Below are 248,049 nucleotides of genomic sequence, written 5' to 3' on the forward strand. Positions count from 1 at the left end.
TTGCTAAAGCCAAGATAGAAGCAGAGTATCCTGTATCCTGGTAACTATTTGGTTGTTGGTGCAGAGGGGAAAGAGAGGTGGCAAAGAGGCTGCCCTTCTGGAGAAGATTATCCAAAGGGAGATGAGCATAGTTGCCAAGGATTCCTAAAGAGCACTAATGTCATTCCTTGTTTCCCCAACAATGGTTTAAAGTTGAATGCCAACAAAACCTTGTGAAGATGTTGTTCTAAGTTGGGAGTTACCACTGAAGCACACTGTCATTTTGTGACGCACTGAATGGGCAGGCGAGTATACCTGTATGACGAGTTGTGGAAGTAGAAGATTTGGTACAGGAATCAACCGGGTAGTAATAGATAAAGTGCTGAACTGTGGTTCTAACAAAGACAACTCAAGTTAATTGCGAAATTGAAAGGATTGTGTAAACCTAGCGTGGAGGAGTTACACGACTTCAACTTGTGGCAAATCATCCTGACAAAGACAACTGTTGTTGGTTACTTGAAGAAGATAAATTTCCTTATTGCTTTATTGAATATACAATTGTGAAGGACAGATATCCTTTTGTTAGAGTGTTTCCTTTAGTTTATTTTAAGCAGAGAAATCCTCATCAGGGTAGCAATAGTGAGGCGTTTATCCAACCTTTATAACATTTAATAAAATGGCTAATTTTGAAAACTTTTTACAAAGTTGTCTGCCTCACATTTCTGACCCCTCACAACTAGGATTAATGAAGATTACTGGTAAGTAAAGCATTAACATGAATTCCTGTGAATTCCGCCTGGTTTTTACAAGTGTAACAAAGATTGAATCAACAGGGATTCCCTCATTTTAGCCCGCTTGAAAATCTTCATGGTGCCTTCCTGCTCTAGTGCCTTTCTCCACCTGTGAATTACGATCGAACCATTTCTGCAGCCAATTTCAAAAACCCAGTTTGTGAGGCTGACACAAACTTGATTGCATGGTGCCTCCTTTCAGTTCTCTTCAAAAGACAGTAGGCCTCATTACAAGTGTGCCGGTCCGGTAACAACGGTGCCAGCGTTGTTACCGGACTGGCACACTATGAGTCTGCAGGTGGGTGCAGTCCCGCCCACCAGGTCCAGGCCTGCCGGGCGGAAAGGCACCCGCCCTCAGAGTTTCACGGAAGCACCAGCTCCATTATTGACGGTGCCGGTGCTTCAGTGTTCCCCATTCCCATTGATTCCTATGACACTCAAATGGGAATGGAGAATTACATTTTCCGGCGCCTGACTTTACAGCTGTAATGCCCCGGTGTTTCCGGGGAGTCCGCTGCCGGAAAAATTTGCAAGTCCGGCTGCAACCTGCCGGTTTTACCGGCACAGTTACCGCCGGACTTGTAATGAGGCTCCGTTTGAGGGAATTAAGAGTCAAATTAGCAGGAAATGGTACAAGGTACTTCGTCTGTTTGGTACATGCTATAATGATAATGCTGGGATTGTGATGTGTGTTGTTGGCTTTGTCAGTTGCAAGTTTATAGTACATGTCTAGCTGCATACTACCATAGTCTCAATGGTGCTACAGTAACAAAATCTTCAGTGGACAGTCTGAACGGAAGCCTGAGACAATTATATTTTGGGCCCTGAATTTGAACCTTGATCTTCATAACCTGGCTTTGGTTAACATTGCATAATACAGCATGACAAAGCATAAAAGCCAGAGAAAGATTGTTTTGCTTGGATATGAACAAATAAATGCAATATCGCTGATAAAAGTCAGAAATGTTTTTGCAGATGTTATTTTGTGGTGTGCTAGGAAAGGTATTACAGTAATAACCACGTCTAATGATCCTACTTTCCACCCTAACAAACAACACATCTTGATACACAACTCCAACACCAAACAACACGCGTTAACACAATGCTATGTACACCACCATAATACACGTTTCGACACCAAATGTCCCTAAACACCACACTAATCCACAACAGATATGCCAAAAACAACTCTCCACACTCCCTTTAAACTCCATTCCGCCACAGAACACAGACAACCATACAATGTACATTACCAAACAGGAGCGCACATTAACCACTGCTTCAGACAACTCACAGAATATCTAAAACATACACACCACTCAGAGCTCTGCTTTTCAGATCTGCACACATCAACATCGCAAAAAATCAATTGATGTGACATGGATCCATGAAAAGTGATTTAAAATGTTTTATGTATGGCTGGTGTCAGAATATGGCCTGTGGGACCCACAAAAGGCACAGACAGAAGGGTTTAATAGACATTGATTTATTACTCTTACAAAGAAAATGGTTTCTCAAAGGTACTAGCTAAGAGTCTCTAGATCTCGTTCTTTAGGGCCGGCTGGAAGCCCCTCCTTGGGATGATGCCACTCAACTATTTTTGTGTCTAGTTCTGGCAACACCACCAGTGGAGCACAAATGAAGTCTTTAAGCATTGGGGAATAGGGGTGTCTGGACTAGTCAGCTGGGGGGTAGGGATTTGGAGTCCCCGACCTGGGAGACATCCCACTTGTTCTGACCCGGCTTTGATCAGGCCTACCCTCCTTGCTGTCACACCACACAATTGTTCCCCCTCCAGCCTTTGGTACAAGTCCCAGAATCCAAAGAGAAAAAGCGGAACTGGATGACCTAACGCATGGCCACAGGAAACTTGAAAGCTCCGCCTATTGTTCGGATATGTCTGGTTGGCGTGAGAATGAAGACGCAATATGTATGGCATACCTCTCAACTCACATGCTTTTGGTGGGTGTCACCCAACCTGGAATCAGTTCTGTCACTCGCAAAGCTCTGCACACGTCCATTCACTTCAATGGGCTGTCACCTTCCCAAAATGAAATTGTCTGGGTTCACCCACCCATGGGATTAAAAAAGTTGAGGTATGAATAAGGTATTACTTAAGCAATAGGCCCCTCGTGGGGGGGGGTGGGGCATTATCACTTCATGTAATGTTCCGGGGCCCATAGTTACAGGCCCGAGCGAAGGACCCGGGGCATTACCTGAAGTGGTAATGTCCCCCCTGCGAGGGGCCTATTACAATTAGTAACCCGGCCCATAAAATGTTTTTTTTTTTAAACGCCAGGAAAGGGAAAACAGTCTGTTTTCCCTTTCCATGGCGGCCATTGAAATAAATTGAAAAAAGTAAACATAAAATACGGTCGCTATGGAAACGGGAGAAGAATACACGTAGTCCCTTCTCTCGTTCCATGGCGGGCATTAAAAAAAAGTAAACAAAAAAATGTCTGCCATTGAAAGGAGAGAAGGCACTACATGTAGTCCCTTCTTCGCTTCCATGACGGCCTGTCGCAGATAGGGAGCAGACCCGCTAGGGACACAAGTGTTCCCAGCGTGTTCGTTCTGTAAATGGACAGAAGAGAAGGTAAGTGGGGGTGGGAGGGCGGCGAGGGAATTCTGTGGATGGGGGGGGGGGGAGAAAGGGAAGACTAACCTCATTGCCGGCGAGGGGGAGATGGCGGCCGCCAGCTCTGAGGCGGCTCAGGGCGGCGGGATTACTGTCTGGTAACGCCTGCGTTCTGAGCCTCCCCATTGGCTGGGAGGCCGCCACACCCCCCTCGCCGGGTACTAATAAAGAGTAATACCCGGTGAGGGTCAATCAGATTGTCCCTCACCGGGTTGTTACCCAGCCAGCAAAGACGAATTGGGGTTGTTTTACCGCAGCAGAAATGTCCGCGATGGAAATGACCGCATGAGAAATGTACGTTATATATAAATGTTTGTACATTTCTCATGCGGACATTCGTAGTAAAACAACCCCAAACCCATACCATCACCAACCCCTGCCCACATCCCCACCCCAACACACCCCTACTTACCTTTCATCGCGACGCGTTGTGTCCCTGTGGCAGTGGTTCCCTTTCACTTCCGTGATCGCAAAACGGCGCCGCAGGGTTCCTTTTTTTACTTTTTTTGATCAGGTCAGCTGTAGGGGTGTCCCCGCAACCCCGCCCTTCACTATACTGTATAGTATAGTGAGCGGTGTGTTGCAGAGGACACCCCCGCAGCCTTTGTTTTCCTTTTTTTTTAGCTACCCCATCAAAAGACCTAATATACATACCACAGTCGAATATTAGGTAGTTCGAGCATTTTGTGGTATGTATATTAGGTCTTTGGTGGGGTAGGTAAATTGGATTCGGTCATTTTGGCCGAATAGGGAAAGACTTACCCAACAAGGGACCTCGCAGTTCCTTTTCTTTCTCCAGTCAGGCTGCCATGGAAAGGGAGAAGGGACTACGTGTAGTTCCTTCTCACTGTTTCATGGCGCCATTTTGTTTGTTTACTTTTTCCGCCCCATGTTTTAATGGCTACTATGGAAAGGGAGAAGGGACTACATGTAGTCCCTTCTCACCGATCCATGGCAGCCCTTTTCTTTACTTTTTTTTCCTCAAGTGCACAAACGGTTGCAGCACTGTTTATCAACTTTAGAAAAACTGTGATTAATGCCCCGACGTGCCGGGGTACAAACAGCAATAGAACCCTCAGTGGGTGCCTTCCAGAAGCCACTGGAGGCAGTGGTATCTCTAGGAATTAAATGTACGGGGGCAGAGAGGGGACACCGGCAAAAGTAGGTAGGCGCCTATAAAAGGGCAATGTGTATGCTTTTCCCAAATTGACACAGGCAAAGTGGTCCAAAGTGGCCCGGGGAGGTGAAAATCATGCATTTATACACAAACAGCTCTGTTGTATATATGTATATATATATCTTATAATTATTGTAATTGGTCTTTTACAACGTGCTTAATACCAACGAGTGGTTTCTAAACGTGGGATCGGGATTCGAAACCTGTGTTGTCACAAGTCAAAAAGAAAGATCTTCCTGGAATCATTCTGGAGTCATCCTGTGACTCCCTCCTAAAGTCATCCATGGCTAGTTCAAGGAGATCATCTGAAACCATCCTGAAGTATGTGTATAGGCCGAAATATTTAAATGAGATGACTCTAGAGTTATCACTGAAACTACTCCAGGATGATCTTGTATTACTCCAGGATGACCCCATGACAACTTCAGGGTGAGTGCAGAGATTACTCCAGGATGGCCCCATGACAACTTCAGGATGGGTGGGGGAATTACTCCAGGATGACCCCATGACAACTCTAGGATGGGTTTGAAATTGTGGACGATTATTGCAGACAACTTCAGGAGGAGTTATTTCATCTTGCTTCCAACCAATTTAGGAAAAGGGTTTTGATTCCTTGTGTGTAAGACAGGTGGTATTGCTATAGGGTGAGACTAGTTAGACTTATGGATAGTGTTCTGGAAACCCTCACGGGAATTTGCAGCTGTTACTTTCCATCTTTGCCTTCTTTGCTAGAGCACTCAAATGTCATTAACTAAGGCTCGCCGATTAAGTATACAAAACTACAAATCCAGCCCACAAGGTCATGAACCAACCTGTAAACTCCCTAATTTCAGTTCTCGCCTCTAGCTAACATGGCATCACACCCAATAAACTCCCACAATTACAAATCACTGCACTAAAATACACACTTTCAATTACCTAAACAGAATCCGTTAAAGGTCTACCTGCATGGCAGACTATCGACCACTTCACCCAAAATCACTATGAGCAGCTAGCAATTAGTTTGACCATGCATCACACCCAAGAAAACACTAGCTGACCCCCCCCAACAGAAATCAATAGCACAAAAACATGTACCATTTACAAGTTGGCACCAACCTACAAATTCACCAGATCAACTATATAGTTCTACACACAAGGGCACTTGAATCTTCAGTTTCACAGAGCAGCGTGTGAGCTACAATTGACTTACTTTATAGTCCAATATTTTGTAGTTGTTGCGCAGCTACATCTTTGGGAACGGCAACATTACACAGAGACATCTGCCGAATAAATGCTGTGTCTTACAAGCAGCACCGTTTTGCCAAGCACAGCAGCAGCTTGGACAGCGTGTAACAAACAAGCCGCTCGGCAGACGCGATTCACCCGCATTCATTTCGGGTCCCGCCTCAATAGCACCATATCAGCCACAGGAAAGGCAATAGCCACACGACAAGAGCACTAGCAAGAAGTGCCGGTGGCCTCTCCCTCTTCCTCTCTTTTCGGAGCAGGAATCCACGGCTTCCTTTTTCTCTTCCTCCGCGGCACAGTTCAACCGTGCCACACTTACAAATATTGCGAAGCAAGAACACACATGAATGGGAGCAAGTAGCTTACCCACATAGGGAGTAGATACCCCTTGGTTAGAAACAAAGTCCTGAAGAAGATGACCTGAAGAAAACAGGGTTATGAAACCGGTCGACCTCGATACAGCATGAGCGGGTCTCATGCGTTTTTATGATTTGTGTACAGAACAACTGGTCACAGACTTATTTAATTCGATTTGACCTGTTATGTATACCGGGTCTCTTAAGAAATTCTTGTCTGTACAGTTTTTAGACGTTGGAAAAGAACCTTGTAGCAGAGGTTCTTTTGATGTATTGTGTGTTATTAGTTCAAATTGACAGACTTTTCTAGTTGCTGGCACCACAATGGACAATAAAAGGTTTTTTCACACAATGTCGTGCAGATATAGCCCTAAAAAACTCTAAATATTAGGCATTATCTAATGTAAAATGTCTATTTCTTCTCAAACATTGGCGATTGATTTTTGATTGTATAACTTACAAGTGTATTAATAGATAGAAGGTTATTTGTATTAGATTCCTTTCTGACTATTATCCAGAGGTGGATGGTCCACAATTGGGATCAACACACTGAAACATAAGAGAAATAAAACAAATATGAGAATAATGTTTTGCTGCCTTATGAGATAGATTTTATCAGACTACATATTGAGCATGTTGAACAGAATAATCCTTTTACAGACCGTGATAGTGTGTTACAGTGTCTTACAATTGTCCAGGTGCGGAGCTGACTGCGGATACGACTGCAGTCTGATGCAGTTACCCACTGGAGTCTCTCTACAGTTTTTTTTGTTGCACTGGGCGGACTCTGAAACCCTTGAAAAACATCAGCTCTCTGCGGAGCAGACGCAGAGCTGACTGCGGATACGACTGCAGTCTGAGGCAGTCTATGGCAGCGTCGGCTGAGGTGGCGTGGCGAGATGCTAAAACACCAGCAGAAAAATCTACTCGACCTCACTTAAGAAGTGCTTATCTACGGCGACCCTGAGTTGGTGAACCGGACATTTGCGATATAAGCAAAAAAGGCAGCATGCTGAAACAAGCTGCGGATTCACCAACTGCAGGTAGGAAAGCTCGTCTAAACTCGCACACAGCACTCGTAGCAGTGAACATAGCACCTAGATTGCTGGAATGCTCAAAAATGGGAGGTCCAAATGGCATTCTGTCTCAATCATGTAAGATAGACAACATACCAGACAACGTACTTTTGCCCCTGCCACCGTCCTCCTCTAACAGCCCTAACACGGGCCAGTTAGTGGAGTCTGCCTCTGAGGGTGAGCTAAAGACACAAGAAGTTGTGTTATTTGATACCACAAAAACAACAACTGTGGTCCCGGTCTTCGACCTCTTTGAAAGGCCGGCCCCTCAGGATAAACAAAAATCAATTCCCTCCAGTGACATACAACAACACGGACTCCCGCTCACAGAACCAACAAATCCTTCCACACCGCCCCCGCCATACCCCGACAACATCGAACCATCTGTATCTCCGCCCAATATGAAGCAACAACAACCCGCTGCCCACGTTCTCTTAACTCTCTTACTGAGTACCCCCGGAGGGGGGTTCCAGGAGGATGAGTGGGAGACGGAGGTTTCTGCGTCGAGTCATTGAGGTGGAGCAAGGCAGGTCGAGGTGGAGGAAGGCAGCGAGGAGGAGCCCACGCCCCGCCGGCCAGATCGGCATGCATGTGATTCGCACCCGCTAGTCGCGGCCGTAGGCGTGGACCCGCCCAGCAGTGATCTGGAGCCCCAGGAGGCACCTCGGCCGCACCGTCAAGTGGTTGCTGCGCTGGTGCACAGAAGGCAGAGTCCTGGCTGTCCTCTCTCGTTGTTGGGGGTTAATTTAGCACTGCAAGCGACGCCTGCCCCCATGTGGGGCCAGGAAGCGGGCGCAAGCAGACTAAGCCCAGGGAGAGAGGCAATACAGGAAACAGCGTCCGTGACACTAGATCGAGAAAATATGAACTAGGAAATGAATCTTAAGAAACGTCCACGAAACTAGCTGAATGCTGGCTCATCTAGACAAAAGACTAGCAGAGGACGGAGAGTCCAAGGGAAAAATGCAATGTCAACAAATGTTCTTCCAAAGAGATTTGCATCCACAAAAATAAATAAATAAATAAATCACAAGAAACGACAGTGATTGTCCTAATAAAGGGAAAACTGATGCTAGAATTAATACACCACATGACATATTGTCTAACTTTTTCAACTGTAAACCCAAGCAATGGCAATGTGTGGACAGCAGAATAGAATTAACAGATTTAGAAATCCTGTAAGCTGTACTTTAATGTCAACCGCTGTACAAAAGCCATAGGCTTGAAGACAAAGCTTGCGTACAACCAAATAAAGCTGCCAGCCCACCCGCTGAGGTGGTTCAGGACTCATCGGCTCACCACAAAGAGGGACAATTGAAAAAATCTACAGGATCGGTCTATGAACCAGGAAACGCCCAAGCATTTTGAGGTGGAGGATCTCTCCCTCCTGACCACAGGAAAAGAGAAAGTACCACCAGAAGATAACGCGACATCAGACAAGACCGAAAGGAGTTCTGTCGAAGATACTCTGCCGACAACACAGGAGAATCTGGACTTACCAATGGTAATAAAGGTCCTAGACAGCCCGATATTACCTCAACCTCCCCAGTCTTTGATTGAACAGGACGATTCTCTCATCTCAGAGTCCCAATGCTAAATATCCACCGTCCCATCTACCAATTAATCGGGCAAACTGAATAGATAGTTTGGAAGACCCTTAAACTAAAGACCGAAACGTGAACTGCTGGGAAGCCCCAATGTTAAGGGAAAGAAGTGCTGACCGATTGGGAAAGGACTCTCCAAGGCTTCCTACGCATTCAAAACAAGAACAGAGGCAGTTTAACGACCAATGAAGTTCTAAAGATAACAGAAAGGAAATCGACATAAATCGAAGATTGTCGTTGGACTTACCAATCAGAAGGAATCCGCGAAGATCTCAGGCGGGTCCACAACCAAAAACTCCATCTCCAACTAAAACTCATATTCAGGCTACACTTACGACCAAAGACACTCCATCAAAAAAGCCTATCATATTCTCAATTATGTTAGCTATTACTATCGCGATGCCACCATTTACAAAGTTATATGAATCAATACACAAGACATTAAAGGACCACACAACTATCCAGGCAATGATCCATACAAAACTAATATAGTTAGAAGGTTATGTCATGCCGATGGATGAGAGATCTAAAAACGGCAAGGACAATTATTATTATTATTTTTTTTTATTACTTGTTTGTAGCCAAATGATGGCTTTTACAAGGAAGAGGTAAAAGAGAACTTTGCAGTTTGGTGTCCCAGACAATGTGTCGAAAACAAAGTTAAGGACAGTCTGAAAAAGTCTGAGAAGTCTGGTGACACGGTTGCTTTAAAGGTTTCCAATTTTATCCATCGGCAGTTTTAAGATTTTAGCAGCTGCGATGGTCCATTTATTATTGTCACCAGAAAGAAGACGAGTCCACCAAAGGTCCTCATCACGGAGGTCACTATCCAGAAACAATGGGGAAAGATACATCTTTCTGAGACTTTGCGTTGCAGGACATTTCATCATTAGATGGCGTAGAGTTTCCTGCTGATCGGTTTCCTAGCAGAGTCTACATACGCTGGTGACCGATTGGGATCTGATTTTTAGGATTTCCCCCGTAGGTAAGAGGTTGAATCGTGCTCTGAGAAATGTTCCTCTCAAGGGTTTATTGGGAATTTGTTTTATGTATAGTGCTACCTCTTTTCTTTCTATTATTTATTGCAGGAAAATTAGTCAATAGTCTGTTAGATGAAGCCTGGTCTAAGGTCTTGATCCAGTCTAGATCTTCCATCTTAGTTTTTATCCTCAACGGGTTGACCATCAGATCCTCTTCTGTACAGGCTATTACATTTAACAGAGCTTTGTTCCTTTCACACCAGCCAGATAATTGAGCAGAGGTCCCTTTGGCGGCTTCCTCTTTGATCAGAACATAGATGCTAGGACTGTCCATAAGCAGGAGTTTTCTGAATAGTTGGATTCGACTGTTGTTTACCGCTGCTGATAAGGAATGCAGGCCGAGTTCGCGTCTGATCGCTCCAATGGATGTCGACTTGGGGATTTGCAAGACTGAATGCCAAAAAAAGCCCTCCTAGTTTGGCCAGATCGTCTCCGGCATTGCCAGGCAAGCGTCCATGCCCTATACCATTGACGGGATGACTGGTTTTATAAAACGGGATGCCCGGCAGCAGGGAAAACCTTCCGTACTTTTTGTCAAGCATTCTTGTTTGCGCTGCAAGGTTGCGGATCTTGGACCAGAGCACTCGCTGCATATGAGTCTTGGTTTTAAAGCAATCAAAAGGTAACGCCCAAGTATTTAAAGTGGTCGACTGACTCCAGCTTTGTTCCTTCCAGGAACCACTTTGATTTTACATTTTTTCGACAGCGCTTTTTCCATGGTCAAGATTTTAGTTTTGTTCTTATTGATCTCTAAGTTAAGAGATAAATAGGACGCCAAATGGTCAAGCTTCGTTGAAGCCCGATCAAGGTTTGATCGACGAAGATCATGTCATCAGCATACAATAAGTATGGAACCTCAGAGGAACTGATTTTTGGCAGGAAGGCCCGAAATTTAAGTGCAGAGTCTTTATAATCCCCAAGGAAGGCAATGAAAAGTGCGGGGGCCAAAGGGGAACCCTGTTTGACTCCTCTAAACGAGGGAATCTCCGCAGAAAGCAAGCCATTTTGACTTAGGTGTACTCAGATGCGAATTCCCGCATGGAGGGCTCTGATAGGAGCCAAGATAGAAGGGGGGCAATACCAGGCCGCTAATTTCACCCAAAGCTTGTGCCTATCCACACGGTCGAACGCTTGGGTTAAATCCACAAAGGCTAGGTACACTCGGGGAGCACCGGCTCGAACATTACTTTTTAAGATGTTGAGAATCATGATGCTTGCGGATGTGTTGGCATTTCTCAAAAAGCCAGTTTGGAGCGGGTCCGCACAGGCCCAGTGTTGGAATTTATCAAGCAATAGCGAGGCGAAGACCGTGCCAATGGTATCCAATAGTGCTATCAGGCGATAGTTAGACGGATCTTCTCTTGGACCTTTTTTAAAGATGGGGACCACCACCGTCGAGGTACAGGATGAGGGGATGGTTTTGTACTCGTTGCAGCGTGCAAAGATTAGGCTGATCAAGGGCGCCCATTCTTCCAGATACTGCTTTAAATCAGAGTTGGTGAGGCCATCGGGGCCCGGTGCTCTGGAGACTTTTAACTTCTGGATCTTTCTGAGGATATCCTCCTTGTCTGTGATGTCTTCCCAAGGAACCAACGAGGTCTCTTTGTTCCGTGTCGCGGCGTCTGCAGTTGGAGCAAAGAGGTTTATAAAATGGGTCTACCCATTTCTCTTCGCTTACAGAATTCATTAGAATCGCGTTAGGTTGAAAACCACAGGGACTGAGTAGCGACCAAAATTTCTTTGGGTTTTTTTGGGCCACTATCTGGAGCATTCGTTCGGCATCTTGTTGGTATAAGTCAATCTTATAAGATCTGAGCCATGATCTGTAGTTCTTACGTTCAGTCTGAAACTGAGACCATGCTTCTGGAGTATTTAGTTTAAGAGTAAATCTTTTGAACTGCCTTAGCTTGCAGCGGCGTTCAACGAGGTCTGTACTGTACACGTGGGGTCCTTTTGCTTGAATTGATTTTGTTGGCAAGCGATATTTCAAGAGTAGAGGTTGGTAGTCCACTGTGGGATCTTTCCCTTTGCCAATGTTTACTTCACTCTGCCACGTGTATTTTTGCACAAGTTCAGTAATATTTGACGATGTTAACTTGAGCCTCGTTTGCTGCTGGTTTAATTCATTGGTAGTGTTCCATGAAGAGTTTTGGATGTAGCTGGTGGACCAGCTTATGGTCACAAGATTGTGGTCACTTTCGTAGCTCCTCAGAACTTTAAACGAGTCGAGTTGTGCCAGTAAAGTAGTAGAGACGAAAATGTAGTCCATGGTTGCAAAAGATGAGGCTCTTTCCCATGTAGGAATGAGTTGGTCGGCGGAGCCAATAGACGAGGCGTTGTGTAGAGATCTAGAGGTCATAAGTGCCTGCCATTCGGATCCTCTTTCGTCAGTAGCGGACCTTGGTGTTTTTGATGTTGGTCTATTGGTAGAGTTAGGGCAGATGGCGTTCAGGTAACAGCAGATGAGAATATTGGACAGCAGGTGGTCTGCCAAGAATTCATCAATCACTTCACCTACGGTTGCGCAGAATGCTTCGGTTGTTGTACTCTGAGGGTTCCAGTAGAGGGTGATTATCCCCCATTTTATTTTTCTAGGCGGCGATTTCAGGTTATTACAAACATCGCAGGTTAGAAGGGCGGCTAGGTGACCATAAGATTCAGAAGTTTTCTTTATGAGGTTTATTCCCGAACCATTTCGAACTGCCAAAAGTATACCAGATAAAGGTCTCCCAAGAGGGCCTCTGCTGGCGGGAGACACGATTACCGTAAAGCCGCCGAGAAGGGTGATTTCCTCCAACCAAGTTTCTTGGAGGCAAAGTATATCAAAAGCGCCTAGATCAATTCCTCCAGGTTTTGTAAGGTACATCAGTCCAAAAACGACAGGCAATTTACTAAACAACTATGTACAGATTCTGGAACAAATACATCTACAAGTCTGCAGGTAAATGACGAATCCATTTGGGATCCCCCTACCCAAATTCTGACCAACCAAATTGCAACTAATCAATCCCGCCAGACTAACATGAATAAAGCGAGAGGAAACGAAAAACAAACAAACGCTAGTATCAAAACGGCCAGAAGCAAAAAAAGAGGTGGTGCTGGTCATTGACGATGAAATAAAAGATGCATAGGCAAATATAGGCGAGAGTCTCAGTACCAACCAAATATACTCCATTTGCGACCTCTCAATCTAGCGGTGCAAAACCGACAAATACCGGGCAAACAAAAGCCCCTTTGGGTAAAGTTCAGCCAGACGAAATCAAAAAGGGCACAGAAAAATTATAACACAGAACACGTCTGATAAATCAAGACCTCAAGTAAATATTGACTTGAATAAAAAATTCCCAGAAAACAACAATTGTGGTAGAGCAATCGTCATCATCTCCAAAAACCAAGGATGACTTCCTAAAAGATGAGTCTTTAATGAATCTGAGCCAACATTTGAATGAGAGGTCCCCTATCCCGGACTCATCTGATTGCAGCAAACTACCATAACGACAAATCAAAGCAATTCTACCACTCCATAACACCGTAACAAGTTCAACTGACGACAAAATGGAAGCTACTCCATCGTTCCTCACAATAGAAGAACGTCGAAATAGAACATTAAAAAAAAACAGAACCATCAGAGAACAAACAAGATCCTTTAGAAACAAGGAAGTCTTTGAGAACGGAGGAAGTTTCAGCGAAATCGCCAACATTAAGTCAAAGTTCTGAATCAAAAGATAGAGCGAAAGACGAAACAAAAAAGGACAAGCTAAGATGGAACCAAGGAAAGCGAGGAAAACATTGTATCATGAAGCAAGTGAGAAACGAGACTAACTAAAACTCACTACAGAACAAAGACAGAGATATATCAGCGGCCTCCATCAGCAAAAGAAAAATCACAATGGCTTTTTAAGCTAGAACAGATTTTTGAAAACAAAGATGAAGTGATCCTTAACAGGCGCTCAGTGTTCTCTATTTCAGCTAGTCTCTAGACTATGAAAAATTTCAACTGAGGATTTACTAATCGTAGATCCAAGCCATGAAAGTGGTAAAGCCCTTTGTCTCCTCCACATAACTTCGCCAACAATCAAGGACCTCCTAAAACAGGATATTAAAGCCTTGTTAAAACTGGGCTACGACCTAACAGAGCCATGGAGAAAAGACCTTGACCAACGAGTACAAGAGCACGTTCATTATGGAACAATGTCCCCGCATTGGGTACAAGCAGAACGGAGACATCCACACCAAGATCGAGTGGCTTCATCTAGAAGATCAGAAATGAGAACAGAGGCTGCAAATGCTGATGATACACAAAAAAAATCAAACAACCTCTAAGAAAATAGACAAAAAGGATACAGATAACAACAGGACATCTACCAGAGGAACTCCAGAAAAGTTACATCAACAGAAATACAGAAGGAGCTCCAATAACTGCATAACAAAAAGGACAATCACGCAGGACATAAAAAACAGCAAAACTGAGGAACCAGCTAATATTTTGAAATCGATGACTCAAGGATTATGGTCGTTGCTGCCTAAAGCTATATCAAAGTGAGAAAAATAGCAATCCAAGCACGTCAATAACATTGCCCCGACGAGCTACGAGACAGACAGAGAGAACATTGGCTTGAGTACAGCAGGTTCATGGAACACTACAGGATTCCTGCATTTGACGAGTACAAGAGATGTGAAGCTGGGAGCATATGACATTTTATGTTTGCAGGAGACATGGCTCACGAACAAACCTACCCTTGACGGATATGAAATCACCTTGGCCCTAGCAAAAAAAGGCAGTATGGGCCATCCTTCATCAGGCCTTTTTACTGCTTGTCGTAGTGGATCCGGACTTTCGGTGGACAAAGTGTTGAAATCCAACCAGTCAATACTGGCAGTGCTCATTCTATGGGGGAAAAAAAGCGTCAACAACAACACGGGTAGCAGTGATAAACACCTACTGGAACCGGGAAAAACAGATTCTCTCCACTACTTAACAGAAATGGAAAGAACAATTGAGGAAATCATGGCCGAACACTTAGTCCATAACATCATAGTTTGCGGCGACATAAACGCAATCTGCCAAATCCAAAAACCTAAACATCCAGTTACCCCGGCAGAGCAAAGAGGTTCTGGAACCTTTGGTTAAAATTGATGAACTCACGACAACTATTGAATCTTGACACAATAGCAGGAAAACTTGAGCGTTTGCCAACTTGGAGAAATGGAGAATCTTACTCAACAATTGATTACATATTTGGCACTAAGCCATTGTTACAATAACGAACCTCCTTTGAAGTTATAGGCAAGTGATCATAAACTTTTACTCTCAACTTGGGTAAACACTACTCTAATCTCCAGAAAATTGCATCCACAGCTGGAAGTAAACAACCAAGGCAACAGACTAAAGTTGACTGAAAATGCCATCAAAGAACTGACCAACAAATACAACGAGAACCAAGCAACAGCTATTGTAAATGTAGTGGATTATGGACTGTTTCGTTAACGGCCTATAAAATCCAAGGGAAGAAAAAAAAAACCAAACATTAACAGCCCCGAAGCATAGCTATGATAAGATCCTGGTTGCTAAGCGGCGTGAGTATCGTATAAGAAAAGGAATTCTGCAAAAATTAAAACTTCAAAAATTGACAAAGAACTACCAGTCATGGATAAGAGAATATTGTGAGAAGCTTTACCATCAAGATGCAGAAACAATGTTAAAAACAATTTGCTCAAATAATGCAAGAGAATTTTGAGCACTCCTGAACTCTACGACTCCGCTAAGTAAGGATGCTATTCTAAATGGAGTCGGGGAAGAGGCATGGATATCGCACTTCAAAAACCTCTTTTCTCTACCGATCGGAACAAAAGTGACAAGTTTAAGGAGCAGCAGTGCGAATTGGGTGAACCTTGATGACATAGAAGATCCACTTCATCTCATAAAAAAACTGAACAACTCAAGAGGGCCGGGGCCAGAGGGAATCACTAACCTGGATTTAAAAACACACCCAGAAGAGTGGGCAAACTTTATTAGCATGGTCTTCAAGCAATGTGTGGAACTGAAATCTATTCCGCCGTCATGGACATCTGCTATAGTAGGCCCAATCTATAAGAAAGGCAATAGCAGCGACCCATCCAACTACCGGCCAATAGCGCTGCTAGATCCCATTGGCAAGGTTTTTGGATCACTGCTCCTCAAGAAATTTCAACAATGGTCAAGTGAAGCGCCTTGTAACAACCACTTCAAGACAGGTTTCAAAAAATGTTTAGGAACTACTGTTAACATCTTTAATCTTAACATCTTAAAAAATAAGATGTTGGAAGGCGGTCCAAAACTCTATATAGCATCAATAGATCTAACACAAGCTTTTGACTGGGTGGACAGGGCCCACCTTTGGACCAAGTTGATCGATTGGGAGTGCCCAAATGAAATCCTAGAGCCCATAATAGCGCTCTATACAAATACAGAGATGAAGGTGCGCCTTAATCAACAAGGCTCGGTATCGGAATCGATTCCCATGCGCAGGGGAGTAAAACAGGGGTGCCCTTTGGCTCCTGCATTATTTCTGGCTTATCTAGGTGACTACCAATCAACAGAAGTTTACATCCGTTCGTTTCCACAAAAACTTGGCGAGTATAAGATCAGTCGACTTCTGTATGCAGACAACTTGATACTCCTTGACCATACACCCATAGGACTACAACGGCAATTGGACAATTTACTTAAATACACAGCACTAAATCTAGAAATCAACCAGGAGAAAACTAAAATTATGGTGCTAGAGAAGTCCTCGAAAAGAACACAACCATTTAAATGGCATCTACAAACATCTGAGATCGAGAGGGTTAAAACTATCAAATACCTCGGTATGAACCTGGACAGTTCAAAACAAGAATCAGCCACACAAGATGCACTTCAATATAAAATCAGAAAATTGGCAGCCCAGGTAAAGGCAATTGAAAGAATAGGTGTCCGATTCTCCACGATCCCAGTAATAAACTTTTATAAATCGAAAGTGGTTCCTTCCATCATCTATGGATTCAAAGCGATGCCAAATCTTCCCAGGGAACTTTGGCAAAAGCTAGAAGCTTATTTCTGGAGAGAAGTCCTAGGTTTTCCCAAATCAACACCAGTAGCATCAATAAGACCAGAATTAAGCCTCATCTCCCTTGAAGGTTCTTTAAACTGCAGCGCGCTGATGCTATTCGAGAAAATGTCTACTAACTAAGAGCCCACAGCTGTACCAATTGATAAACAGTGAAATGCAAAATTCATCTTGTAAAATGCTTAAATCTTGGTAAGATGGAAACTGCGAACACCTACGTCTCTTGGAAAGCGATGAAGATGAATTAGCAAAAAATCCAACAAAAGTCATAAAGAAATTGAAGGAGCGAGACTGGATTGATACCTTGGAAAAAGCTTCAGACAAAAAACTGACTAAGCATCTACCTCCAAAAATAAAAAAATTGAATCACCATCAAAACTTCATTAAAAGATTTCCAAGTAGAATGGCATGAAATTTCCTCTTGAGAGCACGTTTGAATATATTACCAACCAATGAAATACATGCCATAAGAGGCCTTTCCCTGACTAATAGCTGCAGGCTATTACAATTGGTCACCTTCTCCTAAACTGCACTGGTACGAGGAAGATCAGGACGTTATACATGAAACACCTTTTGTCAAACCCTCTTCTAGACAACGAAGAAGTCTGGTGGTCCAGGATGATGAACGGTGATAAAACGACTTGGTTATTGGCAACGTTTAAATTCTACAACAAATAACTGCCACACTGATTAGCCTAAGCCCGAGGCTCCTCCGTCTCTAGAATAGAAGTGATTGAATTAACAAAGAGTTTTTCTTGCCATCCGATTAAAGACTAAGGACTCAAACCTGGGCGACAGAATGAGGGTTTACAAATGGACTAAATGAGATCTTCAGTTTATAAACAACTAAATAAGACTTTCAATTTTACAATATCGATGATGTTTTTGTAAAAATCATTTTCTTTTGATTAGATACAAAATAAAAACAAAAAAAAAAATTGTCCAGGTGAAGTAAGAGGCAGGTTCTGAGAAAGGAATGTAGGAGGAATGAAGAACACTAGCCATCTCTGCCAAAAGACTAGGTTTTCCAGCTTTTGTGACTAGCCATTAATACGCTTTGGAATAGTCAGTTTCCACCCATCAGCTTTTACAATTCTCTTGTTTTTTTCACTGCATCTTCTTCTTGTAGTTCACTCCAGATTTCACCAGTAACTGCTTTTTCTCCTCTACCTTTCTTTTTAAAGCTTCAATTAGTCCCTCTGTATCACAATAGGTTTTCATAATTTCGTCAAATGTTTTCTGTGTCTTAATACTGCGGGTATGAAAAAGGCAAGTTGAAACTTCATAATGTGACTACCAGTACAACAAACATTTTGCTTGAGCTGTACACTGGGGGGACTCCCCTTAAGCGCGATCCTATCCATCACATTGGATTTTTGCTTATTCTTGCTCTCCTTGGCTCTTTCCCTGCCTCCCCATGCAGCTACCCACAACTCAGTCTAGCTGCAACATACTCTTACCTGGACTACGGACCCTGAGGGTGTTACAACCCATAGTGCTTTGCCAAGAACATAAGAGAAATCAGTAGACCATCTATACTTTAGAGAGTTACTCTAGAGGAAAGAGATGCTGTAAAAGAGCTTTGGGCATTGTGCAGCATTCATCTGCATGTTTGAAAAAAGGGAATGCCTGCATGTAGGGACGTCAGATGTACCCTCCTCCCCCAAACATCAAATAGATGAACCCAAAAAATACATTGCTTACCTCACTAGAAAAGCATGACTGCCTTGAAATCCTTTCACGTATTTCTCTTCTACTTTCATCAAGACCCTCTATCAGTCAATTACAATTAACTTCACCAGGAATTGCCAAAGGCTCTAATTCCCCATCCTTTCAAATACACAGAGAATTGTCGGAATCAAAGAAAAGCATATTAAAGAGTGCCATGATTGGAGTTATCGCCTAAAAGAAGAGATTTAGAAGGTACATTTAGTATGTTTCAAGTATTTGTGAACTAGGTCTGTACCCAAAACCATTAATTTATAGTGGGATTGCTATGGATGGTCATGCCTGTTGTGTCCCGATTTGTGAGGAAAGCGTCTCTTGGTTGGTAACTTCCTCCAAGACTTTCACCCACTGTGGCTTTAACTAGTTGCATCTGCTCGCTAATAAAATTAGAGGTGGGTGTTCTGGAGAGGCAATACGTTCTTAACAGCAGAGCTCTTGCACCTAAAATGCTGCAGTCATTTTGTGTGCGTCCTTCAAAAAACAAGGACTGTTTCAGTTTCTTAAATGTAAATATCAACCATAGAGAGTCCCAGCTTGCAGACAGCAACATATACAGGATATGATATGGACCAGAAATAGGAAGTATGTATGCAGGGACAGAACCCATGACCAAAGTGATCTTTACTGGGAGGAACAAAAAGTAAATATAACACCTTGGGCCTAATTACGACCCAGGCGCTAAGTGGTTAACGGCGCCGTAAAAGGCTGCGGCGCCGTTAGCCACTTAGCGCCTTACTACGAGGTCCCTTTGCGGGACCCGACCTTAACGGCTGGTCTAGACCAGCCGTTAAAGTAGGGGCCCGCAAAGGGACTCTCGAGGTAAGTACTGTACCGCACTTTGCGGTACCATACTTACCGCCTTCCCCATTCCCATTATGCCCTATGGGGCAAAAATGGGAATGGGGAAGGGCCAATGTTCAATGGGGAATTACCGCCCCGCCAACCTTGGAATGGGGTGGTAATTCCCCATTGAACATTGGCGGACTCGTTACAATACCGGCAGCACCCATGGTGCTAATAGCACCATGGGTTACCGCCAGTATTGTAATGAGGGCCCTTGTCAGGAAGGCCTTTGCTAATATGAGCCAGGCACTATCCTCCAGAAGGGTCAGAGGTCTTCCCCCAACCCCATAAGCATTGCTCATATCAGTGGAAAAGTTCTTCAAAAAAGTAAACAAAGCCATGGGTAAATTTTGCAGAAGCATGGTTTCTCACACATTCGCCATGGCCTGATGCATGTAGATAACCTATTACTTAGAGGGTCGGGTGCACCTATCTGAGGAAGGCATGGACCTATTTGTGTGAACATTGTGGGGGCATTGGAGCTGCAACAGCGTTAAAGTCAGAGAGGGGCAGGCAGTAGAAGCATTATCCCCTACATGGCAACGGTTTGAAAGCGATCAGCCTGATCAGTAGAACAGTCATTGTGTGGAACTGAGAAGGAGTCGCCTCACCCACAAAAAAGGGGCCTCTGTATGCTGAACAGCTAGGGTGGCTTAAGGCTGTGGTCTTCAAACTGGGGGCCCAAAGGATGCCCGGTGGTGGGTGGCTTGAAGGATTATGGTGACGGTTTTTAATAGAAAAAAATATAAGCATTTGTGGCGGGTGCAGAAACTATATTTTACTCAACGGGGGCTCAGCATAAAAAGGCTTGAAGACCACTGCCTTAAGGGAATAATTAAAGTGACCTCCGACTTTAAAATAGCAAAGCAATTAACAGCACTCCTTTCACGCCCAGGTCAGAAAACTCCTGCTACGGCACCCGTCCTCTGATACACAAGGCTGCTGAAAAATCCAGAAAAGCAAGAAAATAGCTCCAAACTCCACAACATCTAACGGCAATGAACTGGTCCCATCATTATAAAAAGGAAAAAAAAAAACACCAGAAAAAGCATTCACCGCAGATCATCATAAACAATGATTAAAAATTAATATTTTCTAAATTAATGACATGGGTCACTAGCCCTAGCAATCATTCAATAACGTTTACAGGCAAACTATCTTCAATTAACTGCTAAGGTCAAGTGGTTGGAAAAAATAAACCACATTGAAGGGGCAATAAAATCCCTCTGGGAACCTCATCAACCTATATAGAGAATGTGCATAAGTATAACTGGAACATGCAGTAATCCTGAGTCCCTTAAACTTACTTTGTATATATTAAATCATGTAGCGATTTCCCCAAAGTGTTGAATTAAACACAGATGAAGTAGAGCACGAGTCATGCAGGTAATTAGAACACTGTCCCCCATGCATAAAGGCTGGCACAACTAGCCCTACTGTGAACCGGTAAGGCAATGGAAAACGGGGGTAAACAAGCCCTCTATGTGTTCATTAACCCCTTAACTGCCATGGGTCCCCGTCCTCCAACCCCTCCCCCCCCCAGTGCCAAGGCCTTTTTTGGTGATTTCGGTATATCGCCATTCAATGACTTGTAACATTTTTGTTACATGAGATATCTCAGCCAAATTTGGCCCCTTTTTTTCCCCCCACACGTAGGCGGTCGTAACTAGGAATCCTAGTTTGCTCTAGGGAGGTGAGAAAAAATAAACAAAAAGGGAGAACATTGGGTTTTTTCAAAAAATTAAAGTAAAATGATGTACAAAGGAGCCTGTGTTTTTTTCCTTGTAAGTGCTAGGAACAAATGGTTTGCTGTGCTGAATTTTCCCATTATCCAGGCTTTCAAGAACAGGTTGAGTGGAAACGAAAAAAAAAAAAAACACTGGGGAATTATGTAATGTAAAGGGGGATGGCCCTCTCCCCACCCCATCTCATGCAGCCCTCCCTGGGGGCAGATAAGGGGGCATTTTATGCAGCCCTCCCTGGGGTCACATGTCTCATCCTAGGAGCAGACATCTGCCCCCATGGAGGGCTACATGAGATGGCCCCCACTCCATTTTGGGTGGGGGGGGCATACCCCCTTTCCAGCCCCCCCTAAAATGTAGCCTGACATTTTCAATTCTTTTCTTTGTTTACCCAAATTCCCTTGGCACAGATGGGCACATTAGTGTGCCAATCTGCCCCTAGCTACCCAAAACCTACTGCCCCATCCATTGGGGGGCCTGTCCCTTGTTTTGTGGTGGCCCTTTCCCTCCCACCCCAAATGGAGGTGGGGCATCTCATGCAGCCCTCCTAGGAAGGGCTGCATGAGGTGTCCCCCCTCCATTTGGGGTGGGGGGAAGAGGGCCACCCCAAAACGTGAGACAGCCCCTCCAATGGATGGGGGAGTCGATTTTGGGCACCCTGGGGGCACATGGGCACACTAATGTGCCCCAAGGGAAGTAGGGTAAACAAAAAGAACATTTGAAAATGGTAGGATGAATTTGAGGGGGACGGAGGGGAACCCGAAACCACTGGGGAATGATGTAATGTAAAGGGGGTGACCCCCCAACCCAACTGGAGGGGCGGGGCATCTCATGCAGCCCTCCCTGGGGTCAGGTGCCCCTTCCTAGGAGCATCTATCTTCCCCCAGGGAGGGCTGCATGAGATGGTCCCACTCCATTTTGGTTGGGGGGAGAGGGCCACCCCCTTTTCCATTACAAAATTCCCCAGTGGTTTTGGGTGCCCCTCAGGCCCCCTAAAATGTAGCCTACCATTTCAATTTCTTTGTTTACCCAACTTCCCTTGGCGCAGATGGGCACATTAGTGAGCCAATCTGCCCCCAGGGTGCCCAAAACCTACTGCCCCATCCATTGGGGGCCTTTCCCACCAGACCGGGGAGGGTCTAAGTGCTCTTCCAAGTTAGCAATCAAAATATACATATAGCGGTGCCAGCAAGATAGCAATTAGGTTTTTTGCCTTTAAAAAACAAATTTTGAGGGTGGGGGGCACGTTTAGAAGGTTTTGTTTTTTCTCTTTATATGTTGCTTCAAGTTATTAAAACAAAGAGAAGTTTAAAAAAGAAAATTCTTGATAACACTCTACAGCAGTGGTCTTCAAACTTTGTTGACCCCGACCCCACTAAGAAAAAGGTACCTGGCTTGGGCCCCCCTATAAACATGGACTCCAAAATGTTTATCGGTTACGAACGGTTATCGCCGTGCTGGTGTAGAATGGTGCCCCAAATGGAGGTGTGGGTGCCAAACACCAAATTCTTTCAAAATCATTGCTTGCAACAACTCAAATTAGATTAGAGGGCAAATATTTGTAAACACAGCATTCTGATTTTTTTGCTAGAGGACTTGACTAAAAGTAGTGTTGGATATTTATTTCCTACAGTAACGTTTGACATGTAACAATTTGTTTCTTAAGTACAACAACTTGATTACTATCAATGCAGTCACTTGCAAGTTGGACAGTAGCATACTGGAGAACTAGTGTGAAAGGTGGGCCTGTCTTTCAGCAGCAGCCTGTCACTATTGGGTTTAATTTTTGTAATAACCAACCACATGTTTTCTTCCAGCTTTGACCAATATTTAGTCTTTAGGCTGCAGAGTGCTGAGAATCCAATCTCGCAAAGGTACGAGGTGCTGCAAGGTAACAGTACATTTGGATAAAGTTGGAAACTCTGCATTTTGCCAAAATCCCCCCAAAGACAATTTTTTGATTTGGCTCTCCAGGAGGCGGTCAATTTGAAGCTCCATTAGTTCCTTGTGGATGTGTATTGGGAGGTGAGCCCCTACGTCTGCTAGGAAAGGCTAAACCACTCAGCCATTGATGCTACAATTGTCCTCTGGAAAGAACTTTGAGACTGGTTCTGAGATGGTTTCCTATTAGTTCAGAAACACATGAAAGATCATACTGTGTCTCCTCAAGAGCATCTGCTAATAATGGAACCGCATCAGAATGCAGACATCAACCCTCCTCCTCCAAAGCTTCAGCTTCTTCATAAATGCTGATATTTTTGCGTTCATAGCTAATGATGTGGTTTCTTTTCTGTGACTTGCAGGGAGAGGTTTAGAAAATGTAGCTTTTCAAAGAGGTCGCCATAGTAAGATAACAGTACAAGCCAGAGTGATCATATAGAGGCTCTTCTTTCATCTGGTCTAAACCCAGGAGAAAGTGTCTCAGTTCCTAAACGCGATTTAAAACCTTTCCCCCTGCAGAGCCACCTGACCTCCGTGTGAAACAAGGCATCATGCTCAGCTCCCATTTCTGCACATAATGAGGCAAACAGACAGGCTCTTGTGCGGTGAATCTTAATTAAAAGTACAATCTTTACAAGTCTTTACAAGTCAGCACCTCCGAGAGTCATATTGCACACAGGCAAAGCTTCCCGGGGGATCATGCGGTGTGTCCACAATATGTGTGGAGCTACTGCCAACACTTTTGCTTTTAACCCAGCTCAAGCACCACACATTGAAGGAGCACCATCCATACAAATACCAACAGACGCCGACCACTTTAGGCAGTGGGAATTTAGCAAGTAGTTAACAATGTCAAAGACTACAGATGCAGTTGCTCTTGGTTAACAAAATATTTCTCCAATATTTCTTTTCCACGGCAGTACCTCACAAAAGCAATCAAATGTGCTTTTTTTTAAATGTCAGTGGCCTCACCCAATGGTAGGTCAAACTGTTTTAAGCGAGATATCAATTCTGTACTGATATCGGAGGACAGGTAAGTGATGCATTGGAAAAGTGTGGTGTCAGGGATACTTTTGCATTTCTCTGCTGCACCGTTACTAAGCATTACCCAGTTGACAGCGAGAATTGTTGGCAGAATTACTTTCTCAGCATCTGTAAATTACTTTTTGTTTTTGGCCAGATAATGTGGTAAGAAGCTTCCAAAGCATTTGCAGGTACTGAGGCCACATTCTTAAGTGTCTTTTTGCTTTTGTATGCCTTGCAGCTGCCGTACAAACAAATCCCTGGTCTTTTTTGCTAAATGGGCATTTTTTTTTCCAAATGCTGCCTTAATTGTATTGGCTTCAGGCTTGCTAATGTAGTGCCACAAACCACACACTGCAGCTTAACTTGTCCACCAACTGCAACCCATGTGAACTCAAAGTCCAAATAAGATCATATTTCCGTGTTTTGGTGATTTCTTTTGTCTGTTTCCACCTCTCCTTCTGCTTTTCGTTTGAGATTCCTACCATCTTTGGGCACTAGGAAATGATCCAGTTCTATGTGATATTTCTGCATTTGAAAGCCCGAACACAAAAAGACAGATTTTTTTTTCGGTCGTTTTTGTATTGGCTTTAAAATGCGGAAATATCACATACTGCCCCCCTCTTTCCCCACCCGCTCATTAACTCATTAATCGGGGTGGGGGGGGGTTAACCTCCCAAACCTCCAATTTCCCCACCCACCACCCCATCAAAACACACACATCCTACCCACATACACTTACACACATACAGTCCAAAAGTCACCTCTGCCTCCTGCGACGACTACGCTGGGGCTCACAGCGCCTGTCTGCCCTGCATGCCCTCGTGTGCGGCAGGGGTTTGACAAGTATGATAGTTCGATTTAGAAAGACCGCTCTGTGCGTTCATGGAGTCGCCTGTCTAAATCTGGCTCCCCCACCCCCCATCGGTACAGTGAAAAAGATCTTTCAATTACTACCAACAATCCATCTAAAAAAGGAGCCCGAGTCTGTGAAAACATTGCAAACCCCCACTTTCATTTATGGCACGTTAGTTTTTAAAAACCATTTAAAGTTTTCAAAAATTAAAAATGCTTCCAAAGATTTAAAATGGCAAACACCATATGCAAAGATTTAAAATGAACCATGTGAAAAGGCTGGTGAAAAAATAATAATAAAAAAGTCCCCAAAAGAAACCATGTGAACAGCTTGGGTGAAAAAATGGGTCCGAAATACTGGCTGGATTAAAAAAAAACACAACAATGATGCAAGTCTCAGAAGACTCCCTGTTCAGGTCGTGAAATTCTAGCTCACATTTCTTTTTGAAGTGTGGGCCTCGACTAGGCCACAGATTGGCAGCAAAAACCACACCTGGTTTTACATTGCACAGGGCCGATATAAACCTTCAGCACTTCTACTCAACAAATGGTACATAGGGAAAAGAAATCCTTACCTGCCTGCGTGACTGGGTCAAGTGCTTCACTGGATTTTTGTTGCTGGGGCGCACGTGGTTAGGTTGACAAACCGATGCTTGGAATGATGCTGCTGCAATGAAAACAGTTAGCCACAGTTACATGGGTCTACCTGAGACTTCAAAATTAATATAAGCAGGGGTTAAAATCAGCTCTTGGGTTTTAGGCCTCAGCTAGTAAGCAGGACATAATGCTAGGAAACCAGGATAGAGTACACAGTGCACTGTAAATGCAACTCCCACATGAGACGTGAACTTTCAGTACCACCCCAAATTGGACATGAGAAAGGAACAGCCTCAAAATAGGTTTGAAATCCCTGATTGTGACTCCTAACTATATCTTTAAAATTGCCCCACCATCACCCACAGCAAAATACAGTAGTTTTCAAAAAAGGTAGTCTTACTGTCGGCAAGTTCTACTACAGATGTCAGGATTATTTATGGTGCCATTGCTGCTGGGGATTTTTCGGCCCAGGATGGGATGATTTTGTGATCCTGCAATCGAAAAAGTAAAATAAATATATATATTATAGACGTACCAGATTGACCGTACTAATATTTGCACACTACACTCTGCCATTCAGCACACATCATCCCCCACATACAAAAGGGACCTAGGGTGCAGGCGCCTACCGGGAAATCTACAAAGGTATTCCAATCATTCATCTACATATCTTATATAGAATCTGACAGCGTAATTCTTAACTCACCGAGCTAACTTTCAGAAACAACCGAGCTAACTTTCAGAAACAACGAGTAATAGCCATGTGGCTTTTACTGCAGTTCGGTGACAGCGCTGGCGTAGCAGCAGGTTGCTGCGTCTACCATGCGCGACACTAGGGCCCCTGGCTTCTCTGCAATATATGGTGCCCCATGCAGGCAAAGACCTGGCACCCACAACAGGAAGATATACATGAATTCCACTTTCACTTCTATGGCAGCAGTGCACCCAAAGTACTTTTGGTAATGCAGTGATTTTAGTACATCAAGGGACGCATGGACTCGCTCTATAGTAGATGGCTACTGGGGTTGCTCAGCAGGTTGACAGACTGGTGCTGGGACGTTATATATGCAAAATATAATTATGTGTATTGATATATCATTGTTTTTCTTTTAATGTGTTTAAGGTTGAATTTAACCAAAACAATAAAAACAAAAAATATATGCAAAACTTTTTAATCGAATGTCGTTTTGCAATTACTTATAATAAAAAGGAAGTGCTATAAAATGTGTTTGGCCAAGGGATGGATTGTGCAATGGGTCGGGGTATTTCTGCCTCTGTAGTGAACACCCAAAGTTTGCACCCATGAACCCAGTTTAATTTCCTAATAACTGCTGTCAGCACAACAGAAGCATTTATTTGTGATTAATCATTTTGATAAACATAACATCTTTATAAATATAACCTGTGATAAAACACAAAGCAAGGGGCACACAAGTATTGGTGTGGTGCTCTGACAAAAAAAAAAAACACCTCAAATAAAACGAGTGAATGCAAGTTTCTGAAGCGTTTTTGAGTTTGGAAATGTCTTTTTTCCTATGAACGTGTAAAATGCACATTTGAACAATAATGTTTCCAGCATGTAGAATGCCTGCTTTCAACAGTGATCGGCCCTGCCCCGCCACAGTGATGTTCATGGCCCATTGATTTCTGTTGTGTTCCTTTCAGGACAGAAGAAAACAAACGGTATGAGCAAACCGAGCCAGCAAATGCACACGTGACAGCTGGGGAAAGGAGCACCGCGAAGATTAGGTCACCAAGTTCCCAACTTCAACTTCCCTCTGTGAAGCTGGGGGCTTGGTAAAGCCTGATCACGGCTGAGGCAGGCCGGGTCCCAAGATCCGGCCAGACATCTGATGCCAGATCTCGGACCCAGCTACAGCCGTTCCATGGATCAGAGGGGTGACAAGGCAGAGGGGCAGCCAATGCGGGGGGGGTCGGGGTTGTAGGATTTCTGGAGCCCAGCAATCTGCCGTGGGGGAGCCGTTTATCCTAGAAACATGGGCAATGCGTGCTTCCGTCCCCGCTTGCCTCCTCTTCCCTGTGGCCCCCAAGGTGGGGGCACAGAGGGAGAAGGGTGCAGGGGGATCAGCATTGCAGTGATCTGGTCCCCCTGCTCGACTCCTCTCCCCAAGCGTTCGTCTTCATGGGTCCAAAGAGGGAGAGCGAAGCAGCGGGACTGGCAAAGCAGGGAAGCAGAGGGACCGGCAAAGGCCTGAAACGGTTGCTTCCCAGCACCCCCTCCAACTGTGGTGTGGAGGGCTGAGCCGAAAAGCGGCATCTCTTACCAGGCAAGAAGATGCTGGCGGCACCAGCAGGAAGCAAAAATGCAGCGTGGATGCGTGATCCAAATGCAGGAAAGCACACGTCCAGGCTACGTTTATTTCCTGTTTCGTGGCCATGTCGCACCGACTGGGCATGGGGGGGGGGGCCATTGGCTCGCCATGCACAGTAAAGTTAGGCAAAATAAAAAGTATTTTCTCTTTTCTCGCCTTCCTGGATCACAGGCCCCACAGATTGAAGAACTCTGCCTACAGTGTGGCTATTTTTAATGCAAAATACTTGTTATCTTGGTGGTAAGACTACATAGGAGTCTGCATTTTCACTGTATACTAGCAAAGTATGAATTTGGGGTTGGAACCCTGTGTTACCGTGGCGCTGGATGTGGCATGTGCCAGTTGGTATTCTCATACCCTGTATTTTTTTTATTTTATTTTTATTTAAGAAAACTACAGTTTGAATTTTAATAGAAAAAAAAAAGAAACTTTTGTTTCAGACAAGACCTCAATTCACGCATCCTAAAAGAGGCCAATCCAGCAGACATACAACTAAGGAACATACAATTACCGACTCCATTAGGTTTACACCGGAAATTTAGCTTTAACTCTCTGCTTTCAGAATTGAGTCAAAGTAGTTCACAGTTTCACATACAAGTTTTATGTTGTGTCCAGAGATGATCCTCCCCCACCATTGTTCCATGTCTCCATCTATCGGTGCAAAACTTCCCAAATGTAATGTGCGTTGAGGAACAGTCTGAGTACATTCAATTAACAGATGTTTGACTGATTCGATCGACTGATTACAGAAAAGGCAAAGATTATCATTGATGGATTTGTCCTTTCTTTGCCAAAGAATTTCTTTGGTCTTTAAAGCATTCATTAGAAACCTAAGAAATTGGTCTCGATAATGCCTCGAAGGACAATGCAATAAGTAGCTTGGTTCATGTAGCTTTCTATGCACACCTTCCATTAGTTTCATCGATTTTATTTTGGATCTCGCATCATTGTTGGCCATCCATGCCCAGTTGTCGAATTTTATTTTTGCATGTTGTGGAAGATTTATCAACTCCTTGTTGGTAATATTTGCTGCAGAGAGGAATGCCGACAATTTATGAAACCATAACCTGAGGAGATCATGCTTCTTCGACGCCTGATTGTTGGCAAAGATTTTGTATGCCGGGGCTGATGATGTTAAGGCTATTCTCCTCAATGTTGCGATAGAGTTCCAAAATCTTTCATATGCAGCGAATTGATCGCTAATTCATGTCGCAGGACAGTAATTGGTGTTGCTTGCGGCACCCGCAGAACTTTCTGCCAAAAGCGGCCTTCCAATATGTGCCACATTTGAACACTTAAGTTCCAACCTGCCTCAGCCCCAAATATTATAATCGGAGTTACTTTTTGTAGATAGAATTTGAGGACTGGTTCCAATGAAAATTTTCCAAAATTCTTGTTGATTATTGCAGCTTGAAAGGCTAGCTTCGTCATTTTCAAAGTTCATTCAGCAGCCCATTGTTTCTCGCAAATCGAATTATTGAATTGTATGCCCAGATATCTTATTGAGTCGACAGTCATTAAATTGGATTCAGCAATTTTCCACCTGAAAGCTTTGTCTTTTTCGCTTTTTATGTTTCCAATCGACATGATTTTGGTTTTCAAGGTGTTTATTGACAGTTGGTTGGAGTCCATATATATGTTCAAGCCCGAAAGGAGACGCTGTAGCCCAATTTGTATTCTATCCATCAGGACCAGGTCGTCCGCATATACTATACAATTGATTGGCGTTTGGTTTATCTTGGGTGGAAAACATGGAATTTTATTCAGATGGATTGGAAGGTCAGCCAAAAATAATTTGAACAGTTCTGCAGCTAGGGGGCAGCCTTGCTTGACGCCCTTGTGGGTAGAAATGGCTTTAGATAATAAACCACTATGATTTAGCCGTACTTTGATTGACGTTCGTTCGTGCATAGCAATAATTGGCTCTAGAATTCCAGGCGGACAACGCCAATTCGCCAATTTTGCCCATAACAAGCTTCGATTCACTCCGTCGAACGCTTGTTTTAGGTCAATGAATGCAAAAAACATCTTGCCGTTCTTATTTAGGGTTTCCAATTTTAAGATTGTCAGTATAAGCAGATTTACATCCACTCCGGTCCCTTGCGTAAATCCTGTTTGCCTTGTATCGTTTATCTGTGACAGTTCAGCCCATTTTGCGAGTTTAAGTCGCAAGTTTGCCCCGAATATTTTGCCAATAGTGTCGAGCAGTGCAATTGGGCGATAGTTGTTGGGATCGTCCCAACTGCCTCGCTTATGAATTGGCACAACAATTGCAGACTTCCAAGATTCGGGCAGTTTTTTTAGATAACTGATTTATATAAATAGTTTTTCGATAAACTGTGCCCACTCGCATGGATGTTTTTTTAGGTCGATGTTCGAGATCAAATCAGGGCCAGCTGCTCTTGAGCTCTTGAGAGCTTTATTTGCTCGAATTATTTCCTCCTGTTCCATCCGGACATCCCACTTGGTGCCATTAGAGGTCACTGGTAACTGAATCTCGAAAACTGTTTTTTTTGAAGACCGATGAAAAATGCTTCTTCCATGCATCTTTTGTTATGGTATTGATTAGGTTTGAGGTACCATTTGTAGACTCCATGTTCAAAAGTTTCCAAATTTCATGTGTGTTCTTAGTCAGTATCAGTTGTAACATGTGCTCAGCTCGATCTTGTTCAATTATAGCTGCATGTGACTTTATCCAATTTCGATATCTCATCCGCCTTTCATGTATTGCTTTTTGCGTTCCCACGCTTGGGATACGTTTCTTTAGGCTTCTTAGATCTTTCCGCAGAGCCTTTTTTGCTTCGTGTATAACCTTACAATATATGTGTCGCTGAGGCCTCCCTAAGTTTTGAAGGGAGTTTCCATTGATGGTAAACTCAGTCAATAGCGGAATATAGTTGGGCGCTTGCGGGGCTGTCCTGTTCATTAACATTACCCCAAGCTCCTCAATTTGCTTACCATTTACTCGTATGCGATTTCCGCGACAGTTTGTTTTGAGATCTACATTGTATGTCCTCGTCGACAAATTTATGTCTAACTCGAAACGTAAATGTACAAGGCAGTGGTCGCTATGTTTCATTTTCTTTATTTTCAGGTTGACTATCTTCGGTACCAAATTGTTTGAGATCCATATGTAGTCAAGAATACTATGTGAAAGGTCTCTATTCCATGTTGGATTTGCTGGAACGTCTCCTTTCACATTTCCATTTAACATTTGAAATTCGCATAAACCCATTGGCTTTCCCATCGTTTTGCCCTTTCAACCAGCGCTTCCTTAGGGATTAGCTGGTAGCTCTCCAAAACTTGATTAAACTGGAACCACGTACAGTTCATGTCTCCGCAGCAAATAACTGAAAGCTTGCTATAAGCTAGTGTTGCTTCATCAATTAGGTGTGATACTGCATAGATGATCTCTTCTGTGCTGATCTTTAATGGGTTCCAGTATATATTTATGATTAGTAAATATTGTCGCTCACTGATCTTTTTTTCCCTGGTATGCATGATGGTTCCTTGCACATATGAGTTTGGGTTTGTTGGAATTGGAGATGACCAGATTTGATTGATCCTTACCATTGTTATAAGGCCTGAACTTGGACGACCTTTAGCGTTTTTGACTGCTGCGTTTAATAAGACCGTGAATCCATCACAAATGGGCGGTGTACAAAGCCAGGTTTCTTGCAGACATATTATAAAAACGTTTTCCAACGGTGTCTCAAATTCGTTAAATAAATGTTTGTAGCCACGTGTATTCCAGGAGATGAGTTCAGTTGGCTTTCCTCCTTTTGTTAGTCATGGCTAATACTGCTTCCTATGATGATTTACATTCAGTTTTTTAAGTGACACTTTTTTTTGGGACCGCTGGACCGGGCTATACAGTGAGGCAATACTCATGGATTGTCTTAATACATCTGCGTCAACAGGTTTCCTTGACGTACTTTTTCCCACGTTTGTTCTTTCTGGTCGTATAAACTCATCGTGTTCAGGTTCGTGCAAGAGTTCGAAACCAAAGAATAGCAGTTCATCACATGCCTTTAGGAGTGTGTTACGTACACTTGCTGAATTGATGTGTAGTAGCACCTGATCGGAGGATTTTTCAGTTGCATACTCAACTATGCGCATGTCCTCTGAAACAATTGTGCGAAGCGGCGGAACACATTGAAACAGTTTCATAATATTTGTTCTGTTCAGATTTACTTCAACGTCGTCGCTTTGAATGTTTTGCAGTCGTAATTTTTGGCACACACAGGTGTTTAGAGAGGAAGTGTTCTCATACACTCTACTTTTAAATTGAACACCATGTGTTCGTTGTTTCTGAGTGAATTTCAGATTCAACTGAAAATCCGTAGGCCTAGCCTTAGTAGGTTTTCCAGCACCCACATTACACTGTTGCGAGTCTTGACTTGCGAATTTCCCATCTTTTGCTGAACGTGTGTTTAGAGCGTCAGCAAAGGTCTGAGAGGATAAGGGTCTGTTGCCATTTTGACTGCATTCATCATCTTGTACCTCACCCACTGAGTACGTAGACAAGTCGCAGAGGTCTATGGAGTTAGAGTCAGTTGAAGTCATGCAACTCTCCGAATCGGAAATGATTCTTCTCCGTTTCGAAGTTTGTTTGTGGGACACTTGAGCCAAGGGCAAACAAGCATCTATATTTGCGGCAACCTCAGCTTTGGTCTTGTTCTGGCCATTTTTGCGTTTGAAAATACTCAAACGTGGCGGAGTTGTTAAGTTTCTTAAAAACGTTTTTTTCTTAGAAGAACCAATTGGATTTGTAACCTTTACAAGGTTTTTGGTTTTACCACTTGCTTTTTTGGGGACGGTTTTGCTTTCATCTGTTGTTGTGACAATTGTAGTTGTTTTTGCGGACCCAGAAAAGATGCCAAATGAGGACAAATGACATCCTGGTAAAGCAACTTTTACTTGAGTTTCAGCCTGGAGTGATACATTGTTATCCTCTTCTATGTTGTTTCCCCGTGCTTGGGATCCAGGAATGTCATTACAGTTCGAAAACCCAGACGTGGTCGCTGCCTCGAAGCGGTTGGACTGTGACTTCAATTTTTCAACCCAAGCTGGATTATTAGCATTTGTTCGATCACATTTCGCCTCAGATAGAATCACACAGTCCTCGTCTATTTTGTTGGCATTATTTTTTTGCTGAAGTTCCGACTTCATTTGCCTTAAGGAAGTCCATTTTCTGCGACATGGTCTTTGCATTTTCGTGTCCACGTGCCACACAGCAATGACATTTTTGCGTTAAGTTCATTGCCTCGATCAATCCTCCAACTAAATTCTCCTGGTAACAGCTGTTTCTGGTAGCCAAGTCATCTTACCTTTTTTGCCATGAAGCTATGTGTTCTGCATCAGCATGAATCTTTTCATTTAGACAGATATTTGACTTTTCTAATTCTGTCATTTTTTTTTAATCAGATTCGATAGTGGTGCCCCTTGGTCTTGTAGCCGTTCACTTAGTGCTTCATATAGTTTGACAAAAGGAATCATTGCCAGGGAAGATGCTGCCAAGACGTTGTTATGAATTTGCATCGATGCGGCTGATGAAATGCTGGCTTTTGCAGGAGTTTGTCCAATAATCTCTCCTCCACTAGTTGAGAGACATGAAGAGTCTTTGATTAGAGCATTTGTTTCAGTTGTTGAATCAGCTTTTCGAGCTGCTTCCGACCCTTTGCTATTTCTGCTTTTCCGAGATTGCGCCACAGGGGTGCTTGTAGTTGGTTTGTTTATTTCAAACATTGAAACCGCTGTTGCACCATGCATTGAGATCTTATTTGTCATCTGGGTAGTCTTTGCTATGCGATTTTCTTCGCTTAGCAACAAGGAAGGACCATTTGAGATTGGAACTAAACTTTGTTGCCTAGGGGTCCGAGGAAAATCATCCACGGAAGATGTAGGCAACGGTGAAAGCATGGAGGTATGAATTGGACCTTTGTCCAATCGCTTTCCAATAGGCATGGGATGATAGCGTATCACCTTGCCTCCAGTTGGAATCGCACCCCTGTGGGTTCCATACAATTGAACCCGATGCGGGTTACATATTGTTGCGTCTGAAGACTCACAAGAGGGCTCTTTAGAACTTTCAGCTTGGCCATTTTTCGTCTCACTCACTTCACTCAACTCATTTCCCACTGAGTTGTTTATAGTTTTGTACTCAATACATGTCTGGTTTGCTGATTCTGGCACAACAGATTGCACTTCTAATTGATTGTCGTCACACAAGTTGGTTGGCTCCACGATCTCATGTTCGATATTCCGGTCACATAGTGGAACATCTCGTCGTTTGCAAGTTTGTGTGTTTGCTGAGATTACTTTTGCGCACATGTTTGGTGCAAGAGAGGCAACGTGTGCGGCCGCCATCATGTCGGCATCTGTGAGTTCAAATGGAGAATAGAATGTCTCTTGCGACGTCGGGCTGCAAGTTTTCTCGTGGGATTCACAAATCGACTGTGATATGGGTTCTAGATTGTCTAAAGTTAATAATACAATTTTTGGTAGTGTACTCATCGCTGGAGTCACTGATCGTAACTCAGAATGGATTTCCTTTGGCTAGATACACATTTTGCCAGACTCAACAGTCGACGGATTTTCATTATTGTTGTTAAACTGAAAGTCAAGTTGTTCAGAAAGTCCTAACGACTCTTTTTGGGCAGTGAGTGAGGACGTGAGGATGAGAGAGGAGTCTCCATTTATGTTGCCATAATTGCAGTGTTTTTATTTTGCAATTTCACGGCCCCTAACTCGGTGCTCGTGTCCTGCGAAATTGACCTTTCGCTTATGGAGCCCGGAGTCTCCAAGCTTACAGAAGCAGTAGCAGTTTCTTTGCTTACCTTTCCATCGCTGGGTCTGTCCTTGCTTAGGGCTGTCCATGGGTTCAGCATCCGACGTTGTTAAAGCGTTTTGTGGCGGGTCTGAGGCCCTGACTTTTTGCTCGTCACGTCTGTCATGGTGCGGACTGGGGTAGACTGGGAAACTCGCCGCCGAACTCCACGCCGCGCTCCGCGCTGGCACAGTGATAAAATAGTAGACAGTGAAGTAGGGCACAAACAGCAGCTCTCGCATCGTGCAGCTCCTCAAAGGAAAGACAAACGGGACTGGGGCAGACTGGGAAACTCGCCGCCGAACTCCGCCTGTATTCAGTCTCTAATGTTAAAGGACTCCGTTTTGTGCCTGAGAGTGGTTGAATTTTATTGCTCCATTGGTTCAGTTTACAATTTTTTGTATACAATTTTGCCAACTGTTGGCAGACATCTCTGCATGTGGATGGTTATATGCCAGATGCTGTTAGCATTAGCTAGAGTGCCGACACAGGTTTCAACCATAGGTCTTTCTCAAGGCGTGAAGTGTCGCCTGTCTTGTCCTGTATGGGTAGGTCCGGTTTGCTTGCATCTAGTAAAGCTTGTTAGCTTTTGTGCCCGGCAGTGCAGGTGGATGGCATTCAGATCGGCTCACGGCGATCGTCTGTATAGCAAAGCATACATGAACATACAGGCACCTAGTCACAGTAAGACAACGCAGGGAAATGAAGGAACTCTGTCCTATACAGACAAACAACGGAAGAAATGCCCTGGGGCTGAAGGGGTCAATAAAGACATCTTGTAGTAAAGATAAATGCACTGCCTGGCAGCACTGTGCGGTAAAGTTAGGCACATCTCCCTGCAATGTTCAAATCAGAGCACCTCACCTTGTAAAGGCAGTAAAGTTACAGCAATCATGCCAAGGTAACTTCATGCCGTCGTAGAATTCCCCCCGCGGCTGCTGCCCTTCAGCCAGAGCCCCGGGCTGCCGCCGCACTCGTCCCCTGCTCCGGTGGTGGCACATTTATCATCACCAGCGCAGGAGGGCTTGGCAGCCCCAGAGGCATCCAAGCCCGCATGATCCTGTGCAGCAGTGAAGAAAAAGAAGCAAGCATGCGGCTGCGGTAAAAATGGGATCGACATGGGGCTTAGTTTCCAACTGGGTGAGCTCATTGCTGTTTTAACAGTGAAAGCTGTATTGCGCAGATAACGGTGAAGAAAGATGGCGTATAATCTGACTTGCTGCTGGCAGCCGAATTTGGGAAAAACATCTGCCCTGAAATTCCCTCAGCGTGCACGGCATGGCCACAAATCACTTCTGTTTGGGGGCAGGGAGAGCCGGGTTGGGGATGATACCAGCCAAGTAGACACACAAAGATCCGCTGTTGCTGCAACCAAAATCAAAATAGGAAAAACAAACCCACCGGCACTTAAATATACCTGTCACTTCGAAACACTTCTGAGATGTATAAGCGCCTAAATACACAATAAAAAATAAATACCTGCCCGTACATGGCATGGAGTGGTCCTTCCTCCCTGATTCTCTTCCTAAGCACGTACAGATGTCATACGTGAAAACGCCACAATGACTCAACCGAAATACATAATGACGCCGTAAAGGCATTTTAGAAAGTATCAGCAACCTTTTAAACAAACACACAATGCTATCAGATCTCATAGGGACTTTAAATATGTGATTGATAATGAAAGCAATATAAATAGGCCCCCCTTTAGCCTTCTCTGCCACACATTACAAAGGGGCAAATGAACAACCCTCTCCCTGGGAATGCCAAATCGCCTGCCATGCAGAGGAGAAAAAAAATTACTTAACTGTTATGCTGGAAATTCGTACCCAAATGCGTCTGTTTGCATAAAACACATATCCCCATCTGCTGGCCATAACAAATCCTCCAACCCCCAACCCCCTTTCGAGTGGGGAGGATAACTATTCGCTGTACTGTTCACTAGTCCCATTGGGAAGGTAGGAACGCGCTGGGCCCAGCCCCCCTCCATAAAACACATCTCCCCCGGGCAAATCGCAATCTACAAATAAAACGTTTTCAACCACCAAATAACAATCCGCTATACAAAATGTACTTTGCAAAGGAGGAATCTCTCGCGCACCTGCAACGCCTTGATTTCTCCCTCCGTCCCGCTCTCGTGCAACACCCCGACTTCCCGCTCGTGTCAAAAAGATGACGAAGGGAACGTTGAAACCCACGTGATACAGAGCAACCCACGTGATTAAGTGGAGGCGCAGCATTGCTATGGTCCGTTTCTCGGATGGGAACTAGACACTACACTTTATGAAACGCTCCTTTTCTGATTCCAGGCAGCGTCAGGTGAGTGCATCATCCAGCTCTTGTAGTGAATTTTTTGTGCTTTTCTTTTAGCATCCATTAACTTAGACGTTCTCACCCCTTTGTTATATTGTTAAGAGGAGTCCTTTTGCAACCTCTGTAAATGCACGTTGCCAACATTCTGCGACCAAAAAGGTGTATGATTTTTCAAGTTTCAAAAATAATTCTTAGCGTGACAATGGCATTACAGGAAAATACAAAACATACATTGTTGGCACCACTGGAGCATTCTAAAATACACAACCCATCAAACAGCACACTATAGAAAGATGTTCAAATGTTTAATTCTGAATGGCAAGTTAACACCGAATTCAGATACCTAACTTCACAGAAGGTAATCTCACAGAGCTGGTAGGCAACACGTTTACCAGCAGCAGCTTGGGCAGTCCATATTTATTCCTGCAGTGCAAGTTGAACACTGATAGAACTGGAGACTGATACCCTCCTCAGTCTGATAGGCAGATGCTGTGTGATGGAAGTACGTCCCGCCACTTGCCTTCACTGGTGGTTCACCTAAGGTCTGTACCGGCAAGAGTGCAGGGCAGAGTCCCGTAGCTGTCTGGTCAGTGGATTGGTCTGAGCCCATTGCTCAAAGTAAACACCCGCCCACCACAGAGACAGACTGACTAATGTGTTGCATGCTTTGTCCTGGGCCTGGTCTCAAGCAGCCTGCCTTAGAGTTGCAAATTATCTGCCACTGTAAAGAGCGGTAGGACTGCTTAAAAGCAGTAGCCTACTGCCTAAATCGTTAGGGTTGGCAAGTATGCACGTTGAAGCTGTAATTCGTTATATTGTACTTATCACATGTTGAAATTAAACATTGTAAGTACGTGACTTTCTAAACATCTCGTTTTGAAATTACACAGGGCAGCCTGTTGGTATCGTAGACGCAGTAGCTGCTCCGAAGCTCATTTACGGTACGGTTCAGGCTCTAGAATGCTCCCTACTCTGGTGTAAGTGACTACATATATAATAATCAGGCCCGTTTCTTGACCCGGGTGAAGTGGGTGGCTGCCCGGGGTGCAATTGCCCCGGGGGTGCAATTGCCCCGGTCTTTAGAGGGCAAAATTTCCCTGGGTGTGGGGTGCGCTTGCTTTGAGGAGAGTAGCCGCAGCACAGTAACGTTACGGAATTCAGAGGCTCTCTGAACTTTCGCGCCATATGGGGTGGGGGCATAAAAGGCTGCCTTTCCTAGTGGCGCCCGCCTTTGTAATCCAGCACGAACAACACACCACGGAGGAAAAAAGAAGCCTGCTTTTGAGCGTTCCCGGCTTCCCAGCCCGACACTCCAATTGCGTTCTACCTGGACCCGTGCGCAAGACAAGAAGACTGCACTGCCTCCCCGACTCGCTTGTGTGCAGAACTACTCAGAAAGAAGGTAGGTACAGCCTGATGCTTCTGTTGACATTTTAGAAAATGTTCCTTTTAAACTGTGTACATAGCGTTCGTCTGGTGCTCAAACAGTAGTTTGCTTAGTTCATAGTGCATTCTGGACAAGAACGGGTAAATGGAAATATTTTGTTTACACTTTCCTAGCCCAGATTTATTTCCAACGTGTAGACGCCTACATCGGTTGGATCGAGTGAGTGTATTGGATTTGCTTTGCTGTGTTCCTGCTTCCCCTTTAGAATGTGTCTCGCGCCTGAAAGGGTAAATGGCAGAATGTAGCTTCACGCTGTTCTGTACAAAAAAAAGTCTAAACGGCAGAAACATTTCTTAGTTACAGTTGAAAGCGTATATTGGAAGTTGCTGCAGTTCTGGGCACTTTCAGCCACAACCTTTCTTCTTTGTTGGTTTTAATTGGACAGGTTTTAAACTTGGTACTGTTTTCTGCAGTTCAGAGAACTTCATTTGTTTAGAGTTAGGATTCGGGGCAGGAACATATGGAACTAATGACACCTCTTTTCATGGTTCCATTGAGGTTTTATCCCCATGCAAATTGTTCTTCGTCCTGGCGGGAGTCCTTTCTCGTAATGAGATGGCTGCAGTGGTGTAGCTAGGATTTCTCGACACGGTGATCGTTAGCTGTGTACACGTGGGCCTATGGTAAAGTTCCCCATAAACCAAGGGGAATTTATTTGCTTTTGCTTGGTCCCACGGACAAGATCCGAGTTTGTGCTTTGATGGTATATCTTTGTCATTGTTTAGAACAACAAAATGGTACTCCTTTCATCGGCAGCGCAAGGATGATGGCTAGAAAGGTTCTGGCCAGAATTAAAAAACGCAGGCAGTGCAAAGATCTCTGGATGTTTAGATTCATCTGTAACTGGCTCTATGGGTTGAGCCCCTTGCATGGACTGATATAAATGTTTTCTGCTGCATAACAGTAATCTGCATACAAAATAACTGAAGTGTGAATATTTGACCACTATTAATGCTGTGAGACCAATGCCCACTTTTTGTCGCATGCTTTTTTTTCACACTCTTGTTTCTTTAAAATAGGCAGAAGAAGCACTCTCTAATCTACTTTTACAGGGAGCTGCCATTTTTATGCTTTTCATTTTGCATTCCTGTAAAGGTCATATAAAACAGACCTACAAGTACCAGACTGCAATCTGATATGAGGTTTATTATTTCAGTCCAGAAATTAGACTACTTGATATCCTGTCCATTGGGTTAAATTACTTTGAAATGTTCTACACAGGCCCCTGAAGGCCATGTGCGATGGACGGATAGTATAGTGAATGGGTTTCACTTCTATTTAAAAGGGTTTCTGCCATTTAATAAGTGACCACATGTAAGGTGTCTTTCACTGTAAGAGATTATGTCCAGCGGGTCTAAGGCTCAAATAAGGAGGGCCATGCAGACAGAGTGAAAGAGATTAAAGTGGGACAGAAAACGAGATGGTCAAGGTAAAGGTGAGAAAAGAGAGATTAAGAGAGGAAAATATAGGCCCTATAGACGAAGCAAAATGGGGGCAGAGATTTCACGTGAGAAGGGGATGCAATGGGCGGGTAAAGGGCAAGAGTGAGATGGAAGAGAGCTGAGGGTAAGGGTAGATGTGACTCGCAGGAGGAGGAGTTGAAATGTAACTGGTAGAGAGCACTGTGACCAGGACTGGCTAGAGAACGCTGTATCGTAGTGCTGTGAAATGCACACCGGAATGTGCAAATTGGCTTAGCTCTAGGGCTGCAGGAGGACTCTCTGAAGTGGAGGCCAGCCCTCCGTGCTCACATCAGTTGAATGCCTCCCTTTGATGTTTCGTCAGAAGAGTTGTTTGCTGACTGGTACTTTCCTTTGGTACAGAGCACCCTGCGGGCACTGAAAAGTGAACGCTCATAGATGTGCCAGTAGTCAGGCTGTAGTGACCTGCAGCCTACGTGGGAAGTTGGCCCTAGGTGCAGTTAGGGATGCTCTTACCCTCAGGCCACACCCTGTTTTTTATTTACCTTAGTGCCCCTTGCATCACTCTGGCCTCGTAACGAAGCTCGCCAGCGCTCCTGTGGTGTTTTAGTTCCTCACTTCTGGATTGTTCCATTTCAGTTTTTGCTTTCTTAATGGTTAAAACAAAGACCATTCAGTTGAGGAATATTGTATTAGATCGATTGAGTTTCTGGTCAGATGCTGCCTGCCTATTTGATCTAGAGGCTAGCATGTGTACTGTAGGTAAGTAGGATGTTTCCACTTTATGGCTATGTGAAATGAGTCAGAATCTGTGATCAAGACCTTCTGCCCTTTCCTTCCGCGCAAATAGAACTATCTGAAAGCACCATCACTTTAAATGACTTTGAAATGTCAAACGGCACTCCAAAAACTGCTTTACAATTTGGGCCAATTTGACCTGTATGAGGTCATTGGTGAGATGTAATTGAAAGGAAACCCTGTAAACAATGTTATCTTATGTTATTTTGCATTTATATAGCGCCTTATATACCATTGGTATGGTCTGAAGGCGCTGGTAGGTTGAACGCTCTTGGGAACGGAAGTTCGGGTCAGTAGAGGGAGTAGAGAGAGTCCAAAGGTGCGTGTGCACACCAGGTATGTGTGCAGCTGGTGCGGAATTCGTGTGGTAGCTGCTTCTTAGCGGTAGGTGTGGTGGTTGAGAGATCAGGAGTATGTGTTCGCTCTGGCAGGATTTATCCAGACAGAGTGTGGCTGCGTTAGGCCTGAGGAGAACGCCTGGCTGGGGATGTGAAACCAGCAGTGTTTACTTAGAGTGATGGGGAGTGAGCGGGAGATGTTGATATGAGAACAGTTATACCGAATGGTGTCATAGTATCTCTGTGTTCTAGTTGAGTGGTGGTGTAAAGAGAGTAAGCGTGGGGTGTGGTATGATATATGTTCTTTCAAATGTTCCCTGCATTCCAAAGCATATTATGTACGTCACGCAATTCTATGCGATCAGGTCCAATGTGCCATATGGTCCCAATTCAAGCAGCCATTTCTCTGAACCAAAGGTTATTATTGCCTCTCACAAATCTTAAAGTGCATTTCATGGTAATGAGTGGAGTTTCCAGACTACCCTTTTACCCCATCTGCCAATTCAGAGCCTTGTTTTGTTGTAGTTTGGTTACAGCATATTTGGTTGAGAGAGGGATTGACACTTGCAATGTGAGATGGTGAACTGTAACCTGTCAGCCAGGAGGAATTGGCATACATCGTATTTGTCCAAATGCTAGAAAGGTTTTGTTCAAATAGGTATGGCCATGATGTAGCCTCTCCAGATTTGGGCCACTTTCAACCCTGCACCTTTAGAATGGAGCCTCCTTACCGCTACTTTGCTTGGCAATCAATGCATCATTTAAACTGAAAAGACCTTTTTTTAAAAAAACGTTTTTTTGGGGGAGTTTTGATTATTCCTAGCAAGAATATTTCATCATTTTATATTTGGGCCATACTTTCTGGCTATTTCTTTTACTTCAGGAATTTGAACGTACTGGCAAAGTCAAAACTAATAAGTGGAAAATCAAGACTGGATACGCACTACGGAAAAAATTCTTTGCTATAAATCATTAAAACATCTGCCACCTACTACAATCGTCTAAAAGTCCCTCTGAACTATTGCGAGAAATTTCCAGAGAAGAACCTGAGAAAAATTTTCATGAGAGCCAGGCTGAACTTATTGAATACAAATGAAATTATGGCTATCAGAAGTCCAGGAACCAATGCGCATTGCCGGCTCTGCGCTGATCATGCCAAAATAGAAACAATCCGACACCTGCTCTTGTTTTGTCCAGCTTTAGCAGGAGAAAGAAAAACGTACTTAGCACCACTCACTTCAGATCTGACAATAATGGATGAAGAGACCTTGTGGTTTCGTCTGATCGCAGGAGATTCTCCAAGATGGGCTAGGTCGACAGCCAAATTCTTGGAGGGAGTGTTAAAGAAAATCAACCCTCCGACGACAGCGCCCTCTGATAGTAGTACAAGAGAAACCACAGCCAGAGCAAAGCCCGGTGTGGACTAGCATGACACATCGAGAGTGGTGTCCTAAGTACAAGTACAAAACTTAAAGCAAAACTCCAAGCATAGCGAAGCATCTTTTGTTAAAACCAATAGGTTAAAGCAATAAAGGAAAAAAAAAAAAAAAAAAACTAATAAGAGACGCAGAGAAAAAAGCAAGTGGAGCAAGGTATCAAAAGTGCCAAAGTACTGTCTTCATTTTTCAGGAGGGAAGAGAAGACTTCAAAAGAAGTAGATAAGCGCCCTCCCCAAGGCCAGGCAACAAGCATTCCTGAGGAAATGGTACTGCCTGTGGTCATGCCACAAGTTTCAAGAGATGAGGCCTCAAGAACCCAAGCACTAGAGGGCACTGATGACCAAGAGCAACACGGCACTGAAATGTGTTGGTTTGAAGACATTTCTTTATGGCCTAAATCAATGCCTGGACATGTGCATGATCAAATTGTAATGGGAGGGCCACAGGCAATGCCACCTCATAGTTATGTATGCCCAAAGGATGACAAAGAAAGGCACTTTTCTTCTTCATATGGGCTCAGGGTATTACCTAACCAAGAAACAGTCTCCAGGCCATGGCTGCAATATTCTATTTTGACTGATAGTCTACTGTTTTTGCTATAGGCTTTTTGACCCTATGCCAAAATCAAAACATGGTAGTGATGGCATTAATAACTGTAAGCATATTGGTAACTATTTGAAAATGCACGAAGGGTCTCCTGAACATGCCAAATCCAGTGGTAAGTGGGTGGATGCTGAAAGGTTCCTCACAGGAGATGTTGGTATTGATTCTCTCGTGCAAGATCAAATACATGCAGAGACCAAGCGTTGGCGGGCTGTGCTTGAAAGAATTATGTCAGTTATTGTCTTTCTGTCCAAAAATAATTTGGCATTTCGTGGCTCTTCAAACAAGTTACTTACTCCAAACAGTGGAAATTTCTTAGGCCTTGTTGAACTACTAGGGAAATTTGATCCGCTCATGATGGATCATTTGCATCGAGTGACCTCACAAGAGATCCACAGTCACTATTGCGTAAATGTCATTCAGAATGAACTAATTAGTTTAATGGGGTCTCAAGTAAAGAATGCAATTTTGCAAAGGGTGAAGGCTGCAAAATAGTTATTTTGGATTGTACTCCAGATGTCAGCCACACCAAGCAACTGTCTTGCACTGTAAGAATTGTGGATATTACAGGCAAAGACATTTATGTGAAAGAATATTTTATAGGGTATCGCCCAGTAGACGACACATCTGGTGAAGTACTTGCAAACCTGTATTCTGAAATGTCAGATTGCGGTCTAGAGATGGACAACTGCCGTGGTCAGGGGTATGATTATGATGGTGCAAACATGATTGGGGTAAACAAAGGAGTCCATGCGCGAGTTCTCGAGCAATACCGCCAGGGATTTTCTAAACCCATGTGGCTGCCACAGTTTAAATTTGGTGGTTGGCAATGCTCCCAAATCCTCTGTGAAATCTGTTTCTCTTTTTGGTGTACTTCAGAGACTCTATAATTTCTTTGCAGCTTCAACCAAACGCTGGAGCATTCTCAGTGAGCATGTAAAAGAAATATCCTTAAAAAAGGTCTGTGAAACACGATGGGAATGTAGAATTGAAAGCTTGAGAGCTGTCCGGTATCAATCTGTTGAGATACACACAGCACTAATGAGCACTGAAGAAAAAGTCAATGACCCAACATTGTCCTCGGAGGCTAAGTCCCTTGCTTTACACTTGGAAGATTTCTGTTTTATTTGTACTTTAGTTGTGTGGTATGACCTTCTACTTCAGGTGAACATTGTAAGCAAATCCATGCAGTCCAAACAAATAGATTTGCCAGCCTGCAATGACCTGCTTAAAAACTGCATTGCCTTTGTCAAAAGTTATAGGAGTCTGGGTTTTGAGTCTGCTATAACAACAGCAAAAGAGAGCGCCTTCCCTTTAGATGTTGACCCTACTTTTAAGGCAACTAAACGGCATATGAAAAAAAGAAAATCTTTGCGTGTGAGACTCCGGACGAGATCCCTGAGAATGAAGAACTTTTAAAAGTAACTGTATTTTATACCCTGATTGACGCCATAACTACTTCGTTTGAAAGGCACTTTTACCAGTTGTCTGCGCCCAATACAAGCTGGGGTTTTATGTGCAACATAAAGCTCTTGCCGGGAAAAGAAGAACTGCTACAACTGTGCAAGCACCTGGAGCAATTGCTAGCAACGGGTGGTGATAGTGCACCAGAATCTGATATAGTTGGTTCCCAGTTACCTGAGGAACTGAGACATATCCAGCCATCACTTCAGAAGAGTTCTATTATGCCCCTTGAAATTTTGCAGCACATTCATCATACAAAAACACATTGGTTGTTTCCAAATGTGTGGGTTGCCATGGAGGGTCTTAGTAACAATTCCAATTACAGTGGCAAGTGATGATAGGAGCTTTAGTAAATTGAAACTGATAGACATACTTGAGCTCCACAATCGCAGAGGAAAGGCCATCAGCCGCTGCAATACTTTGCACTTAGATTTTTATTAAGCTTTTTCATTAAGAGGTACAGACAGTTGCAGCCAACTGTGTTGACGTTAAACAATCCATTTTCCCACCACCCCCCCTCCTCATAACCCTCTTCCCCACATAAAAGCTACCACCACAGTCCGTCCATTTGGACATTAAAGCTAATAACCGAGACCACGAGCCAACTCCTCTCTTCCTGGCACTGGGAAATCTTGAGTCTTCTCAATCCACCTCAGTTGATTTTCCCCCACCCCCAAATACAATCAGTGAAAGGAGTTTCAGTCCCGGTCATACAGTTTGGGTTCAAAGCGTACGTTTTCCCCTCCCTCCTGCAGTAAGAAGGAGCCCCACTCAATCAGGAAGCTTTCCATATTATCATTAATCATACGTGAAGATATCCCACATTTGAGTTAATAGCTCGTTCTTGGAGGGGGTGGGCTTATCTTTCCATACCCGCTCTCAGCATTGCTTCAACAATTTTTGGGAACCTTGGGGTATCTGAATCAGCGGGTGGGGAGCTTAACAAGATATAGAGGGGGGAGCCAAGCCGACCAGGTTCTTGATCCAGCTAAGAACTTCAGACCAAAATACTTACACCTTTGGACACTCCCACCACATGTGGTACCGTGTTCCCTGCTGTCCACAATCCCTTGCGCAGAATGCGGAGGACCCCTTAAACATCTTAGCAAGCCTCGCATGGAGCAAGTGCCAGGAGTGCAGGATCGTGTTCCACTGCTGAGGTGTAAAGGTTCCATGCAAGAGTTAACTTAAAGCTATTTCTCCACGTATCATCCGAAATCTCTTCCCCTGCCCTTGTCTCTCATGTGAGCTTGAAGTTTGGCCTCCCTTCCATACCTGCCATAACCAGGACCCTATAAATCTTAGAGAGGATACCCTTCCTTTTTGCGGCTTCACAAAAGATTTCCTCAAAGGGGGTAAGGGTTCGAGAGATGTTGGTATGCCATTTGGAGCCAGTCAGGATACCCTTCAAGCGCACATATTCAACTACATTCATATTGCAGCCTCCCATGGCTTCTATTAGAGAATCGTATTCAATAAAGGAGTTTTCCCTGAACAATTGGGCTACCCTTTCCAGCCCCCCATCCGACCACTGCTGCGTATTCCAGAATCCCTTATTCCCCAAGTCAGATGGGCCTGCCCATAGGGAGCTTAGGGGGGAGGGCCACGAGGAAAGGGGTGCATTTGTTTTGTTAGGTTTCCATAGTCCCCATAGTACTGATAGGGTCGGGTGGGTCCTAACTTGGTGCAGAATCTCGTTGGGGTGGGTCCACAATAGGTCCCATACTTTCTTCGGGTGGGTGTGTGTATCTTCTGTATAAGACCAGTAGGCCCTCATGTCATCTCTTACGTGCTCCAGCATAACTCGGAGCTGCGCTGCCATGAAGTATAGCCTGAAGTCTGGGAGACCAAAAAATAAACTGGTTCACCATGGCTTGTAGTTTCACGAAAAAAGGTTTCTGGCAGGGTAGAAGGAATGGAAGCAAACAAGTAGAGGAGGCAGTGGAGAATAGTAATTTTCACGGAAACCATCTGTCCAAACCAGGAAAGGGTGAGGGGGTGGCCCAGCGCAGGAGATCTAATCGTACTTTTTCCAGGATTAGGGGGTTAGTTTACTTCTACCAGTCTGGACAAATGACTGGGCAGGTGAATACCCATATATGGTGAGGAAATGCTCTCCACTCTCATCCCACAGATTGTTTTATTGCCTGTGGTAAGCAACTCATATGCCCCTATGGACATCACACTGGACTTGGCAAGGTTAATTTTCAGGCCGAAGAAGCTACCAAAGTCCCTTGTCTGCTTCAAGAGTATGGGAAGAAATGTTGATAGGTTTGTCAGGTAGCAGAGAATGTCATCTGCAAAAAGAGAAAGCTTGAATTCTACCTCACTACATTGGATTTCCGTGATACCCCGATTTTCCCTAATGCCAGAGCATAGAGCAAGGGGGAGATAGGGCAGCCTTGCCTTGTCCCTCTAGAGAGTAGGAGGGGGGAGGAGATTGTGCCGTTAACAGCCACCTTTGCCGCAGGGCCATTATACAGTGTCGATATCCACTGCCTAAAATTCGTGGCAATCCTCATTTTCTGTAAAACCATGCCCATGTACTTCCACTCGACCCGACAAAAGCTTTTTCTGAGTCTATCAATATTAAGTGTGCTTCCAGCCCCCATTTATCCCTAACCTCATGCATCAGGTCAATGGTCTTTCTTATATTATCTGCCCCCTGGCGCCTCTGGGATAAATCCCACCTGGTCCCCATGAACCAACGAGGGCATCTGACGGGCGAGTCTGTTGGCTAGCAATTTAGCCATTAATTTCACATCTGTGTTCAACAGGCAAATGGGCTAATAGGACTGGCACTGGGCTGGGTCCTTCCCCTCTTTTGGGATGACCACTATCGGGGCTGCCAACATGGAGTTTCGGAGAATCCCCGTCTCTAGAGTGCTGTTCAATAGTTTGGCCATAAAGGGTGCAAGGGTAGAGCGAAATCTCTTATAAAAGCACACTGTGAATCTGTCCTCCCACGGTGTGGTTCCCCCCTTCATGGTACTAATTTTATCTATCACTTCCTGGGGCGTGATGGGAGCTTCCATGGGTTCTGCCTTCTTTGGTGAGAGACGTGGGATTGGTAGGGTGTCTAGAAATCTATCCACCTCCAATCTGTACCCGTCATAGTCTGAGGTGTAGAGAGTTTCATTAAAGGATCAAAACTCCTCCGCTATCTGGGGCTCCTCAATCACTTTACCACCTCCTGGTAAGCGTATAACATCAACCCTCCTACTCCTTCTCTGCTCTCTTAATCTCCACGCCAATATTTTATCTGCCTTTTTCCATGTATTTCTGCTTCAAGAATGAGAGTTTTCTCTCTGTTTGGCTCACCATGAGGGCCCTTAGCTTGGTTTTATAGTCTAGAAATTAAGACCATTGCCCTGGGAACATTTGGGTCTACACTTTCCCACCTGGCTGTATGGATTTAATTTTCCCTTGAAGATCCCTCTCTTCGCAGGCCCTCTCCCTTTTTCTTCTCGCACCCATCCCCATCAGGACACCCCTTAGCATGGCCTTAAAAGCCTCCCAAACCCCTGCAGTCCCAACCTCCACATTATCGTTGATCTTAAAGAATTCTATTATTGTTTTCAAAAGTGACTGGGCTAGTTCTTTGTCCCGCAGTATCTGGTCGTTACATGTCCACCTTCCGCTCTGCTGCACCCTCTGGGGGATTCCTACTTGGACTATCACCGAGTCGTGGTCGGACCACGTAACGACCTCTACAGCAGTCACTTGCGCGCTCCATTAGGGGGCAGTCCACTAGGATATAGTCAATCCTTGAGAAAGCATTGTGAACCTTTGAGTAAAATGTAAAGAGCATCTTCTGACCACTTCCCCTCCTGTGTGTGTCTGTCACTGCCAGTTCTGTGTTGACTTTCTGGAAGTACATGGAGGACTTCCGTTGTGCTTTAGTTGTAGTACAGGGGCTTCCTCTCTTTCTATTGCTTTCGTGGTGTAAAACCATATTGAATTCCCCACCTATTATTAGCTATCCTTCAGCAAAGTTTTGAATCCTACCCTTAATCGTGTCCCAATACTGGTCTTGGGCCTCATTTGGACAATAGAGTGAGACGACTGTCAGGGTATATCCTTTGATATCTCCCTTCACCATAACAAAGCGACCCTCTGGGTCTTGTAACTGCGCCTTGGGTACAAAGTGAAGCTTGCTAGCAACAAATAGGGCGACAGCCCAGCAGAGGCGTGGAATACAGCCCTCGCTTTTAGGGATGGATACTTCCCCTTTTTCCAATGGGTCTCCTGAAGAAACATAAAGTCCAGCTTTAACCTATTGAATTCTCGAATTGTTAAGGACCTTTTGTGGGGGGTGGGGGGGAATTCAGGCCTCTCACATTGAGCGAGCCCAGTGCCAGTGAACTTGTAATGTCAGCCATCAGGGGGGCATAGTATACAATTGCACGTCTCAAATTTTGTTTCTCGATATACGCTCCCCCTGGACCATCGTCTCTGGCCTCTGCCCAACTGAAGTAAGGTGCCCACCTGAAAGGACATAGTGTTTGGTAGCCTACAAAACTTTAACTTCCCTAAAACAAACCAAACTCCCCCAAACTTGTCCCCCTTACTCCCCCGGCATCTGGGCCACCTATGACATGTATTGCGTCGCTGGACCATGCCACTCTTTCCAACCCCTCTTCCAGGCCTGAGTAAAGCAAATTGACTCCTCTGAGCCCCCCTCAGACAGCCCTTATTCGGAATTCACAGTCCAATCCCCCCACCCCCTACCTCCGGTACACCAACCAAGTAAGCAACGACCCCACTGCAAAGCATCAGACTCAGCCTGGAGGACATGCTTTCTCAGTGAAACCTTTAAGCGTTGTTGTCCCCCTCCTGGAGTGTAAAGTACTTTGCCTCCTCCTACGGGGGGCGGGGATGCTGGGTTTAACTTCTTGAATTTCCTGTGGGCCTCGCACTTGACGTCTGTCCACAAATACATTTGCCCTCTGTTCTTCACTCAGCGTTTCTCCTCTGAGTTCCGATGAGGTGGACAGGGGCCGCATCTCCCAGCAATTCCTGAGTCCCCCTTTGTATGTCATCTTCTGTCACGAGATTGAATTTGTACCACTCTTACTCAAAGTATTCGTAAGCGGCCCGCAGATCCTCCTCCTTGTGAGTGTGAAGGCAGAAAGATCCTGGAACAGAGTTATTTGTGAGTTTTCCCACTCGGTCGGCCCCCTCTTCCTTGCCAGTTCGAAAATCTTTGACTTCTCAGTGAAGTAATGAAACTTCACCAGGATTGACCGTGGCCCTCTGGAGCTCCCTCCCGCTCTGTGCGCTCTGTCGATAGTCGAGACATTGGTATTCCCATCATTAAAGAGCTTGCTAACCACTGAGTTGATGGCTGCAATGATGTAACTTTGGGATTCGCCATTGTGTTCCTGAAAGCCGAAGAACCTCAGGTTATTGCAGAGTTCTCGATTTTCGAAATCGTCCATCTTTAAGGTACACATTTCCTCCCTCCTCTCCAGTTCTCAGAGGCGCATGTCGATCTGGGTTTCCAGTAAGTCCACTGAGGTTCTGTTTGCCTCTAAGCCTTGGACGCGTTCTTCCAAGCCATCTACTCTTTTTTTCCAGCCCATCAACCCTTTTACCAGTGTCCGCCCTAAAGCCCCTGATCTCTTCTAGCAGCGCCGCCATTGCCCCCGCTCACGGATTGCTTCTCTTCTGCGTCGGGAGCGGTTGATGTTGGCATGGGCGCTGGTCGTGGGAGAATTTTAGAAGGGAGCCCGGCCAGATCATGGATAGTTTCCAGGGTGAGCAATTCCTTGGGGCCCAGATGGAGGATCAACCCGCCGACTCGCTAGAAGGGCAGGACAGGGGGCTTGCAATTCTCTCCTGTGTGAGTCCCCACGTAGTTCGACGCTGGGGAATGCCACCTGTTCGTTGGAACAGGTATCCCCGTTGCGGGGGACTCAGCCATGGAGTGAGAGTTGAGCCGGGAACCAGGTGGGTATGCAGACTGCAAATATTTGTGAGAGTGTGCTGGGGGGCTTCAGGGTTCGCTTCGCATTTCCGGTGCGAGATTCAACAAGTAGATGGAGCAGGACCTTGTCCTGATGGGATGCCGTCTAGGCCCCCTCCTGTCACTGGGTGAGCTGGCAAGGGAACACGTGAGGGGGCCACCGGGACCCCACACAGTTATGTGGGCAGTGGATATCATCAAATGGCTCAGGCTTGTTGTGGGGGTTGCCCACGGGGGTCACCACGTGTGACAGACGAGTTGGAGGGACCAGAGTCAATGTGGAGCACTGTCTGGGGTAGCAGGGGCTGACATGTAGGGGCTAGGAGCAGGACCAGTTAGTCCTCTACTAGGTCTGCCTCACCTGATTATCTCCCCACCTACTAGTGAGAACGCTGCTCATGCTCTCCTGCCTCCTCTGCGGTCCTGTGGGCGAGATTAAGGCAGGACCTTGTAAACCTGGAGGTCCCGGAGCAGTCTGATGTTGTTATTCCCCTCCAAACATGTGGGGGGGGGGGGCGGATGGGTCAGCCGGTTCCCGGGCGGCCTCCCGCTGACAAGACGTGCAGCAGAGTGAAGAGAGGCAGATGAGGCGCGATCGGGCAGCACAGGCGCTTGTGCTTGCACAATGCGGTAAAGGTGTCGGTAAAGGGCCTGAGCTCCGTTGCGGGCTGCCTGGGGTTGCCTCACTTGTTGCAGCTCCGGTGTCGTAGGGAAGCTCCTCACGCCACTATGCCCATGAGCGTGGTGAAAGAAGGGTGAATAGAACTCCGCTGGTCTCCGGAGGATCGGGGGCGCGCCAGCCGCAGCACCGAAACCGCTCCTCTCCCCGCCTGTGCGGGAGCCGTTCCTTTTCTCGGGACTCCTGTCCAGCCCAGAGTCTCACGGCGTCCAGCCACTCTCTGGTGGGGACATTTCTCTGGATCCCCAGGGTCCAGCGAGTTAAGAACTAGACCGGGGGTGTGTATTGCTCTCCTCTGAAAAGTGCACGGAACTACCATAAATCACCATTGCAATTATAGAGCAAATACTTCAACCCAAAAACAGACACAATAATTCACAGCCACGCACGCTTTAGAAGATAATCAGCTCTTTACGGCTATTTATTCAAAGATTACAAGTACATAGAAATAACTCATAAAACTAACATGGACATAGATCACAGAAAAAGTAAAGAAGTCAAAGAAAGAATACATCACTGTGAGCGTATTATCATTCTTCATCTTGCCCATTTATGGCTGGAAGACCCCGAGGACAGCGAGGACGAGAGTGCCACAGCTCACAGGAAGGCCAGACGGAGCATCCTTCTCTGGCTGAAGTCTCACCTGACCCCTCCAGGTTTCCGCCTATATAGGCACTCCAGAGTTAATTCTCGAACCTTCTGGAATTGCACCTGCGCAGTTGAGGAACAGCCGTCGGTTGCCAGCTGGGTCAATCGAGAGCCCCCCCCCACCCCCCAAGGAATGCAGGACCTCCCTGCTCTAAAACTCAGAAAAAACATGCTCCATGGAGAACAGTAGCAAGTCATAACAACATTAGCTTTTCCCAGCAGAAATGGCCTTGACTGCATACCAAGTATGAAAAAAGCATGTTTGTCTCAGCACTGTGAATCTAACACTTCAGCAAAATGTGTTCAGCCTTTCACTGCGGAGTGAAGTAAATATCCAACATGGCTCCAAGAACTCCCAGAATGCATTGTGCTCCCGCTAAGAGCCTTGAACTAAGCATACATTGAGCAGAACAGGGTGCTCCGTAGCTTTGGGCAACACCAGACCGGGTCTATTCTCTTCCTCTGGGGCTTTCTGGGGACAGCCCTACCAGCAATTGGGCCTGCTTGGACAGAGCAGCACTCGGGAGCTTTGCATTGCTGCGCCCCCTGGTGGCCAATCTACCCCTTGCAATACTTTCAATTGAGAGGGAACTTGTTGAAAAAATTGATTATACAGCAGCAATAAATGCTTTTGCAGCAGCAAAGTCAAGGAGAGTGCCCTTAACACATAAAACTTGACGCACAACTTTTAAAGTAGTTTATACTGTTTGTGTACTCTGCTTTGTCCGAGGAATTACTGCAAAGTTCTTGAATCATGATGTAATAAAACCGATTTGTTTAGCAATGATTTATTGACCTTGGCTAGGAGTTACTTAACCGTGTAGTTTGGGATTGGGGCGCAGAGTGGGCGCATTCTAGTGTTTCGCCCTGGGCACCGAATGGACTAGAAACTGCTCTGATAATACTTGCTCCGGCTAATGATTGCGGACGTGTACTGTCTCCAGCTCCTCTGGTTTCGGTATGTCCCCTTTCACCTCTTGCAACGATTGGGACAGTTCTGCTTGCATCATGCTGAACTGCGACTGAATGGTGTTCACTATCTTGTCCACCAAATCCTAAAAGCATTGGCAAAGGACCTCCTGAGTGACCACTTAATCTTTTGCAGTGCCTGCCAGCACCTCCAAATCCTCTCCTGCCCTGGGCCACTGATCTCCCCCAGCCAGGACCTCGCTGTCTTTGTGCCAGAGTCTCTGCAGATTGCCCTCCTGTGGTTTCTTCACAGACTTGGGGGCAGCTTGCATGTCCGTCCCCTTGTTTTTGGACATAGTGTGTAGGCAGGTCTTATTGGGGTGGGGGGGGCCCTGCCGCCTCCTCTTCTACCTGATATTGTTTTGCATCCTTCGGACCTCATCCGGACATTTTTTCACGGTGTAGGAACCTCCTCCGTCCGCCGCTTTGTGGGTCCGCCCTTGACTCTGTGGGGGGGTTTGGAACTCCCCTCTAACTGTGCGCAGTTGAGCCACTGTTTGTCCTCCTCCTTGGGTTTCAAATGACCCTCCTCCTGGCCTTGGTTCCAGGATCACACTGCCCTGAGCCCGACCAAATGGCTTCTCCCTTATTCTTCCTTGCCCACCACGGATGTAGATGGACTCTTTAGCCCTGTATTCGGCCTCAGGATTGACCTGGGGAGGCCAGGGCCCCACCGGTTACTGTCTCCTATGTGTGGTGCGCCTCTTGCTCCCTTGCCTCCCTTTCTGTGCTGCTGGATCGGAGTGCGCTGGCTGAGGTACAATATGCAGTTCCAAAATCCAAAATGTACCTCAAATGGGCCTCCAACCGCTCCGGCTATAACGCCACAGGGTCTCCCCTGGTCTTCTCTGCAAAGTGCTGGATTCAAAGCTTGGGCAGGGCCCCTCCCACCACACTCCCCCACTCCTCAACGTCACTCTGCTCAAAGCTGGTGATCACTGATCACTACCTGCACTGGTCAGCCTCTGCCTGCTTGTACCATTTCCCGGGCCAGGGCGCACGCTGACCTGTGATGGTTCTCTCCCAAGGCGGAGGCGGTGGGGAGTCAAGCCCCTCGGAGGTTCGGCACCTTCCTGCCTCTTCGCTGTGCGGCCCCTCCCGGGCCTCTTGGGTGCTCTTGTCCACTGCGCAGCTCTCAGCAGTGGGCTACCGGTATGGCCCTTCCGGATCCTCCTGAGCTCTCTGATGAGAAGCTGCTTCTCTGGCGCCGGGGTGGTTCAGTCCCACCTTGATCGTCCCGCTAATAATGGCCAGCATGGGAGCCCCTGCTCCTCGAATCCAGCCCTGGTGGGCATCCATTATCACAGGCAGCTCCTTCCTGACGGGCACCTCCGCCGTCCGACAGCGGCTGCTTTCCACCACACCACCTTGCAGCCGTACTGGATCCTCAGCCGTCCTGGGTCTCCCAGAGTGGTTCTTCTTGCTTGCGGTCTGCGAGCGTGTCTCTCAGCTTGTGCCCCCAGACCGCGGAGACAAAGGCCGGACACCCGCCTCTGCTAAAGTCCCCCAGCGATCCGGGCTGTTGCACTCCACCACCACAGCCTACATGGATAAATCATTGCCTGGGGAAGGTTCTTTTAATCTATCTTTATTGTCTTTGGCACCGGAGGTGAGCGCTCCACGATCACGCTGCTCTCCCCTCGGTGGCCATCTTAGAATCCCAAACACTATGCACTTTTTAATGGGTATCCATCATAGATGCCAGTACAAAATGCTGTATTTATTTATTTATTTATTTATTTGGAAGGATGATCTGTGCTTTTATCTGGCTGCACTGGAATTTTGAGGCGCCCAGTCTAGCCATTCTTTGCTGTGGCATGACATATTTGTTTTTTTTTACCGGGATTCTATTACTTTGCAAGCCATAGATGAGTCTGTACAGTGTAAAAGCTTAGCTGCTTGAAAGGACTTCAAATAGCTATGATAAAAAAGGCTCTGAAAACAGTTTGGCCAGTTGTCTCCCACATAATGCAATCCTAAGCATAAAGCAATGCAAGAGCTCTGGAGGCTAACTGCAGTGTTTGGTATTGCAGTAGATCTGTAGATGTACAGACTGGATGGAACTACTGATTGCTACTTTGCATAAGCATTTAGTTCGCTTTGTGTATTCATTATGTAAGAGGTAAGAAAGGGACTAAGTAGAGTGGATTGCATAGCAGGCGGAGAACTGGGCAAACTAGGTGGACTATTGTAGTTTGTGGTCATCTCACTTTTAGGGTACCTGGTATAAAGCAACAGAGTGATAATATAGAATGTCAAGGAGTATGGGTTTGCTCATGGGTTGAGCACCAGTTGCAAGGTTGGTCATCAAAAGCATTTGATCATGTACATTTTCAAAACTGTTCACTCGTCAATATGATGCATTTTTTCCAACAAAATGAAATATAGTTGGCACTATGATTTTTAGATACACTAACCTAAACATTACTGTGAAGCATGGAGATGATGCAGTGTTTTACAGTATCAATACTGTAATTATGTATTAGGTAACAACTTACATTTTAGGAATGGCATTGCACGACTATCTTTTAAAAAAAATATAAAGTTGACACATACATCTTTTTGCCAGACAGGATATAGAAAGCTTAATAAAAGTATCATCCTGATTACTTCTGGATTGCAATTATTTGAAGAAGAAATTCCTGCCTAGCACTCCCATACATGCCTTTGGCACTCAAGAGTGGAGGAGACGATTGCTGCTGCACTTTCTCTCCATTAGCACTTGAAGTGAACCGAGAAAAGAGGATGAAGAGAGCACTGAGGGTAAGAGAGGAATATAGGGTGAGCTGTGCCTTCATTGAAGAGAGCAACTTAAATAGCTAACTTTGCTACACACGTGTCCATTTGATTAGCAGACCTACAGAATTGCATAGCAAATTGCTATGCGACACCGCTTATTTTATGTCTTGCTCTAAGGAAGATCACATCCCTGCCTCCTTCCCTTAGAAGGTCATTGATTTCTGTTGAGTGTTTTGCCATGAATCTAACATTGAGGAGACTGCAGTGTAGTTTTCTTGATTTTCCTTTCGTGGTGTTAGTATTGTTTGTTCTGATCGGTGTGGTGTTGGTTGGGGTTTCCGCTCCAGGTGGGTTTTTCCCGGTTGAGTCTTTTGGGTGGGGTGGTTCTTAGTTGGTCAGTCTCTTTGTTGAGTAGACCGAGGTTTATGGCGGGGTTGGTTCATTCCGGGTGGCAAATAGGGTAGCTACCCCTCTGTTGGTCCAGTCTTGGTGATCTACGGGGTGTAGAGTGTGATGGATTCCAATGTGTTCCTTGTTCTGGTTAGGTCCAAGGTGGAGACCGGGTTCGGGATAGTTGTCGTGTTCCGTTTGGTGTCCTGGTTGGGTCTGTATTCGTGACGCTTGTTGGCTGTCGGTTCTTTGTTGCTGTGCTGTTGCACTCCACCACCACAGCCTACATGGATAAATCATTGCCTGGGGAAGGTTCTTTTAATCTATCTTTATTGTCTTTGGCACCGGAGGTGAGCGCTCCACGATCACGCTGCTCTCCCCTCGGTGGCCATCTTAGAATCCCAAACACTATGCACTTTTTAATGGGTATCCATCATAGATGCCAGTACAAAATGCTGTATTTATTTATTTATTTATTTATTTGGAAGGATGATCTGTGCTTTTATCTGGCTGCACTGGAATTTTGAGGCGCCCAGTCTAGCCATTCTTTGCTGTGGCATGACATATTTGTTTTTTTTTACCGGGATTCTATTACTTTGCAAGCCATAGATGAGTCTGTACAGTGTAAAAGCTTAGCTGCTTGAAAGGACTTCAAATAGCTATGATAAAAAAGGCTCTGAAAACAGTTTGGCCAGTTGTCTCCCACATAATGCAATCCTAAGCATAAAGCAATGCAAGAGCTCTGGAGGCTAACTGCAGTGTTTGGTATTGCAGTAGATCTGTAGATGTACAGACTGGATGGAACTACTGATTGCTACTTTGCATAAGCATTTAGTTCGCTTTGTGTATTCATTATGTAAGAGGTAAGAAAGGGACTAAGTAGAGTGGATTGCATAGCAGGCGGAGAACTGGGCAAACTAGGTGGACTATTGTAGTTTGTGGTCATCTCACTTTTAGGGTACCTGGTATAAAGCAACAGAGTGATAATATAGAATGTCAAGGAGTATGGGTTTGCTCATGGGTTGAGCACCAGTTGCAAGGTTGGTCATCAAAAGCATTTGATCATGTACATTTTCAAAACTGTTCACTCGTCAATATGATGCATTTTTTCCAACAAAATGAAATATAGTTGGCACTATGATTTTTAGATACACTAACCTAAACATTACTGTGAAGCATGGAGATGATGCAGTGTTTTACAGTATCAATACTGTAATTATGTATTAGGTAACAACTTACATTTTAGGAATGGCATTGCACGACTATCTTTTAAAAAAAATATAAAGTTGACACATACATCTTTTTGCCAGACAGGATATAGAAAGCTTAATAAAAGTATCATCCTGATTACTTCTGGATTGCAATTATTTGAAGAAGAAATTCCTGCCTAGCACTCCCATACATGCCTTTGGCACTCAAGAGTGGAGGAGACGATTGCTGCTGCACTTTCTCTCCATTAGCACTTGAAGTGAACCGAGAAAAGAGGATGAAGAGAGCACTGAGGGTAAGAGAGGAATATAGGGTGAGCTGTGCCTTCATTGAAGAGAGCAACTTAAATAGCTAACTTTGCTACACACGTGTCCATTTGATTAGCAGACCTACAGAATTGCATAGCAAATTGCTATGCGACACCGCTTATTTTATGTCTTGCTCTAAGGAAGATCACATCCCTGCCTCCTTCCCTTAGAAGGTCATTGATTTCTGTTGAGTGTTTTGCCATGAATCTAACATTGAGGAGACTGCAGTGTAGTTTTCTTGATTTTCCTTTCGTGGTGTTAGTATTGTTTGTTCTGATCGGTGTGGTGTTGGTTGGGGTTTCCGCTCCAGGTGGGTTTTTCCCGGTTGAGTCTTTTGGGTGGGGTGGTTCTTAGTTGGTCAGTCTCTTTGTTGAGTAGACCGAGGTTTATGGCGGGGTTGGTTCATTCCGGGTGGCAAATAGGGTAGCTACCCCTCTGTTGGTCCAGTCTTGGTGATCTACGGGGTGTAGAGTGTGATGGATTCCAATGTGTTCCTTGTTCTGGTTAGGTCCAAGGTGGAGACCGGGTTCGGGATAGTTGTCGTGTTCCGTTTGGTGTCCTGGTTGGGTCTGTATTCGTGACGCTTGTTGGCTGTCGGTTCTTTGTTGCTGTGCTGTTTTTGTTTACCACGTTGTCTTATGTGGACAGGTAGCGATCATTATAGTCTGTCTTTGCTTTATGTATGTCTCCTTGGGCCATCTCAGATGTTTGTCGAGTTTTTTTGGGTTTGTGAGATCATGCTGGTCGGTGCCTTTCCCAGTGGTTTGGGATTTCTTATTATTTCTGTTGTCTCTTCTGGATTCTTTGTCTTTCTTGTGGTGAGGCATGATGTGTGGGGTTTGTGTTCCTTAGTGGGAGTCCTCTTTTGATTGATGTTTTTCTTGGTCTTTTGGGTTTAGTCTTTGCTGTTTGTGGTTTGTTGTTGCTTGTATTTGGTAGGTTGTGGGTAGTTGAGACCTCGGTTGATGGGACTTTGTGGTTTCGTTTGTTCATTGCTGCTTTCTTTTTTGGATCCTAGGTGTTTCTCTTTTGTTTGTTTTTTTATCATGGAGGTACTTTTGGTTATGGTTGTTGATTATTGGATTTTGCGCAAAGCAAACATGAATACTGTGTGAAGGAGTACATGTGAATACTGGCATATATTGGTGCAGTCATGTTAGGGAGAATTCTCATTTCTGTGTTAATTCCCTTCAACCTTAGAGACCCCAAGCTCTTTTGCTGGACTGTAGGACTTTTTAATTTTAACCCTGGAGTGAGTGAGACCTTTTTCCTACTCCCTCATGTGTTTTGACCTGAATTGGATTATGTCTTTTCACTGTTTTGGGAGTCTGACAAACTCCATAGGCAGCTACTTTTTGTATGGTGACACACAGCACCTTCAGTGCAGTATCACTGAGAACTCCTTTAGATTTCTCATAAGGTTTAAAATACCTTTTCTTGTGTGAACTACTGTTCCCAAGAATAGTAAAGTGAAATTGACTTTACTTACCTTTTTCTCTTTGTGGGTCCAGCACACACCATTTTATGTGGAGTGCTGGGGGGTTACCTAGTAGCTCCTTACCCTACACTCGCATGTAATATTTTTATCTTACCCTCCCTACTTTAAATGGCTGGTGGCAGTGGTTTACTTTTTCCTACCATTGTGCTTTTCTACCGCAAGCTGAACCCTAAGCTGCATTATAGCACCCATGGGTGACCATTTTATCAAAATGGCCCCTGTCGTCTTTGTTCGCCATTTTCCGTTTGTGAGGTCTTTCTTGGGTTTTACTCAGTGCGTCGAAACAGATTGGAGCCCTTTGTTTGTCTTGCCTTTGGCGGGCTTCAACCCTGAAGGCCACCTTTTGCTCCAGCGTGTCTGTTAGGACAGGATGTGAGGGAGGTTCCCAAAACTCCCCTGTCCTTTGTCTCTAGGAATGCCTGAATGCAACCAGTCCTGATTGGCTGGCTGGCTGTCCTTTAAAGACAGCCACCCTGCTGTGTGATTGACAGCCTAGGCTGTGCATGAATGAGAGAAACCTGCTTAAAAGGCGAGGGTTTTGGGACTAGAGGCAGAGTCAACACCTGGGAGAAACAGCCGATGAAAAAAACTTGAACGAAGCTTGCTGCATCCTCCTGGACCTTTGAATTGCCTGGTGAAGCCCTGCTGCTGTGCTGAAACTCATTTTTCAATTCAACAGAGAAGCTCCGCAATGGACGACTTCTCCCCTTGGCTTAGTGGGACCAACTAATCCAGAGACTAACTCCATGGACCATCTTCCCTGTCTGGCTGTACTTCTTCAATGCTGCAAGAACCGAGTGCCAGGGGTCGAGTTATCCGCAGTCCAGTGAAACGTCTGAAATCTGGCTAGAAACTCCAGGAGTCTCCTAAGGACCCTCCAGAAACAGGATGACCAGAGCTCGAGTCCCCTCACAAGAGTGCAGGACCCATGGAGTGAAGGAAGCCCAACCGGTATCCGAGATCCGCGACGGTGCTGTTCACTAAGCGCTGAAACCGTGAAGTGCCACTGAACCGAAAAGAGTCCGTAGCTGCCAACGACCTCCCAAGTACCGCCGCAGAAGACCTACAGATATCCTCTCTCTTGTCCCCATGACTGAGGTTCAGGAACACGGGGTCTGCCTCACTGTAGCAGGACAGAAGTCAGCTCGACCACTCTTCTTCAAACCAGAGGTACTGTGTAGATTTGGGGTACTTACCTCACTGTCTTGTAGCCGTGCTTGTCTCAGTTGGGAATAACAGTGGCTTACTTTTAGAGTTGATTCCAACTCTGTTTTCACAGGCTTAACAGCTTGCGACCCTACAGGTGATTTTCTAACAAACTAACTTTGTGCAAGACTTTTGATTCTAAGAAGTGCTGCAGCTCCATAGACTGTTTCAAATTGACTTTGGCTGTCCTGGCTTCCTGCAGACCCTTCTAGCCTGTTGACATTGATATTGTTTGTCCCTCATAGGTGGTAACATCTTTTAGACTGTTACTGCTGGGAAAGGCTTGTCTAGCCTTAATTGGAAGATTTTAGTTCTACTCACCTATACTGAGAACCTGTTTAACCTTTTTCCTTCCTTAAACCTTTCCTTTCTGCAACCTCAGAATCAGCAAAGTAAACTAGTATGATATATAAATACTATTACTGTCCTTGTGATTGAAGTCACCCCAGGGTGTAGGAATTGTGTAAGAAGCATATGCAAAGATTATCCACTAACTTGCTCTGATTCTGAATAAGTTGCCGTAAGTAAGCCAAGTGGCAAATAACTTTGTAGTGCAAAATAGCTAAATTGCACTATTATTATATATGGAACAACTCTATAGTCATTAGGCTTTTCTTTTTTTAAATAACAGCATGATATATTAACATAAGGTATGAGTTGAATCACTTATAGAGCTGCAGATAAGACACATTGTGATTAAATGATTTGCCCAGGATCACACACTTTGGTTAAAGGGTGAAACCGGGATGTGGAGAATTTAAGCAACTGAGAACAACTTCCCAGGTTTAGTTGATAAAGATATTTATTAAGGTTTTGCTTTGTATTTCATGTGCTTAAATAATACTTTATTTATAGCAATGCCTTGGAAGCAAACCACATTACATAATAAACTATTCTTTCATAGTAAACTAAACTATACACTATAAACATTGTCATAGAAATATGTTGAGCAATAAGAGTATGGCTTTAGTTTTATTCTCCCCATCCTGCATGCAAAGTCACAATAGCATCATGTAGATTAATGTGAGCCTAACAAATCCCCCTCGGGTTTTAAAGCCATAGTAATTTCATAATGCATTCAACATTATGCACCCTTCTCACTTCTGATCACTCCCTCCCATTCACATTTCTAAAGGGACAAAAGTCCCAGCTAATAGTGCCCCCTTCCCCCGATCCACCTTCCATCAGTCACTAATCGCTCACATGAAAATGCTATGTTGACACAGAGTAACGTGAGAGCCCCCCTGCTGCCCGGAGCTCCTTAGGATATTGTCCAGGCAGCGGGACACCTCTCCCATTCAGAAAGGTTAAGGTGTCCCTGGGCCAGGATAATGAGTGTGCTGAGCAGAAATTGCTCAGCACACATTGGACCTCATTACGAGTTGGTTGGTAGCCCTTAAATGCGGGAGTAACACTGCTAACGCCGCATTTAAGGGCTAGCCCGATCATGAGTTGGGCGCTAAATGGGCGGTATTACCTCCCGCTTTTTGCTGGAAGTGAAAATCCCGTTTAGCGCCCATTTTCGGCACTATTAGCGTCCGCGAGCCCCATTGGGTCGGGTGGACCCAATGGGGAATGGGGATTTCCCACCTTACTGCTACTTGTGATTTAGAGCCAGACAAATTAGCTCTTAGGCTATTTGTGTTGGGCGGTATCCTGGTGGTATTACTGCCGGGATACTGCCCAACTCGCGATCAGGCCCATTGTCCTGCCAGCGGGCCACGTTTCCCATTGGGCGTCCTCATTGAGGTGCCTAACTGGAGAGGTGTCCCACTGACAAATATCCCTGTCTGGCTCTCAAAAGAGCCTCTGGGGGGCAGCTTTCCCTCCCTGCTCCCAACTGTAGGGGGTCCTAAGAGGGGGCACAGGATTTCAGAGGGGGGGCCCGGGCCCCCCCTGGTCCCACCCTAGCGATGCCACTGACGGGAGGATCTGCATTGGTTGTTTCCTGAAGCCTCGCCATTTGTTTCTATGGGTCCTATGGAGATTGTGGAAGTTCCTTTTACTCTACCTTCAATTACCTCTAGGTATGATAACATTGGTCCATCTGTTTTGTCTGGGCAATGTTTCACTTATGACTGGAACGAGGCACAGTCCCGACACCTAGCCAGGTTTCTCCACATCAGTTCTCATCCCAACTTTGTTATTCTCACCTTGTGCTCTGTTGTGCTCTTTGCTACTTCTATTTCCAATTGCCTCAGCTCTGGATCCTTTCCGCCGATGTAGCTTACCCTCCTTCCCACAATCTCTGACCTCCTCCTTGACTCTGCCTCCTTTCACTAGATAACTCCCAGCGTATTCCTCAAAACATCCAACTTCCTCCCCAGATCCCCCCTTTTTCCACCAGATGACTCCCAACTCCTCAACATATCCCCCCTCATCCTTATGATCTCCCATCTCCTCTGGTGATGTTAAAAGTGTACCTTCAACCATTTTACTTGATATAGCTCCTCCACATCTTTCTACCCCTTTATAGCCTCACCTTTACTCCTCCACCACACTATTCACCTCTAGTGTTCTCCTCTGCATGCTTCTTCTTTATGCTGGCCAATGTTAGGATTCAACAGGCCTACGCAGAGGCATACAAAGAAGGACACGGATAAATGTTTATCATTCACTTTCTTTATTCTAACTAACTTCCTCCACTCCTGACTCCTCCTCCTTCATTTCCCATGACGTACCATTAAAGGGCACGTTTACCCATGTGCAGTCTCCTCATAACATCTCCCCCACAGATCTACTTACGTCCATCTCATATTTCTTCAATGAATCTGCTAGGTCTTTTGATGTTTTGTCTCGGTCGGTCCTCTCTCCCAGACTCTGTTTTCGGGGACACTTACTCTACTTGCTGTACGTCATCTTCTCCACCTCCTGTCGCTCCCTGTATATCCTGCACCCCGTTGCGTTTCTGCTCTGTGTCGCTCTCGCTTCCAGACATGAGGTGCTTCAAGAACAACGTGTTCATGGTCACTTCTTCCAATGTTAGCAGTGACCATTGTCCCTTTTACATACGTTACCCACAATGGCGTGCTCTCATATCTCAAATCCGTCTTTCTCTGTATCCGTTGCTGCAATAAGGCATCATCCCTTTCATTAAAGACCTTCATCTTCGTCCTTCTCGCCCAGTCGGTTCGCTCTTGGCCATTGTCTTGCCTCGGGCATCTCTCTCTCGTACATCCGCCTCCACAATCGCCACCTCTCTTACCAGGCCCCAGTCACTCCTTCCACTTGGGGTAGTCTGGTCTTTGCATGGTAAACCCTCATCAGGTCACGAGGCGGTACTCCCATTGCTTGCTTGTTTGTTTGTTTTATTCACTTATAATGCACACCAGACTCCGTATATACAGGCCTTAGAAGGTCAGTTACAGATTCCAGGCAAAAAAAAAAAACACAATACATACCGTTCGTAGAAAATCAGATAAATCGTACAATCAGAATAGAATATGTACAGGCACGAGCAGGTTGTCACAGGCACACGGGGCACGAACAAGATGGAAAATGTAAAAATGAGAAACCGTACAGTGAATATATGCGTAAGTACAGTGGGTGGTATCGGGAGTCTAGGCGGAGCTAGTGGGCAACTAACCGTCGGCAGACTTCAGCAGATTGGTATAGTTCGATCTGAATTTCAGGAAGGGCTGCTCCTTGCGTAGAGGATGTGGCAATTAATTCCATAATTTGGCCGCTCGGACCTGGAAGCTGCCTCCCCCAGCCTAAGCCAGCCTGAATCGTGGTACGATAAGGCTATTGACATTGGTGGTTCTTGCCGGTCGGGTGAAGCATCTCTTTATGAATCTGTCCATAAGATAGCTGGGTGCGGAATTATTCAAAGCTTTGTGCACAAGGGGTGCAACTTTTAAATGGATTTTGTTTTGGGTAGACAGCCAGTTGTTTTGGCGCCTGATCTTGGAGATATGCGATCTTTTGGACACGTCAAGAGGTGCTCTTAAGGCATTGTTTTGTAGGATTTGAATTCTCTGGATGATAGCTTTGTTGGCCCCGATGTATAGGGCATTGCAATAATCGAGCCTAGACAAAATCAGGGCTCTAGCTAAGATAATGCAGTTGTCATCTGAGAGAAAGTGTTTACCTGCTCTGATGAGTTTACAGGTATAAACTGTGGCAGATGCCATGGATTTCACCTGTTTATCGAAGGAGAGGGTAGAATCCAGATAAAAGCCAAGTGTCTTCACCTACTTGGACACCTTGATGATATTGCCATGAATCTCCCTAACTTTTTAAAGATTCGGGTGAGTACCCGGGATGATTAGCTCTGTTTTATCATCATTCAGGCATAGACCATGGGTTGCCATCCATGCCTGGATGATGAGATGCACCCTATTTACCAAGGCCAAATGCTTGTTGTAATCCCCGGAAAGTGGGAGGAGAATCTGGGTATCATCTGCATAATAAGTGTAGGTGATACCAAGAAGGTCCAGATCATCAAAGAGGGGCTTAGTAAATATGTTGTATAAGGTGGGGGAGACTCAGGACCCCTGGGAACTCCACATAGAATGGGGATCTGATCAGTTGCTGCTGAAGGGAGAACACCCTCATAGTCCTGTCACTGAGGAAAGACTCAATCCAGGTTATAGCCCCTTTGGTTGCGGTCTGTGGCGTGTTCCTACGGTGCTGCAGCATTCGGCACAACACTTGTTGCATTGGCATTCCTTCAATTACAGCATTCTGTGTCGTTTTCTTTATGGATGACATTAATCGTTCCACCATGCCGTTCGCTTGAGGCCATAGCAGCATTATCTTCTGTTGTGTGAACCCTAGATGTTTTGCATAGTTGTTGAACTTCTGGCCATTGAATGGCAGCCAATTGTCCATCTTCACGGTGTGGGGAATGCTCCATTCACTGAAGACCTTGTTGATTACTTCCACTACCTGGACAAATGCTGTGGGGGCAGCCCTCTTTACAAACAGAAATCTAGAAAACTCATCCATGATCACTAGTAGGTAGTCCCCCCGTCTCAAGCGGTCATAAAAGTCCATTGCAACCTTGAACCACACCCTCTCAGGATCACTGTCACTTGTAGCGGGCGTGGCGGATCGCTCTTGGCCGTGCATTGTGACAAAAAACACTTCCTGACCTCCTCTTCTACCATGACAGCCATGAATGGGAATCACACGGTCTGTCTGAGCATCTTCTTGGTCACTTCCACTCCCCGGTGTCCCTCGTGTACTAGTAGCACTAAGCACCTTCGTAGAGAGGATGGTATGACCAGGCAACATCCTCTAAGCAATATCCCTTGTTCAGACACAGCCAGCTCTGTCCATACTTTCACCATCCTTTCTATTTCTTGTTTGTGGCGCCCTCATTTCGTGGTAACTGTTGCCTGTAGTCCTTGCACTTGTTGGTACAGGTGGGCTCCTTGGCCACGCTGATTGATGGGTCTTCACGTGATGCCTGTCCCAGTTCGTCCATTGTCAGTGCTGGTGGCATGGCCTCCTGTGCGGTGACGTAACAGAGGTACTCTGCATCTCCTTCCCTCAGTGACTGATGCTTCAGGCTCGGGTGCCGTGAGATGTAGTCAGCTAGGTTGTTGGCCCCTCACGACCTGGGGATAATGTCAGTCATATTCCTGGAGGCAGATGCCCCACCTCTATCCTAGGCTGCATTTTCGTCCTATGGTTGCCAAAAAGTGACAGAAGGGCTTGGTGGTCCGGTACAAGCATGAATCTCTTCCCTATAATAAAGTGGTGGAAGTACTTGCATGCCCAGACTGCAGCTAAACTTTCTTGCCCTGCCTGCGAGTACACACTCTCTGTTTGGGATAATGCCTGGCTGGCGTAGGCCACCATGAAGCTTGACGGTACTTCGGGCTGTTCATGTTGGGCAAGGATGGCCCCTAACCCTACAGGGCTGGCGTCAACCACAATTTCCATGTGCCAGGCCAAATGGAACTAGGCCAGATGCATTGCACTTGTCAGCTCCCTCTGGACAGTGTCAAACGCCCTTTGCCATTCCTGCGACTAGTGAAATGGCTCTTCTTTTCACAATAGTCTCACTTTCCACAATAGTCTCAGTAAGGGCTTGGTGGTGATGGCGTATCTCGGGAGGTACTGGGCGGAGTACCCTGCCATCCCCAAAAATAACCTGACATCAGCCACCTGCATCAGTGCCGGGAGCTCACCGATGGTGCATACTTTTTGCAGGTCTGCCTGCATTCCCTGCCCGGAGAATATGTGGCCGTAGAAACGCAGTTTGTCCTTGCTGATATTGCACTCCTCATAGTTCAATGTAAGTCCAGCTTTACTCAAGATGTCACACACAGTCATGAGAACCTGGTCATGTTCTTCCTGGGACATGCCATATATTAGGATATCGTCTGAGTAGTTAAATGCCGACTTCACTGGGATCAGCAGTTGCCTGATCGCCTCCTGAAATATTACTGCAGTTTATGATATCACAAAATGGAGCCGTTTGTAGTGGAACAGCCCTTCATGCGTGATAAACGTCGTGATTATCTTTGATTCGGGGTGAGCTTCAGCTGGTGATACCACTGGTTGAGGTCCAGTTTGGAGAACTTTGTGGCACAGTTCAATTGAACGATCCCACTTACCGCCCGACTCATGATTGGGCCAACCCTTAAATGCAGCAGTAATAGCGTTACCGCCACTTTTAAGGGCTAAGGCCCACAGTCTTTACATTTTCAGGTCCAGCTGCGATTTCCTTGGTATGAACCCTGAGTCTAACGGCCTAGTTTTAGCGATAGACCCTTCTTCCCTGGGTAGAGTAGCCTCGCTGTCATTCTGGCAGTGATCTACCTGGCTTCCCGGATTCGAGGGTTGCCAGCTCTCTGCCTCAGCTCGGGGTGGGTTCGGTGAGCACTTTGGGCTCTCTCTGCTTCCGCTCCCTGTGATCATAACTCCATATTCCAGACAGTATCCAAATAAAAGTAACCAAATACTTCCCCTGCTCCTAGGTAAAGTGGTCCTGTAGATAGGTTTACCACAAGGGCTCGGATGTTGGCTGGATACTGTGCATGGCTGAGGATTGTGAGCACAGCATACTGGGGCTTTGTTTGAGCCTGGTATGCTGGAGCGAAATACCCCACACAGTCTTGGGGTAAATCCACTCTCAAGTTTGTCTCAATCGGGGCCTTCTCGTTGATGGGAATAAAATGGTCATATGCGCTCCAGACTTCATAACAATTCTCCCAGATCTTCAAGTTGGTATGTATGCACTAGTGGTTGGAAAATCCACCCAGCAACTCTGGCTCCTGGCGATAGATGTTTCAATGAGTCCCTCTGGGGATACATCTCCATCTGGGTTATTGTCTTGCCATTGGCGTGGATGATCTCTGTTTTGGGACCTGGTCGATCCCCCTCTGACAACACCTGTGACGGGGCAGCCCACCACAAAGAATCACGCAGACTCTCAGAGTAGTTCCAAGAGTGTCTGGGCCTAGTGGGGTGGGGAAATTTGGTGCTCGGGCCGGCACTCTCTCTGGTCTATCCCGGCCTTGTCCGCACCTCCCTAACACAGGCGTCCCTAATGGAGATGTTAGTATCTCTGGGGTCGGTAGCCCCTATCAGTCTTTCACTTCGCAGGCTTCACTCTTTTTCCCTAAATTGTTGACTTCCTCACTCCCTAGGGGTCTTCTAACTTTCTATTGCCTAGCCCAGTTACTAGTCTCGGGGGAAGTAGGGATGGTGCTTCTTTCTCTCAGTGTCATGTTCACGTCTTTCACGCCCACTTTTACTTGACCCTTCACTATATTGGTCTCTTATGCTGTTCTCCTCCCACCACAATCTGCCACTCTGCCTTTCCACTTCCACCGTTTGAACCTACTTCTGTTTATACTTCTTTTCTTACTATCACTCACACCTCCAACTGTCTCCATTATCTGCTTCCCTCCTGCTTGCTATTCTTCTGGTTATTTTCTCCCTCTAAACCAAAAGCTACTCCTATTCTCCCTGTCACACTTACTTCCCTTCCTCTGTTACTGTTTTCACTCCACTACTAACACTATCCCTTTACTTGACAGGAATGCTGCCACAATCTCCTGCATCTCTTGGGTGTGCTTCTCCCCTGACAGCTGTGCAGCTCCTGTGCCATCACTGCAGGTAAGGAGGGGTGGGGAGGGGGCCTACCTGCATTCAGGCACCAGACCAGTATCAAGTTATGGTTGTACCCCCCCCCCCCCAATGCTGCCCTGTCACATATGCTAGGATCAAATTAGACATTGCACAATTTAAACTTTGGCGCATATCTGTATCGGTTCCATCATATACACTTGCCTCTGACAATGTTTTTAGTTTTAACACACTGATGCAGTGTGCCAGTCTTGGGCCAGTGTGCACATGCAATCACTGCTGAAAGTTGTATGCATGTTGATGCCAGTAAGGCACGCAGGCAAATTGGATTTGAAAAACTGGTGACTGGTTCAAGAAATGGCATTTTAAGCCTAGCATACCTTTGAACAATCTACTGAGTGAGGAACTTCTTGAGTGGGGATCTCATAAAGTGTACTCTCGCGACCCGTATGTTAGCACTATTAAGGTTGGCAATGGTTTTCTTATTTTATTATTTTATTCTTGTGTCGCAAGGATGTAGGTCAACACGGAGACATAGAGTCCCTCAGCTCCGTTTGTAAAGTAAGCAGTAGTTTGTTTGTGCCTACACCTCTTTGCGCCAAATTTCTGATGTGAATGAATAAAAGTACGTAGTCAAGTTTCTTCAAGTATATTTTCTTAATTTATTTGATATATGTTCTGCCCATATGGATGACACGTGTTTCGGCGTTTCATTGGCGCCTTTTTCAAATCCGGGCTGAATGCAAGCGTAACATGTAATAAAATAAAACACTAAATATAACATATACAATAGAATTTTAGCATATTTTGTAACACATTTAGTAGTTAGAATAGTGACTTAGGCTGTGTAGTATATCCTTTTAGCATTCTCAAATTGCATGAACACCTAAAAGTGCAGCACCTCTTAGTTACCTCAAATGGTTAAAAATAAATCCATTACAGTGACTATGTTAGTTTTTTAAAATTAAATTTGTGCAATCCGAAAAAGAAGTAAGTATGGGATGGCATGGAACAATTTTTGGCTGTCAGAAAAGCATGTAAATTTGTTTTCTTACCCTTATTGAATGTAATGCGAAACTCCCTTTCCTTATTTCCGGGAATTAGTTTTTAGTTGAAGTGTATCACGGTAGTTCCAGGGTTAAATCCCACCTAGAACAAATTTGGTTGTTCTATTATGCTAACATTAGCCTTTTAACCTTCTATCGGATTGATTCTTTATGCATGATTCCCTGGCATATATTTAGACACATTTTAAACTCTAGTAAGCATGACTAGTGACATCTTTCTCATTGCATTTATGTAAAAAGTGCTATTCATATTTGCAATCCTCCAATCGCATTACATATCCTTGGTCTCATGCATTCTGTTACTCTAGCGGTCACTAGGAATTACTTTTTCAGTTACAATGACTGGTAACCGATTTGCTCCCCATTTGTGTTTACCAAAACACCCTTTTGCGTGAGTTTGAAATCCCAAACAAAATATATTTTGTTTTTATGCCACTTTAGTTTTCTTCATTGACCATTATTTTCTCACTATATTTAATTAACTTTCATCTGATTAGCGGTTTTGCCCATATAGGATCTCCCCATGTGTGTATAATTTGTTGCATAGAAAAATATTATTGAATACTGCAATGTTAAAACATATGCTTCAGATATACACATGGGGAGATCCTATATATGGGCGAAACCGCTAATCAGATGAAAGTTAAACAGATGAGAGAGGCGAAATTTACATCAAACCACAGGTACCACAATGCACCATTCTGAAATTGTGAAAAGAATGCTAATTAAATATAGTGAGAAAATAATGGTCAATGAAGAAAACTAAAGTTACCATAATGCACCATTCCCAACAGGAAACTGTCTTAGGTATACATAATATAAAGAGATTGCGGGGGGGGGAGGGAAAAAATACTAATAAACATAGTGAAAAATTAGTTACTCCTTTAACTTTAATTTTTGTAAATTTGGACATAATAAGTAACAGATCAGCCGCGCAAGATAAATACGGAAGTTTAAATTCAAATCAATGTTACACTAAACACAAATGCAACAGATCATTTCAAACATCAAAAAGGAAAAAAGGACTTACGTACTAAAACTCAGCCCAAAGTATGGCCGCCGAATTTTGTAAATGAACAAAAGGAAAGAGGGACTAGCAATCTGTAACTCTTTATGAACAAGGATTTGCCAGAACCAAAACAGGACCCCCGATGCTTGAGGCATGAGCAAGAGAATTTTGTAGGTAAGCGCTTTTAAGGGGTGGAAAGACCACCGCTACAAGCATGCTCAATGTAGAATTCAGCACGCTTGATGCCGAGTGGCATAAAAACAAAATATATTTTGGTTGGGATTTCAAACTCACGCGAAAGGGTGTTTTGGTAAACACAAATGGGGAGCAAATCGGTTACCAGTCATTGTAACTGAAAAAGTAATTCCTAGTGACCGCTAGAGTAACAGAATGCATGAGACCAAGGATATGTAATGCGATTGGAGGATTGCAAATATGAATAGCACTTTTTACATAAATGCAATGAGAAAGATGTCACTAGTCATGCTTACTAGAGTTTAAAATGTGTCTAAATATATGCCAGGGAATCATGCATAAAGAATCAATCCGATAGAAGGTTAAAAGGCTAATGTTAGCATAATAGAACAATCAAATTTGTTCTAGGTGGGATTTAACCCTGGAACTACCGTGATACACTTCAACTAAAAACTAATTCCCGGAAATAAGGAAAGGGAGTTTCGCATTACATTTAGTAAGGGTAAGAAAACAAATTTACATGCTTTTCTGACAGCCAAAAATTGTTAGGTCCATGCCATCCCATACTTACTTCTTTTTCGGATTGCACAAATTTAATTTTAAAAAACTAACATAGTCACTGTAATGGATTTATTTTTAACCATTTGAGGTAACTAAGAGGTGCTGCACTTTTAGGTGTTCATGCAATTTGAGAATGCTAAAAGGATATACTACACAGCCTAAGTCACTATTCTAACTACTAAATGTGTTACAAAATATGCTAAAATGCTATTTCATATGTTATATTTTGTGTTTTATTTTATTACATGTTACGCTTGCATTCAGCCCGGATTTGAAAAAGGCGCCAATGAAACGCCGAAACACATGTCATCCATATGGGCAGAACATATATCAAATAAATTAAGAAAATATACTTGAAGAAACTTGACTACGTACTTTTATTCATTCACATCAGAAATTTGGCGCAAAGAGGTGTAGGCACAAACAAACTACTGCATACCTTTGAACAACTTTACACTGTGGGGAAAGGTGTCAAACAACACATACTGCCTCATCACGAGTTTGGCGGTAACCCTTAAATCTGGCAGTAACGCTGTTACTGCTGCATTTAAGGGTCTGCTAAATCACGGGCTTGGTGGATTTACCCCCAGCTCTGAGCTGGGGGCAAATCCGCTGCGATTTTGCTTATTTTGGTGCTATTACCGCTGGCGGTAATAGCGCTGAACATTCCCCATTGGGCCCAAACGGGAATGGGAAATTCCCGAATGGGCCCAGTGGGGAATGGGAAATTCCCAAATGGGCCCAATGGGGAATGGGGACTTAACGTTCCGCCAAACCCGTGATCCGGCGCTAATATCGCCGAGGGGTTTGGCGGTAGGGCTAATAGCCCCGGCAGTAATACCGCCGGGGTTAGCGCCAACTCGTGATGAGGCCCATAATCTTCTCAAGCTGCATGTTTTTGAATCTTGGGATTTCTCCATAATGCCATTGATGTTTTCATACTTACTCTGTCCCAATGTATTAAACTAATTGTGCCTGATTCACAAAGATTTGCACTGGAGAAAATCAGGAGATGACCTGAATATCTTAGATGTGCGCCTGCTATCCGGTACTAATTTGCAAAGCTTAAAACTGAAGCATATATGGAGTTGCCCGAAGCATCTCTGCAAAGCTCATGTGCAAGTGTGGTTCACAGAGATTTTGCCCAGGGCATCTCAGAGTTGCTTTTGGCAGCTTTGAATTTGATCTTTGTGAATCAGGAATAAGGTAGCAAGAGCAAATCTGAGATATTCAGGGCATCTCCTAGTGTGCTCCATTTCAGTTCTTTGTGAATTGAGATTGTTGTGCTTAAGTGTTTGGACACATTACATGCAAAGCATTTTGTGAATAGTGTGATCTTGCTGCAAATCTAATTTGCCAGCACTGCTGGTGATCAGAACTATTTTTCAGTGGATGCAAGAATGTGTCTGTTCTTATTCCAATTTTCTGTATGGAGGTATGGTTTGCGTTAAGGTTTCATTTGTAGTGTGAGAGACTTAAGTTTATGTTTATGAATATTTAATTTACATTTAGTGCCTTTCTGGTGGGTGTGTGTGAGAAGAAATGAGAGTACATGAGCGAGGAGAAGGTAGGGGTATATGGAAAGAGGCAGTGGAGAAGAAGGTGGGATGCAATGGCGGGGGAAGTGAGGAGAAAGTGGGGAGTAAAAGGGTGAGAGTGGGTGAGGAGAAGTTGGGCCAGAGGAGAGGTCAGGGTTACAGTCAACATTACCCGCATGATTTTCCTCGACTTCATTGTAGAATGGATACAGGCTATCCCCCACAATCATATCTGTATGATTCTTTCTTGTGTGCACTTGCTGTCTCAGAATTATGAACATCCTCCCCAACTCCTCCCACTCTGAAATGAGCCACTGCATGCAACATGCCAGGTATGCGGGCAGACGAAGGAGCGAATGCGCCATTTCTGTCAATTCACATTCTAAACGTAACTAATGCTAAAAAGAGTATAATCCTAATGCACAGTGCAAGGAGACCTTTCAGAGAAATTGCCAAAGTAGACATATTTTTCTTTATTGGTATGTGTGACAAATCTGAGGATGTCGTCCCTTCTCCCCTAGGGGGAGACCTTTCCCATGGTTCCAGGGCGGTGTGTCCACAGTACAATAGTCCCTTTGAGGGTGGTGCACCAAGGGAGGATCACATGGGGAAGGAAGCCCCCTGTGGGATTGGGAATGACTATTCTCAGGGCACACAGTATGCCCCCACCTTAATACACCCAACCCCTTCTCTAATATCTAATCCTCCGCACCCCTCTATAAATAAAGCCAATGTGCTCTTTTGCCAAGTCAGCCACTTAAATATACTTGACAAACCTGAAAGGCAACAGAATACCAAGTGCCTTATATCTGACTTTAAACTAAGTACTGTGAAGAGGAAGATGACCTGGAGTCCGAGGATCACTCGGGAGTGAGCGGTCTAGCTTATAACGAGATCCCCTTGGCCCGAATGAATACAAACCAGCACGGGAGTTCAACAGGAGCTCAGTTGGAGGACAGAGACAGAGAGGAGGGACTGCAGGTGCCATGCACCTGGCGGGCTGACAAAAGCCAAAGGGGAAGAAGCCACGAAGCGAGGAGAAGGAGAACCCAAACGCAGTCCAAGCTGGAAGGACTGCGCGGGCTGCTGCTGATACAAACCTGCAGGCATCCCAGGCCCTGGCGAACCGCTTGCAATGCAGGACACGCAGCCAGGCAGAGAGAGATCGCTGCAGACCCGACATTGAGCCAAATGCTACCAGAGCCTCGAGGAGCAATGCAGCTGTTGGGGAAGCGCTGGTACCTACCGTGAAGAAGGAAACTGGTACGCGGATTACCCAAGAAGCATTGGAGAGCCGGGGAACCAAGGGTGTTAATACAATTGTTGGAAGAGGTTCGAGGAGCCTGAAAGGATATTGTGAGTCTGGGACCTGCACCCATATGGAAACAAATGTATAAGAGGGTCAGGGACCCTGAGAAGCCCAAGAGAAAGGAATCCTATGTTTGGCAAGAGAGTGAACCAAATAGATATGAAAACAAACTAACACAGATTGCCAGAGCTGGAGTTCGTCCCCGACCCCCGTACTGCAGTGGAGCAGTGCCCCACCCTCACCTGGACCGAGTCCAGGCTTGAGGTAAGCCCGTCGACTTGTGCCCTCCTTCTGTGATCCGACAGTGAATGCCTGCTGCAATCCCCAATAGAGCATGCAGTATTTACCTATACCGCATTGATGAAATGCGTATGAGCATTTAACGTGATACGAAGTATCAGTGCTGTCTTCATCTACAAAACGGCTACACTCGACCACGAGAGCTGAACCCTTCCAAGATGGCCACACTGTCCAATTCGGCACATTTTGGCCTCCATTCTGCAGCCTCGTAGCTCATTGGCTACTAACTCCTCTTTACCCACCAATCGGTAGACACCGGCAGTCAAAGCCAGCCCACAGCCAAGGCTCACACTAAGGCTCTTGACCAAGCCGTTCGAGCGGCGAGCGTTTGCTGTCCTGCTGCAAGTTCCATGACTATTCTCATCCACACCCGTGCCTTTTGGCCACCTCTGCCAAAAAGCCTTCCCCACTGGACCATGCGCGCTTCTATGAGCCTGCTTCCCCGGAACGTCAAACCAGGAGGATTCGTCTGTCTAAGCTCACCTTATATCTGGCACTCACTGTGACGTCGCTGCACCCTCTGCTCCCGACCCACATCACAACACACCCTCTGGTGAGACTCTGAATGTGTGCCACTGTACTCTGCCAGGCTTGATAACAGCCTTGCATGCCGAATTATATTAACCTTGACCTGCTCTTAAAGCGTATTACTACATACTGCTCTGTACCATACTCTGCCTGCCTGTAATTTGAACTACACCACGCCGCTTTTCGCTCGTTGTTTACTACGCTGCATCTCATCTGTATCTGCCCCTGGCACGCCGCAACGTATTACATGTGACCTGCTCCGTAAGTATACTGTTGAACAGTGCATGTTCTATTCGCACATGCCTGAAAACAGCTGCGGGCACATTGCTTTGTATTAACTTTGACCCGATCCTAAAGCTTACTGTTGGATACCGTACTGTATCACAATCTGCCTGCCTGTAATTTCAACTACACCACAACGCTCTTTGCTCTGTGTAGTTACGTGGCACTTTGATTGGTAGTTGCGTTATACGCTGCATTTAAACTCCTTCTAATAGTGAACGTTAATAAGCTGTACTATACCCTCCTTTAATTGCCCATCAACTGCTTTACGACAATAGCACTGTATGTCGATTTGCCGCATTGCACACTACAGCAACCCCTCACAGTGCCTGCCAGATCATGGCCTACCATTGCATACAGTATGTAAACACGGCAAGTACACTGTTTGCCCCCTGACCTATTCGCGTCTGGCCACATGAACAATAACTAACCCCTCTTCTCAGTTGTAAGCCCTACCAGCCCCCCTACCTCTGCTCAGGCTATCTCTCGCCCCGTAGCCTGCGAAATTTACTCTAACCCAGTCACCTGCCGCAGGTTATACTTGACCTGTCCGCCCCTACTTCGCGCTATTCCTACAATCACCACACCACCTACAGACTAATAGCTCCAAGATAGTCAATACCATGCATCCACCTACCACCATGTCCACTGCCCTGATGAATATCCTAATGTACGTATGCCACTGCCTGACACTATCCCACTTTAGGCTCCCACTGACTCTAGCACTCCACAATCCTCTCCAGGCCTTCCTTCCCCGTCTGGCCACCTCCAACAACCATTACTCGATGCCTCCACTGCCCTGCAACGGACTTATGACCCATGACGAGCACATCATGGCCCAGTTCTGTCTCTGGCTGCACCTGACAATTTTTCCGTATGTAGGATGGACAGACCTAACGCCAAAGTGGGAGGAGTTGCCATCATAGCCAAATCATCCCAGAACATGAGAGAGGTCCCCTCTACTCTTGTTTCCTCCTGCAAACTCCTCTCTGTGTTATTGTCTCTCTCTCCTCAACCACCCTGAACATCCATCTCATCTAGCGACCTCCAGGGCCCATTCTCTCCTTCGAGAATGAGGTCGCGCAAATCATCTCCGCTAACACCAAGCCCAAATCACAATCCATCGTCTTGGGTGATTTCAACCTTGGCCTGAACGACCCACTCGTTGTCAATGTCCTTTCCTTGGCTAACACCATGTCAGCACTCAGCTTTTCGCACAAGATCCAGATCCAGAACCCCAATCATGTGAAAGGTTGCATACTTGACTGGCTTGCAGATATCAACTGCACCTCCAACATCTATGCAACCTGCTGACCCAACCTTAATGACCAGACTGTACAGCGACACAATTATAGCAGCCATAAACAAAATAGCTCCTCTCGCGCTACACATAGCCAAACAACCAGCCCATCTCAATGGCTGGTTCACCTCCGAATTAAAAGATCGAAGAGCGACTAAAAGAAAAGCGTTTCACTCTGGAAAAAACATACCACACCAACCAACAAAAATGTATTTGACATTGCCTCCAGGAAGTACAATCAACAAGTAATTCTCACCAAAGGCAAATTATACAATGACAGAATATCCAAAGCTAGCTCCAATACCAAGGAACTATTCCAACTCCTCAGAGAACTAGAAACCCCTCCCTCCTCCCCCCTGAAAGCTGCAACAAAGATGCCATCTGGTGCGAGAACATATAAAATAGTCTTCAAAGCTAGGCAACTGAATTGGAAGCAACGACGACAGTCGGTGAGGGCATTGGTGGAGGAGCTAGGAATACCAAAATCACAGTCGGGGGGGACATCGGGAACATCTTCAAAGACTTCTACCAACGGCTGTACACCTCGGACCGCCCGGATGAGGGAGCGCAAGACACATACCTGAGGGGGCTCAATCTCCCGTCGATCTCTGCAGAAGAGAAACAATGGTTGGACAGCCCAATTGCTGAGGAAGTAGTAGCCAGAGCGATTCTGGACCTCCCCAACAACCGAGCTCCAGGTCCAGACGGTTTCACCGCACATTGTTATAAACAATATAGGGAAGATATAGCCCCTGTCCTCACAGAACTTTTCAACACCTTTAAAGAAAGGGGCACCATCACGCAAACAATGAATGAGGTAAAAATAGTGGCGTTTCCAAAGCAAGGGAAAGATCCGACACTTCCCAGTTCGTACAGCCCGATAGCGCTAATAAACTTGGATGCAAAACTGTATACTAAAATACTTGCAACCCGCCTTTCAAAGGTACTCCCGAAACTAATAAATCGAGACCAATCGGGCTTTGTCCCCAACAGACAGACCCATGATAATAATATCAGGAGAACAATACACCTGATCGAGAAAGTAGGAATCGCACACGCACCAGCAGCCCTCCTGGCGCTAAACGGTGAAAAAGCGTTCGATCGCCTGGAATGGTCACTGTTATTCCGGATTCTGGAGAAAATGGGTATTGGGGATGACTTCGTAAATATGATACGGGAAAACTATAGCTCGCCCAGTGCGAGAATTGCGGTAAATGGAGTGCTCTCAGGAAAAGTCAGGATAGAGAGGGGGACTAAACAAGGGTGTCCCCTTTCGCCACTCCTATACACGATCTTCCTGGAACCTCGCCTGCAGCGAATAAGGGATAGGCCAGATATAACAGGAATCGACATGGGAGGGATCTCACATAAAGTGGCAGCATATGCGGATGACATGATGGTAACCCTGGGAGACCCAGAGAAATCTTTAGCGCCCCTTTTTCAGGAAGTGGAGACTTACAGAATCATCTCTGGACTAAAAGTAAACAGACAGAGATCGGAAGTGCTTATCCTGGAGGGACACAGGGAGTCCATTTGTTGCCAAGCAACGGCCCTCCAACTGAAGGTGGCATCAAGCGGGGTCAAACACCCTGACCACACGCATATGGAATCTTTATGAAGAAAACTATCCCCAAATACGGGAAAAAAACAGAAAGGACATTGATAAATGGAACCCCCTTTCAACATCATGGTGGGGCCGTATTGCGGCAATGAAGATGACGATCCTGCCCAGGATTCTGTATTTGTTCCAGGCACTGCCGATTAAAGTCCCGGCAACCTTCTTCAAAAAAACTAACCAAAACAATAACTGCGTACATTTGGCGGAACAAGACCCCCCAGGATATCCAGCGCTGTTCTCAAGGCCCATAGAATTAATGGAGGATGCTCCCTCCCCGATTTCCTCAAATACTATGAGGCGGCTCAACTGTGGGTTTTGAAAGAGTGGATTCCTGACTCCTCCCAGAAGCTGTGGATAGCACAAGACAAAGCGGTAGCCACAACGCGACTGTGCCATATGCTATGGTTGAAAAGAACACCGGCACCCCAACGTTCGAGTGAGCGAAGTTCTGAAAGCAACGCTGGAGGTATGGGACAATGCTACACATAAACAGACGCTGACCATAGACCCAGCCCCCTTCATGCCCATGTTCAGAAATCCAGAGTTCCAACCCGGCATGGAGGTGGGTGCATTTAACAAATGGGAGGAGGCGGATTGCACAAAGATAGGGGATATGTATCGGACCCACCAGATTAGAACCTTTGCAGACTGCACGGCTCTACTCGGCCTCAACAGTAAGGACAGATATAAGTATGAGCAACTATATAACTGGCTTAGTTCCCCCGGATCAAACATGCAGCGACGAGAAATCTGACCCCGTTTGAAACATACATAATGAACAATGCAGGGCCCAAGACATTTGTGTCATATACGTATACATTTCTCAATGCACAATTTGAAGAGACTAAATGGCTATATATGAAAATGTGGGAAACCACGCTCGGGGGCGAAATCCCAAAACACAAATGGGAATACATCTGGGGGGCAATTCCCAAAATGACGAGGGCAGTCCAGACGAGGGAGATGTGGATGAAAATCCTAATACAGTGGCACTACACCCCTGAATGTCTAAGTAAGATGTACAATACCACTCCTAACAGATGCTGGCGAGAGTGTGGGGCAGAAGGTAGCTGGAGACACATCTGGTGGGACTGCCCGGCTAGCCAACAATTCTGGGTAGATGTCAAGTCACACTTGGGGGTGATAATTCCATGTGCGGGAGACCTAGGGGAGGAGGTGTGGATGTGCGGCCTTTGGGACCATAGAGACAGAACCTTGACGAAAACACAGCAACAAAACTGCATGGGTCTGCTAATGGCAGCATGGCTGGCCATCGGCCAAAAGTGGAAGCAGAAGACCCCTCTCCCCAACAGGGACGGAATGGTTGCAAAGGATATGGTCGCATATTGCCATGGAACGCATCATGTACAACATCCAGGTGACCGCCAGAGATTTAGGACGGGCTTGGCCATAGCCTTGGAATAGCTACAGGGGGACTATATGGAACAATGGTGCCCACACAAAATTAGGATATTGGACCTGTTTAATTGGATAGTACTGAACTTGGACATCTGATCAATCAATATACAGAGACCTTCCAGAGGACGGGGGGGTAAGGGATGGGGGAATGTTACGGACATGTGTTGGACTGAATGTTTTTGACACCAAAATGCAATAAAAATATGTTTTTAAAAAAAAGATTCTCTTGAAAACAAATCAGTCACCTCCAAGTAATTATTGAACACAAAAAGAATAGCCTCACTAAAACTCATAAACCTCCTCCCCCCCGCTACCACCACCAACTTCAAGGCGCTCCCCGAATTCGAATTCACGGAAGTCGCCATCCAAGAAGTCTTGAAAATCATCCTTAGTCTTAAACCCTTAAGGTGCCAAGGGGACCCCTTCCCACCTACAGTTATCAAAGACTGAGCTCCCTAACTAGACCCATTCATCACCAATCTTATCAATGCCTCATTGTTTTGTTTGTTTTTTTTTTTTTATTCGCATTTACATAGCGCACAGCAAACGAGGACATTGTGGCACTTGTTACAGTACAGAGCTTAGTTACAGGGTCGTGAATCATACATATGTTACATAGTGAGCAGGGATAGCAGTATATATACAGGTGTATAAAATAGTTATATTACATTTGTGTTTGTTATAATATACAAGACAGGGGTAGGGTAGGAGGTCGCGGTACTCGTAGAGGAGAGTGGTCTTGAGGTTGTTGCGGAAGACGGAGATGGAAGTTTCAGCTCTGAGGGTGGCAGGGAGTGAGTTCCATAGTTTTGGTGCAATGCAAGAGAAGCCTAGCCCTCCAGCTGTGACTCTCTTGATGCAAGGTATGTGTAGCTGGTTGGTGTACTGAGCTCTGGTGGGGCGAGTAGAAGTGGTTCTTGATATAGCTTCGGCTAAGTAGGTGGGAGCGGTGTTGTTAATGCATCTATGTGTGATGGTAAGGATTTTCAGGGTAATGCGGTCTTTGACCTGAAGCCACCGCGCTTCACATCTGGCATGAGATATATGGTCTCTTCTAGGGATGCTCAGTGCGGCTCTTAGGGCATCGTTTTGAGTGGTTTGCAGTCTATGAATGTGCTTGGCGGAGGTGCCAGCTAGGAGAGCGTTGCAATAGTCGAGTTTGGCGCCTATGGTTGCTCTAGCTATGGCTAGGCGATTGGGCACGGATAAGTAAGGTTTGATGGCGTTGATGAGTTTGATGCTGAGGGCTGATGCAGAGGTTATGGCGCTGGTTTGTCTGTTCATAGATAGATTTGCGTCAATGTGAACCCCTAGTGTCTTGACGGAAGATGATACTGGGATGGTTGTGTTGTCTATGTTGAAGTTGGCGTACTGGGGGTTAAGCTTCGTTAGTGTTTTTCTGGCCCAGGATGAGAATTTCAGTCTTCTCCCCGTTTAGGCAGAGGCCATTGAGTGCCATCCACGATTGGATTGTGGCATAGATGTTGTGGAGGGCCTTAGCGTCTTGGTGATAGAGTCCAGATAGGGGTATAAGTACTTGAATATCGTCTGCATAGTTGGTATATGCAACACCCATGGAATCAAGTAGGTCGGAGAGGGGTTTCGTGAAGAGGTTATAGAGGGTTGGGGCTGTACACAAACCTTTGGGGACACCGCAGTTTATAGTGATAGGGTCTGCATTTGCAGTGTCGGAGTAGACCTTCATGGCTCTACCTTCGAGGAAGGATGTGATCCAGGTTGCTGCTTGTTTAGAGAAGTGGGCTGCGTGAGTGAGGTGGGTGGTGAGTGTTTGGTGATCTACCAGGTCGAAAGCTGCTGATAGATCAAGAAGAAGGAGCAGGGCGGGTTTGCCTTTGTCCATGATGTGTGAAATTTGATTTTTACTGTCTAGTAAGGCTGTTTCTGTTCCGTGCCCGATGTAGAAGCCAGATTTTCTTTTGCCTAGTATGGTGTTTGCTTCTATGTATGACTGGATCTGGTTGTGGGCTGCTTTGTCCAGGATTTTCAAGAGGAACGGGACAGTCGTTTCGGTCTGTAGTTGTTTGGTTGCGCTGGGTCAAGTGTGGCCTTTTTTAGTAGAGGTCTCACCCATGCTTCCTTAAGACTGTTTGGGATAATACCTGTTTGAAATGATGCATTAATGAAAGCAGTAATAAGGGGTGCTAGGTTGTTGGCACATTCCTTGATGATTTTAGGAGGGCAGATGTCTGCTTTACAGAGAGATGGTTTGAGGTTTTTGATACGATGAAGGGCCTCTGGTATAGTGATGTCTCTGATTGCGAATCGGGCGTGGCTGAAAATAATACCCTTATCAGGTGTGGGGCTGTTAGTTTTTGGGTTCGGGGGGGGGGCTTTGCAGTGGTTTTGAATTTTATTTTGGAGGAGTTTTATTTTGTTAAGCATGGCGGACTGAATGCTCGCCCAACAAGCTTTATCTTTATTTATTTCGTCTGCGGTAGCTGGGGGTGTGACAAGTTCGTTGTAGATAGCGAATAATTCTTTTGCTTGGGAGTTGGCCTTTGAGATCCTGTCGTTGAAAGAGTTAGATTTTGCTATTAAGATGGCTTTTTTATATTGGAGGGCTATTTGTTTGAAGAGGGTCTTATATATCGGAGGGTTTGGAGTTCATCTGAGAAGCAAGAGTTGCAGTGAAATTATTTTTTTTCTTTTTTGCTTTCTAATGGGGCTATGGAGTTTATGGCATTGGTGAGAGTATCATTAAAGATTGCTGACAGTATATTTGGGTCTTGAGAGAAAGGAGGTGCTAGGCTGGGATTTTTGAGGTAGGGTCGCAGATTTTCTGCGCTGAGTTTTTTGGAACTTCTTGTTATGGCGGGTGGAGCGTGGGTAGTAATCTTAGGGGTGGGGTTGGTGGGGATGATGAATTCTATGCAAGTGTGGTCCGTCCATGGTAGAGCTGTGTTTGAGGTTGTGATCCATGACCCAGTCAAGGGTGCGGCCTTTGGAGTGGGTGGGGGTGGTGACTCTTTGGGAGAATCCTAGGTCTGCGATTTCTTTGGCTAAGAGTGTGGCAGGTTTGTCCTTGGGATCATTAAATCCTAGATTTAGGTCTCCTAGTAGGAGGATTTTGGAGGATTTTTTGATATTGTTGCTGAGCATATGGGAGTGGTGCTCTTGGAAGTCTGCTGGGAGACCGGGGGTTCTATATAGGATGTGGATATTGATTAGGTTGTTGGGGTAGAGCGTGAGCTTGGCTGATAGCACATGGGCTGGAAATGCTGGCATCCTGTGTTCTGCTAGTCTAAAGGATAATGTGTCTTTGTGGATGAGGGCGACTCCCCCTCCAGTCTTATCAAGTCTATCTTACCTAAGGATGGTGTATCCTGGGGGTAGGGCTAGTGCGATGGCTGGGCAGGAGGCATCATTGAGCCACGTTTCGGTGATGCATAGGAGATCCAGATTGTGTGTGGAGAGTAGGTCATTTATTTCTAAGGCATGTGCAGGTAAGGATCGTGTGTTCAATAGTGCACATTTGACAGGTGGGTATTGTGTACCTTTAGCCTTTCTGTTTGTGCTGGTATGGGGTGCAGTGTGTATGTTGTGGTGAGTGGTAGAGAAGGACTTGTTGCGAGGAGGTGTACGTTGGGGTGATGGGGAGAGAGGGGCGGTGAGGTTGCTTGTTTTAGTGGGGGGTGGTGGTGCGGTGTGGGTGCCTAGTCAGGTGTTTCTTGATGCAATGGGTGTGGGTGAGCAGGATAGGTATCTGGGAAGCGTTCGGTTTCTAGGATGATGTAGTCTGACAGTTAGGTTGGGTGGGTGAGACTGTGTGTTGTTATAGTCTGGTGATGTAGTGAGTGGATTAAGTGCCAGATGCTGGGTGTGGTGTGTTGGATGTAAGTTGGGAGGTGTGATGGCCATTATTGTAAGGACTACAAGAAGGAATGTTGGGATGGCTGGGTGGGGTGAGGCAGAGAGAGTGTGGGAGTGTGAGTCAGTGTTGTGAGTGGAGGGTGACCTGGTCAACATAGTATCGGAGGGTAGCTGTGTGGGGGTGGCCATCTGGTGTGCGACAGGAGATGGCAACGAGGTTGGGCAGTGGCAGGGAACAGGTGGGTAGCAGTTCAGTCAAAGAGATACAGTGCCTAGATTTGAATATCCAAGAATGGCATCAAATGACTAGGTGATGGCAGGACAAAGGCAAGTGGCAGTTCAGTCAAAAAATTACAGTGCCTCGATTCGAATATCCAAGAATGGCAGACAATAGGATAGGTGAGACGGCACGATGCGTGGTTGAGTGTAGCACAATGTGTTTAGAGTTATAAGAGGCAGCGAGCAGTTTCAAGTGGATAAGCATGAGAAGTTAGTTAGCTCTGAATGTGAGCTGCAGGGCACCCACGGGGGGCAGACTGTGGCTTCAGTAGTGGCAGGGGTATAGTAGCCTGCTGGGCTGTTTCAGTGCAGTGTGCTCTATGTGGGCGTAAGCATACATTTGTAATGACATAGGTTACAGTTTACAGTTATGGATCTAGATAGGAAGTGCAGATATGCAATGCAGACAGGAAGCTGGCATTGGAATAGGCCTGGGAGAGGGTAAGGTACAGTTACCATGTGTCCGCATACAACGTTAAATGGGGGGCACCGTTGCTCTTTTAAGAGAGTATACGCTCAGCTGGGGTGTAGTATAGCCTACCAATGGACTGGTGTTATGCTTCAAATAGCACAGGCGGCAGTTCCGCATAATGGAATATTTAGGCAAGTCTCATGGGGGCGAGGCAACAGGGGGGGAACAGACAAATCGAGTCATGAGTGGCATATCAATCTCACCTTGCATCGGGCAGTACAGGCAGCAGTTGTCCTTGGGTAGAGATGAGTATGCAGCAGGGTGCGTGAAGGGGAATTAGCTCATAGAGACCTGGCGCAGCCCGAAGCACGGCACGCTCGGTCAGCTCTATCAGCAGCCTTTTTCCTTGGCCTTCTTCCTAAGGTCGGCTCTCGCCTGCCGGCAAGGGTGGATTGGCTATGAAGGCCAGCCAATCCGGTCAGACCAGTGACTGCTGCTTCCCGTGAATTGAGGTTGTCTTGTCTCGGACGGCCATCTTGGAGAGGGGACAGCCACGTTGAAAACAAAGGCAGAGACGCGTTGGTGCGGTCAGAAGGGCCAGAAAACTTTGTTTCTGTCCGAAAATGGACCGAATTTAGTGAAAAATTTGAGAGAAAAGCGGTGGGATGCCGCGCGGTCGTCTGGGGGCAAGGGCAGCAGGATAAATGGCCAGGGGCTAGGTTTACACCTAGCAGTGTGATGGAGTTGCTCCTGCAAAAACTGCGTCCCAACTGACCTAAAAAAAAGCCTAGGTAGTACCATTATTTTTTTTTAAAACCACCCTTGACCCTAACACTCGCACAAACTACTGCCCCATAACAACAGTACCATTTCTTCTGAAAATTATTAATAGAGTAGCATACCTGCAAATCCAGAAATACCTGGAAGTCAAAAACATTTGGGGACTACGCCAATCTGGTTTCCGCCAAGGACACAAATGATGGAAACTGCACTACTGATTTCAAAAATCCAAATGGACAACCTGAGGGACAATGGGAAATTAGCTGTGCTTCTTCTGCTAGACCTCTCCGCTGCATTCGATCTGGTGGACCATAATATTTTGTGTAAACATTTAACATCATCAGCAAACTTCTCATCTAACACCTCACTCTGGATAAAATCCTTCCTTAGTGACAGAACTATTAAAGTCTTCTCCCCCAAAGCCGAAGCACCCTCTACCCCAGTCACCTGCGGAGTGTCTCAAGGCTCCTGTGTGGCCCCCACTCTGTACAATATTTTCACAAAGCCCCTCTTCGACCGACTGAGTGTCACCTACACTAACTATGCAAACGATACCCAGGCCCTCACCGCTATAACCGGAGACAATGATTCAGACACAGCCACCGTCAACTCTATATACCTCTCTATCCAAGCATGGATGGTGCAGCATGGGCCATGCCTAAATGACGATAAGACTGAGTTGCGGTCAACACAGAATCGCCGAACTTAACAACCGTTTCAAATCCTTCACCATAGATGGACACACCATTACAGTTACTAAAGAGGTAAAAACGCTGGGCTTCTACTTGGACTCCTCACTCATTCTCAATAAACAAGTTAACGCCACCACATCTGCCACCTCATACACATGCAAGCTCATTACTGCGTGTAGAAAATTCCTCTCACAGGACAGCTGTCTTACTCTAGCCAGAGCCCTAGTCCTTACGCGCCTTGACTACTGCAACGCTCTAGATGGTACCAATTTACAGAAAATCCGGAAACTACAGGTCCTCCAAAACCACGCCCTTGGAGCCGCCCTCAGCATCCCCAGATCGGCACACATAACTGCATTTAGACTCCAACAACACTGGCTCTCAGTACTTGAATGCATCATGTTTAAATCACTCGCATTAACCCACAAATGCCTTCACCAGATGCCCACCCCTACCTATCCAACATCATCATATTGACAAAACATTCTAGACCAACTAGAGCAGCTTATCAGCACTGCCTCGCCACTCCCAGGTTCAAGCTACAAAATGCAGGAGGCAGAAGCTTCCCCACTATTGCCAGTAAACTCTGGAACTCCCTTCCGCTCCTGCTTAGGGCTCAGGAATCATTCTGGATCTTTCGGAAACAACTCAAAATGCATCTCTTCACGCAAATCCCTAATAACTAAGTTCTCCCAACTGACAGCCCTTGCGGTATCTTAACATACTCACATTATCTATATGTATTTTCGTTGACTACTTAATGTTGGTTTTTTACCCACTCGTGTAACATATGGAACATCCATATCCTCCTCATGCTATCTATATGTACTGTGATTTGATACCTTATGTCTGTCTCTTACCTGTCTCTGTAACAAATGTAACATTCATATCCTGTAAGAAAGTGCCCTGATGCCTTCAGTCTTGGCGGGCTATATAAGCTTCAAAATAAATAAATGAGTCTGGGACCTGCACCCATATGAAAAGCAAGAGCCTAATGTAATGAAGAATAAGAGGGTCTGGAACCCTTGATGAGAGAAAAGCCCATGAGAGGACACTAGCTGGGCAGGTGAGTGAACTGAGCTATATTGCAAGTCGAGGACCTGCACCCACATGAGCCTTGAGAGGATACTAGCATGGCAGGAGAGTGAAGCAAGCTATATTGCAAGTCTGGTAACTTGGCAGGAGAGTGAACCAAGCTATATTGCAAGTCTGGTAACTTGGCAGGAGAGTGAACCAAGCTATCTTGAGTTTGGGACCTGCAACCACATGAGAGAATTGAGTGAGAAGGACCCTGGAACTGATAGAAGGAATCCGACACTTGATATCAAACTGTACCAAGTTGGTAGGATAGAGAACTGTGACTAAAAGAAACCTAATTTTTTGAATCACCAAGTGACATTTATCTAAGTAGATACAAGGGGCTCAAGAGCTCATGAATAAGAAAACTGGGATAAAAGGTCTACGGTTAAGCAACCCAACCCTAGCCTTGAAGCTTTACATTGGTGAACATTATTTATTTCTACACCTTCTGATTACACAAGAGACTGGGAACCTTTATGTTCATTGGAACTGCCAAGAACACTTTACCTTGAGGAAGAGTTCATCCTTGCACAGTTGGTTTGAGTTATAAGTGTTAGGGACAGAAGTAGGCTTTTATGACACAACAGTGACAGAATTTGTAGTTTTGGACATTCTGACAATTACACTAGTTTTCATTGAGGCAGGGAGAACGCTCTTAGCTTTCGGGATAGACAGGTATTTGTCCAACGCTTTCTTGATTATTAAAAGTCTATACCCACAAATATGCTACCATTGTGTCTGAGCCTTACTTCTGCACCCTTACATATGTTACAGACATTGAAACCTTTTAGAAGTATTGAGAAAATGATGACATCAAATATAACGCTATTCTTTTTTTTTTTTTAAGTGCTTGGCTTGCACATGACAAACCTTTCGCCAAAGCATATAATAAACATAAGATAACAGATAAAAAAGAAATAAACATTTCTGCTTCACCCTCTAAAGACGATGGGGGCCATCCTGAGTTGGCCGGTATCCTGGCGTTAAATCTGCCAGGATACCAGCAAACAAAACTACCGTTACCGGCGCCTGATAGCACAATATTACTGGGATATCCAGTTGCCGGCAACAACGGTCATTCCCAATTTCATAGGACTCCATGCAGAGGACTGCCAGTATTATGATTGTATTTTGCTAATGTGGGACTACTAGTTTGCAGTGATACGTTGGAAAACAAAGAGATTCAGTGTCCTTAGCCGTTTCGTACTGTAATAAGTAGGGAGGTGAGTTGTGCCTATCCTTATACCACCAAAGTACGTGGTTCTCCCACAGGGCTCACAAAATCTACTAGCCCACTCGCATAGGTGAGGAGATTTTATGAAGGGTGAGTACCGTTTGCATGCTACCGATCCTTACTGGTGAGAATAGGGATATTTAACATTTGCTGAAAACGAACTTGTTTGCATTAAATGGCAAATAGGTTTCACTGTGCCTGGCTGGCATTTGGTTGCCAGCATTGCACGAAATATGGAGCGTGCTTATGATGACATGCACCATTTTACAGAAAGTACTGATAAATATTTTGTCAACCATCACCGTGGGGCAAGTGCATTTCCCTTAGACAGTATATGTGCGCTAACGAACTCGCCCTGCGGGTAGTGGGATTTTTATGAATTTGCATGGCCTGCTCCCATTGTCCCGAGTATTGTACACAGCTGGTGGGCTGTGGTGTATGGAACTCTTAAGTGGAATAGACTGCATGGCAACAATTAACTGTCTATTTGCACTACCACATAGCCTGGCCACTAAAATGGATAACCTGCACTCAAGACAAAACTTGGAAGGTGGTGTCTACATCATGTAAGTGCACATTACACTGTGATGGAACTTGGCACTGAGCTATCCGAGCTTTCACCATGGGGCTATTGTGATGCTGGGATTCAGGCATTGGGCCTCATTACAAGTATGCCGGTCCAGAAATAGCGTTGCCGGTCGCTCCGTACAAGCACCTTTTTCCCGTCCGGCATAGTCTGAGTTGTGATGCTGCTAACAGTCACCGCAAGTGACCCACCGTATCCGGCAACACTGTGGCCCGAATCTGCAGAGAAACCTATATGCCGTGCCTGAGAGACTGGCATGCCGTCAGTAAGTGCACATTCCGAGCTCCACGCACCGGCAAACACCGTCATGGACATGCCGGTAGCACCATAAACACAGCGCCAGAAACACTGACATCGTGGACCAGGCGTTAAGTAGTGTGTAGAAACCTGCCACAGGTATCCAAAATCAGCCCAGATGGCCCCAATGAGCACTGCAACAGTGCAAAAGGATCATCCCCACACCCCTTCCAACACTACCATGCTAGCAGTACTGGAGCAGGAGGCCCTGCATCCAGGCCTACTACTTGAGGAGGCAGAGAGGGAGAGGATGCGGCGGGGCCACTTGAGAAGAAGTGCCATCATGGACCAGCAAAACCATAATGTACAGTAGGTTGCAGGCAGCCAACAATACCACGCATAAGGGCCACACCATTCAACCTGAGCCAAAGTCAGATCCACACCCTGTACCGGCTAGACCGGGACACCATAACTTCCATAGTGGACCTGGTCAGCCTGATACATATCCGTACAGCCATCCCGCCTCATGCTCAAGGTAGTGTCTGTGCTACACTTCCCAGCCACAGGCACATACCAACACACGGTGAACTGCATGGGCTATCGCAACCCTGCTTTTCGCTTGTCCTGTTTCGGGTCATCGATGCACTCCTGCATCATGTTGGAGATCACATCAGCCTACCCAGGACAGCTGACCAGGTCAATGCCACTGAAATTGCTTTCCATTCCCCTCGCGGGTATGCCCAACGTGATGGGTGCATTGGACTGCACACATGTGGAGCTGATGGCCAGAAATGCTGTTGAGTCAGTGTACCAGAACAGAAAACTCTACCACACTGAATGTGCAAATGGTGTGTGATGCCTGCCACCTCATCACCCACTGCTGTGCCAGATTTCCCAGTTCAACCAACAACTCCGTGGTCCTGCGCAACTCCACGCTGCCAGTGTACATGGCACGTCACAGTGGACAACGTACCTGGCTGCTGGGTGAGTGTAACTACAAGACCCTGTGCACTGTTGAATTGGGGAGGGGGTGCAGAAAACACCATAGCATACCTGGCTGCTGGGTGAGTATAACTACAGGGCCACATGCACTGTTGAATTGGCGGGGGCAGAAAACACCATAGTGTACATGGCTGCTGGGTGACTGTAACTACAAGGCCATGAACACTGGTGAATTGGGCACATGTATGACACCTATCTGCAGTGGCTGTACGCAATTAATACATTTATTTATTGTACACTTATTATGGTAGACCATGAATATGAGCAAGGATCAATAATTGCTCTAATAGTACAACAAGTAATGATAATGAAGGGGAGACAAACCTACTATGGCTTGTGAGTGTACTGAACGTGCAAGTGTAGAGGGGGAATGCAATGTGCAACACAGCAATGGTATGCCCGAGTGCAAGGCCGTGACAGGCGTGTTGCAATTGAACAAATTAATCATGTGCATGCATAACATCAAATCCGTACAGCATTATCAAAACCACTGTATGTACCAGAATGCAGCACGCCAAAGTGACAAAATCGAGCACAGTCGCCAAAAACCACCCCACCTGATGCACAGACTGATAATACTTATGCATCCGAACACTCCACCCACTTACCACCATTGTCCTGCACACCAAATAGCCAGGTCCCCTGCCTGTTTAAAGTGCACATACACATATGCATGTGATTGGAAGTTGAAATGATTCGCCACACATATCTATGATTTAGTCTCTTGGACTTAATAGTATATGGACCATGTCAAAGGCACTGCACACCACACACCACCAGGCATATTCACAATGTGCATTTCTAGTACCCAAAATAGGACATATGCTACGTAACCAGCATTTTGCTTGTGCAATTTTGCATGTATTAGTGAACACTATACAGACTTTACCAGCATGATATGGCCAGAAGAATGACATTCTACGCTTTCTGTTTCTCCCGTGCAGGTGATGCTGGTTATCCCCTGATGCCATGGCTGATGGACCCCTGTGAGGTAACTACACAACCAGCACGAGCAGGGTTACAACCGTGCCCATATCCGTACTCGTGGTACAATTGAACAGACATTTGGCCTGTTAAAGGGGAGGTTCTGCTGCCTGAGCAAATCGGGGGGCGCACTGATGTACAGCCCTGTGAAGGTGGGAAAGATGGTCCTTGCCAGTGCCATGTTGCACAACATGTGTATCGGGTGCAACGTCCCACTGCTCCCAACAAGGACATGCACCCACCAGAGGCAGAGGAGGATGTGAGTGATGACGAGCTGCCAATTGCACAGCGCTATGATGGCATGGATGGCCGTGTTGCACGAGAGGAACTTATTCACCACTACTTACGATCACTTGACACACACACACAGCACAGGCCAGCCAGCACACTAGGCATTGCACAGTTAATAAATCACTCGCTTACACTGAAAAATCAATGTCCACTCATGATTTTTATACAACACCAACTGTAATTTGTGCAAATATTTACAAATGTGTAACAAATTCACTGGCAATACTATCCCTCCCCCACTCCCCCTGCCCAACTGTCTCTGCGCAACTCCTGTCTTGTTCGGCAATGATGATTTGCACAAGTCACAGACAGGGCACATATGTGTCCATGGGCTATTTTTGGGTCAGGCATGCAGCTGTGTGCCGAGCAGGCCAGCTGCATTGAACGCCGCCTTGGGCTGTTCTGCACCGAGCTAGCAGTTGTGCTTGTCGATGGTGCGTGGGGGAGTGCCGTAGGCCGTCGGTCCAGGAAGGCCTGGAGGAACATGGCCATTGTCTCTGCTATAGATGACATAACACTGTTCCCCTCCTGTACCCTTCTTGACATCTGTATGATAGCATGTGTACAGTGGCCAAGTGCACAGGCATTACGGCGTACACTGGCCTGGACGCTCTTGTGCATGAGCTGCGCCTCCTGGAGGTGCTTCTGCACCAGGGCTGTGAGGGCATCCTGACATTGTTGCATTCGGCTGAGTCGGCCATCGATTACCCTCACACTGGGGAAGGGTGGACATTGTGGGCTAATTTGGCCCATGGGGTGATGTGGTCGGTGGTATCCCCTGTGTCCACTGCACCGCCGTCAGCTGTGACCTCGACAATGCACGCATGTGCGCGGACTTGTGGCTGCGGTGGTGGTGGTGGCGGCACTGCTGCAGCTGGGGCTGCTGGAGTGGGTGCAGCTTGTGGGGCCTGAGGTGGCTGGACTGGTTGTATCGGTGGGGCCTGAGGTGGCTGGACTGGTTGCACCAGTGGGGCCTGATGTTGGGTTGCAGTCGCAGTTGTGCCTGTTGAGGCTGTGGAGTCCTGGGTTGAGGTGGTGGTGGTGGTGGTGGAGGTGGAGGTGGAGGTGGAGGTGGAGGTGGTCGTCCGTTGTGTTTGTCGATTACTGGCTCCCCTTGAGGAGCTTGGATGGGCCTCCTCATTGCCAGATGATGTGCCTGTGGGAGTCAGAAAGGCAGGTCGTTAGTGATGAGTCTGGATTCATGAGGCAGAGATTCATGCTTTGGCTATTTTCTGACGGTGATGTGTCAGAGACATGGCAGGGGACATAGCATGATGCACACATGCTTGTGTCATGCGTACTGTGCAGGTGGATGTGTGATGTCCATACATGGTAGGGTTGTGTGCTGGAGATGCTGTCGTAGGGTAATGACAATTGCTGGTTAGGCTGTTAGAGGTGTGGCCCACACTGTGTGATGTTGTGGTGGGGAGGGTATGCCATGGATGGGGTCGCCATGTGCCTGCTGCCTGTAGCACTTACATTGATAGGTGGCCATTTGTGCTCATTGGTTCAGGCTGGCTGGGATGAGGGAGTCGCATGTTTCCTTGGTGTGTAACGCTGTTCATTTGTGGGTGGTGAAGAGGCTTGCTGTGGAAGGTGGATGTGTGTCTGAGTGGCAGCAGAAGCATGTTTTGTTGGTAGTACAGGGTGTCTGTACTATGTTCTAGGTGTATTTGTGGTATGAGTGAGGTTTTGGGAGAAGGTGTATGTCTGTGTGTGCACCCAGGTTGCAGGTCTCTTGCGGGGAGGGGTGGATGGCAGGGCTGTATTGGTGTTGTGCAAGACACACTTGACAAATTGTTCTGCTGTAGTGGGTGCAGGGTGGACAATGAGGTTGATGTGACATTGGGGTTACGTGTACTTGCCAGCCTCCTCAGATGTCCTGGCTCCGGCCTCCGCAACACCAACCCCTTCTATTGCCTCGAGGTGCAGCACACTGCTGCACATCTCTTCCCAGGGCAGCAGGTGGATTGGGGATGCGCTGCCGCCACCTGTAGCCATGTCTTGGCTGCGCTGGGCCGAGAGGAGGTTGCGCACCCTCAAGCGCAGGTTGTCCCACCTCTTGTGGCAGTCTTGCACATTGCAGAGGGTTGTGCCAACTGCTGTGACTTTCTGGGCAACCTCCTTCCAGATGGTCTTCTTTCACAGCTGGGCCTGCCTGTGCTGATCAGTTGAGAATAGTTCATCAGCATGCTGGACTATGGAGTCCGACAACATGTTCAGCTCCGCCTCGCTGAAGCATGGCCTGCCTCCGGGTCGCACAGACTCTTAATGCCATGTTGATGGTTGTGTTTCTGTGCTCAGGATGGTGGTATGTCACCTGTGCTGTCAGGATTCCAATGGATTGTGTTTTAGTAATGGCCGCTCGATGATTTCCTGTTCCGGTAAACACTGCATTTCTGGTGACTGTAAATGCGGCACCGTTGTTACTGGTGCTGGTGGCTGCAGAAGCATGTTGCCGGAATCTGAATCACCGGCACCAAGGACATCATTGTTAGCATTTTGGGGGGGTTTTGTTGGTATTTCCGGCATGCCGGAATGCAGGTGCACGACAACATGGAATCAGCCAGAGTTTCCGGCATCACGGGTTTCGCCGGAAAATTAAGGTTTTAAACCGGCAACCTTGTAATGAGGCCCATTGTCTCTATTATTACAGCAAGCTGGATCGATGGACTTCTAGAACACTGATTAATGCATCACATTCCATTGCATGAGACTATATTGCAGTACTGCAGCTGTTAGGCATGTGGCAGTGCCCTCTGTGCTGGTCTAAGGTAGATGAGTATCAGTGAGCATGTGTGGGGATTACTGTAAGGACCTTTTATATGCAATTGAAACCTCCATCCAGTATAAAGCCAATATTACTGCACGATTTTTTTGCTGCCATACTTTAGATATTTGGTGCCCTCATACGAATGCTGCGGGATCCAATTTCCAACCAGTTTATTTTCTAGCATGTGATGATTCTTCATCTACCAGTACCTAGGAGCCACTGCAATACCTTTTGCTGCTGTTGGTGAACGCCCACTCTGTCCAGAAGCTGCCCTGTCAGTAAGATGGAAATTGGACCGCTCTCGGCATCATCACCATCCCTAAGGGATCTGGGCCAGCACACAGTGCAGTGTCATTCATTGGGCAGTGCTACTATACTGTAGTAAGTCTTACATTGTGTATCATGCCTGTAATAAAAAGGATTATGAAATGCCTGAAGAGACTTTTCTATTCGATTGCTGTTCTGATATAAATGTTCTTGCTATTCTGCCAGTTCTGATGTACTTATATTTGCAGTGATATGTAATGTGAACACTTACCCATGGGGCCTAGCTTGCGCTTTACAAAGGTACAACAATAAGAGCACAGCCTTCCTACCCCCTAGAGGGTTTAGCTTGGGACACATTGGCAAGAGTAAATGCTTCAGGAAGATCAGGTGTGAACTTAGAACAATGGGGATTGGGCACTGAGAGGCTGGTCGCATTGTTTAGGAGGGTACATTTGAATGTACATGGGGACAGGGGCGCTGTCGGAGACTCATGGGCAATACAGTGAGAGAGTTTTGCAAACATCATATTGCTCTCTGTTTCGTGTCCTATAGAGTAGTTGTTCTTTTGCAATAGGTACAGATGTGCATGGATTATTCACATTTTAGTGGGAACTAGGCATTACCCCAATATAGCACAGTTGCTTTACCATAAACTGCCTAAAACTAATGCTGTTCAGTAAGTGTAATATACAGTATCTCCCCACTTTTACAAGGACCAGCACCACCTCATCAAATCTTAGCTCCAACATAGAAGTAAACATGCTGACCATATGTAAATACTGTACCTAATATGCAGTAGCGAGTCCCTGTAATGTTATGGCCTGCTGTGTAAATTAGTCATAAAAGTACATAAACGGAACATTGTTTTAAAACATCGGTGGGGGCACAGAGTACTGAAATCGATTGATCTGGGTCACCCAATGTATGAGGTGCCCGTCCACCTGATTGTCGAGCCGTAGCTTTGAACTTTTGGCCGTAAATCTAATGCAGGGTGCAAAACAGCTGTAACTCAGAGCCGTTGGAATCTGCGCAAAATGTGCTCATGGAATGCCGTGAACACAGCGATGTGTATGAGATTCTTGGGTCCATATGTGTTCAATGTTGATGCAATTAAAAGTGACTGTTTTTGGTCGTTCTGCTTGAATTCACCGCACAAATCTATCCAAATTGTACTTTACAATGTTTGGAAAGCTATTGTGGCTACGGAGAAACGCACATAATAATCTAGAATGATCTTCTTGATGTTAATAATTTAAGGTGTGGGTCTAATCTGATTGTGTTTCAGATGTGGACTGATCTTATCTTATTTTATTGGACCTAATATGCTTAATACATCGAGAAGGTGATGGTGTTTGGCTCTTGTGCTATTTTATCCTGTATGTAGGTCGCACTGAGATAGTCTCCCGTAACTCAAATAATACCATGCATTCAATTTGTGTCTATTTTAAATATACATTTTATACTCTATATTTCTGTTATTTATATTAATTATTCGTTTATCTATTTTATTCTATTTTCTACTGTTTTTCTGATGTATTTCAGCTATGTAAACGTTCTTCGGAACTATAAACATAATGAAATAAATTAAAGTTACTGCTATCAAGCAGAACACTAGGCATCTGTGTGCCTGTGTGCTCAAATGCGCGCCTACGTCACATTCTCCTTGCACTGCCACTGTGGCCAGCCCATGTAGGCACAGCTGCTCTGGTGCCATTCAGTAGCAAGGAGCCCCCCAGTGGTGAAATGAGACACTGCATCATGAACAGTTGTGTATGGCCAGCATCAATGATAGGTGGGTGTCAAAGCATCGCCGAAAGAGGTGCCCAATGCAGCTTTTTCAGCTGATAAAAACAGTGAGATTTTAAGAACCCTATGACACTAACTGCCTGTTTATGAACGAGATGCCTTTCTAGCACAGGGGTAGTGCAGCAGGAAAAAATGTATTCAATAATAAAAAGCAACTCTTCAGCACCTACATGAACCACCAAAGGCGGCTCTCTACCCTTCTACCCACTCTGCACCTTGCTCCCCAATTTATACCAGCTACCCATCTATAACCCACCATCTCTCGGACACACTCATCAGAGGCCCTCGGCCATGTCCATCCCTACCTTCTGACCAATAAGATGGGCATGCATCGCTAAATGTTCCTTGAGCGTTTGATGTCAACCATCCAGTGTCCGCCCCTTTTCTAGCAAGGCCATCTTTTCTCAAGGGGTGGAGACAGCCCTTACCTTGCCTGCTCCCAGGATGTCTTCAAGTTCTGCACCAGAATCGGGACCAATCACAGTGCGGGTCCCCAAAGCCTTCCAGACCCACTTCCTCCCACCAGATAGAAACAGAGAGGATCTATTCAGCGTAGCTTCTGGCACCCACACTTGTGTTCTGCCCTGTCTAGCCAGCTCCTTTAGAAACAAACATCCTTTCGCTGATTAGAGTACACAGGAAAGGTTATCCAGTCCAAGCTTCTGTGATCTTGTTAACTCTTGCTACGATGTGCTCTCCCCTCGGGTTATCTGGCTGCCTCCTCAGCTTCATTTTTCCCCTGCTGGCCTCTGCCCTTGAACAGAGCTGATAAGACACCAAGCTAGACAGAGCCGGGTTATCGGGGGCCAACTGCTCTAAGTTTCTATCTGCAGACCCATCTGCCCATGTGACTGATGCGGAAGCAAGTGCACACACACGGCATTAGTTCAGTTTATACACAAAGTCTGCTTTAATACATATTTCATCATATAATGAGCATTACTATTCTCTACAACACATCCTCGTTAACATTACAACATGGCACAGACTGGGGGACTCTGAATTGATCTGTTATGTCTGGTCACAGTCAATCATAAGGCCTTTGTCAAATACTGCACGGGCCATAAACCCTCAAGGGACTGAGTGTGTAATGTTGGAAAAAGAACGTCACTTTATTGACTCGGGAGAGTGAATCACTGTGCAACATGGAAATTAGGACTTCAGTTTCCATGATGGGCAGAGTACATGCATTGTGCAACCGAATGGCGGCAACAATGTTGGGGCTGACGAGAAGAGATTTAGCATATCATGTGGAAATGGAGTGTCTTGATGTGTGCTACATTTTATTTCAGGCACCACCAACAATGGATGATTCCGTAATCCATTTCTCTGAAGAACAGAAGCAGCCTTCAGAAGCTCGGCAGATAATAATTGAAACCTCTACCTCATGTGGTAAGACTACCAGAAATGTTGAATTGCATTACTGTTTTAATGCTTATAGCCTATTCTAGGTGTGAGTGTGCTGTTATTGATGTCACTTAGTCTACTGTGCACATTTTACAAGGTACATCACACACACACAGGCACGCACACATTATTGTGTATTCATATATTTCTGTTACACCATCTCTAACTGTGGTGACTTTAAAGAAGCAGAATAGCAAGGTTCCTGCTTAATCTATAACCATTTGGCAGTTACTAAAAACTGTTTTGAGGTTTGAAAAGAAGTGCCAATTCCTTCCTCGATTACCAGTTGTGTAGTGACAAGAATGTTATTTTCTTTGGTCAAAATTAGCGTTCATTGACAATATTGTTTTACCATATAACGTAATTGTCTGTGTGATATTTGTCAGTAGCTAGATTTGTATTCAGTGGAAATGTTGCTGCCTCCCACCAAGAATGAGGAAATTGGAACAATAAAAATTGAATTTAAAACATTACAAAGCAAAGGAAATAGGAGATCTGGATTTGGTTCAGAAAAATGTACTGGGAGGCAATCTGTATCCAGACTATTTTTGCCTTTGGAGGAATTCATCAATACTGTAATAGAACCAGGCGGAAAATTAAAGTTAACATCAAGAACAGCTTCAATAAATTGATTGACCTGATTGGATAAAGTTAGTGATTTATCATGCTTGCTCAAATAAACAGTAAATAAATAGTCTATCCAACTTGAAGCCAAGATATTTGTTTTAATCTGAGCTTTGCTCTCCGCTATTGGGCCATGAGTTCCCAGAAGCACTGAGAATTATGCGCACTAGCAGCATCAATGAGCTGCTCACAAGATATTTCAAAGAGTTGTGAAATGCAAATCGTTTCCTTAACGGACAAAGCTGCTGATCATTTAATTTGTCTGGTTTTAAAGCAAATTAGTTTTGAGAGCTTTGCTGGCATCATCAAACCAGCCAGCCTTGGGGAGTGACTTACAAGTGTACATAGATCTAAATGTCATCTCTTTTATTCACAGCATCAGTTTGGAAAAGTCATTAAACAAGTTCCCAGAATCATCTGGAAGGGAAAGACCAGAGTTGATCTCCATAAGTCATGTGTAAAAACATTTAGTAATAACCAGTTTGCTAACTTATATACCTGGTCTTACCCGATACATATGCTGCTATCAGTACAAAGAACAGAATTCTCACTTTTGGCTCATAGGATAAAGTCTCTAATACACTTTCATTGGGCAATTGAAATACTAAAATAATCAAACGTCGATTAACCGCAGTGGCCATGAAAAGTTAGTGTGCCTGGTTTATTAGATAAAACTCAGTTAAATTGTTCATATTCCCCTTTCCATTATATACACATACATGATAAGGCCCAAGAAATTCATTCGACCATCTAACATTGCTGGTGGCTGTCCCCCATACTCTGTCAATTTCAGCCAAAAGACGCCTTAGGGGGTCTTTCAAAATTTCCTCTATAGCCACAAACTCATTACAAAAAGGGGGAAAAGGAATTCTTAGTGTCAAGAGGAGAATTGTAGAAATTAAAAACTATAATAATTCTATGTCACTGAATTTAAATGCTAGTTATTTGGATACAACTCTGGTTGCAAATAGTCTGTCTTACAGTTGAGAACTAAAGACACCAGTAGACAAAGGCCATCAGAATTGCGGCCTCTGGCATTTTTAACAGCTGGGTGAGCCAGCCTAAAGTAACCATCTACATCAGGTACGGATAAAGGCAACTTTTCTTCTAACAGTATAATTCATTAAAAAAAAATCCTATGCAAACTGCCTGTTATCACCAGGCCCAGCCTAAAAATGAGAACTGGTCAGATAAGCATCATTATAAGTAGCATGTTCAATCCCAGAGGTTAATTTAGTGGTTAAATATGATAAAAGATCAAACTGCTCATCCAAATTTGTTATTTATTTTGGTTTGACATTAAAAATGAAAATGAAGTGTAGTATTGGACCCACTGCTTTTGTGTAGTCTGGAGATCAACGATCCTCTGGGTGTAGAGTTGGATTTACATTTAAAAACATTTCCAATTCTAGTACTTTGGGAGCTAATAGATTTAGGTAATTGGCCGATTTAGTTGGTCTGACCTCGTAAGCCCTTATTTTGTATGCTAGCACAGGCAGGACAGATTGAACAGATAGTTTGATGTTAATAAATTTCAAACAAGCATTATCACATATTATTTGTATTTTTAGTCATTGGTGCAGGCCTCAAAATGGAATCTGTTACGGTCACACTTAATATTTTTTTCCCTCCTGCCACACTTTTCACCTGTGAGACTGCATCTCACAAGCTTTGTTCAGCTACTGAGATTTGAGAATCCAGCGCCCCCGCAGCTTTTTTTCAAGAAATGGTCAAGAGTTCTAATCATAGCAAGTATTTTGCTGGCCTCCATATCAACTGGACAGTGGTCGGATTTCATCTTTGTCATTCCTAAAAGCCTACTTCTGTATCAAAAATTATGGGAGAGCATTCCCGACTGGACTAGGGTGCACCCTTAGTCCTTTCCCGTCCCCCTCACAACTGTGCCAAAATGCCATATAATTTAAAATACAATAAATGTTAATGATCATAATAATAATGAGGGGGGCAAAGCCCAGTATCATCCAATTCCAAAATCCAAGGAAAGGGTCTGTAAAATGCAGGTTCAAGAGTCAGTAGACCTGCACATTTGCAATATTTCAAATGGCATACAATGGCAAATACCAGCTATGTAAAAAGTGCAAATATACGGGTGTGTAAAGATTTAAAAGACATCTAGAATGAGATATCTTAGTAAATTCGTTTTAAAACAGCTCAGTAAAAGGACTCAAGATATCCATGTATATAACTGCGTGCAATGGGCAGAGGAACAAGGCATATAAGTCAAATATTACACACAGTAATTCGGGCTGATAGTGGAGCATGTGTGGAATATGGGTTTAGCCATTTCTGGTCAAGCATAGAAAGTCAGCAGTCGCCGTCCGTGTATATGTTGCTGAATTCTTTTAATAAATAAGTCAATTTACCATAGGCTGGGGCGTTAAACTGACGCAGCACACCGAGCTTTTCACCCAAATCACAGGAGATTACTTTGCCCCATCCAGGTTACACCAAAGAAGGTCAGTGTTGAAAGCAGCAAGGTGAGCACATTAGAGGTGGGGGAGCCAGGGCCGACTGATGCCTAGATAGAGCCAAATGCTTGGCTCTGGCTCGGCTAAGAGCCCAACTGGAGCTGAACAGAGCATCACCTCATCCTCAGTTAAATTTACAGAGTAAATTAAAATGACACTGTTAAAAAAAACTGCATGCAATCATCTACTTGCCCAGTGTATTTTGTTTATCTCTGGCCAGAAACTGCATGTTGGTGCAAAACTAAAGGTGCAATGGGACCATGTGTGGTTGGAATCCTCCAACATTGCAATTTGTGAAACCAGAAAACCTGGCTTCCACACTTCACCAATTTATGCAATCCTGGTCAAATCTCTCTGCTTAAATGGGTTATATTTCCGTTGGCTGCCACAATTAGGATCACTTAGAAGTTATTCTGTTAAATGTGCACTGCACAAAAAAAAAACCTCATATATAGTGTTTTCAGTTAGTGTTTTCTCCATAGATAATCAAGTTATTGATCATGTATAATATGCACACCACGGGCTGAAGCATCATGTAACTTGTTAATTGCTCTGTCACATATGTGCCATGTTTCTTTCCTAATAGAAAAATTAACTAGATTGTTTGATGGGCCTGGGACATTTTCCTTTAATGCATATGGAGTCTTCTAGGGCATTTGTCTTCACTCTCCCCATGGGCTATGGGCAGTGGTGTCTCCTCGCATTAGCCAGTTTCTGAAGGAGGCAGTGGGAGGTTGTTTGTTTGTTTTATTATTTATAATGCGCGAGCGTACCCGAGTGTATCCGGGCGCAGCTTTTACAAGAATTTGCAAAGTTTGGTTACAGGTCATAGGGTATGCAAGAGACAGTAAGGTACACTGATATTATATACATATCAACAATGAGGTACATAGATATCCTATACAAATAAACAAGTGGGCACACATGGTTACATTGTCTGCTGATAGCATAAAAAGGGGGACAGCCTGGCACTGGTGTATTTTGATGGCCTACGTTTTCAGCCAAGAAACAACCTTAGATCGGAAGTTCTGGTAGGGCAGTCCACTCTGAGAATACGTGGTAAGGAGTTCCACGGTTTGGCTGCTTTCACTGGGAAGCTGTTGCCCCTATGGTGGCACGTTTAAAGTTAGGGACAGAGAGGCAGTCTTTGTAGGCAGTTCCGGTAGGTCTCAGGGAGGACTGTCTATGGAATCTATTGATCAGGTAAGTAGGGGCAGCGTTATTGAGGGATTTGTGAGTAAGCAATGCAGTTTTTAAGAGAATGTTGTCGTTGATGGAAAGCCAGTTGTTCTGTTGACTAAGTCCTGAGATGTGCTCTCTTCTGGAGATGCCCAAAGCCGCTCTGAGAGCGTTATTCTGAAGAGTTTGTAGTTTGCTAGTGGTAGCCTTGGAGGATCCTAGATAGAGGGCGTTACAATAGTCCAGGCGGGACAGTATAAGGGCTCTAGCGAGGGTAAGGCAACTAGTGTCAGACAGAAATGGTTTAGCTGTACGGATTAATTTACACGTATAGGCCGTGGAGGAAGCCAGGGAGCTCACCTGTCTTCTGAAGGAGAAATTAGAGTCCAGGTAAAAACCCAAAGTTTTGACCTCTTGTCCAAACTTGATGTTGTTACCATCGATCATGAAGGAGTTGTAGGCAGGGCCAAGTTTCTTTAAACTGGATGTAGTGCCTAGGATGATAAGTTCCGTTTTACCATCATTCAGGCATAGTCCGTGTATGGCCATCCATGCCTGGATGATGATGTACACCCTATTTAGCAAGGCCAAATCCTTTCCATAATCTCCAGAAAGCGGAAGGAGGATCTGGATATCATATGCATAGTTAGTGTAGGTGATACCGAGATGATCCAAAACATCGAAGAGGGGCTTGGTAAATATGTTGTCGAATGTGGGGGAGAAACAGGAGCCCTGTGCGACGCCACAAGTGATGGGTACGGGGTCTGCCGCCGCAGTAGGTGAGAAGACCCTCATGGTTCTACCATTAAGAAAAGAGGTAATCCAGGTGAAGGCCTCAGCAGAGAAATGAGCTGATGTGTGGAGATGTGTGCATAGGACAGAGTGATCGACCAGGTCGAAGGCTGCAGACAGATCGAGGAGGAGAAGTAGGGCAACTTGGCCGTTGTCTCTAAGCGTATCGATCTGTGCCTTCAAGTCAATGAGGGCAGTTTCAGTCCCATGTTGAGGGCGGAACCCTGATTGTCTGGAGCCTAGTAGATCATGTTCTTCTAGGTACTTCTGAATTTGTACATAGGCAACCTTGTCCAATATTTTTAGTAAAAAGGGAACGGTCGTTATGGGTCTGTAATTAGTGGGCGTGGCTGAGTCAAGTGTAGGTTTTTTTAATAGTGAAAGCACCCAGGATTGTTTCAGATTGGTGGGGATGGAGCCAGTGGTGAAGGAGGCCTTAATCAGTTTTGTGATGAAGGGGCAGAGGTCACGGGCGGCATCCTTGATGAGCTGTGCCGGGCACAGGTCTCCCTGACAGTTGAAGGGTTTCAGAGACAGGATGATTTTTTTCTACTTCAAGAATCGTGACTTTAGAGAAGTTGAAGCGAGGAAGATCTGTAGGCAAGGGCTTATCTAGTGTTTTTGAAGGGAGAGTGTCATTGAGGGATACTTTTTTACGGGCGATTTTGCTTTGGAGGGTCGCAATTTTGTTTGCTAGGGTGCTTTGGATTTCTGAGCACCAGTTTTTGTCTTTGGTACAGGTGTCAGGAGGTGCTATGGGGGTTTCTACTTCTTTAAGGATGGAGAATAATTCCTTCATGTTTGATTTTGCATGGGATATGCGAGAGTCATAAGAGGTTTGTTTAGCCAGGTAGATTTCTTTTTTGTAAAGTGTGCCTAGTCTGGAGAGTTTGAGTTTATGTGCGACTGAGGGGGATTTTTTCCAAGTGGCCTCACAGTTCCTTTTTTGCTGCCTTAAATCTTTAAGGAATGGTGTGTACCATTTGTTTAGGTGCGTATTCGGTTTGCTTGGTCTCAGTTTAAGGGGGGCAATGAGGTCTAATGAGGTGGCCATGATCTTATTGTATTCTTCAACCAGGGTCTCTGGGTCCAGGTTGTCTGGGAGTGTGTCGAGTGTAGGGAGTAGGTTCTGGATGAGTCTTTCAGCTGTCATTTTCTTCTTGTTTATTGTGAGGGTGGGTGGGGCCCTGATCCTGGGTGGGGGTGGGGGTCTGTCAGTAGAAAGCAGGAACGAGACCAGGTGGTGGTTGGTCCAGGCTAGTGGTGAGATATTTGTAATGTTCGCTAGACAGTTGTAATTGGCCACCCAATCGAGTGTTCTGCCTTTGGAATGTGTGGGTGACATACATCTTTGCGTAAAGCCTAGTTCCGAGAGAGTGTTGACTATCGTGCTGGCAGAATGGTCTTCAGGATCATTGTGGCACATATTAAAGTCACCCAGGGTGAGAGCTTGGGTACAGGTTGTAAGGTTACTGGAGAGGATCGTGTTAATATCTTCATCAAAGGTGCCAATGGGGCCTGGCGGGTGGCAGATCAAATGGATATTGAGAGTTTGGGTGTTGGTAAGTGGGAAATTAACTGAGAGTCTTTCGCATGATAGGACATTGGTAGGTGTTGCTAGTCTCATGGTAAGACTACATTTGTGAATGATGGCAACACCTCCTCCTCTGGAGTTGGGACGGTCTTGTCTCAGGATAGAGTAATTATCTGGGACTGCCAACATAAGCATGGGACCTGCTGCTGGGTGTAGCCAGGTATCAGTAATGGCAAGGAGGTCAAGGTCTTCTTTGAGGATCAAGTCGGCGAATTCTGTAGCGTGAGCTACTAGTGATCTGGCGTTAATAAAGGCTCCCTTTTATTTTGAGGCTGGTTGTATTATTAGCGGTAGTAGTGTGGCACTTGTCCTGCGTTGAGTTACACAGTCCTTGGGCAAAGGCGAGTCTTGCCTAGACATGAGGGCTTCCATTTGCCATGCATACCTTTTGGAGTTTTTGTCCTCATTCTTGCACCATTGGGGACATTTGGGTGCTGCCTGTTGTTCCCACTTTGTCTGCTGAAAGGCCGAGGATATCCCCACTAGGGACCTCTTCACCACCTCTCCTCAACCCGGGGGTCACGGGTGTGGAAAATGGCAGCTGCTTAACTATGCAGCGGCCGCATGTTGATCACCGAGAAGGGTTTGGCAGCACTGAAATAACTAGATGAGAGGGGTACCAATCCGACTGGGCTTATTCAGCCCCCAGAACCACCATAAACACCAGGTGAAGAGGGGGTGTTGAACCTACCAGACTGGGCTCTCTTTCCTCCTCCCCTTTTCTCCAAAATAGTTGGCAGATCTCCTTCATATTCCTTTTGTCCTGAATCCCTGGAAACATTGCCCTCAACCATGGGGGTAATTCAATAATCCTTCAATAAGGAAGTGTATAGACAACCAAACTCCTGCCCCCCCCCCCCCCCCTTCCCCCAAATGTGCTTTGCCTACGGGTATAAGGAAAAAGACAGGGGAAGGCATTGAACTACACATGGCCTGCATGGAAAACGTAGGGGAATCAATCGTTCTTGACCATTCTTTTGAACCATTATGCGAAAACATGGAGGGCATAATAAATAGAACCTTCCGAATGACCCAATATAAAATTCAGTAACTTCTTCAACAAACAAGCTGAGATCAATCTTAAAGCAGCTACTGAATGCAAATCTTTTCACTCCCTGCAACACCATTATGAGACATGATTCTGAACTTATATCACAGATGGATTCCTTGGGGCCAGCATCCATCTCGGCACTACATCTTGTGCTGGAATCACTGCTCAGACTCTACGATAATATCAAGGATGTTGTGCAGGGCAACGCAAACAGGCTAGTGTTGCTTGAGCCAAATGCTGCTTTACTGCTCACAGGAACAAATAGTGCTCTGCCGGTGCCCAAATCGTCATAAAACCAGCAAACCATTGTAGACACCATTGTAGTTAATCGTGGTGTCTTAAGAGAGACTGCTGGAAACTTAGTTAGGAGCCCAGTGCAGGACGCACAGGAAACCAGCCTGCCCTGCTCAAGCCCCACACCGGACATTCCAACAGCCCTTTTGGAGGTACAGTGTTTGGAAGACGACCAGGACTTAATTTGTCATGGCCATCGATGCCCTGCAGCCAGAAGAGCTTAGTGCGTGTCAGGACGAGACCGTACTTTCGTCCTCCAGAAATAATAATGAGTCATATCAGCAACAAAACCACAGAAGGTAACGAAAGGAAGGGCCAAGACAAAAAGAAAAGTAAAAATCGGCCAGCAATAAATCACAACAAGCTCAGAGTGGTGCAGAAATGCATTGCCACATTGTGTTACGTCCTGATTCAATCAAAGACTTAGCCCAGGATCAACCCTCATCAAACAACCTTTGCACAACCATAGGCTTGGTGGGAAATATGGCTGAGGCAGCGGCCTCCAAAAAGAAAACAAAAACCAAACAGAGTAAGATCACCACCTTTCTGGGAAACTGTTTGGTTATTCCATCAACTCACATGCCGGTACCTGTGGAAGTGTCCGAACCAGCTTTACCAGTGGAGTATCTGTCAGGGACCGTGTAGCATAATACGCCAAATGCATTCCATCCAGAGAAACCACACTCCACTGGCTCCCAGCAACAGGTGCAAGGTTTCACTGATCCAAGGGTGCAAAATAAGCAATACACAATTCAGGGCACAACCATAGGCTGGAAGTTGTTAAAGCAGAATAAAGGTCAACTATTCATGAACAGAAGCCTTATGATGAAAGGCTTTCAGGCAATTCCATTGGTGGGAGCTCTGCGTTGTGATGACATAGACCGGGTCCCCTTCCCAAAACAGGGGGCTGTCAGGTCTGTGTGTCATGTTACATCTAATATAATAGTGCACATACTTTGGCAGGAAAGGCACTTGCTGAAATCTTTGGGCTATGAATTACACGACCTACAATCAACCAAGGCAGTTGCTGACTTTTTGGCTCCTATGTGCAGCACTACTTCCTCACTTTTGCGTCCAAATGTGCCTGGGGCACACTTAACTCATCACTGGAGGACTGGTCTTGGCTGGAGGTAGCTGTCAAAATGTTTACGAAGGTCCAGTCGGCCAGCAAAATCCTCTAGGATGGGGAACTAACTGTTGTAACATGGAATGTGTGTGGGTTTTTACAAACTTACCTAGGGGTGCCGAAAGCTGTTTAAATGATGCAAGCATTGTTTTTCAGTTGGAGGGTTTTTCCATCTACTGTAAAAATGCAAACAGAGGAAACAAGGGCCGACCTAGGGGGTTTGGGGGGGTTGGCTACAGCAATAGGTTTGGAACTAGTCTCCACACACAGTGAGATAGTTACAAAATGTAATGCTTTATTGGCCGTAAGAGTTTTGTTTGAGGGGTGGTTGGAGGAGGTGTTGCTTGTAAACTTTTACTAGAACCCCATAAGATGCACTCTGGTGGACTTCCATAAGATCTTGGATGACTTGTTGGAGGGGTGGTTGCAGGAAAACGTGCCACAAACTATCATTCTGGGGGCGATCTCTTGTGCTGATGTTTTGTCCCACAAGGTCCATGATGGAGAGAGGTTTAATACTTTTTTCCTGGAAGCCAATCCTGCCACTATGTGAGGCAATTACTTGTGGAATTGGGGTCTGGAAATATGTCTGCCCGGGAGAGGGGATCTCGCTCAGGGGTTCCATACCTGGTGCAGAGGTTTGAGGTGTTCATGGATTGATCACTTTTATGTCTCCTCGTCCATGGCTCTCAGATGTGGTCCCCTGCGGCGTGGCACTTTCCTGGGAAGTGATCACTATCCCCTAATATTAACTTGAAGGGGACGACGTATATGTCCATGGTTACATCTTAGCCGCCTTGGTTACGCCAGCAAGTAACGGTTTGTCGGTAAACTGGAATATAGCCGCTTGTAAGTACTTTCTGGGCATTTGGGGAAGGGTGGCATGGAGGGAGGCCTTATGGTGAAACAATTTCTCTGTGGAAGGATTTAGTGAAACTCTCAACAAATGTCTCGACTTGCTGGCCAAAAAGGGCAACTTTACCAGCACACAAAACCATTTACATCCGTATAATGAGAAGGTGGCTTTGGCAAAGAGAAAAAAAAGGCAAGACCTCAGGGCCCTCAGGTCGTTGCACCAGCCCATTTCCCAGTATACCTCCTTAAAGAACACCATCTTGTCTCGTTACAGGGGCACTGTTAAACATCTCAAATTAAACACACATATTGAGGGAGATCAGGAAATTCTTCGGGCCTTGGTGGAGAGAAACAATTCACATTTTTGGTCCCTAAGATAAGGGCCACAGCACACAGGTGGCATGCTCCATAACATTGCAGGCCTGGATAGCTAATTTCAGGGAGAAATGTACATGCCCTGTGGGGGAAGTTGACTGCCCAGTTCCCTTGTCTGCTGTGGGTGATTCGGGATTGTTCCCTTGGGAGGAGGATGACATGCTTTGGGCCACAGGACGCGCAAAGTCTTCCAGAGCACCGGGCCCAGTCGGCATTCCACGTATGTTGATAAAGATCCTCGGGTCTGGGTGGGCCCTCTGCTGACACTAGAGTATTTACGAAATGCATAAAATCCCTTGCACGTGCCACCAGGCCATAATCATACCCAAAGAAAAAATGTGAGTCAAGGCTACCTCTCCCTTCAACACACAGGTAGTGCTAGCAATCTACAGAGGGCTAAGGTGCATTTCCCTCAACCATTCGTGATCAAACTAACAAGGTAGAGTACTGTTAAAACAATGTTTATTCTGAATAAGCATTAAAAAAACAATATTTTATAGGACAATTGCCAACAAACATATGACTGAAGTTGTCGCTCACAACACAAAGACATTTGGTTCTAAAGGAGTGAGGTTGGTAACTAAAAAAGTGATTTTATGTGCTGCAGACAGTGACAGTACATTTCATCTGTCAACACTATTGTGTGTTTCCACTTCGGAGGACAAGCAGAAAGTTGTTCTGGTTAGCACAGTTTGTAATATCCTCCAAACTTTCTTCAGGACACTGGTGCTACAAGCAATGGGAAGTTGTTAAATCTAAATAAAAACAAATAAAATTGTGTCGGAAGATGTGGCTAGTATGAGTAAGTTCAACGAGAAAGCTATAATATTAGGCTTTAGTATCTGGAGGTTGGTACCTACCTACTAATACTTCTCTGCGTCTTGGGATGAGACTAGGAGGGTCTATCGTCTGTACAGTCATGTGTTTCAAATTTGCTCTGATGGCTGCTGCAGAGAGGTGAAAATAAGGGATATTGAACATTCTAGTGAATTTGGTGTCACCTTCTAGTCAATCTTGTACAATGTTTTGTGATACTAAGCCTCATCCTGGATACATGGTCCTAAATATGGATGTTGTTAAAAATACACACTGTTTTGAGAGTTTTATGCTTCTTGTTAACCTGATAGGTTTACTAAACAATGCCCGACTAGTGACACCGTCACCTTTGACCGCTCGTACTGAGTCCAATTACTCTCCCCATGCTGGTGAGCCACGGCCCTTTCAATCACAGTAGCGCACAGCTATGTGTTCTCTTATGTAGCAGACCAGTTTGTTTAGTAATTTAAACAGCTCCTTGGCGAAGCAACGCCACCCATTGCTAAGTGACAATGCACCCGCTTTTATTGTCAGTAAAGCTGGGTGATTACATCAAGGTTGGCAGCCCAGACGCATGCGTGGGATCCACCCACTAACCTGTTTACTCGCCGGAACGGCCATGGGTTTTTCCTCAAGCCTTTTTGTAAATTGTCGCTTTCCCTTATCTAGACATCGTAGCCTTATTACCATTTGGCACCCAGTAGTCTTGTTAATTATTTCTTTAAAAGCACAGACATGATCGTATATTTTACTTGTGTACACCGTACTCATGCCGCGTTATCAGGTTTCCTAGCAACCCATGTCTTAGTCAGTAACCCGTTCTCAGCTAGAGGCTGCGCAGGATTTAGCCACTACCAGTTGCATTTGTCGGAGCGGCCAAACAGTAATTGTGTTTCCTCTAGCTTCTTTGAAATGTGCAGCCATCCACTACCTCATGAATATCTGGAATTCAGCGGTCTTCAAAAATACGGATACGATTGTAGATTTCATTCGCACACACCGCACTCACGCTGTGTTATCAGGTTGGCTTGCAACCTATGCCTTAGTCAGTAATCTCTATACGCTCAGAACAAATGCTGCAGCAGCACTTTTGAATAATTATGATAGTCATTGCTATTCATTTCTGCATATGCCTTTGTCACTGTGTGCCACAAGAACTGCACCATCTGGCTTATAAACTACCTACGCCTGATCCAACTATCTGTCCCTATACCTATACAACTTGGCGCCAACCTCCCTGCTTCTGGTATAATACGACACGTTGTATTCCAGTCTCATTTTGTAACCCAAGAGTGACTTAGCTATCTAGAAAGGCAATCAATACGGCATAATTTGAAAAATAGAAGGTTGTTCCACCCCCAGCCGAGAGATTGGTGCTCACACAGTTTGCATAGATTTTTTGTCTTTGAGAACAACTTGCAGCGTTTTGCTGATCCAGCTCTGCTGACCTAGAGTCATTATTGCTGTTTCAGGACTTCGCCTGATAAAAGCACTTTACCAGGTAATTCAACAACCACAATTGCGAAGCCTAACACATAGATAGTAAGAATCCTGATTAATGAGGTTCAATGTCCCATATTTTCACCTCTCTGCAGCAGCCATCAGAGCAAATTTGAAACGCATGACTGTACAGACGATAGTCTTTCCTAGTCTCGGCCCAAGACGCAGAGAAGTAATAGTACCAACCTCCAGATAATAAAGCCTAATATTATAGCTTTCCCATTGATCTAACTCATACTAGCCACACCTTCCGACACAATTTTATTTGTTTTGATTTAGATTCAAAGAATCATCTATTACCAAATGTGTTTGATAACAACTTCCAACTGCTTGTAGCACTAGTGTCCTTTAGAAAGTTTGGAGGATATTACAAACTGTGCTAACCAGAAAAACTCTTTCTGCTTGACCTCCAAACTGTAAACGCGCAAGAGATTCGACAGATGAAATGTGCTGTCACTGTCTGCAGCACATAAAATCACTTTTTTTGTTACTAACCTCACTCGTTTAGAACCAAATGTCTGTGTTGTGAATGACAACTTCAGTCATATGTTTGTTTGTAATTGTCCTAGAATATATTGTTTTTTAATGCTTATTCAGAATAAACATTTTTTTAACAGTACTGTAACTTCTTAGTTTGATATATGATATGATATGGCATTTGTAACGCGCCTATACACAAGTGTTTCAAGTGATCACGAATTGCTCAGGGAAATACACCTTATCCCTCTGTAGGTTGCTAGCACTACCTGTGTGTTGAAGGGAGGGGTAGTCTTGACTCACCTTTTATTCTTTGTTGAACTGATACTACCCTCAAGAGTCAGGCCCCCCGCAAACAAAAGAGGGTACCCACCCAAGTCCCTTGATACATAATCATACCCATCCACAAACAAGGGGTCTATAAGGATCCAAGCAATTTTAGGCCAATTGCCTTGCTGGATTCAATTAGTAAAATGTTTGCTGCACTTCTACTTAGAGACCTCAAACACCAGCTAGAGCCTTTAGACCTACCCTTGCGTTATCAGGTGAGGTTCCGTTCTGGTATGGGGGCCACCCTGAACGCAACAGTACTCTTGCTCGCACTGGCAGTAGTGAAAAAAAGGGGTGGTGGTCCCGGTGTACATTGCATCAGTAGACCTGTCAAGTGCATTTGACACTGTGAGCCATAACACACTCTGGAGGAACCTCCTTGGGTGGAACATCCCCCTGAAAACGATTCAACTTTTAGTGCTGTTAGCTAGTGAGACAGTGCTGTGGGTAATGTTGACTGGGGGAAGGGGGTGTTTCTGGCCCAGTTTCAACTTTTGTGGTGCTCAGGCAGGGCTACATAGTGGCCCCCATCCTCTTCAATCTGTACATGGCAGATTTGAATACAGTATTGGAGTCTGGCGTTGTGTACCCTGTGAAAATGGGCAATATGATATTAAATTGGTTAGCATTTGACGATGACCTTATTCTGTTCGACAAAACACCAATAGGCCTTCACAGGAAAATGACCCTCTTCCAGCAATACGCCGTCATTAACAATCTAAAGGTAAATGGGAATAAATCAAAAATTATAATTTTCTCACCTAAACAGCATCCGAAGAGCTTCATCTGGGAGATCGGTGAACAGCCCCTGGAGCGAGTACAGTCCATGAGATATTTGGGCTTTAATCTGACCAACAGCTACTCTGGGGAAGCCTGGAAAACATGTTTGAAGGGAGGGTTAACTCCACTGCTCGCCCAAATGAAAAGACTGTATTCTCAATTGTGCTGTTACTCCCTCCTTCCTTTGGTGAGGTTCTACCTGCAGAAGGTTGAGCCGACCGTATTGTATGGGTTGGCTATTGTGCCATTTGACATGGGACCATGCTTGAACACATTGCAGGGTCGGTTATGGAAGAAAACCTTGGGTCTGGCTGACTCCCTGCCAAATGTGGTTGTAAGGCACGAGATGGGACTTCTGTCTGTAGCAGGAAGGGTGGTGTGGAAGGAATTGTCGGAGTATGCCAAATTCCTATCCCCTCCTAATAACTCACTTTATAGAAATTTGGGGGAGCAGTCTACACTGCAGCAAATTCGATTAATAACTTCAGGGAAAAGATGCATACAATATTGCACTTAAAAGGGTCTTCGATCGAGGGATTGAAGACCACTCCATATTTGGTGAAGAGAAAGTTATTCGTGATGGATTTGTGTGAAACTTGTGACTTATTGGCAACGTATTCCCTCTATGGGTATGCCAAAGTTAGAAGAAACAGAGGAGAAACCTTACAATATGTGTGTCCATTCCATTGTCCAAAAGCTTGTAGGGTGTATGTGTGCTTCCGCCTAAATCAATTTTTAACGCTTGAGCGGAGGAGCAAATGGGACAAATCCATTACTAATACAAACTGTAGGCTATGCTGGGAGCAACCAGTAAAGGAAATACTAAAACATATTGTCCTGAGTTGCACGGCCTTGAGGTAGCCAAGGTGCATTACTTTGGTTCAATCAAGCCTTCTGAGATACTTTGGGTCAGACTCATGTGGGGTAGCGGGGTGCGACTGATTCTCTCCCTCTACGCATTGTTGACAAAAAGTTACAAGATTCTGAGCAGATTGTATAGGGGTCCTTAAAAGAAAAATCTTGAGATAAACAAATGGGAAATTGGACTGGACTGTAACTGTTTGCTTGATTTGTAAATAATTGTGATAATTGTTTTTATCTAAGTATTGGAATTGTTTGAAATTGTTATATGTTGCCTTCTTTCCTCTTTTCTTTTTTTTGTTCTTTCTTCTTACTGCTATGTGAAAAGCTTATTTTTATAGGCTTAAACACAATAAAAAAAAGCATTATTTTAGCTCTTTAATATGGTATATTAGCACAATTATATCAGCTAGGGATTAGAAGATATGGGGTTAGGTGTCTGAAGTGCAGACTGGGCTCACATCCCATTTTACAGAAAGTGTGTGATCCTGATCAAATCACTTATTTCGTTTTGCCATATCTGCCAAAATTTGGATGCCAGGTGTAGGTTTACTGTTATCAGGACAGGGTGGCAGGACATCCGGTATGGGTTTGTGTTGTGGGGGAGGGAAGAGGATGCCAGGTGTTGTTTTTTTCTGGGGCTTTGAGGAGAAATAATGACAAGTATGGGTTCTGAGTTTGTGGGTTGGGAGGCAGACGGCAGGGTATGCATCTGTTGCCGGCTTGGCTCGCTTTTGGCTCTTAGAGCCAAGTCAGGCTCCATGGATCTGCCATGGCGTGGCACTAACCATGATTTCTTTGGCTCCCCACCTCTAGAAGATATGAATCAGAAAGTATCTGTGTATACTATCCAGAGCAGGAGCGGGAACACAAACTGTGAAGTAGGTATAATACAGGCAGGAAGGTGGGCAGTAGTAATACAGAAAGGCGAGCAGTGGCAATTCGTGCACACTACACACATCACCACTGCCAAACTACTACTTATTTTTTCTGCACGCACTCCCGCACTGCAGCAGGGTTTTGTAAATACACTCTGTCTCTTCTACGTCTAGGAATCACACTCGTCTTTTGCTCCACCATTCTGGCCCCAACTGTTTGCATTCCTCAGACATTTGCCCTGGCATGTTGCAGCTGGCTTTTTATAAACTCTGCTACCCTTCCTTCAATACTGGCATGCACGCTCTCCCTTGGCTCCAGCACTGCTTCCCCAACTGCTGCTTGCCTTTTTTGCATCTCTTGTCAACAGTTTTCACATAAAAGTAAAGGAGATGTAACTGGTAAACTTGACTCCCAGACTGCAGACTTTGTTTATGGGTGTTAGTGCTGGGTCAGAGGAACCAGACCAAGCTGCAAGTTTCAGTGCAGGCACATAATCACTGTGATGGACCTAAAGTAATCTGCACTGCTGGAGCTTACACCCCTTTGTCCATGTGCCCCCTAAAAGGGAGAGCATCTTACCCTGAATTTGTATTTGTATTTGTTTATTATTTGTATCGCGCAAGGAACCTTGAGGTAACTGGGCGCTGGAGAAACTTGGTTACATACATAGAGTAAGTGAGCACATGAAAGCAGAATGGCAGACCAGAGGTTACAGGTGGGTCTACCATAAATACAATAAAACAGTTTAGCAGACCTGGAGGTTACAGGTAGGTCTCGCAGTTGACATATGAACAAGAGTATGAGCGCAAGTGCTTTTAGTAGAATTGGCATTGGGTTAAGGTCAGAGAGAAATCGCCTGAAGGTTCTCAGGGGAGTGGTTTGTTGCTCAGCCATCTTTTTAGTCCAGATTTTAATTTCAGGCCAGAGGGTTCTTGTCTGTAGGTGGGAGGGGGGGTGGAATTCCAGAATTAGCCACTTCCACATCATCCTGAGCAGTGGGTAGTTGGGAGTGGATGGAAGCAACAGGACTTTGGACCGAAAGTCTTTGAGGAAGAGCGGACCAACACACATGCCCATATTACCTATTGAATCACCAAGAGAGGGCCCTGCATTCAACGAAGCAGTAAGATCTGTGAATCTCAATTGATTGTGTTGCTTGCATCAAGAATTTAGTTTGCAGTATGCATGATGTACATTTTAATTAAACAAAAAATGTATACGTTAGCAGTTAGCACATGTGACTCACCCATCACATTTCAGACAAATTGTAGGGATGGATCTGCTGGCCAAGTCCCATCAGTGTTTATTGTACCTCACAGAACTCTGAGAGGTAGTCCTGTCTTTTTCCCTGCCTCAGAACCTACTCTCTGATCCTGTTGGCTTCTCTAGATATGGATGAGGCAAGCTGTGGCACTGCTAGAGCCAGGGAGTTGTCTACTTGTGGTGGGCATGGCAGGGAGCAGAGCTGGACTGCCAGGGTAGAGCATCCTCTGTGCTCTTCCTGCACTGGCCTATCACAAGGCTTTTGAGTCGAGGCGGGGGAGCAACCACGGTTTGAAGACTCTAGTGGCCCCTACCTGAACTCATGTCGCTTCTACCCTTTCCTTAAGGATGTTGTTGTGGGTGAGCGGGGAGGGATTATGTGTGTCCCCGTGGTTGGTTGGCAAAGCAGGCTACCTCCTCCTCTTTGTGAGCCACTACCAAACTGGTGCCCGAGGAAGCTCACAGGTTGAGCAAATGGAACCATAAAAGATAAGTTTTCAAACATTTATTTGCTGAATTTGGTAATTTTCTTTTTTTAAGTAACTGTTAGGAAAGGTTTTCTTTTTGCTGCTTTCGTGCCTAGGAGGGGTCACAAATGCAAGCCGGAAATCTGACGGTTTTTCACAAGCAGCCATTTTATTAACTTATTAGGGTGTGATAAACGCGTCGCTATCCCTAACCTAAAGAGGATTTCCCTGCCTATCCAACTAAGATGAAAGGAAAACACTTTAATAAAAGGAATCTGTCCCTCATACTTATACATAAATCGGACTCATAAAGATAGGATTAGGCAATTCAAGTTTACCAAAAATAAAAGTTATGCTCAACATGAACCTTGTAATTATGCATCCTTGTAACTGAGTTGGATACCCTTCACCAAGTTCAAAGCAGGATTTCCAAATCAGAGTTCTAATAAGAAAGTTCCTTTTGAGTAGCCAAACGCTGCTCTGAATGGAACAAAGTCCTTCCTACTCCAAAGGTATTTCACTTTGCATTTGGCAAGGTTTCCATAAAAAATTAAGAGTCTTGGTCTTTAAACTTGTAGTCAATATTTCAACATAACTTCTCCTCCTTGGCAAACAAACACTTCCACAATTGTTCTTGATTCACATCAATGCTTTTGTCAGGATGTTTTTACCACAGTTCATCAAACACATTAGTGGTTTTGCCACGTTCTTTCCTTCACAACCTTCAACCACAATGCAGCACTTCAATGTCTTCTTCCTGGTCCACTAACCTGCCAGGACTCCCATTAATAATCCCTTTCCTGGTATACTTGCCTGCCAGGATAAAAACTCCTAACTACTACAACTACTCTGTGATGAGGCTTGCTTCACACTTTTAGAAGTCTTTGGTCCTAATTTCAAGTATGGCAGAGCAAGAAAAAAATGGTGGTAACGGAATTGCCGCCAATGTTCCCTCTCCGCCATACTAAAAGTATGGCCCTGGAATCCTCCAACTCTCTGATGAAAAATCTACAAAATCGGCGGAATTGCCATTCTGCCAAAAAAAGCCCCACAGAGTTCTATGGGGATTTACTACTGCCACTTGTAATCCAATGGTAATTCCGCCAGACCAAGTGACAGCAACATTAAATCTGTTGGGGGGAGTGGGAGGGGGAATTCCAATGGATTTACAGCCGGAATACCGCCCAACTCGTAATGAGTCCCTTTCGGCAACATTGAGATTCACAACTTCTTCTGTGAGGACACAGTACACATTGGCGCTGTTTGTTCCACTGATTTTATTTGCCACATGCAATGCAGGTTATGTTCCTCTCCTCCTTGACACCTTTTACAAGGAGGGCTTCTCTCCTGCCACTCTTGATTTTACATCAAGCAACTGCTGACAAGGTCTCTTTGTTATTCTTGTCCTTCTTTGGCTTAGGCAATGCTTGTTGGTGTCTCGCTTAACTATTGCCTCTTTCTCACTCTGGGGATAATGGTTACAATCTTTCTGCGATATTGTTCTCTTATTACTTTGCCAATGTGGGTTATATGCTTTCTGAAGTATTGCCCCTGCTTTACTTTGGCAATGGTGGTTATAGTTTTTCTTCCGTATTGCCCCCTCTTTACTTTGGCAATGCAGGTTTCTATCTTGATCCGGGATTGCCCCCTCTTTGTCTTGGCAATGATGGGTGTAACCTTTCCTTTCTGACTTTCCATCAAAGTGTGTATAACGCCAATGTGACTTTCTTGCATTCGCTCAGTATTCAAAATATTTGTTGGGAGTTAGCGTTGAGAGTTAGCGTTTGACTACGGAGCGTTCTGGGGTTACCTAATACAGGGCAACTCGCCAGTCTCTTTACATGCACCCGCTCAAACCGCTGCCGCTGATTCTTGAATGCCTGCCCTCTTTGGTCGGATTCCTGCGGCCCGTGCCGCTCGGGAAAAGAGCCTCTGTTGCTCCTCCTGCACTCTGATGCTCGCCAACCACTAGTATCAGGCACAAAATAAGGAGAGCTTCTCTCTTCCCATGGGACTGTCTGTTAAAATACTGCTTCCCGTTGTGCAACCTCTGCACTTCAGGTTTTCCACTTTGAAGACCGTCTCAGGACTGACATCTGCTTCAAAGACAGCAGCGGCTCTGGCGTCTTTGTTTGCTGCTGCTGCTGCAACTGCAGCTGGCAACTCCTGCTACTGCTCCACCTTCTTGTTCTAATGGCCTGCACCTGAAGGGGCTTTAAATATTCAAATGCCCTGCTCAGTTGTGGGTCATTAGAACCACTAGACTGCATACTGCAGTTCGGTGCCTCTGAGCCACTCTTCCTCGTCCCAGTACTTAGGGCATTGTGGGACTTTGAAGTCCCCAGTGTTCTAGTTACCTTTTTTTTTATAAAGGCCTCAATGTTGCAATAGGCCATCAAAACTGTAGGGTCTCTAGGGAAGTTAAGTAGCTGGTGCTCCCAATTCTCCCGAGCCGAGTCCCCTCTCATGTGATCCTCCTGGAGACACCGTCAGGATCAGGAAGCGTCTGCCTTTCCCTGGCCACATGAGAAGGGTCCTAGGCCAGGGGTCTTGGGATAATCACTACTGGTTCATTACACCCCAAACTTTGTGCTTTGTTTTGCATCTTTCCTGACTTTTAAAGGCAAGTGAAACATTTTTACTTTTTTTGCCTTGTTAAACTTGTCTGTTTTGGGGGCACTGATCAGTCCCTCTGGCTATCGGTGCAGGAGAACTCTGTTCTACATAGTGATTCTCTGTTTGCTTTACACTACATCTTCATCTTACAGTGAGTAGCGGTAGGGATACTTTGTGTCCTGTGATGAATCATGGGAATCTGTCACTTCTCCCCAGGGGGTAGTGTTTCCCTGTGAGGCTAGAGACGTGAGCCCGCTGTGCAACACCCTCCCTAGGGGTAGAGGCAAGCAGTATCTCACCAGAAGGGACTCCCCCTTAGGGGATAAGGTCTACCATTCTTATGAGGAACTCCCTAAGCACACCATCAATAAACCTCCAAAAACAGTCTGCAGGGAAAAGCCTGACGAGCATACAAAAAATGTGTTATTGTCATCGGGAAATCTTGATAAGCACTTTGAGAGAAAAATTGCTTTATACTGAGACGAAGAAAAACTATTATGGAAGAATACAGAGTGTCCAGCAAACGGAGAGGAAGGACTGTGAGCCCAAGCCGGGGAAATCCCACGGCTACGTCATAAAGGAGAAAGGGCAGAGATCACAGGGAGAGAGAGAGAGACACCAGACACACAGGGTCCTGAAGCCAAGCAGAGAGGGAGAACCTGCAAAATACGAATCTATGCACAGGTGAACACGGATCAAAAACTGGATGCACAGCGCCCTACATCTGAGGGTAAGCTAAGTGAAGCCGCACCAAGAAGGGGAAGCATGCAGAGAAAGTGAACTGTAAGTAAGACGCCCTTACCTCGGTGAAGAAATAAGAGGTGGCGTGACCATTTGCAAGTCATGGTGGACCAGTCAGTCCGCTGCTATCATCGCAGAGACCACCCCAGTGGAACGTGAGTCAGCACTCGAGATACCGGATGGAACGTGTCAGAAAACACAAGAGAGGAATATCAAATATACTCCCTGAAGCTAACCTGACAAAGCACAGAGGGAGTCCTATCGCGTCAAGAAACCCAGTGACGCTGTTCCTGAACAGAGCAGGTAACGGGGAAAGTGGGAGACGCAGGAGGGAGATTAAAGGATATTACTTGAACCTTCATACTCATCCCAGTCTGGATAAAACATTAAAAGTGAATGAAAAGAAAGAGAATCATTACTGGATCGTTCATACTCGTCGCAGTTTGAAAACATCCAAAGTGAATGGAAGAATGAGAATCATTGCTGGAAGATACATACTCGTCCTAGTCTGGATAAAATATTCAAGGTGAATGAAAAGAAAGAGAATCATTACTGGAGCACTCATACTTGTCACAGTACAGATAAAATATTGAGTGAGTGAAGAAGAGGAAATTCATTATTGGAATACTCGTCCTCATCTCAGTACAAATAAAGTACTAATCCAGATAACAAGTGTTGTGGGAACACTTGCTTACAAGTAAGAAGAAGAAAAGTTTTTGAAATACTAAAAATACACCAACAGGGTGAACAGGGAAACCCTGAAGACTGGATTGAAGTAGCAAAGAAAGACAGAACCCAACGTAAACCCAGAGACCGTGATAAAAATATTAAGGATTCAGAACGCCAAGAAAGTCCAAAAAGGCGGTTGAAGTCATCCTATCAGAAAGAAAAAAAGAAAGAATAATCACAAAACCGTCAAGGGTTACAGCCTGAAGAACCCAGTGTCAGAATTGTGGGACTTAATAAAAATAGTTACCAAGAACTAGTTAAGAATCAATTACTGAACTGCATTTGGTGAAGAACCAGCCTGAAGGACAAGGGAGTCGTTCTCCTGACTTATGTTGTTATAATAGTGGTAGGGCCAGAATAGGTTAGTTGGGACAGTAGACTGTTTATGATTTAGACTCTCACTGACAACTGACAAGCACATTAGTTTGTTTTGTTAGGTAGGGAACACCCTTAGTATAGAGAAAATTAGGTGTTCAATTCCATTGTTCAATAAAATAAGCAGGGAGATGACCAGTCGGACTCTGTGTCCTTCTGACCCTCCACAGTCCCTATAACTTTGTGCTTACTTGTATGATGTGTCCAAGAGAGGCAGGTGGCAGCAGATATTTCTCTACCTTGTTTTCTAATATTCTCACATTCACATTTGCATTTTACAGCTTAATGTTATGTTGATTTATACTGTGCACCGCTACCACCCAAAGGCAGTCTCCAGGCGCTCATGTGGTTGTGCAAGAAAGAGGACGTGGTTGGTTATTGAGGGAAGAGTGGTAGGACGAGGAGAAACTGATGTCTGTGTGTGTTGACTTGCAGATGGTTGGTTGCGTGCACTGGCTTATTGTATCAGTATGGGTATGGTCCAATGCCTGGGTTGTTACTATGTAACGGTTTGATATGTAGGAGTGTGTCTGTGTGTTTTATGTGTGGATTGTATGTTATTCCAGGTTGTGTGCACTGGCCTGTTGTATCCGTATGGGTAAGGTCCAGTATCCAGGTTTGTTGTTGTAAGTTTGTGTTATTTGTGTTGGGTTTGTGTTAGTGTATAGGTTGGCTAGCCCAGTGGGCATCTATACTGTTTGTTGGTGTGTTGGAGGAAGCAGGAGCGGGGTGGTTGGTACATTGGCTACTCTCTCTTCACACATCTATCTAAATGTGCCACAAGGCTGAACTTCACAAATGTATACAAGTGTGACACGTGGCTAATCTTGACAATTATATCTAAATGTGCTGCATGTCTAATCTTCACAAATCTGTCTAAATGTGGTGCGTGGCTAATCTTCACAAATCTATCTATCTAGATGTGATGTGTGCCTTATCTTCACAAGTGGATATAAAAGTGCTGCATTGCTAAACTTCACAATTCTATCTAAGTGAGATGTGTGGGTGGTCCTTGCAATTGCTACATGCATGGTGTGACTACATGAGATAATTGGGCTAACGGCAGAGAATTGCTCCAGGACACAGTTAGGCTAAAAGCATAATATGGCTACATGGCACAGTTGGGCTAACAGCAGAAAATTACTACCTGACAAAGTTAGGCTAACAGCAGAATTTGGCTAGTTGCCGCAATTGGACCCACTGCATGTAGGCATATTATAGTAGTTAACAGGACAGGGGAGGTTTTACGCAAATAGGCCAAGTGCGAGATATGGCTTACTAACACAAATGGGCTATAAGCGAGTTGAGGCTACCCTCCACAATTAGGATAAATGCAAAACATTGCTACCTTAGACAGAAATGCTATCTTTAAAATAGATAATAAGAGTGGTGGGGTTTTTAATGGAGTACAGTAATGGCTGTACTCCCCGCCCACACTACACTTACCTTATTAGTCGCTGTTGTTTCACTGCGGCAGGCTCCTCAGGCGAACACGGGCACACACGGACTGGAACTGCTTCTTCAGGAGCTACCCTTTGCCTTGTGGCCCTTAGCCTAGGGCTGCCCAGGCAGGGGCTGGCCTGAGTCCCACTGTTATGAGTGCAGCTTTCAAATCCACTCACCAATCACAGAGGGAGGGAGAAAAGACATGGGCAGGGGCTGCAGGTGAGAGCTAGCAGACGACCAGGGAAGGGAAGAAAAGAAGAAAAAGAAAAAAGGCAGGGAGTAAAAGGCATCCAAAGGCACAAGGAAACAAGATGGAGGGGGCAAGAGAGGGCACTCTCCTAGATCGGGATGGCCGCTTCAGGACCCTCGTTTAAGGGCCTGCAACTGATGGGAAAGAATTCCAAATGATTCAGTCTCCTCTGGGGCATACAAAATACCTAAAACTCAAGAGCCAAGCCAGGTTTTCAGGGTGGCCATGGACTATGTCACTAGTTCCCATTCAGATTCACTGTACACAAACGGATTTGGTGGAATTGTCCTGGAAACATGGGAGAGAATTCTGATCTTGAAGATCGGAGCTACAGCTTCCTGTTATAACCAACAGCCAACTCCCATGGTACAAAGAAGTCCTGGTGTTTCTCATACCCCAATTGAAAGCTTAAACACTTACCGGCAAGACCAACATTATCCTCTTCCCAGGCATAACGTGAGAGGTACAGCGGCTTGAGAACTGAGGCATAGGGTGCAGCTCGGCATACCCTGGATTCGCTGGTGATGGGTGGGAAACCATCTTATAATGGAGTCTTTTAGAGTACCACATACTCTAAAATAGGCGCTCCACAAGAATTTTGCTTGTCCTTTGGCCATCTTGTTTGTTAGCCTTCTTCCTACCCTCTCAGGGCTAGATTTGCAACATATAGTTAGCCCCTTCTCGAGCAAAGCATCGGCTTTTCTGTCAAATCAGTGGTAGATGGTTCTGGCTGGATATGGGGGCTGAGGATGTCTGGTCTGTGTCCACAGTTTGGCCAGAGTGTCTGTTGCTGGGAAGGTGTGTTGGCCAGAGGTAACCTATGATCGCCTAGTCCCTGCCAGTGTGAATGGTGCAGATCTTTATCAATGGTATGCTTGGGGGTGACTCCAGCTAGAATCCTGGACAAAAGGAGGACTTTGCAGCCAATGATCAGATAGTTGTTGAAGACAAGACTCCTATAAAGAGGAGCATCTCACTGAAGACCTGGAACTCGTTGTTTCTTTATTGTGCCAGGGTCATCCAGGTGTCTAGACCCAGGAACCATCTCAACAGAGCATGGAACCATTGACTAGCCAGACCTAAAATCCTGATGCCGAAAGTGACCTCTGCCCCAGCAGACCCTGGACCTCTTCCAACTGAATCAAAACACGAGACATGGGTGCCCTGCAATTTCAGGAACTCCAGAAGTGGTCCCTGCATCAATCTGAGTACAGGGGATAGGTAAACATACCTGTTCCAACCCCCCTCTACCTCCATAGGGTTTAACGGGCATAAAGCCCTTGCCCTACCTCTCATTTGCCCTACCGTGATTAGTGGAGGTCTGGTCAAGTTTCCTCCACTGGGCTTCCCCTAAAGTGGTTGGATTGGGAGAGGGTCTCCCGAGAACTTTACTACAATTGTTCTTCAACTTTGAAACACTTACAAACTGCCTGTTTGCTTCCAGAAATAATGCTAGCCTCCTGCAAAGAGAGCTAATGGGACTTTTGACTCTGAGGGCACGAGGCCCCATCTCTTTTAGCACTTTTAAAGGGTAGAACCTTTTATCGGGTTGTGTATTCTGTTTTAACTCCTTTCTTGCTTAAATATTACTTCTCTAATGTGATTATTACTTACAATGTTCTTTATTCACTTGCTTTGCTACATTACAATAGCTAATATTGTTCCAACTGTGTTCAAAAGTAAAATGTTGGTGCTCCCAAAGGTGAATGTGTATATGATAGTTGTGTATGTTTAGTGTAATACTTATCTGTGGTTTTTAATAGATAAGAAGACCTAAATAAATAACTGTATACATTCTACCTAACTCGTATTGTTAAGAGTGCTGTGTGCGTGCTTTACCAAATCCTTCACCACTCTCACACTCCTACATCTAAGCCCTTCTGCTCAGTCACTAACTTGATAAAGGTTGGCTAGCCATTAATGTCTTTCCTTGTACAGCAGAGTAGGGCTGCCTCTCCGAATCTGTCAACAGAGTCTGGTATTGAAAATGTACAGGTGATGTATGTGTGCATTGTGGAGGGAAGGAAGCCACCACTCAAAGCCTAAAGACAGGGAAAGAAGTGAGGAGAGAGACATAGAAGGGGAGAGAGAGCCTCGCTGTCAGATGGTGGTTTGTTACAAGCAACCTTGAGGCTCCTTGCTTTTAGAACAGACAGATATGTTTGAGAATTTAGGGTGAAGGAAGCAACAACCCTCAAACGTAATGGCCAGGGAAGCAGCAAACGTACGGTGGCCATGGAGAGAGACAAAGACCAAGAAGAAGACATTCTGCTTAGGGCCTTGATTGATGAGAAGGGAGATCTGCTATTCTTCATTTCCCATCTGGAAGGTACAACTGGGTCTGTCACTCTGTTGCATCTCAAAAAAACAAATGTGTACATGACAGAGGGAAAGAAACCACCGCCCCAAACCCAAAGACCGGAGAAGAATGTAGTACAGACAGTGAAAAAGTCTGGGTAAAGTAAGCACTAACACATAGACTGGGGTGGGGGGGGGTGGGTGAGGTGACTGTAGTAAGCAAGAGACCAGAAGAGGTTTGCATAAAGTTTGAAGAAACAGAGAGAACATAAGAAGGTCTTACTGTAGTCAGCAAGGGCCAAGAGATTGTGTTGAGGTTGCGAGTACTTCCTTGATATTTCCCAGAGAACCATTTTCTGTTTATTTTTAGACTTGGGCCGGACATTGGTAAACTAGGTTTGTGGATGCATTTTTTTGGCCAGTATTTGGGGCATTTCTCATATAAGCGAGCCTGCGTTATTCTAAACTTAGAATGTATTGGTTGTAAACGATGTTGCAAAATGTTGGTGTACGTATGACCAGGGATGACATTTTATTTACCCGGTCCTCATCAACTCTGTATGTTTGCTTTTGAAATATGGGCTATTTGAGTACTGCTTGGAGGACAAGAACAAAGGGCCTTGGGCAGCGTGGCCAGCACGCATGGAGTGAAGACGCAAATCCACGCAGCTCCCGTCTGAGATCCTGTAAATGATCCTGTAACGACGGATACAGACTTATCCGACGGCAAGCAAACACAAATAAAGTTGGCGGAACCATTTACCTACCCTCCGGTGCCCTTCTGGAGAGAAAACGGACCAGGGAAACTGTGGTAGCGGCTGTTCTGCAGGACCCCCCTGCGTCCTCCAAGATGGCACCAAGGGCTCCCCGAGGCGCGTAAGACCGGGCAGGCCATCGCCGTCACCCCAGAAGTCGACCGAGCGCCTAAGACAAACGAGGCGGCGGGGGGCGAGCCCTGCAGATGTCGGGCCCGGGTGCAACCGCGCTCCTGCACCTTGCGGCCGTCGCCGACCTGCCGACTGACGGGCCTGGGCGGACTGGTGGAGGGGCGGTGACCGAGGAACACACGAACGACACAGCGAGGAACAGTGCCCCCGGGGCGAGCAGGCTCGGACGGGCATCGCTATCACCCTGACGTCGGGGAACCGACTGAGCGCTTGAAGCAAGAGAGGCGGCGAGGAGTGAGCCCCGCAGACCCCCGAGCCTGGGCACGGCCTCCTACACCTCGCGGCCGCCGCGGACTTGCCGGCTGGTGGGCCCGGGAGGAGGGGCGGCGACCGAGGAGCGCACCAACGACACAGCGAGGAACGGAGCCCCCGCAGCGGGGGACGGCGATCGGGCCCACCCTGGGCCGCAGTCTCGCCTCCGGTGGAAGGAGACAGGGAGGACATCTGACCGAGGAGAACAGATCGGGATTGCAGGTACTCGGAGATCCGGAGCGCCTGTCTTGGGGTGGCGTGCCCGTGCGCTGCGGCCCCCTGCTAGTTACAAACAGGGCCGTGTGTGCCGTGGCCTTGGGGGACACTAAACCACCTGGTGGCAGCGGGAGGAAGGCAGCTGTTCCCCACCCATGACAGAGCTGGAGGTCCCCACGAGACGGCGGGCACATGAAGTTGCCCCAGAAGGGAACTAGGTGGCACTACTAAACACAGGCGGACGTTCACCCTGGAGTTGGTCAGCCCGGGTTGACCCCTCACAAAGCTGAAGAGGAGGAGGAGGAGGAGGAGGAGGAGGAGGAGGAGTGGCGGTGATTGCATACGAGACTATACAACCCCCCGGGAAGAACGGGCAAAATCTGTTCCCGCAACCTCCATCCTAACGGCGCAAGCGACGAGCAGGACCACCTCACCCACCAGTCCGGCTGCCACAGCTGATTGAAACCCGGCGGAAGCGCTCGCCCCTCGGGGAAGCTAAACCCCATATAAAATAACAGTGGTTTCGAATTGAGAGCAGATAACGGGTGAAAGGGGCGGGAGCAGAGCCATACCTAAATGCCCATATACAAACAATGCCTACCAACAAGAAAACAGAAGTGAAAACTAAACAAGCCACCATGGACACTTTCGCTGCAGCACCTGGGAATAAGCAACCAAACGTACCGGACGTGGTGGCGGCGGAGGCGTGCGCCCCACGCCAACTAGTCAACGGGACAAACGGAGAGGTCCTGGAGGCGATTGCTTCCCTAAAGATGTGTCTCGAAAATAAAATGGACATGGCTATAGGTGCCCTAAAAGCATCCCTGGAACAGAAACTGGACACAGTCATGGTGGATGTGGGCCTCCTTCGGCAGGATGCTAGGAATTTGACGGACAGGATGACAACAACGGAGCAGCAGTTACAACAAAACACAGCAGATCTCACGGTTACAAGGACAGAAATGTCAGAAGTGCTGCAGAAAGTCAGGCTCCTAGAGCGGAGGGCAGAGGATACGGAAGGCAGGGCCAGGAGGAATAACGTCCGCATAATTGGAGTTCCAGAGGGCGAAGAGGGGAACAACCCCACAGAATATGTAGAAAATATGCTCCTTCAGGAAATCAGAGCGAGGTCGTTATCCCAGGGCTTTGTGGTGGAACGAGCACACAGGGCACTATCTAGGAAACCTCGGCCCAGGGCCCCACCGTGAGAAATGATCGCCAGGATAATTAACTTTAAGGACAGAGAGAGGATACTGGCATTCTCGAGGGGAGGGGGAGAGATCATTAGAAATTCCTCCAGGATCACAATATATCCGGACTATACTGCCACCGTCCAAAAACAAAGAGCCCAGTTTGGCCCTACAAAAGAACGCCTCAGAAGGGCGGCGATAAGATACATGCTCCTTTTTCCGGCCAAACTAAAGGTGATGTACAAAGAGAAATCTTATTTTTTTTTAATCTACGGAGGAAGCTCAAGCATGGATGGATGCGCAGGGGATCCCCCAGCTGACACAGAGGGATGCCAATAACGGAAGAGGCCGACCCCGGTGAAGGGATCCGCAGCTAACTAGGAACAATGGCGCCAAAAAACATTGAATATACAATGGGAGTTCAGAGAGTGAAGACAAATAGAAAGGAGCGACTAGCTGCACTCAGAAGCGCCGGCGGAGGGGAAAAGGCCAAGCCCCTAAGAAGAGCGCAACGCAAGTTTGGATGCCAGTTTGAAGGTATCACGCTGCGGCGAGTCTGCTTTGTCCAAAGGAGCATGACGAGAGAAGCGGCGAAGCCCGAGCGGGGGGAGGGTGGCTGGGCATTATTTTAAAGGTTGAAGTTTGGGTTACGAAAGTTACGGTTTACGTGTTGGTTGATATTAGACATGGCCGACTGGCACACGGCACCATCAACGGGTGGGACGACTCACGCAACTACAGCATGTCCCGAGTGGGTGGAGATCGAAAAGTCACACAACAGCAAAGCATGCGGACCCACCCCAGAGGCGAAGGCGGAGATAACTTGGCGGGAAGCAGGGCAACGAACGAATTGAAGGCTATGGGACAACGCAGCCGAAGGAATCAATGCATATATGAACCCTGATGAGATAAAAATAGCAACTTGGAATGTGCGGGGACTCAATGCTTATGTCAAGAGACTCAGAGTATACGCCTGGCTAAACAGGATGAATGTCAAAATAGCAATGCTCCAAGAGACTCACTTAACATCGAAAAAGCAGGCCAAGATGACAAAGAAATGGGGAGGACAAGTATATAGCAGTACATACTCGAATTATGCAAGAGGGACACTAACATGGATCGCACCGGGAGTGCCGTTCCAGCTCATGAAGCAAGAAACGGACTTGGAGGGGAGGCTGGTGCTGGTACACGGAATGCTAGAAAACAAAGAATTGTCTGATCAATACTTACGCTCCGAACCACGAAGCAACCGAGTTCTTCAAGAAAGTGGCACTCAGAGTGGCTCAATACAGAGACGCCACACTCATCTGGGCAGGGGACTTCAATTGTACCTTAGACCCACTCCTCGACAGATCAGATTACAAGTACAGGAGTCCGGCGCCCCCAGCCAAGGAACTTCATAGAACACTCACACGACTGCTGCTGGTGGACGTCTAGAGGCAGGTACACGGAGGAGGGAGGGGGTACACTCACTATAGCATGCCCCACGGGGTATTCACACGGATAGATTACCTGCTCACAGACGCTGAATCCTTAATAGAATTCACAGGAATTGACATTAAAGCACGAACATTATCAGATCATGCCCCAGTAATAGCAACATGGGCGCATACCCATAGGAAAACCCCAATACCAACATGGCGTCTCCGAGCGGAGGCGCTGGAGGAGAGCGAATTGGAAGCACACCTACAAGAGGTAATAGAAGAATACTTTGAACACAACGAGGGAAGTGTAGGAAGCAACGGCACACTCTGGGACGCGTTTAAGGTAGTGATGAGGGGGGGGCGATTGGGAAAACAGGAGGGCTAAAAGGGGCAGCCATGGAGGAACTGGATAAAATAGAAAAAGAAATAAGAAAGGAGGAAAAAAGGACAGAAAATGCAGGCGCGGAACCCAGGGAATTACTGGCGTTAAGAATAAGATGTATGGAACTCTGGGAGAACTTGGGGAAGCTAAATTATGGGAAATACCTACAGAGACTGCACGCAGAAGGGGATAAACCCAGCAGACTCCTAGCATGGCTCACGAAACAAGAAAACAAAAGGGACCCCATAGTGGTACTGGAAGATGAAACCGGGACAGAGGTTAGAAGTCAAGAAAATATAAACAACCTTTTTGCCAGCTTCTATGAAAGGCTGTATGCTCCTAATCCGGAAGTGGAACCGGAAGACATTCCGGACGCCCTGGCCGAGATAAGATTACCAAAGTTAACGGAAGAACAGGCCCAATCATTAGATGCCCCCATCACACTAGATGAAATTGAAACAGTGATTTCCGACCTCCCCTCGGGTAAAGCCCCGGGTCCTGATGGACTCCCGGGAGAATTTTACAAGGTATACAAGAACACCATTGCCCCGAAACTATTAGAAACATACCTGGAGGCCTATGAGAACATACAACTACCAAACACCATGTCGGAAACGACAATTGTACCGATCCTTAAACCTGGGAAATCCCCAAGGAAATGTGCCTCATATAGACAGATCTCCCTCATCAACCAAGACACCAAAATACTCACGGCGGTCTTAGTGAACCGCTTGAAAATAGTGATACCCACATTGATCCACTCAGATCAAACGGGCTACGTCCCAGGGCGCAATACGTCATGGAACCTTCGCAGATTACATCATGTTATAGAGCAGACGAACCAGAGACAGGGCGAGTGCGCGGTGGTGTCATTAGACGCTGTCAAAGCATTCTATTCAGTTAGCTGGAAGTGGCTGCTAAGTGTTTTGGCCCATTTCGGCATAGGGGAAGGGTTCCTCAGATGGATCAGGCTACTATACAAGGATCCCAGAGCCAGAGTAAAGACAGGAAGGCACATCTCCAAAGCTTGGAGGATATACAGGGGCACCAAACCGGGCTGCCCACTGTCTCCAATGTTATATATATATTGGCCTTGGAGCCATGGGCGGTTTTTCTCGGGGCAGAATACGGAGACACAGGAATAGATATAGACGGAGTTGTACATCAGATCTCGTTATATGCAGATGACACCCTGCTCTTGGTAGAAAACCCACGTACTAACCTGCCCTGCCTCCTGGAAGCAGCAAACGCATACACCAGACTCTCAGGCATAGCCATTAATAAAGAGAAGTCGATCCTTTTCCCCCTGGCCGACCTCAGACGAGTCCCCCGAGACAAACTCCCGGTCATGGGTCTGACATGGGCACCAAACTCCTTTAGATATTTGGGAATAGAGATACACCATAACACTGTAGAATCACATGAACGTAATACACTAGTAGCATTGGACAAAATACAAAAGGCCATGAGCTTCTGGGAGACACTCCCTCTGGGGATGATGGGAAGGGCAGCCATCTTGAAGATGGTAGTACTCCCAAGGTTGTCATATTATTTCACAAATATCCCGCACGCCATACCCAGAGCCTTTTTCAGAAAATTAGACACAATGGCGCGGAGGTTCCTGTGGGGAGGGGGGAGGTGCAAGATCGCCATGACAACTTTACAAAGACAGTACGAAGTAGGGGGGTATCAGGTTACCTGATTTCGAAAGATACTACCTAGCAGGGCAACTCAAATTTGTGGTCAAATGGCTGGGGGAGGATGAAGCAATAGATAAAATACTCTTCCAACCGGCACTGAAATCATACTATCTACGAGAAATCCCATGGCTAGACGAATCCCTACGCAAGACCTTACCAAGCATGCTTAGGCTCGCGACAAAACTGTGGGCGAGGGCGTGGACACTCCAGAAGGCGATGGACCCTTGCTCGTCTCAGATCCCATTAGCCGGGTTACTGGGCACAGATCGGAACATGCTTGCAACATACAGATCCCAATGGGAAGCCAAAGGGGTGGCACAAATAGGAGATCTGAGGATAGAGGAACAGTGGGCAGAGTTCCAAGACATGGTGGAGAGTTTTGATATACATGAAGGCCAATTCATCCTATATAATAGGATGATACTGACAATTAAAAAGAGGTGGCCTGAGTGGCCAGAACAAGAGGATGAAGAAGGGGAGTTAGATGTATGGTACGATATAGCAGAAGGTGGACACACAACTTCAAGGCTATATGAACAACTGTTAAGATCTAATAACTCACAGGCGCTACACATGAGAGAAAGCTGGGAGGAAGAACTCGGACGATCCCTTACCGATCAGGAGTGGATCAGAGCGTTGAAATATCCCAAAAAAGTATCAAGGAACGCAAGGTTCAGGCAAGGACAATTATATGTCACACACAGAGCGTACTTAACACCCAAAAGGATGAATTTAATGAAGCTGAGAAAACCCCGCACATGCCCTCGCTGTCCGGAGGAGCAAGCGGGCATGGTGCACATGTTCTGGACCTGCCCAGTGATACAGGTGTTCTGGGACGGAGTCAGAAGCAAGGTGGCCGGAAGCGGACTCCAAATACAAGAAGGGAATCCTGAACTATACCTATTGGGCCTCTTCCCTAGAGGAGGCAGACATAGGTCGTACCTCGCAAAAATGAAAGACTTAATATGTATATTAGCTAAACGACAGATAGCGATGGCATGGAACTCGAAAGAGGGCCCAAGAATAGACTCATGGTGGGCGGATCTCAAGAAATGGGCGATGACAGAAACGGCGGTGTGGATGAGGGCAGCGCAGAAAGGAGAAGAGGGAATGGGACAAAAAAATGATAGAGTGGAACTCCCTGATGCAGGACCTATTCGAACAAAGAGAGGACAGCGAAGAGGGGGACCCGGGAAGGGAGGAAAAACAGTAGAGGAAGGTGCTCGCAGCACCCCCCAGTACAAGAAGGTGGAAAAAGGAAACGGCTGCACTCCTACACCGCCACCCAGACAGGAGAAACTCAAATGGCAGGGTCGCCTGCCCACTCGGGGGCAAAGAGAAGTAGGACATTTATACAGAGTGCCAAGCAGCCAGTCATGTAATGTGTTATAAATTGTATGTTATATGTTTGTTTGTTTTTGTAACATTATCAAAAAACCAAAAACCAATAAAGTGTTTAAAAAAAAAAAAAGAACAAAGGACCTTATTACCAGTTCAGCTGTGATTGTACAAAATAGCGTCAACGAAATTACCGTCACTTTTACCACTCTGCCAAATTCAGCATTCTAGAAAATGGGCATTAATTCCACTGGCGTAATTGGCACTGGGAAATTCGAAACCAAAGGAATTACTGGCAAAATATGGTGGAATTAGCCTCTGCGGTAACAGCAGAATTAGAGGCATGAATAAAAATGGTAATTCCACCACTGCATTACAAGTGGAAATACTGCCGAAATACCACTGACCATGAGCTGTAAATCCACCAAAAACCCATTGCAGATACCATACATAAAGGTTATGGAAATCCAGCCCCAGTCCAGCACCTCCTGCTGTGCACTGAGGATCCGAGGCAGGAACAGCACCACAGACAACATGGAGCAGCGAGGCAGAGGATGTGCCATGCAGGGAGGCCGCCCATTCCCCGGGTCAGGCCATCAACCTGGCCATTAACAGATGGGCAACTCCTAACTCTGTACCGGCTCAACAGGGAGACCATTGCTGGGCCACTCTGACTGATCCAGGATGACATCCAGAGCAGGGAACATTTCTGAACGGCCTTATCACTGCTGCTCAAGCTTGTGTCTCTGCTACATTTCCTAGCCACTGGCAACTACTAGCACAATGTGGGCGTGCTGCATGGCATGGCGCAGGCCACATTTTCAATCATACTCAGGCAGGGACTGGATGACTCTTGCAGCATGCACCCCAGATATTCTCCCTGCCCACCACCCCGACACAGATAAATGCCACAAAGTCATGATTTTACTCGGCAGCCCACCTGCCCAATGTTATTGTGCCCTGGACTGCACCCATGTGGCAGTGGTGGCTACCCAGGCAGCAGAAGAGGCATACCGCAAAAGGAAGCAGTACCATTCACAGAATGTTCAGGTAACCTGTAATGCTGGCCTCGCCATCTCACATTACTGCGCACACTTTCCTGGTTCCAACCTCAATGCTATCTTCCTAGGGAACGCCATACATGGAGAGCCATGGAGGCCAACCTATATGGCTACTGGGTAAGTACGGGTGCCATCACACATTACAAATTGCATCACAAGCAGTGATCAAAGTGTAAAAAAAGAAGTAGTGGAACTGTGACTCTGACCGGGATGGGGCATGGAATGGGGCTTGGAGCTAGGCATGTGACATGCCGCCCTACCGTTATAAGAACTACAAGTAAAGGATACTGATGTAAAAGGATAGTGTCCTGATGTTGTCTTCTTCCTAACTTCAGTGATGAATCCTCAAGGAAGAACCCTTTCCACTGATTACACCCACTGACGGTTGAAACATACAGCCAGGGTGAGGAATCAAGTGAAAGGGCAATAATGAACACTCTCCAATCTATGTGACAGAAACAACAAGATAAGTAACGTATATTGAATTAAACCTATGTATCTCACTAGTTAGTTATCCCCACTAACCTTGGTTTGAAGAAGTTTCAAGGTAATGAAATCCAGGTAATCCACAAATAGAACAAAGGAAAAGGAAGTTAGTAAGGGACTACCCCGAACGGCACAAGGGTCGCACTAGAGTCGGGTAGGTGCACTCTGGAAAGCGTCCTTTAGTTCTGTGCACTAAGGTTAATTCCACATGTCTTGGACACCTCTATTTATTTTAAAGCGAAAGGATCTTATCAGGAGATAGACTTATCACCCTTTAAGTAGACATTTAAATTACTGGAAGTGTTCAATAGACAGTCCTTTCTATACTCCGGTAAGTAGGCTTCAATTCACCCTTGGGATAACGAAAAATAAAGACTACCCTCTGGGTACATGAACAACAAAAGTTTTGAACTTTAATGACAAGGAAAGATGGTTCCCAATGTTACAAAAGGAATCTATCACCTGGGAACTAGAAGTCAGGTAACTCCTAGCGCTGCGAGTTCACCGGCTTCCAGGAAACGCCTCATGAAGTGTGGAACGGGAACGCACAATGAACCAGGCGGATTAGGAAATGCAGCTGGACATGAGGCAGAAGACTACTCCTCTGTTGAACAAGAATGCCTCCAAATGACGCAGAATGCAGCGAAACGGTCCTCACAGGAATGCTGCCATGAAAAGCTGAATGCGGCGAGCGGACCTCACAAGAATGCCGCCATGCAGCGCTGAATGCGGCGAGCGGACCTCACAGGAATGCTGCCATGAAGCGCTGAATGCGGCGAAGATGGGTCTCCGTGACTGGACGTCGTCTCGAAGGCTCTGCAGTTCAGAACTGGAAACAGTAAAGTGAGACGGCGTTCTGCGGAAGGACACCAGGAAAACAGAGGAAACGTAACACACTACGATCAGGAAGTGCTATAATCAACAATCAGAAGCGCCGAACGCTTCGAAAAAGCACCCAAATATGTGCATAGAACACGTGACCTGGGCAGTATCGATCCACGTGCATAAGTCACGTGACTGAGGCAGTACCGATGCTATGCTTTCAACGTTTCTTTGTGGGGAGCTTGTTAAAGAGCCTCCATCTGGTATAAAATGGTTTTGCTGCCGTCCTAACAGCAAACGGATTCTTGTTACAAGAGGAGGAAGTGTGAGGCATGACAGCATGTGGCCATTTTAATTTTTCTATCATTTTCAACCCTCATGAAGCAAAGGTTCTGTTACAGGCAAAGCAGCAACGTGATCCTCGCCTTGCAGTATGCTTGATTAAGTTCGCTCTGAAATCCTATTCTTTTATTTTAAAAAGCAAGCGTTCATTAAAAAATAAAAGTATAGGAATGCTGAAAGCGCAAAAATAAAAGTATAGGAGCACTGCTCCAAACCACTTCTGCTAACTTGGACCACTGATCACAAATACAATGGTTCCATGACTAATTAATACATGCCCCGTCTAATCCCTGTGCATGCAGGACCTACCCTTTTACCCCACACATTACAGCCACCAACCCACAGGACTATGCCCTGCAGAACAATGCAGTAGCACGACAGCAACACATAGTGGATTTCTTACTTGCTAGCACACTAAGCGAGGCCTACAGGTACATATGGAAACCAAACTTACACAGGCAATAGCACATTTTACCACTGCACAATAATGACGAAACACTGCCAGACAGCGATGGCATGTACACTGCAAACCATGAATGTCATTCCATGAAAGAAGGTATGTAGAAACCATAAAAATGCACAATGACAACCGAACGCCCCTCAGGGCACAGGCAAAACAGCACAGCCTAGGGCCACTACAGACAACATGCACATTGCTAATTCTGTCATAGGGCATACATGTTACAACTGGTGGTTGAGAGATGTGTGAAAGGGATATCCAAATTGACTGCATATGTTCCCCCCCCCCCGCTCTCACCGTAGTACATGACACATACATTAATGTATGGATGTGTAGCCATGTCATTCAACAATGCATCCTAACTTTATCAGGAAAGTGGTTCATCAACATGCCATGAAAAAATGGCACATATCCTCATGTTCTGTTAACGACACCTGTGACCTTTGCCCTTGCAGATGACTGTGGATAACCAGAGCTTCCATGACTGATGATGCCTGTTCGCAATACATGTACGCCACAGGAGGTGGCCTACAATGAGGCACATATCAAGACCAGGCTGTGCATCAAGCAGACCTTTGGCCTAGTAAATAGACATTTCAGGTGTTTCCACCTTACCGGAGGTTGGGAAAATCATTGTGGGCTGTGCCATGTTGCACAACATGTGCATGAGGCGACATATCCTCCAGTCCCCTGATGTTGACGTCCCCCCTATCCCCCAGAGGACAACGGCACACTTGCTGGTGATTAAGTGCTGTCATGCAGTGAGCATGATGAAGGCAGAGACGGCTGCCTGGTGCGGCAAGAACTCTTAGACGATTTTTTTTCGACACATTTCTTTGCACCAATGTCACTCCTTTGTCCATAAGAAAACCAGGTTGGAAGTCACACGGGTGAATCTAGACACTATTTAAATACTATTTGATTCAAATAATTGTGGAGCGGGAAGAGGCTCAGTCAAATAAACAATTTTAGCATCATATTTTAATAAAAAAACATCATAATAACATTACAATCTTTATTACATACACACAATAACATTAAAATACATTTGAATGTATATCAACACAAAAATATCAAAAAATCTATCTAAAAGCAACCTATCAGTTACTGCTGGATGTGATACATCTCCATCTCTATTTCATAGGCAGTAAATATAAGTCACTGAAAAGGTGCTATCGCTAAAAGTGCTAAGTGCCAGAAGTCACTAGAAAAGTGCTATTGCAAAAAAGTGCTAAGTGCCTACTGTAGATACAGAAGTATCATCAAAAATACAGTTTCGTGACAAAATGTTGTCTAGTTCGATCGTAGGAGCTGATGGTCGCCTTCGTCAGGGCGCACTATTGAATAAGTTGTTAAATAAACATATGACATTGGACACATACAGATGTTGAAATGTGCATGCAATTTATAAATGAGCCAGAGGGTCCCATGATTATATTGCTGCGATATTTCGAACTTGATTGCAGATCTCAGTCTGGGACAGCATCGACCCAAATAAATAAATGACAAACGCACAAAAAAGAATTTGTGGGAAAAGAAACTAAAAATCACCATTAGAATAAAAAGACTGACTGGACCTCAACATACTCCACACCTAATTAGAATTCAATTAGATGGACAACCAATACCAAGCAAAACATGTTCACCTAAATAAGTCCATACAGGGCGCAGAGAACTGCTTCATTCGCACAGCCCATTGAATAAGCAGATGATCGCAGTGTAGCATCTGTAGAGACAAAGAAATAATTGTGATGTAATTAATTATCCCAATACCAAAACATATTGCAAAAGACTAGCCAAGGGACGTGCCCGCCGCTGCATATCAATGCATCTACTAACCTCTATTTTGTGCTATTAGCAAACGTGCACAAATTGAACGCTGAGCCGTGTTCACATCTAGCGCTCAAAAACAAGGTACCCAGAGCGGCATCTCAGTGTAGTCATAGTAAACTTCAATGAAGTATAAGACAAGGCCAGTTGGTGGGACCTAAAAAGAGAAAGAAAGGAATAGAAAAAAGAATATCTTTAATGGCCTCATTGGAATACACAACACTATTCAAAAGTGGAAAGCCATAACTGCTAACAGGTATCTAGAATATGGTATAGACATCACCATCAATGAAAACTGGCATATCATGATAGTGAATGCTAAACGAAGTAAAAATACATCAATTTACAGTGCCCAGTATTGTACTCAACGGAAAAGATATATTTAGCCAAATCCGTGTTGCACAGAAAATGCAACAAACTAAAGTGGATGAGCCAAATCGTGCCTCGCCTCCATTGTAAATCCTGCTCCTGCAGTGAAAAAGCAAGTTGCAGAAAGATTATATTGCTGCGCATAGAGTTTCAGTTGACAGTCACATAATGAACTCTGGAAATGCAGCGTGTACTTACCGCGCTGCTACTGCGCTGCAATGAAGCCAAAATTCTGCATGCAGGCACAGGTCGCAGGCAACCAGAAGACGAGACCATTAGTTAACGCTCCTCCCCATCTCGCATACTCACTAAAACTAATGCCGTGAAAGTAGGACGGCTTTGTGAGCACGAGAAAATGGAAAGGGAATGGGAATAGGCACCCAAGAAAAAGTGCCATAAAAGTAGAAAGCGGACTATCCAATTTAAAGACATCACAAATCATTCTAACGAAGCAAGAAAGCACATCAAGAATGGAAACATGAGACAAATAGTGGATCACGAAAAAATGAAAGAGAGCAAGATGCATAAACACTAATTCTTAATAGTCACAGATTCTATAACCATTAATGCTCAGAGGAACTACAGGCATTCTTAAATTAGGGTGCGATTTGAACAGTGACTCATCAGTCAGCAATGCCCTGTATTTGACTGACCAGAAGATCTTGAGGGCTGCTATGAACTTATTGTTGGAAGGAACTATTGGCGTGGAAGGCTTGACTCCTCTTTTGCAGGTTTCTTCTGGGAGTTAATCTGAATATTTCAGCCTTTTATACTCATTGTGGCTTGGGATGAAGTTATCTTGCCCTGTTAAGAATGGGCAGTATGGCTGATTTTGGGTCCAGCGGCGGAATTAGAGTCTGCTTACCAGCTTACATTTGCCGGTCTACTTTGGGCATTATGGCCCTCTTGATGAGTGTTGCTTGAATGTATTATTTATGTGTTTGTTTTGTGGAGTGCCACATGTCACATTAATTCTGCTTCAAATATCTTGTTGGCCTTGTGGATGGTGTCAAAGTAGAACATTTAGGCTTCATATTCATAAGTCACCCTGTCTGGCTTATCAGCCAGTGGTTTATTTGGCTGTGCATAGGGGAGGCAGCTGGTGGAGTGTTCTTCGATTGGTGGGGTCCAGTACTAGGCAGAAAGGATCAGGAGGCCACCCATTGTCTGGTGTGCTATGAAGTTCACGCTAATCATTAGTTCCTTTGCCTGCAAAAAAAACTTGGAGGGTTTGGACAAAGACACATGACAAAATGTGAAGCAACATAAGCAATTATGACATGTTACCGCAGACGTCATAACAGTATAAAATAACATAGCAGGCATTGTCTCCAAAGAATGAAGCAGTGAAACAAGAAAGAAAAATGAGGAACAAAACTCAATTAAAACTGCAAAAAAGATGATTTGATTACCAAATCGAAATTGGGATGGGAACATTAAAGAAAAGAAACACAAGGCCATAAGATGGTTTGTTATAGATGTTGTAAGGAAAGAGACGTAAAACCTGCTCACCTCTGACCAATTGCGGTTTTGACCTCTATCCCTCTGCAGTCTGGCTGGCATGAATAACATTTCGCTGATCAATACACAATGGCACTGGAGTTTTACATTTTCATTTTTGGGTAGTATGATTGCTCATTCTAGATATATGTCTGAGTCAAGACTACACTGTGTAGCAGTCACTGTATTCGACCTGCGCTGTTGCATGAAAATGAAATGATGTTATGCATCTGTACAAAGAATGGAACCCCAAGAACTTGATATTATTCCCCTGTGTCCGTTGTAATCTGTCACAAATTACACTTATGCCGCCAGATGTAAGAGGAATCTATTCAAGCCCCAGAGTGGCTATCCTGATCTAAACAAGCACACAATAACTATCACATGTCCTCAACCTACTGTGACGAATCACAGGAATGTGTCCCTTCTCCCAAGGGGCCCAAGCCCCCATGAGGCTAGGGAGGTGAGCCAGCTTTGCAACTCCCTCCCTAGGGGTTGAGACGAGTGGGAACTCACCAGGAGAGACTTGCCCTGTGGGGACAAGGACTCAGACTCCTGTGAGTAACTCCCTAAAGGATATCCCAAAATTACCTCCTTAGGAATACCATACAGAGGCTTGAATGAAGAGAAAACAACCATATGTTACTGTCAACAGGAAACAGTGCATATTACTTTAAATGAAAGCTCCATTTAACTGTGACGAGGAGGAAGGAGCAGAGAGATGCTGCAACAAGAGGAGAGGGAGACACGAACGTCCGCCAGGGAAGCCCCACAGCGACGTAGTACCTGACAGGGGAGGAGACTGAGACCGAGAAAGTCAGCGAGTTACAAAATGCTCGTGTACCAAAATCAAAGAGCTGGACGTGCAACGTCCTGTAAACCAGAGAGTGTGAGAAACAGATAGTGGTGGCTTGGTGGTGGACCGGCGGTCCCCAAAACTACACCAAAACCACTACACGGTTAAAACCGCATAACGTCCAGATATCTGAAGAGCTAAGGAGTAAGAGAAGCCGTGCAGGCGAAGATCAGTACAAACCATGAGCGAAGAGAGGCCCTGGTGACATTATCCCTGACAATACCAGGCAACTTGGAAAATGGGAGACCCGGGAGGCAGCCAGCGAATAGTAATGGGACTATTCATACTCGTCCGTCCCAGTCAAGTTAACAAAATTATAACATGGAAAGCAAGAGAATTGAATTGGGATCATTACGGGACTACTCGTACTTGTCCCCAGTGCTCCAGATAAGATTTTGAAGCAGGAATAATGTACTCCTTATTTTTGAAATTTGGGAGTAAAATGATTTTTTAGGGAGTAAAAACAAGTCCCATTCCCATTGTTAGTATTTTATAAACCAGTAAAAATATGTTCAACTATAAAACAAATGTTTTTGTGAGAAATACTTTGTTAGACCAAGTTATTCATGCACATTAAAAGATACATTTCACCTCTTCTGTAATTATAGTAGTTTCTTCCTGTGGTACTACATGCACTACCGACCCAAACACATCCGTGGAGCAGTTGGACTGGCACAGTACAACTCTGCGAGCGGGTCAGACCTGGTGGGCGGAACGGCACCCGTCCGCAGAGTTTCACAGAAGCACTGACACCGTTCTTAATCGTGCCGGTGCTTCTGTGGTCCCCATTCCCATTGAGTCGCATGGGTCTCAAATCGGAATGGGTATTTAAAATTACTGGCGCCTCACTTCCCGGAATGCCGGTGTTGTAATCCCCCAGTGTTTCCGGTAAGCCAGGCTTAGGTAAATCTTGTAAGTCCAGCGGCAACCCGCCGGTAGCCGCAGCAGGGTTACCACCGGACTTGTAATGAGGCCCCCAGACTCAAAAGCAACAGTTTGAAAACCTTTATTGAAGAACTTTGGTTGATTGGTGTAATGCCTGACTGGCCCGAACTCTAAGGGGATTGTTCCCTCAACTGATGTTTCTAAGGGCCGTCGATGTCAGTAAGTCCAAAACCAAAATCTGTCTGTCTGCGTCACAACCTATGGCTGCCCTCACTTTTAGACAAAATGTGTTCTAGGTTCTTCTTAAAGAAAAAATGGTGACTCAAAAATGAATTTAAATCACTATTGGTTTCAGGTGGTCTTACCTTCAGGTGTAGTTCTGCCAGTTTCAAAGAATAGTTCAACACAAACAGGTTTCCTGTTGGTACCTTTCACGTAGGGCTCTTGCAGCAAATACAGTTCACAAAGCCTTTGGGTGCATGAGGTTCCCTTCCCCAAGCTTTACTCCTTACAGAGTTATGCCAGTTTAAAAAAAAACTTAGACCCCTCTGGTCTCAAACAATAGTTCACACAGTTCGTTCCATGGGGCAGAGACTTTGGAAAACACCATGCTTTTGCTCCACCCCTGCGTGACCACTCTGATTTCTAAACCTTATCTTCTCTCTGGTTTCACTTCTTTCTTTTCTTTCCACTTTGCAGTGCACTCCTGCCCCTTCTTTCCCTTTCCTGTGCTTCTTGCACACTCCTCTTGGTTCATCGTGCCCCTAGCATACTCTTTTCACTTTACCGGGCAACCTTGCACCTTTTCTCTCCTCTTGGTTTATCGTGCACCTAGTACACTCTTTCTACTTTGCTGTGCAGTCATGCACCACTTTTTACACTTTGCTATGCAGCCTTGCACCTTCTTTTCTCTCCTTTATCTTCATTGTGCCCCTGGCACGCTCTTTCCACTTTGCTGTGCAGCCTTGCACCTTCTTTTCTTACTTTCGGGTTGCTCGCACCCTCTCTTCTGCTTTCCGGTCTCTAGCACCCTTTCTTCACTTCCTTTAACTCTCAAGTACAGTCTTTCTTTCCTTTGGGTCGCTCGCACCCTCTCTTCTGCTTTCAGGTCGCTCACCCCATCTCTTTACTTCGTTTCACTTTCAAGTGACCTCTTTCTGTCTTTTGGGTCGCTCGCGCCCTCTCTTCTGTCTTTTCCTATCTTAGCGCCGCTCGCGCACCTTGCTTTCCTTGCATTTCCTTTTCATCTGCTACTTTCTGCATTCACATCTCTGCTGCCACTGCAGCCACACGCACGCCACTAGGTTTCACTCTCTCTTCTGCCACGAAACTCACCCAGATAGCGTGACGCTGGCGAGCAGTTTCTTGGGATCTGTGGGCTGAGGTCAGGGTTTCACCACCTGCCCCTCAGATACCCCTGGGACCGGCACAGGTCCCAGAGTAACTAGCACTGGCCTGGATGCAGGCAATGGTTTGCAACTCGCCTCACACTGGCTCCATGGTGCCACGGCTCCCTCGCCAGGCTGCACCCCTCCAGCAGCCCATGGTCAGCGTCTTGGCGTCCTGTTCTCTCCCAGGCTTCTGGTGCTGCAGCCTCCACATTCCAACCGTTCATCTTCTCTAGCAGAACCACACCTTTTATACCCTAACTGAGGGTCAAGTGGAGTCAGTGGAGAAAGAAGGAATCAGATGGGACTTTGGGATGTGGGGGAGGGGAGATGGAGGGGGGTGGGTGGTAGTGGGAATCGGTTGGATTGCTTTGGATTGGTTAAATTACGTTAATGTGTGTGGGGGGACTGACATTCGGGGGTGTTGGGTGGACATCTAGGGGGAAGATGTGGGATTGTTATAATAAAATACCAATAAAGAGTGTTTAAAATAAATGTGGAGTCAGGTGTGAATAGTTAAGGTAAACTGCCTGACCTTGCCTGACTCCATTAGTGGGACAGCCTAGTGGTGTAATGTGGTTGGCCTCTCTCTGCTTCTCACTGTTATGTCTATGGGTAAACAACAGTGCCGGTGCTTCCGTGACGGTCTGCCTACCGTGGCCACTGTGCCCGGCAAGGTCAGACCTATTGAGCACAGAGGCTCCAGCAGGCAGACTCGTAGTTTGCTGGTATGGAAACAACGGTGCCGGTAAGCTTACCGGCACCGTTGTTTCCGGACAGGCAAACTTGTAATGAGGCCCAATGTCTCTAATCAGTTTATAGCTCTCCTCAGTAAGTTATCTTTAAATAGTCTATTGCGGCCTTCTGGACAAGGGGCTGTAGCTCTTTTATGATATACTGAGGTTTGCTCTCCCATTTTCTCACAGTTATTTCATAAGGCTTTGTATTACTCTGTTTTATACTTTGATCCATATGTATGCGTCTTTCTGACTCTTGTAATTCCAACTTCCTTAGGTTGCTTATCCTTTGTAGTTACTTGTCTTTTCCTCTTTCCTGGGTTTCCTCAGTTGTGCTTTATCTGTTTAACTTGATTTCACTTTTCATTCATATTTGGAAACTTCTCTCTCAGGCTCATTTGTTGCTCTAGAGATCATGTGAACACAATTCCAGTTCCCGGTATTCCTGTTCTCCCTGTTGCTTCTGTATCTGCAGGGCAGCGTTTTTAAGGTTTGGCACACGCTCGGGTCCTCTTGCTCTGCTCCGTATCTCGTGCTTCTCCTTGTTGGTGTCTCTTAATCGGCCTTCTTCCTCAGTGCTACCGTGTAGATTGCGGCTCGCAGTGCGACTCCCACGTGGGTAGTTTTGCCGCTGTTCAAGGGGTGCACTGCCCACCACTAAGTCATTGTGGTCACACCACCAGCGGGATGACACTTCCCTTCTGCTTTTGTTCTCCTTTCTTTGAAACGCTGGGCTTCCAGCATTTCCTTCTGCTGCTCAGGGTTCTTACGAAAGTCACGGGTTCTATGACACTCCTTGGCTCCGCCTTCCTCAGGCTTCCCCTGCTTATGTTCCTCTCTCTCTGGTCGTGCTTCGCCTCTCCTCTGCATGCTCTTGCTCATCCGAGGGTGTTTGCTCTCCTCTTTCAGCCTACTGGTCTCAGTTAAATGTATGTCTCACCTTAAAGAGACAGGTCCTTTTTCTTCTGCACAATGGGATATTTTAGAGTTGTCTTCAACCAAGTCCTTGGCGCTTACAATGTTCTTCATATCTGATAGTCCCATTTATGCTATTATGGTGTATACTCTAGGGAGTTCCTCAGAGGAACAGGAGTCCTTGTCCCCTAAGGGGGAGTCTCTCCCACTGAGGTCCCACTTGCCCATACCCCTAGGGAGGGTCTTATGGTGTGGGCTGACCTCCCTAGCCTCAAAGGTGGAGGCTCCCCCTTGGGGAGAAGGGACGAATACCCTTGATTCGTCACAGTACCTATTTGCCCTCAAGCGCAACTTCTATTTCTAAAGGGAAATTAAGCTTGCATATGATTGGAGGAAGGACATACTTAGCCTTATGCTGAGGGTTTTTCAATGTCATCCTATTGATAAATGATTACGTTCGGAAACCTGACAGTCAGAGAGTGACATTCATATACGAGATGGTTAGTCAGTTTTGCTTCTCTATAGATCACCAGAGAATAATGGCTCTAGGATCCTGGGGCTCCGGTTGCAGCTCCAACAATGATGAGGTTCCCCAGATGCTTCAGAAAGCTGAAGGAACATCAAAATAGGTTGATCAAAGAAGAACATGAGTGTGCTGTTACTAAGGGAGCATTGGGACCGTGCGGCTCAAGGAAAACGGCAGTTGCAGTGATGTAAAGGCACCATAGAATTCCAGTGACATTAGCAAGTAAGAAATATTACCTTACCAGGTACAGACATTCTCTTGTAACACCACTTGTATCAAGTTTGCAATCCGATTGCATAGCAGTCGCCCAATGCTGTTTGTTGTGTTAACCAGTGCCTTTGTGCCTCAGTGTCTTGTTTTCCACATAGGGTCAAGCACTGCAAGGCAGGGAGTCTGTGGAGCAGGTGAATAGATTCCTATGGAGTCAAGAGAATAAGGCATTGTCACAATGCTCTTTTCTGATACAGAGGCTACGGTATCTTCGAATGCTAGCAGGGATGGTCTTGAACAGGCTGCAAATCCAGCAGATCTTCGGCACAGGGCTCCTTCATTCGAGGCATCTTTGTGCTTCAGGGAATCATCCCATCACTAAACAAAAATAAATATGCAGACCATCTCTCTTTATGGCAGATTTGGAGCTGTAAACTCAGGATCTCATCCATAGGATGCATCCATTCCAAACATTTGACACTCACCCAATCATAAGGGGCTTCCATAGACGAACCTTGGAGGAGCGTTGCCAGGCTTTGAGTTGGAATGTGTATTCCCATTCAAAGCCGCAGACAACCTTTCACACTAGTCAAATCCAGCCAGATTCTTAGTTGACTGTGCAATACGATTCAGTTATGCCCAGGAAAGGCTACATCTGTCTCATTCTATTCTTTTCAATGCAGGACTGGTTTCCTTGCTTAATTTTTCCACATTTTTCCACATGTAGCCTAACTAGAGCTGACTCTAGTATTCTGACCTAAATTTCTAAGGGTGTGCTCTGTAGAGCCAGCACTCGGTATCTCAAGTACAAATGGGCAATTTGCCTAAAACAGTGGGGCACTCACAGTTGTGCAAAAGTACTCACAAAAGTCAAAACAGGGAACAGGGTGTACACTGATCTCAGAGGCTTATGGCCTCTGTGGCGGGTCATAGGAAGGACCGGATACTGGGAGGACCAGTTTCACAATTACACTAGAAGGCCTAACTTTCAGTATTGCTATGGGTGGTCCCTGCATATGTTAATAACTAATGTGCTCGTCTGTCAATCGTTCAATGTCCAAAGAAATAAGTCAGCTGTTCAAAACTACCCTAACTGACCCTGCCACTATGTAAAGGTGCTTCTAGTACCAGTCTGTAGGACTTTTCCTAAATACCTTCAAATAGTCTCTTGTGATTTCTTGAATCAGTCTCTGTAACTCTTCAACTGGACTAGTGACTCTTCTTTCCTCCTTAGGAATCACTTCCAGAGACCTTTTCTAAGATCTATGTTCTTGGTTGCTGGTTTTAACGTGTCCTTGGAAATTATTTCCCTGAATAGCTTTCCCCCCTGGGCATTTATGGTCCAGCTTGTTCTGCTCTACTTGACTTTGCATATAGTTCAATTGCATAGTTCCTCTGAACTCTGGCTCATAATACTCCTTCTCTTTTATATAATAATCTTCTTTTCCTTCGCCTGTTCCCAGGGTATTGTTATCCAGTGTTCTTTTCTCTCTTTATTTAGACTTTAGGCAATTCCTTATTCTGCTTTCAGTTCATACATTTCAGGTTTAACTTCACCTCTTGATTTATACTGGGATGAGTTTTTTAGTACATGATAAAGGTTCCCCCCGGTCCTCCCATTATTTCTGTTCTCCCCGTTATCTTCAAGTGAGAAGGATAACCTCTTAGGGAGCCCTGTTTGTCTGGGATCTTCTTTCTTGTACCACACTGTCATCAGTTTCGTCTGTATTTTCTTCCCCACAGCGTTTCGGTCTCTCTGTGCCTGACCGGACACCCTGCTGCAATATGCTTGCAGTGGTGTCGACCCACCTTATTCTGTGCTCCTGCTCTGTTGGCTTCTCCGTCTCAGGATTTGCCATGCCTCTGGACCCTGCTCTTCACTTCCGTGCAAGATTCAAACTTGCTGGCTTCTTGGCTTCTGCTCACTCTGCCATCCCTCTCCTCAGGTGTTATGAGCTGAGGGGCTTCCCCTGCCTGCGTATGCGTTCCTCACTTTCTCCAGTGATTACGCAGCTTGGTTCCTTCCCATAACTGCTTATGTGCTCTCCTCTCTCTATTACTGGTTAGGTATACGTTATTTAACATACTTGTCCCAGTGGACTGGACATCTTCATTTAAAGAGACATGTTCTTTTTCTATGTGACAATAACATCTCTTAAGTGTTTCTTAGTCCCAGTTTTGATAGTTAAGTCTCTGATATTTTAGAGCGTCACATGTAGGCCACAGTTGGAGGGAGTTCCTCACAGGAATGGAAGTCCTTGTCCCCTAAGGGGGAGACTCTTCTGGTGAGGTCCTACTTGCCTCTACCCCTAGGGGATATTGCGGAGTGGGCTCAGCTCCCTAGCCTTACAGGAGTGGGGAGAGCTCTCCTTTGGGGAGAAGGGACAAACTCCCTCGATCAGTCACACCTCTTAGGAACACAGCAAGCACATTTGCATCTCAATCAGTGAAAAGTTCAGTAACCAGTCAGAATAAGTACATAAATTACAAGTGCCTCTTGCCAGAATTGCAGATTAGTAATTTCACCTCACTCTCTTTTAGGCAAACTTTATCTTAGGCCCCTGCTACGTTGTTTTACTTTTGGTGGGTCCCATGCAGCCTAACCTGGAACTCAAAGGAAGGCTCCTCACATCTGAGGCTTCAGCATGCCCCCGTCTTAGTTCATGTAGCGCACGTGAAGTGCTGCAATGAGGATTCACTTGAAGATCAGAAGGGCTGCTGCTGTCTCTGCTGCTATGAGTCAAAGGAATCGTGGTCCCTGTCGGATGGGTATGGTTACTTTTATGTGACCACACCTAAGATGACTACCTCTTCCTGCTGACCCTCTTGCTTCTTCCATCATCCCAGACTACCTATCTGCCATCCAGTCCTGGTGCACTTCGAATGATCTGTGCCTAAATGCCAGCAAGACTGAGATCCTATTGGGACCCTTGCTCCCTCTTTCTTCCCGTCACTCTGACCATCCTCTATGGGCTCTGTTAAACTTACCTTGCCTCTGCGGGAGCACCAGGTGCCTTGGGACTGATGTTACGAGTGGGACGTGGAGCTGTGTGGACTGTGCGGCTAGACATAGGGTAAAGGATCAGGAATTAGTTCCTACACTTGCACCGTTCCTCCCCACCTCCCCGATTCTCCCTTGGGATTCGCATCCCTCTGGTTTATGCTCACCTGTTAATTAGAACTCGTGGGCTTTCCGTCCTGCTATCACTTGCAGGGGCGCCAAGCTTGCAGGTTTATAACGTGCTTCAGTTGCTTCACTGAAACTCAAGCCCAGACCGTCTGTGGCTTGACACTGCTACTCAGTGTCTCTCTACTGGTGTTGCAGTGCTGTGGTATGTCCAGGTAAGCCCAGGTAAATTTGGTTAATAGTAATTGCAGGTAGGTTCCAAGCTGAATGGCTCAGGCAGTCTTTATAAAGCACAGTTGTTACTGATGGTGGTAGTGGCTCTGCATGTGTGCAAACAGTCCTTCACTGCTGAAGTAACGTTGACTTGTTTTCTTGGGTGGTCTTTTGTATGGGGCGTGAGTTAAATGCAGGGTTTACTGTTGTGCCTCGGGCAAGTTATGTGACGGCTGAGCTGAAAGGTGCTCTGCGCACGTGAAGGCGCCTTGCAACTTGCCTGATAAGTTGTGTGTGTTTTCCTTCCAGGCGCCGATGTTCGGCAGAGAATCAGAGCTTCTTCAGAGACCTGAGCCGGGTAAGAAGAGTTCAATACTGTCCTCAGTGAGGTGTGAACAGCTGATAGCGGGTCCGGCGCCGAGGGCAGAGGAGGAGTGGAGAAGCCGGACTGTACGCAAGCGCTGATGGAGCGGTTCTAGGCGAGCCACGCAACTCGACAGGTAAGCCTGAGTGTTGGGTTCAGATCTTGTGAATCTGGATGACTGCTAACTTGCTGTTCTTTCTTTTTCAGGTTTCGGAACGCTGGTAAGCGTCACACTGCCAGCGAGGGCAGAATAACGCGAAGCACGGATTCCTGCCTGGGTGTGGCTTATGTAGCCAGCCACACCAACAACAAGGCCGTAACCCACATTTAAGTTCTATGGCTCATTAACCTGCCATCTTGGGCGAACTAGGAAGTCACTAGCTGGCTTCTTACCTTACAATGCACTATGAATTAAGTGCCACTTGCGCCACGCATTAACCCAATTTGTTGTACCCCCATAGAACCTGGTTATACTGGCGCTATGAACATGAGAATGGCCAGGCAACCTATGTTTACAGTATGAGGGGGTGTGTGCCTGCAAGGTGGCCATGACAGCACTCCCCACCAAGGCACCTCTCAAGGTTAGATTATCGGGTCCCGGTTTAGTTGGATAATTTTGATGGAACCTTTTAACTAATCGGGGTGCATGGATATTAGTACTGGGTTCCCATGTTCTGTCTTGTGGCCCGTACCCTTTCCAATCAACCAGGTAGTATAGACTCTTTCGGACCACTTTGGAATCTAGGATGCCCTTGACTTCCTATTTCCGGTTCACTCTCTATGGTCACTGGGGCTGGAGGTGTTTTCATTCGAGTGCCGAGTTGGACTGGTTTGAGTAAGGAGACGTGGAATACTAGATGTATCCGCATGTTGGTGGGTAGAGCTAGTCTCATTATAACATGGTTTACTGCAGCCTCGATGGTCTATGAAGCTTGGGGCCCTTTCAAAGGTATGTGTTTAGTGGCCAACCATACTGCGTTGCCTACTTGATAGGTAGGGGCCTCCTTTCGGTGATTATCAGCAAACCTTTTGTGTGTTTCCTTGGCAACAGTCAATTGCTCTGTTGCTTTCCGAAACACCTGGGAAATAGTTGAGTGCAGAGTCTTAACCGCTGGCACTTCTAGTGTCTCTGGTGGGTTGTAGATGGAAGTCTGCGGATGTCGCCCATACAGCACATAGAAAGGGCTGTGGGCTGTAGCGGTGTGGTTTGAATTGTTGTAGGCGTATTCCGCTATCCATAAGACATCACCCAGGTTTTTTCAGTCTGATGAAGCATACATCGCGGATATTGTTCTAAAGTTTGGTTGGTTCATTCTGTTTAACCGTCAGTCTGGGGGTGGTGACTTGTGGATAAGCGCACGTCAACCTTAGCTAGGGCGCAACTTTTCCTCCAGATGTTGGAAACAAATTGACTTCTTCTGTCACATAACTGAAGGGAAACCATGTAGCCTGACAAAATGTTCCAAAAAGACCTTAGCAGAGTCGATGCCATTGGAAGTCCTTTCAAGGCTACGAAATGTGCCATCTTGGAGAAGAGATCCACTACGACCAAAATGGTGCTATATCCATTATAGGGAGGTAGATCAGTGATGAAATCCAGCGACAGGGTGTGCCATGGCATTGGAGGAACTGCTAATGGGTGTACTAGTCCTGCTGGTTTTTGTTTATGGGTCGTCTTCTGTGCACAGATGTTGCATGACAAGACGTATTGTGTAACATCCTTATGCCAGGTTGGCCACAAGTAGAATCGTTAGATCTTGGCCATGGGCTGGGTAATTCTGGGGTGACCTTCCAATAGTGCGCTGTGGTAGCTGGTAATCACCTATTCCTGTAAGGCTTGTGTCGGTAGGTACAAGCGCCCTTGGTGGTAGGGTAGGTCGTCATGAATTGTACATTGGGGGTCTCCAGTAACCCATGCTTGTAACCCCTTTGCAGGTACGTGGAGTTTTACTCCGCCTTCAGGTCCTCAAGGGGAGAGGTTGTAGTTGCTAGGATGCCAAGGAGCTTGTCTCCTGAGAATATGGTCACCGGTTCAGGTGTAGCATAAGCGTCTTGACCCTTCCACTGACACGATAGACCGCTGGCCTTGCCGTTGCACAATCCAGGCCGATATGTGATGACAAAATCATATTCTGTGGAAAAACAATGCCCATCTAAGTTGACGTGAAGATTGCGCCTTGGCCGATCGCAAATATTGCAGATTTCGATGGTGCATGATGACTGTAACAGTGTGTTTCGCTCCCAATAGGTAGTGCCTCCATTCCTTAAAGGCTGCTTTGATGGCTAACAGTTCTTTATTTGCGATGGCATACTTCTGTTCCGCTACTGAGAATTTCTTTGACCAGAATGCTATTGGGTGTAGTTGACCCGTCTCAGGGTTTCTTTACTAGAGAACCGCTCCGTTAGCAACGCTGGAGGCATCTGTCTCGACCACGTATGGGAGGTCTGGTGTTGGGTGTTGTAAAACCGGAGCAGCAGTGAACTTAAGTTTCAGGGTCTGAAAAGCCTCTTCAGCCTCTGGAGACCAGTCAAATTTCTTGTGCTTCCAAAACGAGGAGGTAATTGGATGGACCAACTGAGAGAATCTGGGAATAAAATGGCGATTAAAAGTTTGCGAACCCCAGAAAACGTTGGACTCCTTTTACAGACGTAGTGTTATAGACTGCGTCACGAGGACGTTGCGTACCTGTTCGTCTGGTTGAAGACCTTGATGATGATGCCAGGCTGTCAGGAGTCCTGCGTTGATGTGGTTGATGACGCGAGAAGCCAGCCCAGCTCCCGCCCGAATGGAACCGGGTTGGAGACGAACCAGCTCCTAACGCCACGAGTCTGCTCACCCCTGATTTACGTGGCGTCAGGACAGTGCAAGCACTGACAGGGGGAGCCTTTCCAGATGACGATACTGAGTCCCAAGGAAGACTGGATCCGGAAGATGGAAGTCCCAAGGAAGACTGGATCCGGAGGATGGAAGTCCCAAGGAAGACTGGATCCGGAAGATGGAAGTCCCAAGGAAGACTGGATCCGGAGGATGGAAGTCCCAAGGAAGAGGACACAGTGGAAGTTGGTAGGAGGCAGGATCCGGGAAAGGAAGGTAGAAGTATGGCTCACAAGGTAGACTCAAGGCAGAGGGAGGCTGAATGGGCAGGCAGACAAGGTACAAGGGCAAGGACCAACTAATAGACACAGGGGAACCACCCAACTCAGAAGAGGGGAAAAGGAACCACCCAACCACAGGACAAGGGAAGGGAGGACAAGGCAAGGCAACTACAGATGTACCCGAGGGTACCAGGAACAAGGAGGACAAGAATCAGGTAACAGGTAAGGAAGGCACAAGGAACCGGCGAGGAAACACGATCCTAATCAAACCGCGTTGAGACGCAGTTTGAATGAACAACCGGGCTCCTTAAATAGGACTGCCAACCCCTAGGAGGCTTGGAACGCACGCCGTGCCGTCTCCCAAGCGTTGGCTGGCTCGGAGAGAGGCGTGGACCGCAAGGTCCTCCAAAGCGAGTACTCCGTGCAGCGCGCATGCGCGAAGATCGCGAAACGGCCGCCCGCGCATGCGCTGACCAACCTGCCCAGGAAACCCGGAAGCGCCCGATGACCAGAACAACCCAGGGACCCCTAAGCGAAAGCGCGGGTACAGCCTCCAGGACGGGGCGCGCCGCTTCAAGTAAGTGGACCCCAATGCGGGCGGCGTGACACGTAGACTTAGGTGCAGGCCAATTGAGGATCGCATCCACCTTTCCATTGTCCATTCTGTTGCCTTGTGGAGTTAGAACGAAGCCTAAGAATTCAACCTCTGAGCCGTGGAATGAGCACTTCTCTAGTTTTGAATACAACTGGTGTTGTCTGAGCTTTTCCAAGACAGCTTGTACATGAGCGATGTGGTCTTGGGCTGAGGAGGAATAAATCAGGATGTCATCGATGTACACTATGGCACATATATCTTACAGTTCTCTTACAACGTTGTTCATGTAGTACTGAAATGCGGCAAGGGCATCACCTGATATTCGTAAAGACAATACTTGGTGTGGAAGGCGGTTTTCCAATCGTCTCCTTTCTTGACTCGCACCAAATGGTACGCCCCTCTGAGGTCTAATTTGGTGTACATCTGTGCATCCATCACTTGGTCCAGGAACACTGGTATAAGCAGGAGTGGGTATCTGTTCACTGTTATCTGGTTTGATGAGGGATAGTCAATGCATGTCCTTAGGGCCCCCTCCTTCTTTGGCACGAAGTATAGGGGAGAGACCGCTGGAGACTTTGTCGGGTGAATGAACCAGTTCGCCAGATACTGGGCTATGTAGGTCTTCAAATGGAGCTTCTGTTGCTCGGTTAGTGTGTATATCCGGCTACAAGGGATCTGCAAGCCCTCAATGAGATCAATTTGACAGTCGTACTGCCGGAGCAGAGGGAGGGTGCTCACCTGCTCCTTCTGAAAAATATCAGAAAACTGTTACGCTCACCTGGTATCCACAGGGACGCCACCCAGCTGGGTTACTCGCTGGCATGCTTCTCAGCTTTGCCCTAATGTGGTCTGCGGGGAAGGTTCTGCCTTGTGGTAGAATTAGGCATGCTCTCCGTCCTGCCTTCTTTGCAGGGGCGCGTTGTCTTTCATGGGCGAGTGCGGTCCAGTTACTTCACTGACGCTGGCCCGTTTGATATTGTTCAGGTAGGTCTTATTACTGTTCTTTAGTTTTGTTGCTATCCTGCATGCCTCTCTTTGTTTAAAATGTCTCTTTTTTCTCTCTTAGGTATGCGGAGCTACAGCGCGGCGAACTGGCTTGGTTGTGCCCCGCTGGTAAATGATGGCGCATTAAGAGCGCTATGATGCGGTAAGTAAACGCTATGCGCAGCGCTGCGAAGTCTTGCCTTTGCTAACCTGTGTTTTCCTTCCTTGTAGGTCGCGGTGTTCTTCAGCGCAAGTGGAATGTCCGGAGTGGTGTGGTGCCAGTCGAGAGGTGACCAGCCAGGTAAGCCTTTTGAGCTGTTCGTAATTTGTAAATGTCTCTACAGCTTTCTTTAATGTTGCCTCTATCTTCCTCTTTCAGGTCGTTCTGTCCGGGAGGCATGCAGATTCGAGGAAGCTGTTCTCAGTAGCTGCGAGTGTTTAAAGATGAAGACTGCAGGTAAGATGCTGCTGCTAATGATGTTCCTTTTGTCTCCTTGTAGGTTCTGCTTCTCTGAGGTTCGAGGGAATAGTTGGACAAGGTGAGTGTCGCGTTGCAAGCTGCAAAGTAACACGAAGCATGTTCTGCAGTCAGGGTGTGGTTTATATAGCCCAGGTAAAGTAGATGCCTCCATGTTGGCTGCCAATACAATAAATTAGTTCCCAAGCACATTGTTGTTCATGGTGCCAGGACTGGCCCCATGAGGGCTTTTGAGAAGGATGCCAGGCTCTAGAGGCCAGAGTCCTGACTCCACCTGGCCAATGGGTTTGCCAGAGGGGGTTTTGGGCGAGGGTCGTGACAAAAACTCAGCATACTGGGAGAGTTGGGGGGGGGTAAATGTTCCAACCTGGCCCAGGGTGGCCCAGGGTGGACCCTGTCTTCAAGATGGCCTTCACCTGGTTTCCCGGGGCACAGCCGGCTATGTAGCGGCAGCGTTCACACTTGGCAGAGAAGGTCAGGTTTCTTTCATACCAGTCGATGCAGGGTGTTGTGGACTTCTAACCAAGGTATCCCAGGAATGACCCAGAAGTGGTACGCGCTAATAAGGTCAAATGTGATGCGCTCCCTATGCCCGTCCTGGCACAGTAGCATGATTAAAAAAATAGCGTGACCTCCTCTGTGCAGTACGTCACTGGTCCGGAAGATAACTGAGTTCGGTCTACTGTAGTGACATTCTCGGTTTCCGGCTTGGAACAAATGGTAATCACAATCCGTCTTGCTGCGTTGTGATCCATATAATTGCCCACTGCACCGCTGTCCACCAATGCCTCTAGAGCATGCATTCTGGAAGGATACAGGGGGCAAATTAGCATTACAGGAACGACCAGATGCGAGCTCGGAGTCTCCTTCGCTGTCACGACCCTTGCCCAAAACCATCTCTGGCAAACCCATTGGCCAGGTGGAGTCAGGACTCTGACCTCTAGAGCCTGGCATCCTCTTCAAAAGCCCTCATGGGGCTAGTCATGGCGCCAGGCTCATACACCATGAAAAACAATGTGCTTGGGAACTACTTTATTGTATTGTCAACCAACATGGAGGCATCCACATAGCTTGGTTCCTAAGAACCAAGCTATGCGGTCTAGTGTTTTGGGTGTGGTAGTCTAGGGACTACTTTACCTGGACTATTTTGTTGGGGCTATTTAAACTACACCCGAGCAAGACAACACGTTTTGCGTTACTTTGCAGCTTGCAACGTGACGCTCACCGTGTCCAGCTATTCCCTCGAACCTCGGAGAAGCAGAACCTGCAAGGAGACAAAAGGAACATCATTAGCAGCAGCATCTTACCTGCAGTCTTCATCTTTAAACACTCGCAGCTACTGAGAACAGCTTTCTCGAATCTGCACGCCACCCGGACAGAACGACCTGAAAGAGGAAGATAGAGGCAACATTAAAGAAAGCAGTAGAGACATTTACAAATTACGAACTGCTCAAAAGGCTTACCTGGCTGGTCGCCTCTCGGCTGGTACCACTCCGGACATTCCACTCACGCTGAAGAACACCGCGACCTACAAGGAAGGAAAACACAGGTTAGCAAAGGCAAGACTTTGCAGCGCTGCGCATAGCGCTTACTTATCGCATCATATCTCTCTTAATGCACCATCATTTACCAGCCGGGCTCAACCAAGCCAGTTCACCGCGCTGAATCTCTGCATACCTAAGGGAGAAAAAAAAGAGACATTTTAAAAAAAGAAAGGCATGCAGGATAGCAACAAAACTAAAGAACAGCAATAAGACCTACCTGAACAATATCAAATGGGCCGGCGTCGGTGAAGTAACTGGACCGCACTCGCCCATGAAAGACAACACGTCCCTGCAAAGAAGGCAGGATGGATAGCACGCCTAATTCTACCACAAGGTGAGGAGAGGGCGCCAGAGGGACTGAAATCATACGGGGGTGGAGGGAGGATACTTACCCCAGTCGGTCCGTCTTGAACACAGTCCTCATGTATTTTCAGGCAGAACCTTCCCCACAGACCACATCAGGGCAAAGCTGAGAAGCATACCAGCGAGTAACCCGCCTGGGTGGCGTCCCTGTGGATACCAGGTGAGCGTAACATTCCCCTTGCTCCACAAGTTGACCTCTACAGTTGCCGGGCATTGGAGTTTTCAGAGTAACCTTTGCCTTCATCCTTGTCATGGGCTCCTACCGTCTTTCTGGGTGGTTTCACCGGACAATCACGAAGGAAATGGCCTGCTTTTCCACAATATAAACACAACTGTAGTCTCTGTTTCTCCCTCTCTGCTTTTGTAAGCAGACTTCGGACCCCTCTCATTTGCATTGGTTCTGAGTGGTTCTCAGGATGACGTGCTGGATTTTCTCTAGTACGAACGTACACTGTTTTTCCTTCCAAACGTGCGCGATCAGACATGCGATCCTGCAACTGATCGTCTAATTGTACTGCTAGATCGATTTACTCTGCGCAACCCTCTGGCGGGTTGACCACTTGAGCCAGGACATCCTTTTACTCCCCTCGGAGGCCTCTGTAAAATAAAGTGGTTCTCTTCCCCTCAGGCTAATTGGTTTCTGCGACTAGCCTATTGAAGGTCGCTATGTATGCTAACAGGTCTTGATTACGCTGCCGTAGTGACAGCAATTTGTCCAGAGCTTGTCCTCGAGTGTGACGGGTCAACAGCTTCTCCAGTTCCTGCTGGAATCCAGGAAAATTGCGTAATAGGGGGTTGTCTCGGTTCACCAACGGGATGGACCAGTCTGCAGCACAACCCCCCGAATCCAACAAAACTAAGGCTGCCTTTGACTGGTCGGTAGGGAAACCCCCTGGCCTGCAGAGGATATGCAGGCGACACTTATTCATAAAAAAGTCATGTTTGTTTGGGGTCTCCTGGGAAGCGTTCGGGAGGAGCCAATGGGCCTGTTCCAGGCACTGCCACCTGAACGGGGGTCGCCGGAGGAAGTTGGGCAGCACCACCTGCAGCGGAGCCTGTCCTGCATGGGTCTGTAGAAGTTGTCGGGCTAACTCATTGGTACGGTATTTGTTTACCTTGCCTTTGCGGGAGTGCTAGGTGCCTTGGGACTGGAGCTGTGTGAACTGTGCGGCTACACCTAGGGTAAAGGATCAGGTATTAGTTCCTACACTTGCACCGTTTCACCCCACTTTCCCGATTCTCCCTTGGGATTTGCGTCCCTCTGATTTTCTGCTAACCTGTTAATTAGAATTAGTGGGCTCTCCGTCCTGCTATCACTTGCAGGGGCTTCAAACTTGCAGGTTTATAAACGTGCTTCAGTTGCTTCGCTGAAGCTCAAGCCCAGACCGGCTGTGGCTTGACAATGCTATTCGGTGTCTCTCTGCTGGTGTTGCAGTGCTGTGGTATGTCCAGGTAACCGCAGGTAAGTTTGTGTAATAGTAATTGCAGGTAAGTTCCAAGCTGAATGGCTGAGGCAGTCTTTATAAAGCAGAGTGGCTGCTGATGGTGGTAGGGGCTCTGCCCGTGTGCAAACAGTCCTTCACTGCTGAAGTAACTGTTTTCTTGCGTGGTCTGTTGTATGGGGCGTGAGTTAAACGCAGTAAATGTCGTAAATCACGTAAAACTGATAGATCGAAATTTTCACCAGGGACTGACACCTCATCTTCTGAACTCACCAAAGTTCTATTGAACACTTGCTCTCTAGTAAAACACATTTTAGACATACACGATTACATTCAGGAGCAAGGAGTAGACATTATGTGTCTTACTGAAACATGGCTCACTGAAGCCCACGGACCCTCCATAGAACAGGTGACTCCCCCGGGTTATGTATTCTTCAGGAAACATTGCAAGGGAACTGTTGGGGGGGGTGCGGGGTGGCTATCATATCAAAAAACAATTGGGGTTCTATGAGGTTGAAATAGAATGCACAGGAAGTTATATCCACGTTAAACTGATATCCAATCCTAATCACAGTCTGAACCTGGTACTTCTTTACCAGCCACCTGGGGATTCGGACAGCTTTAACACTGTCACACCCATGATGACCACTAACGCAGGTCTGGTCATCCTGGGCGATTTTAACCGATGGAAAGGCGACAAACGGGATAGAAAAGAATTAGAATTGGAAAAAATGCTAAAAAAACATCATGTTACAGTTCATAACACCGAACCCACGCACAACAAGGGTCATATATTAGATTGGATCGGCAGTGGAAATATACAGATCGGAAATATCACAACCACGCCGTGAATCTGGTCTGACCATTCTTTTGTCGCATGTGTGTTGAGACATCCGGCCATAGCACAGAGAGTGCATGAACCCTCATACACAGTTAAAACTAGAAATTTTAAGGGTGTTTACTGCCCCTATTTTAGCTGGATGTATGTAATCTTTGATGACTAAAACCAATGCTTTTGATGGTCCAGAGACTCTTATAAAGGGCTCTTATAAAGGGCTATAATGAGATAATCTCAGAAATGTTTGCCAAACATGCCCCTATGAAATATAAAACGGTCAGAGACCTACCTAACCGCCACAAATGGTTTTCTCCAGCGTTGGCTGAGTTTAGGACCAGTAAAAGACAGGCTGAACATATTTGGCGCAAGGACAACTCCACAATTAACTTGTTGGTCTGGAAATCTAAAGAGAAGCAGTATAAGATCAAGATCATTGAGGCAAAGAAAACCTATAAATGATCAAATTAGCTTGGACCAGACGAAAGAACTTTTTCGTCTTTTCAGATCATGGGAAAAAGCTACTGTTTGTAGTCCCTCCATTAACCCTACAGCTGAAGACTGCAATAGAGTACAGAACGCATTTGCTGACAAATTATTGAAAGCACAAGAAAAAAATAAGAAGGGAAGCGTTGGCATTCCCACCACCAATCCTGATATCTAACTAAATCCTGATTGGGACACAAGAAATCTGTGTCAATCCACTAAAAACCCAGATAAAGCAGAAATCTGAAACTGTAACCTTACCAGATCTGCCCACAGGATTCAGATTTAAGGAATCTACTACAGCTGAAATGCTTAGTATAATTAAAACTATGCACCCTACCAATTGTCCAGGAGAATAGCTCCCGTCAAAATATAGATTAGAACACAAGGATTTGTTTGCACCCTTGCAAATTCCTCCTTTCAGACTGATGTTACCCCCAGTCAATAAAGAGTGTAGCAGTCACACCATTGCTAAAAAAAAAGTGGGACTGGAACCCACTGATGAGGCTACTCTAAGACCCATTACTAACACCCTATTTTTTCTTAAGCTTATTGATAAAGTAGCCACTATATAGTTACAGTCCTATGTTCAGACTGCCGGCATATCACATGTGAAACAGTCAGGGTTCAGGAGCCATGATGGCACTGCGAGTGCACCTCTGGACCTACAGACGCACATGCTCTCGAAGTTGGAGCATAGCAAGTCAGGGCTGCTGATGTTGTTAGATCTATCGGCAGCCTTCCACTTGCTAGATCATAAAATACTACTTGATCGGATGCAAACTTTCGGGGGCCTCTCTATGGATGCTATTATTTGGCTGAGATCTTTCCTGGAGGGTCGCCAGTCGCGAGTGCATTGGGGTGACAGTGCTCCTGAGTTACAAACCATAACATGAGGAGTGCCCCAGGGGGCGTGTCTTCCCCCTTGCTGTTTAATATTTACATCTGCCCCCTTTGTGGTGATGTAGATTTACTCCAGTTATTCTTCTGTAATTATGCCGATGATTTCCAGTTGGTCCTAGATATTACTGGTGATCATGAGAAAGACCAACGTATGCTGGACGCGGTATATCATCTTATAAAATGCTGAATGTCTACAAATTGGCTCTGTTTAAATGCGGCAAAAACTGAACTTATGCTGTTTGGCCCTCGGCAGGCCCAAATCAAACTAGGTCAGTAGTATACTAGCTTCATTATAGATGTTAGCCAAATCAATGTAGTACAGAAGGTAAAGACACTAGGCACATACATGGAAAAAAGTTTAGATTGTGAAGCCCATGTAACAGCCATTACCACCAGTACCAATTATCACCTAAAAGTACTCAGGCAAGTAGCACCACTGGTCTCAATAGAAAATCGCACTAAACTCGTCAGAGCAGTGAAGCCCCCACTTGTAGATTATTGTAATGCACTTCTAGGAGGTGCAAATGAGGCAGATGTCCAACAACTGCAGAAAATCCAGAATGCAGCCATACGCATCATCTTTCAGATGAAGTGCTTGGAGCCAACAACTGCAGCAAGAAAAAAGCTACATTGGCTCCCAGTAGGAGCAAGACTACAGTTTAAATTGTTATCCACATGCCATAAGTGCATTTTTGGTAACGCTCCAGCCTACTTGAAGGACAAAGTAAATATCTACCAGCCTAAGAGAAATCTGAGATCAGCAGAAGGCTCCCTACTGGAACTATATTGGGTAAAACGAGCCCGCGGTTTTGGCCAGCCTTTCCACGTTCAGGGAGCCAAGGCATGGAATGCCTTACCCTTACAGCTGCGTAAAATAGAGAACCATCTTGCTTTTAGGAAGCAGTTGAAAACGTTTCTCTTTAACTAGTAGGAACACTTTAGGAGTAGTCCCTTCTTCACCTATCTGTCTCTCGGTGCCTGGATGCCTACGGGCTTTGGCGCGGTATAGGCATAATAACAATAACACGGTTTACTGTTGTGCCTGAGGCAAGTTGTGTGACAACTGAGGTGAAAGGTGCTCTGCACGCATGAAGGGGCCGTGCTACTTGCCTGCTAAAGTTGTGTCTTTTCCTTCCCGGTGCCGATGTTCAGCAGAGAATCTGAGCTTCTTCAGAGACCCGAAGCCGGGTAAGCAAAGTTCAATGCTGTCCTGAGCGAGGTATGTACAGCTGCTAGCGGGACCGGCACCGAGGGCGGAGGAGGAGCGGAGAAGCCGGACTGAATACAGGCACTGATGGAGCGGTTCCAGGCGAGCCACGCGACTCCACAGGTAAGTGTAAGTGTGAGGGTTGGGTTCAGATCTCGTGAAGCTGGATGACTGCTAACTTGCTGTTCTTTCTTTTTAAGGTTTCAGCGAGGGCAGAATAACGCGAAGCATGGATTCCAGTCTGGCTGTGGCTTATGTAGCCAGCTACACCCAGCGAACAGGGTCGTAACCCACATTCGAGTTCTATGGCGCATCAACCTGCCATTCTACTGGCATTGTGAACATGAGAATGGCCAGGCAACCTATGTTTACAGTACGAGGGTGTGTGTGCCTGCAATGTGGTCATGACAACTCTCCCGTCTCCTTCATCAGATGACAGAAACCTTGGAGTCATCTTGGACTCTTCTCTCTCCTTCCTCCCTCACATCCAGGACATTGCCAAGAAGTCCATCTTTCATCTCTTCCTTCTCAAAGGAATTCTCCCTTTTCTTACTTTCCCCCAGAAACTGAATGTTATAAGAGCTCCGGTTCTCTCTAGACTTCTCTCTAGGCTGTTGCAATAGCCTACTCCTGAATCTACCCACTTCCTCACTACGACCCGTCCAGCTAATCCAGAATAGAGCAGCAAGACTTATCCTTGGCCTCAAGCCCAGGGACTGCTTCTTTCCTGCCCTAAAAACTCTTCACTTGATCCTGGTTGCTGCACGGATTAAATTAATATCCCTCTGCATCATCCACAAGCCCGTCTGGGGACGGGGACCACACTATCTGCAGCTTGCTATCACTAAATATTCTCCCTATACACCTCTACGTTCCTCTGGTACCAGCTCTCTGTGTTTGAAGTGTTTCAATAAACAGAGGGCCAGAGGCCGATCTCTTGCCTCAGCTGGCTCCCTCTTGTGGAACAGCCTCCACCTTCCTCTTTGTCTTAAGCCGGACCACCACAAATTTTGGAAGCTCCTCCATTTCACCACCTCCTTCCCCTTCTTCCCTCCTCTGCTAACTTCACAGTCGCTGTTATTGGTGACCAAGGCCCTTAAGTGTCCCCGGGGCCCTGGCCACCCACACCCAATCGCCTCAGCTGCTGCCTACACACAGCACTTGCCTTGGCACCAACTGGCCTACGCCACTGTAGGCCTGCACTTACCCGCTTATTGCAGCTCAGTGCCCCCTAGCACTTACATCTGCTGCTCACCCATGAGCACAGACACTCCAGCATTACCCCCTACTCCCTCTTCCCCTCTTCTCTCTCTGCGCTTGCATGTTCTGAATATTCACAAGGTCTTAAAATCCAGTGTATATATTGTTTTCAATCCCATGTTCCCTCCCTGCTGCCATGTGGGTGCTTTGAAAGGCAATTTACTTGTATAAGCGCCTAACAAATGCACAATAAATAAATAAATTTAGTTCCAGCAACAAAAAGGCTAGCAGGACACTTCTTCCAGTGTGCATTAGCACCAATGTCTTCCTTACTGCATAGAGTGACGCTCTATAAGCATGGTGTGAGGGCACAATCCATGGCTAGATATCAAGCTTTCTATGGAGGGCCAATAGGACAGTTGTGAGACTCCGAGTGCTGTGAGAGGGGCAGATCCTGACAGTACATTTTAAGGAGTTTATACAGACCCTGTTTGCCAAGATATTTCGAAAATCCACACATTGGCAGGCTCCATACCACACACCTACAGGTGCAGTTTTGGCACTAGTGCATCCTCCTTCCAGGTGGCAGATATATCAGTGTCTGATGCCAAGGGGGCTTTGGAGGGCTCCTTTCTACATGTGCCACAGATGCTATGGCTGACTGGTTCCCTGCGAGTGGTGCCCCAGCACAGAAGCTAGTGTTCTCATCACTTGCCCTTCCAGAGTAACCATTGTTCGTGTCAAATGATGGAGCCAAAGATGTTTTAGAGTAACTCTCTCACACCCAGGTGCAGCCTTCTCTACCATTTTCTGTGAGCAGAGAGCTCTGCTGTGGATAGTGCAGTACAACTGCTCAGTGAAATCTGTGAGAAACCAAGGGGTGTCTCACTTACTAGCCCCATGGATCTCTCTCTCAGGTGGCCAGGGCATGACCATCACCTTTGGGTTCAGACCCTGGTGGTGGACCAGTGCGGGAGGATAACCTGGGTGAGGGATCTTCAGGGAGTAGGGGTGAGACAACCAATGGTGAGACGCAGTATTCCCCCTTTCTTGTGCCCATCCTATTTTATAGGATTCTCTGATGCTCCAACTTCTTCGGCCCCCTTTCCAACACAAACACTGGGCTGTGGACAAGGCGGACTAAGATTAAAGAGGATAACCCTTAAATATCCCATTAGACATGTCCCGTTAATAAGGTCAAGCAAAGTCAGGCACTTGACCTTAATGCCGAAAATCTGCATTTTTCCGGCATGTTTACCCCCAGCTCTGAGCTGGAGGTAAACACACATACTCATGATTGGGTGGACCCTTAAATGCAGCGGTAACCCTGTTACCACCACATTTAAGGGCTTCTGCCCAACTTGTGATGAAGCCCTGAATCAGGTACTTTTGGTGGGAGGTCCGAGCCTGACAGAGGGAGACCTACATGAATTTTGTTGAACTGTGAAATGACTTTTTGATGACCTATAGAGACTTTAACGTGGAAGGCCAAGCGGCCTCGTCCCATGTTTTGAACTGCCTTATTTTTAGATCACCTGAGCCAGAGTGTGTCCTCCTGTCTACGGGGACTGCCTTACTCTGTGCTGTCCAACGTGGGGAGAAGAGCTGACTCAGCCATCTTGTTCCTTTGTTATAACACTGACTTTCCTTTGCATACACATTCCCCTTTACACACTTTTTGTATAAGAGATAGGGCAGGCATTAGATTTATTTATTATTTAGTATTTATAAAGCGCACAGCAGCCCATGGGCATCGTGGCGCTGTTACAACAGTGAGCTTGAATTGCATATACATACATGTTACATGTGAGAGTATGGTACAGACTTAGTTACATTTCATTACAGGAGCAGAAGTTAGTTGAAAAGAGTGGTTTTAAGAGTTTTGCAAAATGCTGTGAGGTATGTCTCTGCTCTGAGAGTGTTAGGGAGGGAGTTCCAGAGTTTGGGTGCAATGTGGGGGAAACCGATGCCTCCTGCTTGGGCTCTGCAAATGTGCTGGATACGTAGTTTATTGGCATGGTCAGTTCTCTTGGGACGAGACGAGATGTCTCTGGCAATGGTTTCCGAGAGGTTGGGCGGGGCAGAGAGGTAGAGGCATTTGTGCGTTAACATTAGGGTCTTGAAGGTGCTCCTTTCTCTTATGGGAAGCCAGTGGGCATCTCTCCTGGCCTGGAGATGTGGTCTCTCTTTGGGATTCTGAGGGCAGCTCTTAGAGCGTTGTTTTGGACAATTTGAAAGCGGTTTAAGTTTTCAGCGGAGGTGCCAGCCAGGAGGACTTTGCAATAGTCTAGTCTTGTCCCAATGGTGGCTCTGGCTAACGATAAGCAGTTCTGGTGGGAAAGGAAGGGAGCAATAGCGTTAATGAGTTTTGTAATGTGAGCAGATGCAGAGACAATGGCGCTAACTTGCCTGGACGTGGAAAGAGTGGAGTCTAAGTAGACCCCCAATGTTTTGACTGAGGAGGAGACCTCGATAGGGGAATTGTCAATGGAGAAATTGCAATATTGTTGCTGAGTTTGGCTAGTGTTTCTTTTGGGCCCAGAATGATCTCTGTTTTGTCTCCGTTAAGGCACAGACCATTGGCCGCCATCCAAGCTTGAATGATGGTGTAGATCCTGAAGAGTGCTGTGGAGTCTTGGTCATAAGAACCTGAGAGAGGCAGGAGTACTTGCGTATCATCGGCATAGTTTGTGTAAGCTATGCCGAAGGAGTGTAGTTTGTCAAAAAGGGGTTTGGTGAATAGGTTGTGGAGTGTCGGGGCTGTGCAGGAGCCTTGTGGGACACCACAGTGTATGGTGGAGGGTTCTGCGTTGGCTAGGTCAGATAAGACCTTCATGGCTCTACCTTCCAGGAAGTAGGTGATCCATGAAGAAGCATTGTGGGAGAAGTGTGCGGCCTGGGTGAGGTGTGTGCTGAGAGTTTTATGATCTAAAGGTCGAAGGCGGCCAAAAGGTCCAAGAGAAGGAGGAAAGCCGGTTTGCCTTTATCCATAATAGTGGTAATTTGTTTTTTGAGATCTAGGAGGGCTGTTTTTGTGCCATGGCCTTTGCGGAAGCCAGATTGCCTCTTGCCCAGGATGGTATTGGTTTCTAAGAAGTGTTGGATCTGATTGTGGGCTGCTTTGTCCAAGATTTTGAGGAGGAAGGGGACAGTGGTAATGGGTCTGTAGTTGGTGGGGGAGGAGGGGTCTAGGGTGTGTTTTTTTTTTTTTTTTTTTTTTTTTTTTTTTTAAGATGTGGGCGTACCCAAGCTTCTTTGAGGCTGGAAGGGACAATACCTGTCGATAATGATGCATTAATGAATGCTGTTAAAAGAGGAGCTAGGGAATCAGCGCAGTCCTTGATGATGGCTGGGGGCCAGATGTCTTCTTTGCAGGTGGAGGGCTTGAGGCGAAGAAAGAGATTGCAGACTTCCTTTTCGGTAATGTCATGGAAGGAGAAGGGAGTTTCTTTCTGGGCGTGGGGGGAGGGAGTATGCCGCATGGGTAGAATGGGCTTGGGAAGTGCCATAAATTGCAAATGGATTTTTTGTTGGAGCAGTTCGATTTTGCTAAGTAGAGCGGTCTGAATACTGGAGCACCAGGCTTTGTCTTTAACAATTTCATCAGGGCTGGTGGAAGGGGTAATGAGGTCTCGGAAGATGGTAGACATTTCTTTGGGTTGTGAGTTGGTCATGGAGATCTGTGTGTTAAATTAATTGGATTTGGCTAAGAATATGGCGTGTTTGTATTGGGAGTATATATATTTTTGAATTCTGTTTTGGTGGAGTCATTGGGGTTGGATTGCCAGTTAGCTAGGGTGGTACGTTTGCTGGGGCGTAAGGCTAGTAATTTGTCAGTGAACCAGGAGTTGGTGTGCATAGATTTTTTCTCTTTTTTTTTCTCAATTGGGGCAAGGGCTTTAACAGCCTTGACAAAAAGAGGCTGTTTTAGTATAAGCCATTTTGATTTGATATAGACTGACAAGGACTCTGTTTTCTTTATTATTTGATGGTAGAGACAACTCCCATCATAGCTGTAGGGTAAAGTAGGAGTTTTTCCAAACCCCAAGACTTTAATAAAGGTTTTGAAATGTGTAACTCTTGTGTGTCATACTTGTGATACCATGCCTCCCTTACAGATCACAGTTTGCAGATTCACCAGTACTTGACCTTCTTCCATTCCACACGGTAGATTCATTTGAATGTACTTTCCTTTACCTGGAGTAAACTGCTGTGTTCAGTAACAGCTAATGTAAACTTCATGCTCTCACAAAGACATTTATGTATTAAATGTACTGGTTATAGAGCATTAGACAGTATTTGCAATGTGTTTGCTTCGGTACATATTGTATGAGTGAAGTCAATACATTATCAAAGACAACCCCACTCTGTCTGAGCAAAAAATATTAGTAATGCATCTCACCGGGAGCAATTACTTGTATTCCATTGCAAGGCTGTCAGGGGCCTGTGATTTCCACCCTGTTTAGAATGGGTTGGGCTCTGGTGTGACCTGCCTACACCTCTCTGTGTCACTGCCATGTCTTGCTGTGCTTCCCCCACAGGTCCCCACCCGGTTCCTGTACTTATCATGCAGCCAAAGGTCAGCAGCACTCTGAGGTATGCTAGTAGTGTGGGCATCTTTGGGCATTTTCTATGCTTTCAACTGTGGAGAATCCACTGTTATTCCCCCCAAGAACCTGGTCTGGGACCCTTCTCGTGTGGCATGAGGAAGGTAGGTGCTCTCGGATTGGGAGAATCACATGGGGGGAATCATACCAGGAAGACTGGGAGGAACCCCTTTCTTTTCTTTTTTTTTTTTAGTAGATTTTATTATTTTTTTAATAACAAAGGAGGAGTTGTTGCATGCAAATTGACCAATGCGGTCACAAAAAGAGCGAAGCACAATGAGCAATAACTGTCTCTACTGGGTGTAATCTCAACTCTACACACCCCCCTCGTGAGTCCCTCCTCCCCCTCTACACCTCCCTCCCTCATCTTGGCAAGAATAATAATAACAGTAACGTTTTCGTCCATCATTTACATCTCCATGAAAATTTGAACAGCAGCAGTATGGCCAGAGCTGTCTGGAAAGCTAAATACACTTGGGTTTCTAGCCAGTGACTTCAAGGCCAACACACATCTGTACTAGACCTATATTTTCGAGGAGTCTCAATTAGCTGAGTAGTATTCTTTGAAGGGTAACCAGATCATGTCAATTTGTGCATGTGATTCCAACAGGGCAGCCGAGAGTCTTTCCATCTCGTACAGTGAGTTGGCTTTTGTGAGCCATTCTCTTTTCGTGGGTAGATTAGCGTATTTCCATTTAATAGTTTGGCAAACCCTTGCTGCGAGAAGCAGGTTTCGAGGCATGTGTGTGAGTGCAATGTAGGAATCATCCCCATTCGCCTCGACCCCAAACAGTATCAACAAGGGGGTGAGTGTTCTGGTTATGCCATCTGTAGCCTGGATCCAGCACTTCCTTCCAATAAATCTGAACTTTCTCACATCCCCACCATTGGGGCCAGTAGTCACCGATGTCTCTACAACCTCTCCAGCAATAGGGGGCAGTTCCTGGGAACATTTTAGAGAGCCGTTGGAGGGTATAGTGCCATCGCATGAGGAGACGTGCGTTGTGCATTTTATATTGCATGGATATAGACTATTTCCACATTGTTTTGTGTATCGCCTTCCATACTTCTGGCTGGTCTTTCAACCCTAGATCTGTGTCCTGTTTGGTTTCAGTAGTGGGGCGTGCGAGGTTGCCTCTGGTGTTTAGTAACTGAGATATCAACACCCTTGATGATCGAGGTTCACTAAGGACCTGCTTGAATGCCGTAAGTGAGCGTTGGAGGTAAGTTCCCCAAAGAGGGTCCCGTAGGACACTTCTCAGTTGTAGGTCGTGTAGGGGGGATTGGGTGTGCCATGCATGGCTTCCTCTAATTCTTCCTTGATAACGTAGGTTCCCTTTCTCCACATTTGGCCAGCTCTTCTTAGGCCTGCTTCGTACCAGGGCTGGAAGCTAGCTACATTGCTCAGGAGGTTACGAATGGGGGGAGACCAAACACAACTAAGTGGGGATGGCCAAGTCGTGACGCCTGTCATGGAACAGGGTGGGTGCCACAATGTCCACAGTACTGACAGGCCCGGGTGCGTGTGTATCCTCTGGGATATAGCTGAGAGTGGTACCCACAACCACTCCCCCAGTGTCACTGGTGCGAATAAGGCATTTTCGAGGGATACCCATTGGTTTTTGGGATTTTCCCACAGGTGGTCTAGGAGGACCCGGAGTTGTGTAGCTTTGTAATATTCTGATAGGTCGGGGTATCCCATGCCTCCCCTCTCCTTTGGTAAGATCAGGGTCGAGAACAGGACTCTGGGTTTGGAGTTCACCCACAGGAATGTTAGTAAAGTGCGTTTGACCTCTGTTAGGAATGCCTCCGGGACAATTGCGGGGAGTGATTGGAAGAGAAAGAGAAATCGGGGTAGAATATTCATTTTTATCAAGGTGAATCGTGCCGCCCAGGAGAGGGGTAAGTTAGCCCATCTGTTTAGGTCGTTCTTGATGGTTTTCCACAGGGAGACGTAATTTGCTTCGAAGAGATTTGCTAGGGGGACCGTGATCTCCATTCCCAAGTATCTAATTGATTGCGATTGCACTTGGAAACCCCATTTTGTTATCAATTGAGGGGGAATTACTGAGTTAGGTTTCAAGGGGACTGCTATTGTCTTCTGCAAATTTGCTCGAAACCCGAGAGTGCACCATATGTTTCCAGGTTATAAAAGAGGGCAGGGATGGAGTCTGATGGTTGGGTGAGGCACATCAGGATGTGTTCTGCAAACATTGCAAGTTTGTATTATTTTCCGCCCTGTGTCATCCCGTGCATTAGGGGGTTGGTCCTTACCAACTGAGCAAAAGGTTACACCACCAGCCCGTATAATAGTGGAGACAATGAGCAGCCTTGTCTTGTACCCCGAGTGAGCTCGAAGGGGCTTGAGGCTACACCATTGATTAGGACATTAGCCGTGGAATTTCGATACAGTGCCTTCACCCCCTGGGTCCACGCGTCGCCTAGGTCAGCCCATTTCATGACCACCTTCAGGAAGGGCCAATCGACAGGGTCGAATGCCTTTTCGGCATCGACTGATAGGAGGATGGGCAGCTCTCTATATTATTGGGTTGTGCTATGAGGTCTAATGTCTTTCTGATGTTGTCAGCTCCTTGCCTGCCTCTTACGTATCCGACTTGATCGATGTGAACTTGTTGGGGGAGGATTTGGGCTAAGTGGGCAGCTAAAATACTGGAATACATTTTTGCGTCCGCGTTGATGAGAGAAATAGGAAGGTATAAGGAGCATTCTAAGGGATCTTTTCCTTCTTTGGGGATCACTACTATTAAGGGTTCCGTTAATGAATGGGGGGTCTGACCTGTAACCAGGATTGAGTTAATATGTTTAGTGAGGAATTGAGTTAAAGAAACACTATTTGTTTTATAAAAGGCTGGTGTGTAGCCATCTTGCCCTGGGGCCGAGTCTGCCTTCAGGTTAGAGATAGCAGCTTGTACCTCTGTGGTGGTGATTGGGCTATTTAACATTTCCAACTGGTCTCGCGATATTGGGGGTCGCAGCAGCTTTGCCAAGTAGCTTTCTATATCTGAGATCGGGCCTTCTCCCTCTGCGGAGTCTGGCAGAGTCTGAGGAGTGGAAAGGAGTGGAGTCTACCTTCCTTGCAGTTGCCAGTAACTCTACTGTGTCTACACCTGTGGGAGTATCTCTGCTTCAAAAACTGTTTCCCCCCGCGGAGCGGGCGCAGAGTCTGGCTGAGTCTGAGGAAGTCCGTGGAACCCTGGACTCCTCTCTGTCTCTCCTCGGCTCCCCTTCTCCGCGTGCCGCCCCTGGTGCTGCTCGAGTTGCTCGAGCCATGCGTGTCGCTTTGAAAGCGAAAGTAAAAACAAACTTTGTGACAATGAAATTACGGGTTCAATGGAAGCATGCAACTGACTTGAGTCCTGAGTCAGAATGCTCCTCGCCGGTCTCCCCGCGTGCCGCTCCTGAGCTCATATCAGCGTTGCCGTCCCCGAATCAGCTGGAGACCGACAACCGAGAGAGCCGCGAGAGTCGAGACACCGCGTATTGCGCCCAAGAAACTCAAGTAAGTGACTGTGACTGTATGCATATTGAGCCCAATGAGTGCACAGAGTCCACCGCGTCTGTCCCGAATGATGTAATACACATTACGGGCGACTCGGTGGAAGAAATAGTGGACGCAACATCCGCTCATGTGGGCACACACATTGAGTACGATCAAACGCTCTCATCTGATCCTTGCTTGGGCATAAATACGGCTGACGCCGTTTCACTGAATAAAAAGGAGCTTGCTGCCTGCCCTGTACAACCTGCTGTGGCCGCGACTCCTGGTCTCGGCTCTAGCTCTCTATTTACTGCAGCAGCGCTGAGTGACTTGAGAAATGTGAATGGCGCCGTAGGCGCGAGAAAAAATGATGATGTTTACCCGATACAAAACCTTCAAAAAAGCAACACTGACAACATGTACACGGAAGTAAACCACGACCAAAGCAGTGGGTCCCCCCGGCCGAGATTCTACAGCGCTTATGACAAATTGGTATTATTTCCCCTGAATACCTGTGAATTATCACGCGCTGACAACGTATTCCTCGTTCTACAGGCGGAGGCGGAGTCAGGCAAAGAGCCAACTCGGGATGTGTTCGTAAATCAGCTCTCGTCTTCTATAGTTCTCATGAACGTGTTAAAGCAGGGGGACTTCAAACGAGATGACAACCGCAGAAACTCCTTGGATGTTGTCAATAAATTACTAACAGATCTTACTCGGATCAATAAAGACAGATGTAATAAATCAACACTAAATGTAACAGCAGATAGACTGGAGGGTGCCGTTGAGCCCCTTGACACGACAATTTCATTGTCCCAAATTAGAAATGGAAAAATGCAGACTCTTCACACAAACAGCTTGGCCAAAAGAAGAACTGACTTGAGTATCTCACCAAGCCTTCAATGCTCACAGATGAAAAAATCAAAAATGAGTACCTTTTCACTGAAATCTGTACAAAACTGCTCACTGAATAAGTCGCGCCTGGTTGGGGAAGGATCAGCTCCCATCCACGAGCGTACGGACTCCTCGTCTGAGGTAACGTCCTCGGACTCGTCCATAATTTCCGAAAATTAGACGTTTTTCATTTCATAGAAAGCATCAAGCACGGCAAGAGGAAGTGGATGATGCTAGTGTGAGACAGGGCTTGCACATGAGAGACCTTCAAGCCACTATCATATCATATCAATGACTCTGGCCACTGGCCCCTGTCTTAAAATGTATGAACACCTAAATGAGAGTATGAAAGAGCTCTCAGTTGCAGTTTCTGTAATGAACACCAAGTTCTCGACCATTGAAAACACACACATGACATATAAGGACTCAGTGGTAGGAACAAACACTAAGGCTGATTTGGCAATGGCCTCACTTATTGACTTTACCAAAAATGCCAACTTGGATAAGAAATTATTGGCAGAAGTGGCGAAACAGCTCTCAACCTGTTTCAACAAAAAACTGAAATAAGCTCCGGGTGCGATAAGAAATGTGGAAGAGGGGCAGCCGACCGCATTTGCATCGACATGTCTCCTTCTGGTGACTCGAGACGGTCTTCTCCTGTAACAAATGAATTGCCCTCGGTGGCCAAGTCTCGATTAAATTCTTAAGCACAACAGAAGGCATACAAAAGAATTAAATCATAGATGCTGTTCGAGATAATGAGGCCCCATCAGAAAAAATAGATCTAACCTCAGGGGAAGACATCTCATCATACCAGATTCTGGCTTCCTTCAATCTGGATCACGAAGTGAGTGCCCAAAAAGTGACTGGTGCTCTCTTGATGCCTGAAAAAGAGAAGCTGAACTCTACACAGTTCCACGATATTGTCATGGCGAGTCAATCTTCAGAGAATTTGGCGCTCTTAGATCCACAAATGGCGTCCTCCTCCAACTTGAATCATCAGAATGCCTCAACAAGCGTGGATTTTGCCTTGACCAATAAAGATACAAACGTAATCTCCTCAGAAGTTTTTGACATATTTAAGACCTCTAAGACCAACTTAAAAGTTGGAGGTGTTTCAAACAACTTTAGAGGTTCTGGCGTCAAAAAACTGAAAAATCAACCCATGAGAAAAACAAAACGAGGAAACGATTCACTGAAGTTTCTAAGAAACATTAAAACTGTAAACGTGACAGTTAACAAAACAATCATGAAAGAGAAAAGTGTTTAGGCCAAAGTTCAAACTAACAAAGTAGTGGTTGTTCTGGATCAAATGACTGAAACTAAAATAAACTCATGTGATATATCTGAAGAGCTGATGAACATGTCTACTTACGATGATGACGAGACGAAAGAACAGGGAAATTTGGAGGAACCTGATCCCTTGCCCCATAAATCTAAAAACGGTGAAATGATTGAAAACACTGAAGACGTCTTAAATCCCAGTATTAACACAAGTGCGTCGCAACTACCTCAACTACCAGTGCCTGCACAACCGGAAGACAAAGTGTGTCTCATACCTAAACCACCCTGGAAAGAAAACGTGTGTGGCAGAACTTTACCTCCACAACAAAACAGAATTGTAAGGCTATGTGAAGTGATGCAACAGACAGCAGTACTGCCCAACGATCTGGAGACACCACAGAAGACGTTTATGACACTTGATGAAAAACATTGTAAGACAACGGCACTGTCAAATAAACTGGCTTGCCAGTTAAAAATAACAGATCCAAACACACAAGCTGACAGTAGTGGTAAGTTGAGTGCAGCCCTGTCTGACGCACGGCAAATTCAAAAAGATCCGACAAAGAACCTGAAAGTGACATGCAGTTGGGGTTCAATGCTGGCCCTCCTGCTCTTTCGAGACCAAACAGAAGGGACAATAGTAAAAATGTCCCTGTCAATCCCAACGACCCAAAGAAGGGAAACTACACACGAAATTAACAAATGGTCCACCAAGTGCTCTTGGAACGGATTGAGTCGTGGGACGACTTAATCTTGAATCGTCACAATGTCTTATGGTTATGCCATCTAGTACCGAGCCTTAGAGCTATTGAATCTGGAGACTTGAAAGTCGTTGAATTTTTCAACGGAAATAAAAATGACACCGTCATATTACATCTGCAGTCGAAACTTATAGTGGACACATTGCTTGAAGCAGGTCCTGTGCTAATGTCATTGGGATTTGACATTTCTTTATTACCGACTCAATATGCAATCAGATCTATAGGAAAAGTGCCCTGCAAGGCCGCTATTAGTGATGTGAAACCGTTGGATATGTCTGTTGCCCACGGAACCGTGTTAGCCTCTTCACCGGCGCTTTCACCTCGCTCTGTCTCTCTCGATTTTGAGTTTCCATCTGAGACACCACGGAATGACTGTATAAGGATAACAATTCAAGGAGTGGACTGCGCGACCTTAAACAAGGCTGCGCCAGAAGAGACCGCCCCCAAGGTCACTAAAGAAAATGACTGGTCATGGGTTGCCGGAACCCTGAATAAAGAACACCCATAATAATACCAGGCCCCCGAACATCATACAAACCGTAAATTGGGGTCTTGGAACACCAGGGGTTTTTGCATTTGTTTAAAACAGCCTGGGCAGCTGACTTGGACCTCATTTGTCTGCAGGAAATGTGGATGCACGAAACTCCAACTTTGGAAGGGTTTGAAATAGCTCACAATCCAGCGATCAAACAGGCAAAAGGGAGACCTATGGCCGGGCTCTTGGTCGCAGCAAAGATAGCCTCCGGCTTCAGGATTGTGACTTGTGCAAATCCCTCTCCTTTTATCCAGGTGGTGATGATCAGTTGTTCAGGGACTACACAGGCGCTAAACTCGAAACTCTGTATCATTAACCTTTACTGGAACCAAGGGGCCACTGGAGCCGAATGTTTTGTTGATCAAGTAACAACTGCTATTGATGACGTAATGGAAATGAGTAACTCTAACGATCTGATTATTTGTGGCGACCTTAACATCGATTGTATCACTCACTTGAATTTAATCAGTGACAAGAAGAGACTAAGTAGTTCCGAAAAACACCTGACAACTCAGTGGTGCTTGGAAATGGACTTACGTGGTCTAACGATGTTAAATGGCCAAACACCAGGGGACATCCCAGCTGTTCCTACGCGGCGAAGAGGTGATCTAAGTTCTACACTTGATTACATATTTGTATCTGAAAATATCCACACGCGAACCAACTCTCTTGAAGTCACAAAAACGGCTCACAGTGATCACGACATGGTGATCTTGGAATTTAAGTCTACTGTTCGGCACAATCAGGAACGCTGGGCCCATTCAGTAAGAACGGGAGGCTGCCGAATTCATTAATATCTTGATACTGAGGACGTATCCTTTATCTCTGTCAAATTTCTGACTTCTGGATCACTGGAATACGAACACCTGTTCAATATGTGGAACCAAAAAATAATCTAAGAAATGCTGATTTTTCCTTTAAACACAAATTTGACTTAGAAAATTCTCAACGGAAAAGATCCTTGCGTCAGCAATTGAGAAAAGTGTGAAAAACTCCCTCTTCAGATGCCTGGGAACAGAGTCAAAAGCTAAAACAAGCTTATAAGAACTGGCTCAAGTCTCATAAAGCTATTGTGTTACAAAATGATGCAGAGCTCATGTTGTCGAAAATGGGGGGCACCAACTCAGCAGATTACTGGAGACTAATAAACAACAATATGGCGCCACAGCATGCCTTGCAGACAAATCTAGTTTTGGAGACGGAGTCAATATCCTTCTACTCTGATCTCTTTCACAAAGACGCATCTACCAAAGAATGGAAACCCCTCATGCTAACACATTGGGAGATTGAGTTTGACAAAGAAGATATCTTGCAAGTCATTAAGAACGTGCATGACTCCAGAGCACCTGGCCCGGACGGGCTCACAAACTTTTCCATTAAACGCCACCCAGAAGAATGGTCAGAATTTTGTACAACTTTGTTCAAAAGAATCGTCAAGTGCTGTAACACCCCGAAATCATGGAAATCCGCCATGATTGTACCTATCTTCAAAAAAGGAGATCGAAGAAACCCGAGGAACTACAGACCCATTGCACTGCTCGATGTGCTAGGGAAAGTGTATGCCACCCTCTTACAACAGCAACTCCTAGAATGGTCTACCAAATGCAATCGAGTCGACCCGAGACAGACAGGATTTGTTAAGGGGGTAGGGTGTTGTGTCAATCTCCTGTTGCTAAATCTATTGAAGATGGAAGCTCATCGGTCCAACTCTAAGATCTATTTGGCCCTAATAGATGTATCTCAAGCATTTGATAGTATAAACAGAGACCGACTCTGGGGAAAGCTGAGTGAATGGAATTGTCCATCTAGCCTGCTGGCTGCTATTCGTGATCTTCAAACAAACACCTCGATCAGGGTCAGGCTAGACCTTAAAGGCAATCTATCAGCACCTATTGACACGTTCAGGGGGGTTAAACAAGGTTGCCCCCTAGCAGCCAGCATCTTTAACCTGTTTATATCGGACATTAAAGACATTTTAAAGGAATTGCCTACGTTTCCACCCAAAGTAAATGGTACTCACATTGACTATCTTGTTTATGCAGATGATCTTATTCTTCTGGATTTGACACCTATAGGCCTACAACATAAACTCACCATCGTCAAAGAATACTTAACAACAAATGGCCTTAATATCAACAAGGAAAAATGTGAGATTATAGTATTTGGAAAACTGCAGGGCACTAAAGGAAACATGAAGAAATTCAATTGGTGTTTAGACAAAGAGTCAATCAGGATCATGAAGAACACCTCCTCCCTGATTAACAGAAAATTTGGCAAATTTTCTCTCAAACCCACGATAGTTTTTTTTCCAACAAAAGGTGGTTCGGGCTTTGATATATGGCGGAGAAAATGCCTTTGGCTGTGGGCATGAAGTCTGGAGTACGCTTGAAAACATTTTTTGGTCAAAAGTGTTACAACTTCCAAAAGGGACTGCAACAGCTTTTGTAAGATATGAACTTGGTTATATCTCAATCCAAGCAAGAGTTGCTTGGAATCTCCTGAGTTTATTCAGAAAAACAGCACAACCGAGTCCGCCACCTCAAATTGCCATACTCTACACTTCAGAGGATGGCAAAACACAAACAATCTTGCACCAATGGAATTCGTTGTGTCGTGAGGTATTAGACACATAACGACATTAAGTTACAAACATTGATTGATAATCCAGACTCAGCAAAATTAAAGATGTGGCGAAATGACTGGACCAATAGATGCAAACTAAGAACTGATTCACGGACAATGAAAGAAGTGCCCGAAGAAGCGAGAGCATATGGCTTAGTCTCAGAATACTTAATTTGTTTCCCGGACCAACGATCAAGAACTCTATACATGCAGTTCAGGCTCAACGCACTGCCAACTAAGGAGCGCCTAAGCTTCTGGTCCCAGTCTGATGACTTAGATCTATTGTGTCGATTTTGTGGAACCACCAATGAAACCCTCAAACATTTGACAATGATGTGTTCTGGGTTAGAACAACAAAGAAACACCATTTTTGGCCCAGTAACAAAGAAATTTCAATTTCTATCTCGGGAGGACTGGTGGAGAGCTTTGTTTGACAGTTCAAACAGATCTGTGTTATATGCTCTTGTTACCTTTTTGTGTGTACTAAAGGAGAGTCTGGATGTAAAAAAAAAAACTACTCAGTAATTGGTGTGGTAAATCCACATGTACTCTTTGACGAAAGAGATGGTTCAGATGATGAACTGGACACAAAGAAATGTATTTCTTCACTGTCTGATGATTTTCATCTTTCTTCTTTTTCTTTTCTTTTTAAAAGTTTGTAAAAAAACTGAATAAAATAAAAAAACAAAAAAAAAGTGCAGAGCATGGCATAAAATCTCGAGAAACGTTTTGAGATATCTTCGGGGTCGGTTAATGCGACACCCTGCTCATTGTTAATGGTGTGCTCCCCTCTCTGTTTACGCAGACGGTGGGCTAGCATTGTGTGGGCCTTGTCTCCTTTGTCGTGGAATTTCTGTTTGAGGTATTTAAGTTGTGATAGTGCTTTCACCTCTTCTCTGTCTGTCGCGCGTTCACAGAGATATCGCTCGTGGTTGAGATTTCTGTTTTCAGTTCCTCTTCTCTTTTTAGCCTGATCTTTCTGTGTGTCCCTTCGGCTATTAAGATACCCCTCATTGTAGCTTTACATGCCTCCCAGACCGTGTTTAATGAGACTTCCCCTGTGTCGTTCGCAGTGAAAACTCTTTAAGGAATCTCTGAAGGACTCCCTAAACACTGGGTCTCTGCACAGGAAGGCATTACAGACCCATCTCCGTTCTATATCATGGGTGGGGTCCCAGATCTAGGTCTAATATACTTAGGTCGTGGTCAGACAAGGCTACTATTTCTATTGAGTCCCTTAACATGGAGTTTTCACATTCCTTTCCCACCAAGAGATAGTCTATATGAGAGAATGTGTAGTGAGGAGGGGAGTAGAAGGTGAATGCGTTCTCTTCTGGATGCAGTGTACGCCAAGAATCAATTAAGTGATGTTCTCTCAATTGACTCAGGAACCTCTCCCTTGCAGGCTATTTGGTGGGTGGGCGTTTTGCCTTATTGATTCCCAATCCCAATTAGGGTCTGCGACCACATTGAGGTGCCCTCCACATACTAGCGTGCCTTCCGGCCACCCCCCTAGGAATTCGAATAGGGATTCTGAGAATTGTGACTGGTTTTGGTTTGGGGCGTATGTGGAGCAGAGGGTGACTGTTCAGGATCTAAGTTTCCCTTTTAGAGCCACGTACCTTCCCTGAATATCCCTTTTCACCTGCTGCACCTGGAGGCCAATGGACCACCTACATAAGATGCCGACCCCTCCCTTCTTCTGGTCCCCCGAGCCCATATTATGTCTCCGATTTCTTTGCTGAATATTCGACGTTCTCCCCCCCGAGCATATTTAGTTTTGAGAGCTTAAATTGGCGCGCCAACATCGAGCGCTTCTGTGGTGGGTTGAGGCGCTTTACATTGAGGGACCCGAAGAGAATACTGTCATGTGTTGCCATTTTTATGTGTAGGTAGCAGGTAAGGCAACCCAGCGATTTCTGCCTTTCGAGTGTGGGCAGAAAGTGTACATTTTGTGGATCGATTATTGCCTGATCTGAGGAGATGCAGTTGTGGAGACTGGGAGGAACCCCTTTTTAACGTTCCCTGTACCCCCACCCTTTTGATCGACTTTTGCCTATTAAAAAAAGTGGAGAATATGAATTTTCCAAAAATGAACTGCAAGTCCCAGAATCCCTCAGGCACTGTAAAGAAGAAGAGGGCTGAAGAGCCGTCCAGGTCAGGCAGGCAAGCCTAATAGCTTTTGACAAGGTCAGGAAATTAGTCCCAAGGGCCTATACCTGAAACCAATTAACCCACATGATGGGCATAAAAGGCTGCAGCAGAGAGGAGCAGTATAAAGAAGCTGGAGTTGGAGCTTGAAGGTCGACAGAAGCAGAAGAAGCAGAGCACGAGGCTGGAAGTTCACAAAAGTGTGACCACAGAAGGGACGCCGGAGCAGAGGAAGGGCAGATTTCACCTGCAGGTTCCGAGTTGGTCCTGACCTCACAAACCCTGGTTGGCTGTGGCAGCATTAGAAGAGACTGGAAGAAAAAGTCAGTTTTTCCAGGTGCACCTTATTGCTGTGAATGCAGAGCTGAATCGTGCCTTCTCCCAAGGCCTATGTGCAGAAGCAACCCGGAGGAAGTTGAAGAGTGGAAGACTCTCCCTTAATGAGACCGGATCAGAGACACCTGTGCAGCAGAGGGGTGTGGGTTCCAAGAGAGCCCATAGTACTAGCAGAAGAAACCAAACCAGGAAGCAGAAGCAGCCGGCATTTGTTGTAATAGTGGAGTCGGAAAAAGGAAACTCTGTACTTCTGAACAACAGAAATACCTTGCCAGTAACTGTCACCAGCTTTATTTGTATACATCTAAGCGAGTAGAAGTTGTTCACAGAAGTGGGAAGTCTTTCTAATAAGGGAAATGTAACACAAGCTTATGTTAACAAGTTGAAGTGCCCCCGTGTAGTGAAAGCATCTCTTTTCCCATTATTAGAAATAACTGGTTGCTGAGCGGTCGTGTGGCTCCTAGTAACACAGAGAACTTTGCCTGTGAACTTAATAGAAGCAGAACAGAATTGCCTGAAATGTTACGAGCATAGTTTAACCCTTTAAGTGCCATGGGTATTCGTCCCCCCCCCCAGTGCCAGGGCCTTTTTTGGTGATTTCGGTATGTGGCCATTCAATGCCTTGTAACTTTTTTGTTACATGAGATATCTGTCATGATCTCTGCTTCCAAAAGGTCAGGGTTTTCCCAACTCCCTTGGAAGCAGATCCATAACCCAGGTTCCGAGTGCCAACCAGTCCCAATTGGGACCTTTTGGACCCAGTCCTGGCGCCAGTGGGACCAGGCTCATAAATATGCCCAGTCCCAGCGCTGGAAGCGCCGGGCTCATAATGCTTGGGTGGACTTACCTGCAGCAGACCATGCTGCTTACTTGCCTGCCAGTTGAGCCTCTGATCCTCTTCTGTTTGGAACTACTTTTCCTGTTGGGTGGGGCAGGAGCCACTCCCTAGGTTCAGAACACTGGAACTCTTCTGGAAAGCAGGAACTCTTTTCTTACCTAGGCGTGGCTGTGGAAGGAGACACCTAAGCACTACAGGAGGCTATTTAAACCACACCCGATGGATGAATCTTGCTTTGCGTTATTCTGCATCCTCTGCAGCAGAACGCTCATCGTGTCTTCTGCATCTGATCCTGGGCCTAAGGGAAAAGGCTTACCTACTCTTCGTGCGCTCCGGAGGTCTTCGCACTGCATTCCGGCATCTGAAAGACAAAAGCTTACCAACTCTTCGCACGCTCCGGAGGCCTTCGGCGCTGCATCCCGCATCTGAAAGACAAAACAAGGTGCGTTTAAAGACATTGGGGAACTTTAATAGTCACGTGCCATTACTCCTTTCCACATCTAACCCAGTGGGTATTCCGGCACCCTGCAGCCGCTCCGAACTTGTACCTGCAAAATAAAAAGACAGTTAGAGCGCATCGTGAAGCAGGCAACAAGCGCTTACTTACGTGCTTCCAGGCGCTTCTATTCATCACACGGGCTCCATCTTCAACTCACTTCAGCCCGTCATCCGCCATCGCCGGAACCCTGCAAAACAAGAGACATCATTACTAAAGACTTTAAAGACATTAGAATTACTCGAAACTTACCGTTCGTGCAGTAAACGACGGACAGCAGTCCTCTGAAGTCAAGAGGCCTGCTCCCCTTATCCAGTGAAGAAACTGGTTACAGCACCCTGCCCCGAGGCAGATGGAGAGCACGGCGTTCACTTACCTAAGGTGAGAGCGTTTACCTTTGGGGTTCTACAGGAGAAGAGAAAGGGAAGAAGAGAGAGACATTCAATAACCCAGTTCATTAATCCCATATTTTCTATCTGCAGACATCTTACCCTTCGAGTCAGACATACAGTGCACAGAGGTCCAGCCCAAAGAGCCAGCCGTGTGTTACACATCACCTTTGAAGATACGGTATACGCCCAGTCAAGACCGGCGCCTCTACGGGAATCAGGTGAGCGTTACAGAACGCAAAGCCTACCGCAAAACTCCCGTCCAGGCGCTATGGAAACCTCGGATACCAACCAGCTAGCCAAGTTACTTGGGGAACTAAGGGCAGAAGTGCATGCAGCCCGTCAGGAAACGAACGCTCTAAGAAGGGAACTGATTATTTCCAAGGAGCGAACAGATGATCTCGCTAGACAATTGCTACAGTCACAAGCCAGACCGACCCCGTTACCCGCATCTGGGGGAAATCTTCCTTCTACATCCTCTATGAATCCAGTGCAGATCAACCTACCTGGGAATGTACCTCTGGCTCCGCCCGAACGATTTTCTGGTGACCCAAAGAGGTTTGCAGTATTTATCAATCAGTGCCGGTTGCATTTCTTATGCCGGCCAGCAGCCTTTCCAACTGATCAAGCTAAAGTAGCTTTCGTGCTTTCGTACCTTAGTGGCAATGCGGCAGACTGGTCGATCCCTCTAGTAAATCAAGATGATCCGGTCCTCCATGATTTTCAAGCTTTTCAGCTCAGTATGGAAAAACTGTTCGCAAGACATTCACAGGGGCAGGCCTTGGACAATGAGCTTCTTTCGTTGCGACAAGGTAATCAAGACCTTTTGGCTTATATTGCGTCTTTCAACAGACTGATAGTGGAAACTCAATGGCCTGAGGATAAAAGGATTACGCTGTTTTATAGAGGTCTACGTGGAGAGCTCAAAGATGTGTTAGCCCAAGTAGTGAATCCCCCACAAGATTGTTCGGACTATATAGACTTAGTCGTTCAAATAGATCACAGACTGCAGAACAGGAAGGCCGATCGTTCCAAGTTTGATGCTCGAGTATTTTCCAAACCGCCAACTCCTTCCAAAGGAGTAGACTCCGGGGAACCCATGCAAATAGGGGGCCTGAAAGGTCCTCTAACACAAAAGGAGCGGGAAAGGAGAAAACAGTTGCAATTATACCTCTATTGCGGAAACTCAGGGCACTTTCTTCGAGACTGTCCGGTGAAACCTGCCAAGAAGGCAGTAGGAGCTGCAGTTACCAAAGTTACAAACTCTGAGCAGGGAAACAACCTCGCCCGACAAGAATAGAGGTCCTCTTGCCGAGCGTGAAAACCAGTTCCGTGACCTCGCATTTCGTGATACCTATGGTCCTCATTAGCCCTGATAATCCGCATCGATTACATGCAATTGAAGCTTAGGTCGACAGCGGTGCCATCGGCAATTATGTGGATCATGAAATGGTTTTGAGGATGAATCTAACTCTTTGTCCCAAGGCTGTAAAGGACGTCATTACTACGGTGGATGGAACGGAGATAGCCTCCGGACCAGTAACGCATACCACTCAAGAAGTGACGCTAGTAATTCAAGATGGACACCATGAGAAGATCGTGTTCGATGTGATCAAGGCTCCTCAGTTTCAGATTATTCTAGGAATACCTTGGTTAGAGAAACACAATCCTCTGATCGATTGGCGAGCAAGAACGGTCCAGTTTCCAGAATGTGTCTCTACTTGTCACCCTCCACCTGGTGTTGCACTGGCAGCAATTTCTTCAGAGACTCCCCAGTTACCTCCCGAATACCTAGAATACCAAGATGTTTTCCGGAAGGATCAGGCTAACTCTCTACCTCCTCATAGGTCTTATGACTGCCAGATAGACCTGATACCTGGATCTACACCTCCTTGTAGTAGAATTTATGCCCTCACCGAGCCTGAGAACCTTCACCTTCGACAATACCTGGATCAATACCTGGCAAATGGGTTTATTCGTCCTTCCAAGTCCCCTGCTTCTTCAGCTTTGTTCTTCGTTCCAAAAAAGGAAGGAGACCTTAGAACTTGTATAGATTATCGCTCCCTGAACCAGATCACCGTCAAGAATAGATATCCGTTACCTTTGATCCCTGAACTCCTGGACCAGGTCAGAAAAGCATGCATATATACAAAGCTGGATCTTAGAGGAGCCTACCACTTGGTACGAGTAAAAGAGGGCGATGAATGGAAGACGGCCTTCCGCACCAAATATTGGCTATTTAGATATCAGGTCATGCCCTTCGGACTTTGCAATGCCCTGGCCGCCTTTCAATATTTTATGAACGATGTCCTCAGAGAGCTCATAGACGTGTGTGTTGTTGTTTACATTGACGACATCCTCGTTTATTCTTCATCGGAATCTGAACATCGGAAACATGTGAAAATGGTCCTCGAAAGATTGCGTCAACACAAACTTTTCGCTAAGTTGGAAAAATGTGTTTTCAACGTGACTGAAGTTGAATTCTTGGGATTCATATTATCACCTAGCGGAGTGCGTATGGATTCAAAGAAGGTCGATGCAGTTCTCAAATGGCCATCACTATCCTCCGTAAAAGGTGTGCAAAGCATGTTAGGCTTCGCTAACTTTTACCGCAGGTTTATCCCCGAATTTTCTCGAATAGTCCAGCCCATCACTGCCTTGTTAAAGAAAAACAAACGTTTTGAATGGTCTACCGAGGCGGAACAAGCTTTCCAGGATTTGAAGACTAAATTTATCTCTGCACCAATCTTAAAACACCCTCGGCCCGAACTCCCCTACATCGTGGAAACTGATGCTTCAAGCCTTGCCATGGGGGCAGTTCTATCACAAAAGGACCCGGTAACCAATCAGTTGCATCCCGTGGCATTTTGGTCCCGCAAATTCTCGCCTCCTGAAATCAATTACACGATTACTGACAAGGAACTTCTGGCTATCAAGTCTGCCTTTAAGGCTTGGCGGCATTATCTGCTGGGGGCCCGACACACCGTTACTGTGATTACGGATCACCGAAACCTGCAATATTTGAAAACCGCAAAAGCCCAATCCTCTAGACAACTCCGTTGGGCATTATTCTTTGCCGAGTTTGACTTCATAATTACCTATCGACCTGGTACAAAAAACGGTAAAGCTGATGCCCTTTCTCGGATGGGAGTGGAAGAACACTTGATCAACCCTAAACCTGTACCAATCATTCCCGAACAAAGAATTCTGGGTGTAATCGCCACACAATCCATAGAGGAAGTTAAGGATAAAGCCAGGCAACTTGTAACTCCAGCAGACATACAGAATTGGCATCTGCAGGGAAAGGACTTTGCAGTAAAGGACAACTTATTGTATTTCCAAGAACGATTATACCTGCCCAGCACAGATTTACAGAAAAAAGTAATCTCTTGTTATCACGATTCTTTAATGGAAGGACATCCCGGTATGGCCAAGACCTCAGAAAAGATCAAGCGCTACTTCTGGTGGCCGTCTTGGAAAAAAGATATCAGAGACTTTATAATGTCCTGTGGAGTATGCGCCCAAAACAAGAGTCAAAAGGAAAGACCAGCAGGCCTCTTACGCCCTATTGACATCCCACCTCGCCCTTGGCATACGTTTTCTATGGACTTCATCACCGATCTACCTCCATGCTCCGGATACAATACGATTCTAGTAATCGTGGACTTATTCTCCAAGATGGCGCATTTCATTCCGCTCAAAGGCTTGCCAACAGCAGCAACTCTGGCCCGAGAATTTCTCGAAAACATCGTCCGACTGCACGGTTTTCCTTCGGTTCTAATTTCGGATCGAGGTAGTCAATTTATTTCTCATTTTTGGCGAAGTTGCTGTCGGTCGGCTCAAATTGATGTGAGACTATCGACCAGTCACCGACGGACAAACCGAGAGGACCAATCAAACTCTGGAACAGTATTTACACTGCATGCTGCAACAAACTGAAAAAACTTGGAAAGACATCCTTTGGATAGCCGAATATGCCTACAATAACTCTGTCCATTCGGGAACTGGGAAAACCCCGTTTTTTCTGTTATACGGCAGTCACCCTCGAACCTCGGAGTTGGATCCCCTCCAAGATCTTGAAACACCAGCAGTAGACTACCTGCATTCTACAATCACCCAAGCCTTTAAGGAAGCTGTTTCTCACCTTCAAAGGGCTAAAGAACAATACAAGAAAGGAGCAGATCAACATCGGAAGGAAGCCCCTCAATATCAAGTAGGGGATCAAGTCTGGTTATCCACCAAATATCTACCTCTAAAAGGGCCACGCACATTCAACCCAAGATACCTTGGTCCCTATTCCATCACTACCATAGTAAACCCAGTAGCGGTCAAGTTGGACTTGCCCCCGCACATGAAGATACATCCGGTCTTCCACGTCTCTCTATTAAAACCCGTGCAACCTCAAACCCGACTAACTAAATCTCCAAAACCCATCCTAGTTGATGGAGAACTCGAGTTTGAAGTCAAAAGCATTCTGGACTCCAAGATCTCCAAATCTAAACTATTTTACCTAATTGACTGGAAAGGCTACGGCCCCCAAGAGAGATCCTGGGAACCTGCTGAATATGTCCACGCTCCTCGCCTAATCAAAAGATTTCACCGAACATTTCCTGACCAGCCAAAACCCCCGGAGAAGCCCGGTTTGGGAGGGGCCTTGAGGGGGGGTACTGTCATGATCTCTGCTTCCAAAAGGTCAGGGTTTTCCCAACTCCCTTGGAAGCAGATCCATAACCCAGGTTCCGAGTGCCAACCAGTCCCAATTGTGACCTTTTGGACCCAGTCCTGGCGCCAGTGGCACCAGGCTCATAAATATGCCCAGTCCCAGCGCTGGAAGCGCCGGGCTCATAATGCTTGGGTGGACTTACCTGCAGCAGACCATGCTGCTTACTTGCCTGCCAGTTGAGCCTCTGATCCTCTTCTGTTTGGAACTACTTTTCCTGTTGGGTGGGGCAGGAGCCACTCCCTAGGTTCAGAACACTGGAACTCTTCTGGAAAGCAGGAACTCTTTTCTTACCTAGGCGTGGCTGTGGAAGGAGACACCTAAGCACTACAGGAGGCTATTTAAACCACACCCGATGGATGAATCTTGCTTTGCGTTATTCTGCATCCTCTGCAGCAGAACGCTCATCGTGTCTTCTGCATCTGATCCTGGGCCTAAGGGAAAAGGCTTACCTACTCTTCGTGCGCTCCGGAGGTCTTCACACTGCATTCCGGCATCTGAAAGACAAAAGCTTACCAACTCTTTGCACGCTCCGGAGGCCTTCGGCGCTGCATCCCGCATCTGAAAGACAAAACAAGGTGCGTTTAAAGACATTGGGGAACTTTAATACTCACGTGCCATTACTCCTTTCCACATCTAACCCAGTGGGTATTCCGGCACCCTGCAGCCGCTCCGAACTTGTACCTGCAAAATAAAAAGACAGTTAGAGCGCATCGTGAAGCAGGCAACAAGCGCTTACTTACGTGCTTCCAGGCGCTTCTATTCATCACACGGGCTCCATCTTCAACTCACTTCAGCCCGTCATCCGCCATCGCCGGAACCCTGCAAAACAAGAGACATCATTACTAAAGACTTTTAAAGACATTAGAATTACTCGAAACTTACCGTTCGTGCAGTAAACGACGGACAGCAGTCCTCTGAAGTCAAGAGGCCTGCTCCCCTTATCCAGTGAAGAAACTGGTTATAGCACCCTGCCCCGAGGCAGATGGAGAGCACGGCGTTCACTTACCTAAGGTGAGAGCGTTAACCTTTGGGGTTCTACAGGAGAAGAGAAAGGGAACAAGAGAGAGACATTCAATAACCCAGTTCATTAATCCCATATTTTCTATCTGCAGACATCTTACCCTTCGAGTCAGACATACAGTGCACAGAGGTCCAGCCCAAAGAGCCAGCCGTGTGTTACACATCACCTTTGAAGACACGGTATACGCCCAGTCAAGACCGGCGCCTCTATGGGAATCAGGTGAGCGTTACAATATCTCGGCCAAATTTGGCTCAATTTTTTCCCACATGTAGGCGGTCGTAACGCCACCCAGGAATCCTAGGTTGCTGTAGGGGGGTGAGAGAAAATAAGCAAAAAGGGCGAAAACTTTGGGTATATAAACTTTATAAAAAAAAAAAAGCCAATAAAATGATGTACAAAGAAGCCTGTGGTTTTTTCCTTGTAAGAGCTAGGAACAAATGGTTTGCTATGCTGAATTCCCCAATTTCCTGGCTTTCAAGAACATGTTGAGTGGAAACGAAAACAAATTATTTTGATGTGGTTATCAACTGTTTTGTTAGAGGTAGGCGATTTTGGCCATTTTTGACAATTGGACATGCATGGACGGAATGTAAGAAAAGGGTAGGAAAGCCGAATTGGAGGACAGAAAGGCATATATTTCTGAAAAGTAGACAAAATTTCAAGTTTAGGAAGGGGTGATTTGCGTAGGTCAGGCAACAACTAGGTAGGGGAAAATGCCATAGATTGGGGGGAAAGCGGGAAAATGACAGAAAAGAAAGGTATGTGGTAACATGGTTGGCTTGGTATGGCAATGGCATCTATGAATTTTGAGAAAAGCAATGCTCCGCTACATTCCCGACTCTTGCAGTTAGGAAACAGCACATTTTTTGTAGTATTTTACAAAACAAGCAAAACCACAAGCCAAACACTGAGCCATGGTACACAGGAGTTTTATGCTTACGTCCTGAGCAGACGCACTTAGCATGTGTAAATCAGAAAAACCAATGTGGTGAGGAATGGCAAGCATACATTTTTTGAAAGAGCACAGGCAGACCTTTTCAAGGGTAGGTGACTTGTGCAGGTTACAAAAGTGTATGGTGCCTAAAGCAGCGACTAAATGTAGGGCATATTTGGGAAATGAAAGGGTTACACAAATGGAAACTAGACACTACCCTTTACGAAACGGTCATTTCCTGATTCCAGGAAGCATCAGATCTGCATCTAAATTGGACTGTTGGACTGGGAGGACTGTACAACCTACCTACCTACCTGCCTGCCGAGAATCAGCCGTTTTCTGTGCCCTTAGTCGGCAAGAAGAAGCCGACCCTTCTACTTGCCTGCCGCAACACGTTTGGACCTTGGACTCTGTCATAGGACTTGAAGCCTGCCAATCTCCTGATTGCACCTTCATCCCGCCTCCTAGCCCGCCCGTCAATCCCCCGCCCTCCTCCCGCCACCCTCCACTTTCTATAACTGCACTGGTGCGGGCGCATCGCGCGCGCGCATCTGAAGTGCATATATAGTGGACTGTTGGACTGGGAGGACTATACAACCTACCTGCCTGCCTGCCGAAAATTAGCAGTGCCCTTAGTCGGCAAGAAGAAGCCGACCCTTCTACTCGCCTGCCGCAACACGTTTGGACCTTGGACTCTGTCATAGGACCTGAAGCCTGCCAAGTAATTGGTATTGACTTGAGCACCGAACATTTTATTTTTGACATTATTTCTCTGCCGCTGATTGTATTGGCTGTTAGTGGTGACATGTTCTCATACACTCCCTTTCTGTCCCTTTTTTTGTTTCCTCTGTAGTCTCCTGATTGCACCTTCAGCCCGCCTCCAAGCCCGCCCCCAAGCCCGCCCCTCGATCCCCCGCCTTCCACCCGCCACTTTCTATAACTGCACTGGTGCGCGCGCATCCGAAGTGCATCTAAAGTGGACTGTTAGGCGGTGAGGCGGCTGGGGCATTGATAATTTGGTGTTCCGCATTAACGCTTACCTGTTTGGGCACCCTTCTCTTGTGTGCCTGATTTGTGGTTTTTGGTTTAACTGCTTCTCGCATGTAAGGTGAGCTAATTGTGTGCACATTCAAGCCTACTAATCATGGCGGAGGGGTTGCGCAGCATTAAAAAAGCAAACCTCCACAACCTAAAAAAAGCAAAGGCTGATCAAATTGAGGCCAAATCGCATCTAGATATGCCTTCTATCCCGCCTATTCGGGAAGAGGACACGGAAAGAAATCTTTCATTTGATCTGTCACATGGAAATTTACCTTTGTTAGGAAATGTGAACGGCCCCACCTAAGATACAAAATGAGGAGGCTTTGCTGCTCGAAAGCGATTCTGCTTCAAAATGCATTATCGTTCCAGCCTCCCCTGAGCACGCTAAGGATAAGGATTTGTGTATTCTCCCTGTATCTGATGGAATAGTACTTCCATTGTCAAACACCCTGCTTGTTGTCAGTGAAAAATCTGATTTTATGCCACCTAAAATAGAGCTCCATGCAGTTATAGCCATTAAAGCCTCTGAAGAAAAATCTTTGCATAAAAATCTCATCTTGAATACTGCTTGGGAGATTCCTATTCCTAAACTGGCCAAAAAGAACACAGAATTTAAAACTGCACTGGGGTCTCTGTCCATCAAAGAAACCAATAAAATCTCCCTGAGAGGCTGTGACAATGAAGAGTCTAACCTAGATCTCAGTCTAGACAGAGATGCGATTAAGAAAAAAATGGGAATTGAGCAGTTTGGTACCCACACTGCTGACTTCTCCATGCTTGCACCTGCAATAGAGTTGGAACTGGGAAAGCGTATAAGACTGTCACATGAACCTTCCACCACAGTCAATAAAAGTAAATATGGGATTGAAAATGTTTTTTTATTTAACAATCCCCAACCTTATTCGTACTCTGTGCCTCCCCACTTCAGTGCTCAAAAAGAGGCACGAATGTTAGGGAGTAATCTTCCTCCGAGAATAGCTAGCGCGGGAGGGCTTCCTACTCGGATAAACAGCTCTCCCATTTCAGAAAAATCAAGGATCCAATGACCCAACTTTCACAAAGCCCTGAAGGTCTTGGGGCTTCTCATTTTGACTTCAATGAGTCCATGAACCATGGAAACGTGCCACGGCTGAATCATGGCCTGGCAGAACAACAAAAATGTAGAAATGAACAACAACAATGCCTTGAAACTTTCCCTGTCTTGATTCGGATCCTAAATCTATTAGACAAGGGTCACGAGCAAACATGAGGAAATAAAAATCTTACAGATGCAAATGTCTGACCTCATAAGTAAGCTCTGTAAAATGGAGGGCATGTTGTTTTCATGTAATATGCTTTCCGCCTTGATTCACAAGAAAGATTTGATGCCAAATTTCCAATACATTGCCACTCAAACCAAGTCCTTCGCTGAAGCTGTGGCCGAAGGGCTTTCGCCCAAACCTGCCACAGAGAAGTACACTATTTTACCGTTTGTAAAATTAGAGGACACCAATGCCTTAAACATTGCAGCTCTGACCGTCCTAGTATCTGAGATGGCAACCACTCTTGCAACACTTTCTAAGCCAACTACTAATGAGGCCAACCTGCCCATGATGGGCAACGATGAGGCACGGCCAGATAGTCCCTCGGCGTTGACTGACTTAATTGATCTAATTGGAGAGGGTCTTGTGTCAAAGGATACAGGAAAAAAGACTACTGATTATCAACAGCACGCCGAACTACCATCAATGCCCCAAACCAAAAAACAAAGAAGGGCCTTGACTCGTGCTGAAAAGCGCAGTATTTTCAATAAAAACTTGAAAGGAAAACAAGAAAAAAAACAAAAAAATCAAGTAAGGGACAAAATAGACACATGAGAGACATTTGTAACTTATCGTTGGAAGATAACATCATCGATTTGAAGAAATTGAATGAAGAATCCTGGGCTTTGTTGAATCTTCCGGAATCCAATCCGACTGCCCAACCAATCAAAAACAAGCTTCATGAAAAGAAAAAAGCCTTGGAATCCAAGGCGATGGATGACCTTAAAGCAGAACCAGCTAAAATTGACCCAAAGAAGCTTCAAACGAAAGCTAAGAAAGGGTCTGCGTGGATGAAGGACCTGCAAACCTAGACTTGGAATTAAATCCTCAAACTGAGTCCTTAAATCAAAAACAATCTGTTCTTTCCAACTTTTATCCTATGTTGAACATAAAAAAGACTGAGGAAGTGATTTTTGGTATAGATAATGGGCAAAGGGTTGCTAAACATGCCAACTGTGCAAAGTAGCTAGGAAAGACTAAAACTCCTATGTCCGTTGGTTTGAGGTCAAACATGCCTGATTCAAAAGCATCTGCTTTACATGGCGTATTCGATGATAACTCTGCCTATGGAGGAGTACAAGATGTGGAGCAAATAATACCTACTTCAAATTCGTCGAATTTGATGCCACAATGCCCAATAGCAAACTCTAACCCCACTGAGATAAAAGCTGCCACAATAATGGGGCAGCAAGGCTCCTCAGTAATAGATAATCTCATTGACATAAAATCTGCTACAGTAATGGGGTGGGAAAGCGAGCCAGTACGTCATGGCAAGGCTCGCCTGAATCGTACTTTTATGATGACCGTCATTCAAGATATTCCCACCCTGCGGATTATAACTTGAAATGACATAGATTGGGTGAAATTAGCAGCTATAAATAATAACAGAATGATCTGTAAATGTATGTCTCCTTTTATCTTGAAGCTGCTATGGGAACATAGAGAAGATAAAGCATCCATTGGCTTAACCATCTGCATTTTTTCATCGCTCGAGGAAGCAAAGAATTATTTGGAAACCATGCCTCCCGTAGTTGAAAGTATGTCTTCCTGTTCTACTCAGGGTGTTCCATCTAATCTTGATGCCGACACCATGAAACAGTTTATGGCATTTGTGTCGGCATTAAAGGAGATGTCATGGAGGGATCCTAATATCGATCAACCCCCAAATGAATCAAAAGGGATGAGAGACTCTTAGCTTGGTCAAATTTCATATCATCTCGTGGAACCCATGCGGTTTAAACAACTTTAAAAAATGGTATAGCCTAAATTATTTTCAAAGACCCGATATTATTTTTATTCAAGAATCTATGAACCAAACCAACTTTACCATAGAGGGCTATTTCGCATTTATTCAGACTGCTAGGCGGGGTCTCTGGGGAAGACCTTCGGGTGACCTTTTTTTATCTCTGGTAGAACCTGATCGTCATTCCTTAACAGTGAGATGGAATCCAAGAGTATGCTCCATCTTCACACAACAACTTGAATGCAACCCTAAAATCATTTTGCGTTCTGTCCCAGGAGATCCCGCTCTTTTAAATCTGGATAACCAAATGCCTCTAGAATCCAATTTCATTTACACAAACTAAACAATGAATGCAAAAAGAATGAGCAAGTTATTTCCACTCATGTCCATAAATTTAATCTTCAAGTCGCAGGTTTGAAAGTGCAGAAAGATTCTGAGGTTAGAAAACTTATTAAAGCAACCTGTCCCTCTGAAAATCGTAGTGAACGAATTAAATCTGTTAGACAATGCTACCGAAATAAGTTAAAATGGTTGAAGGGCAAACTGCATTATGAAGACAACCGAAAAGTTATCTATCATCTGCGGAAACACGACTCTAGGCAAATGTGGAGCACATTGCGCTCCATTACCTCTGATTCTGTTAATACAATAGAATCTGTGATTAATGCAGAAAGTTGGGTCTCCTATTATAAGACCAAATATCACATGCTTGAGCGCTTCTGTACGTTAAAGGGGGGGAGAGCCTCGGTTGTGTCTAGACACACATGATAGATGGTTGATTAGAGATATCAGTGATGCCATCGGTAAACTTAAACATTCCAAGGCTCCTGGCCCCGATGGTGTCCCTCCTTGTGTCTACAAGTCAAACCCCGTATTTTGGGATCATATTCTTAAAATTAAATTTGACTTCATTCTGCTCTCTGGCAATATTCCTCCCTCTTGGTCTTCTGCTTTAGTTATTCCGATCTACAAAAAGGGTCCCCCTTAGACTGTCCTTCTAATTATCATCCGATAGCGCTCACTGATGCGTCATCGAACATTTTTTCTCTCCTTGTGCTTCAACAACTACAAACATATATTAATGATCACAACCTGCTGTCCATTTATCAAGTAGGATTTAGAAAGCACATTGGCTGTCCGTTAAATGCCACTATTCTATCTCATCTTCAGGCCCACACTTCTGTCTCCAAATCTGGTGCGGTCTACATGGCTAGCTTAGATTTGACCGCAGCCTTCGACTGCGTTATACGCAAGATATTGTGGAAGAAAATGATAGCTATGGGTATTCCCTCGCCAACTAGTCGCTTTGATTGCCCTGCTACATAAAAATACTAACTACCGTATTAGCCTTACCAAGGAAGGCGCATTGACTGACCCAATTTGCAACCGAAATGGGTGTAAAACAGGGTTGTAATATGGCAGCAGTGTTGTTCAACCTATATCTGCTGGGACTAGACGCTAACTGGCAGACTGGAGAATGTTTCCCAGTCAAGCTTGGCTCTCTCAAGCTAGACTGGTTGGGATTTGCGGACAATCTGTTATTCTTTGATAGAAACCCTTTTGGCCATCAAAGAAAATTAGATCTATTCGCAGACTTCGCGTCCATTCACAATCTCTCCCAATCCTGCCAAAACCTTCATCCTGATCTTCTCTGATGGAAAACTCAAGCCTCACCGTTTCTCTTGGTCCTTAAATGGTACTAAAATAGAATACACTCCCATGATGCGTTACTTGGGTTATCCCCTGACTGATTTATACTCTTTAAAAATGTGGAAAAACTATCTTAACCAAAAAGTAAGAATCCTATCTTCTCAAATGAAAATTATTTTCCACAAATATTGTGTTTTCTCTTTTACCTTTAATTCAATTTTACCTTCAAAAAGTAGAACCCATCATTCTTTACTCCCTAGATATTAGTTGTTATGACCTTGATGATTTTCTAAACATCCTCCAGGGTAAACTTTGGAAAACTGCTCTGGGTTTGGCACTCTCTATCCCAAATGTAATGATTTGCCATGAGTTAAACTTATTACCTCTATCGGTAAAGCATATCTGGCGAGGCATTACCAACTATATGAAAATGTTTAATCCTCCTAAAAAACACGCTCTATATAGAATTGAATAAATTATTGGGCAAGTCGCATATTAAATCGCTTAGCAGCATCTCCTCAAAATTAACTAATCTCTTATCTTCCATTAACGAAACTCCGGCTTCTACGTGCATGTGGCTACCTAGCCAAAAAAAAAAATACCAAAGACTTTATTGGTGTAAAATGCTGGACGAAATGGGCACTTATTCATCCTATAAGGAATATAATTGTGTGCGAGGTAAATGGGAATGCAAATTAAAATACCTGATCCAATTCCCGTCTGCTAAAGCAAGAAAAAGTTATATTCTGCTTGGAATTATGGAGAATAAATTGGCTGAAGTAACGCCTTTTGTGTAAATTGTGTAACATCTCATCAGTATGCAATACTCTGGTAACAGATAGAATCCAATCCAAATGTTTCCTTTGTTAAGGGCAATGTGGAGAACATTACAATCTTTTTTGTTCCATAGTTGTGTAAAAAAATGTGATCACTGTAATTAGATTGTGCTCCTTAACTCCTCTGGCCTGGAATCCGATGCTGCCTTATGAATCTAATATCTCTTTTGTGCAATGCTATCTCAATTGTATTTAACAGTTTCATCAGCCATGTGATAAGCTTAGATTTGTGGCATGTTATTTTGTTGATTTGTATGAACCTTTCTTTGTACTGCAATGTAATGTGTAATGTGTACTCTTCTTTAAGGGGGGACTGGTCTTTACGTGTGGTTTTTATTCTTTTAAAATTTAATGTCTAAATGTAATTTTCTATTTTTCTATGAAAAAGAATTGTAAAGGTTTTTTTTTTCTTCTAATAAACCAAAACATTTATTTTTTTTAAATGAAAGGGTTGTGTGACAAAGGGCACCAGCAAATGGGTCAAAACGTTATGAAAACCACACAAACACAACAAATGTAATACCTTCCCACGTTCCCACAGGTGTCCCGATGAAAACGGTACCTCACATGTGTGGGTGCACCTACCTGGGCACCAAGGGGAAAGCCTAAAACACAGGTAACCCCAAGTCTGTTGTTTTGAAACCTGAATTTTGCCAGACGGTCACACCATACAGATATGGGCCTCGGGTATCCAAGCCACCAAGGAAAACAGGGAACCCCATGCATTTCCAAAAAAAGGACACCCGTGGAAATCCACAGAGGTATGATTTGCGCAAATCAGGCCAAGAATTTATTACCCAGACACCCCCGCAAAGTCCGAATTGTGGGGAAAGAAATGCATTTTCCGCACATTTCACTCGGCTCACCCATCGAAACACGCCGCCAACAACACATGGCCTACCTTCCCGCGTCCCCACATGTGTCCCGATGAAAACTACGGTACCTCACATGTGTGGGTGCACCTACCGGGGGCGCAAAAGAAAAAGGGTAACCCACTGGTAACCTCAAGCCTTTCGCCACTGCCCATTTTGTTCATGTGGGCAACCTACAGATTTGGGCCTAGGGTGTCGAAGCCAGCAAGGAAAACAGGGAACCCCATGCATTTCCCAAAAGAGGACACCCAAGGGCACCATTTCTGAAAAAATCCCTGGTGGCTAGGGCCCCCAAACCCCCTCCCCCCTCCCATCACGTTTGTTTTTCTGAATGTTTTGATTTTTTTATGCCTCCACCCCTGGGGGCAGATGGTCACCTGTCTGCCCCCAGGGATCTTTATATATGGGCCCCCATGCTTTGGGGGCTGGGGGGAGAGGGCTCCTTACTGTAAGCGGCCTCCCTTCCCCCCACGTTTCCCTCGTGGTCCAGTGGGCATTGCTGCCTGCACATCGAGCGCCCTGCGCCCGATCCGCAGGCAGCAATGCTGTCACACAGGGTGTCGTTGGAAAGGGGAGAATCTTGAAATACAGCCGGAGATCGAGGCGGAGAAAGGTGAAGACTCACCTTCTATTTTCACCGCAGCAGCCTGAAGTGGCTGCTGCAGTGAAAATGACATTCAGTTTCACGCCGACGTACATTAGGCATGCCGACGTGAAACTGAAGGTAATCCAGCCCCCTGGCAGTGAGGGGGGACCTCCCCCTCACATAGCCCGGGGTTGGATTACAGTTTTGTGTGATCCCAAAACAAGGTGCCAAAAAGGATGGGCTATCTCGTCCTTGGCACTGCGTATGCAATGTCAAGGATGAGATACCTCGCCCTTGGCACTTAAGGGGTTAAGGGTTAAAGAGGTTGCGCATAACACAGTGTTTCCTGATGACTTGGAAGCTGAACGCTGACCGAAAGGGAGGAATGCACATCTTTTTGAAGTGGCAGTGGAAAATTGCGTGTGCCTGATTTAGTTTTTGTTAAGAAGCCCACATCTTGTAACATATCAAACACTGAAGTAGTCGTAAAAGTGGCTGAAGCTGAACCAAGAACAAGCATTAACCAAACCCATAGAGTGAACTCTTTAAAAGTGAATCCCGTTCAATTAAGAGCTATACACCATTATTCGGGAGTCTTTGACGTTGTTGTTACCTTGGAGTCCTCTAAAATAAAAGTGACAAGGTTATCCAAAGCTGGAAGAGTGGTACAGCAGCTTTGGGGTAACTATTTGAGGAAAAGGCGTATAAGAAGTTGGGAAAGGGAGATGGGTACTTGTTAAAAGAAGCTGATTTAAAATCTGCATGACTGAGACTATTTGAGTGGAGAAGAAATAGTATGGAAGCTAGATATAGATTTTGTGGTAGCTGCAAGACAGAAGGAAAGGCAAAGAGGCTGCTCTTTCTTCCCTTACAAGAGTGAAGAGTGCCTTGCCAACCTGTAGAGGTCAAAGAAGTCTTGTTGAAATTGCCTAAAGGTGAAGTTGCGGTAGTAGCATCAAGTTTGCCCAACGCTAGAAGTTGTAGTAGCCGCATTAGAACTGTGGCCATCAACATTCTTGTCAGAATTGTAGCAGCTGGAAGAAGTAGAAGCAGAAGTCAACTGTGGGGAAAAGGAGCCTGCTCGCACAATTTTACTAATAGAAGGGAGTTGCTGAGAGAGCAAACCTTGAGCAGAAGCATCCTGACAAACTATGTAAAAGACGCTGCAGAAGTTGAAAGTAGAGGAGTTGATGAAAACAGAAGTGGTACTTTTGTCTTCAACTTGACCTATTCTTTCCTGGAAGGAAGTCATCCAGGAACGCCCGTTGGTGCCCTTAGTTTCTTTGTGGAATGGGAAACGGGGATCTTTTCATCAAATAAAGAAGAGACCTTTACCAGTGGATTTGTTTTGTGTGAACATGTGTTTCTTTGTAGCTTTTCAAGACTTTGTTTAAGACTTTCTTTTCCTTGGAAGAAATTGACTCTAGGACATTCCTGGGGAGCAATATCTGCCCAGGGCCAGTAGAAGTCATCCAGGACACTGGTTGTTTGGTAACCTTTTATTTATGTTGTTTTCATGTTGCTTTGAATGTTTATGTTGTTTAGTGTGAGGGTTAGTTGTGAATGGTAGGAGGTTTTCCCTTAGATCCTGGACTAGGTAGGGAATCCCATATTAGAGAAGGTTTAGTTAGGGTTTATGTTATAACTTTGTGTAAAATAAAATGTTGAATCTTGAGTAAACTAAACACAGTCATGAGTCTCACATTACTGACCCCTCATACAACCTGCCGAGACTGCAGTTCTCAGCAGGCCCTCTGCTATCTTTATTTGCAAGTATGATAAAAACATAGCATGTCTCTCTCTATTGTGCTGCACAACTGAGCTAGGCTCTGTGTCGGGATTTGGTTTCTGTATCTGGGATTTGGTCTGTCTTCTGATCAGCCTGAACTGATTCCTAGTGAGCTGCTGGTTTTTGGTGAACTTTTCAGTTGGACCTTTTATCATCTCTAATGGATAGTTCGTGACCTCCCCCCTGGATTTGGCAATATTGGTCCTTCCCGCCCTCCTTTCCCCATTCCCTTACCGAGCGTTTCCTTCCTTCTATTTTTACAGTCCTTGTGTCTTATGGTATGTGAACCTTCTGTGCTTTGCTCTTGTCTGTCATTTTTTGCATGCTTGTACATCTTAACCTGTACTTGTGTCAGAGGGTTCAGAACTCAGAGTCTTTACTACTGCACCAAGTGCCTTCTGGTCCAGAGTTTTCCAATTAGATGATCTTCCTTACTTCAGGTACATCCAAGGGGGCATAAATCACACATTAAATCTAGAATGAACCTATTGTGCCTTTTCTTTGCAACGCAGGGGAGAACACCAATAATCTGGAGTACTTTACCCCTCCTGACCTTTTTCCCTGATCTCATCCAGTTTACGATCCCTTTTGGTCATCTTGGGAACAATATGGTTGATTGTCTCTTTGGGTCGGGTCAACGCATGACAATGACTCGCTGTTCAAAGAACATACATCGCTCGTGCTGTGAAATGGAAAGAACAGAATGTAATATGTGCTTCTGGTGCTGTGGCATCCACTTAGGATATTAATTTAATAAAGAAGAGAATGTACACAGAAGACATGAAAAAGCAACTGCACTCTGATTGGAAACAGAGTATCTGGATGGCTCAAATGTTGTCTCAAATCTTTAAAAAGACTCCATTAAGAAGTCTGCATCTGCTGGGTTGCGCGTATACAACTGCATTCAAAGTACAGCAATTCTAGCTATGTGGGATTGTATCAGTCGAATATCTAGGATTCCTCCCAAGTCAACCACTTTGCAAAAGAATGCCTTATGCAAAATCATCCTAATTATATTGAATCTAATGTTGTCATTCTCCAAGAAGGGCAGTCTCAAAGTTTGATCGTATCTGTCTAGTAAAAGTCTCTGATCACTTTTCTGTTGTTGAAAAATAATTCTGATTCATTTATTCTCCCAGTAAACCATGCTGGTGTATTTATTCTCTGGTTAAAATATTGTATTACTTTATTCCAAGACGGCAGCCAGCAGAGGAGGACCTGCATAGGTGTCTCTCCCCGCCGGGCACATTAATAAGCTAGCAATAAAGCGATTCCAATCACCCCCCACCGCCGCTGAGCACCAGTCGGCACCAGAGAACAAGCCAACGAAGGAGAGAATCATTAAAACACTGTGTGGAATTGGCATAAGAAACAAGCAAGGGGGCTGCAATGCGGACCCGAATCAGAGGTGATTCCAACTGCGGGCGGGGAAGTAGCACGGCGGCACCCACAATGAGGTGCAAAAGGGAACAGGGAGGCTCACGCCCTTTCGGAGCACCAACAGTGCGAAGAAGCCACCCCCAATTGCTGCGGGAGAGAAGTACTAACTGCAAGCAGGTGTGAAGGGGCACCCTCAGACATAAACAGTGGGAAATAGCAGAAGCAAGCCATAGTGCTTCATAGAGACTGCATCCCCATACAAAATGAAGGCCAAGCCTGGCAACGCTGAGGGGGGCAAGCAATAAGACCACCTCCACCACCAATGAAAATGGGAAAACCCACGCCATCACCCAAAGGCACTACAGAGAACCCGATCCACCACAAAACTATGGGTGCCTCCCACTCTCAGCAACATATAAGCAATAAGCTCCACCTAGTGTGGGGGGCTTCAATATATGGGGGAACCGTGATAAAGGGAAGCAGGGGGAAACAGCCCATCACAAGCTAACCAAATATAAAGGGTAAAGAAGAGACAGACCAACCTCACGCCCCATCCATATCAAGTGGAGCAGACCAGGCCCAAAAGCAGGCGCGCAGTGGACAACCACAATCAGACAGACATCAAAGGAAGTGGGAATTTAGAAACACTGCAACAACTGCATTAATGTCAAAGTCTGGATCGAAGACCACAACCCCCCCAAGGGGAACAATCAAAAATCTAAAATAGCTCTGGAAATCTGATGACACGGCGGTGACAGCAGCAAGACGAGGGGACCACAGTCATGAAATACCTGCCCAAGAACTACAGGAAATGGGGGAGAAGGCTATGACCAAAGAGGAGATGCAAAATTGCTTTAAAGACTTCCAGAATCAATTTCTACTCTCCTTCCAGGAGCAATTTAAAACACTGAAAGAGGACATGAAACAATCCCTACAGGAGGTGAAGCTAGACATCACGAAACTGGAAGAGAGAATAGATACCCTGGAAAAGGTGGTGTAACAAATAGAAGACGACACTAAAGTCGGGCGAGGTACTAGAACACATATCCAGCCTGTCCAGTAACCTGGAACTACAATGCGAGGACTTAGAAAAAAGATCAAGACGATCCAACATTAGAATCGGAATCGGTAGATGACAAAGACTTAACAGGCATGGTCCTCCAACTCTTCTCAGACGTTCTTCTCAGGCGTTCTTACAGGGAACACGGAAACTCAAGTCCAAGTCGACAGACTACAACGAGTAGGCCCAAGAAGATCTTCCGAGCCATGGGCACAGCTAAGGCACGTTTGAGCCGCCATAATATCATATACCCAAAAAGAGCAGATCCCGCGTAAAGCCAGAACGGCGGACCCACTGCGGTAAATGGACTGGAAGTACAATTATATCAGAACCTTGCACAATCCACACTCCAAAAAAGGCGAAGAATGGGACCCATAGTCCAGCATCTAACGACCAATCAAGTGAGAAACAAATGGATGTTCCCGTTCGGTCTTCTATTTACATGGGAGGGGCAACAACACAGGATGACAACATGCGAGGAGGGGGGAACACATTCTACATATTCACCAGGAGTACATCAGAGATCAGGACCTATCTCAGGGACGAGCAAAAGACCCAGGAAAGCTGGGGGGGGGGGGGGCTGAAAGACAATAGAGAAGAGAAATCGGGGAGGCAGGAGAAGATGAAGCCTAAATAACACCCTGACATTCTACAAAAGGGATTAAGCAACATTCACACCATGTCAAAGGGGGGCCCACTTTGAATCACACACTCATGGCCAGGAGGAGAAGGAGGGAAGGTGATGTTGGAATCCCAAGTGGGGTTTAGGATCCCCCACAAGATAAACCTGAGTTTGTATAAGGGCCAGGAGCGAGGATCACTTTGTCCCTGCGCATCTAGGAACCTAGCCGCTGCTCAGGGGGAAAGAGAAGTTGGGGAAGGGAGGAAGGAGGGAAGGGGAATAGGGGTGTAGGAACTGAACAAAAGATGGAGGAGAGTGAGAGAGGGTAAGTAGAGATCGATCAGGAGGTTGGGACACAAGGACAGATAAACAAAAGTAATGGGATATGGCTTGTAGAAATGGATAGTCACTGAAAGTCCTGACATTTGATGTCTGGGGGATGAATACACCAATTAAGAGGTAGAAAATTGAACGACTAGCTGGGAGATTGAAAGCGGACATACTAATATACCATGAAACGCATATTACGAAGGCAGACAGGAGCCAAGTCAAGATCAGAGGGGCATCACAAATTTAACAAGCAGATGCAGGGGAAAAGCGAGCAAGGGTCCTAATAGCCCTACAAGACAGGCTAAATGCACGCATCCAGAGCTTCCTTTCAGACAAGGAGGGACGCTACCTGTTCGTTAATATAGACATAAAAGGCAAACTGACGCTAGCCACACTTTATGCCCCCAATGCGGGCCAGGACAGCTTTATAAAAGGGGCCCTGATGATTCTGGAGGGGTTCACCACAGGGGAAATCATATTAGGGGGAGACCTCAAATTAGGGTGGAATCCCAGACTAGATAGGAGCGCAAAGGTACAATTGGGCACAAACGACCCCCTCAAAAGCCCTGAAAGAAACCTTGCAGACATTAGCGCTCCATGACCTATGGCGTGCCAAGAGAGGGGAAGCGCAACGCTTCAACCACTTCTCACATGTACATAACTCCCAATCATGGATAGACTACATCTGGACCTCCACGGGCCTAGTGGGTAAGGCAGGCGATATAGAAATAGGACTGATCGCCTTATCAGATCATGCTCCGATAATGGCAACATTTAACATAAATAAGACGTGGGAGGGATCTGGACATGGAAATTCCCAACAGATATACTACAAGATAACACAATAACAGAGACAATAAAAGCCAAGATCGATCAATACTTCGCCGACAAGACACAGGTGCTGCCCCCAAAACATCATTTGGGATGCATTTAAAGCGGTACTAAGAGGCAACATAGCCATAAAAGCAGAAAGACAAACAACGCAACAAATGGGAGGAAGAACTGGAGGGGAAACTAAAAGGATTGCAAAACGAAATAGCAAACAACCCCAGCAGGAAAACGAAGAAGGCCCTGAAACATATACAAGGCCAGCTGGCTCTGATGCAAAGCAAAAAAGCGGAAATGGCCCTTTTACGCTTAAAACATAAATACTACATTAGCGCCAACAAAGTGGACAAACTACTAGCGAGACAGCTACGCGATAAAGGGCAGAAGACAACAATTTTACAACTAAAAGACAAGAATGGTCAAACAAAGACATCAAATGAGGAAATGGGGGAAATAATGCGGGAATACTACCAGACCCTATACGAATTGGATGAACCAAGGGAAGAGAAACAGAAAGAATACCTAGGGAGAATAACTCTTCCCCAGATCTCTAACGCAGACAAGATGATTCTAGAAAGGGATATACAACTGGAGGAAGTCAGCAATGCAATCAAACAACTCCCCAGTAACAGAGCGCAGGGTCTGGACGGAAATTCAGACGCCTTCTACAAGAAATATCAGGAGGTGCTGGCCCCATAAAACAAAAAGTGGACAACACTCGCACGGTGAGCCACCTTATCGAAAAAGCAGAACAAACCCAAGTACCAGCTATCTTGTGTCCCTAGATGCGCAGAAAGCATTTGATAGGGTAGAGTGGACACAACTCTTCCATACCATGGAAAGCATGGGTTTCGGAGAGAACTACATACAAATGATCAAGGCCAACTACAACACGCCTTCGCTACAGATATCCCTGAATGAAACCCGAACGAGACAAGTGCCCCTAACGAGAGGCACCAAACAAGGATGCCCACACTCGCCCTTACCGTATGCCATCTTTCTGGAATCGCTCCTGATATGGATTCGGGAAGCTCAACGGGTGAAGGGGATAAGGATGGTAGGGGACGAACACAAAACGATGACCTTTGTGGATGGCATGCCGATCGCATTGACGACCCCAGAACGCTCACTCCATGAGCTAATAAACAAATTAGACCAATTTGGCTCTATCTCCGGTTAAAGATAAACAAACAAAAATCAGAAATGCTAAACCTAACAGAGGACCCCCCAATAGTAGAAAAGCTGGCCAGGACAATACACTTGAACAATGCCCCGAACGGGATCACATACCTAGCAATCGGACTAACGTCCTCAATCGACCAAATGTATAACGCCAACTACCCAAACCTCTTAAGCAAACTAAAAGCTGACCTTACGAAGTGGAACCCCCTTAGCATCTCGTGGTGGGGGAAACTGCTGTTATAAAATTTCTATCCTACCGAAACTACTTTACTGCTTTCAAACACTGCCAGTGAAGATCCCAAGATCGTTCTTCAGATCACTGAACAAATTAGTGAGCACCTTTATATGGAAGCACAAACCCCGAAGAATAGCGATGTCGACTCTAACAGCTCAGAAATACCAAGGAGGACTAGCACTCCCCCACTTTCATAGGTACTATGAAGCAGCACAGTGGAGAGTGATAAAAGAATGGATAGCACAATCACCTCAACACATATGGACCAGACAAGACAGGACCGTGGTGGGCTCACACCTCTCTAATCTAATATGGTTAAACAAACGCTACAGACATCCCAATACCAAGATAAGCGAGGTAGTTGGTGTGGGGCTAGAGGCATGGGACACAGCTGTCAAAAGTGGAGCCCTGACGACATACCCATCACCTTTCACCCCAATGTTCGGGAACCCGGACTTCCATCCGGGGATGTAAAAGAATATGTACAACAAATGGATACAAGCAGGATGAAGCATGATCAGCAAGATGTACAGGGGGGCAATCTATTATGTCATATCAAGAATGCCAGCAGACATTGGGGATAACGACCAGGGAGGAATTTCAGTACACCCAACTCAAACATTGGATCACTCCCCCCACAACAAAGAAGCAGCAACAAGACAACTAACAGCGTTTGATGGATTCATGACAACGGACTCAGACTCCCAAAAAATAGTCTCCAATCTCTATAATCTTCTGAACAATCAAGGGGAAGAAATACAATGGAACTATGAAATAATGGGAAAGGACGCTGGACGAACCCATTGCAAGACAATGGCAACATGTATGGCGCATAATACCCCAAGTTAACACGCTCAATACAAGTGAGAGAAATGTGGCAAAAAGTGATTCTGCAATGGCACAATAGCCTGGATAAACTCCACACAATGTATCCGTCCACCAACGACAAATGCTGGCGAGGATGCCCGACGAAAGGAGACTGGAAACATATTTGGTGGAGCTGCCCGGGACTTTATAAATCATGGGGGGTGGTGAAATCCCAAGTGAACAAAATGATACAAAAGTCAGATCAAATAAAAAACAAAGTCTGGTTTAAAGGTCTGTGGGAACCAGGCCAGAAGACCTATATGAAACCACAACAGAGGGGTGTTATGATCCTGGTAATAGCGGCATGGCTCACAGTAGCCCAACATTGGAAACAAAAAACCCTGCCCACTATCTACGACTGGCTATTAAAGGTGTGGAAATTCATCTCACTTCAATGGATGACCTACAAACTTCAAGGACCAATGGAAGCCTTTCAGAAAGACAGGGGACACGTCATCACTTACCTACAAAGCGACTACATGCTTCAGTGGTGCCCACACAACATTAGAATTTTGGACATCATGTAATTCTCACCATACCCGAGTAAAGCACCATCCCACACCACCAAAGAAGGGAGGGAGGAGGGGAGTGGGAGTTGGGGGGGATATTGAAAACACTGTTGATGTTTATACTGATGTTTATACTTGCAAAATCAACAAAACATGTTTAAAAAAAAAGATACATATATGGTATTACTTTCAAGTTAGAGCATTAAAATGTCTTTATTAACCTGCAACGTGTCAATGCCGCTTATATTCTTCCATTAAGTCATTTTGATTGTCTCAACTTATTTATTATGGAACTCATAAATAGTTCATTTGTATCAAAATTAATTAATAGGCAAACCAAATTCCTTTTTTCTACAGGGGAAACAAAAGACACTGCACCACATTGGAGATTGAGGATTCTCTTCAGCGATGTTTCTATCTAAATGCATTAGGTGAAACATGCTTAGAAATCATACAGTTGTCAAAATCAGGGAATCAACAATTCTGGCAGTACTCCTGCCATGCCTTTTCCTTTCCCACTCATAGAGGGGTTTATTTGCTGGCAGAGTGACAAGAGCTGTGACAAGAGCTGTGGCTCAGTTGTGCAGATTAGTTTGCACATGGCACTTGCAGCACATGTAGGAAGGGAGAAGTAAAAGTAAAGTTGTTGCTGGTAATTAATTTCTGTTTGTTTTATTTGCACTGTGCTCATGCTGCTTTTCATCTGGTTCAAGGGCCTTAGCAATTGATTATTATTTCAATGTGCATTATTCAACATTCTATATGATAAAAACGCTTACATGTATATGCTACTGCTTATCCTCTACATGGGCCTTTTTTTAGGATGTGGACAGCCTCGCAAAGAGAGTACTAAAACCATAAATCTAGGCCCCAAATGTGATTGCTGTTTGAAGAATGTGTTTGTTTTTGGAGTAGAGTGTATGTTCCGATTGTAAAGAGTTATGGTTAAATATTGTAAATTTAAAATAAAATGTTTTTGTTTTTTTAAATCCAACAGAGCTTGTGCCCATTAGCCAATTCATGGATGGCAAACCACAAGAACATACTGAACAATTGGCGATAGAAAACACATCTTCAAAAAAAGGCCAAGAAACTACATCTCCTGCTTTAGAAGTGGGTAAAACATGCAAAAAGGAAGAATGGATTGACAAGAAGCAGATGAATCTTGAAGAAAGCGTGATAGATAAACCCAAAGATTCTGAAAGAGGAATGTGTAAATCCGCAAACTCTGCTAAACCTAAGACTCACAGAATCAAACACACTTACACCTGCATTGAATGTTCTAAAAGCTTCAACAAGAATTCCCTACTTAAAGCCCATCAACGGATTCATAGAGAAGAAAAGCCATATCTATGCAGTGACTGTGGGAGAAGATTCAATAGAAATTTAACACTTATACGCCATCAAAGAACACACACTGGTGAGAAGCCATATACATGCCCTGAATGTGGCAAGAGCTTCAATAGGAATTCTGCACTCTTTCGTCATCAGAGAACACATACTGGAGATAAACAGTATACTTGTAGTCAATGTGACAGGTGTTTCATGCTGAATTCCACCCTTATCAATCATCAGAGGATACATACAGGGGAGAAACCATATGCTTGTGGTGAATGTGGAAAGCGCTTCCGCAAGAATTCAACACTTACTTGCCACCAGAGAACGCACACTGGAGACAAACCCTATGCATGTCCCGAATGTGGGAAAACATTTATGTTGAATTCCACTCTCATTAATCATAAAAGAATGCATACAGGAGAGAAGCCATATGCATGTACTCAATGCGGGAGGAGATTTACTAGAAATTCAACACTTATTAGCCATCAGAAAAAACACGCAGAAAACTGCTCATCCGTTGTAAACCATGTTGATGATTTTACAACAGCTAGAGAAAGAAATTCAGAAGGTACAGCAAACTTTAAAGACACAGTGATGTATAATGAAAGTCTGAAGGATGGAACAAACTAGCCTCTGCTACTCGTGGTTCTTCGCATCACCACAACATATCTTGAATCATGATAGTCATTCCTGCTATCCTACCTATGTAAAAACATAACATGAAATTATTACAATATCCCAAATAAAACTGAATTAAACATGCATGCTTATTGATCCTGCAAATCCTTAACTCCAGAGGCTCAACCCACTGCATCTGCCAAAAGATGTAGAACCATTGGTTGTCTGACTGTTACTTACAAAATATACACAGCAGACAAGGTAAACTTAATATATGGGCACATCGACTTTACACAAATTAAGATCATGGCAGACTGGATTGGAGGAAATGTCAATATTATTTATGAAGATAAAACAGAGATAATGTAAGTATGGCTTAGCAAGAGGGATAAGGAAGATAGATATATGCTAGCTGCAAGAGGACATCCTGCAGGATGAATGTCAGATGGGGTTTGGCAGTGCAAGTGTTTTCAGACTGCTATCATGAATCATAAAGATCCAAGGTGAGTCTGGGCCAATGACATGGAGGAACTATACATTACTTAATTACCAAGCACCAGTCGCCCTAAAGATATTTGGTCGGATTTACGTGTACATCTGGCCATGGAGAATCCCTTGTCATGAACTTGTCTGAGTTGTTCTGTGGTAATGCACGCGTGTACCATTGTGCGCTGTATAATTGTATTGTGATTTTTCCATGCTCTACTGATAAATATCTGTATGTGATGTTTCACCAATACCATGTGTCAATAAATAAACATATTAACACAAATCATAAAAAAGATCCATCATGGCGATAGAGGAGTAGGGAGCCCAGAGTTTCCATAAAGGCACAGGTAGATTGGATGAGGTGATCACAATGGCTAAAATTAAAAAATGAATTGGAAATTAATCAGAATGAGCAGACTTCATGTCCAAACAGATTTCCAGTTGGGATTTTCAGGCTATGGGAGAAGGGTTGTGCTAAATTCTTTTGTGTATTTCAGGAAATTATGCACAGTGCCATTCTAACAGTGCCATGCTAATAGTGGATTTGATATAGGCAGTGATAATTACTATGCTTCAAAGAAAAGGGACACCAGAAGATTGTGCTGCCTACGTTGCCTAATTTCCATCTCAGTATTGAATGTGAAAGTACAAGCAGGACGTCTGGCTAACTGACCCTTACAAATTCAGCACTTTGATGAATTGTTTGCAAGTGGCTGAAAGAATGGATCGACTTCTTGTAGTAATGTTACTCTGTGTGAAGGACAGTTTGTTATCTCAGAGTGCATTATATTTCAAACCTTGTAGTAATGAAGTCTGAAACTGGTGTTTCTGATCTGGGTATGACTCTTATATTTAAATGTGGTGGTATGTTTCAAAGTGAATATGCATGTAGCTGACATTCAATAGCTGGTAATGGTAACCATGCAAGACTGTTCCTCCCCACTGTTACATTTTTACATTCCTGTGACCCTTTTGTAAAATAGATAATGAGAGATCCAACATTGTGGAATTGAGGTGGTCACGTTTTAGGGGAGGGGAAAACACTGAGGCTGTTATCTTTTAACACTAGGGCTATTTTCTTTTGTTAAAATAATCCCCAAATATTAGGCTCATCCGTTGGAAGAGATTCAGGAATTTTGTAGGCAGTCATTTCTAGTTATTCACTTGGGATAGGGTGTGCTTGTGTATTGGTGTGAAGGAATATTGGTAGTGTCAAATGAATACATTTTTTTACAATATTTATATTTCAATACTTGCATCCAGGACGTTTGCTTGCTGGTCTCTTTATACCAATATTCAAAGTACTTGTTAAACTTCAAATGGACTATTTGACAGTCTTATTTAACCAAATGGTGTACTCTTGCACATTTCCCATACATATAATCGTTGAAAACATTTATAAAATACTAAAGAAGAAATCAATCGGGGATCTTGAAGAGTCTAGGCTGCAGCTATTGGCCAGTTTTGGGTGCTCACCTGATAGATACTGCAGTGTGTCAAAGCTAGCCATATGTGGAAAAGTTATCAAAGCAATAAATATAATAAAACATTTAAAAACTGACATCTGATCCTTCTAGTAGCATACGCCATATGGATTTCTGAAGCAGCACTTTCCTTACACTTAAACAGAAATCTATAAAGTGGTTTAATGTTTCAGAATAAATAACATATTGTTAGATATCTTCTTTCTCCCTATGTGCCTCAAATGTTACAACTTTCAAAGTGTCAGATATGTTACTGTAATTAACTTCAGCAAATGTTATTGTGACATATTACACTGCCTGCTGTTTATATTTGTAATGTATAAAGCTTTGAGTGATATGATTGGTGGAAAAATACAATTTTACACTTGCCTGTCTGTTATTTACCTATCAACCAGCCCAACTCATTCGCAAGCGATAAAACATAGCAAGAACGTTTGTAGACAAGGTCAGACCATTTTGAAAAAACACACCATAATACATGTCCTTTTCTGTTGTAGTCATTCCTTGACATTCTTCTTAGAGAATTTGAGATGTCTTGCATTGCAAACTGAAGATGTGAGAAGGTCACTGCCTGGGATGTGATCACTTTATGTTGTTTATGAAGGAAGCAAATGAGTGCTCCAGACTTCTACACCCATTGTTTTTTAAAAATAATTTCTGATGGGAACCAATGCATGCAAAGAGCTTTAACCATGCTAGAAAGCACAATAGGCATGGCTGAAACCACACCCCATAAAGGTACAAATCTGTATAGCAGATTGACTGGTAGCCATCTTGGTTACTTAACTTGAAAAGGTGTTTGGAGACCTTCAAGACCCATTTACCATCTTGGCCAGAACCTGCTTCTTTTGATAACCAACAGTTGGCTATCTTGTGTTGATGGTCCTTTTTTGAATGTACTAAGAAACAGTGGGGCGCTGTCGGCTGCACAGCAAGATAGCCGCATATTTAAACAGCTTCCGTAAAAAACCCGGTAATATCCTGATAATGTATCCTTGAACCTGCTGCTCATAAGCTCTATAACACTGGGGAAACAAAGCGGAGGTCCCCTGGACCTTAAAGAACACATTCCTTGCATATTCTTGCCTGCCCAACACCATTTGCTGCAGACAGGGAATACTGGCGGTCTGCCTTGTGCCTGACTGAGGGGCCGCGTGGCGATGAACCCAAGTGACGTTTTCAGGCTGCCCGGTGCCTCGCGGCTTCTGTGCCCCTGAGGTGGTGAGGGAGTGGTGCAGGCCCACAGGGCACTGGGTTCTTGCAGCATCTCCGATCCTGCAGCAGCTGCAGCTCCTACCGCGTCACCTGGTGGCGGGCTGGAGACTCCACGCTGCGTGAACTGAGGCGGAGTCCTGTGCAGCTGCCAGGGAGCCCTGGAGCCTGTCTCAGTCCCCTTCCCTGCTCTGCAATGACTACAGCTGTCAACTTGGAGCATGCAGCATATGCGGTCCCATTTGGAGTACTGGAGCCCTGTACTGGCATCGCTGAGCACGCTACATGAGGGAGGTGTGGGTTCCTTCCTCCTTGGCGACTGGGTGGCCCACTTCCACGGCGGTGTACCGGCTGCACCGCCAGAGATCGCACTGCAGCCTGGCCTGGCCCGATGCGGCACGCCCGGTGAGTAAGTGCCCCACTGAGAGACTTACTGGGGAACGGCACGCTATACAACGGACACATGTAGTGTTACTTTGCCTGCAATTTGCTGAATCTTCGTGGGGTTGCCCCTCAGCCCTCTGCTCTATTTGTCTAGTCATCTGTCCCACCACCACCCGACCGGAGATCCCCCGGTTTTTGACTCAGTGCTTAGCGCAACACCGAGGCTGAGGATTGTTGGGAGAGGAACACTGCTGCAGCTTTCTCGCATCCACATGGGCTCAAAAAAGAAGTAGGCAAAAATGAGGCTTTTGCAAGGGCACCACCAGCTCACAGGGATAGCGGCAAGGCAGCTAACGCCACCCCAGACTTAAATCAGCCAAATCTCACCTTGGCTGCCTTCAAGGTAAGTATGGACACGTTAGGCTAGAAAATAGACCCCCTCATCCATAAGGTTGATACCTCTGCTATACAGCTGGAGAAACTGTGTGGACAGTTGTCTGAAGCAGAAAGGCATATAGGTGACACCGAGGACCAGACCACCATACTACAAGCTGATGTCTCCCAACTACAATTGGCAGTCAAGAGTGTGAATGCCAAACATGATGACCTCGGGGCGCTATGACCGTAATAACATTAGAATACTGGGGGTGCCTGAAACCACGGCCATTGCAAAGATGGAACCCTTCACTGAGTGCCTGCTGCTTGCTATACTTGGTAGCCCGGAAATGTTGCCAATATTCCTAGTGGAGCGCGCTCACATGCCGCTCGGGCGTAGAGTACCCCAACCCCCGCCCGGTGGCCCAGGGACACCCCATCATTGCTTGTGTCTAACTACACGGACACTATTTTGAGACTGGCCCGGGAGCGTGGTGAGCTCAGGTATGGATCCTCTGTCATACGTCTTTTTCCAGATTTTAGCCCACAAGTACACAACGTCAGGCAGATGTTCCAAGATGTGAAAGCCACAATGCAAAAGCATGGCATTAAATATGCTATGATGCGCCCTGCCAAGCTGAAAATTATGCAGGAGGGCAAAACATCCTTCTTCACAGACCCCAAGGCGGCCTCCTGCTTTATCACTGATGTGTCGCCAGGGGCAGGGACCGTCCCTGCAGAAAACCATCTTCGTCAAGTAGCGACGGTGGCCCTGCCCCATTGTGAGGATCCTGGCCCTGTCAGCCACTCGTGCTCGCCAGGGCCAGTGACACAGATGTGAAGTTGCCCATTCCCCATGCAGGGAATAACTGGACAAACTTTTTTCACAGTGCGGTGGCCTCTTGGTACACAGGGTTTGGCCCTGCCAGATGCAGCCCACTAAGGTCTGCAGGTTTATAGATCCCCAATAGTATATCCCAGGGTGTGTTATGCTCACAGGGAGCAGCTCCACAAGCCTGACAGCCCCTGTTGTATATTTTCATGCTGGGTTTGTTCTTTATTCGTTGGGCAGGGGGATAGTGGGGGTAAGGGGTAGCCAGTTAGTTAACGTTTCCGGCGTGGGGAGGGCTGGGAGAGATTTTAAAGTTTTTGCAGTCTATGCCCTATGTTTTGCGTCCCCTTAGTGGGGGGACCTAGGCGTCCATGCTCACATTGGAAACTCGTCAGAGTTGCACAACACGTGGGATCCCTGTACATAATTGCAATGCCCTTGAAAGAACCTAGCCTCACTTCCATCAGTCATCACATGGGTCTTAAAATAGGTGTAATGTCTTGGGGCCTCCAACATGCAAATAAGCTCAGGCAAGTATCGCAGTATGCTGATAGGCACCAGGTCAATATATTGATGCTCCAGGAGACACACCTAGGGGCGGGCATGGATGTCCCTGGCTGTGCATGGCTGGGGGGGAGGGGGTACACCGGTATGGTTCCACTTATTAGTCACATTCCAGGGGGGTAGCCATATACATACACACTTCATTGCAATTCAAGCTCTATAAGGACATTGCAGACGATCAGGGCAGTTTCCTGCTTTTGGTGGGGGTGGTAATGGGTTGCAGGGTGGTCCTAGTCAATATAAATGCCCCTAATGTCGACACTCCTGGCTTCTTCATGGCTTGCGACAGCCATCTAGAGAAATTTGGTGGCTATGAGCTCATATGGGGTGGGGATTTTAACTTGGCACTGACCCTTGACTTAGAAAGTGCTTGCTCCACTCAAAAGACACTCCCCAGGTCGCGGGTGCAATAGACAGAGATTGCCCGAAGCCACTCACTGGTAGATGTCGGGCGACTTGCTCATCCCTAGACAGAGGTAGGTCCACGCGTCATCCTCTTGTATGGACTGCATCATGTCGACACCTGGACTCCTCCGCAGCCCTTTCTTGTGCAGCATATTGCTTAGGACATTATCCAACCACTCTCCAGGGCTGTGGTAATTTACATGGCCCTTGGGGGCCGCTTACCAGCGTCGCTGGCGTTTTAGAGTAGAGACTGTTCCCATTATTCAGGATGAGATAGCACCGGAGGTAACTAAATTCTTTTGTATCCAGTTGCTGGGGGTGGACCAGTGCAGGAGGATCACCTGGATGGGGGGTCCTCGGGGAGTGGAAGTGGGACACTGAAGGTTGAGACGCAGTACCCTCCTTCTTGTACCTTTTCCCCATACTACCCTGTAGGATACTCAGACACTCTACCCCCCCTCCCCTTTTCCAACATGAACACTTTCGCACATCATGACAAGATGAAGGACAAACACCAAAGCCATTTACCTGACATGTCCCAATGCCAGGATCAGGCAATTGACCAGAATCACACACACCCGACGGCCCTTTCCCTTCCCCACAGGGATAAAAGGTGGAGCACGAGAGCACAATACGAGCAAGGCAGACCGCACGTCCAGAGAGCTGACTCAGCACGGCAGTTCAAGAGGAGGAGAAAGACAGCACAAACCGAGAGGGTGTCCAGGAGAGAAGCGACCTTGCCCTTTCTGAGCCAGACCTGTGAAACCTCTGCAGAAGGAATCGTAAGACCGCAAACAATAGCAAGCATGTGTTGCAGCAGATGTCAACGGTACATGAGGCCCTTTGCTGATAACTAACACAAGGGGAGACCCTTGCCACCGTGGTACCGGCCTTGACTCCAGAGACAAGAAAAAGCCAAGCGGTTCATCACAGCCAGTGAATCGAGGGGAGAGCCGATAAGAAACCGAACTGTGTTTGAACAAAAGTAGCAAAACGGCAAATTGAAGAAAGTACAAAGAACTTTTTGTTTGATACGAGAGGGGAAAACCAGCTACAGAGGAGTCAGACACCAAGTGGGTGTTCACTTGAGAAACTCTGGGCGATTACCCTATGGTGGAAACTACTGTTACCACAAGGCCTTGGGAACGGTGCGAGAAGAGGGTCAAAGTAGTCATACGGGGGTCTAGTAAAATCCTCCGTACTGTTGAAAGTCTTTAACCAACAAAGGAAGGTAAAGCTAAGGGGAGTGAATACTGCATCATAAGAACTGTTCAAGGAATTGAATGATTGATAAAATTGGCGAGAGTGAAACCGATCGAGGTATGTCCACAGTGAACTGTTTAAAGAGACATTAACCTTTGCGAATATCAAAGATGACAGTGTGTTAAAGCAGTAGTGAACCAGACAGAGGGAGGCAAACAGTTGAGAGGGATCTGCGCACGGAAGAGGGCGATCCTGGGGTGAGAAATCATCACCCCACCAACATATGAATGCAACTGAGAAATCTTGTGAACACGAGCCAGAGTGAACCCGATGGAGGGAGGCCGATATTCGAGAGAGGTCTGAGCCCGGAAGAGAGGGACCCAGGAGTGAGAAAGCATCATCCAAAAAGCAAACAGAACCAGAACTTTTGTTTAAGATTTTTTGTAAATAGGAACTGCTTGAGTGGTCTGAGCCCAGGAGAGGGGGATCAAGGGGTGAAAAGGCATCACCCAACGTTTAAGCAGAAAGGAACTTTTGTTTGTTATTTTGGAACACATCAGACCCTCGGAGACGAGAGATCTTTTTTAGAAAAAGAACTTAACCACCGAAGGCTCTGATAATGGAGAGCAGAACTGTTAGCTCATGCTGGGAAAGCTCGAGCGTGGGCTGTGCTCCGGAGTCCCGAAAGGGAGACCCCAACTGCTGCATCCTGACTTATTATTTGGGAACACTTCTTTCTTGCCTGTGAACCCTATCCCACACTCTTTGTTTGTATTTAGCTTAAGGAATGGCAATATGTTTTTCTTAGTATAGGCTATTCTATTTGACAAGAAGCCACTAGGACTGCCTTATTATTATTTAATGGTCGTAGCGTGCTCCCATCTTAGATTTAGGTTTAGATTAGGCGTTTGTCCAACCCGCATATACAGTTTAATAAACACCCTTGAACTGTGATCACTTGTGTCTGTCTTTACTGTTGCCACCATGAGTTTCTCACAGAGCCCATGCAGGATACAGGGACCCACAGAATTTCCATAAGCCTAGCAGGTTTCACTACTGTCTTTAAGAGGCCAGTTTCATGAGTGAATTCATCAAAAAACCACAGTGTCACAAAGCTTAGCTGTGCAGCCAGTTAGTATAATTCTAAATATGGGAGATGATCTACACCCTCGCGATATGTTAAATATAGTGTGTTAAGTGTGATTCTGTGCCGTCCTCTGCCCCAAAAGAAGTCCCTGAGTGTGCCTTCAAGGTGTCTGAAAAATCTGTTTACCACTCTCACTCATGCTCTCACCATGAGTGAGAGTGGTAAACGGGACCAGAATTTCATGGATGTTTTAATCCCCTCCACCAATCTGACGGTGTTACGTTTACGCATGTCTTGGGGCATGTGCGCAATCCAGACTACCAAATATTTAAATGTTGTTTCCCATGTCAGCCCCAAATCCGGTAAATCTGCTCTATTCTCCCGCCAGAGGAAAAAGACACAGCTTCTGCGTCCTAAACGTAATCGATGATGTTTTTGTGAAGTCGTCTAGTACATCTAAGATAATGAATGGGGAGGTTGTGTGTCGGCTCACATAGGTACAAAAAAGCAACGCCTGTGTATAATTATATGAGATGTCTGGTGCCTCCCATCTCTATACCGGCTTCTATATATTCTTGCCTCAGATACACCACCAGGGGTTCCAATGCTAGAATATATAGCATCCGTGAGAGCGGACACCCCTGCTGGGTTCCTCTATATGCCTGATATTCATTTTCCAGATTTCTCTCTGACAACCGGGTTAGTGTACAATAATCTGACCCAACGAATGAATGTCTCTGCAAAATCCCACAACGCTGCGTACATCCACTCCCAATAGACCGAATCGAGAGGACTTGACAGCGTCAAGTGATGCAACTACCAAATGTGCTTGCTTCAGGTTGGTTTGATCAATAATATGCTGCAGCCAACAGATATTCAGGGTAGTACTGCAGCCCGGCACAAACCCTGTCTGGTCAGTGTGTATTATGGTTAATATAGCCCTGCGCTGGCGGGCCGCCAGTATTGTGGTTAGTATTTTGGTGTCGTAGTTCAGCATAGCCAGTGGGCGATAAGAATCGCACCTCTCCATAGGCTTCCCAGGTTTATGGATAGGAATATTAATGTTCCATCATACCGGGCAGGAGAATGCCTTTCTCATATGCCTCCTCGTATAGCCGCAGGAGTGACGGCATTAATATCGAACCATATGATTTTTTTTTATTCTGCCGTCACTCCCCGGGGTCTTGCCTTCTGATAATGCAGCAATTGCCTCTCTCACCTCTTTAAGAGATATTGGTATATCCAAGTCCGCAACCAGTTCATCTGCTAGCTGCGGAAGCCGGATCTGGCTAAAAACTGCATTTACTTCTACCTGAGGTATCTGTGTGTCATGACTGTAGAGCTTGGCGTAGAACTCTGCAAAAATATCATTTATGGCCTTTTGCGACTGCCCTGGTGCACCGCATTCGTCTAGCAATATCGTGGTCACAGCTCTAGACCACTGTGGCTTACACAGCCATGCCAGCATCCTGCCAGACTTGTCGCCCTTGGCATGCCTCTGCACCGTACGTGCCTCATAATCGAATTTGGAGAGCCTGCGCACGTTGCATTCTCAGTTCAACAAGCTCCCCCTCCACTAGTTCTGTCCCCAGACTCTGAGCCTCTAGGTTTGTTATTTTGTCCTCCAATGCCTCCAGGTGTGCCCTAAACTGTCTACGAATGCCCCTGCACTTGCTATAATAACACCCCAGGCACTACCTTCAGTGCCTCCCAAAGGGTACCGCAGCTGTCCACACTACCAATATTGGTTTCCAAGTATTGTTCTAAAGTCGCCTGTAGCCCTTTCGTGAATAAGGCATCTCTAAGTGCGTCAGCGGGCATGCGCCACGTTGGTAGGGGGTCCTAGGCCCTCCCATTTACCATGTGACCATCAATGGAGAGTAATCTGACAGTGTGCGTCCCTTGTATTCTGCGCTGGTGAGCTCTGCCAGATGTTCAATGCCCACAAACACATAATCAATCCTGGTGTGGAGGTCATGGGGGGACGAATAAAGAGTACCCTCTAACTTTCAGGTCTGTTAGAGTAGCTTTCAAAGAATCTGTAGCTGAGGAGAACCCCCCTCCCCACAGTGGGGGGATAGACCAGTCTTGTAGTGCATTGCATACACAGTTAAAATCACCTCCCCATATTATCTCTGCATCCCCTCTTAATGCAATATTGCTGCTCAGCAAGCGTACATGTGCCGAGATTGCATTGCTTGGGAAGTAGGAATTTACAATGCACACTTCCCTGTGGCCCAAGTGGCCATGTAAGATGACTCATCTGCCTTCCCCATATAACACAACCTTTTGTAGTTGAAAAGGGACTGCCTCTTTGTATGTATGATCCCAGTCCACTTATGTTCTAGGATATGAACTTTAAGGATGCCATCAAAATACCTAGGTGTCGATTCCAAGATGGCAGCATGCATGTAAGCACTGCGACCCCATAGCAGTGCAAGTTCGGCCAAAACAGGAGCCAGACCTAGCATAGGTCCTGCTGACAAGTAGCGGTCCATGAGGATAGGAAATAGGACGTAGCGAACATCGCTACCCCTGCAGTGCGGCCAACGGAACAGGGGCAGCTGACCTCCCCCCCAACGAGAAGACCTGCCGGGGGGCTCCCGCAGCGCTGCGGCTCCTTCGGACGGTGGGGGGCCCTCTTGCCTGTAGCAACCAGCAGCGAGGATCCAAGGGGTAAGGACCTGGGGGCGCAGTGCCCCTTGCACTACACAATTTGGAGGCCCGGAAGAGTAGCAGAAGCGCCAGGGGAAGCGCAGGATCGGCCCGTGGACCAGACACTCCTTGAGAGCAGTCACCCCAAGTAAGTGCGGCGGGGCAGTGCAGAAGAGGCCCATCGACCTCGTCGCACTCCGCAGTGAAGAGGCTACCGTGCCGGCAGACTGGCCCGCACCTGCAGACCAGCCTTAAACAGAGAGCCCCGAACCCAAGGAGCAAGCCGGAGGCAGGGGTGGCTCGCCCCGGGTGGCAATCCTGCCCAGCCCGCTACACCCGAAGATCCACGGGGAGGCCGAGGAGCAGTGGAGCACGGGGGAGCCCTGAAGCAGGGAGATAACGCGCAGCGCACATATCCCCCGGTCCAAGCAGCGTGACATCCACACAGTCGCATTCCCAGACTGGCATAAGGCTTCATACAGGAGCGAGGGACACAGGGCAATGACCCACAAAGGCCCCCAAAGGCCAGAAGGGTACCCAGAGCCAAAGGAATCTCAGGAGTATACCCCAGGAGGAAGACTGACACCCGACTCCAACACGGGGCCGCCCCCAGGGTGGACTAAACCAGGCAGTACCTCAGGCACCCCCGGGGAACCCAAGGATAACACAGCAAACCTGGTCCCACAACCTCGGGCCCCAGGTTACCAACGAGGGGACGCCAGAAGCGGCAAAGGGCTGCTGCCCATACAAAAAAAAAAAGTTAAAGACACAGTTGGGAGGCTACCCCGGAACCCGCCATGGGTAGACGGGATAAGTTATAGAACGGACCACCATTAGCAGAGCCCGGATGTCCAGAAATAGAAACAAGGAAACCCCGTCCGCCCCCAAAGCCCTTAAAAAAACTCAAGAAGGAACTCTGGCGCAGATATGGGCCAGGGAAGCGGACGCACAGAAGGGCCACATAACAGGTGACTGTGCCGAGGACACAGTAATGGCTGCCCCACAGGATGAAACAGGACAGACCGGTGACCCACGTCTCTCTCAAACTCCTCCTGGGAGACCTAGTAGACAAGATCACCACGGCAGGCCAGAAGCAAATGGATACGCTGAGAGAAGATCTGGCCAAAGGAATACAGGAAATTTAGAAGGGACATTAACAAAATCGAGGAGAGGGTGGACACCAATGAGAGGGCCATTCAGGAACTAACGGAAGATGCACGGAAAGTGGACAACCTCCTGGAAACCCTAGCAGTGGCCACCCACAACCTCGAGCTACAGACCGACATAAGAATAGGTTCAGGAGATCCAATATCCGGGTCAAATATCTCCCGGAACAAACCCAAGAGTAAGACCTAAGTCAAGTGATGAAGAACATCTTTGGGGATTTGCTGGAGGTGGAAGCGACTGAAGAGATTAAATTCGACAGGATCTACAGGGTAGGGCCGCCGCAACAGGAACCATGGGCGAGACTGAGAGACGTCCTAGTGGCATTCCACAGCTATACGCTCAAGGAACGAATATTAGCCAAGGCAAGAAAAGCTAATCAAATCACTTACAACTGGGCCGAAATATTCCTATATCAAACCTGTCACAAATAACCCTCAACAAAAGAAGGCGTATTGCCCCAGTTCTGGCCCACCTGAGAGATCAACAAGTCAGATGCAGATGGTCTCACCCATGCGGTCTGAGTTTTTCGTGGCAAGGAAAGCAGCATAATGTCACGACATGTGAGCAGGGGGCAGCCTTAGTAGGAATCCACTGGGGCACAGCAGTCGGGACCACACAACGGGAGGGGCTATGTGCCAGCTGAACCCACCCAGTAGAGGGGGTGGAGGAGAGGGGGGAAGGAGGGGTGGGACATCCTGGAGCGAAGGACGCCGGAGGAGGATTGATGAGGCATGCACTAAAGGGGACCCCAAAGACCGTCGTAGGAATCAAAGGGGGCAGGGAGGCAGACAGCAACAACCAGGGGTAACGAGAATGGCTGACACTGACCAGCTGAGGGTCCTATCCCTAAATGTCAACGGGCTAAATTCGCCGACCAAAAGGAAGAAGGTGGAAAGATTTGTGAGGAGGGAAAACCTGCATATACTTGCGTTACAAGAGACACATATCCAAACACGGGACACACATAGGATACAATTCTGGGGCTATAGGAGAATCCTCCAAGCTACGCATACCACCAAGAAAGGGAGAGTCCTGCTAGCAATGAAGGATGGCCTTGACCTGGCTGTAAAGGGGATCAACAGTGACCAACAGGGGAGATACCTGGCGGTAGCACTGAAGGGCAGAGGGGAGGCCTATACAGTGGCGACAATATACGCACCAAACACGGGCCAAGACGCCTACATCCAAAAAAAACTTGCACGATTAAAGAAATTCACCAAATCGCCTTACATATTAACAGGGGACTTCAACCTGGCCTGGGAACCCACCAAAGATAGGAGCATGCCCTCCCAGGGTCCGCTGATAAAACCCTCCGGGGACCTTAAACGGAAAATCCAGGAGTTGGCCATAGTTGATACATGGATGGAAAAGCACAGGGACAGGGAGGGGTAAACCTTTTACTCCCACACTCACCGATCACACTCACGGATCGATTATACATGGTTATCCTGATCACGGCTAGGTGAGGCATCAGACCTGAATCTGGGAGCAATTATAATCACAGACCATGCCCCAATGACCAAGTCCTTAAAAAGGAACCGCAACCCACCAGGCCTGTGGAAGTGGTGGTACCCAGCTCCACTCTTCAAAGACATAACCCTTGCCTGTGAGATTGAGGAGGAACTGGTGGCCTTTGCAGAGAATAATAGGAGCGGGGACACCTTACCTCAGATCTGGTGGGATGCCCTAAAAGCAACCGTGAGAGGTTTGATCATCACGGTAAGGGGTAGACGGGAAAGGGACTGAAGCTAGAAGAAGCTCAACTGGAGGAAAAGCTGAAAGACATAATGGCAAAGATGGGCCCCATGCAGTCGGCAGCCATAAAAAGAGAATATAGGTAGATACAAGGCCAGCTAGACCTCATACAAACCATGGCAGCAGAGCACAACCTACTCCGTCTGAAGCAAAAGTATTATATCAAAGCTAATAAGGCAGACCGTCTCTTAGCTAGGATGCTCAGAAAGGAAGAAATGGACAAAACAATACAAATAATTAAGCATAAAGGGAGCGCCACAGCTCTAAAAATGAAAACAGAGGAAGAGTTTCTTCACTTCTACGCTAAGCTATACAGATCAGATAATTTGTCGCCCATTAGACAGGAGGCCTACTTAAACAAAGTTAATCTGTTGCAAATAACAGGGGAGGAAAGGAGTAATCACCAGAGACAAGGTAAGGGCAGCAATAAATTAACTCCCAATTAACAAAGCCCCGGGGCCAGACTGCTTTGTTGCAGAATTTTATAAAAATCATAAAGAAAAACTAATTCCCTTCCTCACGAGCCTGTACAACCACATAGGATCCACCAAAGCCCTGCCTAAATCCATGGAAGAAGCAAAGGTGATCCTAAGCCCCAAGAATGGGAAAGACCCCACAGACTGCGGGCCCTACCACCCCATCACCTTAATCAATGTTGACGTGAAAATACACACGCAAATCCTAGCAGCGAGACTCAAAAGGATCCTCCCCAGGATAGTCCAGGCCGATCAGTCTGGCTTCATTAAAGGAAGACAGACGAGTGACAACGTGATGAGGATAGCACACCTTGTAGAGAAAGTCCAGAAGAGAGGAATCCCCACCCCCTCCTAGCAATAGACGCAGAGAAAGCGTTTCACAGGGTAGAGTGGGGATTCCTCTTTGCCACCATGACCAAGATGGGTTTTGGGCCCAACTTCCTGAACCGAATTAGAGCCAACTACCATCACCTGCTCCTCCGGCTATCCATAAATGGACGCATCTCGGACCCGGTAGCAGTCGGGAGAGGAACTAAGCAGGGCTGCCCGTTGGCCCCATCCTATACGCACTACATCTAGAACCATTCCAAGCTTCCATAAGGGCGAACAAGCAAATAACAGGAATATCCTTTGGGGGGGTTACCCACAAAGTAGCCGCTTTTGTGGACAATATGCTCCTGACACTGACACAGCCGGATGTCTCACTGAGAGTAGTAAACCAAGAACTTGCCCAATTTGGGGCAGTGGCAGGGCTAAAAGTGAATGAGAACAAGTCCAAGATACTCAGCCTCAACCTTTCGGAAGCGGCAGAGGAATACCTAAAACAATCCTTCCAGTACAGATGGGTACACAACTCCATAACTGACCTAAGGGTCAAGCTTACAAAATCGGTGAGGGGGGGGGGGGTTCTACCAGGCTAACTATCCACCCTTTTTGGAGAAATTGAAATAAAAAATGATTGACTGGGACCCGCTTTCGATATCATGAATTGGCCGCATTAATGTCCTAAAAATGGTGGTCCTACCGTAACTCTCTATTTTTTCACGGCACTCCCGATCCATGTGCCGACGTCCTTCTTTAAAGCCCTCTCCAAAATAACAAACCAATTTCTTTGGAACAATAAACCCACAAGGGTGGCAGCAACTCTAATGAGATCACCCGGCTCCAGAGGGCTTACTACACGGCCGCCCAAGTGCGAGTCATTAGAGACTGGCAAAAAGACTATAGGGGGAAAATATGGAGATCCATGGACAGGGCGGTCGCAGGGGAGGATCTGGAGGGCATCCTGTGGAAACCAAGGGAGGACAGACCACCCTAAATGTATGGGAGAGCACTCCTAACAGCGCTAGGTAAAGCATGGGACCAGGCGGTAAATCGATCACACATTACCTTACACCCATCCCCTCAAACGCCACTGTTCGACAACCCGCAGTTCACCCCGGGATACAAAACCCTAGCCTTTGACATCTGGCGGAGAGGGGGCTGCCTCAGGGTAAGGGACATGTTCACTGGAGACAAGGTGACACCGTTCGAACTATGCAAAACCAACCTCACCCTGGGGTAAATACAAAGGTTCAGCTATGTCCAAATGAGGCACTGGTTGCTCCACCCCACAATGAAACAAGCGAGTAGCCGATAGCTGACCCCCTTCGAGAAGTACTTAAACACGGACCCAGGGCACTAGAAGGTGGTCTCCTACATATACAAATACATTAAAGAGGGAGGGGACCCCCCACCCAGAACTTACATGGCTAAATGGGAGGCAGAAACGGGATGCCCGATAGGGGTAGAGGACTGGGCAAAACTGTGGGCACAAATCCCCAAGTTATCTAAATCCCTCCAAATTAGATATATGTGGCTCAAACTAATCTTGCAGTGGCATTTAACACCGGTCAGATTACATAGAATTTAGCCAAACACCTCCCAACTTTGCTAGAGGAATTGAGGAGGGGAGGGCACCTGGAGCCATATATGGTGGGGATGTCCAAAACTAGACCCCTACTCGAAAGGAATTTAGGAAGCACTGGAACATGTCCTGGGGATCAAGGGCAGAGGGAATAGGGGTCTAGCATTCATACGTCTAAATGGGGTCCTTGACAATATCACGCCAAAAGCAAGCCGCAAACTCTATATCACTATGATGATGGCGGCAGCATTGGTGGTGGCACGTAAATGGAAAACGAAGGACCCTCCACAAGATCATGAATGGGTGGCGAAAAATGTGGTCCCTGGTTGCCATGGAACGGCTTACTTACTCGATCCAAGGCGAGCACAACAGGTTTAACACTGAATGGACAGCCCTGCTGAAATACCTAAGAGATGGGGCACGCCGGGCATGGTGCCCCAGGTCAATGAGCCTCCTGGGAATAACAGCCTCCCCCCCCCGGGGGAAGGAGACATTTGAGAACTGCAACAACGGAGGAGCATCGCCAAGAGAGACCAACAGAGGCAGCGCTGGCCGCAGCCGCTTATTCCGTTTGAATTTCTACATTGCTGCAAAGGCCAGAAGCCTGCCTTGCCCTGTGATTGGCTGGCCGCATCCCCTTAGTCTATCGGGGAGCACCGGCAGGCGAAGCCAGCCCCGACAAAGGCAACCGACAAAGGCTGCTTCCTGACTGAGCCTGACCGAGCTTGGTCGTGCTCGAGTGCTCCAGTCCTTTTGCCTCATATTACGGTGAGATCCGAGTCTGTCACTCTCTGCCGCGCCGCTCATGCTTTCTTTACATACAACTGTGACTTTGTTGATCATCCCACGAACACTCAGCCTCCCTCGCACCCTGCACTACCTGATTGCTGACCCTGCCCACAATAGTGCGTCCACGGCACCCGATCTGCCCTAACACTATCAGTCAACCAACGCACTCGGCGCACGTTCACTTGTAACAATGTCACAGCATCAAGTCTTCAACTATCGTGCTCATATGTTATTGTAATGATTATGAAGATACTTGCAAATGTCTGTAAACTGTTGCCTATGCATGTATAATACCTATTATTTTTATTTATTTGTGTTTTATTGGTTAGTCATATTTAAACCTTAAACATTAGTTCAGTACTCCATTATTAAGTTCATTTTCATTCAGTCCAAGCATATCCAAAATTTGTTCCGTAAGTTGTATCTTATCCCATCATTTTACATTGGCCGATGGTAATTAATTAAATAATTATTTAATTAATTATTTAAATAAATCTAGTTGGCCTCCTTAGAATTATCTCAAGGTTCAGTCCTGTCTTCCTCCTTGTCCAGGTTTAATAATTCAACAAATTTTAATGCATCAAGGGTTATGCCGACCTTATCAACGGTTAGGAGCCGTTCCCAATATTCTTCTTCCGTCTCCTCAGTGATGTTACTAGTATAACTACCCATGTGGTTCTCCCTTTTCGATTTCAAGGCCGGGCAGGATAACATTACATGTCTGATAGTTTCAAGTTGGTCTTTGATTTTGCAGAACCTACAGTATGCAGTTGATTTATCAATTAACCTTCTTTTCCATTTTACCTCTCTGCAGTGCCAGATGTTAAGTCTGCAGCGCATCAACAGGTCTCGGTAATGGTTAGATGGAAATTTCAGCAGGTAGTGTGGCAGCATATTCAAGCCTTTTTTTCCCAGATGATATTATGACATTGATTTCTTTTCAATCTTTGCTACTGTGTTTCCTCCCAATCCTTTTCCCGGATAGATCTTTTGGCTTTATCTGGATTTTCCTTTAATGTGTCTTCCGAGAGGTTTACCTGTTCCAAGGACGCTTTGTATCTTCTTTTCCAATTAAGAATCATAGTATCCTCATTTGGTACTTCCCTCTGCATTAAAATTTCAAACGGTTTAGATGGGTTGTCGAGGATACACTTTCTATACAGGGATAGGGATTTCCAAAGAGCAATAGAAGCCACAGATTGAAGCCTAAGTTCTGTTCTTATGACCTCCACTGGTAGCAATGTCGGGATGCACAGGATCTTTCGCCAAAAGTAGGCCTCACATATATTCCAAACTTCCCATCTCAAGGCTAAGAGTACCTCAGCACCATACGTGATGACCGCCACCACTTTTTGCTTGAAAAAAGTTACTATCGGAGTTAGAGAAAACTTACCATACCTGCGATGTAGGCAGATTCCTTGGTTTGTCAGGGCCATTCGTTTTTCCCGAATCAATGTATAATGTGCCTGTTCGTTACAATTTTTATTTATCATTATCCCAAGGTACATTGTAGTTTCCACTTCCTCCAATTTTTCATTTTCCAGTGACTACGTCTGAGATTTTCCTGCAAATTTTCTTCCCCTACCAGATCTCATGGTTAGGATCATAGATTTCTTGACATTTATCTTCATGCTGTTATCCTTTAGATATTTATTGAAGGTCTCAATCCGTCTTTGTAAACCTATTGGCGTCTGATCTACAAATACTGCGTCATCGGCATATAGCATCCATGGTATCTCCCTTCCATTTACCTTTGAGGGAAATGCACGGATCTGGTCTTGGGTAGTCTTCATGTCGGCCATATACAATATAAAGAGGAAAGGGGCTAACGCACATCCCTGTTTGATTCCCCTGGAAGTTTTGATCTTGCTAGATAGCCCTCCATTTCCTGTGATTTGGACCTTGATTGAAGTGCATGTATATAGGGCTTTGATGGCTTCCAACAGGTCTTTTGGACATCCCCATTTTTGACCACAGACGTTCTCTATTTATTCCATCGAATGCTTGTTCGAGGTCGATAAAAGCAAAATAGAGTTTTTTTTTCCCTGCTAAAGTTTTTGCCTTCAGCAAGTTAATCAAGAACAGATTCAGGGCGGTGCCAACTCCACTAACGAAGGCTGTTTGCCTTTCGTCCAAGATTTTAGCCCGGGAGGCCCATTTTTTTAGGTCCCTTAATAGAAGTGATGCAAATAGTTTGCCAATTGAGTCTAGGAGCGCTATTGGCCTGTAATTCCTGGGATTTCCCCGATCTCCCTTCTTGTAGATCGGTACGATGTAAGCCTCCGTCCACGTAGTTGGTATTTGTTTTACTTTTTTAATTTGGTGGAATAGGGCGTATATTAAATCAACCCAGTCCTCACAGTTTTCTTTCAACAACTTGTTGGAGATACCGTCTCGGCCTGCTGCTCTGGAAGTACTGAGTTTTTTAATGTTAAGATGTCATCTCTGTCAAATTCCAGGGCCCATGGAATTGTGTCAGGCCTCTCTTTTGTAATTTTTCCTTGGGTTTCCCCTTCATATAGTGCAGTATAATGTTGGAACCAATTTTCCTCTGAGACTTGGTTAATTCCTATGGCCAATTGGTTAAAGGATAGTTCCGGGACTTTTTTTTTATTGTCCCTACGGTTCGGCCATGTGTTTTTAAGCATAAATCGGTAGATCGTAGAAAACTTTCCTATGGACCTTACCCGACTTTTCGTCCATTAACGCACTCGAAATCAGCCGCCATTTTCTGATAATCCTATCATTTCCCCCCATCGACCTGGCTCACCTGCGTTTGCGGCACTAAATCAAATCCCCCGCCCCTGAGCCTGACATCAGCAGACGCGTACCGCCCATTTCCCAACGCCAAAGCACGTTTCGTGTCAACAATCGCTGCGCCTCAGCTAATGAAGTGTCGCCATGGAAATGGCAGGACGCCTCTTTCCTCAATAAGTATAAACACACCGTTTCACAACACACAGCAGCAGATTTTCGATTCCATTACTCTCTCTGTGTTACTTTGAGTATTCTGTGACTCGTTTCTGTGCTCTGGTCAGCTACCTTCGCCGCTTCTAGGCCTTGTGAACACCTGTACCATCTCTGTAAATTATTTTACTTTCTTTACCACACAATGGCTACAATAATGCCGTATATGTACGAGCCCGAGTACACCGAGGAAGAACTACTGGAAAGGCAAGCACGCGAAAACGATGGGGATTCGGACGGCAGTTGGGAGGACCAGTCAACGGATGAAGAGCCTGGACCATGTCGCATGGACGGCGTCTCCACCTGGTGCACGTGCAATCGGTGCGAGCTAATGCCAACTGAGGAGGAGAACTGCTGCTGCCGTGAAAATTCCGGGTGCTTGGCCTACATTTCGGAAGGCGAGCCAAGTCCGCAATGCATCACCGAGCTGCCAGAGTTCAGGGAAGCCTGCCTCTCACGGACCGTGTTGAGGATGATGATGGTGCTTATGCACGAACTTCGCGGCACTGTTCGTCCGCGTAATCCGAGTAACGAGTAAGTATACTCTGGTTGTGATGTCAGTGATGCCACTACTATTTCATGGTCGTCTCCCACATATAAAATTACATCTACATATCATTCGAATGCATGTAAATTGGTTCCATATTGTGCATTTTCTAGATAGAATTTTTTTCAAAGCAGAATGACATTTTTTACCTGAATCGACATTGATAAGAAAGTTTTGTCATTTTAATACAGTTTGCATCTTTCATTTTCACAGGTGGTACAGGCTGGTGGCCTATCGTTGCTTCACTTGGTGGCTTCACGGGAGGCTCGGACACCGCGTTCGGAGAGTAATACCTGCCTGTGCGGTACTTGCCATTAGACAACATTTCCCCAGCGACAGTGGACAATACCGCGGATTTTCCCTGGATGTGCTGCAACCGGAACTTTACAATGTGTAATGTTTATTATTTATGTTCAATTGAAATTAAGATCTAAAATAAAACCCAACATATATTTTAACAATGGTTGTTTTGATTTTTTAAATGAATCTAGTGTGTCTCCATTGAATAGTCTTCCTGTGCCTTGTCTTGTCACACCACATGTCTCCGGCCAGCATCCTCCCTCACGCTGGCTGCCCACCTTCAATCCACATAACCGTTGAACCCATATGCGTTGTTCAAGCGTTGGCAATAAAAGGCCGTTGGATTTTATTGATACAAAACATGGTTATAGGTAAATAATCAATATGGTTGATCATAATAAATCATCCTTTTGGGCACCGGGTACAGAGATGACCCCCTCTGGCCCGTGCCGCCTTGCCACCACAGGCCATCCTGCTGCTGACTAACTGCCTAGGCATCCAGGGTCTCCAGGGTAAACTGCACCCATATATTCTCCTGGGATGGTGAGGTATTTATAAACTCACCCCCCTGCCTTCCATGTACTAGATCCTGCAGCCTGCCTCTTACATGCAGTTAGATGGCCTCTCCTTGGTGAGGCCCTGCGTCAAACGAGTCTTGTCTGCACGACCACCGCCCCAATCCACCCCCCCGCCCTATCAAAGGCAGTTCGCACCGGGGTACTTGCGCTGGCAAGTGGAGCTGTCAGGGAGCGATAAAGGCCAAGAGGTGCCAAAGACCATGTACACTTCAAAGTGGTCTATACAGCATGGGTTGTTGTTCCCATGTCTACCTCCAGACCCTGTGTCTCCTGCCAAGCATCCCCCCTCACGCTGGACGCCCCCCTGCAATCCACATAAGTGTGTCTCCATTCACGAGTCTTCCTGTGTCTTGTCTGCACGACCACCGCCCCAATCCAGCCCCCCGCCCTATCAAAGGCAGTTCGCACCGGGGTACTTGTGCTGGCAAGTGGAGCTGTCAGGGAGCGATAAAGGCCAAGAGGTGCCAAAGACCATGTACACTTCAAAGTGGTCCATAGAGCATGGGTTGTTGTTCCCATGTCTACCTCCAGACCCCGTGTCTCCTGCCAAGCATCCCCCCTCACGCTGGACGCCCCCCTGCAAACCGCATAATGCCACGACATATACACGTCATTCATTCACAAACACACCCCTGTTTCGAATTCTTTATAACCCACTTCATATTTCTAATGAGAACTTCTTTGCGCTTTGCTAGTCAACCCGTGAAGGTGCTGGTTATCTGCTCTTCGTCTCTGTGAACTTCCGTGACCACTTCGAGCAAACTCGTCAGTTTGCAACCTGTGAACTGCTCCCTGTTCTACGACAAGAAACTACTCTGATCCCTGCATCTAACTGTTTGTTCGTCAAGGTAAGGCCATGTACCATAATCATTTTGCGTCCAATTTCTTTTCGTTCAAGACAGTACATGCAAGGAACTAGTCACATGTTCTGAGTTTAGTCAAATTATTTTTCTATTTTTTTAAAGTTATTCAAATACTTATCCGCATTTGAATAACGTGTATAGTTCCAAGAACCAAAACGAACCTTGCATTGAACCTTTTATGTGTCATTTAATTTTTTAACACATTGGTATTCATATAGAATTGTTGATCTTTACTTTTCAGAACTTTCCACAATGCCTGCCTGTTCCATTGGCGGTTGCCCTTCGAAGACCCATAAAAAATCTGAAGGTACTATAATGCATGTTTTCCCTAAGACAATAGATCAGATAAGAGAATGGGTCCGATATTGCGGATATCCACCGTCTGAGCTTGAAAGTAGAGTCCTAGAAGTCTTTGCGGACAAGAGGGGTGATCGATACCGCATCTGCAGCAGGCACTTTAGCTCAGACATGTACTCCACATCATTGCTAATAAAGAAGAACACACCGCGAGCGAAGCGAAAATTGCTCTCAACCGCTATTCCCACTCTATTCGTCCACATCCCTCCACTGGTGAGTCAAGTTTACGTATTTAGCTCTCGGCCTTGCGGTAGTGTGTAGCATTAGCTAACAATAATTTCCCCATTTATGTATCCACTCAATATGAAGGCGGAAGATTCTCCATCCGTGTCGTTATTGCAGTCATCAGCCACTTCAAGCGCCTATCGGGTAATCTTACTTAGCTATTCTGCCACTGACTTGTTTTAAGCATGTAAATCAATAGTTTTAATTTATCGTGTAATTATTTTACCTAATGGTACACCCTTGTACTCGTCCTCTAGTCTTTGTTTTCAGTTATAATTATTGTTATCCAAAATAATGCAAGTACTGTCTTTCAGGGAGATGCTGAGGAGTCCAACGCATTGACGACAACCGTTGATGTCACTCAGATGCTCGAGGTACGTTTCCGGACAGTTCCATCGATGGAGATCATCAGATCTTGCATTCTTGAAGCATGATTGTTACACACAATGTTTCTTTCGTTTTTAGCCATTGATATGTCCTTCTGTCGTCGCCCTCCTATGTGTCTTCTTTTTTCAATATTGTGTTCATTACTAATGAAAGTCCTATGTTTCAGGGAGTCGATGGAGCATTAGTCCAAGAAGAAGGGGGAGCATGCAGTTACGGGTCGGCGCAACAGCTTGCAGAAGTGTGCACCGCAGTTACAGCGTCCCTTGATGTTCTTATGCATTTCGAGGTATGGATACTGACAGTTCGATCAAGCGAAATCATATGACGTGATTACATCCGCTATACTTCCTTCTTTATTAACGCAAGTACTATGTTTCAGGGAGATGACAGAGCTTCTTCTACAAGAGCATCACCCCTAGTAGTTGATGCAGATCTCTGGGTGGTGACACTTCCAACGATCGAGCAAATCGAATCATATTTAGATATCCATTATTTATTTTAGACAACTGATAATTTGTGCAGGTCTATTTAGATGAGCCGTTGACGCCTGCACAAAGTTTATGTTCTTTTTAACAAAACAGAAAACCATACTAATGCAATTACTGCGTTTCAGGGAGTTGCTGAAGCGTCATCTTCAATAATATCATCGATGGAAGTCTATGAGGAGCCCGAGGTATGGATCTTGACAGTTCCATCTAACTAGATCAACAATGCGTGAATAATTGTCGTTTGAATGTTCTACACAAAGCGTTCATTCGTGTTTTGCTATTGAGATGTACGTGGGTATTGGTCCCCAAGTACATTTTGTGTTTTCAATATTATTATACATACTAATGAAAGTTCTATGTTTCAGGGAGTCGATGGAGCGTCAGTGCGTGATGGATGTGCTTATCATGAAAATATAGTCGTTGCAGCGCAAGAGGAAGTGGAGACATGCACACACGAGTCGGAGCAACAGCGTCCTGATGTTGAAGTTCGAGGCAAGAAAGTTTCAAAGAAAAGAAAGCAAAAGAAGGTTAGTGTCCTGGTCACTATATTATGTTGTTTTTCACTGTTAATAGTTCAATACTGTAAGTTGTGTTTAAACTGAACATCCCTTTTCCAATCTGTCCTCTAGTTGCGAGTGGGTGTACGAACTAGATCTACACAGACAGTGAAGCGAACGAGAGATGTTGCTTGTCAAACCTTTTGGCAGGGACTTGAGACTGGAGATGCATCGTGCCAATGGGAAGAATATGAAGTGATTGACAACGGAGCTATACCACCACCAGCCATTGATAGTGAATGTCCTCCTGGTAGTTCGGATGCAGTCGGAGATCAATTCACAGAATCCACACCCGCAAAAACTAAGACCGCGAGAAAGTTGAAGAAATTGTTTTATTCACCCATCGCCGGAGAAGGAACAGATGTTGCAATGGAAGAGAATGAAGTGGACGACAATGAAACACCATCAATATCACTGAACATAGCGGAAGACGATATCAGAGATTCTACCTTTCATGTGAGTGACATGTCCTCAACGTTACAGGCCGAACCAGCTGGGATGCAGAGTGACAGTATAAGGAAAGAGGCCAAATTCATTGTATTCGATAGTTGTTTGATTGATATTATTATTAGGATGAAATGTGGGCATTCGGTTGGTGGGGAAGTATGTGGGGAGCCATTGATTAATGTGACTCGTGCAATTCAAGGCACTAACCTTAAAATACATGCCACCTGTACAAAATATCATCCTTTCTCATGGTCTGCACAACCCATGCTGGGGCAACTGCCAGCAGGCAATCTACTTTGTGCAGCGGCCGCACTTTTTAGTGGTTCAAGTTTTAAAAAGTTAGAGTATTTCTTTCAGTTTGTGGGAATAGTTGTTTAGTAAGTCCCATGTACTTCTTGCATTATTCGTTGCTATTGCGGCTAACATTTTCTCGACATCCCTTTGCATTCTTAGATGCTGAGTTGCACGCAGCCAGTTTTTATAGGTTAGGCGACACTTCCTCAGTAGTTCATGTCTCTCTATACTAGTATCCTTTTTTATACCTCTGAGGTCTGCTCTAAATTGTTTTCGCCTAGCCACTAAATGCTCATCATAAGCATGTTTTTTTTAAAATTTGCTTACTTTTGGTAGAGTCGTACTTGACCACATAGGCTTCTGGCGGCCATTTGTACTCGACTACCTCCTCATCTTTGGTTATTGCATCTTTATAACCCTGTACCAATTTTGGGATTATCTGACTTTTTAATCTCAATCTATTTCTTCCCCATGACACCTCAGTTTCCATTGGTCTTTCGCTCGCTATAATAGATCTAGTTTCCCAGGCGAGGTCAATGGCCAACAGACAGTGATCGCTACTTGTTTGTTTCATTATTGTGAAGGAATGTATCCACTCCAACGTGTTTCCTCCAACAAAATAGTAGTCAAGACATGCTCCCGATTTTCCACTGTGCCATGTATTGGCCCCCTTCATACCTATTATGTTCACTTATCCAACCTGCCTGCCACCATTGCATGCCCTTTCAGCCCTCCTCCCACCTGTTTAGGACCGCCACTCTCTTAACCCCGCTCGCCGATTACCACCTTCACTGCTTGTCCCATAGTGTCATAGTCAGCACTGCAACATACTCATGTCCGGATTGATTGCTATCCATGCTTGCCCACCAGCTGTTACCTATAAGTCCGCAAACCTTCCCTGGGGACTCGTTAGCCCACCCTGTCGTGAGCTGTCCAGCGCTTGTATGGCCTGTTCTACACTCATTAATTGATTGCGCTATACGTAAGATACATGCGTTGATCTGCTCACTTCTTTTCCACCCTTTGTGCCTATCCTGATTCTAGTTGTTGCTATCTCATTTTTAACCTATTCTAGATTCTAGATATTGTTTATTACATTTTGGCCTATTGCTGTATTTCGATTTTGTTGTTGCTCATGATGCTGCCTTATTTTGTCCTTGAGGTTCTCCACTGCATTTTAGCCATCTGCTTCTAGTTTATCTCCAGGTGCCGCACATGTGCATCCCAATCAACTCTTCTCATCCTGAAATGCTGATACTCTTTCATGCTAGCACAGCACGGCCAACGTGTGGTTAGTGCACCTATGTCGGCCTGCCACTTTGTTATTGCTTGTGCATGAGGCACACGCCATTAGGGTATTGAGTTTGAACCTATACTCCTCTACTTATTTGACTGAGGCTAGTACACCCTCTGTCTCGCTAATGCCATGCCCGAATCTGCTTGTCATACAATTGCCAGCTGATTCACAGCCAGCACCACTCATTCTATGCGGCCCGAGCCCCCTGTGCCTCACTCCACCTTCAAGGATTAACCCTGACCCATTTTGTCCAGGGAGAGCCCAATCTTGCATCGGCCTAGGCCCAAGCACCTTTCCTAAGTGCTAGACTAACCATCCTTATATCTGAATACAGTTGCTATATCTACTTAGCATGTTTCCCTTGGTCATTAGCCTGTTCGCCTGCCTCCTTATAAATAACATAGCACTGCTTAGCATGTCACCTCACTCACCTATCACTATGTACTTGACTATACCTAACATTAAATCACCTAGTAGTTCATCTCTAGATATAAATGACTCACATCCAGCGCTACCTTCCAGCTTCCCCCGCCACACTATAGACAGGAATTTAAGACTCAGAGCTAGATTAGCTAAAATCTATGAGCCACTCGCCCGTTCTATGCCTACTGCACAGAGACTAAAATCCACGACTGTCAGCCTAAATACCCTAAAACCTAACTCATATCAGAACTCCTACCCCAAGCCTCCACACAGTCCCTCTAATCAGAGTAATCCTGAAATAATACAAGACTACCAACCCACTACAACTACCACAAACACCGTGAGCCCCCAAATCAAGGGAGCCCTAATCAACGCCAGATCGTTAGTAGCTCATGCAACAGAAATTGCAGACCTGATCCTCAAAGAAGACCCCGACCTCCTTGCTATCACGGAGACATGGCTACATCCGGCAGCAGGCCCTATGCTTATGCTTGGAGTCCCAGTTAATTACTCCATCTTGAGACAAGACCGACCCAACTCCAGAGGAGGGGGTGTTGCTATTATCCACAAATGTAGTCTCACCATGAGATTAGCAACCACTATCAGTGTCCTCTCTTGCGAACTACTCTCAGTTAAAGTCCCCCTTACTAATGCCCAAACTCTCAACAGCCATATGATCTATCGCCCTCCAGGCCCAATAGGCACATTTGATGAGGACATTAACATCATCTTATCCAGCAACCTTAAACGTTCCACTCAAGTACTCACTCTTGGGGACTTTAATATGGGCTTCAATGACCCGGAAGACCAATTTGCCAGCACTACGCTTAATACCCTTTCTGAATTAGGATTTACCCAAAGAAGCATAGAACCCAAACATGCCAAAGGTAGAATACTCGATTGGGTGGCTGACTACAACTGTCTAGCTAACATTACCGACATTTCACCACTAGCCTGGACTGACCACCAACTGGTATCGTTCACGCTGTCTACTACCCGTCCCCACCCTTGCCGGCCAGCAGGGCTCCACCCACACTCACGAGAAACAAAAAGAGCATCACTGTGGAGAGACTCATCCCGAACTTACTCCCCACACTCAACACACTCCCTGACAACTTGGATCCTGAGACTTTGGTTGAAGAATATAATAAAAGTATGTCCACTTTGCTGGACCGAATCGCCCCCCTCAAACTCAGACCAAGTAAACCCAAAATGCACCTGAATCAATGGTATACACCATTCCTTAAAAACTTAAGGCAGCAAAAAAGAAACTGCGAGGCCACCTGGAAAAAACTCCCGTCAGCAGCTAATAAACTGAAACTTACAAACTAGCTGCCCTTTACAAAAAAGAAATCTACCTAGCAAAACGAACCTCCTTCGACTCCCGTATATCCCAAGCCAAATCAAACATGAAGGAACTATTCTCCATCCTTAAAGAAGTAGAAACCCCCATAGCACCACCAGACACCTGTATTAAAGATAAAAACTGGTGCTCAGAAATCCAAAATGCCTTAGCCAACAACATCACTACCCTACAAAACAAAATCTCCTGTAAAAAAGCCTCCTTGAATGACCCCCACCCATCCAATCCACCTGAGAAGCCTACTGTAAGGGAAACCTCCCACTTCAATTTCTCTAAAGTCACCACACTTGAAGTAGAAAAAATCACCCTGTCATTGAAACCGTCCAACTGTCAGGGAGACTTGTGCCCTGCACAGCTCATTAAAGATGCTGCCCGTGACCTCTCCCCTTTCATCATGAAGTTAATCAACGCTTCCTTTTCCACCGGTTCTATCCCTACTAATTTAAAACAATCCTGGGTACTTCCACTACAAAATAAACCCACACTTGACCCAGCCATGCCTACAAACTACAGACCCATAACGACCGTATCATTCCTTCTAAAAATCCTGGATAAGGTTGCCTAGGTACAAATACAGAAGTACTTGGAAGAACATCACCTACTAGGAGCTAGACAATCAGGCTTCCGTCTTCAACACGGGACTGAGACGGCTCTTATTGACCTTATAACACAGATCGATAAGCTCAGAGACAATGGCCAAGCTGCCTTACTCCTCCTCCTTGACCTTTCTGCAGCATTCGACCTGGTCGACTACTCTGTCCTATGCACACACCTCCACACATCAGCTCACTTCTCTGCTGAGGCCATCACAAGGATTAGATCATTCCTTAACGGCAGAACCATGAGGGCCTTCTCACCTACAGCTGCAGCAGACCCCATACCTATCACCTGTGGTGTGCCACCAGGCTCTTGTGTCTCCCCCACACTGTACAATATATTTACCAAGCCCCTTTTTGATGATCTGGATCATCTCGGTATCACCTACACTAACTACGCAGATGATACCCAGATCCTCCTTCCGCTTTCTGGAGATTATGGGAAGGATTTGGCCTTGGTGAATAGAGTGTACATCATCATCCAGGCATGGATGGCCACACATGGACTATGCCTGAATGATGATAAAACTGAACTCATCATCCTGGGCACTACCACCAGCTTAAACAAACTAGGCCCTACATATTCATCTTTGACGATCGATGGCAATAGCATCAAAGTGGGACAAGAGGTTAAAACGCTAGGTTTTTATTTGGATTCCAACTTCTCTTTCAACAGACAGGTGAACTCCCTAGCCTCTTCCACGGCTTCCACGTGTAAACTGATCTGTGCAGCCAAACCCTTTCTGTCCGACACTAGCTGCTTGACCCTTGCTAGAGCCCTCATACTGTCCCGCCTGGACTATTGCAACACTCTCTATCTTGGGTCCTCCAAAGCCACCACTAGCAAACTACAAACTCTTAAGAATAACGCTCTTAGAGCGGCATTGGGCATCTCTAGAAGAGATCATATCACAGCACACAGCCAACAGAATAACTGGCTCTCTATCAAAGACAGCATTCTCCTAAAAACTGCGTCACTTACTCACAAATCCCTTAATAACTCTGCTCCAATTTACTTGATCGACAGATTTCATAGACAGACCTCCCTGAGACCCACAAGAACAGCCTATAAAGACTGCCTTTCTGTCCCCAACTTTAAACGCTCCACTATAGGGGGCAACAGCTTCCCAGTGAAAGCGGTTAAACTGTGGAACTCCCTACCACCAACTCTCAGAATGGACTTACCCTATCAAAACTTCCGATCTAAGATTGTTTCATGGTTGAAGACGTAAGCCTTCAAACACATCTAGTCGTTAAGTCTTTCATATTCCTGCCAACTGTACATATTGTACCCACGTGTGTTTACCTGTATATATGTATATAATCCTGTTTTATTGTTACTGTGTGTATGTACTTGTATATATTATTGTTGTTGTAACTAAGCTTCGCAAATTCATGTAACGGCTGCGCCCTGCTACCTTAGGGTATTCTGGCGCATTACAAATAATAATAATAAACAAACAAACAAACAAACAAACAAACCATCACCACAGCACCACTTTCCGCGCAACTCTACTTCCGGAACGGGGGGGGGCAGGGAAGGGCGGGAAACAAAGGGGGGGGGAAATGTTTTGTTAGGAAATGTTGTAGTTCAAATGCAAATAAAAATGTAATGGAAAAAAATACCTAGGTGTCGGCCTCCCTTGACCTTTCACATATAACAACACTGTTATCCCACTACTATCGTCACACACCAGCCTCCCAAGTCCACTGCAGGTGTGCCACTTTGCCCATCTGCGACATCTCCAGCGATAAATCAGCCCTTCCCGTCCTACTTCCCTGATCCCCTCCCCCTCCGTCTTTCTTTGAGCTCAGTAACTTTAATTAACAACATCAAACACAACAATCCCCTAAACTTGGGGAGTGAACAATGCCCAACAGAATAATCCTGTTCGGGCCAACCCATACCACCAAAGCTATGCTTAGCCAAAGGGTACTGGTTGAAGGGCCAGCAACCGGCTGGCACCGGGTAACACTAAGTTCGGGGTTGTCCAACCACCACCCAGTGGCGACGGTACCTGCCCCCACTGTTCAGCATCTGATCTGTGATTTCTCATTTATACATATTGTACCTCATGTTTGTGTGATTTGTCACTCTTACTGGTATTAGATCTCCTTTAGTTCACAAATCCGTCCATGTGTGCACTAATGTTCTGTTGTTTCTAGGCAACAAAAGACAGTGCACAGGGGCAACAAAAGTAAGAACAGAACCTGCCCCCTTCTTAGTCGATGGGCTTCACAGACCGCTACACACAGCACCAGTTCAAGTGGTGGCCTACTTGTTCCCACGGTCTCCCTCCTTCTTTTTGCTCCATAGGTTGCTGTGCTCATGCCACATGTTTTTAGTCACCAGCGTTTCAAGAAAATGTGTTCTCCCACCGTACAGAATCTTTAGCCTGGCAGGATATATTTGCATGTATTTTATCCCGAGCCGGTGGAGGTGTGCATTAACGGGCACAAACTAATTTCTCTTCTGCTGCACCATGGGTGTGTAGTCGGGATACATTGCAATCGCACTGTTGCCCCTTTGTATTGACCCTCCATCCCTGGAGAACTGGAGTATCACTTCTCTGTCCAGGAAATTCAAAATCCTGGCTATGACCGGTTTAGGGTACAAGCCATGTGGGGGTTTCTTCTGGAGGGACCGGTGCGCCCTCTCAACCGGAAACCCCTGTGATAATTTCTCAGGGCCAATCTCTTGCAGGAGCAGGATGTCGATGTAACCCTTTGGGTCCCTGCCCTCCATGCCCTCGGACAGGCCCAGCACCCTGACATTGTTCCATCTGGGACCTTCCTTCAGCTCCTGACTCCAGTACAGCGGTCCTGGATTCCAGCATTTTCGGTATCACTGCCAGATCATCGGTGACAGTAGCTGTTTCCTTCAGGGTTGTTTCAGACGCCGTGACCCTCTCTGCAAGTGTACGCTCATCCTGGCGAAGCAGCAGCATGTCTACAACTTACTGCATCAATTTTGCCCTCCAATGAGGCCCTCAGGTCCGCAATGGCTGACAGCACTTGGATTCCTGTGATGATGCTTGTGGTGTTGAGTGTTTGCTCTGTGGTGGTCCCTCCAAGGGCACTGTGTCCTTTGCTTTCACTTGCCCTGCGAATGAGTCCATAATGGAACCATTTTGATTGTTCTTGATTGGTGACATCACTAGCACACTTCAGGCGTTTTGCGTCCCACTGTCCACTCAGCTTTTAATGCCTTATCAGTTGCCACAGCACTGGAACCACGGCCCCTGAGTCACAGAGCAGGTACCCCCCCCCCCATCGATATTGGGCCCTTTGTACTTCCGAGGGGCTTTGTGCCTGAATTAGTGTTCCAGTCTCACCTAAGCTTTATACATGTTCTGGGGGAGCCGGCAATCTGTCTGCTTAGTATGTGTCTGCAGGCACTCGCTTTATCTCTACAGCCCCCTCTCAAGGGTTGTACTCACATACGTCTGCAGCTGTGCCCCCAGGCTGCACCTCGATATGCAGCAGTCTGCCTCCTTGCGACTTCAATAGTTGTTCAATAGTCTCCACTCTTGCCGTTTCAAGCAGTCCATTCGCAGGCATCCTCTAGCGTGTGCTGGGCAGTTTCTCACACCCAGCGCTCATGCTGCACCGAGTGTGCCCACCGTCAGTCTTCCGCTACAGCACAGAGCCCTTGCACTGGGGCAGAGTGGATCAGTCCTCCTGTGCAATGGCCCCACAGGGTTTATAGTCATAATGTCGACAACAAAAATGTCGTCAAAAAGTCGAAAAAAAAAATTTCGACTTTTTTTTTCAATGCATTTTTTTTTCGAAATGGGGGGGTTCCCCCCCAGCCCCCCTTTTTATTTTTTTTTATTTTTCCCTTTTTTTTTACTCACTAACCCCTAAAATAAATATATAATTAAAAAAAAAGAAAGTCGACATTTTTTTTTTAGACATTATTTTGTCGACATTTTTGTCTGTCGACATTTATTTTTCGACATTATGACTCCCCACCGCCCCACAGCACTGCCAGACACACCAAGACCTCCTCTCTGCTCAGGGTGTTTAACACGATTTTCAAAGCCTCTACGGCTCAATTTTTCATCCGGATCAGGACGCAACGCTGTCCTGATTTGTACCAGCCGAGGTGTTGTCTCAGAGGTGTTGTAAAAAGTCAAATTACACCAGTTTTAGAATCAGATGACAGGATCACAGTGGCAAATCGTGTCTGCCCAACATGAGCTCAGGCCACGCCCCTCCATCTTTTCCACCTCCACACTATTATGAAAGTCCTCAGAGAGGCCAGCCTTACTTCTAATCCATCTAAATGCAGACTAGCCCAATCAGCCGTGAAATAACTCTGCTTCTTTGTAGGGAATGGAAACGTACAGCCTCAACATGAGAAAGTGAAAGCCGTTTTAGATACACCAACACCCACAACTAAGAGAGATCTTAGAGCCTTTCTAGGGTTAATAGGATATTACCGTAGGTTTATCCCCAACTTTTCAGACAAAACAGCTAAAATGACTGATAAATTTAAGAACACAGAACCCCAGAAACTGCATTGAAAGGACGAGGAAGATATATGTTATAACACCTTGAAGCAAACCCTGTGCCAGAACCTGATCCTAAAGGTAGTCGACTTCTCTAAGGAGTTCATACTGCAAACAGACGCCTCCCTTACAGGAATAGGAGCAGTCCTGTCTCATGTTTGCGATGGATTAGAACATCCCATCTTGTTTACAAGTCGCAAGCTTTTGCCACGTGAAAAAAAATATTCTGTGCTGGAACTAGAGGCCCTGGCTTTCAAGTGGGCCATAATCCATCTCAGATACTACCTTTACACTCGTCACAGACCATTCTCCCCTAGTTTGGATTAGCCAACGCAAAGACTCCAACCCTTGTGTCGTGCGATGGTTTCTAGACCTGCAGCCCTACTGTTTCACTGTGGAACACCGAAAAGGTAAGGACCAGGGGAATGTGGACTTCCTTTCCCAGGTCCCCTGTGAAACAGATGCGGCTACATCGCATGGAGGAAGGGTATGTGAGAAACCTGAAGGTGTCCCACCCGCTAGTCCCCAGGGATCTGTCATCCAGGTGGCCAGGACATTGCCATCCCTATTGGATCCAGTTCCTGGGGGTGGACCAGTGCGGGAAGATCACCTGGGTGGGGGGTCCTCGGGGATCTGACCCATTAGGATATGTAGAAACTCTACCCCCTTTCCCTACACGAACACTTTCTTACAGCGTGAACGACAACGGACTAATACCCAATCTGTTTACCTGACTTGTCCCAACACAAGGGTCAGGCAGAGTCAGGCAATTACCAACAACTACACATACCTACACACCCTTTCCCTTCCCCACAGGAATAAAAGGGAGTGCACCAGAGTAGTCTTAGCAAGGCCGAATGCCCAAGGAAGCAGCCATTCCAGGACGGCAGTTCAAATGGAGAAGAAAGGTGGCGAGACCTGAAAGGACGTCAAGGAGGGAGTTGCCCTTTTCAACCCAGGCCAGTGAAACCTCTGATGGAAGAAACTTAAGACCGGGAATCGCAGCTGGCCCATGGTGTAACGGATGTCATTGGTACATGGTACCCTGCCGCACTGATAGCCAGATTGCCATCGTGGTACCGTCCTCGACTCGCATGGCAAAGGAACCGCCAATGAGTTCAGCACAGCCGGTGAGTTGGAGGAAGTCGATAAGTCACCTGAAATGTGTTGAGCTCAAGGTTGCAGAGGCCACAGTAAGAAGATAATTATACGAGAGGTCTTTTGTGAATACATTGGTACCAGAGATAGAGTGGTCCAGTGCAACATGGGCTCCCAATCGAAGGTCTCTGGCTGGTACCCCTCTTTGATCTAAAGGAAGGCCGTTATAGAGAGTTAAGGTGTTCATACCAGGGTCGAGTCCAATCCCTTGTACAATTGAAAGTCCTTAACCCATTACCAAAGTTTTGACATTGTGAAATAGGCGTTTGCGCCCGGCTGAGGGAAACACTGTACTAACTGTGAATGTGTGAAGCCTGACTAGGGGCTAAGAGAAAGCCTGACTGGGGGCTGGAAAACCAGCGAAAGTGAATCCTGTATAGTGTTAAAACACCTATGAGAATTGTGATGACAAGTGTGACCCTGACTGAGGGAGGCTGACAAACTATTATTATTTGATGGTCGTAGCTTGCTCCCATCTTAGATTTAGGTTTAGATTAGGTGTTTATCTCACCCATTTTTACAGTTTAATAAACACCCTTGAACTGTGATCAGTGGTGTCTGTCTTACTTTGATGCCATGCCTTCCTTACAGTGCCCTCATTAGATGACTTCCATATAGTCTGGGAATCCTTCAAAGTATGTATAAGGGGTATTTGCATGTCTAAAGAGTGGGGTGTCTTGAAGGCCATTTATGCGTCCCTTTTGCGACTTGAACATGAGATTGGGGGTATGGAATTGATACTGGATCAGGAAAAGAACCTGGTCTTACTGGCCCGAGTGAGAGCTGCCAGACAGGAATTTATAGAGGCAGTGGCCTGTAAGGGGTGCTTACTGAATGACCCCCTTCGGGCTCTGCAATATGGGGAGGGTGACAAGACGGGGAGATCGCTGGCCCGTGCCATACACCAGGAAAGGGACAACAGGGATGTACTAGAAATTGAGGAGTACACAGGGGAACTATTTAGGGATGACATGCAGATTAATGAAACGTGTGCCCGCTTCTACCAGTGCTTATACACGTCACAACTTACTATACCCTCTGAAGCCATTACAGACTACCTTGACAAGGTGGCCCTGGGCTGGCTAGATGAGACACTTGGCACCCAGCTCAGTCTTCCTATTACTGAGGAGGCGTTATTAGAGGGCATCAAAGAGTTACCCTCCGACAAAGCCTTAGAAATGACGGCTTAACTAGTGAGTTCTATAAAGAATTCACTGATGAACTGATGTCTTATATTCTTCAGCTTTTCTCTTGTTCTTTGGAGAGAGGACTTCTCCCAGAGTCTACCCTTACCGCAGTTATAACAGTTATGCTTAAGTCAGGCAAGCCTCCCTCGAAATGCTCCTCCTATACACTCCTGTCCCTTATTAACACAGATAATAAGTCTTAGCAAAAATACTTACAGTCAGGTTCCAGCGCTGGCCTTGCCGGACCAGGCAGGATTCATCTGGGGCAAACTACTCAAAACAACCTCAGGCGGCTCTTCCCCTCATGCACAATATAGACCCCTCCATCCTGGCAGTCGTTGCGTCACTTGACACGGAAAAAGCTTTTGATTCCATCAAATGGCCCTTTCTATTTGAAGTACTCCACAGATCTGGGTTGGGCACACAGTTTCTTAGGTGGATTAAACTCCTGTGTAGCAATCCTACAGCAGTTGTCTTGGCGAATGGTACACAATCTGAGATCCTGTCGTCCTCCAGAAGCACCCAGCATGGATTCCTGCTGTCGCCTCTTTCGTTTGACCTGCCCATTTAGCACCTAGCCTGCTACATCAGGGAGTACCATAAACATAGAAGTATTATGTTGTACTCAGCGGTAAGCATAATATCGCTGTATGCTGACAACATGCTATTATACGTCAAGCACCCTGCCCAAAATTTACGGCCCGTTTTAAACAGTATTGCCATCCATGGAAACCTCTAGCAGCCCTATACAAAGATAATTATATTGCAGCCCTGGAGAGCCTGGAAGCAAAGGTGGATAAATGGATCCATCTCCTGAAATCTCAAGCTGCGCGTATGGTTCTGGCCAAAATGGTGATTGTCCCCAAAAGGCTGTACGTTTTCAATAATGTTTCACTGATACACCCAGAGAGATTCTGGCATCGGGTCAAAACCCTCATGACAAAGTTCATCTCAGCTGGGAGGCAGCCCTGGGTAGCATATGGGACCCTGTTCAAGCCGTACGAGATGGGTGGGATGGATCTCCCTGATCTACATGCTTACTACTTGGCTTCACAAGCACAATCAGCCACTTGGTGGTACGCGAGCCAGCATAAATACCCCCATGTCCTTATTGAGAGGGTGGTCGACACCCAGCCAATTTGAAGGCCATACTATGGGGGGAAATGCAATTCTGTAACTAACGAGATACAGACTGTGCCACAACTCAAGCAGCCTGGAGGAAAATGGTGAAGATAACTCAGTTTAGCGGCCTGTACTCCCCGGCTTTCTCTATCTTTGATGTTGAGGGAATCCCTTAACCCAAGAAAAATGTTTCCGCCAACACTTTGAAACGCTGGGGTTAAACACATTGGGGGACCTTTTTCCAGATGGGCACATTATAATGTTGCATCAACTGCAGGAGAGGGGCCCTGCGAACAATCTCACATCCTTTTTATACATGAGGCTGTTGAACCTCTCACAAGAAGGAGGCAACACTGGTTACTATTATCGACACTCCCATTATTCCATCCTCTCTCTTACACATACAAACAGGAAATGCCCTTGCGAAACCCGGCTCCTCCCTTTCCTCCCACTTCGCATGTTGCCTCAGGGCTGCTGTAAAGACACAGAGGCTCGCAACAGAGGCTTAGGGCCACGCTGAGACAGCACATTGTAAAGGACCCTGACGCCTTGTTCTCTCCCTTAGCAGAGCATATGACCTCCACCCTGAGACTCTGCAAGATCATATCTGCAATTTACAGGTTACTCAAAACTCACACTGTCGGGCCTCTGCCAATGGCCAGGGAGAGGTGGGAGACCTCCCTTCAGGGCACATATACAGATGAGCAGTGGTCACGAGCGTGCGCACTAACTAGAACTGGTGCCCTGAACAGTGAATTTCGCTTAACGCACTACAAGCATCTCCACCCTCAAAATTAGCTAAATACTACAGTTATGTGTCCCCTCGGTGTGAAAGGTTTGGCACAGAGGTGGCAGATGTTCTTCACTTGGCCTGATGCTGTCCGACAGTTCAAGACTTCTGTTCTTAGATACTTGACATTACTTGTAACATGACTGGTTTGGTGTTCCCTACGGACCCCAAGATGCGGCTTCGAGGCCTGTTTAACAATGCAGGCACTTGTATGAAGAGGTTTCTGAACATGGCCTCTGATAGCGATATGATGGTATTAGGGGTCCGGCACCTGCGCCCCAGCATTGACTATGGCTCCTGGCATATTACAAAATGTTTAAAACCAATATGGAAACATGCTACCAGTGCTGTGCAAGCCTAAGGACATTTGGGCTCCACTATGTGGATACTTACTACGAAAGTCGTTCCAATCAGGCGACTCAGACAGTGAGGTGGACAATACACCCCCATGACCGGGAGACAGAGAAACTCAGGCATCTTTCTGCTTGCTACAGTTGGGCGTCCTCGCAAGCTGATATTGTTTTTTATGGGGGGCAGACACTGAATTTGAAGCACCGCCGACAACTGGGCACCTGCATGGGCAGAGGGGTAGATCTGCACCATAGGGATATGGACTGTACTGTTTGATTGTTTTGTTGGCTAACGTAAAATGAAAATAAAGGTTTGAAAAAAATTAATGTACTTTGAAACAATGGTGGATAACCCAACACAGGTGTATAATTCTTCCCTCCTGATGTATAGGATATATATACATTGTCACGTTGACAAGTGTGTTCCGAGGCAAGAGGGTGGGATGGGAGGTGGGGTGGAAGGGCCTGTAGTTGGTAAAATAAAGACGTGTGTTCAGAGCACCATGGCTCCGTCTTTATTGCAGTGTGGCGTAGCATACAAATGAATCCAGGCTGTCCCTCACACGGAAGCAGCCTTTCACATTGACGACGAGGGCACACTCGGTGCGCACACAAACCCGGAATCAGCGGTGAGTGGCGTCAAGACAAGTGCCGGCGGGCAAGATCCTCGCCCGGGCCGCAGCGGTGTGGTGGTACCCCAGCCCTGAAAAGGGAGAATACAAAAGAAAACACACCGGAGCTTGGAAGGACCGCCCGTGAAGTTGGTGAACCTGCACAGGACGGTGAGAGGGAAGAGGGGGGGAGCAGAGAGTGAGATGATGCTTGTGTCCTATGGCAGCCATCTCTAACCACACCCCTCCCCAGAGAACTAATTAACAGCCATTAAAGAAACCACAGTGCTCGTGCCTTGCTTGGCACCGTGGGGAGAACTGGGCAGTGCTGCAGGATATTTAAAGGGACGGCACACGGAAAGGGACACAATGTCAGACCAGGAAGCACCCCATGTGGGGAACCAAGATATGCAGGCAGGAGGCCACAATGCCCCACAACCTACAGCTCCTTATAGACTTCCAGATGCTTTGAATGTCCAATTGCCAGGAGCATTTGTGTCTGGCAAGAGCAATATGGGGCCAAGATGGGCCAAATGGATCAGGGACTTTGACCTATATATGGGGGCCACTGGGCCTGTGGCTGATGAAAGAGAAAAAGGTTTACTTAAATTGGCGGTGGGACCGGCGACAAGCGATCTCATCGACGAAATGCCAGCAACGTCCATCGATTCTATTCAGGACTTGAAAGGCACACTATCGGCTTACTTTACACCACATACTAACCTGGATTATGAACGTCACCTATTTCACAGCACAAGGCAGGCGAAGGGCGAGACAATTGACGCGTACGTCATGCGCCTATGCATTAAGATGAAGGACTGTGACTTCACCAAAAACTCAAACACTGAAGCCCTGCGCTCCCAATTCATTGCAGGTCGTGAATCCCAGACCTTCCGACGCAAGCTACTCCAAAATGCCCAAACTCTTGATGAAATCCTGACACTTGCAAGAGCAGAACTGGCAGTGGACACACAGGTTGACATTTTTAACACTGCCATGCCCGCCGAGTCTATTCACTGACTACAGAACAGCAGAAGACAGGAGGAACCCTACGGCTATAGGTGCGGGTATGACTATCAGCATGAGGGGACCTGTGCGGCCATAGGCCAGAGATGTTCCACATGTGGCGAAGAAGGACACTTCAAGTCTGTCTGTCACCTAGCGAGGGAAAGGGGACAAGACAGAGAGAGTATACACCTCGGTACAGGCGAAGACCCCTCCCTGTGGCGTCGCAAGCACCGGTAGCGACTATCCACTATCAACCAAGACCTAAGGATCCTGAAACGAAGGAGCCAGTATCAGGGGAGGACAAACATAGGACAGACCGGAAGGAGAGACGGAGGTATGTCACACGACCACAGGTGGAGCAAAGATTAAGACGCCACATGCGTTATCTAGTTGAACAGTCCCCTTCAGACACCGAAATTAGCTCATGAGAAGGTGAGCAGCGGAGGAAAGGGTACATATATCCCTTGGGCAACTCAGTTGCGACAGAAAACAGCCTGACACTGTTGATGGGTCTGAATGAAAGACCAATAAAATTCTTAATAGATACCATTGCTGCAGTAAACGTGATAAGTGAAGAGATTTACAAAGAACTACAGCGACCTCCAAAACTGAAACCGGCGACGGTCGACAAAAATCCATATGGAGCAATCGCTCCTCTGAAGTGTCTCGGACAGTTCGAAGGCACATGCCGCTACAAAGCACAAACAAAAGAAGTACTTATACATGTGCTGGCCACAGAGAGTGGGAGTGGCTGCATAATCAGTTTCAATACTGCTGTTTACATGGGCCTAATACACAAGCTTTACAAACTGATGGTACACAAGTACATTTACCCAGTGCACATGATCAAGGAACTACATGCAAATATATTCAAAGGCATAGGGAAGCTACGAAACAAACAAATTAAACTGCATATCGACGAGAACGTCCCACCTGTAGCACAACACTACAGAGGCATTCCGGTCAATATTCAACGGAAAGTTGAAGAAGAGCTTCACAAATGATTAGAAGAGGACATAATAGAACCAGCCACAAAACCTACAACATGGGTATCACCCATCGTACCTGTTCCCAAGAAGGGATCAGATGCCATCCATTTGTGCGTAGACATGAGGACACCCAACCAGGCCATTAAAAGGGAGAGACACATGGTGCCACGTATCACGGACATGATACATCTGTTAAATGGAGCCAAAGTTTTCTCCAAACTAGACTTACAAAAAGGTTACCACCAACTTGTATTGAGCCCAGAAAGCCGGAACATCACCACTTTTGTCAGACACCTTGGGCTCTACAGATTCAAGAGACTGAGTTTCGGTGTAACCTCTGCCGCTAAAATCTTTCAGGCAGAGATCCAAAATGTCATCAAACACATACCCAACCGTTTAAACTACAGTGATGACATTCTAGTGTTTGGGACCGACGTCGGAAAGCATGATGAGACTTTGTCCAAGGTGTGCATGGCACTGGAAGCAGCCAATCTCAGCCTTAACCAAGAGAAGTGTAAATTCCGAAAGGGAACGCCGAAATTCTTTGGCCACATTTTCTCAGAAAGGGGCATGACCCCGGATCCGCAGAAGGTCACTGCGCTCAACGAGACACCACCACCGACCAACATCTCAGAGTTGAGGTCATTCTTGGGCCTTGCCAGATATTGTACGCGGTACATTAAGGACTTCACCACAGTCAGTGAACAGCTTCTGGCGTTGACCAAACAAAATGCCATATTCAGCTAGTTAGAAGAATGTCAACAGGCCTTCACAACGATTCGGGATAGGGTGTCTCGAGCCGAGAACATGTCCTGTTTTGACGCTAGGCGCAAGTCAGTATTAACGGTGGATGCAAACCCAGTCGGGCTGGTAGCAATCCTAGCTCAAATCGACCCAGATGATCCTGGTTGCACCAACATCATCACCTATGCCAGCCAAAGCCTCTCGTTTACAGAGCAAGCCTACTCTCAGGCGGAGAAGGAAAGTCTCACAGTGGTGTGGGTGTGTGAACATTTCCATCTTTTTCTCTATGGGAAACCCTTCAGAGTAGTGATGGACCATCAGGCTCTTCTGTTCCTCTACGGCAACCCACAAGCCAAAATGCCACCCCAAATCACCAGGTGGGGGCTCAGACTGCAGGACTACTCGATGGAGATAGTGCACCAGCCTGAAAAGGACGAGAACCCAGCTGACTTCCTCCCCCAGCATCCAAGAAGTAGTAGCACCCCTGAACCATCGACAGCCAATTGCTACCTCTGCTATCTTGTCCAGGAGGTTACACCCAAGGGCATTGAGCCAGTTCACCTCACTCAGGAATTGGAGGTAGACAGAGCATGCCAGATAGTGTGCGAGGAACTGTGATCGGGACAATGGAGAAGGGCCAAAGAGAGGACTTGTTGTGAGGCAGAGGACATATGGAGGAAAGTGGACAGGCTTCTGCAGGTAAAAGAGGAGTTAGCCCTCTCTGAAGACAACATATTGTTGAAAGGTCACAAATTAGTGATTCCAGGCTCTCTGAACAGGAGAGTAGTGGAGCTTGCACATGAAGCGCACCAAGGAATTGTCTCCACTAAGTGCATGCTGCGTCAAAAAGTGTGGTTTCCACAGCTGGACTCGTTAGTGGAAGAGACGCTGAGGAAGTGTCCCAATTGCTGCTTTATCATACCGAATAGGCACCCTGAACCGCTACGCATGTCAGAATTCCAGAAGGGGTACGGGAAGCAGTAGGTGTCGACTTCTTTGGGCCGATCAAAGGGGGGGAAATACGCGTTGGCCCTCATGGACGAATACTCCCGATACCCGGAAGCTCAACTCCTGCCCTCGACAGCAGCCCAGCATGTCATCCCAGTACTGAACCGCATCCTTACTGCATATGGCATTCCCCGGAAGGTGAAAACAGACAATGGGCCCCCTTTCAGGAATTTGCTCGGTTCAGTGAGTACATGGGATTCCACCACCAGAAAGTCATGCCACTCTGGCCCCAGGCCAATGGCATGATCGAACGATTCATGGCAAATCTTAAACGGGTCCTGCGGGTAGCGCGATTCACGGATCAGCCATATGAACAAGCACTTCATCAATTGTTGAGGGATTATAGGAGCACACTTCATAGCTCCACTGGAAAGAGCCCGACTGAAATAATGTTCCGGAGGAACGTGCGCACCAGGCTATCTCAGTATGGACCCCAGGAGAGTGAGCGGCCGGCTGATGGAGAACTGAGGGAAAAGACTCGTCTGCCAAACTCCGAATGAAGGAGCATGCCGATGTGCGAAGGAAAGCCCAGGAGTCCAAGTTGGAGGTAGGGGAAGTTGTGACTGTCAAGCAACCACAGACACACAAACACACTTCTGTGTTTAAAAATGAACCACTGGATTCCATTATGATGGCCGCGGGAAGGAGACGGGAGTGAGTGTCTCTCCCGCCGGGCCGCGACATTACAGAACCAAAATAAGCATTGGACCAAGACAGAAAACAAGTATTTCTGCTGGGGAATATCCCACTGGGGGTGCACATCCAGAAACCTTGGTATGTTGCAAAACAGGCATGAAGAGCCTGTGAAGCACGGCGTGGCGGGGGCAGTCAACCGCTATCTGACACTGGCCTGAAAGCGATGCAGATGGAGTAGGACTCTGGGGCAAAAGAGAGGTGGTCTGCTGCCTGCACCCACACCAAAGCGTAGCGGACAGACACCAGAGTCAGAGGTGCAGCGAAGTTAAGGAGCACTGCGGTGGGGTGGAGGAATTAGGTGGAAGGCAGGGGTCTGACTGCGGGGGCCCGCAAAATGGAGGAAGGACCATCCCATAACCTATGGGACAGGTACAAGAAGACGGCCCGCCAAGCACAACGAAAAGGAGGCAACCGAACTAGCCCCGCTCATCGGTACGGGGAGGGGCGAAGACACCAGCAAACGGAAGGCTACCAGAGGACTGGCCCCCCCCCCCTCCTCCCTCATTCATCATTTGGGATCACCAGTAACCACACCGTCCATCAACAAAGAAGAGGGGCCGAGTAGAAAGAAAGTGCTCCGTCCACCCCAACGGACATCGGGGTGCCGGCGCATGACAGAATGGGACACTCTGGCCGGGGGGGAATCATCAACGCAGCCCAGCGTCGGAGGTGAAGGAACCATAGCCAGACAGTGCAGATCACCTAGACGTCGGACAGGGGACACAGTAACCCCCTGCATGGGCCAAGAGAGCAGGAGAGGACACGGAGCTGACAACTATACGCCTGAGGCCAGGGAAAGTACCAGAAGGAAGGTACAGAAGGAAGCAGTAGCGCTGCAGTAAGAGTGGGGCAGGAAGAAGAGGAAAAGGGATGGGAACACCATAGGAACTTGTTGGCGTGCGGGAGATGCCGTAAGCAGCCCACAAAACCTCCCCTTCCCTCCTACAGACTAGAACCTCCCCGGGAGCGTATAAAAAAGCATATATATAAGTTTATCAGCACGATCCCCTCACAAGGCGGTACACCAAACCCCGCTGATCAAGAAGGACACCCCCACAGGGGAAGCCTCCGGGGGACGTGCCGGGAGAGAGAGTGTAGCGCACCAGGGAGAGATCTGACACAGACAGAGCTCCTACAGGAAAGTGCCAAAATCCCCAAGGCCCGGGAAGGCGGCAGAGGAGCCATGCACAGGTAGATCAGTGCATGTGCCCCCTAGCAAACAAGACAGAAGGGAAAGACAACAGGGGAGGGGACCGGATTCCAAAGCCACAACCCCACAGCCATTACCCCAGAACAGGAGAGCGGGACGAAAGAAGCCAAAAGAGGGTAAGAAAGCACACCCGCGCCACCCCCTCCTTGCTATCTGCCGATACAGGGTCACAGGAAGGAGCAGAAAAGGGGACCCCCCCCAAAAAGGAACCACAAGAAAGAGCGCAAAAGGACCCAGAGATGAAACATATTGGACCTGAGCCTTACCAACAGTCAGCTCTCAACATTTACCT

General features: G+C 46.0%; 1 protein-coding gene across 5 annotated transcripts; it reads left to right on the forward strand.

Annotated features, from left to right (window-relative positions):
* The first annotated feature begins 37,076 nt into the window (after positions 1-37,076).
* On the forward strand, positions 37,077-205,944 carry LOC138513917 (zinc finger protein 3-like). 5 transcript variants are annotated; one of them, XM_069629067.1, is made up of 6 exons: positions 37,096-37,189; positions 68,305-68,383; positions 90,557-90,603; positions 93,867-94,041; positions 97,026-97,125; positions 202,940-205,944. In XM_069629067.1, the coding sequence occupies exons 5-6, from the start codon at positions 97,038-97,040 to the stop codon at positions 203,908-203,910; spliced, it is 1,059 nt and encodes a 352-aa protein (XP_069485168.1). In that variant the 5' UTR covers positions 37,096-37,189; positions 68,305-68,383; positions 90,557-90,603; positions 93,867-94,041; positions 97,026-97,037; the 3' UTR covers positions 203,911-205,944. The 5 variants fall into 5 exon arrangements, with proteins under 5 accessions (XP_069485167.1, XP_069485168.1, XP_069485169.1 ...); XM_069629068.1 differs by lacking the exon at positions 93,867-94,041 and adding an exon at positions 146,833-147,023; XM_069629065.1 differs by lacking the exon at positions 93,867-94,041.
* Positions 205,945-248,049: the final 42,105 nt, after the last annotated feature.

This window comes from Ambystoma mexicanum, chromosome 12 (genome assembly GCF_040938575.1).
Source record: "Ambystoma mexicanum isolate Mex_15411 chromosome 12, UKY_AmexF1_1, whole genome shotgun sequence".
Classification (NCBI taxonomy): domain Eukaryota; kingdom Metazoa; phylum Chordata; class Amphibia; order Caudata; family Ambystomatidae; genus Ambystoma; species Ambystoma mexicanum.

What these genes read in the sequence shown, in the direction of transcription:
- LOC138513917 (XM_069629064.1), top strand. Translation starts at nt 37,154, where the DNA reads ATGAAACGCTCCTTTTCTGATTCCAGGCAGCGTCAG. An exon ending in CTGATTCCAGGCAGCGTCAG is followed by an intron (nt 37,190 to 97,025) that starts GTGAGTGCATCA and finishes ATTTTATTTCAG; the next exon opens with GCACCACCAACAATGGATGA. An exon ending in TGAAACCTCTACCTCATGTG is followed by an intron (nt 97,126 to 202,939) that starts GTAAGACTACCA and finishes TAAATCCAACAG; the next exon opens with AGCTTGTGCCCATTAGCCAA.